The sequence below is a fragment of the Lissotriton vulgaris genome, chromosome 3_1 (assembly GCF_964263255.1).
Source record: "Lissotriton vulgaris chromosome 3_1, aLisVul1.2, whole genome shotgun sequence".
In the NCBI taxonomy this organism is placed as follows: Eukaryota; Metazoa; Chordata; class Amphibia; order Caudata; family Salamandridae; genus Lissotriton; species Lissotriton vulgaris.
Genome location: NC_141689.1, coordinates 1619334292 through 1619622649, shown reverse-complemented (window position 1 = coordinate 1619622649; position 288358 = coordinate 1619334292). Strand labels below are relative to the sequence as shown.

Here is a 288358-nt window from a genome sequence, read left to right as displayed (position 1 = left end):
TACCATCTGCCTGACGCCCAGCGGTCCAAGCAAAAAGGTCCACTTCTTCACTTCTTTTAGACTCTGTCAGTGTTAAGAAACCAGCAGTCTCTAAGAAATCTCTTTTACCTAAAAGATAAGATCAGGGTGGTGGCCCTATATAAAGCACTAAGGGCCTACTGTGCACCTATTGTGTCACGCTCAATGGTCAAAGAAAATAAATAAGTGACCCTAATTGACACACCAAGAGTCTGGGGTGTACCAGTTGTGTCACCCTCAGTGGTTCAAGCGAAAAAATATGCAAACTACCTTTGCCTTCCCTAGCGTGATGACTATGGAAAAAGTGATCTACGCGCTTGTCCTCGTTTGCCACACACCACATGCTGGGACTAAGGATCAGATGTAGTCTCTTACTCTGTAACGGCAGCCTCCCGATGCACCTCGCCTCATGGATTCAGCAGAACATCTAATTAATTATGGTGTTTGCTCACCGATCTCGTGGCGCAGATGTGAATCCATTCGGGCAGGGGTCATTGTCCTTCAGCAGCAGTGGGGATCGATAAACTAGTCTCTCCTATCTTGCTCACCAAAATGTTGCTTAGATATGAATTTACCTTAAAACATGAAATGAATAGAGGAGTTTGCAAACAACAGGAATAAGTTGGTTTAGTTCAACGCATGGGCCGGGAGAGTATCCACAGCGTAGGGTCTGAAGAAAGTCTCTCGTATATAAGTTTTGGCCGACCATTTATACTGTTCGTGAGGTACAATAAACTGATATGGCTTTCTTGGCCTAGTCATAAACAACAAGTACAACCATCTGAAAAGAGGGACACAGGTGGCTTTCGACCTTGTGAAGAGCTGGAGTGGCCAGTGTGTATGTGTCCAGATGTTCGGCATGGGAAGCGCGTGATCACTAAGTGCGGTATGCATGCTATGTCCTGAATGGCTGAGTGCTCCTAACTGTATGTGGCATCAATCTTTGTGGTATTTTGGGAACGCACACCTTTGGCAAAATGTGTTTTATTGGGGCCAATTTCCTCTGAACTATTTGTGGTGTAACTGTCTATTTGTGGGATCTATCAGGGTTTTCCCTGGATGCACTTTTGTCTTTGGGTTAAGTGTAATCCCAACTGTGACGTGTCAATTAGGTTGCTCGGTTTTGAGTCGCCGGACCTATCTGACCACTTATCTCTGACACGGGGTTGATGGGGAGGTCACCTTGGGTGAATACGACAACAATGACATGGGTTCATGCAAATGTGTACAATTAACGTGGTGGTCATTTATATAATTTTTACCCACATCCTCAGTATTGTGCGTACAGTTGTCATAGCGTACATAGATATTTAATTTACTGATATTGACATTGTTATGCTTGCATAGATTATGGCATTCATTTACATTGTTTTTACTGGTACCAACATTGTTATATCTACATTGCATTTATTGGTACTGCCGTGGTCTGGCTTGCATATATCATGGAGTGTACTGACATCGTATTCACAGATATTAATACCTGCTTGGAAATGTAGTTTGCTGTCTGCACGCTGTTACATGGTGCATTCTGTGTGTAATCTCAGGCAGTGTCAACACCCAATAGATGCCAGCTTCTCCTCAGTGCAAGCAGATTTGAAGTATTGTTCTTGTTCACCAAATAGTAACCAGTAGCTCCAGCCATGCTTCCTTGATGTTTTTAAACATACGGAAGTGATGGGAAGGAAACCCACATGTGTAAACTGACCATGGGAGAAAGAAATGCTTAGATCTCGGATCTTTCTTGCTTATTGATCTTTGTATAGATATTTTAATGCTATTTAGTAGGATTTCACGGGAAACGGCCATTACAACGAAGCCTTTACAACGAAATCGTTAACCACGCATGCAGTACAACGCTTGCGTGGTTAACACGAAAGCCTTTACCACGCATACCTTTACTACGAGGTTTGTAGTAAAGGTATATGTGGTAAAGGTAAAAAGTAAAAAAGTGGGGCTTGGGGGGGTCTCCCCCCCAAAAAAGAAACTCACCTGAAGTCACGTCGGGTATCAGCGTCGTTTAAGAGAAAACGGAAAATAAACTACCGCTTTCTCTTAACGACGTATGACGTCACCACGCTAGTAATTGTGGTAAATGTTATGCGTGGTAAACGAATTCCGTTGTAACGCATGCGTGGTAAAGGCATGCGTTGCAACGGAATTCGTAGTAACGTCATATATTCGGATTTCACCTGATCATTCTAGACATTATGCCAACTCTTACTACTACTATCATGCTCATTAATAGACCACTACTCAAACCAGCAAGACTTTCATTAAGGTTTTAACCCTTAACTAATCAACTAACTGTATATTTTGCCAATAGAGGCAACAATTATATGCCTATGACAGCCAATAGGCTGATCAGCCAAGGTTTGGCCTAGCAATGGGCCGTATTTCCCCCTGCCCCATCTTGCAGTTGACCCAAAGAGTCAAGCAGATTGCTGGATGAGGTGTGAGCTAGCTGCCCCAGCCTTCTCGTCTTCGTGAGCCAACAAATTAATAGTGGGAGCTGAGCCAGAGCAGAGGGTCTGGCTTGAATCCTGGAGCCTGTGCACGAGCTGAGCCCTGAAAATATGAGTTCTGTAAATCATACAACAAACTGTGTAAAATATGATAAAATGTCTTCAAAGTTGAAAAACAATATTTTTTTAATGTATGGAAGCTTTGACATTAATAGTGCACATTATAGCACTGCACAGAGAAGTACTTATTAAAAGTGATATTTTTACACAACTGGTATTTTGAACTCCTATGTTCAAAAGGGCTGTCATTCGCGATAATGAAGAAAAAAGAGTTTTGGTGAATTAAATATTTGTTTAAGATCACAAATTTAAGCGAGGAAGCTGCGATTTATCCAGGTATTATGGTTTCTCTGTGAAGATTTGCAAGTAAACGGGTATCTATTTGTCTTTCCTATTAAGCCATAGGGGCACATGCATCAATGTAGGCTTTTGCAGTTCCTTAATTGCGATTATTAAGAAATTGCAATTAAGGAATTGCAAAATCCTATGCATGTAGGAATCGCTATAAAATTTGCGACTCCCAAATATTCCTTAATTGCGAGAAGCAAATTGCGAGTCGCAATTAAGGAATGCCTTCCCATTGATTCCTATGGGCCTACAGGCCCATAGGAATAAATGGGAAATTGCATGCTCAATTTGCGAGTACCCAATATGTACTCGCAAATTGCCCATGCAATTTCAATGGTGCAAGGGTGTCAGAAGGGACACCCTGTTGCAGCCCTGAAATTGATCTGTGCACACATGTTGCACACACACATGCCCCAAGGGCATGTGTGTATTTAACCTACAACTCAGAAAAATGCACTTAAGTGAATTTTTCAAAGTTTTTGTAAATTATCATTCAGTTTAAATTGATGGTAATTTGCGACCCCTAGTAGAGAAATTGCTATTTGCGATTTCATCATGCATTGCATTTAAGGAATCGCAATTTGGGATTCTTTAAATGTAATCGCAATTTAAGAAATTGCAATAAATTTTTATTTCTCAAATTGCGAGAGCCTTGCAGTTTGATGCATCGCAGAAGCCCTTTTTGCAGGCGCAAACGGCCGAATATTGCGAATCGCACTGTTTGCGTGCGCAAAAAAGGTTGATGCATGTGCCTGATAGTTTTTACCTCTTAGTTGCATTCTTCTTCAGTTTTTAAAATGCAGCGCAAACTCAACCTGAACGTATTGAAGTGCTTTATACATGTATCAGTTTGCATTACATACGGTCACAAGCATTGTTTATAGGCACTAGGAAGATTAAGTGGCTTGCCCAGAATCACAGGAAGGTGAGCCAACACAGAGAAGCGAACCTGGTTCCCGAGTTGCATAGTCTACAGCTCCGGCCGCTAAGCCACATGCTGTTTACAGAGTGGGCGGCAAGCAGAAGCCACATGAAAGCTCGGCTCATTATGGACTCGAAGTTCCAACGAGACCTCGAGCTGAGCCAGAGCCAGGTTTCAGGCTCGAGCCTAGCTTTCAGTGGCTCCAATCAGGGGCAGCTCTAGGCTCATGGCGGCCCTGGGCAGGGAGCGTAGGTAGGGGGCCCCTGGAGGAACGCAGGCGTGGAGGCCAGTGAAGAGGGGGGTCAGGGTGTTTGGAAGTGGAACAGAGCCGGAGGCCGCCAAATCCCTGCCAGGGGCCGCCACGCAAATATGTATCCATTCTCAGAGGATTATTATTTAAGGATATATATTGGCGTGGTGACCCCTGGGGTTTGGCGGCCCTGTGCAGGTGCACAGCTTGTACATGCCAAAAGCAGCCCCTGTCCTGGCGCTGCAGGAGTGACTGTCCACAGGGTAACAGATCGGGTTCATGTGCGCGCAGTCGCTCACGTGCTGAAACTGAAAGACCGGCCTGGGCACTGTAAGGGGCAGGGGAGTACACGGGGACTCGGTGAATCTTTTAAAGGTCTCAGTTGTTTTACTTGGAAGGATTTGTCAGTTCAGACCCCCTGCATCCGGACTCACCGTAAAATATTCTGAGACACAGCCCTACCAACCACAAGGTTGAAATATCTCACGGACACCGGATGACCATGAAAGATTACTTTTGTAAACGATAAACCAGGGTTGAGGTTGGACTGAATACAAGTTATGTATAAGTGGTGCCAACCTCCGAGGCCAGCGGCTTGAAGTAATTTTAGAAGCTATACCACTTGCTTCCTGCTCCCGTCTCCGTTTATACAGTCACCTCGCTGATCTGCGGCCTGCTGGCAATTGTCATTGTGTAAAGTGAGAACAGAAGCAGTTGTTGCACAGCCTGGGGGGAGGAAAAATCATTCCTTGACATCTGCTCAATGCGTTGACAGAGGCGTAAATTATACTGCAGGGGCCTCCTCTCTCCGGTCGGTACCGAGCCCAGCCTCTGAGCTAAAACAGACAATAAAACACAGGAGCTCTTTATATTGTAAAAATATTTTGGTAAGCTTCTGCAAAAATGAACATTAGGAAGTTTTTCAGAGAGGCTTTCTAAAAGCAGGAGCACGTGGCAACAGTGAGCTTCTGTGACTTAAAGGAGAAACGTCGCCCTTTGTCAGAGCAGACCACAACACAAAGGGCCCGATTCACAGAACTAACTTAAGACAAAATCCTAAACTTACTACTTTTGGTATTCACAGAAGTTAGGATTGTGTCTTAAGTTTGTCTTAAGACAGACTTAAGTTAGGATTTTGTCTCAAGTCTGTCTTAAGACAGACTTAAGACAAAATCCTAACTTCTGTGAATACCAAAAGTAGTAAGTTTAGGATTTTGTCTTAAGTTAGTTCTGTGAATCGGGCCCATAGGGCCATATTTAAAAGCCCCTTGCATCACCCGTACGCCACTTTTTCCTATGTTAAAAGTGAGGCACCGGTGGCGCAAGGGGCTTGTAAATAAGCCCCAAGGTGCCTGGTCTGCTCTTTTTCCCACGGCATTTATCAGTGTTTCATTTGTAAAAATAATAGGAAACAGGGTCTTGTTAGGAGGCCATGCAGCTGGCTCCAGCCCTTGCCCATGCCAAGTCTGCCAATGACAGTGCCAACACAACTACTAACCATCACACTACTACACGTGCGACAATTCATACTATTCCATGCCCCCAAAGAATGACTTGGGTGTCAGGTGTTAGTCATTTTTTATGTATATTGAACTAATAAACAACTGTTGTTGTGCTCATATCTAAACTAGACAAACAGCATCACTATGTGGCACCCTGTCATAAGCGCAGGTGTTGACAATTAAGTGCTGGTGCCGAGCACCAGAAGCCACCGGCTCAAATTAAGCACTGTTTATTCCTGGCTGATAATAGAGGTCCAAGAAAGAATCTTCATAGACAATGAATACTAGTTAAAGGTAGTGGCAATGGGAAAATCAGCTGGAAAATGTATATATGCCTTCTAAGATTTTAAGTCCAGTTACTGCTGTGGGCGGGGAGACTGAGTCCAACACACAGTGTTTAATTTTTGTCGGTGGTTGGAGGTGGTGAGCACTCGTGTTCATCTATTAGGACGATGGCTTATTTCTCATCTTCACTCTTTGGTTTGGAATAAGAGAGAAAGGCTGAAGAGGGAGAAAGAAAATAAAACAGTTGCAAAGGGAGAAAGAAGGGGCAAAAAAATAACCTGCACTAGTAAAGACAGAGGAAGTGTAGGGTGGTGAAAGAACGAAAGCATGATTTGGGATCAAGACTAGGCAACCTTGGTATTCAGCAACCCTGGCATTCAGCCCTGCTGAAGGTAGGCTCCTAAGACAACTTGAGGCCCTAGCACATTTGTTTTTCAAATTAAGCACTGTACATGGTCCTCTAAGTGCAGTGAAAAGGAAATTGTATGCATGCCAGTGTGCAAACTAGACAAACATTTGTGCTATGTAAACATGTAAAAACACAAAGGATGTGAAAAAAACTCACTCAGAAATGCCCTTATTATTATTGCTTACAACGGAATCACAAAATCATAGAGGTAAAGAAAGGGATATTACACACAGTTTAACCTCAATTTTAAAGTCAATTACTGTAAGGAAGACCATATTTATGCAGACGAAACATTGTACACCAGAGAGAGATAAGAGGGACACGCAAAAGCCTATGTGGTACAGATCCAAGTCCTGTCTTTTTTTCCTGTAGCAAAGATGACTCTGTGTGTTCCTTAGTTCAGGGGGCAGACAGTTTCAAAGGGCTGGGGAAACCCGGAAAGAGAGACCGCCTAATCTTTTTCTTTTGAGCCAGAGGGATCAATGCCAGCTCAGCTGAGCGGAGAGCTCTGGTAGGGAGATATGGTTGCATAAGACCAGAAAGGATATGGGCATCTGAAGCATTCATAATCTTGTGTGCAGTACAAAGAACTTTAAATTGAATACGCTTCTCAATAGTCAGCCAGTGGAGCTTGTGAAGGAGCCCAGAGTTGGGACAAAACCTAGGGAGGGAGAGCAGTAATTTGGTTGTAGAGTATTGGACCAACTGCAGCCTCTTTAGTATCAATTTCTTGCCACCTAGATACAGGATTTAGCAGGAGTCTAGGAGCAACAGGAAAAGTGATTGATCAACTGTCGAATATGAGGCTGGAAGAAATGGTTTCAAGTCCTCTGAATAGGCCAAAACAGATGCCAGCAAGAATACTCACATGGGGCCAACCAGTTTTTTTTCTAGATGATTTAGATGAGGAAGGGGCCCCAGGGTTTCCGGCCTCCAATGATCTCCACAGGATCGGGTGTGCTTTCCAAACAAAAAAATCTCGGCCTTACTGGAGTTAAGTTTCAGGCAATTATCTTACGTCCAGCTGCTTATTATATTTCATCCAGGATCTCATATTTCATGAAGGACTCCACATTCCTTGGAGGGCCTCTTATTCCTTAGAGGGCCTCTTATTGCTTGGAGGGCCTCTTAATCCTTGGATCGCCTCTCATTGCAAGGAATTCCCCGGATTCTATGGACGGCCTCAGAATGTATGGAACTCCACAAATGGTCTCCTATTCCACAGAGGATCTCATATTTTATTGAGGACTCATACTCATTGAAAAGCATCATATTCCATTAAGTGCCTCATACTCTTTGTAAAACAGAATATTCCATGATGGGTCTCCTATTCCATGGAAGGCCTCGGATTCAATGAAGAATCTCCAGTGCATCAACGGTCTAACATTCTATGGAGGGCCTCATATTTCAAAGAGTGCCTCATGTTCCACGGAGTGCCTTACATTTTTGGGCAAGATATCATATTCCACGAATGGCCCGCCTCTTCCACAAACGATCTCGTATTCCATTGTGCCCAGCAGAACATTGGAAGTCATTGTTGTTCTTCTTGTGAACTTTCAGGCTTATCCCTGGCCTTCTTAATGTTCTGCACCCCCATGAGGTGAAAGTTGATTGACATAACTGCTCCCTTTTACAGTGTCCAAGAAGGCTCCTGCAATTATGGGTTCCATTTCAGATTTAGCAGTACGTAAAATTGTTATTTTGTGTGCACCACCTACTGACATTACCCGGATTCCATATGAAGGACTTGTCTCCACTTTCTAATTTACTTATCTATCAAAAATCAGAATTCGGCAGAATATTGCAGATCGCCAAAAAGCAGATGCTACATTTTATTTGAAATCTCGGCGGCCAGGCCTAGAGCGCTAAATGCAATGCCCCTTTATGTCGTATTGTAACATAACACAATGGAAAAGTTGTTAGCATAGACACATGTAAGTTCGCACAGCTCTTCCTCTGTGGCCATGGAGATGTGCACAAACAAGTGGTTGAAATGCAAAGAAGCTGTGTGCACGGGAGAGGCTATTTTAAGCCAGCAGGCCCCAGCAGATGGTTTCAGCTCAAGTGCTGAGGCACCTGGGACGAATTCCTGAAGGTCTGTGCTCCACATCAAAGCAGCCACTTGTTCTGCGCTCAGAACAGTTATGCTTTGTAGACACATTGGTGGGGGTCACCGTGAACTGCAGACACGAAGAAGTCATTATTAGTCCCTCATCTGCACACAGTTACGGCTTTCACTCTAAAGAGCACACAAATCATACCAACAAGAGGCAAAATCACCGGTGTGGTGAGACGGGGCAAGTACTGCTCTATTGCAACTGTAAATCATTGTAATTTATTGTTATTAATCATCCGTAGTCAGTGACTATACTTTGCTGTGTCTTACAAAAGCACACTAAAACATTTTAATCGATATCTGTAAGAAAGGGCCTTATCTGGTAAACGTGATGTTCAACAGCCCACGTGATGATCCTGAAAATAATTGTCGAAACGATTAGGTTTGTCTAATAATGGGCAATCAAAATATGGACATACATCCCAACAGCTGTCTGTGTGATATGCGCACGGACCAACGCATCTATAGGCATTCGTTTTTACAATAAATGGCAGACGTAGCACTATCTGAAGACTTATATTCTTGCATTAACTCACACCAACAAGCATCTTATCCCAAAGTAGATCATGGGAGACGGATTCAAATGCCTCCATGGATCACAGGATGATGTGTAGCAGGGGGCACGTGTGATGTGTGCATAAAAATTTGTGGGGGTGCAGTGCAAGGTGCTGCAGGGGAGACAAGATGATGTTCTCAGGGGGAGGACTTTTTGATGTACCTCAGCAGAACACTGGACAGTATGAGTCAGAGGAGCGTCAGAGGTACGTCAGGGGCGTAGCTTCCATTTGTGTAGCCGGTGCAGTAGTAAAGGAGCCCAGATACCTGAGTGGCCCACTGAATCCCAATTATTGCTGTATTTTACAGTTCATACACCAGCCAGGGGACCCACCACAGCACACTGGTTACACTGCTGGGCAGAGCCGGCCTTTGCTAAGATAGCACCCTGGGTGTGGGCGGAGAGACATTTGGCACCCTTGCTGATAGTAGTGAACTAATGAGGCAGCAGGGGGTCCCTTTTGTGTTCACTGGTCAGTACCCAGAGGAGCAGGGACTGGCCCCTTAACACAAACATCCCCGGACCTCCACAGATAACCTAAATCACCGATAGATTAGCTGCCTCAGGGTTTTGTTGATGTGTGTCAGCAGAGGTCAGAGGGTAAAGGAGGTCCCGGAAGGGAGATAAAGGGGGTATTAAAAACATCACCCACCATATGATAATGAAGGACTAAAACCATTTTAAACTGGCAAATCATATAGAAATTAATAGACAAGGACAAGGCTTGAGCAAGATGAGAAGGTAGCTTCTGTTGGCAAAATCCTTAATGCACACAGCTCCATGTGCCCCTCATAAAATTGGTGACCAGGGCCAAGCTCGCCTATGCTAAAGGCTGGCCCTGCCACTGGGTGATGTGCCTCATAGGCACAATGGTGACGTGCTTTTTAGGGACACTGAGCCCTACGTATCCAGGGACCGCTGGATGTTGTGATCACTGAGTGATGTGTATTAGGGAAACATTCGATAATGTACTATTCAGAGGCATAGAGAAGCATGGGATTTTTTTTAAGTTTGATGTTCAGCTCGGGCACATGGTGATGTACAATAGGATAAAGATTGATGTTCATTATGTCCTGTATGACTTCTTCATTCAGTTTTTTTAGGTCTCGCCCACGCAGCAGGCATACGCTACATAGGAGGAGACCTTTAGGAATCGATTCAGTTTTTGGCCCAAAAACGTGCACGTGTTGCATTGCTTTCAATGGCAACGTGTGCATGTTTGGCGAGTCCCTTGTGGGAGCGAGCTTTTAAACCATCTGCTTGTAATAACAAATGGTTCCTGCTCGCACCCGCAAGGGAAACAGGTGCAGGCCCCCTTCTCTCCCCCTCCCCCTGCTGCCTCCTCCTCTCCTCGTCAAATGTGTTTTTTTACCTTCAGCGCAAGGCGCGAGCGCTTGTTTTTCTCAAGCAGCATCTTAAAGCTGCAACATGTGAAAGATCATACACTGTATCAACTTCAATATGAGACTTTTTTTTTCTATTTTATGTTGGCCTCACACATGAAACAAAGTTTGATGCAAATTCTTTAAAAGAAGGCACCAATAAGACTTTGACCTAGAGATGACCGCAAGAGTTGTTCCGTGCAAATGTTGGTAACCTGAAGTTCCCCATGGTTTAAGATTACCACTCCAAACAAAGGCCCTTGTTCATGTGCGCAGGTGGGTCGCTCGTGGCCTAGAAAGGAACAGCCCCTGCTTCTCAGCCGGTCCCATCCCTGAGAAAGCAGCGGCAGTTTGCATTTAAAATGAATCCCACTGTACAGTCCGGCTCAGTGCACTGCCCGCAGGAACACATCATCATAGAGACAGCATGTGAACCGTGCAGGCTGGGGAGCATGAGCCACTGCGGGGAGGAGCAAGGCAGCTCGGCGCCTACAGCAATGCCCCGAGGGCTTCGCTGCTGTGGACTAGAGAAAACTTTTCCCTATTTTCCAGGGGAAGGCCATGGGCTGCTGACTGCAACAGCAGCTTCACACGCACTACTACTCCTGGTCAACAAAGGCCACGCCGCTCAATGCTGTTTTTGTCTGGGCAACTCTCAAAAGCCCTCTTCGGTCAAAAAATACAGCGTTGAATAGGACAAAAACTAACAAGAAATGCAAGCATACAGTCACAAGGATTGGCATATACAGAAAGGCCAGTCGATGTGTGTGTTGTCACGACAAACACCAATAATGGCCGTTGGTCAAAGCCTGAAATTTGAGCAAAGTAGTTTTTCCCCCTACGACAAAATGAGGCACTCTTTGGCGAGGTAAATGTGAAACAGACATGAAATCAATCAATCATCCACTCTCCACCGGAAGTGCTTGATTTGGGGTCCTATTCTAAACCACTGTGCAGTTCCAGCCCAAGAACATTCAACTACGGGTAACAAGATTCGTTTAAGCAAAGGGTTTGATTATTCAGTGTGGTCCAGTTAGTTGGGAGGGACAATAGAATCAAGGCTTCATTTTCAGGGTAACGGCTACTAGCATACTCCTATCTGAAATAATTACAAGCCAATTCATCCTGTGCTCCTATCCTATAAATACATCCATTATGAATGGGCACCCCAGGACCAATGTTGTTAATGGTGATTGTGCACTCTACTCTGTTCATAAGTCATGGGCCTGATGGCAAACAACTGTACTTGTATTCAGCAATCAAGGACTTCCCTTCCTTCCAAAGATCTGTAGTGAAAGTGCTCCCTTTCCACCCAGACACAGAGCAGCCCCAGATCTCACCTGTGCACGCTGCAGCTTTAAGAAAGTCATATCAGTAACTAGGAACAACCTCAAATGTAGCACTGAAGCCAGGCCACAATAGCAGAGACTTGATAAGAACACTGCCTCCTAGCATATTAACAAATGCATTCCAGTGAGTAGAAACAGAGACATGGAACTTCACATCAGACAAAAATAGAAAATCAAAGACCAAGTTTGTACAGAAAAGACAAAAAAAGTACATCTAAGCAGCATACATCAGATAAGTTAACCAGAAGCATTGAAAAACAAGTTAGAGTAGTCTACAACAAACGTAAAGTCGCCAACAACCAAAACACCTGGTACTAATGACTCAGACATACATAAGAAAACAAGTTACTTACCTGTAACTACGGTTATCCAGTATTGGTATCTTTCATAGATTCACATGCCTGAATCATTCCCCGTCGTCGAGGCGGGAGTCCCTAGGTAAAAATATATACAATAGCAGTGCCTAAAAACTTTCTTGTAGTTGGCAGGAAAAGCCTAAGGCCTAGCTAGGCCCAAAACTTAGCAGCCTATCTACCTCATTATGTAAAAAGACCTGAAATAGTAGCCGCAGCCAATCAGCTGTCCTCACCCTCTAGAACCTTCCCAGCTCAGGCAGTTCTCCTCAGATTTTCCCAGCACAAGTGAGAATAAGTATCCATAAAACAGAACTGCCCTGCCGGGGAGGTGGGTGGGTGCATGTGAATCTATGAAAGATACCAATACTGGATAACCGTAGTTACAGGTAAGTAACTTGTTTTCTTATCCAGTATTGGGGTATCTTTCATAGATTCACATGCCTGAATCAGAGTAGCAAGCAGTAACATCATGTCTGTTGTTAGAGGAAGGTGGGAGACACAATAAATCGTATACATCCCCACACAACCTGAAAGGTTATAGAGCACAAATTTGTTTACATAACATATGCATCAAAAAACCTTCATAAAGAACCTTAAAGAATAGGACAGTGTTTGAAAATATTAAAACATCATAATGAAATACATATGGTTAAAACAGGTAAAAGAAGGATAAAAGACTATAAAGAGTCTAACCTTAGTGAAGAAGATACTGCAACACCGCTTCTCCAACTGCGGTATCATCCAGATTTGCCGACTGCAGACAGTAGTGCTTCGTAAAAATGTGCACACTTTTCCACGTAGCAGCTCGGAAAATGTTCTCCAGCGTCACTCCAGCGAAAAGGGCTGTCGACGCTGACACAGTTCTGGTGGAATGCGCTTTAACCTTTCTTGCTAAAGGTTTGTTAGCTTTGTCATGACAGAAGAGAATTGTAGATGACAACCATCTAGCAATAGTTGCCTTTGTTACAGCCTGACCCAAGGTGGCTTGACCATAAGCAACAAAAAGCTGATTAGATTTGCGTATGTCCTTTGTTTTTTGAAGATAAAACTTTAAACACCGTTTCACATCCAGGGAATGCAAAACCTTCTTCGCCGGAGTTTTAGGATCCGGGAAAAAAGTCTTGAGTTTGACAGGCTGATTGATGTGAAATTGGGTCTGCACCTTTGGGATGAATCTTGGGTTGGTTCTAAGCGTCACAAAGTCTCTAAAGATCTGTAAGAAAGGGTGAGCAATCGTGAAGGCCTGTATCTCACTAACTCTGCGAGCTGAGGTGAGAGCCAGTAAAATCGCCACTTTCCGAATTAGAAACTTCAGCTCTATCTTTATGAATAGGTTCAAAAGGCCTTTTCAGAAGTTGGGACAAAACAATATTGAGATCCCATTCAGGAGGAGGAGGACGAACTGGAGGAAAAACTCGGAATAGTCCTTTAAGGAATTGTTTGATCAAAGATGATGAACATAAAGATGGTTTGTTCGAACTCTTCCTGAATCTGGATATTGCCGCCAAATGTACCTTAATGGACAAAAAAGCCAGTCCTGCCCTAGCTAAGGACAGCAGATAAGGAAGGATGTCCTCAGGTGGAGCTTGAAGTGGATGAACATCATTTTCTCCACAACAGGAACAGAACCGTTTCCACTTAAAACGATATGTCTTGATGGTACTTTGCGCACAGGCCTGTGATAAGATCGCCCTGCAGTCCGAGGAGATGTTAAGATCCTTGAACTCTAAGAAGTCAGGAGCCAGGCGTGCAAGTGCAGTGACTGAGGATCCGGATGTTGGATCTGACCCCCTTCTCTTGTTAACATTGACACTGTCGGTTTGAGACGAAGTGGAAGCTGCTGAGAGAGTAGAAGAAGTTCCTGAAATCAATACTGCCTTGGCCAATGGGGAGCAATGAGGATGAGAGTGCAATGCTCTCTCTTCATTTTTTGAAGTACTTTCGGTATGAGCGGGATCGGGGGAAAAGCGTATGCAAATATCCCGGACCATCTCATCAAAAGGGCATTTCCCCTTGACCCCGGTTGAGGAAACCTGCTGGCATAAAATAGGCATTTGCTGTTCTGTTGTGTGACGAACAGATCCAGTGTTGGTGTTCCCCACGTTTGAAAGATCCTCTCCACTTGCTGTTGCTAGAGTTCCCATTCGTGATAGCCTGTAAATGCCCTGCTGAGGTTGTCGGCTAGAGAGTTCTGAATACCTTGTACATGTTCTGCTCTGAGGGATATGCCATGGGGTATGGCCCATTTCCACATTTCTTGAGCTTCCAACGACAGGGTGAGAGATTTCGTTCCCCCTTGTTTGTTTATATAATACATGCTGGTGGTATTGTCCGTGCGCACCAGCACTGATGAATTTGCAATCCTTGGCAGGAAGGCTTGTAGGGATAGAAAAATGGCTCTCAGCTCCAGGCTGTTGATGTGTTTCTTCTGGTACTGACGAGACCATCGCACTTGAATCTGAAGGTCCTGGAGGTGACCTCCCCAGCCTTCCATGGAAGCGTCTGTTGTAAGGATGATCTACGGCATGTCTTGGAGAAATGTGAGGCCGGGCGACAAATTGTGCGCCTTCGACCACCAAAGAAGGGCTTGCTTCATCTTGGATGTTACTTTGATGCGATCGTTGAACGATCCGTCGACTTGCCTCCACTGTCGAAGTAATTCCTCCTGCAGTGGCCTCATTCTGAGTCTCGCCATAGAGATGAGGCTGATTGCAGACGAGCACATCCCTAGAAGGGAAGCAAATGCTCGAACCGAAAGTGACCTTCTTGCAAATATTTGTTTTGCCAGCTTTAACAGTTTGTTTTGCCGTTCCTGAGTCAAGAATGCTTTGCACTGGCATGTGTCCAACACCGCTCCCAGAAAGGTCAACTCCTGGCGAGGTTGAAGCTGAGATTTGCTGGAATTGAGGGTCAGTCCCAGATTTGAGAATAGGGAGAGGGAACTCTTGACAGCCTCCATCGTGGATTTTCTTGAAGGTCTTTTTAGCAGCAAGTCATTGAGGTATGGGAAAACTTGTATTCCCTGTGACCTCAGCATGGCTGCTACCGGGGCCAAACATTTGGTAAAAATTCTTGGCGCCGATTTCAGGCCGACTGGAAGCACTTTGAATTGAAAGTGGACGCCAGCCACTGCAAATCTTAGGTATTTGCGATGTTTTGGGTGAATAGGAATGTGGAAGTAGGCGTCTTCCAGATCCAGAGAAGCCATAAAGTCCCCTTTGTTGAGACAATGCAGAATGTCTGTTAGCGTTACCAAGCAAAAACTCTGTTTCTTCAGATATTTGTTGAGTTTGCGCAGATCTAATATTGGACGCCACTCTCCTGAATTTTTCTCTACGAGGAAGTAGCGAGAATAAAATCCTTTCCCTTTCTGAGAGGCAGGAACTCGTTCTATCGCATTCTTGAGTAGCATCTTTAAGGCCTCTTTGAAAAGTAAGTGAAGACGAGGGGGAGGGGGACCCCTGGGCGGCGCTGTTGGTGGTTTCTGTAAAAACTCCAGAGTGTGTCCATTCCTGACAAGATCTAGGACCCACTGATCCGAAGTTATTTTCCGCCACTGTTGGTAAAAAGCAGAAATTGCTGCGCCCACGGGAAGCGGAGGATAAATGACTGGTGTCCGGCAAAGCTCACTGGCGCTCGTTGGAATCACGCCCTTGAGTGTTTGAGAGCCGTTTCCCTCCCTGACGAGAGAAACTACCAGAGGCAGGTTGTCTGTAGGATGACTGGTAGTACGGTTGTTTGTACTGGGACTGGTACTGTCGATTTTGCTGGTTGGAATAGTTCCCTCTGGAAGAGTAACCACAGCCTCTTGCTCCTCTAAAGGACCCTCTCTTGTATTGTAGGGTACCTAGAGATTTGGCAGTGTCTGTATCCGTTTTTATTGCCAGCAAGGCGTCGTCGATGTCTTTTCCAAAAAGTGAATCTCAATCGTACGCCATGTCCAAGATCTTCGTTTGGACCTCAGGTCTGAAGGTGGTAGCCTTAAGCCAACCTTGGCGCCGAAGGACTGCTGCTCCCGCCAACTGTCTAAAGTTGGTGTTGGAGATATCAAGGGCACAATCAATGATTTCCGATGCCGCCCTTTCTCCCTCCAGTACGATTCTGCGTACCTCCTGTTGACTATCCTCAGGGATCAGATCAAGGAACTCAGAGAGATCTGACCACATTTGCCTATCATAACGGGCCAGAATTGCTAGGGAATTAGCTGCCTTAATGGAGGCTGCTGCATTAGCAGAGAACTTCCTCCCAATTGCATCCAGTCTCCGGCCTTCCTTGTCAGGTGGCGTCGAAATTGGAGTTGAAGGGTTCTTGGACCTCTGTTGTGCTGCCTGAGATATGACTGAGTCCGGTCGAGGGTGTCCAATTAAGCAAGATGGAGTATCAGGTGGAGCTCGATACTTCTTCTCAATTCTTGGAAGGACTGCCGAAATAGAAGCAGGTGTTTTCATTATGTTGAGGCCCTCTTTCCATATGTAATCGATAATAGGCATCGCTCTGGTGACTCTGCGATACCCCACTTTAAAGTCATGCAAAAAACAGTCAGACTGTTCAACTGTGACAGAGAGTTCAAATCTACTAGCAGCACGGTGCATAAGATTGTGAAAGCCGCCAATATCCTCAGGCGGAGAATCCGACGGGCGTGGAACAGGCGGTGAAGGCATGGGAATGACATAATCATCCCACGGATCCGTAGGTGTATGATCTGGCAACTCGCCCTCGTCCTTGCCCTCATCATCATCCTGTGAAGAGGTATCAGTATCAGCTTGGGGTGCAGGGCCAGTGTCCTGCCTTGGTGACAATGAAGCTTGCAGTGAAGGAGGCCTTGGCATGTCAACTGGGACAGGCTGCACCGAAGGTGTAACTGGAGCTGGAGGAAATCTCTGGTGATAGTCTGCCAGCATAGCTTGTAAATCTTGGATTAAAGTAGGTGGGAGATGACTTGTGTCCTCTGAACGAGAGGGTCTGGTACGGGGCGAATGGTATGGCATTGACAACTCTTCATTCGCATAATGCTCCTGGTCATAGTCCTCATCATCCTCCTGATATTTGATGTTCAATTGGGAAGGGTGGCGGGCAACCCCAAAAGGTTCCCCATCCTCTTCGTCGTCATCCGATTCTTCGTCCATATAAGTCTCCAAAAGATGTGATGGAACGAGTGGAGAAATGTGAGAGTAGTCTCTCTGATAAGTTTTCATCTGAAAATGAGTATACTGCATCCTCTTTGGAGGTGAGCTGTGTTGCAGAGGAGCTGATGTCAATGCTCTCATATAATTCGTCGACGACGAACCTGTCGACATTGGAATTGCAGATGACATTTCCGTAGACGGAGCTGCCGTCAATGGTATTGATGTTGCCGTCGACAAGGCCGTCGATGGTGTCTTCGTCGACAAGTCCTTCGTCGACGAGGTCTTGATGGTGTCTTCGTCGACGAGCCTTTCGTCGACGAGGCCGTCGATGGTGTCTTCGTCGACGAGTCCTTCGTCGACGAGGCCGTCGGTGGTGTCTTCGTCGATTAGTCCTTCGTCGACCGATACCACCGACTTCGTCGACAAGTCCTTCGTCGACAAGGTCGTTGATGGTGTCTTCGTCGACGAGCCTTTCGTCGACGAGGCCGTTGATGGTGTCTTCGTCGACGAGTCCTTCGTCGACGAGGCCGTTGGTGGTGTCTTCGTCGATGAGTCCTTCGTCGACCGACACCACCGACTTCGTCGACGAGTCCTTCATTGACGAAGTCGTCGATGGTGTCTTCGTCGATGAGCCCTTTATTGATGAGGCCGTCGACGGTGTCCTCGTCGACGAGGCTGTCGATGGTGTCTTCGTCGACAAGGCCGCTGATGACTTCGTCAACGGAACTGCCGTCGACAGGCCTGAAGATTTCGTCGACGGGGCTTTAGTCGACATGGCTGATGGAATCTTCGTCGACGGAGCCGTCGACAGGACAGGACAGTCGATGATGATTTCGACGGCAACATTTTTTCAGACACCACAGGAGAAGTAATAGTCGAAGTGGTGATCGTAGCAGAAGAAAATGAAGAAGTAGAAGTCACAGTAGTAGTACTCACAGTGGACGGTCCTGAAGGAGAAGATGCACTCTTTGAGGGTTCTGAGACTCCTTGAGAAGATTTAAGTTTTTTCTTCCTCTCAGGAGAAGAGCTCTCTCTGGATCTGGCTCTCTTGCTGGAGGTAGAGGCCTTGTCCTCATCATCTGTGGAAGATGATTTTAACCACAAAAGAACCCTTGCCTCTCTATCCCTGATAGTTTTTGAAGGGAAGGTACGGCAAATTCTACAATCCTTCACAACATGTGAGGGGTGCAGACAAAAAATGCAGTCAGAGTGCTGGTAGTCCGCATGGACCCTCTTCTTATAGCAAGTTCCACAAGCCTTGAAAAGAGCCTTCTTTTCAGACATTTTGTAGAGAAAAAAGACAAAACTGAGTAGGCACTCAGGGAGACTCCCTTACACACGAAGTGCGGAGAAAATCTGAGGAGAACTGCCTGAGCTGGGAAGGTTCTAGAGGGTGAGGACAGCTGATTGGCTGAGGCTACTATTTCAGGTCTTTTTACATAATGAGGTAGATAGGCTGCTAAGTTTTGGGCCTAGCTAGGCCTTAGGCTTTTCCAGCCTACTACAAGAAAGTTTTTAGGCACTGCTATTGTATATATTTTTACCGTAGGACTCCCGCCTCGACGATGGGGAATGATTCAGGCATGTGAATCTATGAAAGATACCCCAATACTGGATAACAAGCATTGGCATAGCCAGTAGGTCTCGCTTTTGGGAACTTATAAGTGTTTAGCCATGCAACACTTGATGTTGTTGCACCAAGGATATTGTGCTGGATAACTAAACACTTATAAGGTCCCAAAGGCGAAATCTATTGGCTATGCCAATGCTTGTTCTTTATGCCGGTAGCATTTTGCATGTTGGGAGTTCTAAGCTTGCGCTTATAAATGTAAAATTCAACCTACAAGTTCCCAAATACAAAGTTCAATTGCCTATAAATCCCTAACAGGAAGAAGGTGTCACACATAATATGGGCTGCTTTCCAGATGTGGACATGAAGGCATGGATGAAAAATAAAAGGAAGCATAGTTTCCTCTTTAGACTTCAGAATATTATGAATTTTTTTTGTTTTGCTTTTTCAAATGGATCTCAATTTTTCTCTTTTCCAACATTCTGACAAAATCGGTGTCTTGAGTAATAACTGCGAGTACTTTAATTAACTACGTTCCTCTCATACAATGTCATTAGTTACTAAAGTTGTGGATGTAACTAAGAATGCAGTTAAAAGATAGTAATGATATATTTTTATATATATTTTTCTTGGATTACAAGATTGTCTGGCTTGTTAAATCGGTTAATTAGTGGACTCTATATGTTAATTATCAAAAGGTCCTAGAAAATATATAAAAATGTACCCATTAAAAAAAAATGATTTCACTCTATCCAAACAAATATTTCCGTTTAATTAGTCTTACAAAGCAATGGATTCACATAATGTATGTATGTATGTATACATTATTTATAAAGCACGACTATCACTCCGCGGGAGTATCTGGGCGCTAAGCTGAAACCGTCAGGATGCTCAAATGGATGCTGCTGCCCCAACTATAGATGAATTAGATAAGAGAGAACCAGAGAGAATCTGTGGTTCCAAAGATCCAGGTTTTCAATGACTTTCTGAAGCAGGGTTCTGAGTGAATTAAACGAAGATGACAGAGGAGTGTATTCCATGCTTTTACCCCAAGAACGGCTACTGATCTCCCTCAGTTTGTTTTACATCTAAACAACGTGGGTTTTAGAAGATTTGCTGACGAAGACCTAAGGGGACGTGTAGTGACATAGTATGTAAATCTGGCTGTCAAGTATTAAGATCCTGATGCCCTAAAAGCTCTAAAAGCTATGATGGGTATCTTACATAGAACTATTTATTGGATCGGTAGCCAATGCTGTGATTGTCAGGACACTGAGGCTGAAGATATACGCTGCAATTTGAACACCAGGGAGGCTGCTGCATGTGGAGCTTTTTGAAAATTGCCTTGTTGGCACCCGCATATACGCTAATACAATAGTCTAATCTGGAGGTTATTAGGGTTGTTGTAACAGTTTTTCTTGCTGTAACTAGGAGAAAATCAAATAACTTTTTTAGGGATTTTATCAACTGAAAACACTTCACAGCCACTGATATCGTTTGTGAACGTAAGGATAGGGTTGTGTCAAATTTCACCCCAAGACTGTTGACTACCTCCACCGTGTTGGGTGGGGAGGTTGGGGGGTGTCTGACTAGCGACTAGGGGTGATTTGCCTAGGAGAATAATTTCCGTTTTTTTAGTGTTACACTTCAAGTGGTTCCACTTCATCCAGTGTATGACCTCTATGAGACACTGTTGGAAGTCCTCTTCTGCACTGGGAGAATGTTTGTCTAATGCTAAGATCAACTGAGTATCATCAGCATATGAGGTGGTTTCAATATTAAATGATGATATCAGTTCTATGAGGGGGGCCAAATATACATTGAACAACACTGGACTTAATGTAGAGCCCTGCGGAACACCTATGAGCAGGGGTTTCACTGCTGACTGATAGTGACCAAGCGTGACTATTTGACGACGGCCTGTAGAAAATAATTTCATTCAGTTTAGGGCCAGATGGGAGATGCCACAGTCTTTGAGGTGGTATAATAAGATGTCATGGGATATAGTATCGGAGATCGCTTACAAATCTAAAAGAATCAGCACTGCATTTTTCCCTGCATCCAGGGCAAATGAAGGGTCTCCGAAGTATGTAAGAGTGCCCATTCTGTAGAGTGTAATTGCCTAAAACCTGTTTGAATCGGAAGCAGCGTATTAGTGTTTTCTAAGAAGGTCATTAGGTGACTGTTGACTAATATTTTTGTAATTTACTGAGGCAGGGTAATAGGGAGTTGGGCCGGAGATTAGAAAGAGTAGTTGGATCAGATCATTGCTTAATAATAACTCTTTATAATGGGATATGGGATTGCTATTAGCAACTAGGACAAGCCTCCGAACAGCTGAATAGCCGGGCAGGTAATTGAGGTAGCATGGATGAGTACAGCATTACATTGTAAATACTTGCCTTTAGAATGATTGACATGAAGACATGCCTTACTTCCAACCGTCACAGTGTTAATGAAAACAGTTGACCTTGTAGAAAGAAGACTGTGAAAGATCATTACTCTATTCCTAAAGCATGATCTGTGCGTCAGCAATGCCACTTCTTGCACCTCAGCCTATACTAATATTAACTCAATAACGTTTTAACATTAGAATGCCAAAATAAACCTAAAAAGACAAGGTTTTCTCTCACTGTGGTTAGAACACCTTACCCCTGGGCATCAGAATATAGTTGGTGGAGTTCTACTGGTTCCCTGGAGTCATTAACTATAAGGTATATTCCACCATGGTGTCTGTAAGCCTGGTCAATGGTACATTCAGTGTAAATGGAAAAGGCAGAATGCATGTTTAGTGTGCAATTGTGACTTGACCACTCTGCTGCATTCCCCTAACTTTTTGAGGTCACACTGGATAGATTTCCTTAAACGGGAGTTAGAACTTTTTTGAAGAAAAGGAAAACTAGCAGGTGTCTTTGACCCCTCATGCTGAGCTTTGTTACTGTTGGTAAAGGTGTTAGGAGTTAGACAAACGTCTCAGAGGATAACTGTTCCGCAGGCGATATTGCAGAGCCCAGCTTTGAATCCTGAAATCCGTATACACACTTTAGGTATTTTACAATAAAGTCATATTTAATATGTGCTATTCCCTTACAAATAATATGAGTAAGAACTAGCACCATACTGATTGCCAAATCAGCAAACAGAATGGCTAAGATGGTCAACACTGGATATAGATACAATCCAGTCATATTTAATGACACATCCCTAACTAATTAATACTGTTAGACTTGGCCCTCCCTGCAGGCTCACCTCCAATATTTTTTGCCTTCGCCCACCTGTTTTCGGAACCCATTGTTGTTGGCTTTTATGACTCTTTGCACTTTACCAATGCTAACCACTGCTTGTGTGCTTGCGTGCTCTCTTTAAAACATGGTAAAATTGGCTTACACCCAATTAGCACATTTAATTTTCCTAACTCCCTAGTATAGTAGTATCACAAGTATGTAGGTCCTATAATTCAAATTCTACTAGTGGTCCTGCAGCCCTTAGTATGCTACTCATTTAAGTAGCGTTTTAAAACATATCTCAAGCCTGCCATTCCAGTCTGTGTGTAGTTTTAATAAACCTTTTTGCCAGCCCTAAAACTCTCTTTTTAATACATATAGGTCACCCATAAAGTAGGTCCTAAAGAGTCCATAGGCTCAGTGTATTTAAAAAGTTGGATATTTACTTGTAAGGTTTGCATGTCCAGGTAGTGAAAAACTCCTAAATTTGATTGTCACTACTGTTTAGAGAACCTCTCCCAAAAGATTACATTGGGGTACCTTATTACATTTAATAACTGCTAACTTATGTTTGGGAACTGGTAGAAATGTCACATTTGGTCTCCAAAGAATTGTAGTTTAAAACCCTTGTTAATGGTAAATTCAAATTTTAAGTCACAGTTTGAAAAATGCCACTTTAAGTAAGGTAAGTTGGATTATCCTGTCACCCCTATATGGTGCCTCCTGCCTGTGTAGTGGGTCACATGACTGTGATTATAGTGGCAGTTGGCCTTTGTGTATTCCTCCCAGACTGTGAGACAAAGGAGGACTAGATGTTGACCGTATGGGCCATCCTGCTAGGATGGGAGGGATGAAGTTGTTCCCTGCCCCACTTACATTTCAACAAAGCTACCTCAGCACACTCACAATAAACTTCACACTAGTCTTTTGTCATCCCAGTCCCCTTGGAGCCTCCGCACAGAGAAAAGAAATTTCAGAACCATCTGTGGGTGGAGAGGCGGGGACTCTAGAAGTTTCTACCAACACTAGGTCTAAAAAAAAGTAACCTCAGACCCACTATTCAGTTAACTCCTGAAACTGCAGAGAACACTTGGAAGGCCTCCCTTTTACTTCAGAAGCTGCTTGAGACCTGCTTGGTACTTCAGAGGACTGACCTGCAGTTCCCAGAGGACTACCCTGCTGTTTGAGGCCTGCCTTGACCCCTCAAGGTGACTTCCCTTACTGCCCAACTGCTTGTGGACTGCCTTGCTGCTTGAACCCAGGGCTACTAAAGTGACTCCAAGGGCTAGTTGGCTGGTCTCCTGTTCTGAGCTACAGGGACACAAACAACAACTCCACCCCTGCGCCCGGGCCCTGCCTGAAGTGAGTCTTACCATCCAAGTGGTTCCCACCCAGTCCTGGACCCTTGGAAGGGGTTTTATATATGCCTAAATAGCCTAAACCAACATTTATGACCTAGAAAAGGTGCAACCAAAAGGTGTTCTGTTCTACGTACCAGGAGGAGTCCGAGAACTAACTGCTCACTGATCTGACCAAGGTGCTTCGCCAGTCAGCCTTATTTCGTGGTGGTTCCTGCTAAGTTCTTCCCAGCAGCAGCAAATTTTGTCCAGCGGCTCCTCACAGAAGGGGTATCCATCCTTGTGGAGCACTTGTCGGCTACAGCCTGCAGCTTCGTCCCAATGAAGATTTTCAACTTCCAAAAAAATATCAAAGTCCGAACATAGAAATCTTCACTGCAACTCTGTCCAGCGGCTACTCGACAACAATATCTCTCCATCGAACACCGCCAGCTGCCTTGCACCACTGAATTTTCCTTCTCAGACATTTATCTTAAAAAATTTGTTGAAGTCTGAAAGTAAGCCAAGACCGAGCCAAATCCAGTTGTTGTATATGAGTCGCCCTCTTTCACGCTTAGCCGTAACCTTCGACTTTGTCCTGCTCTCACGCAACTAGATGTCGTTGGTAGGAATTTTGATCTTGTAGGCACTAGTTTCCCCAAAAAACTTTAAAAAATCATCACTCCAGTTCTATTGATTTGGATTTTGTTGTTTTGGTGTTAAATAATTTATTACATTTCACTCTATTTTTCAATTTTGATGTGGGACTTTTCTTGAGTTGTGTTTTCATTTTATTACCGTTTAAGTGCTGCACAAATAATCTACACAGTGCATCTAAGTTAAGCCTGACTGTTTTTGTGCAGAGCTATTAGAGGGTTAAGCACAAGTTAATTTAGTGACTTTTGTGGTTCACCCTGACAAGGGTTGTAGTTGTTGATTGAGAAGGCTTTTCGTCCCCCTCAATCAAAAAAAACAATTTCTAACAAATACTCTACCTATGCATCTGTATTCCAATTAGCTGATTTATAGCTAGATTGCTTTAGAATATTTAATGCTGAGTCAAGGAAAGCCTGTCTTTATACCATTAGGCCTGAAGTCAGAGTCTGTCTGTTAAAAAAAAAAAGACTTACCTTACCTGATGTTGCCGGCCACCTCGAACCTAGGTGCTTCTCTGCTCGCCTGCTGCTCCCGGCAGTCCCAGGGACAAACTCCCTATCCAATCCAACCACTGCTCTCATGCTATGAGAGCAGCACTGGGATTGGTGTGAGTGGGCTGGTATGACGCTCACTCAGGCACAGGGAGTCTGTGTTGTTCTTCCACCCGGCTGTAGAGGCCTAAGTGTGCATGTCTGTTTGGCTGGCCTAAGACGGCCGGCCAAACTGACATGCACACTTATAAGTGCCCACACTCCTCCCCATCAGCCATGGCCTGGACTGGACCCTCATTACACAGCCAGTGCCTGAAAAACACAATGATAATAAAATATTTATTTTTCAGCCTATGGCTCTGAGCCAATGGGGAGGAGGAACCGCCACTGGCCAGTATTGTTATCCTAAGTAGATGTGGATATGGGTGTTTTGGCTCTATAGGTTCCTTCTCACTTTGATCAGCTGCAGCCATAACCCAGTCACACCATACTTGATCTGGGTAGATTTAGTTTGAGCTGGCATAATCTACAGTGTATAAAAACACAAAGGGGTTCAAAACTTCAATATAAAATAAAAAGCATAGAAATAGCAGCAATCTTGCTGGTTATTTTGGAATTATCTCCCATGGTCTGATTTACTCATATATCCTGGTACATATGTCAACTAAAGACATTTACAAATTCACCCAAAGACGCTACTACCAGCAAATACTGAACTCCAAGTGCAAAACTCTTTTAGATTGCATCAACGCTAGTGCTAACAATAGCAAGGATATCTTCTCCATCATCAATGATTTCACTGCACCTCCTGCCACCTCCAGCAACATCACCTGCTCCAAGACCTTTGTAACAAGTTCTCTGAATTCTCCTGCAACAAATTAACCTCCATCTGTGGTAACTTTAACCATCAACTGGACCCCATCACCATTGCAGCTAAACTTCCCATCATGGCCAAAGAACGAACTCTGAACTCATGGCCTCCCATCACCAACATTGAAACCACTGCTTCCATGAAGACCATCCACTCAAGGACCCCATCTAACACTTGCCCCCACCACACCTTCACCAAAGGACTCCTACCAATCAGTGTAGCACTAACACTCATTCTCAACACATCCATCCACTCAGCCACATTCCTGTGCACCTGGAACCATGACAACATCATGCCCCTGCTAAAAAAAAAACATCTTTTGTCCCACCCACGCTTTCCAACTATAGACTCATCTCCCTTTTACCATACCTGGCAAAGTTCTTAGAAAAACTAATCAACCAGCACCTCACTGACCACCTCAGCAACCACCAGCTCCTCCACTCCATGCAGTCCTGTTTGAGGCTCAACTACAGTATAGAAGCAGTACTCATCACCGTCACAGATAGCATCCACTTGATCCTTGACAGAGGAGACATGACAGACCTCATTCTCCTGGACCTCTCTGGAACATTTGACATGATCTTGCACCCCTTCCTCAATAGGCACCTGTGTGTAACTGGCATCCAAGGACCAGCTCTCCGCTGGATCTGCTCCTTCTTGATGAAAAGAACAAAAGCTTGGTACCTTATTCTTCTGAAGCCCACAAACTCCTCAAGCCTCAAGGCTCATTGCACATTCCCACCCTCTCCAAAGCATACATGATCCATTTGTCCATCATCATATGCACACACAACATCAACATCCTCTCCTACTCAGACGACACACAACTCGTACTCTATCTCTTGGACACAACCTCCAACACAAGAAAGAAGATCACTACCTGCATGACAGAAGTTGCTAACTAGATGAAAGTCAACTGCTTCAAGCTCAACACCAACAAGACAGAAGTGGTGATCTCCAAGAAGAACACCTCACCATGGGACTCCAACTGGTGGAGAGTCGTATTCGGACCAAGACCCAGAACCCACACCAGGAACCTCTGAATAATCATCAAGAGCAAACTGAACCTGACCACACAATTCAATGCCGTGACTGCATCCTGCTTCCGCACTCTGATGCTGAGGAAGATGATCTTATGGCTCACAAGCAACACTAGAAAAACTGTCACTTATCCCCTAGTCACCAGAAAGTTGGACTATGGGAATACCCTCTATGCTAGGATCACCAAGTAACTCACTAGGAAAACTTCAAACCAGAACTCAGTAGCCAGACTCATCCTCAGCCTCACGCAGAACTCACATCACACCACATCTCAGGGAAATACAATGGCTCCTGATACACAGACACTTTCATTTTAAACTCCTCACACACTCATTCAAGGCACTAGATAACTCAGGCCCCACCAGAACAGTCATATCTCCATCCATCAACCACTTATACAGATCCACTCTGCAGGACTCCTACTTGCACACATCCCTTGCATACACAGAACCAGATTAGTAGATGGGCATTCTTTTACATCACTCCTAAAGCATGGAACGACCTCCCACTCCACATCAGAACCTCCTCCTCGCTTCTTGAATTCCACTACAAGCTGAAACCCTAGCTTTTTAATTACCTAATCTTCCATAGGCAAGGGTAGGCCCACACACTTGCTCATATCAAGGATAACCTTGCGGGTGTGGTGCATTTAGCAAATAAACATAACCTAACAGGACATGCTTGCTTGGAATGAAAATATCAGCATAATATGTCTCCCGTACATTGAAAAGAAAGTATTTTTAATTTAAAGCCTTCGCATTATATTTCAGCCACTCTATTTTTTAAATTAGAAAACATCCTAAGATAAAATTCAAGGTACTCAGGAGTAAAGGATTTCTGCTAGCGTTCCTCCTAATACCCTCATTATTATTGACACCTTCCCGGTCCATTGGCAAAATCGAGTGGACTGTCCCCTTCTTATTGATCAGAAGAAAGTAGCAGCATAGACTGTGCTGAGCCTGATATTTAATTCCATGATAAGGACACCTTGGTTTTGTCACTCCATTTATCCATATTTCTTCCAAGTTTATGAAAGGGGAGAAATCGGCACTATATAAAATACAGAAAAAATACCTATTTTCTTGCTACACTATCATGCTGGAAGTAATTCCAATTTTGCCTTCTGTGGTTGTTTGAAATAGTATTTTACACAGGCATTAAAGTGGTGGCAGTGAGACAGCATGACAGCATACACCAAGTACTGTCCTCATTTCTCCAGTTAACACTTTATACATACAACACCCTTCTCGTCAAGGTTCTCTTTTTGTAGGCCTTGTTAAGGTTTGTTTTGAATGTGGCAGCTGTGAGCAGTGGACATATCTGAGTGGCGTATACTCTTACAAGGGAGGTGAAAGTAGTTGGCCTGAAATTAAAAAAAACACTATATTCCAGAACTGATCATTTAAGACAAGTCAACATTTATGCTTCATTGTTCTAGCAACCTTAATATTGCCTCAAATTTTAGAGCCCCATTTAAATATGCTCTCTAAAATGAATACGTCCATTGTCAAATGAAGAAATCATAAACTATCATTGCCAAAGCCAACACTTTGGTTATTAATGTGCTAAGGCATGCAGAGTTTGCACAGTAGAATGTGATACACAGGAGGGAGCCAGCAGGAGCAACCAGAGGGAACTATAGTTGTAAAGTAGTCAATCGTGCAGTTCAAAACAAACTCTCTCAACTAGTTGAGGAAGGATGCACCCAAAAGCCAATGGCATTAAGCGACAGATGAATACTTCACTGGGCTGAGCCAAGACATGATTGACAAAGTCCCCAGCCAATGACTAAAAATGGCTGGCTGAAGAAAGCCATTGGTTAAAAAAAGTACAGAGCCACTCTAAATGTACCTTGTAAGCGTTGTGTCTGTTCAGCAGCTGCACTGTCAAAACCCAGAACTAAAGAGAATGTATCCATAAGCACTGTGATCCTCAAAGATAAAAGAGCATGGTTGCTACGCGAAAGCTGCCTCCTGTTGCAGCATATGGTCTCCTGAAGCATGCATATATCAAAGCAGGCCACATTCTACCAGCCGATTGAAGGCATTATTGTTCCAGGTCATGTTAAGCTGTAGATGCTCTTTTGCTATAAATATACAGATGTGTATAATGTTCCAGGATAGCTTTCCATATTGTAGTGTATTTATGACTTGCTTTGGTTACCTGTTACTTTGTATCAGTGCTTAATTTGTAAAAGACTAAGTGCAGGTGCCTAAAACTCTGCTCTGAAGTCAGCGGTCGGTGCAATTAAATGCTGCGGTGCAGAATACCGAGGCTGCAAAGTTTTAAATCCAATTCATGCCTTTTAATTCACTATCAGACACTCCCTGCCCTTTAACTCACTCTTGCAGGTTCAGTCCTTCCTTCTCTTTTTATGGCAGGTTTTCTGTCTTTCTCTTCCTCCATCTTTCCAGTTTTTGGCTTTTTCCTCAATCTTTCTAGTTTTTGGCTTTTTCCCCTCTATCATATCTGTAAACGTCTGATGCAGAAAAAGAAATGCGGGTCCCCAAAAGTGAATGCTGGTGGCTCCCAGCGGTTTAAAGAAAGTACTGCTTTGTGTTAACAACTTCCATAGAAAGTTAGGTATTTTCATAATGGTACTCATGACACTGTCCCTCTGTTTTGTTGAAAAGTCAATAGAATCTTTCTGCGAGAAAATATTGTTGTGGTCTAATCTGAGATATACTGTTGTTTTTTATTTGGATACATGTATTAATCACTCAGCAAAGCAGAAGGCATTCTTGAATCAGTCATAGGTTTGCTGGGACTGTGGGCATGTATCTTAGATGCCTCAGCAGGGCTGCGCTTGAATGCAGAACTTCGCCAGCCCAGTCGAACAATGCTCAACTCTTCTTATTAGAATAGTGACATGAGTGAACTACTGCGGTATGAAGAAGGGGGCAAGTTGTCCAACACCCTCCTAACACAACCAGAAAGTTGAAGCTGCAAACTAACCTAGAGAGTGACCTCTCATCCCTGGGTGTACAAAAGGGCTCACTTAACCTTCTACCGGGCTCCACTTTGGCACCCTTCAAGAGCATCAAATGCCTAAAGAAATTTGACTACATTACTTCAATACTCAAGTTTTTACATTTGCACGACTTGATATCCCCATCATCTTCAACACCATCTACATCGCAAACAAGGCCATCAGAAAGGACACCCCAGCATACCTGTAAAAATAACTAATCGCCTCTAATTGGCATCCCCATACCAAATTCATGACATTTCCAGGCTCGAGGCAAAAATTAGCAAGAAGGAGAAAATAAAGTAGTGTAATCTGTAATAATAATGTCATTGATGATTTTAGTGTGTTTAGCAGGGAGGCATTTGATTTCCCTTTACTATGGACAATGATGCCCAGTTTATGTCTAACAAATTGAGACAACTCTTAGCCTCGGGGAATTAGACAGAAGATCCCAATTATACTTGCTTCACATGTATGGGTTAGTTGAACTCTTCAACAAGATCATCATGGAGACCAGTCAGTTGAACACAGCATCAAGCTTTAATGAAGAGTTGAAACTCGGGCTTTGAGCAGATTATTGCTCCCTACAGAGATCTGCCAGTATTTCTCCCTTTATAGTGCTGATAGGGAGAAGACCCATTAATGTGATGAGAGCAGGACGTCTACAATACAGATCTATTCCTGTCATGATTTGGAAACATTATATACTCAAGCTAGGTGCAATGTGGAGTTGAGTCAGTGTAAGATAAATGACAAGTTTCAGAAGAATATGTGCAGTGGGAGAAATAATTCTATTAAGGTTGGAGACTTTGTGAGATTTTAATTGCATCTACTATCTAATAAAGGGTGCTCAAAATATTGCAAGCAAATAAGGTAATTGGGTAAAACCTAAGTCATTCTGAAAATGGCGCTTGTGGATTCTTAAAAGGGTTGCAAAAGCTGATGGCAGTTGTGTGGATTGAAGGATGATTATAACTAAGGCTGATGCTGAATTTTATCTGCTAAATTAGCCAGTTTCTTGTGTTGAAGCGCCATTGCATTAAATCAGTTCATATTTGGACGAGTAAATTGAGGCCAGTCAAGAATGCAGACTGGAGAGTCAGGAATGTTACCTGAGCATAGATGTTGATGGAATGTTGAATGAGAATAGTCAGCTGATGACGGTTGGGAGCAGAAAATGTACACGTGATATTTCGTTCTTAGGAAATTGGAGACAATGTTTAAAGTTTACTAAGTTATTATTCTTTTACTGTGGATGTTCATTCTTGCCTTAGAAACCATTTGTTTTATTTTTAATTTGATTCATGCTTTACTGTGGAATTTGCTGTTTTTTTTACTTTACATTTTCTTAGAAAGGGTGATGGAAGTGTAGTGGCATAGTTAGCCCTGATGCTTTTGTCACTCATTTATGCTGTTGGAGATTCTTTCTTGATATCACTTTGAGGAATTCTATTGGGGCATTTGGAAGGAAGTGTTTCTGCAGAGCTGTGGGCCTCTAGGCAGCAGCCAGTGTTCCTGTTGTTTCTTCAGAGAAGGAGTTGGTTGACCTAACTTGCTAAGCAATCAGTCTCTCAGGCTGTAAAGGGGTCCCCGCTTACAAGTTTTAATACGCCAAAGTTGTTAACTAGGGACATAGGCACAAAGATCGATGTATGCAGTTGGTGTACTGGCATACCGGTTTTCTGCTGGGTGTTGCAGTGGTGGACAACATGCAAGACGAAATAAGAATTATTACCAATGGGATGGTGCTGAATAAAAATAGATATATTGTTTCTAAAGACAGTGGTCCCAAACATTAGCAAAGATAGGACAATCCAAATGAATATAGACCAAAATTGCTTTAAAACTTGGATACATATAACTATTTATGCTATTAAAATCTGTCCGGCTGGACAGCAAATATAGATTTCAATTTTGGTCTATATTCATTTGGATTGTCCTATCTTTGCTAATGTTTGGGACCACTGTCTTTAGAAACATTATATACTCCCAAAGGTCCCAGACCGATTGCTACTTTTGGGTTCCCTTGTTCTTTGTAACTAAAAATAGATATATAGCACACTTCTGGTCTCATTTAGATTATTGGATATCCCTTCCACCATATTTCATGTGCATTATATCCTATTGAACTTGTAATACGGCGGACGGGATATCTGTCATATTTGTGACGGAGCATTCCATCTACCAAGATCTAAATCAAGCCCTAAATCTTCAAAGTACCTCGAGTTAAATATTAGAGAGTGTTGAAATAAGAAGCATTTTGGTAATACTACATATTGAATTATGGCAATATGGATGTCAGGAGGTCAGTGGGACTGCTGGAAGATCCTCAAAGTCTATTGGTCCATCCATACTAGTGGAATTAATAGTCGTATAATGATTATTATTAGTTATATAATCAAGCTGGGTGCAATGTGAAATTGAGTCAGTGTAAGAGAAAGGACAAGTTGCAGAAGAATATGTGCAGTGGGAGAAATAATTCTATCAAGGTTGGAAACTTTGTGAGAATTGAATTGCCTCTACTATCTAAAAAAAAATTCAAAATATTAATCAAAGTAGTAGCAAAATTGTAATACATATTAGTATTTTAGCAGTAAAAATATTGTTGGTTCAATATTGCTGCAATTATTGATAATTAATGCTCACTAAGTAATGATATTGCTGGGAATTTTAAGTACAGTGGAAACGCCTCTGACTCATTTCTCTTTTGAGCCTTCTTTAAGGTGTGGTTAACTAAGATCTTAAGTTGTTAGAGGCAGACGGGCCACTGACGTACAAGTCTAGAGAAGGCTCTGGCTTTGGCTCCCAAGTGGAGACCTGCCTGCCATATTTAGGGATCTCCACCTGCTGGTGGAGATGTCTGTGACTTCAGTATATCTGCAGCACCAGTGGATGCACTAAAAGGCCAAGCAAGAGTCATTTGCTAACTCATAAATCATTTATTGTTTCACTGAACGAAACTCCCACAACAGAAATTTGTTTCAGTAAAAAAAAAGATCCTCTTACTCCCTGCATGTGGAGACTCTTGTTTCATTTTCTTGTGTGTTCAGTACTGTTTAGAGTAGGGATGGAATGATGGAATGATGGGTATTGATTTGAAAGGGGAATTCAAAATGTGTGTTTGTAAGTAGTGGTCGTGTATGTTTATTAGTTGGGTGATATACATAACAAAGGAGGGGGCATTTGAGAAGGATGATTGGGAGTTCATAGTAGTTAGAATGATCGGTATTGATTTGAAAGAGGAATTCAAATTCTTTTTTGTAAGTAGTGGTTGTGTGTGTGTATTAGTTGGGTGACATACATAACAAAGGAGGGGGCTTTTGAGAAGTATGATTGGGAGTTCATAGTAGTTAGAACGGTTTGGGATGAGTAAGAGAGAGGAGGGTTGGGCATAAAGTTGAAAGGAAGAATTTTTTTATAACAAAATAATGTATTCAAACATATATGCAGATGACACTTGATAAAGTTTTATTAGTAGGAGAAAACACCTCTATATAAAAACCCATATGTGCATAGTAGCAGCAATATTTACATGATCCAATATGCACATTTATCTTGTGGTGACATAAGCACATTTTTCATGACATTTCTTAAAGGTTTAGTAGCAGGCATAACCTACTTTATATATGCATCTATATGTACATAGAAGCAGCAATTATGAATTGGTGTGATATGCTCATGTATCTTGTGGTATAATGTAAATTTTACTCTTACATAAATGTATCTGATTATAACAGGAAGCATGGTACAATGTACAATGAGACATGCATAATTACAACGTCAGCTTTATACCATAAGAGGCAAAGTTTGTTATGCCAGAGCCTACTATTGTGGTATGCTACTGTTCTGTGAGTATAGTTGTCATATGAATAAGAGCCAGCTAAAGAGAGAGCTGAAACCTTTGAGGTGGGTAAACTCAATAAGTAAAGCATAAATCACAACACCCAATGCAGCAGATGGACACAGGCTATACAGCTGGCCACCATATACATTACAAAGGTCAAACAACCTTAGGGGTAAAGTAGTCCCTTGTGGGCGTTGGTGTGGGCGTGTCAAAGTACACTTGGGCGTTGGCGTGGGCGTGTCAAACTACACTACATTATTCCTTTGTGGGCGTGCAGCATTGTCAGAGGGGCGTGGCACAACAGCGTTGTCTGAGGGGCGTGCCACAAATAAAACAAAAAAATGGCCGCGTACTTCAGTAGCGCACCTTTCAGAACCAATGTGCGCGGCCATTCACGCTCCACCTTCGCGTCTCACACGTCCGTCTACAAACACCAAGCTGCGCCGCATTCACGCCCATTGCCATTCAGGCGCCATTATTCATATAGTGCGGCGCAACCTTTTTGGGTGTCAGCGTTGTCAGAGGGGGCTGCACCAAAATTAAAATAAAAAGGGGCGTGCCTTTCGCCAGCAATGTGCGCAAACGTTCACGCTCCACCTTGGCGTTCTTATGACGCAACATTAATGATATATAGTGCGGCGCAAACTTTGTGGGCGTCAGATTTGTCAGAGGGGGCTGCACTAAAATTAACAAAAAAAAGGGGCACGGCTTTCGCCACCAATGTGCGCGCACATTCACGCTCCGCCTTGGCGTTCGGATCACTTCTCACACGGCCGTCTCAAAACACCAACGGGTGCCACATTGACGGACCTTGCCATACTGCCTACAAAATTTCACTAACAAAACAAAACTTTACTCCTTTATGCACGTAAGATTTGTCAGAAGTGGCTGCAGGAAAAAAAAAAAAGAAGGGGCGCACAAGCGCGCCATTCACTCACCGTGACATTCACGCTCCAACGGCTCCAGCGGACACTGAAGGCAGGCAGCGTACCACACGATCAAAGCCACTTCACAATTAAAATTTAGTCCCGGGCTCATTTAGTCCGGGGCTCAGACGGGGCCTCAAACCAGCCCTCGCAAGCACGGGATTACGCCGGGCACTGTCAGCGTACACACATTAACGTCCAAGACAACCCGCTTGGGAATTATATAACCAACACACTCCACAACACACAAAAGCTGCAAAACTTAAAGCTGAGGATGCACACATAACGAAGGACATGCAAATACGGGACAGATAAGGAGGCACAAATGAAGAACGCTGTTACTAACAGTGCATGCACAACCGGACAAAGACGTTCCAAAACATTACACACATAACATTTCATACCCGGACAACGTCGGGACGGGCTGCTAGTAATCTTATAAAGCTAAGATGGTTGTCAGTGAATCTTATGAATGTGGGTAGTGAATTCCATAGTTTGGCTGATTGACCAGTGAAAGATGTATCACCCATATTTTTTTTTTCTTAAGTGTAGGAATTTAGAGGTAGGGAGCCATGCTTGGGCATGAGTTCCTTTGTTGCATTTATTTGTTGAGTTCTTCCTGATGAAGAGTGGTCATTTGCCATGTATTTCTTTGAGTGTGATACAAAGCAGCCTGAAGGTGTATCTTCTGGCAACTGGTAATCAGTGTAGGGCCCTCAAGGCAAGGGAGATGTGTGCTTGGGGCTTTACATGTAGGAGGAATCTAGCAGTAGCATTCTGCATTCTCTGTAATCTTCTTATAGTTGACAAAGGTGAGCTGCGATAGAGACCATTAGCGTAATCCAGTTTTGGTAGGACAAAAAAGATGGTAGCTTGAACTTTGTAAGAGATTTCTAGTTAAGGGAAGATGCGTCAAAGAGTTTTCATTGTGAGAAAGCTTGCATTCATTGGCAGCTTGGCACCCATAGTAATTCCAATGTTTTTTACCTCCTGAGATATTGATGGCGTGGTCCTGGATCATAAGGCCAGGAACAGAGAAGGTCATAGTTTTCCAGTCACCACAGGTGAGTATTTCAGTTTTGGAGACTTTCAATTTGAGGTGGCTACATGCTATTCATTAGTCAGTGTACCGGGGCAACTGAAGATTTGAGCTGTTCCAATTTCCTTTGGGTTTTCCAATTTCATAAGTATCTGTGTGTCATCTGCATAGTTATAGCAGGTAAAGACAAACCCACTGATCTGGAAATTATTTCATATAGATGTTGAAAAGGATGAGTGAGATGATTGAGCCTTCTGGGACTCCTGCTTTAATGCTGCAGGGTTTAGAAGAGAATGTAGCAGTATGTATAATAGTTGTTCTTTTGTGTAGGTATGATGTGATCCAATTGAGGGCTATACCCTCTATCCTGGCTTTCTCAAGTCTTTGGATTATTCTATCATGATGCACTGTGTCAAACACTGCCGAAAGATCCAGGAAAAGAAGGGCAGCAACCCCTTTCCAGTCTACTGTGTTTGTACGGCCATCCCAGATAGTGATTGGGGCCGATTCAGTGGCTCTTCCTAATAAGATTCCAGTTTGGAAGATGGAATGCATGGAATTGTTTTCAATGAATTGTGCCCTCTGGACAAAGGCTGTTTTTTCTTGAAGTTTGCCCAGGAATGGTCTGTTTGCTAGGGGTCTTCTATACGTTTTTCCACCTACACCACTTCTACCTAGAGTGCTCAAGAAGATCAAGCGCGACCGGGCCCAAATCATTATTGTTGCTCCGGACTGAGCATGGAGTGTCTGGTATCCCGAGCTCTTGAACATGGTCATCGATCTGCTGATCAGACTGCTTCTTCAGGAGGCTCTTCTGTCGCTGCAGCAGGGGATGGTCCTCCACCCAAACCTGTCCAGCTCCACCTTCTTGTGTGGAGATTGAGCAGCGACAGTTGACTGCTTTTGACCTTCATCCTGAAGTCTGTAATATCATCTTGGCAGCCAGGCGTCTCTCCACTAAAACGGTATATGCCTGTAGATGGAACAAATGTGTGGCATGGTGCACAGCAAAGGCTGTGTCCCCTTTCCGCCCCTCTTTCAAAAGTTATTCTCTTTAATCTTTATTAGGCCCAGCAGGGCTCTGCCCTAGGCACCCTTAAAGGCTATCTTTCGGCCATTTCGGCCTTTCTTTGCCTTCCTGATCAACCTTCGCTTTTCATGTCCCCTATAGTAAATAGTTTTCTTAAGGGCATTACTCACCTCTTTCCTCCTATTCCTTTCATAATGCCCCAGTGGGACTTGAATCTGGTCTTAACTTACCTTATGTGAGCTCCTTTCGAACCCCTACATTATTGTCCTCTCAGACTCTTGACCTTAAAGACTGATTTTCTGGTTGCCATCACCTCTGCTCGCAGGGTGAGTAACCTTCAGGCTCTTTCTTCTAAACTTTCTTACCTTGCTGTTCATCCAGACAAGGTTGTCCTTTGAACTAGACCTTCTTTTCTTCCCAAAGTGGTTACCTCTTACCACATAGGACAGACCATCACTTTGCCACCTTCTTCCCGCCCCTACATCCTTATAAAGAGGAGGAGAGGCTTCACCATCTGGATCCAAAATGTGTGCTATCGCACAAAACAATTCCGGGTGGATGATCAACTCGTTTTTTGGCAATGTGGGCACCAAGAAAGGTCGGGCCGTGCAAAAATGGACCATCTCTCGATGGGTCAATTAATTGCATCAAAATCTGTTATTCCTTGGTAAAAAGGAGCCTCCAGTAAGGTTGTACGCTACTGCCACTGCCACTACTGCTTTGGGATGTGGAGTCCACCTCAGTGACATCTGCCAGACAGCCACATGGGCATCACTGCATACGTTCACTAAACATTACTGCCTGAATAGCCAAGTCTGGAGAGACGGCTTCTTTGGCCTTTCAATTTTCCAGGACTTTCTGGTGTGAACTTGGTTCGCAGACCCACCTCTGGAGTTGATACTTCTAAGGTATCTATTCTAAGGTAAGGAATCTATAACTAATAGTCTCTTTCAGATGAACAAGTAACTTTCCTTTGGTAAGGATATATCTGTAAAAAACATATATTAGTAATAGATTCCTTACCACCCCACCCATCCTCCCTGTTCTGTGAACTGACTTCTAGAGTAAGGGACTCCCTATCAGGGCCCTAGTTTTGTGCACCAGTGGTCAGTGTCTTGCGTGGCTCTGCGCTTCCGACGTGGAGTGTCGTGTAAGAGAACTAACGGAGTTCACCAGCGCCACCTACTGACGTGCAGGGGTACTGTCAAACTTTTTTCTCCTGATCCAGTCTGACGCCTGGGGGTACTTCTAAGGTAAGGATTCTGTTACTAATATATGTCTCTTACAGATATATCGCTACTGAAGGTAAGTAACTTGTTCATCAGCAGGTGCATGGACTAAAGACAAATAATAGATATGAAGTACTTTCATCACTTGAGCAACTTGATTGACTACCTCTTAAGACTCTATCTGAATGCAAAAGTAATTCTCTGGAGGTTAACCTGGAAGTATCTATAATACATTCTCTGCCGGATAAGTTTGAGCCTGGAAAGAGTTTTAGGCGGAGCTTCTCTAATGTGGCAGGTATCTCCTCAAAACTGAGTAATCCAGATTGGACCTCTTTGATTCATAAACACAGTATTGTATATCTTCAATAAACAGGGGCCACTGACCCTATTTATGTAAATGGCTTTTATTTGTGGTGTGTCCCAGCTAATCCTTCGATGACTGGTAGGGCTAAAGGAGGGTTGACGATTTTGACTACTGTACCTTTAACTAAGTTGGTAATTATGGAAATGTATTCCACTCCTCACTGTCAAATGCTATTCTGGATCATTTTTTGAGTTACCACTGGTTAATTTTTACTACAATATAATTGATGTTAATGTAATTTATGTGATAGAAAAACAAGACAAAGAGATTTCAGGGCAAGCATAAAAAGGAGTTTCTATTGTTATGGGTTGGAGATTTTAATATATAGGTTTGTGTTGTCCTGTTGTGTATAAAACATGTGGCCTTGAGGACTTTGATGGGACAGCTTTGATACATTTTAAGCATGTGCTCTATGGATGGGACTTGAATAATATTATTATGTGCATGAGATCTGGTTGTTGGTAGTGATTACATAGCTTCTGAAATGCCGCTCCTCCCTACTTTCAAGGGTAATGGTAGATGTAGTAATATAGATCATGTGCATTTTTCTTCTGACCTAGCCCCCATTTTACTGAAATTTAATGTCACTAATTATCACAATACATTCCTAGCTAAATTTAACATTAATTTAAGGGGGTGGAAAGAATCAGGGTGATAGAAGATTGAATACTCACGGAATAAAGAGCTAAGGTTAAGTGGGAGAAAGTAAATACAAACCTTTCCTCGCAAGAGCTAATTAGGGAGAATCAGAACCTACTCACTGTTCAAAGGAAACACGAGGAAGAACAGGCTCCATTTGAGCTACTTTTAACCTCTTATATGCCTCTATCACCTCAAAATTGACTACAAATAAGCAGGCTAAGAGCCTGCCTCCTCAGGGTTGGTTTAATCATGCATGTACTGCTGTGCATCAAGATCTTAAAGTAGTACCAAGGAAACACCCACAAGCTAGTGTTCATAGAAAAAGGAAGGTGCACTCCAATAAAGTAAGTTGCGCGAAAATTATTTTTTGAAAAATCTTCTCTTTATTCGTATGTATGTGTCTTGTACATTTGTATATTTTTCTTTCTGCTTTGGGTCTATATATATGTTGTGTAAGCTTTGGTGTAAAACACCTTTTGTTGTATTGTGTATTTATGTTTTATATAGGTATATTTATGTTTGTGTATATTATGATCATTACAGCACTGACGAAGTTCCCGTGGCACTAAGGGAACGAAACGCGTTGGCTGTGCCGTTTTTATGAAAAGAACGAATACGAATAAAGAGAACTTTCATAAAATCTTTTTCGCGCAACTGACTTTATTGGAGTGCACCTTCCTTTTTCTATGAACTTTTTTTTCTTATACATCCTCTGGCAGCGATTGTTGGGAGAAGTTGCACCAGCATATATTTGAAACTGCGGAATTAATGTGCTTGACCTTGGTCTGCTGCTGTTCTTTTTGTACCTACCCACAAGCTAGTGCTCAGATTATCAGGGCCAGGAAAGATTATAAGGAAGTATTGGAGGTGAGAAAGTCAGAGATTAGAGTAAAGGCATGAGGAGACCTTGAGTTGGCAGGGTCCTTAAATGATAGTTCTGCCTTTTGCAAGGTAGTCAATGTTGTTGTTTTTTTTTTACAGACTATCACAGCCCCAATATTTAGTGCCTTATCCCTGTATAAAGGTGGGTTGAGCATTTTACAAAAATGTTTATTCTGATCATTCTGTCCCTTTAGCCAATGATTTGGACAAGGACGCTTTGCACCAGGGAGAAGCTCTCCATTTCAGATGTCTTATTAGCTCCAATGATGTCACACTGGCAGTTAGGAGAAGCCCGGGTGGGCAAGCCTCAGGCCATGACAGAATTCCTATTGACTTTTCTAAGGAGAATTTTCCACTTTTGGATTACCTGATTGCAAACATAAAATCAGCAATTGTAGGCCCTTAAGTTCCATCCTGGAGGGAGGCCATTGTGGTTCCTATTTTACATTTTTTTTTATAGAAATGACCCAGGATGCTATCAGCCTAATTCTTTATTAGATGGCACCTTCAAAATACTGGAAAGAATTTTAATTTCCAAGCTGGAAGATTGTGCAACGGAAAATCAAGTGCTGGCGGATGTACAGTTTGAATTTAGGCCAGATATAAACACTGTCGAGCAGTGACTTAACCTTCACCTAAGGAAGTATGTCAGAGTCAGGAGAGGGGCTATCCATATGGGGTGGTTGGACCTCTCTTGTGCTTTTGGAACAGTATTAAGATCAAAATTGTGGGAAATTATGGATGGGATGTGTTAGACCTGGCACCTTGGCGTGAGTCTCCCTTCCAATTTTTGCTGATGTGCCTCAGATGTTTTTGCTGGTGTTCGATGCTCAGGGCACTGAGCCACGGCCAACCCGTGCCGCAGTGCAAGTGCTCCCAATATAAAGTGTATCCGTAATTGATTTCCATGATTGGCTTATTTGGTTTACTGTCAGTCCCCAGTAACGTGCACAAGGAGTGCCGGGGCTTGTAGATAACAATGCCGCTAGTGGGCCTGCAGCGCTGGTTGTGCCACCCACCACTGCGGCCTCATAAAAGATGTCTCGGGTCTGCCATCGCAGACCCTGCGTACGGTCTGGTACTGTCACGCTGACTGCGCAAGTGTACACACTTGCAAGTCCCTAAACCTTTCTTAACCTTCATATCAGTCACCCCTATGGTAGGCCTACAGGTAGGGTGCAATGTAAGCGTAAGGTAGGACAAGCCCTGATGTGTGTGGCATGTCCTAATAGTGAATTACCGCCCTTTTTCATTCTTCACTATTGAAGGGCTGCCTGTTCTCTTAGGCCAAAGTGAGCTGCTGGAATTATTACACGCTATAGTCCCGGCCGGCTCAGGGAACACGGTGGCACGTCAAGTTTGGTATGCCTGAACTTAGAATAATAAAATACTTCCTTTAGCAAGGTTTATTGTAATATCCTGTGCTTGCAAATGCTACTTTTAGAAAGTTAGCATTTGCTCGCCTGACTATTTCAGCCCGCCTCTGCCAGGATGTGTATCTGTTGTCTGGGTTTGTGTGAGTGACAGGGCTGGGGAATTCCCGGGGACAGTCGGGGTTACCAGGTGGTGAATAGGGTGCTTACACCAGGATGGGTGGGCGGAGTAGTCCTTGACTCTGAATAGGGTTGTGCTCCACCACCACAATACTGGCTCCACCTCCTGCAGAGCGTCTGATGTCCCTGCCCTGCACCCTGAAAGAAGACAGCAGCTTCCTGTCAACAGAGTACTCCAAAACCGGGTTGACCCAGGCTCAGGCCCCCTGGCCTGCCAAGACAAAAGAAACCAAGTATAAAGGTAGGAGCCCTGCTCCTAAGAAATTAGATCCAGTTTTGACCACGACGAACCTCTGCCTGACCAGAAGGACCAAGAGAAGCTGAGGAAAGGAAACCTGCAGTGGTGCCTTGCTGAGAACGGAGAGGAAAAGACCAGAGAGGACTTTGAAGATTTGTGCCTGAAACTATCTCCAAGGGCTTGATCACGAGCTTGCCCCCTGAACGGAACCCCAGGACCATTGGGTTCTATTCTGCCTGTGCCCATTTGCTGTTGGGCCTTTAGTTCTTATTCCCTCACCGGAGTTGTGACTCCGGTGCCTTCGCCCTCCAAGGTCGTGACAGCTCGGAGCCTGGTCGCCCCGCTGCAGAGAGCCCCGCTCAAGCTTGAGCCGCTCTCCGCTTCAGAGCCGGGCCACCCGCTGTCCTGTCACCTCGCCTGTTACGGAGCACGCTGTGGGCCTCTCATCTTCTCCCGCCGGAATCTGCACAGAGCGCATCTGATAGCCTTGGACGGTCCGTACGTCGTAACGTACCCGACTGTCTGGCTTTGCCTTCCTGCATACCAAGGCCGTGCCGCACCTCAAGAAAGGCCTTCCGTAATGTAGTACCGAAGGCCCGGTGCTGCACCCGTCTGCCCGAGAACGCGACGCCCCACACAGATCCACAGGTACGACCTGGTGTGCTAAGAAGTAGCACGCCCCGCAGGCCAGAACGGCGCCTCGCCCCGTGAGCTGCATCAGGCCCCGGATAGCCATAACCCTCCACACCATCCCGCTCACCCGCCTCGCACCTCGAGGGGGCTCCGAGCCGGATAGATCTTTTGGAGAACCGTTGGCCTTGTCCTGGGTCCGCCCTCACCAGTAGCCTGAAACGCCTCGGACACTCATCGCAAGGTACACTTGAACTCCATCCCGAGTTCGCATCGGATCCAAGGTCCGCAACGTTTGTTTTCCCTGTCATCGTACCTTGCTAACCAAGAACACTTAAGAACAATCGCCTATTTAAATCTGGTGGCCTTCAATCGCTAAACGTTATATGGTCTTGTGATAATTCTGCATATGAAGTATTTTTACATAAAGTTTACGTATTTTTGATACAATCCTACGACTAGTGTCCGTCTGTGGTGGGTCAGTGGGTTTCCTGTATGTGCTCATAAATGCTTAACTAACTATCGCCCTGAAGATTAGCCTTGCCTGCTCGCACCACACTACCTAGAGGGTGAGCAAGGATTATTTCTAAAGGAGTAGTTCTCTTACCCTGACTAGAGGAGAGGGTCCCTGTTTGCCACAAGTGCATACCTGTGCCAACCAGAGACCCCCGATTCTAACAGGATGGGTATTGACAAGACTTTGATTCACTTGCTGCATTGGATACATTGTGCAAAAACGAATGTTTGCTGAAATGTGCCAAAGGGAGAACTTTCCCCAAGTATTGGATCTATTCAGGGGGTTTGCCAGGGATGCATGATTGCCCCTTGTTTGTTTTTTATAATATATGAGTGAGTTAGACAAGTATTTAGATAAGAAGGGCAAGGATCTGCCACGTCTAGAGAAGCAGTCTGTCCAAGTGCTTTTTATATACAGATAATGCAGTTTTAATAGCCCGAACGGAAATCGTGTTGCATATTCTATTGATTGCTTTTAGCTCCGTTATGAATGATCTCGGATTAAAAAATGTTTTAAATAACTTATTTGTAATGAGTTGCGGACCCAAGAATACTAAATCCAAGACTTTCCTAAATAATGGCACAGAGGTAAGGTGCGCAAGTTAACCTAGCTTGGTATCCCATTAGATTCAGCATTAAACTGGGATCCATTACTCAAGCTCAGGGCTCCGTAAATAACAAGCATAATTGATGCTGTTTTATGTTTTGCTTCCAGATTGGGCCACAAACCAATATGGGACATTTTGCATACTTATAAAAGAAAATGTGTGCCAATTGGCTGTTACGGTGCGAGGGTATAATAAAGATAACCCGTTGCAAAAGGTGGAAAATACATTTTTGTGCTGGGTCATGGTGGTTCCCAAATCAACTCCTACCTTAATGTGTTATTAAAAGGGTGGCTGAAGGATGTAGAGGACAATATTAATCTTAGGTCATTGCTGCTCTGACTAAGGGTCTGGACAACATCAGAAGCAAAAATCACAAGATGAATAGATGATTGTTATTCGGGTGGGCGCTATTCCTTAGCTTGCATACGTTAAGGCGGCTCGTACTAATCTGGAGCTTGGTGAGTTGTTTGATAGGCCCGAAAGTATATCATATTGGTCTAAGTCCCTAATTAAGTTTCAAAAAGAAACTCGCATGGTGGTGGTGACATCACTTAAATTGAAGATAAAAAGTAATTCTTGTTCGATCAAAGAAATGCCTGGTTTATAATTTATTTGAACTTTTTCCCCAACGGTCAGTATAGATTTTATTTGATTGGTTTTTTGCTTTAATACATTTAATCTTTTAGTGGCCTTTCCAGAACAAGGTACATGTTTGCAGTGTTACCAAAATGTCCTTGTGACAAAGTTACAGTACAGAATATAACTCATTTGACTCTCTTAGGGCCTTTCTTACAAGATGCCAATATGAGACACCATAACGCAGCTATGGCTCACCTGCAACAATTGAGTTTTGCCAGGACTTGTCTATCATAATTAATTATTTTAGAAGCTATTTATTATCCCTGAGGAAGAGTTATGTTGTTCATGTTATTGTCTAAATTGTCTAGGACATTTTATAATTTGTTTGTTAGAGACAGCTGATTAATTATATAGGACGATCTTTTTAACTGCAGGCCATATTTTATTAGTTTGTTTGTACCTTTGTTTATTTTAATGGTTTTGATTTTAACTGAGTGAAGCTGATTTGACTGAATGACCGGCACGAAACAATGGCTGTATGACTCTCAGTGGGATTTTGTTGTTGTGACCACACTGTGCAAATATGGCGCCAAGTTTCATCAGCATTGACGCCCCCCTCCTTCTCTGACATTGTAGGTTCCTCAAGAGTCCCTACAAGAGACGAACAACCAAGGGGTTGTAACCTCCAAGCTGCAGGTGTACGTCACCAGGCCTGGCCTGTTCATGTGCATGGCGGACAACAAGCACAGCGGGAGTTTTGGCTCCGCCAAAGCATCAGCAACGATCAGCATTTCAGGTACTGAAGTCAGTAATGTGTTTCACAAAACATGTGTCTCTTTTTTGTCCTTCGTCGTGGTATACCACTGTATCAAAATGTGATGCTCAAGAAGTTTGCCGGTCTAAATTCAATAATCCTTAATAGGACGTGAGCATATATTTAGAGGTTTTCCATACAATGGCTAATCCGATTTATATTGAATGCCTATGCAATGATTCCCCGAGCAAATTCTGTGCAGGTTTCCAGTTCATTAATAGCATCTCATGGCAACCTGAACGTTGTTTTTTAATCAATCGTTTGCTGAAGTCATGTGCTATATTTAAACGGAATGTTTTCCGGTCTAGGGCTGGACTATATGAAAAGCTTCCTTTTCGGTGCAGTTTTGCACCAACATTTGCACAGTATGACGAACAAAAACGAAATTTGTACATACTGACTAGTTGAAACATGAGATTTTGTAAGGGTGGTTCGGTCCAACTATTGGAGCAACATTTCTCCTTTAGCAGAGCAATTTCAGATCTCCTAGGACCCCTACCAACTTCCGTTTTTCTTTATTCGTATAAGTCAATATCTATAGTTACACCAATATTTATTACATTTTATATTGGTACAACCCCACTGGTAGCATTCATTTCAACTAGAAGCGTAAGTTACATATGCATATTATGTACTTTCACAACTATGTCATTATGAGTGTAAATAATATTAAAATTGTGCAGTTTCTGTGTGCCACATGAAACAGTGCAGTCCCAGACCCCTGGGGTAAATCTCTCTGCATGTTCTGTTCTAGTTTTTACTGTTGCATTCGTTTCTAATGCAATATCTGCTAAACCATCACAAGTAGAATTGTTTTAAAAAAAACAGGTAGGATTCATTAAATCTACAACCACAAACATTATTGTAAGTGATGTGAACGTCGCCGTTGTGATATCATTTCAGGGCCATGAGTGAATGATATTGTGCTGTGTGTTGTGGTGTGGGTTGGGGGTGCCCTTGACATTCTCTTTCTAACCCTGCAACCTTTTGGCCACCACAGGTGTTTCCATCTCTATTTTATTAACAAATGTCAAGGTAAGTTGGTTGTTCATTCCAGTTGCATACACTGGCATCCTGCATTATTGTAAACTGGCACTTCAGCTAGCTTTGCCAGTCTTACACATTACAATACAGTTAAAGAACTACGCATGTGATTCAGGAAAGACAAATTAAAATTAATTTGCTTTTGTTCGATTGTTCCTTGCATTGAGAAAATCAGTTATTGTATATGTTACACGAAGAAATCATCAAGTATTCCAGACCAGTTCTTCCACTTGCGACTTCCCTTCAGTATTACAATACGTAAACTGTACACATATAGACTTGCTGCCAGGTGTAACAATTTTATTTTTGTCAATGTGCATTTGCACGTGTTTTTTTCACAATAGATAAAATATCCTGCCTTAGGCCTATTAATGGTATCATTCCACCACACTTGTGGAGTTTTCACATATGGATTACACTTTACAAACATTTAAATTCCACAAGTCTTCATTTTGAATGAGGTTTGGCACTTTACGTACATGAAGTGATTATTTTTCTCAGCTTACCTCACTTTACGTGCAGAGTATACTTTGTGAACTGGACCCTAGATCTCTGTGTGGTCTCCGATCCTAGGGCATCTTTTTCATTGTTGGTAAACATAATGGTTCTGACCTCCAAAAAACAGGTAGTCATTTTATGGACATGCATACTTTTTCCTCTTAAATACTAACTGTTCATTTTTGGTAAATGCACTCATTCGCCTTCAAACATAAGCTTGTTTTTTTTCTAAAAATATACCCATTTTACACTTCAAATAAAATCTTTTTATTATTGGTATATGCATTAATTTTCTCTCAAACACCAGTTTGTAATTTGTTAATATAAAAAAACACAAATTTTGCCTTGACATAATTCTTTCTTTTTGCTAAACAGTTACATTTACCACAAACAAAATCATACAATTTCCTGGTTATTCAATACTTGCCATGAAATTCCATCACTTAATTGGTAGTAATGTATTATTTTCTCCAAATATCTCCTAATTGTTGTTTCCAAATTCTGCTTCATATGTCTATGTTCTGCGTCGCCCAGTGATTTACATCCCCTTGCATTTTCAGATTCAAGGTGTGACCACTAGATGGCAAGAGATGTCCTCTGTAGGCAACTGATGGCCACAGTGTTCCATAAATTCCCATCAGAAATGGCCAAGGGGTACCAGACGTGGCCATCAGATGTCAGATAGGGCCGCCAGTTGACTGGAATGGCTGCTATATTTCAGCCATGCAAAGCCATTTACCAGTGAGAGTAACTGTTTATCTAGCAACACAGACACATATTCACATACTAACACATGCAAGCAAACAGACATGTTCACACATACACAATCACATGCGAACAGGACCGGCTTTAGCCATGGTGGCACTCAGTGCAACAACCTTTGTTGGCGCCCATACCCAACCCCCAAAAAAGCATACTTTTCCATGAACTCCCTCATTATCATGCTCCGCCAATGTCCCTTATCACTCCATAGCCACTCTGTCATATTCAATTCATTTGTTTAATGCAGTACTTATGCCAGTGTAGCGTGTCAGAGCACTTTACATCACACACAAATTATGCAAAGCCAATCAATTATACGTGTGTAAGTCAGTCCATAGGGAAATGTTACATAGGAAAATGTAGATTTACCTAGTAATTTATGAAGGAAAGTCTTAATTTTATTGAAGACACAGAGGCGAGTATTGTGCTTTTGTGATCTTGCTTTTACCGAATAGCAGCAGTCAAGAGTTTAGGAAAACTACAAATCCCATGTGACAAAGGAGCAACTAGCCCATGGGATAATAAACGTAGCACATATATTGACCAATAGCGATACAGTAACACCTATAACACTTAGCTTGCCTGCGAACAGTCCTCTTTTCTTGTGCAGGAACTTAAGAACAGACATCAAACAAAGAGTAAGTGTCAAAGTATGCATGAACAACCAAACAAGGCGAGATTATAAATGTGGCACAAGGTTAAGATGCGATGTAACAGTATGCGATTTATTTCACCATTATGTATATATGTGAGATCCTGCTATGCAGATAACAATTTCTTAAATTTTCTTTTTTCATGTACTGTAACTGGAGAAAATGAATACAATTTGTGTTTTTTTTAAGTATGCATGAACAATTCTTGGCAAAAGTCAATAAATCTGGGTCCCAAAGGTGCAAACAGAGTGTGAAGATTCAGAAACACCTGGAAAATCCACAGCTGGAGTTCCCTTTAGTGGAAGATGGCGGGGGTGCTGGAGCTGTTGTAAGGGTGGGAAAACAAACATCAGGTTACACTGTGTTGGGGTGGGATAATACTCACCTCCGTGTCTTAAATAAAATTAAGACTTTCCTTCATAAATTACTAGGAAAATCTACATTTTATTGCAAGACTGGTGGCTCCTATTATGTTTGTTTAACCCCTTCCGTGCTCGTGACGGAACCACTCCGTCACGAGCCACGGACGCACTGTGCTGGTGACGGAGTGGTTCCGTCACGGCACGGCTGCCCCACCCACGCTGCAGCAATTCCGCGCCTGCGCGGCAGTTTTAATGAGCGGGCGGGGCCGTGACGGAACCACTCCGTCACAAGCACAGCGCGCCTGTGGCTCGTGACGGAGTGGTTCCGTCACGAGCATGGCGGCGCTGCGCGGTCCCCCCTCCCCCCCAGCGCCGCGGCGGAATTACCGCTGCGGCCAAGGGGTTAAAACATTTTAATTACCACCGAAGGTGCAGTATGTACAGGGGGACAATAGAATGTGCTGAAAACATTATCCTTGGACCAGTCAGCAGATCTCAGAATATCTTCTAGACAAGAGTAAGCCCAGAAGGCTTTGGAGCCCTTGGCTCCTCTGGAAGAATGGGCACCAAAAATTGAAGTGTCAGTACCCGCCCGGGCCATATCCCACCTAACCCAGCGAGCTAGAGTAGGGAAAGATCCTGGTTTGTGGAGTTTTCTGAAGGAGATGAGAAGTTGGGTGTCTGACGATGTTCTGAGATCAACTGTGTTCTGTTCCTACACTTTAAGACGTTGTCCAACACACAGATTAGGTTGATCAGGAAAATAAGGATAAAAGATAGAAGTTAAATTAGTTTTAGTATGTTTGCGAACTGTAAAAAGCCCATCTGTAGGAGTAAAGTGAAGAGAGGAAATATCTAATGCTCTTAATGTCAGATAAATGTTTGATGGATATGAGAAATAATAACATAGTAAGCTTTGCTGAAAACATTTTTAGTGAAAGGTTAGCATTATCCAGCCATGAAAGGAATAATTTGAATACAACACTTACATCTCACAAAGTATTGTACTTTGGAATAGGGGGATTACAAAATGTTACTCCCTTTAACAGTAGACAAATGAGCTGATGCTGTCCCATTGGTTTTCCGTTGATGTAAGGATGATTGATAGAGATGGCAGATCTTTAAAAATGTATAGTGTGGTAGGATTTCTTGCCACTAGCTTCGGCTGCCAGGAAATGAGCAATGCAGGTTTTGTCTGTCAAAAAGGATTGATATGTTTTCCCACACACCAGCTTGACCATAAAGACCAAGCTAATTTGTACCCTTTGATGGTACCTGGGGCCCAGGATTTATTAATGTACTCTGTAGCTTTTGGCAAAATGAAAGGGAAAGACTGGGAGATCCTGCTGTTTTACAAGCTAAAAGAGTGAGGGAGTTGTCCAGCACCAGGTTGTAAGGAAGGCTGGATGGATCTAGTAGGAGATTGGGAAAGGAAGGCAGAAGAATTGGGACGTTGATCGGTAATTCCAGGAGAGGTGGTAACCCTACCTGTGATTGCCAGAAGTGAGCCACTAGGACCAGGACTGCTCGTTGATGTCTGACCCGAGCCAAGCTTTAAAGAAGTCATAGTCAAGTGAACTGGAAAGTAGGAGATGTAGTGAGAGTAAAATTGACTAGATCTGTTCAAACTGGCTTCTCCAAATGTTCAGCTCCCAGGAAAATGTGTAGGGTGATATGGAATGTGGTTGTTTTGGACAATGACCAACTCTGGAGTATGTACAGAATTGTAAAAGACAGAAATGTAGAAACAGTAGATGTGGGAGCAAAAGAGAAGAGAAATGATTCAGATGGTAAAATAATGTTGTCCTGCACATACAAAAAAGAAGCTACCCTGAATGATTAGTCATTGAAAACGTGGCCAAATCCTTACAAAGCAATGAGCACTAACTCAGTGGAGTGCTAGGCATCTAGAAAAATGTAAAGGGCTGTCCTCACACACCACCAGGTGTCATGCTTGATCATTGGCAGTCCTCGCTCTCTGAAAAACGCGTTTGATAGAGAGTGGGCCTTCACCTGGAGCCACTTCTAGAAATCTAAGTGGGGGCACCTGAGTGAGTGATTTTAAAACCCAATGTAAGAACCCAAATACATTTATTCACTGGGTGCTACGTGGTATTCAATATAAATAGAGTTATATTTAATGTTCACTACCTGTGCAATAAATTATTATTGGAAAATACAAACCATTGTTTAGTAACTAATTACATCATCGGTATAATCTATATGCTTGATATCACAGTGTCATAGGGAATGTCCCATAAGTGTCACTGATGTGCTGCATTTTGCCACACAACTGATGCATTAACTTGTGCCTTATATTACATCATATGTCATGTGCTATGTGCGCAGGTAGTCGAAATTAAGCCCATAGTGGGCTTACTACCTTTTTCATTAACAATCTCTTCGACCTGAATAAATAATATTATTTAACTATTCACATACTATGCTGCACTTTACCCTAGACCAGAGGCGGCTCGCCGAGGGAGTGCCGCGGGGTGGTGAGGCGGGGCGGGGGAGAGGCACGGTGGGGGGGGGGGGGGGGTAGTGGACTCTGACTTACGGCAGAACAGTGTTAAGTAAGTAAATAAATAAATAAAACAATTTATATTGCGTGCACTGCATCGCGAAATCGGTGAAGACTTCTGTATTTTTTGCTGGAAGAGTTAAGAGTTATGGAACTGACATGTTTTCACAAAAATTGCATCATTAAATGATGAGCATGTATGAATGATATTTACTGTTTTCCTTCCTTGTGAATTGCAAATGATTTATTATAGGAGTTGAGTGGTTACACATGGTTTTTGCCAATCTTTAAGTATGAGCTCTCTTTTGGTGAATGTTTAACTGTGTCAAGCTTGACATGCCCAGAGAATCTAGTGGAGCACCAGCAGACACAATGTCTAATGATGAAGCTTCCAGTGGCATAGCAAGAGGTGATCTCCCCCCTTGCCCCCGCTCTTAGCTGCAGCCATCACGGGGCGGCAAACGCAGGAATCGCCAGCATCCTCCCCTGCTCTTACATGCAGCGAACGCAGGGATTGCCACGGGTGGCCAAAGGTGCTGCTGCCCATAACACGAGAATCAGATTCCTTAGTGTCCAGCCCAGAACTTAAAACATTTTTTGCAGCATCTTGAGAATCCTTCACTGACTGAGCGATGGCATAGCCCATGTCTTTTAGCAAGGTCGGCAACACTCAATGGGCAAGAATATCACAACCTAGGAAACAAACTACATTCAGAAAGTGTAATAATGCCAAACTGCTGGGAGAACAGACTTTCTTGCCTGCATCCGTTGGAAAAACAAAAAGCAATTTATGTTTAATATGGTCTTGGAGGCCTGCACTACAAGGCTCTCTGGGGTTGGATGTTGCGTCAATCATTGTGGATCACTTGATGCTGGCCTGTCATGCCTTGCAATGCCGCAACTCTCAGGTCAAAAAATGTCTTAGATCATGCTGTAAGGTCTGAGACAGCCAGGGCATCATTGAAAGGTAAAGGTTCAGAGGTTGATAACCTATGTTGTAAAATGTCTGTGTGGTCACCTCAGTACCTGGTATTTTTTTCCATGCCCCATCGAGGGATGTGGAGAAGAACCGAGTCAAACAGTGACAAATACAGCACATACTATGCTTGTGTGCCTTTTAATCTTATTAATAATGGCACTAACTCATTGGGTAGAAGGAGTGCGAGGATTCGGCGGGAAGATTACGTATCCACCAGAAAGATCATTATTGAATGTAAATATCCGATCTGCAGATTCCTCACCTAATGAATATGTTGCAAATAAGTATCTCCCTGGCAGGTGGGATTAAGTATTGACAGTTGTGAGAAGTTCGCCTGGCATATGATGTCTACTAGTTCTAGTGGGCACCTTGCACCAGTCTAATCGACCCTTATTGATGGTGGTTGTAAAGTCACCCTTATAGAAAGCTATCCTAGTGGTAGCATGAACCAGCAGTCTTCAGGCTAAGACTTCAGTAGGCGAGTTAAGCAAGTTGTTTTACCATATATAATCCCTTGAATATCAAATGAAAGGACACCACACAAGATATATAACAAATATATATGTATTTAATCTAAACACAACCCCTCTGCACTCTTTATGAGGTCAGAGGTCAAAATACAATACAAGTCACACAGTTAATATACGATAAGTTGCACAGTATACGTTATGCCCTAGGGGCCTCACAAACCATATACTAAGAAAGTGGTATAAGTACCATGTGAGAGTTAGAAAGCAGGCCTAGAGCCTGTAGAATCGCTGGGGCTACACTAAACAACCAACGGTTAGGAAGTAGGAGGCACACGGGAGATGCGTGCAGTGTCTAAACACAGTTGCGAGTTACCATTGACTTTCTATGGGAAACGAAGAAGTTACAAATATGCAATTTAAGGACACTTCCGGATGGACTAGGATGGAACTCTTTTAAACTAGGACACTTCGAGAGTCAAGACCCATGGGAGCACCAGAGTACTCGTGTTACCTCACCCAGGGAAGCCAGGTGCATAGGTGTCTTTTCGTGTCGGGTTTTGTCGTCGTTTTCTATGGAGAGCTGCAAAGAAGTGCTGCAGGCGACCAGAGGAAAAGTGTCCGGGTGGATCCAAAGGTGGATCGGTGATGTGAAGAACCTGAAAGCAGAGGGGACAGAGTCTGGGTCACTAGCCAGTGACCAGGAAGGTACCAGGAAGGAACCAGGCGATGTCGCGTCGATCTCAGGTGAAGAGATGAAGCTTGTCTCTGCAGCCAAGAGGTCCAGGAGGTGTCGACGACAACCAGGAGCTGGATTCGAGCTGCCCTACAAAGGATCTAGTTGATTGCAGTGTCGGTATCTGGATTGGACCCAACAAGCCTTGGCACACGCAATCCACGCAAGAGATGAAGATTGGCTTTGGTGCAGACCAGCAAGGTCTGTGGTGCTTCTCCTTTGTAGGGAAGCTGGAGCAAGCCTGGAGCAACCAGGAAAGCAAGTTAAATTCAAGATGGCATCTTCAGGGGGCTCACTAGCCAACGGGCAAGGAACCGGGAAGACGCATCAAGCTCAAATGCAAAGGCGGGGCCCACGGGACACTCGCAGAGTGTGGCGGAGTGAGCTTCGGTGCAAATGGTGCTCAGGGCTGGGGCTTGTTGTACCCCAATGCACAACTTACTGAGGCTTCAGGAAAGGAGTGCAGGTAGCAAAATGCAAGATGTCCAAGATGTCCGGTCTCACGTCTCTCGTGCCCGCCACGGGTCTCAGCTTTGCTGTGGATGTGGATCGAGGTCAGAGAAGTCTGGAAGTCCAGTTCTTGAGTCGCAGAGTCTTCGGGTTTTGACGGGAGCCTTGAAACTGCAGACTAGCGCAGTTGCTGTTGGTGCCTGTTTGCACAGGGTGGTCACTCCTTGACCACAAGGGAGATGTCTTCCGTCTCCCAGTCAGAATGGAATGTCGAAGGTCCAAGATATGTCTTTCAAAGATTCGTCCAGGATAATTTAAAGTCCCAGGGACACAGCTCCTATACTTATACTAAGAAAGGGGGCTGGATTACCAGACTAGGTCCCTCCTATGGGTGGACCTGAGAAGGGGGTGGTTACACCCCTTTCCCTTTGTCCAGTTTCGCGCCAGAGCAGGGCTGAAGTGCCCCAGCAACTGGTTTGAACCGGGTTATGAATGGAGCACCATGTGTGCCCCAGTCAGTGTCTAGATGCATTCACTGAATGCAGCCCTCCCTGCCCCAATACACAAAACCCCTGTCTGGGGAGGTGCCAGCACCTCCCTGGACAGGAAACCTATTGTCCAGGCCTCCCCTGCCGGAGTTTCGTCCAGCAACAGGAGGTCAGACTCGTGTCTGTGGCAGCAGCATCCATTTTGTGATGCTGAGGCTCTGTTTAACTTTAACCGGGTTAAGCAGTAAGCTACATGTGTTTTCCCTCTAGAAGGGTGGAATGCTACCCCCGCCACCAGAATTGGTGGGGGGGGTAGTATTCCAAAGTGTTTGACACCTTACACGACATGTTTTGATAGAGCCAAACCAAAGTTAGCATTAACCGCCAGGATTATAATGCACTTAAGAGTATATGGTATGGCTATATCATAGAACAGCTATAAGGAGATGGTTCCGAAAGCTGCAGAGGGGCTTGGCTCATGCTAGGGCACACTCCCACATAAAACCAAGCACTCTGCCTCCAGGATTGTCAAGGCCTACCATAGGAGTGGCTGATAGGTGTATATGTGTCTATATACAGTCCATTTTATAGAGAAAACAGAAAGTCTGGGGCCCTGAATAGCAGGGTCCCAGGCCAACTAAGTTGAAAACCAGCAAAACACGAGGAAAAAAGTGGGGGTAACCATATAGTCAGATTCCACCTCCCTACAACAGTTAACAAGGAAATCGCACAGAACAGCTTGGATGAGGAATCCGTGCCTACAAAGAGCTGGTCTTCAATTTGATGTTGCCTCATGCGGTCGATTTAGAATGGCATCGCACACCTGGGATCCAGCCTATGTTGATAGATGTTTCTCCTTCGTTTTATGCTGAAAGGGTAGAAAGATGGATTGGGATAGACTGGTCTATATAAAATTCAGAAACTTTTTTGGTAAGAAGAATAAACATACATAAAGGTTTAACTTGTATGGGTAGAAAACTGACACATGGACAAACCAAAAGAGCCTCAAGTTCCCTGAACCTGCGGACAGAACTAGTATAACTGTTTTAGGGCAGGAAGTTGAACTGGGCATCTTTGCATAGGATCAAATGTAGATGCCATCAAGACAGTCAAAACAATGACCAAATCTCACTAAGGACCAATAAACAGCGTAGGAGGGAACAAATAAAATAAACCTTTCAGAGGGGGGCGCTAGAGGGCGCGCAAGCTAATGGCCGCACTTCTGTGAGGCTCTGGCTGCCTGGCCAGAAACATCCTGCAATTATCTACTTAACCTGGGAGTTGACGCCTGAAACTCGCACCGAGGGTGGAACTACCTGTACTGCAGTGCCTGCCCGAATTTGGCGAAGATCCGAGGTCCGGCGCCTGAGATACGGCGCTGTGAGCGTCCACCGGGAGAAGGCACCACGGAGGGCTGCTGCGGCGCACTGGACGCTGACCTACGCGAGGCCGCGGCTCCCCACGAGGCGGCTAGGCCTCGAAGTCACAGAACACGGCCTGAGAGGCGGGCGGCCAGCGGGCAGATCATCGGGGGCAGACGGAGGTGAGTCTTGCCACCTTTGAAAGCGCTGCAGCGAGTGGCGAGCCGGAACACTGTGCCTGGGACCGGCTGGCACTCCCGGTACAAACGGCGTACTCCGCCTGGGCCTGCTAAGGGAGATAACAGCACACCCGGCCCCGCTACACGCCTCCCTGCCGGCCTCCCTGGAATTCCTGAAGGACACTGCTGCCACCGGGTATAGCGGCTGTGGTAACGGAGGACCATCTGAGAGGTCAGAATTACGAACGCTATAGGGGCGGGTTGGGCCTAACATTGCCGCACTGCCCTCCGCCTCCTGGGTGCTCCTGTCGCCGAGGATTGCTCGTGCCTACCAGGGCGAGCTGCGACCTGTCTGCCAACGCGTGTGCTCCCGAGGCGCCCTGGACATTGTTCTTAAGGCGCGAAGGGGGACAGGGGGCCACTGGGATTTGCCGACCTGCTCATCGGCTGATACTGCCCTGGGTGGGTTCGCCACGTTGGGGACTGCCGGCTCGAGTGCCTTGGCCTGGTGGAGGGACACCTTACAACTGCTCGCCAGGTACCGGCCCCGATTGGCGCCAACAGACTGGGCACCATGGGCAAAAACGACGCTAAACAGCCCAAACTGTCCTTCGAACCCACAGCCGCCAAAAAACCATTGCGAGGCACCATGGGGTCCAGCGGTGCCCCAGGACCGTCGACCGCTGAGACATCCCCTGCACCAGTGGCTCCAGAGTTGCGACTGCTTATCGACGAGATGCGACAGGGCTTCGCAACAATCGTGGATAAGGTTGACCGCTTATCTTCCAGGATGGACGGAGTTGCGCAAAAGATAGAAGTCCACGAGGAGCGGCTAACGGAGGCGGAACGGCGCATCTCCACTGCTGAAGACACATCCAACACTCACGAAACGCACCTAACCCGAATGGATAATATCCTCAGAGTGATCGCAGCTAAGAATGAGGAGTTGGAGGCGAGGAGTAGACGCAATAACATCCGCGTCACGGGAGTTCCGGAATCCACCAACACCGGACGGATGGAGGACTACGTGGAGCGCATACTGATCACCGCAGTAGGAAAAGAGGCCTTCTCTAATCAGTTCATTGTTGAGCGGGCACACCGCTCTCTGGGCCCGGTCCCCAAGCCGGGGGCGCAGCCACGTCCCATTATCGCCCGGTTACTCAATTACCGCGACAGGGACGTGGTGCTAAGAGCAGCCCGTACAAGCCGGAACCTGGCCTGCGATGGGGTACAGTTCTCCTTATACCCAGATTTCACGCCCATGGTACAGGACCAGCGGAGAAAATTTCTGGATGTGAAAAAGAAACTAAGGGACATGCAGGTGGACTATGCTCTTCTATACCCGGAACGCCTCAGGGTGACCCATCAGGGCAAACAACACTTCTTTACGAACCCGCAGCAAGCTGAGGACTACGTAAAAAGACTTCGCGCTACTAGGAGGGACAGACGCAACGATGAGGAGGATGAGGCAGGGGGAAATCCAGCCGAGCAGGATGAATCATAATGGTGGGCTAATGCTCGTTTGATCGATGGCTCCTTGTTGAACTACTGATGCTTACTTCGGAAAATGTATGCTCTGGATGCTAGAACTGCCCTGCACTACCTACGGAATCACTGATAAGTGCTACCTTGCATCCTAGATAAACTGCTGAGCGATAAATAGCTTTTGAGCATTTTGTCCCGCTGCTGATATGGTGCTGAGAACGAGCAGATGCATGGCGCAGCGGAAAGAAGTGTGGGCAGCGGACGATATTTAGGCGACAAGTTTTTCTTGCACAGTACACTGCCTGGCGAGAGGGGCGTCGGAGGTATGAAGCCCTCACGAACGCTTGGTTGCTGAACCGCCGTTGAACTAATGGAGCTCGCTTCGGAACATTTGCCCTGTATCCGATGGGGCAACCTTGCCTACCAGTGGCGCCACGAGCAGCTGCTTGCTGGCCATATAGACTCGCTGCTGAGAGATGGCTGGTTTGCCCAATGTGCGCTACTGATATGGCTAGTGAAATGCGTCAGATGGTGGCGATGCAGGAGGAAAGGGGGGACGCAGGCGGAACTATGGCTAATCCCCCTGTTCTCGTTGTTGACTTAGCCTAATGGGAGGCGAGGTGGAGCTATGATGGTGCGATGTGTAGGCTTCTGCCCACAGGGGTTATATATGCCACGCACCACCCCTTCTTCTCTGTCTTCCCCGTATGGCATGCGCGGGATGGGAGGGGAGTGTAGGGGTGTATGGGTGCGTACCTCTAATGCCCCCAGGAGGGAATGCCCCACATGGTTTGGATAAGGTTCTTGAGTATGGGGATTGGGGTGGTGGGTGGGTTTCTGGTACTGGCAAGTTTGGGTTGCTTCAGTGGGTTGGGGGTGGGATAGAGCTAAGTGAGCTGAGGTGTTGTGCGTGGAGGGGGGGGGTGTTTGACTGTTGGGATGGGTGTTGTTGAGAGTGGCAGAGCTTTTGAGGATGAAGTACATGGCGCGAGTGCTAGTGCTGGAGATGCGAACTGTGACTGTGTGGATGATCGAGCACAAAGACGGTTCATGACTACAGAGAGACTGGTACTGGTTACGCTCCTACGAAGGGCTGGAGCGTTGGCACTTTGCATGCTTCAAGATTGTGATTACAAGTGCGGGTGATCATGCCCTGACTACTGTCTCCATATTGTCCTGGAATGTTCGAGGGCTTAATAACCCCCGGAAATGTAGGAATGTAATTGCATATCTGGATAGGCATCAGGTGCAGATAGCGATGCTCCAGGAAACCCACCTGAGCCCAAGCTGTGTTCCCTGTCTCGCAAGTAGATGGGCAAATGTGAGAGAATTTTCTTCCTATTCCACCTATTCCAGGGGGGTGGCCATTCTGATAAATAAACGGTTGATGTTCCAGAAGTTGGGGGTCCGGGCAGATAGGGAGGGGAGGTATGTGATTCTGTGGGGGCGGCTGGGTACCGATGTGATAATGCTTGTGAATTGCTATGCACCTAATGTCGACACACCAGGATTTTTCTTAACACTCTGGGGTCATGTGCTGGAGGTCGAAGCCACACACATAGTCTGGGGAGGAGATTTCAATCTCTCTCTGCATCCGGGGATGGACAGATCGGACGGAAGTGGACAATATAACACGAAAGCTAGGGACACGTTACAGGGTATACTTACAGAGGCAGGTTTACTGGATAGCTGGAGGCACTTACACCCGGAAACTAGGGAAGGTACCCACTTTACCACATACGCACGCTCATGGGCAAGGATCGACTACTGTCTTATCTCTCGGGGCCTAGCTGGGGGACTCGTCCGGGTAAAACACTTGCCTCGTACATACTCGGACCATTGCCCTGTACTGACTGTTATGGAGATGCCTGGCTATGCGAGAATGCGGCCCCCGTGGAGACTTTTCCCTTCGGCCCTACTTGATCCTGTCTTTAAACAGGAACTCGGCGAGGAGATTGAGGCCTTCCCTAGGAACAAGGGGTCTGTTGACAAGGTCGAAACGATATGGGAGGCCTTTAAGGGTACCGTGAGAGGCGTCACAATCTCCAAGAGCTGTGGCGTACTACGGGAAATCGTACGTACATTGACTACCCTAGAGGCGGAACTTAAGACACTAGAGGCGGAGATGGTCAGGAATCCTTGCCCTGACCTAGAGAGGGCATTTAGAGCCAAACTGTCGTCCTATGAAGAAGAAGCGGCCAGAGAAGTGAAATTCCGGGGCAAATATTGGACGGCCAGGCGGTATTGCGAGGGAGATAGGCCGGGAAAAGTTCTAGCAGCACTCACAAGACATCAACGGTTTGCCACACATATCTTGGAAATCTCTGATGGAGAGGGCAGGTCCTACCGGGATACTAAAGGGATACAAGACACCTTCCTGCAGCATTACCAACGTCTATACTCCACTCAACAGACAGGGGAGGTGGAGTTTGGTAATTTCCTAGACGATATAGCACTCTGCTGGCTAAGTGACAGCGACAGGGCATTCTTGGGATGCCCCTTCGAGCTGGACGAAGTCCGGGAAGCGATCATGTCGCTCAGTAATGGCAAAGCTGCAGGGCTTGACGGCCTTCCGGCCGAATTTTATAAGTGCTATATCGACATCATGGCACCAGTACTGAAGGAGGTATTCGAAGAGTCGCTAGAGGAGGGTATACTGCCAGGCTCTATGAGGGAGGTGGCGATCACCTCGCTACTAAAACCAGGGAAGAATCCAGTGGATACCGATGCCTATAGGCCCCTATCATTGCTAAATTGTGATGCGAAGATTTTAGCGAAAGTACTTGCGACTAGGCTATCCCTCCTTATGAATACCCTGGTCCTGCCAGATCAATCTGGATTCATCCCGGGGAGAGCTACTTCCCATAACCTCCGTACACTATTCTCCCTCGTGCCCACCATATCGCCCGAGCTTCCGGTCGCTGCTGTGTTTTTGGACGCCACCAAGGCGTTCGACTCGGTGGAGTGGGGTTATCTCCTGGCCATATTGGGCAGAATGGGGTTCCCCCGGATATTCATCGCTTGGGTGACACTACTATATACTTCTCCAGTCGCCAGAGTCGTCGTTAACGGTGTGCTGTCGGCACAGATGCCGATCACGAGGGGGACTAGGCAGGGATGCCCCCTGTCCCCCCTGCTCTTTGCCCTGTCAATCGAACCGCTAGCCTGCAGGATCCGTCAACTACATAAGGCCAGCGCCTTTAATTGCAACCAACGGCAGATTGGCATATCCCTCTATGCGGATGACGTCACTTTATATGTGCGACACCCACAGGACCATCTCAATCCACTGCTGAGAGAATTTGTTTTATTTGGTGGCATTTCTGGAGTGCACATCAATTGGAAAAAGTCACAATTCTTTCCCCTCACGGCATCCGTAACCCGCTTCCCGCTAGATTACCCCTTGGAGTGGTGCGACTCTGACTTAAAATACTTGGGAATCGGAGTGTCACTCAACAAGGAAGACACAATTCGGTTGAACTATGGAGTGGCCATTTCACAATTGACCGACAATGTGACCCGCTGGATGGCCCTGCCGCTGTCGATGGCAGGCAGGGCCTCCCTGATAAAAATGGTTGTCCTCCCACGGTTCCTATACCTATTCCAGAATATACCTTACTACCCGGGGGCCTACTTCTTTAAACGACTTCGATCTGAATTGCTGCGACTATTCTGGGGAGGCAAGCAGCCGCGCCTTGGCTGGAGTGTCCTCACACAGCCATATGACAGGGGAGGATTTGACGTGCCCGACCTGGAAGTGTACTACCTCAGTGCTCAGGCTCAGCATGCCTACCATTGGGTAAACCCCGCTCCCTTTATGCCCCAGGTTGCCGCAGAGGACTGGATCGTTCACCCACTGCCACTCAAGGGCATGCTGATGGGATTGGTGGGAGATATCGAGACGCCGGCTACCACTGTCACCTGCACCACAGACTCGTGGCGGAGAGTGACGAAACTGCTAGGGGCTCCTATGCTCTACTCACCGGCAATGCCCCTCGCATACCACCCGAAACTATCGCTCTTAACGGAACGTGGATTCCGATCCATGTGCACCCGCGTACATATTAACACCTGGGGCGATTTATTTCAGGATGGACAGTTCCGCACCAAGGACCAGGTCTTCCTGAGCACCCCACCAACACCAATGGAGGTGTTCTATTATATTCGGCTTCGCCAGGGTATGAGGGATATACTCCCCAGCTTCCCGGAGGAACCGGGCACAGTTTTGCCTATGCACATACTGCTGGTGTCAGACGGCAGACATTTGGTATCGAAATTGTATGCTGCCATTCGAGAGCAACGTCCCCCTGTCTTGGCCAAGGCGCGAGCTGCCTGGGACTCTGACCTCCCTACTGCTCTCTTTTTTTTTTTTATTTTTTTTTTATTGATATTTGAGTTGCAAGTTTATACAGATTATAACATAATTCCTTCTTGAAAAGAGATTAAAATGCATATTATACAGCATATACAAAAGAAGATAAAGCACACCAATACAGAATAAAAAAAATAGAAAATACATAAATAAGCGATGTACAAAATTCATTATATCATTACTTCATCAGTCCATTTCTGAATTGGTGACCAGATTTTTAACCCAAGTTGTTTCCTTTTTTTCCCCTTGGTAGCATATATTGCTGATTCAAGTTTATATCTAGCTAAGAGACGTCCCCTCCATGTGGAGAAAGATGGTGATTCTGGACTAATCCAATCCTGAGATATACATGCGCGAAGTTCAGCCATCATGATAAATAATAAGTTGGTTTGTTCAATGTCTTTTGAATCTTTGGAGACACCAAATAATATAAGTTCAGGTGACATAGTAATATTTTTACAAAGAATGTATTCAATAAATTTCTGAACATCACAAATTAATCCATCAAGTTTTACACACGAATAAAACATATGTAATGTATCGGCCCCTCTTAAATTACACCGATTGCATTTGATTCCAGTAATACTCCCCCATTTAAGAACTTTTGCCGGTGTATAATATAGGTCACACAAAATCATGTAATGTTAGGTGCGATTACGCCCAGAAAATAAAATAGAGGTAGCCATTTTGATTGATTCTTCCAAAAATACATCCTTTGTACCTAATTTCTCTTCCCATTTATCCCTCAGATTGTTAAAGTCATCCACAAGATAAGTCATTAAAGTGTTATAATAAAACCCAATTCTTCTTTTATTATTTAGACTATCTATAAGTAAAATTGGGGTTAAATCCTGTCTCCCTACTGCTCTCACCGATGAACAATGGAAATATTGCTGCTCAGTCACGGCCAAAATCTCCTCCAGCTGTAGACTGAAAATTATTCATTATAAGTTTGTACAGCGATATTACTATACTCCAGTTCGAAAGCTGCGTTTTCACCTGTCGGAGGATGATAGATGTGCGAGATGCCGGGCGGAGGGCGCGGATTTTCTCCACTTGGCCTGGGAGTGCGGAGCGATTCAGGCATACTGGGAACAGGTACATGCTGCGCTCCAAGTTATGATAGCTGGCCCTCTTCCCATGGACCCAGTGGTGATGCTGCTGGGCTACACCAGGAATGTACCCAAGACTGACCGTCGATATGTTGATGTTGCGTTGCTACTTGCAAAGAGAAGAATTGCTTGCAGATGGGGGAGGGGAAGGGCGCCGAAATTTAAGGAATGGTTGGACGATCTCACGTACTGCCAGGATCAGCATGGCGTTTATGCAGAACTGCTGCCTGCCCGTTGTAAACCCAGCGACTTTTGGTCCCCCTTGCAGGTATACTGGTTATCTCAGACAGCTCACAGCGACCCCTCTGGAGATGACGAGTCGGTGCCGGGCACATGAGCGTGTATTGATGCCTCACACCACACCCACCACTCTGCATATCACACGTAAGAATGAGCCCGACCCGCTCAGCCCGGTGAGGGATGGGACGATTACCGTAGGGGTGACGCTGGGAAGTCCGGAAGGTGTACGATACACATAGCATTGCTTAAACGATTGGTCATTCTCCATCTCCTAATGCTTTGACATAATGGGCCAATGGGAGCGGTCAAACGCGATGGGCCCTGCAGACGCAAGTCGTTAAAGATGGCTTCTGTGCTGAGGAGCGTAGAGCCCTGATTTGGGATGCACCCTATTCTGGATACTCTCCCACTGACTACCATCAGATTACTTGACGGAACCGCGCGCGCTTGTTGCACATATGACACAGTATTATACAGGGGGATGTAGATAGCTGACTAATTGATACCAAGACGGACATGGGTAGATGTGACCGGCGATGTTTCCCACCCTTCCTGCCGAGATGCCTATATATGACAGAATGGGATACTGTCTCCGCTACCTACGCCCCTGGTTGGGTAGGGGGGGGCTTCATGAGGCGATGTCTCTTATTCCAGGACGCTATACGTAGTGTATGCATTGTACCAGCCCTTGTGAAGATGATCTTTATCCATTGTATGTACCATGAACAGTATTGTATTGTATTATTGATGCTTTGACTTTCTTGCCTCTGTGTTGAATGCCACTAATAAAAAGGTTTAAAAAAAAATAAAAAATAAATAAACCTTTCAGAAAACAGGTCTCTAGTTGCGATTTAAACAGGCATGGTTGGTCAGGAAGACAGATAAAGGCAACCTGTCATTTCTGTCTGCATTTAACTGTAGCCACCACCAGACCCTGCAGTGAAAAAGACAATTAAAACGTCAAGTGGACAGGGTGGATGTAAAAGGATTAATGCCTCCTACTCTGACCTTTGCATAAATCTGCTCCAGCGGCTGCGAGATGGATTGATGGCAGGTTCCCTGGGCACCAAGATGTCTGCAACCTCATCATGAAGGGGAAAGGATTCTAGCCAACATTGTTCATTCTCCACACGTGCAACCACAATGTCTGGGGTCGGGGTGGCGGACCTGACCATCCAACTGTGAGGGCATATCTGCTCTGAGAGGGAGAATAAGAGTGGTCAATTGCTGAATGCCAACAGATCCACGTACCTGATCCTCCTTACATTGTCAGGACTGATCAGAATCAGATGTGTGGCATCCTCCTGCAGCTCCTGCAGAACCTTGCACAGAAGGGGGATTGGTGAAAATGCGTACAGCATGCCTTGAGGTTAGCTGAACCTGAAGGCATTCCCTAGGGAACCCTCCGAGGGAGGGTATGGCACAACACTGAGGACATTTGCTGTTCCAGACTGTGGTGAAGAGAATCATGAATGGAAACCCCAATTTGGAGAAAATTGTTTCTGTATCCTTGGGGTACAGTTCGGACTTGTCCTCTTTCAAAATACAACAGAGGGCATCTGCTTTCACACTAAGGTAGCATGTGAGATGGACCTCTATATGGAAGACTCCCTGCTAACGAACCAATGTCCACAGGAAAAAATACTCCTTTGACAGGATCTAGAACACCACACTACACTGCTAGATTATGTAGTGGTATTCTCTGACAGAATCTGGATACTACCCTCTATGATAGATGGGAGAAAAGCCCTCAGGGCAAGATGGACTGCCCACAACTCAAGCACATTTATGTGTAGACCGTACGTTGAAAGAAAATCTTTTAATAACGTTTTTCACACAGAACACCATGTACAACCGATACATACCACAAATCAAACCACTCAGGTAGCTGCAGCATTCATAAACAGCCTTCTCAATATGCAATGGCAGTCTGGATTTAGAGTGAATGCAAAGTCACTCAGTTCATAAAGTCCAAGGGATCACCGCCAGATCCAATCCTCTCCCAAGCATGTCCGGAACTACCCTACCCACATTCACATCCCTTCTTTGTTAGACTACCTATCCCATATTTTAGCAAATTTCCAGGGGAAGCCCCATGCACAGAATTTCAGTTACTCCACCTGTCTGCACCATTCCATATTAGCTCCCAGTACTTCAATATCGGAATCACTGTATTTCCCCAAAACTGCACCACATCCCTTGTGGCCACCAGCAGTGCCACATTGCATAATAACAGCATGTAAAGAGCCAGAGTCACCTCATCCCAAATGCCCATGCAAACCAACTGATGAGTGAGCACCAGGGGCTCCCCCACCACCCCCGAGAACCTAACCTGGACCCCCTCCCAGAAAGGTTGCACCCGCAGACACCCCCAGAGTGTGTGTGTCAGTGTACCCTGCTGCCCGCAGCCCCACAGGCACTAATCCAAGTCTCACCTCCTCATCAGCCGAAGTTGTGTACGCGTGAAGTATACCGATGCAACACATTCAACTGAGTAAGCTGAAACCCAGCTCGAATGGCAACCTCCCTGGGATATCTACACCCCCCACTCGTCATCTTCCAGATAACCCAAGTCCCCTTCCCAAGGTTCCCGAAGCTGTGGTAAGGGAAACTGACAATTGCTAAACAGTGTGGAATATAACAGCAAGACAGCGTGCCTCCAAAGTGGGATTACCAGCACCCAGTACCCCAATGGGCTCTCATCCTCCAACTCCTGAGGACTCAACCTCTGCCTGAGAATAGACCTTATCTGCAGGTAGCGCAAAAACTGCCCCACCCGGCATAACGTTTTGGCCATGCAGGTTAGCAAATGTCAAAAGCCCCCCCACCTTGAAGATGCAGATCAAATCCCACCGTCTGTAGCCTGACACCCTTCGGAGCTTCACCAGTGCCCTCGAATCCCACAACTGTGTTTTCAATATCAACTGACCCACCCAGCCTGTCTTACGCACCGCCCTCTACCATGTCCACACCACGAGGCCATTTGCTCTAGAAGAGTCGATACTCTCTCTGCACCATAAATCCATTGTGTGAAGCCATGCGGCTCCAATGCCCATTGATCTGCCTTCAGGGCTGGCTCCCCCTATCTGGAAACATCCAATCATTGATCAGTAGCAGGTGAGCCACCCAATAATAGAGCTGCATGTCCAGAAGGGTAATCCCCTCATCTACCAGGCACCTCATCAACGTCCCAACTGCTATTCGCGGGATACCCCCAGGGGCTAGAACTTTGACCTCCCGGAAAAAGCAGTCCAGAACCTCGAACAGTGAGTTTTGCACCAAATAAAGAAACTTTGGGAGATAAATCATTTTATAAAGAGCCATCCTAACCAACAAGGACAGGGGCAGCCGCTGCCAATGTTCCACATCCCTCCAAAAAATCAGCTAGATCCACCCGCATTCGTTTCAGAGAACAGATTATGGTCCTCAGTCACATAGATCATGAGGTTGGAAAACCAGAGGTCACTCAGACCATGCCAGCTGCTGGGGCCAGTCACCTCTTGGTGTCCAGTGGGACAGCGGATACGCTATGGACTTTCCCCAGTTAATAGTGATGCCGGACAGAGCCCAAAAATATTCAGGATTTCCATTACCTTCAGGAGTGAGCTACACGGTTCCGCCAGATAAAGCAGAACATCATCCACATATAGGAAAATCAGAACCTCCCAGTCCCCCACCCATCGGAGATCCCTAAGCAGTGCATCCCACCAATGGCTCCATAGACACTGAAAAGAGTAGCCGGAAGAGAGGGCACCCTTGCATCATACCCAGACCCAGCTTAAACTCCTCCAATTGCACCCCGTTCAGCCTCTCTCGTGCCATTGGCCTATGATACAAAAGCTGCACCCATGCCCAGGATCTGGGGCAGAAGCCCATGCGCTCAAGGATGACCAACAAATATGGGCACTCAAGGGAGTCAAACGCCTTCTCAGCGTCCATTGCCTCGAAAAGGACTTGCTTCTCTTTACTAAGCCTTTGAGTCAGGCAGCCAATGAGCTGCCAGAGATTATAGCCTGTAGATCTATGGGGCATAAACCTCGATTGATCCATAACCACCACTCAGTCTTTTACTTGTGCTAGGCGATTTACCACACCTTTAGCCAGCAGCTTGGGTTCCACATTTAGTAAGGAAATCGGCCTTTATGAGGCACAGTCCTCCAGGGGCTTTCCAGGGGCAGATGTCCAGCTGACTAGAGAGGGGCGGGTCCTGGCAAGTTACACTTGCTGAAGAGCTTGATTTTTAACGCTACGACTGTCGGCAAATGCTTCATCCACAACCTCCAGAGATGAAATCAGAGACGATGGGAAAGGAGAAAACGCAACCAGTATAAAAAACAAGAAACAACAAGGCAACAAATGGTGGCGCAAGTAGAGAGGTTTGACAACACAGTTCTCAATTTATCTGCTATCATACTCAGTCATGTAGAGACTCATTGCTATCCTTGGGTTTGACTTATTGTCCAGAGAGCAGTTTTAATTATAGTCATATATATCGACTGCTGGGTTCGAACCCTCGAATCCATGGAAAAGCCCATCTATGGGGAAATGCAAGTATACACATTAACAGACAAACAATATCCTGGCCCCTATGGAAGGTAGCAGGCATTTATACCCTGGACCAGCTCCTTCCTGATGGTGATCTCAAGACATTTGCGCAACTGTGAGAGGAATTTGGCCTATCTATGCAACAATCCAGGAACTACATACAAATTTTGCAATGTCTGAAGGAAAGCTTAGGACCGCAACCTTGGTTGTTACAGACCTCACCAGTAGTATTATACCTGCATACTTGGGGAAAACATAAGGGGGTCACGTCCGGCCTATATGAAGTACTCACATCCCACCTCTTTTCCTAACCCCTATTGAGAGATCTGCACACCAGATGGCAAACCAGATTATCAGTCTCATATGAGGATGCTGAATGGACGGAGATCCTATACGATTTGAATAAGGGCACCCGAGAGGCAAGATTGAAATGTTGTCTATTCAGAATCCTCCATGACTGGCACTGGTCACCAACAAAAGTACAAGGAGCAGGGCTACTTCCCCATGCCAACTGCTGGAGATGCGCTGATGCTGGCTGTGACATAACCCATATTATATGTGAATGCCCGTTATTACAACCTTTCTGGGCATATGTGGGCAAGACCTTATGCACTACGATGCCTTTACACCTCCCACTTACATCTGCCACTATCCTCTTACACGATTTGCGTCAATCACAAAAGCTTTCAAAACCACAACGCCGATTCCTACACACAGCTTTAGCTACAGCCAAGATATGGATATTGTGACAGTGGAGATCACCGAACCCACCGTCGCAGGAGATATGGTTAGTAGCCATGATACATACAGCCTCTTATGAATGAGTCATATACAACTTCCAGGATCAGACAGTTCTGTTCCTTCAGGTATGGTCATGCTTCCTACCTGCAGGGAGCGATAATCATAAAAACAAGAATCTCACAGTAAATAACCCAAATCAAGCAGCGACAATGACATCAGTTGATGTTCCCAAAACTAAAATAAGGGTAGCGGTCCCTCGCTTTAGAGTTTGTCTCTCACATTAGCACTCGTATAGGCTTGCATATATTTTACCTTCACCACCTCTTTTTCTCCCACGTGGTCATGATAGGAATTCTCTGAACCACCCATCCTACATACTTCATATCCATGGCTATTTGCATCTTCAAACACATATCTCAGTAATTATTTTTTTTCCTACTACACACCTTTTGTCTCTCCAACATTACCCTCTTCCCATCAATCTACCCTCATACCCTTCCCTCCCCGGATCTGCAAAATTGTAGCAATGTGGATGCAATACTCTGTACTACGCCACACCTTGCACAGAGGCTGAGTAGTAAACCTGCAGAAAGAGACGTATCGCATTTGCCTTTTCCCACAAGACTTAACCCTTTCCCCCTTCCCCTTTAGGCTTGCGAGCGTTCACCCAGAGCCACTATTTGCTACAACCGATTTATAAGCAATACTAGAAATATACACAGATTTCAATACATTGTACATTACTGCTACGCATAAGACATCATAAGTCCTCACATTCACATTTACATCTGGCTAATGGGGTTTTCCGCACTTCAATGTTCTAATATGGCTCAGTAGAAATATTTTACAATTAGATATGTATTATCTGACCAAAGCTACCGCTCTTAGGTTTTTACACCTTAGGCTAGCACTGAATTTGCTATTATTGTTATATTTATCAGTTCTAGAATTTCCTCGTACTTCTCCTCTTTCCCCTCCCTTTCCCCTTCCTCCCTGAGCTTGAGTCTACACCTTCATGCAAGGATAACTGAGTTGAATCACCTAAGAGGCTTTGATCTACCACCTGAAGTGGTTGATATATTTTTTGCTGAACAAAGAGAAGTAGTTTGAACATCTACGGGTTAGATAGTCTGATACACTTTTGTTTGTGTTATCTTTAGCCTGACAAGACTTTGATGTGGGCACTGTTGAGGGTTACTTGTTGGTCCTTTCGGCCTTCATTCATTTACTGGTCAAATCACCAGTTATGATGCGTTTTCTAACAGGGTTTTCAATTATGTACCCTGCCTCTTTCATTATCCTGCAGCCGCACCTCAATTTGCTTGCAATGTTATTGATGAGTTCTGCTTTCGAGAGACTTTATAATTACACTCTGAGACTCGTGGCTCTGAAGACTGTTTTTCTTATTGCCTTTGCTTATGTTTGTGCGTCAGTGACTTAACTACTATGTCAATTCAGGCTCTGTCAAGAAAAAAGGTAGGATACAAACAACGGGTGATTAGTACATATCCATCCTTTCTCCTGAAAGAGGTGTCACCATTCTGTGTGGGCCGGACCCCATGTTCTTTTCTCTTCCACATCCAGCTAGAGAAGGAGGAGCTACATCAACTGGACCCATGGCATGCCCTATGTTTCTAATCTGATAGCAATACGCAGTACCTACTGGATGATCATTTGTTTAATTGGTTAACTGGAGTGAAGAAAGAATGTTGACATTGTCCCAGTCGATTGCTCCCTAACCAAACAGGATCCCATAGAGCAGAGGTCTTCAAACTTTTTTAGATTGAGCCCCCCAAGCTGAATTTTTTTAGATGTTGGGCCCCCCCACCACCTGACAGAAATTTCTGGAATCTGGTACACTACATGATCGACTGCCACGTGCATATTACGAGCCATATCCGGCAAATAATGTTCAACACAATAAGAGTGTTTAGTAAACTGCAAGTTTGTGAGCGGGTGTGGTGAAATGAGAGAGGCATATTACACAGCTCAAAACATAATTTTCTAAGATAAAATGTGCGCATATTCTTTTTACTAGGATGCTTTGTTTTACACAGGACATAGATTAATAATAACACCACCAACATCAATGTGACGGGTGTGACGGTGTTTAGCCACATTTAGACTATCAATCTGTGGGTGGATTTTTGCTACTGCCATCCTTAGGTTGTGCTCCACATCCAGTCTTGAACGGTACTTAGTCTTTAATACCGCAAGTGCTGAGAATTCAATCTCACAAACTCCTTAATGAATAAATAAATAAATTGTAAGATGTAAAGCACCATGCATAAGTGAACTAAAGGGAGGATTGCTGTGATGAACCCACTATAGGGAACACATTATGGGTGTTTCGTTAAGTGGAACTTAAACTATGGAACCTGACTTTGCTTTTGAGGGCTTTGCATTCAAGTAGCAGTTGGATGTCACGCAAAATGTCATATGCATGATGTATAGATCCCACACATGAGCACACATAGAATACAGAATAGTAACACATAGGCAAGGGAGTAGCCAGACAATTTAAATACCTCCCACTCTGAACTGCAGCTCTTATGGCACCAAGAAAGCAAAGTAAGTCATCACAACCCTCCCCATTTATCATGTACATTCTGTCATCTATTAATTCTTTCCTCCATCATTCAGTCTTTCACCATTCATTCTGTCCTTCCATCTGTGTCCCATCCATATCCAAACCTTTTCAACCGTTTGCAAACCTATCCATCATCTATCCTTCCATCCATCATTTCACTCATCCATCCCTCTATCCACCCATTCACTCATCCATCCATCATCCATCCATCCTTTCACCCAATCCATCCTTTCACTAATCCATCCACTCTTCCACCCATCCATCCATTCACTCATCCATCCAACCATTTACCCTTTCACCCATCCAGCCATCCTTTCGGGACTAAAGGCTCATTCAATTAGAGTGAATACTGCAACTACTGTTTTATCTCGGGTCTTCTGGCACTGGACAACTGCCAGGCAGCTCCCTGGGTATCTGTTCATACTTTCACCAGACAGGTGAAGGTAATATTGCCTACTAAGTCCTGCAGGAGGTCCTAGTGCAAAATCCACTCCCTGGATCCACCACCTTGGAGGAGGGGCATTGCTTTGGTATCGATTCTCAGACTGAGGAATCTGTGGTTAGAAATATACAAGTATAAATTATTTTGGTAAACAAAATTGTGGCGGATACTCTATATACTCACAGATTCCTCATTGCCCACCTGCTTCCCTTGCTCATTGGAGTGGACTTTTGGGTTTCAATAAAGTCACAAGTTAGCAGCAACATACTTTCAATGAAAGATCAATTGCATCGGCTACATTCCTAGTTCTTGGGTGTGTAATATCTAATGATTTCATTGATATCATTGTGCAAGGAAGGGTGATACCTTTATGCAGCTCCGTGTTGTCATGTCTGGAGGCGGGATAGAGTCACAATTGAGGTCAATTATGCCCTCTGTCAGCGAGCTGGAGCTAATTTTCAGTTTCTGGATCCATTCTGTGGCAAAGGTAGATTCACAACGTGAGGAATTTGTGTTTAGATAAAAATGTCCACCTTGAACAGTCTTACCAAAGGTAAGTAACTCATTTGTCACACTAATGAGACTACTGCGATGTTGGAGAATTTCTCCCTTGTGTAGTTACACGTTGCTTGATTCACCTAAGTGATCACTTTTTATTTGTGGCTTGGCAACACAGTTGTCTGAAATTTATTTTGTTACCAATTCTTTAAAATTTGTACGGAATCGGCGTTGGCTCCACCCAGAGATGTATTTCTCTTTCACTTCATGCTGCTGACTCTTTACTGAGTAATATTCTTCCCATTCAGCAATACTGTCAAAGCAATGCATGAGGTAGTCTGATCCATCACAAGTTACATGCCTGTGACAGATTTTTTGCTAAAAAAATAAAGGTAAAATGAGGTGGAAAAAAGTAATACATATCAACTTACAACGATATTTGTATACAAGTTTGTATTTGATAAGTCTTTATTAGGGCACGTAGGATGCATATTGCTTTCAACAATACTTTATACTTTCTAAACACTTTAGACCACACATGTAAACTAGGGCCCCACACGCTGTCATCAGAAATTCAAAAGCATGCCTCTATGCATGAAAAAAAATCTTTGAAGAAGTGATTCTTTTAAAGGAGCTTCAACATAGTTAGGTGGCCGTGGGGGTATGTCGCTGTTCCTTGCTGCTAATGCTCGCTTGGCATTTTAACAGAATTCCTAGCATTCCCCCCTGGCAAGAACAAATCACCTGCTGACATCCATCCACTTTTATTTTAGCCATTAGACTTTCTCTTACGCAGGGAATTCGTGGATTCCAGCTCCCTGGCTCCAAAAGAAAAACAAAGTCTGAAAATGCAAGCGAGCCTTGCAGCTCTCTCCTATGTAGAACATTATGTTCAATGCCCCCTGTGTTGACCTGTGTGACATGTAAAGCTTGACCTCTCGTCGCACCGCTCTTGTCAGAGCTGCAGCCATTACCATGCAGCCCCCCCTCTGACTTCACCATTCCAGAGTGTCACCAAGCGCACCTGCTTCCGGGTGGCCGGCGCGAGGCGTCTTTCAGCGGTCTCAGTCCACTCTCAAACGGCGGTTGTATTTTGTACGAGGGCAGCGGGTTTATCACAGCAAAGAAGATAGGGACGTGCATACGTGGCCGGCCCATGGATATTAATTCTACAATGTTGTTTTTCTTTTTCCACTGTGCTTGGTTCTTCGGCGTGGCTGGTCTCTGCTCCTTTCCTGTAGAATGGAGGTAAGCACACCTTGCGTTATTTCCTTCAGTTGTCGTGATGCATGCTGGGTATGAGGAGAACGTTCTTTGCCAATACTCATGTCCACTGCTCTTTCCACTTTGGCGCCCTATTAACACATCAACAGCCATGGCATAATAGAGCACTTGTTTTTATTAACACTACTGACTTTGATGTATTTTCGGGGCGCTATTAAGCGTCATCTAATCGCTTGTTGTTTCCTATCAATTCCAGATAACTTGCTATTTAACCATTTACAGATTAGCAGGATAATATCATACACTTTAAATTTTGTACTACATGCAAGTTTGTAGCCGAGAATAGCAAAATATTGAAAGGTAGACAGAGAAGAGCCAAATAAAACAAACCGACTGGCAGATATGTCCTTTGTCGTAGAATTTGGCATGGACTAAAAAAGACCGACAGTCATGCACACACTGAGACTGAATAGCCCCAAAGATTTTGTCTGCCTTTATTTTGTCTACTTTTAAGAAGAAACTTTAGGCTCCACTGAATACTGATGCATTATTTGTCTTGGAGCTGTCACACTTGCTGGTGTAGGTGGATCCAGTCTACGAGAGACATTACCTGCACTTAATGTTTCCACTGCACACACAGCCACAGCTGAATGTGTTTAAAGATGGATGGGGATCTGACGCACTGCCTTAGAACGCATTGAATCACTCCTCAAAATTCATAGCCATCAGATCAAAACTGGGCCTGCTATATTTGAATGCCAGATTATATCAATCAATCAAGCATTTGTAAAGCGCTACTCACCTGTGAGGGTCTATTGGCGATAGAGGGAAGGGGGAAGAGGAAGCAGCTAAGGATCGAACAGCCAGGTCTTGAGAAGTCTCCTGAAGGTCAGCAGGTCCTGGGTCTGTCGCAGGTGGGTGGGGACAGTGTTCCATGTCTTGGCGGCGAGGTGGGAGAATGATCTGCCGCTGGTGGTCGTTCGGCGGATGTGTGGGACGGTGGCGAGGTCAGCGTAGCGAAGCTGGCGGTTCGGGGTGTGGAAGGTGAGTCGTTCGTTGAGGTATGCTGGTCCGGTGTTGTGGAGTGCTTTGTGCGCGTGGGTGAGAAGGTGATCCTCTTGTTGACTGGAAACCAGTGCAGGTCTCTGAGGTGGGCAGTAATGGGGTTGCGGCGGGGGATTCTGAGGATGAGGTGTGCAGACGCGTTTTGTATGCGTTGAAGGCTTTTCTGGAGTTTGGCCGTGGTTCCTGCGTAGAGGGCGTTGCCGTAGTCCAGCCGGCTGCTGACGAGGGCTTGGGCGACCGTCTTTCTGGTTTAAGTGGGCATCCATCTGTAGATGTTGCGGAGCATGCAGAGGGTGTTGAAGCAGGAGGAGGATAGGACGTTGACTTTCTGGCTCATTGAGAGCGATGAGTCCAGGATGAACCCCAGGTTGCATGCGTGGTTGGTGGGTGTGGGTGCGGCTCCCAGGGTGGTTGGCCACTAAGAGTCATTCCATGCGGAGGGGGTGGAGCCGTTGATGTGGACCTCCGTCTTGTCAGAGTTCAGTTTCAGGCAGCTGGTCTTCATCCACTCTGCGACGGCCTTCATTCCCTCATGGAGGTTGGATTTGGCAGTGGCCGGGTCCTTGGTGAGGGAGAGGATCAGCTGGGTGTCGTCGGAGTATGAGATGATGTTGATGTGGTGCGCTCGGACGATGTTTGCAAGAGGTGCCATGTAGATGTTGAAAAGGGTCGGGCTGAGGGAGGATCCTTGGGGTACGCCACAGGTGATCGTGGTGGCTTCGGATCAGAATGGGGGAGGCGAACTCTCTGGGTTCTGCCGGTGAGGAAATAGGTGATTCAGTTCAGGGTTTTGTCGCAGATCCCTGCGTCGTGGAGGCGTGTGCGCAGGTTGTGGTGACAGACAGTGTTGAAGGCGGGCGAGAGGTCCAGGAGAGGTCCAGGAGGATGAGGACCACGGTTTCACCATTGTCCAGCATGGTCCTTATGTCATCGGTGGTGGCGATGAGGGCGGTTTCGGTGCTGTGATTGTTTCGGAAGCCGGAGTGGGTGGAGTGCAGGATGTTGTTCTCTTCAAGGAAGTGGGTCAGTTGTCTGTTGGCGGTCTTCTCAATTACTTTCGCCGGGAACTGGAGCAGGAGATGGGTCGAAGGTTCTTGAGGTCCTTTGGGTCCGCCTTGGGTTTCTTGAGTAGGGCGTTGATCTTGGCGTGTTCCAGCTCTCCGGTAAGGTAGCTGTCTTGAAGGGGCTGTTGATGATCTTCCAGAGGTGGGGTGCGATGATGAAGTTTGCTTTGTTGAAGATGTAGTGGGGGCAGGGGTCGGAAGGTGAGCAGGAGTGGATGGTGCTCATGATTTTGATGGTGTCTTCTTCGTTGATGTTGTTCCAGGAGAGCAGGAGGTCAGTGTGTTCGGTGGGCGTTGAGTCAGGGAGGTTGTCGGCCTCTGTCGTCGGTGTCTGGGAGTTGAAGCTGTCGTGGATGTTTGCGATCTTGCGGTGGAAGAAGGTGGCCAGAGAGTCGCAGAGTTCTTGGGACGGTGGGATGTCATTGGAGCTGGGGGTGGCGAATTCTTTCACGATTTTGAAGAGCTCTTTGCTGTTGTGTGCGCTGTTGTCGATGCGTTCCTTGAAGGAGGTTCTTTTGGTGGATCGGATGAGTTGGTGGTGCTTGCGTCTGGCGTTCTTGAGTGCTGCGTGGTTATCTGGTCGTGGCGCCAGTGCTTCTCGAGTCTTCTGAAGGTTTGCTTGGAAGTCTGGAGGTCGGCATTGAACCAGATGGCTCTCATGTCGGTGCGCCTGTTTGAGGGTTTCCTGATCCGGCCGAGGGTGTTAGCGCAGTCATCCATCCATTGTCTGAAGTTGTGAGCCGCTGTGTTAGTGTCAGAGGGCTCAGGTGGAGGGCCTTGGGAGAGGGTGGTGATAAGCTAGTCTTCCGTGACTTTGTTCCAGCTGCGGTGTGGTATTCATTGCGGTTTGTTGTGCGCGGTGTGTTTCGCGAAGGAGAAGTGGATGCAGTGGTGGTCGGTCCATTGGAGTTCGGTGGTGTTGCTGAAGGTGACGTGATTGCTGGCGGAGAAGATGGGGTCGAGGGTGTGCCCGGCGCAGTGGGTGGGTGTTGAGACGAGCTGTTTGAGTCCGAGGTTGAAGAGGTTGTCGATCAAGGTTGTGGAGTTGCTGTCGTTTGCGTTCTCGAGGTGGAAGTTTACCTATTAAACATTTTATAATGATGAGAAAACAACAAATGTTTACAGACTAACCACCGATTTTTACTACTGAATATGGACCCCTTGAATATCATGATAGAAGAATATAAAGGACAGAATTTTGAGGACAAATTATCAAAAGGAAATTGCATATAGGGAAGAATTGATTTACTATTTCTAACTCCACATCTGAGTACCGTAAATATATATGTACAGGGTAGGTACATATATGTTAAGATAGGTGTAGAAAATCTAGACTAAGGGGCTCATTAGGATGGCGGACGGACCTGCGTCCGTCCGCCACCCCAGAGGAGGAGGGACCGTCCGCAGGGGCAGCGGTGGTCCCTCCGTGCTAATTAGGATGTGACCGCCACCCTGGCGGTCACATCCTGTATTTTTAACATTGCGGCGGGTGCTGCTTGAAGCAGCACACGCCGCAATGTTAAAAAAACATGTTTTCCTTTGCGTGCACGAAGCTGCAGGCACTGCGTGGTTCCTGTCGCTTCGTGCACGCAAAGGCAGGGGGGTACCATAGGTAACCCCCATGTGCACCCCCCACCCCCCCTTCACCCCTGGGGGCCCGCAACGGGCCCCCAAAGAAAAGTCCGTATGCCTTTCCACGGCGGAAATGCCGCCGTGTAAAGGCATAGGACCGCTGACATCCTAAGATGGCTGGCGGTGTCTGATAGACACCGCCAGCCATGTTAGAGCTTTTCCGCCGCGGTCGGAAGGTGACCGCGCGGAAAAGCGGCGGACGGAAAAAAGATCCCCCAGCCATCCTAATCTGGCGGGGGTCTTTTTTCAGTCCGCAACGGTTAATCCGCATCCTCCGGGCCGGCGGTGGCTTCCGCCGGCCCGGAGGATGCGGATTAACCGCAATCCTAATGAGCCCCTTAGTTACCCATCAATAGTTTTTTGTTCTTTTGTCCTCAATGTTGTGTTCCATAGTTATTCATTGCACAGTAGTCATGGTGCACCCCCATTTCACCTGGATCCGGGAAAGCTACTCATGCTTTAATGGCTGCAAAACAAAAACTATGGTCCTGGAGGTACATTGGTCATGAATGCACAATATTGTTGACCTACAAACCCGTATAACAGCCAGTTTTGCAAAAGGTTAAGAACCTGTGCATAATTTTAAAATCAGACCTTATATTCTTCTTCCAAACCAGTGGGACCAACTTCTGCCTTTCTATGGTATGATAGTTATCACCACTCCAACAACTATTCACTGAGTGAGATCAGCAGCATATTAGACTCGACTAATGGAATAGCGTTTTATGGGCTAGCAGCTATGTTTTTCAAAAACAATGTTTTTTGACTCTTGTTCATTTTCCATCAAGCAATATTTTGTTCAAGTTTCATATTCTACCTAAGCAATTAAAAAACACCTAACATTGCAAAACAGTGTTCACTGGATGCATAATGAATAATGTAAGAGCAAACAATAATTCGCCCCTCATAGGAATACCAGTTTGATACAATTAAAGAAATAATGACTAGAGAGTGTACAATTCACATGACTTCTAAATCTCTTGAACCACTAAATCTCTAGAACCGCTTTCCAACATTACCAACTCACACAGCAGGCAAACACTAAACTTAATAAGTATACCACTGTAAGTTTAACTTTTTATTGAATGGAGGATGTTGGGTAACTTTTGCTAGCTTAAGCGTATGGGCCATAGTGCTCCCTTTTGAGTGTGGTCAGAGTAGGATTAGACGGTTTGGAAGTGGGTAGTAATGTCTGTCACCAAAACCAAGAAGGGATAGTGTTGGAGCCAAGCTCAAAGAGTGTATCCCCATCTTCTTAAATTTTCCAATCACATCCTTTGGATTTTAATGATATTGCTTTCAGTATGTGGTATTCACTGTAAAGATGATGTATTGGCTAACCATAGAGATTCGAGGTAACAATAGATTTTTTTCAACAGGCTGTACAAAGGAGAGGCCGGATACTGCAGCACTTACAGAGGGGACGTATGTAGCTCTGTCTTAATGAGCGACACACTTGTCTTCTTTAACTCTTCCAATGCTGACCCTGAGGAGACCCAGGAGCAGCTAGCCCAGTCTGCTTGGACAGAGCTGAAATCAGTGAGTTCCTCCTGCCGCCCAGCAGCGGAGTCTCTACTCTGCAACTACATCTTTCAAGAGTGCAACCCCACAGGAGATGGACCAACTCCAAAACCCTTGTGCAGGTAAAACCTACGATTCTGGGTGATTTTACTTCTGAGAGAATACTTTGTGTAGTAATTTTGGACCTCATTAACAGTTTGGCAATGTAAAATCTCTGAAAATTGGTATGCACTTGAGACATTTCTAGATGCGCAGCCTCACCTGATTCTGTTGCCAGATGCCTATGACTGATAACCCATCTGCCACAGGGGCACTGGCCCCTCTGATGCAGATCATCGGTCAATGTACCTCAGGAGGTTAGCCATGTTCAGGGTGGTCATTTCGATGTACATTTTTCCAGGCAGGCATGAATGGCGTAACACAAATGGCTGTCCTCAGCCCCTGGAGGTGCCCCTGGAGTGGCAAAGTAACACTCTTTGGGGCACATGCATCAACCTATTTAGGAAGTGCAAACGGTGCGAATCGGTAAATTCGGCCGTTTGCACTTCCTAAATACGTTTTTGAGATGCATCATGCATTTTTGTGAAAATTGCTATTTTTAGCGATTTCCAAAAATGCGATTGATTTTAAGGAATCGCAATTTTGCGATTCCTTAAAAGCAATGCATCATTGTGTTGAAATTTGCGAATTTCAAAATAGGGGGTGCAAATTACCACGAGGTTGAACCTCGTGGTAATTTGCGAAAATGTTTAAAAATGCAAAAAAATTCATTTATTACACTGTCATGTTACAGACACACATGTCCTTAGGACATGTGTGTGTGAAACATGCACTTTCAAATGCATTTCAGGGGTGCAGGGGGGGTCCCCTGCACCCTTGGAATGCATCAACAAATTGCAAATTTGGAAATGCCTTCCCATTGACTCCTATGGGCCTTTTGGCCCATAGGAATCAATGGGAATTGCGAAAATGCACTTAGGAATTCGCTACTTATTTGGAATTCGGTAAAAATTGCGATTTTTACCGAATCCCAAATGAAAAGCCAAAAAAATGATGCATACCATTTTGCAATTCCTAATTTGCGATTCGGTATTTTTCGCAAATTAGGAAATGCAAAATGTATGAATGATGCATGTGCCCCATAGTCCACACATTTCTATGAGTTGAAAATCGCAGATTTCTACATTGCATGAATATTTTTGTTAGAAAAATATTGTCTGATTTATTTTTGCAGTGATATAAAAAAAAGTAACTTGCACTGAAGGAAAACAATCTGATCTTTTTCACCCATTCCAAATCAATTGTCTATGTCCTTCTTAACCCAGCCTACTGTTGGTCTGATCCTTCCCCTCATCTGCCTTGGAGGCCTGATGTTCCGTGAGGTGAGGGGGGTGGGAAGAGACCTGCAGTTATGTGATAAATTAGCTGCGAACGAGCTACTTCTTGCCCCTTCCTGATTTGCTCATTGAAAGGTCAGCAGCTCATACCTTTCTCTCTGCCTGGCCAAGCATAGTGTCTGGTAGTAAGAGGGCTGGACCCCTCTATGTATTGCTTGGAAGGAAGTGGTGAATCTAGACAAAGCTGCTTACTCCTTCGTTTTGGGCAAGAACGTCACCCCTTTTTCCTGGCTCAATCCAGTATCAGAACTAGAAGGAAGGGGTATGGAAAATATGGAGCTGAGTAACTCTAGCACCATTAGTTGCCTCATTCATATGTTGTTTTTTATGTGTTCTTATACATTACATTTACCTCAGCACTGCCCATGGGGCAGCACTGTGGCGAGTCTGGTCCACCGAGCCCATCACGGGAGGCAGTGGAGAAGTCACAACCTGCAGCCATGGATGAATGAAGGGGATCCCAGAGCAAGCTGCCCAGGCACTACGTCTTACAAAACCCCTGCAAGCCTAAAATTCTCTGCATTAGCACTTGTCCTCATGCGTAAAAATACATATTTGGACTTGTTGATTCCTTTCAGTGTGTATCACAAAGGGCTCCAAACCCTGTGCTTAGGTCTTGAGCATCAAATCAGATCTTGGTTTGCCACACCAGAAGGGTAACAGAACCAGCTAATAGATTTTGGGTGCCTGCCATTAACGGTAAGTCTAACACTTTCTAGTCAGGAATTTCATGCATGGCGAAAGTCATAGGTGGGAGGGATGTAGTTGCAATTAATGTCACTCCTGCTGGCAGGCATCTGTTGTGATTGGTACCCAATTATATAGTGAGGCCTCACTCTTTAATTGTGTTCCACTGTTGCAGGGATTCTGTTCAGGAACAGAACTATGCTTGGGACCATAGAAGATTGGCATGTAGGGACTGAGTCACCATACCACCTTAGTATCTATGAGCCTGAGTCCGACTAGCTATAGGGTCTCATTTGCTCTCCTAACCCACCAGAGAAACAAGTGAATCGACACCCCAGAACACAACACTCTCAATCCTCTCCTGGATCTCGGTAAGAGGACACACCCTTTCGCTCTCTCACTCATACTCGTCCACAATAGGATAAATAAGAGACACGAAGGAAGTTTAGAATATTTATTTAAACTATTGTGCTCTAAAATGCAGTATTCTTGTCACAGTTAGAAACAATTTCATATCAAAAATACAGTTAGCATGGCTAATGAACCATATACTATGAAAAGCCCTGTCATTTTGTAAAACTGATTAGCCTAACCCTCCCTCCCCCCACTGAAGCTAAATGATTATACATCAAAGATCTCTGGTATTTGTGGCTGACCCAGTACCTTAGAATACACAGATAGACGTTCTACATCTCAGCTAGCTTAGCAATCTTGTTTTAGAACACTTACTCAATGTGTGTAAAACTCCTTAGCTCAGTTATATGATGAGACGTGAGCTCACAAACAGCAGCTGTATTCTTGTGTTATATCTAGGTGCTAGTTCCTGACCAGAGAAAATAACATGTGGCATTGTTGTTTGACCTTGTCTATGGTGTTCAGACTAAATCCCAGAAGACGAACAGAGCGCAAAAACATATGCAGAGCCCGAGTGAAAGTACCATGTGGCACAAAAGCAGGGATGTTTACATAATAACATGTGGAAAAGAAATGGCAGCCTGCAACATATATAATTAGGCTAACAAAGGGGAAAACTAAAACGGGCCATGCAGGAAACACATGACACCACCTCACAACAGATCCAATACACTTCTGTCTATGCAATTGCAGGGAGGGAAGAGGTGACACTTCCCATGGCTAGTCCAAATGTTACCTTAAAATGTGTGAGCAACAAGGAAATTAGTTTGCCTGGTGTGGTGTGATTAATCATGCTATACCCCGAATAAATATGGATCTACCTGACTTTCCAGAAAATTACGGTGTTGCATAATTATGAATCACCTTGCTGTGTCATGATGTAGGGCATCCAGCCAGCAGCTGTGCATATGTGTGATATCTTCGCCAGAGAGAAATCCCATGAAAGATTTTCTTTGACCCGCATACCAAAATGCTTACACTAAATTCATTCTAGTGTGACAATGCTTTATGTCTCTGTCGTGCCCACACGATGGCACTAGGACCCTGGGGACTCAGGGCTTGGGGACAGGGACACCGGACACCACATCCGGTCAGGGGAGGGGATGAGGGATTCGGGATCAGGACCTCGGAGCAAGAGGTCAGGGCACAGGGCATGCTGCACCAAGATGCCATTGTTGTAATAAAGGAATTGCTTACCACAACCTTTCTCCTGCGTGGTTTGTGGGGTCCACACGACGTGACAACTGGCGACGAAGCGGGATCGGAATCGTCCGACGTGAAGAAATCGCGATTTTAACCAGGAGCCCACCCTGGATCGCGTCGTGACCAGAGAAGGAGTGCAGGAGTACAGCGACGTCAAAGCAACAGCAGCGACACGGGAGCCCACCCCGATCGCTGCAGGAGGAACAGGAAAGAAAAGCGACCCAGCGACCCCCGGTAAGCGCCTAGCAAAGAGCGCGCAATTAAAGATTTGAAGAGGAGAAGGCAGCGCGAGCTCTCGCGAGAGTCTCGGCGGCCATTTTGGGGTCAGGCGCGAGAGCCAATAGAAATCGAGAACGCACGCGGCGGTCATTTTGGAGTCAGGCAGCACTGTGAGTGGACGCGAAGTCCCGCGAGATCATCGGCGGCCATTTTAGAAACAGGCAAACAGACCAATAAGAAGCCAGAAAGGCTCGGCGGCCATCTTAAGGTCAGGAAGAGATCGATTCTTGGAAAGAAAGTGCTGATATTAACAGAAAACACCTAAAGAAGCCAAATAGAAGACACAACAAAGTAGGAAAAGGGCCAAATAAAGGAAATAGAGAGCAACAAAAGAAAATAAAAGCAGCAAAATTGACAAAGGAAACAAAGAAAGAAATAAAAGACAAGACAAAGACAGAAAGGAAAGAATAATAAGAAAAATAATAAGAAACAGAAACAAGTGATGGCAGACCCAAAACCAAGCGCGCAATATAGAAGACCACTGCCATTTAGCCTGTCCGAACCGCAAACAGGGATAAGATGGGAGAAATGGCTCAGACGGTTTGAAAATTATGCAGAGGCAACAGATGTCACGGTAGCAAAGAAACGAGGACTGTTTCTAAATCTGGTGGGCGATGAGGTCGAGGACCTGATGGTGACACTGCCAACCAAAGAGATTGACACCTATGACAAACTAATAAAATGCCTAACAGACAAGTTCGACCCGCAAAGAAATGTGGATTTTGAGAGATATAGCTTCACGATTGCCTTCCAACAAGCTGAGGAATCACTAGACGACTTCGCAACGAGGTTGAGGAAACTAGGGACTCACTGTGAATTTGATAAATTCGACAATGAGCAGGCCATACGATTACTTATAATCACAGGCTGTCGAGACATAGAATTCCGAACAAGAATACTAAAAGAACCGATAGCTCTAGAGAACATCCTTGCACTTGGGAGGGCGGAAGCGCGAGCAACAACACACGCACAAGTGATGGAACGTGGCAAAGGAAGAGGTGGAGAACAAATTCATCGAATGGCAAGCAACAGCAAAACAGGAAACTGGAGACAAGACAGAGGGGATCAGTCAGCAAGGAAGCCGCAAGAAGGAACATGCTACAGATGTAGACTAGAATTCCCACACCGAGGACAATGCCCCGCATTTGGCCAGACGTGTAGAAAATGCAACGGGAGAGACCACTACGCAAGCGTGTGTCGAGGAGCACAGTTCAGGAACGACCGGGGAAGAACGAGCAGAGGAAGAATGTCGACAAGGAGACACATCAGGCATGTCGAGGCTGGAGTGAGAGGTTCATCCGCAGAGCCAGAGGAAGAATACGAAGAAGAGAAAACAGAGCGCCTATACCTCATGACAGAGGGCACCACGGACTCAGAAGACAATGAGGAAGAGTGCAATGAAACAATATGCCTGATAGACAAGAAAAAGATAAGGAAAACGGAGTCGGTAACAATAAAAGTGGGGCCACATGACGCCACTTTTGTTTTGGACAGTGGTGCAACGTGCAACATTATGTGTGTTTCGGAGTATGAAAAAATGAAAATAAAGCCGATCTTGAAGCCACCACGAGTGAAAGTCTTCACGTGGGGGGCAAAGCGACCAGTGATCAACCTGGGGAAGTTCAAGGAAGAATTAAGGTACAAGGATCAAAGGCTAACGGAGCAGATACATGTACTCAAAGGAGACATCCCCGCGCCATGTTTGTTGAGCAACGTCACAGCACAAGTGATGGGACTGATGGAAATGACGTATCACATGGCAGAAAAAAAGAACATTTTAAAAGAATATCCAAAACTGATAGAAGGATTAGGGAAACTGAAAGGTCGGCAGATAACACTACACAATGATGAAACGGTGAGACCGGTTGCGCAACATCACAGAAGGGTGCCCACACATCTACAACCACAAGTGGAGGAAGAGCTGAAAGCCCTCCTAAACCAGGACATCATAGAACCAGCAGATGGACCGACACCGTGGGTGTCACCCATCGTGGCCGTCCCAAAGAAAGACAAATCAAAAATAAGAATATGCGTGGACATGAGGATTCCAAACAAGGCAATCGAACGGGAGCGACACCCAGGCCCACACCTAGACGATATGATTAGCTGTTTCACGGGTCCAAGAAGATTTTCAAAGCTAGATCTATGCAAGGGCTACCACCAGTTGGAACTTGACCCCCAGTCGCGGTACATTACGACATTCTCCACCCACCTGGGGTTATTTAGATACAAGCGCCTGAGCTTCGGGATCTCGTCAGCTGCGGAAATATTCCAGGAGACAATTCGGCAAGTCATCAGGCCCGTCAAGAACAGTTTGAACTATAGTGATGATATCCTGGTGTTCAGCAAATCAGATGAAGAACACGACACCGCCCTAAGAGAGGTGTGCTCACACCTAGAGGAAGCAGACTTAATGCTGAATGAAGGAAAATGTGAACTGGGGCGCAATGAGCTGGTGTTCTTCGGTCACATCTTTTCCAAAAAAGGAATGCGGCCAGACCACAGCAAGGTGGAAACTTTGGAAAAGGCAAAGAAGCCCACAGACGTGGCAGAAGTGAGATCGTTTCTAGGGTTAGTGAGCTACTGCTCGCGCTACATCAAGGACTTTGCCACCGTCAGCGCACCGCTGAGAGAGCTGACGAAACAGGGACAGAATTTTCGATGGACCAGTGAATGTGACAAAGGGTTCGAGGAGATAAGAAAGGCAGTGACAGCAGTGGATCACCTGGCCTATTTCGACCCGAAACTATGCACAGAGTTGACAGTGGATGCAAGCCCCGTGGGTTTGGGAGCAATTCTAGCGCAACATCAACCTGGGAGGGATTCCCCAAGACACATCGTCGCATATGGGAGCAAGAGTCTGACAGATGTTGAGAAAGGATACTCACAACCTGAAAAAGAGAGTCTGGCGGTAGTGTGGGCCTGTGAACACTACCACATGTTCGTGTACGGAAAACCGTTCACGATCGTAACAGATCATCAGGCCCTGATCACAATATATGGCAACCCGAATGCGAAGATACCGCCCAGAATAGAAAGATGGGGAATCAGGCTCATGGACTACAATTTCAAGATCATCCACAAGCCAGGCAAAGAACAAAATCCAGCAGACTACGTGTCAAGACACCCACTACACCACAAAACTCCCAAGTGACCACAATGGCAGAAGAATACCTAAATTTTGCACTGAAACTCAGTACACCCGCGACAATAACAGTGAGTGAACTGGAACAAGCAACGAGACAGGACGACACCATGCAAGAGGTGATGAGGATCAACAAAGCTCAACGATGGAGGCACGTGAATAGTAACATGTACGTAGACAAAGGAGTAGACAAAGAAGAACTGCTGGCATTCAAAAGAATAAACGAGAACTATCAGAATGTGAAAATGGAACAGTAATGAGAGGCACGAGAATAGTGATGCCTCAAACGCTGAGAAGAAGGATAGTGGAACTGGCACACGAGTCACACCGGGGCATGGTGGCCACCAAAAAGATGCTGAGGGAAAAGGTGTGGTTCCCGGGACTTGACAGCATGGTGGAAGAAACGGTAACAAAGTGTCATATATGTCAAAAAATAGGGCCACCTTCAAGACCGGAACCACTAAAAATGTCTCCACTACCAACAGCTGTGTGGACGGAGCTGGCCGCGGACTTCTATGGGCCTCTAGAAACAGGAAACTACTTCCTAGTAGTGATCGACGAATACTCAAGGTTCCCCATCGTAAAGTCAGTGTCGTCGACGTCTGCGAACGCAACACTGCCAGTGTTGGATGACATTTTTGCGGCATGGGGTTCGCCACAGACATTAAAAACAGACAATGGCCCACCGTTCTCAGGCGAAGAATTCAAGAGATTCATGGCATACCTAGGCATACATCACAGACGCATAACCCCCCTGTGGCTGCAAGCAAATGGGATGGCGGAGAGGTTCATGGGGACCATCAAAAAGGCGGTGCAAAGAGCAAAAATAACAGAAATATCAATTGGACAAGCCTTATGCCAGGTACTTAGGGACTATCGGAACACGCCCCACAGTTCCACTGGAAGATGTCCAGCTGAATTGGTACTAGGGCGAGTGAGCATAACACGACTGCCACAGATAAAAGAAGAAAAAAAAGTGGACCAGGAAGACATCGCCGTCAAAGACAAGAGGCAGAAAGAAAAGATGAAAGAATACGCAACAAACCAAAAGATAGAGGAAGGAGACATGGTGTTTGTGAAGCAGCGACAGGTGAAAAAGTCAGACAGTGCATTTGCAAGGGAACCAGTAAAAGTAGTGAAAGTGAATGGGCCTATGATCACAGCCACAGCCGGCCAACGCCAGATCACCAGAAACAGCTCCCACTTCAAGGCAGTAAAAACAGAAGAAGAAACAGAGATGCCAAAGCAAGAAGAGACCAGAGAGACATTGCAGGAAGATCCAACACCAGAGGTCGGAGAACAACGACCAAGGAGAGAATGCAAAAAGACCAAGAGACTGATCGCAGAGATGTAAAGGAGTATCAGCCACATCACATCTCTCTCGCTCTCTCTCTCTCTCTCTCTCTCTCTCTCTCTCTCTCTCTCTCTCTCTCTCTCTCTCTCTCTTTACTTCCACGTTTTCTCCATCACTGATGTGAGCCATGGGACAGTTGGCAAATAACTTTTGTTCGCAACAAAGGGGGAGATGTCGTGCCCACACGATGGCACTAGGACCCTGGGGACTCAGGGCTTGGGGACAGGGACACCGGACACCACATCCGGTCAGGGGAGGGGATGAGGGATTCGGGATCAGGACCTCGGAGCAAGAGGTCAGGGCACAGGGCATGCTGCACCAAGATGCCATTGTTGTAATAAAGGAATTGCTTACCACAACCTTCCTGTCTCCTGCGTGGTTTGTGGGGTCCACACGACGTGACAGTCTCTATGATGCATATGAAAACTAGACAAGAAAACGTGAGTCCACTGCTGTACAGATTAATACCAACACTGCTGTTCCCACTGCAGGAGGGAACGGGAGAAAAGCTGCTCCTGCTGTGGAAGCAGCAGGAAGAGTGATTGCTCCTGTATGCCACACTCTGAGTATTTGCTTGAGTGGAGAGCTGGTGGAGAAGTGAAAATGGGCTCCTCATGCGGCCCCAAGAACCCACCTGCACCTGGTGGGCACTGGCACCTGCAATGCAAAAAACAGGGAGACATGGCACTAGGCCATGCACTGAAAATCACAAACTAAGAAAGCTACTCAAAATTACACCTTTCTGGGCAGAGAAGCAACCCAGACTGCCCTATTTAGGCTCAATTGTGCATATTTTTCTTCTCGTGGTCCCCCACTAATATTAGAGTTGGGGGGCTGCAGCAGTACAGTATCCCATTCTAATTTATTAAAAAAGATGCACCCTAAGTCTCCTAGGATCCAGTGCACATGACCCCAATAGAGGTTTGCCTATCTGCTAAAGCGCACTCTTTAGAGCTGGAGCTTTTGCTCTTGGGCTCTGTAGTACAGGGAACCCTAGGGGTTAGTCCTATGGCTGCATTGTGTGGCCTTCAGACAGTAAAGATACGTTCTGACACACATGTTTATCATTGCTTTGGATTGAAATGTTTTATTTAAAATGCTTTATTGTCAGTCTTATTGTTCAACGCTCTCCTGCTTATGCTTCTCTTGAGTGCATTTGAATGTGTTTATTGTCCCCATTGGTTTTAATGGTGATACAATGATGAATCCTTACATGTGGCTTTTTTATTAATGTGATGACTCCCTGATAAAGCAGTAGGCCTATCTTATGTATACTGACACCCCTTATATTGTGACGTTGCATCTGGCATAAGTGCGCTGGGGTATTGCGGTTATGGGGTTTAGGACCCACTAGGGGTGCAATATGATATGAGGGTGTCATCTATCTACCTGGTGAACATATTTGTAATTTAGTGTGTAGTATTTAGTTTTGTGTGTAATAAAATTACATTTTCTTTTTATAAAAAAAGACACAGACGGAACAATAATGTACTGAGTGGTGTTGTGTGCCATACCACCTCCCCTGGGTAGGCCTTGGATGTCTCTGCTTGACTACCCTGAGAGAGTCAAATACTACAATGGGGTATTTGGTTCAGAGTAATGAAATAATTGTGACCTATTACTTGTGAAGGGCTCACATACTTTAAATCTCATAACCCGATTTCTTACACGTTATCCTTTTATTGGGGATAAAAAATGCACATGCAATAAACAGTGGTAAGGAACAGCACCTTTTTTAAAGGGAAAGGTGCATGGACATTGTATTTTACATTTGACAACACAGTGTGAGCATCAAAATACTAGTTTGGTTGTTTGATGTTCTGTAGTGCTAGACTGATACAAAACTCTGTTGTTGTTGTAATACTTAGTGTAGTGGATAACACAAACACATCAATATACTTAATGTTACCCCTTTTCTTTCTAGGGAGCATTGCCTTGCCGTAAAGGATCTCTTTTGTTTTAAGGAATGGCTGTCCATGGAAGAACATTCCCACAAAGGGATTTTCAAACATGGCCTAATGCTGCTGTCGCTGCCTGACTGCAACAAGCTCCCCAGCACTCTACAGAACCCGAAGGCCTGCACCCAGATTCCATTTTTTGGTAAAGTGGAGCCCAGTACCCTGGCTCATTCTTCGTAATATCACAATTAATACCCAGGGATAGCTCTGAGAAGGATTGCACTCTGTCATATTCTAAGTACTGTCGTTCAGTTGCATAGCTGGGATACCAGGGAAAGTGTTTGTGCTGGGGCTTTACAGATCAGGACACTGTTTGAAGTCCAGAAAGTGTCAAACATAGGGCAGCTTATAGAGCTTACTTCCTACATTCACCCGGAGTAATCACTCACCGACCACTTGTCAGCATGTTCTTATTTTATCTAAATAGTGTTCAGAGAAAACTGTGAATACATTAGTGCTTTTTCCATAGTGCTTCTGTGGAAAGCAAATTCGTGCACGGAAAAGTTCTGGGCTACGGTCATGAACGTCAGTTCACCAAAATGCCTGGGGTGGCAGAAGCGAAATCACCTGCCATTTAACCTTTACTTTCACTCACACATGCATGCATGCTTAAACATGAACACTCTTTAAAACAAATACACACTCTCACTTAAACACGCTCTCACCCACTAGCACGCACACAACACATATTTTAACGCATTTTTTACATGCCCTAGCTGCCAGGGGTCATATTCCTGCTAATTGTAATCCATTCTTTATTACAGCAATAGTGAATAATATTTTATGATTCGCTATTACTGTAATAAAAAATGGTCTGAAATCAAGGAAAGTGGAGCCCCAACCGACGTCCATAAAAAAGAGCTGCCCTTGCATTCCCGGCACTGATTTTGCCAACTCTGAGACCAGGGGTCGCAAATACAGTGCCAAGGGTCGCACGGGGCAAACAAGGGGTCGCAGCTAGGACCCCTAAATGACGCCCAATGCCTAAGGTTGATGGTGGACTGGTGCATGCTGTGAATACGTACTTAATTGTTCATGTCTGCATCAACCCAAACGATCAGATCTGAACAACCCAAGCCCACCATTTTCTTCAATGTTAGTCCCGATCGCTCTTTTGTGTCCTGTTACTGGACTTCAGCTGGTACCTGTGAATTATCTCACGCCAAGGGATTGGTTGTCCATGGTGTAACGTACGTGCTGATTTTAAATGGGAATCTGGATCGAAGAGGGTTAATAAGTTGTCTGTTTGGAGCAGCTAGCTCTGCTCATGTATTTTTCTAAGCTTGTAGCTTAGTATATTTGCTGCACTAAAAGTAAGTGGGAGTCTGTGCTGTTACTGGATGAGCAAGACATCAGATGTAACCTAGTGAAGCCGTAGCCTTCAATCACTTACAAGGAGGGATTAAGAACAAGTGTACAAACCAAGAATAGGCAGAAGTGTATAAGGGGGATTGTACGGACACAAGGGAGTGATTTAGAGTAGGTTAGTAATAAAACTTATTATTTTCAAAGGAAATGGTGAATTTGTACAGAATCCACCAGTGAAATGTTTCCAATGTACTGAAGAGAAAAATCCACCAGCAAAGTCTCCTTCTGGATGTTCCTTTACCACCCAAATCTAAATAATGGGTTTGGGCGGGGCTTGACTCCTGGAGTGACTAATAAATGGAGATTTAATGAGGCACACATCTTACCCAAAGAAATAGCAGATAATACAGAGTACGGAGGAGATTCATATGGTATAGGGTTAGGGCCTAGTTCATTTCATAACCATAATCCTTGGATATGTGCTTCTTTGAAACCAGTCTTGTCTAATCGAGTTGATTTGAGCCACACGCCCCCATGAAAAAGACGCAACACCCTCTCAGGATAGAACTTGCGTTACATGTGCACCAGTGCTATCAGTCTTAAAGAAGGGGCCTCACAAGTACATGTGGCCCCTTCCGTAATACCTTGTGCCCTGGGGGCGCACATAGCGGGCACCCCATGCCCGTTGCGCCCCCGGGGCACAATGTGTATTAGGCCCCTGATTTTCAAAATGTAAAACCTAGAAAAAAACAGGATGTAAAATAGCACTGTAAGGTAATTTGCACACCTCGAGATGGAGACTGTGTGAAGACATGCACAATTGTTGCATAATTCCTAATTGAGAGCTCTGCATCTCCAAACCGGATGCTGATTATGCGCACCCTAATTACTGCACTATGTGATAGTGATAATCGGCAGGCGAGACATTTTGTCACACAATGGCACCTACCTTTTAAAGCAGGCTTTTAGTTCCAGAGCCTTAGCATGTTGACTTGTAGGTAATAATGACGCACATGAAATGTGGGCAAAAAGTATGGAGTGATTCTCAGCAACATACTGTAATACTCTGGGGAGGTGGCTCCGGTTGTTCCAACAATTTTGGTTGCTGCATCATCGCATAGTATTTATTTTAACAACTTTCATTCTCTTCAACAGATTTTAAGAAGGAGAGTGTTACCAGTAAGTATAATTTCCTCAATTTGTTTCCAATGTTTTTTACTGGCTATATTTAAAAAAAATATTATAATTATAGTATATTGCAAGTTTCAAAAGTACATTCAATTATGCTTGCATCCAAACAAATACAGCTTTTTCGATAAGTAAAGATATATTGGAAACTGATATCCTGAATTGTAAAAAAAAAAAAATTGAAAGTTCATGACCCCATCACCAATGCTAGGGAAACTATTATTTTCTGGTGCATGTGTGTTTGCATAATGTCCTTTTCAGGATGGTCATTCTGGCTTTATCAGTCTGAAGGACTACCTAAGACCTTTGTTTTCTTCCCATGTGGCGTTAATTTAAAAACAGCACCTCAGAAACAGCCAATTTGGCTGAGATTGAGAGATAATAATTTGTCCCTAATCACAGAGTGTGGCTAGAGCTCTAAGTAGAAATCCTGGTCAATAGGTGATTCTGCCAGATCCACTTCCAACCTCCTGTTCACCAGGCCATTAGGATGAGCACCCACACAATATATATAGCGGGGTATAAAGGCAATCGTAGATGCAGGAAATGTTGCTTGACAGAAGCACAGGTAGGTTGCACTGCTAGGCTGGCCTCCAGTTCTTCTAGGCAGGGTAGCAGTGGAATAACCTTTGGAGGCCCCACCCCTGAGGCCCTAAACTTTAAACCAACTGCTGCAACTAAAATGGTCTCAGAAGCACAGGTAGGTTGCACTGCTAGGCTGGCCTCCAGTTCTTCTAGGCAGGGTAGCAGTGGAATAACCTTTGGAGGCCCCACCCCTGAGGCCCTAAACTTTAAACCAACTGCTGCAACTAAAATGGTCTCAGTGCTTTCTATTAAATATATATATATTTTTTTTACAGAAACATGTTATAAAGATAATGGACGATTTTACCAGGGAATTGTTAATATTACGGTTTCTGGAATTCCTTGCCAGAAATGGAGTGTTCAGGTGAGTTCCTTCTTACAAAAGGGATTTAAGTTAAATATTATGATGCAAAACCCTTTTTTTCTGACAACTTTGTTTGAAGTAAAAGTTTGGATGAAGGAGCTTGCTTGAAATTGTGCAGAGTATGTGTACATCTACATTTGCCAGTGTGCAGCTGTCGGAATGTTTACGGAAATCTTCTTATACAGCTAGGTGGTCCCAACTCTACTGGATAGGAATTTGCTAAGTATTTCTGTAAGGCATTGAGTTATTAGTCGAGGTTGCTAAGTACAAGCCCCAAGTAATCACAAACCTTGTCAGGGTTAATCTTTGAAGCCACTAAATTAACCTGAGCTGAACCCCATGGTACCCATGAGAGAGTGAAAGGCTTGACTTTGAGGCAATGTGTAAAATATTTATGCTGTACTAAACTAATAAAGTAAAAATGCAAAGCAATAAAAATCCCAAAATGAATTAGAAAAGTAGAATAAAATATAATACATCAAATGATAACAAGATGACAAAAATCCAATACGGGGAACCGAAGATTTGACTTTCAAAATGCTTAAGTTGAAATAACCCCAGGAAGCAAAAAGTGCCAGTGATAGTCTATGGTCTCGGTAGAACAGGACCTAAGCACAATTTGACGTGGACCTTGATGGAATAGGGTTGGATACTCTAACCAGATTCCTCCTGGTCAAACATTTTACCCATTGACTTTAGTCCTTTAAGTCTCAAACCAGCACAGGAGTTAACTTCTAAAGGTCCTCGGGACATCAGAGGAGGCACTGAGAGATTCAAAGGGTGGCAGACAGAGGACCATAGTGTGGTCCAGTTCAAGTCCAGTTCCCACTGTTCAGCTGCAAGAAAAAGCCTATTTTAGCTTTGGTCCCAGTAGCTTTAAGAGGAGGTAAACCGTATGACCCTCTTCTTTGTTCTGCGTACAAGATGGGGAACAGATCCAGTCTTCTGGGCCCTTCTCAGTTTTCAGATAGAAGGTGTGTGTGTGTGTGTGTGAGTGTCTCTAGTAATCCTAGTGTTCTAACACGTCTAACGCCAAATTCAAATTTTATGCATTCCCTCTACCCACAGCAACCTCAGAGACAGAAGTCTGGTATAACTAAGCTGAGCGTTCAGAAACCAGTGGATACACACACATTGTTTTGCCATTTTGTTTCTCTCTTCTGAAGTGCACTCCAAATGTTATATGTAAACCAAGCAAACCTGTCAAACAGGCTGTGACCCTGTAAAGTCAAAGAAGGCCCACTGTGATTGGGGCCTGACTGACTGTGAAGACATTAGAAGGGCCCTGCCGAGTTGTCAGCGAACATTTGCTGGTGACAGGGGAGACCTCTTTGAAGTGCACCCCAAGTGTCATATGAAAAGCCCAGCCGACTTGTCAAGCAGGATGTGACATTCAAGCTGGACATTACACTTTAATATCAACAAGGAACCTCCCAGCTTCCCATTTCATAATCTGTCTGGTTCAGAGGGATCATCTCTGTATATTAAAGTAATTCTATTATTTGCTCCTGAGAATAAGTTCACACCTCATTCATGCCGATTTAAATTATAATTATTGGCTGTGCAAAGTAAGAGGACAACATGCTGATTTAGTTTCCAGGGGAAAAGGGAAGGGCAAAGGTAACGTTTTAAAAGTGAGCTTTCTGAATTATTTAGAACAACTTCAACTTTGCCTTTCAACTGGATTTTTATAATTAATATAATTGTTTAGCTAATCCTATTCCCAAGATACAGGATTCGTATTCAATATTGTATCCCAGTGTTTTCCTATAGAGCAGCCAAACCTGCTACAGTGAAAATTGCTCTGAGAGCATTTTCACAGTAAGGACAGTTTTGAAAGTACAACATGTAATAATTTTATGGTAAAAACCATGCGCCCTACCTTTATGGCTAATAAGGCATACTCAGGATTGAAATATATTTAAAATGTAAGCTTAGGCTTGTCAAAAGGGGTTATTGTGACCGTCAAATTAGCATTGTTAGTCCTGACATCCCTAGGGTGGTCTTTCCCTAAACCTTTTGTCTGCTTGCCTCCAATTTTGCTAATTTCCTTTTGCTGGCCTTAGGACTTAGAGCACATTACAACTGCCAACCCGTGCTAAAGTGCATGTGCTTCTCCCCTTAAACCTGGTTTGATTGACATTCCACATTTGGCATATTTAATTTGTCTATAAATCCCTAGTACAGTGCACTACCTGTGCCCCGACGTGGGTCCCGGGCTCACTGTACCACTGGATACCAGCTAGCCTGGCTGATGAAGGGTGATGTCCGGAAAGAGGGCCCAGGATGCTTGTTTCCATTCCAGGGAGGACCTAGCTTGGCAGTTCGGGCTGAACTGTTCCCTTAAGGCACAGGGTCAAGACTGATTTGCATGTGGCTGGTTCTAAACTGGAGTGTCATGGTCAGCAAAAGAGCAATTGATTTAACCCAGATCTCTTGGCTCGGGGTGAATGTTTAATTTGGCCTGCATTCTCTCCATCATCTGTGTGTCTTTTGCTTTACTTTTAGAAATATGGCATTTTTCCTGCCTTTAGCTCTGTGTGCCTGCAGCCTATCTCCAATATGCTTCTAGGGTGGGTGACAGCTGGACTTTGTGCATTCCCTCTAGACAATCACATCTAGCCTTTCTCTGTGTGTGGCTGAGTGGCAGTCCACATCCATATGGGTCATCCTGAGCAGGACAGGTGGGAGGAGCTGACACTTTCACCTGAATATTCAGTGTTCTGTCCCTATACATAGGGCTGCATACCCCCCTAGCGTGAGTCTGGAGCCAGATGTTAGAGGGAGGACCTCTGTGACTTCCAATCCCCTCTTTGAAGACCCCTCCACTTCAAAGGCACAAATGGGTATAAGAACTGTGTCTATCACTCCAACAAATAAGACACTACTGTACATTTGAAGAAAGTCAACCATGAGGAGGGACCACTGTGCTGCTACAAGGACTGATACTCTGCTGGACTGCTGCTCTGGAATAATTGCTTTTCTGCTGTGCTGCCCTGCTGCTTGCTACACTCTGCTCTGTTGAGAAAGAACTGGACTACTGCTTGAATTCAGAGTGCTCTCCAAGGGCATGCTGGCTTGCCTCTTGTTTTAAGACCCAGGGATATCAAAGTCTTACCCCTGTACCTATTCCTGGTTCATTGGAAGTGGATCCAGGCACTTGCTCCAGTGGAACTGACGCATCCTCTGCTGTGTGAGGAGAATCGACTCATAGCTGCTGCTGCGGGAACGGAACCAGCGCATCACACTTGGAACCAGCACATTGCCATCGGAACCTAAGCATAAGAATCAGCGCATTGCAGCCACTCAAGAGATGATCGACACATCCTGTCCACTGCATGGAGAAATCCTGCACATCAGCTTCAGAACCAACGCATCTCAAAACCAGCACTTCGTTTTCCAAACCAGGCGCATTGCCTTCGTTGTGTGTAGAAAATCAGCGCATCACCTTGACTGTGGGATCGACATCGCCCCATCAATCAGCTGCACCCCTCATCTCAGTGTTGTGACCAGGATCAAAGTACTTTTCATTCCGCCGACCTTGCGTGGCTCTTGTACTTGGCCCACAATCATTACGGTCGGCCTGCACTCTTGACTTTGCCCTTGTCCAATGCGACCAGATTACCCCTATAGGCATTTATTGATTCTCAGTGCTAATTTTGTCTTTATTCTTTAAAAATGTCATATCTTGACTTCTACTTATTGGATGTTTGTCATTTTGATCTTGTTTTATTCATAAAATCATAATCTATATTTTCTAAACCGTTATGAAGTCTTTTTGTAGCGTTCATACCAGTGTTTTTCACTGTGGTACTGTTTGAAGTGTTGCCCAAATACTTTATATATTGCCTCTTAAATTAAGCCTGCCTGCTCTATGCCAAGCTACCAGAGGGTTAGCATGTGTTCATCTAAGATGTTTATCTGACTTACTCTGACTAAGATTTAGGATAGGTCTTGTGTTTGAGCAGTCTGTACAGTGACTCAATGTACTCTACTATCTAGACCAATTCGAATCAGTTCTCCCTGTTTGACATTTTTTGTTTTTCCAAAGTTTTTCCCTATCCCCATTTTTACAGTTGTGTCTGTGACATCACCTGACAAGATGGATTATGATCTGGTCAGCCTAGAGAGCGATACAGTGGTCCAGCTCAAGGGATTTTACCAGGAGAAAAGTTTGTTCGCCAAAGGGATTGGTAAAAAAGCAGAGCTCCAAACATCTTTGAGAGAATGGGCAGAAGCCCACCAGAACCACACAAATAATGAGGAGGACGATCAGGATCTGAGGAAGATTTGGAACAAGGCCTGTCTGAGGGTCTTGACATGTGATCTTTTAGGGAGAGGGGTAGTATGCTCTTACGACTGGAAGTTCATCCATGTGCAGAGAGCAGTGTGTCATCTAGGAACCTGTCCCAAGAGGAGCTGGAGGATAGGAGCAAGGAGAGGAGACTGAAACTAGAGCTTGCGAAAATTGAGAAGGAGCAGGCTCTTGCAAAAATGGAGCAGGCTCTTGCCAAGTTGGAGAAGAAGCAAGCTCTAGAGGAGAAAAGGTTGGCCACGAAGGAGAGGAGGATGGCCCATGAGTTCAACCTTAGAGAGCGGGACATTAAAGCCATGCAAGTACAGTCCAGGTGTAGTGGTAGCAGTGTACCTGCAGTGTCCACTGGAGAAGCTTATGGAAATACATGCCCCTGGTGGGGAGGGACACACTCCTTTCACTAAATGGAGAGGGTCAAACTCAGTACATCCCAATGAAGGCCATTCTAGTCAGTACGTTTGGGCTGATCCCTGAGAGGTATAGACAGAGGTTCAGGGCCAGCCACACAATCTCTTCACAAACATTGGTGGACTTCCTTGATTATGCTAGCAAGGCACTGAAGGGCTTGATGAAGGGCAGCAAAATTGATAATTTTTCAGGGCTGTGCAACTTGATTTTGAAAGAGTACATGCTAGATATTTGTTTTCCAGAACTGCACCAACACCTGGGTGATAACAAGCTGACTGACCCAGAAAGCTTGCTGAAGAGGCTGACATCTGGGTCAGAATCAGATTATCCAAGAAGGCATCCGGGGTTACTCCCAAAAGGGTGGTCAGGGCATCCACCAGAAGGAGGGGGAGAGTTCTCTCAAGGTCCCCAAAATAATTCACACGGGAATTGGTCTTATTCCCAATCTGGACACCAGAAGAAGAGCTTTCCCGACGAGTCAGCCAAAAAATCCCAAATGCTTCGAGTATGGGCATTAGATGGGGAATCCCAAGTGCCGAAAAAGAGCCCAGCCTCCCACTGGAGGGAAGACACCATGGGTGGCAAGTATAGTGCTTGAGGAGGGGTTTGTCTGAGTAAGTGAGGGGAGCGCAGTGAGGTTACCCTAGTGTCCCTAGGAGACAGTGAGAGTACTGCAAAGAATAGGCAGTGGGTTACCATCAATGGGCAAGGTGTTGAGGCTTTGAGAGACACAGGAGACAGCACCACTATGGAAAGGAGTGAGCTGGTGGCCCCAGAGCAATTTATACCCAATGCATTCCACCAGTTCGTGGTGGATGACAAGCGGGAGGGTCACTATTCAGTGGCACTTGTTTCATTTGAATGGGGGGTTCTCAGGTCTTCTGAAAGTTGATGTAAAGTGTTTGTTAGGTAATGATCTTGAGCACACTACCTGGAAGGAAGTGGAGCTCAAATCACACATGGAAATGTGAGGGTTGCCTGCGTGGTTATTTGCTAAAAGTTGCTAAAAGTTACATTTATCATTACTATTTTAGAAATTCCACTTTTGGAAAAAAAAATATTTCTCTGCTCTAAACTCTGTGTGCCTGCAGCCTGTCTCCAATACACATCTGGGGTGGGTGACACCTGGACTTTTTGCATTTCCTCTAGAAAGCCACACACAGGAAGGTTAGGTGTGAATGAGTTGCCATCCCCATTTTGGTGGGTCATACGGGGCAGGGTGGGAGTGAGGAGCTGACATACCTGAATAGGCAGTGTCATGTCCCCAAGCAAAGGGCTGCACACCCTCCTGTAGTGAGTCTGGAGCCAAGGCTGGGAGGGAGGACCTCTGTGCACTTCAAAGGCACAACTGGGTATAAGTACTGGGTCTCTGACCCACTGAATTAGACGCTACTGGACCTGTGAAGAAACTCTGCCATGAGGAAGGACTGCTGTGTTGCCACAAGTACTGCTGCTTTGCTAGACTGCTGATTTTAAAGAACTGCTTTTCTGCTGTGCTACCCTGCTTCCTGCTACCCCAGGATTTGGTGATGAAGAACTTGACTCTTGCTTGAACCCAAAGTGATCTCCAAGGGCATGCTGGCTTGCCTCCTGTTTTAAGACTCAGGAATATCAAAGCCTTAACAGCTGCCTGATCCACTGGAAGTGGATCCAGGTGCTTGTTCGAGTGAAACTGATGCATTGCATGGAGAAAATTGACACATCACCTCAAATGTGGAATCACCACAGATGCATCGCTCGGCTGCACCCCACATCTAGTTATTGTGTCCAGGATCAAGGTACTTTTATTCAGCGGGTCTTGTGTGGCTCCTGTACTCAGCCCATGCCCCATCATAGTCGGCCTGTAGTCTTGACTTTACCCCGGTCCAGTGTGACCAGATAACCCCCATGGGTGCTTTTTACTTCTAAGCTCTATTTTTACCTGTATTCTTTAAAAAAAATCAGATCTTGACCTCTACTTATTGAATTTTAGTTGCTTTAGTCTTGTTTTATTTATCAAATCCTAATCTATGTTTCTAGACTTGTGTGGAGTCTTTTTGTGATGTTTTCACTGTTACTGTTTGAAGTGTTGCACAAATACTTTACACATAAACTATGTTAAGCCTGCCTGCTCTGCGTCAAGCTACCAGAGAGTGAGCACAGATTAATTTATGGTGTGTCTCTGACTGCTTAGAGTCTCTAGAGGCAGAGTTTTGCACCCTGTCCAAGTAGGTGCAATGATGTGTAATGACACTGTCTTGTCATTTATAAGTATGTTGTAGTAGAAGTTCTACAGAAGAAGGTTGGGTTTTAAAAGAATACAGCAGTTCAGCTCAGGGCATAGACAAGGTTGGAAGCTGATGTACGAGCTCCAATAAAAGCATATGGGCCTCATTTATGAGAAGTGACGCATCGCTGCGTGAAAGCAGCGATGCGTCACTTCTCAGTGCGCCCTCCTTGCGACATGATTGATGTGTCATATTTAGTGTATGACGCATTATGACGCAAGGAGCTACGGATACGTCAGTATTTCTGACGTATCTGTATGGCGCAAAAGTGACGCAATCCAGCAATGTGTCCTTTCACATGGGGCAAGCCCCATGTGAAAGGGCTTGAGTCAGTCTCACGCCTGCTGTGAGGCAGGCGTAAGATATTGGCGCATTTGCATCCTAGTAGTGGCGCAGTGAAATCTTTTAGATTTCACTGCGTCACTTCTCTGACCCTTTCTTGCCCCAGAACGCCCCCCCTGCATACAATATACCTGGCACAGGTATAATGTGAGCAGGGGTTTACAAAGTGATGCATCTTCCTTGATAGGTCACTTTGTAAATATAGTGCAACAAGGCACATTTTTTACACCGCTGGTGCGTCACAAAAAGTGACGCACCAGCGGCGTAAAGTGACGCACGGCCTCATAAATAAGGCCCTATATTTGAATACATCATACCATGTCCAGAGGATCCTTTTACAATGACGACGAGGATGGGATTTTCCAATGGGGCACCAAACATCCAATTCTATGTTTAGGAAAGTTTAAAGAAACTTTACAATATGGAGACATATCAAGTAAGAAAGATGTACATGTATTAAAAGGTGAAGTTCCGGGCCCCTGCTTACTAAGCAATGTAACTGCTCAGCTCATGGGTTTATTAGCAATGAATTGCAATATTTCGACAGATCACCCAATTATAAAGAAATATCCTAAGTTATTTGAGGGACTAGATGAATTTAAAGAAAAAGAAATTACTTTGCACATAAACGAGACAATAAAACCAGTGGCACAAACACATAGAATGATGCCAATTCACATGCAAGAAAAAGTCGAGAAAGACATTAAACTATTACTTGAACAAGATATAATTGAAGGAGTAAGAGGTCCAACACCTTGGGTAAGTCCCATTGTTATTGTTCCAAAAAAATACACCGATGACATCAGGATATGTGTGGACATGAGGATCCCTAATACAGCTATTGAGAGAGAACAGTATCCAGGCCCTCATTTAAATGATATGATAAGCACTATAAATGGAGCAACAGTATTTTCAAAACTTGATTTATGTAAAGGGCATCAACTAGAAATTGATAATCAATCCAGATACATAACAATGTTTTCAACTCACTTGGGATTATTTAGATACAAACAATTAAACTTTGGGATCTGTTCTGCTGCGAAATTTTACAGGACATTATAACAAATGTCATAAGGCCAGTACAAAACTGTATGAATTACAGTGATGATATTTTAGCTTTTGGATAGACACAGGAAGAACATGATCAAGCATTGATAATGTGTTTCAAAAACTTCAAGAAGCTAGTTTAACTTTGAATAAAAAGAAATGTGAAATGAATAAAAAAGAATTAACATTTTTTGGACAAATATTCTCGGAAAAAGGGATGAGACCAGACCCTATTAAAATAACAGCTCTAAATACAATGCAGAGACCGAAAGATATAACAGAACTACGAACTTTTCTTGGAATGGCAAGTTATTGTGCACAATATGTAAAACATTTTGCAACTGTAAGTTCACCACTGAGAGAAGTGACAAAGAAAGGACAACAATTTCAATGGAATAATAATTGTGAACAAGCATTTGAAAAAATAAAATTGGAAATGACAAATGCGGCAAATTTAAAATACTTTGACCCACACCTGTGTACAGAACTAATAGTGGATGCCAGGCCTGTAGATCTAGGTGCAATTTTGGTGCAGCATAAACCTGGAAGAGAAACCCCGAAGTATGTAGTTTCCCATGCTAGCAAAAGCTTATCTGAGGTGGAACAGAAAAATTCTCAGCCCAAGAAAGAAAGCTTAACTGTTGTTTGGGCATGTGAACATTTTCATGATTTCATTTATGGAAAATCATTTGTAATTATCACCGATCATCAAGCTCTGGTTTCCATTTTTGGAAATCCAAAAACAAAAATGCCACCAAGAATTGAGAGAGGGGGAATGAGGCTCATGGATTATGACTTTAGAATTATTCATAAACCAGGAAAATAATATAATACAGCAAATTATTTATCTAGACATCCATCTAAGACAAGTAATGAGCAACAACTAGAGGTGGAGGAATACATACATTTCATAGTCAGATCAGCAGTTCCAGGAATTGTTAAAGAAAATGAACTAATTGAAGAAACACAAAGAGATAGTACATTGCAAGAAGTAAAATAATGTTTACATGAAAACAAGTTGAGATTAATAACTAATGGAAGTCGATTTCAACCAAATGTCAGGCAAAATGATATACTGGCATTTAAGAACATAAGCTCAGAATTGTCTGTGACTTCCTCAGGGATATTACTTAGAGGAAATAAAATAGTAATACCAGTAAACCTTCAACGTCGTGTAATTGATTTAGCTCATGAAAGCCATTGAGGTGTCTCAACAGCAAAACATTTTTTGAGAGAAAAATTGTGGTTCCCGAGATTGGATAAACAAGTAAAAGAAGCTGTTCAAACTTGTTATGAATGTCAATGCACTGTAAAAGAAAAAGGAATTGAAGAACTACACATGTCTGAATTGTTGGATGCTGTATGGTCCAATATAGCAGCAGATTTTTATGGACCATTAGATTCTAGACATTACTTACTAGCAATATTAGATGAGTATTCTCGTTTTCCTATTGTAAAGTCAATTTCGTCCATATCTACATCAATAGTACTTCCGGTGTTAGATGAAATATACTCGACTTGGGGAATCCCTACTGTATTAAAAACAGATAATGGACCACCATTTAATGGAGATGAATTTCAAAAATTCATGAACTATTTAGGAATAGTACACAGGAAAATGACTCCAATGTGGCCCGGAGCTAATGAAATGGTAGAAAAACTGATGGCAACAATGAAAAAAGCTGTGCAAAGAGCAAAGCTTTCACAAATTTCAATAAAGCAAGCATTGTGTCAAGTTTGAAGAGACTATAGAAACACTCCACATGTGTCAACTGGAAAATGCCCTTCATATCTAATGTCTGGACAGTCAAGGCGAACTTGTTTGCCGCAGCTGCCATTTGTTCCTCCAAAATTACATAGAGTAGTGGTAGAAAAAGATAAGCAAAAGAAAAAATGAAATATTATGCTGAAAAAGGAAGAAAATGTCAAAGTCATGACTATCAAGTTAGTGATCCTGTGTTAGTTCGGCAACAACAAGTGAGGACATCTCAAACTAGATTTCATCCTATACCTCTGGAAATAAAAGAAATTCAAGGCACGGCAATGACTGCTGGAAATGATAATAGAATAATAACAAGAAACAAGTCTTTTTTCAGAAAAGTCGCACCAAATGTAGAACACAAAATTGAACACTCAATTAACCAACAGAATGAATTGGTACACAGAAGATCTGAAAGAACCTCAAGAAGACCTGAAAGAACCTCAAGAAGACCTGAAAGATTAATTGAAAGCTGTTGATTTATTTGCTTCATTTTATTTTTATCAATGTTGTTTTATTTATTTTAGGGGGGAGGTGGGAGAATGTAATGATGTGTAATGACACTGTGATGTCATTTAGAAGTATGTTGTAGTAGAAGTTCAACAGAAAAAGGTTGGTTTTTAAAAGAATACAGCAGTTCAGTTCAGGGCATAGACAAGGTTGGAAGCTGATGTACGAGTTCCAATAACAGCATATATTTGAATACCTTATACTGTGTCCAGAGGATCCTTTCACAGTAGGCGCCACAATCCTAGTCAGGGTATGTCAGTTACACATCATAAATTAACCTGTACTCACCCTCTGGTAGCTTGGCACAGAGCTGGCAAGTTTAACTTCGGAGGCAATGTGTCAATGTTTGTGCAAAACTTAAACCAGTAAAATGGACATTTACTGCCTGCAGGACCTCTTTACAGCTTCATATTGATATATAATGTGATTTATCCAGCTTATAAACAATATCCTTTTATGCCAGATGGTTGCAGTCATTAAGCACAGGCAAATACTTCTCATTATAATCGAATATTTCGCTTCTCAAAGATATTAATACTGTATGTATGTGTCACAGAATGATTCAGCGCCTATGGATTGTTATTGCTCTGTCCTTCCTCTCAGAGGCCACTTTTTTCAGGTCTCTTGGCCTGAGTCAGAGACAATGTGTAAATCTAGACATTCAAGACTTCCACCTACAAAGAAAATCTACACAAAACAAAGATTTCCAGGCATACTCATAAACCATTATTCTTATGCCAATCATTTTTTACTTAGGAAATCACTTAAAGTAAAAAAGGTGGAAATGTAGACACGCTATTTTTTGTTACTTTTTTTACTTCATATTCAAAATGGTTCTCTGAGTGAAAAAATGCATTCCCTGGCGCTTCATGAAATATGTTGTGTGCCTGTTGTCTGTCATCCACAAGGTATAGAAACGTGTTCCTGCATAAGGGTTGACAAATGTTTGTGGACCCAACATAATTTAATTTTTGCCAAGGTGTTTTTTGACAACTAGCTAGGAATGTCTAATTTCCTGACCTTAGTCAGTAATTTACTGAGGGTTTAGTGCGCATGGGTGTTTACCACATGGAAGTTCCGCAAACGCGCACTAAGAAGTTTGTGAATCAGCCGAACAGTGTTTAAATATACAATGCTAAACATGAACTGTTGATTTTTAGGTGCCTCATTCGCACAAAAGAACTCCTCAAGTCTTTCCAGAGTTGTCAAATGCTGAAAACTACTGTCGTAATCCAGGAGGAGAGAGTGAGCGTCCATGGTGCTATACAATGGACCCAAATAAGCGATGGGAATACTGCAATGTGCCCCTCTGTGGAACAGGTAAGTGTCTCTTTAACCAATACCCCAATGAAACACATTAATGGTTGGGTCATATATTACGCAGACCCTCCAGGTTTTTGCAATTTTGTAAATTTGCAAAAAAATCACGATTTTGGGATACCGGTAAAAATGCCACGATTTTCACAAATGCCCCGGCAAAATCTTTAATTAAACCCTACTTTTATTGACCCTGTGCTGCTCCAATAAAATGAGGCTTGTCAGGAGAGAGGTGTACTCTCTGTATGGTGTTGACTATGCAAGATGGTGCAGGGGCCTAAAGTAACAGCTCCCTCCAGCACAATGTATTTGATGCTGGGGTGCCTGACAACAAGGGGGTGACAAGAGCACACATTTGAATATGCATTCTCTCTGTCACCAAATATATGTCTTCCAAGTTCTGTCATGCTGTGTAATGATGGTTTGCTGCCCCACATCTGAGCCATTGTATTTTTATGACGGGCATGTTTAGTCCGTGTCGCAAAAATTCTGCAAACTTTGCTTTTTTTAGGCCACAATCTTTTTATTTTGAGGCTGTAAAATTTGGCAATATCCTACAATATCCTGGGTGTCTGCTTAAGGTGTATATTCACCTCAACAGTAAATCCCATTTATGAAAAATTTACTTTTCTATTATGTTCCAATATCTTTCTTATTAAGATCTTATAAAGTGTATTATTTTGTGGTCAATCACTGACTTTTCAACTTTTTAATTGCTGCATGCTTTTTGTTGGTTGTACATGCTAGACATCTCATAGATTATGTTAACGCTTTAGATTCCTGCCCCCTAGACACAAACTGTACTTTGAGATGAGTGAGAATATGACGTCCAAACGGTGACATCTGTAATAGGGTGGCTTCACAGTCATGCCAGTCAAGCCTAATCAGTCCACGTTAATGGTGATTCCACATGGGAAATCCTGGATAGACTATTAAATATTTTTTTATTTAAAAAAATGTCTTCTGGAAACATCACATTTCCATTTTCAGAATATCCAGATCAACATTCAGTCTAATTTTACCTTTCCAGTTTTTTTAAATGATTCTCTTGCTGATCAACAGTGCTTTCACGCCACAAGCCATTTTCGAAAGTTCTCCACTTCTAAGACATCATTAAACAACTTCCTCATACGTGTATGAACCTGTTATCTGCAAATCAAATGTATTCTCTCTGATACATCCTACCACAGACATTTTGAAAACTGTGACAGAAACTAACAGATAAATTTACCCTGATTGATCCGAGCCACATCTCTAGCTGGTATGCTCCTCTCTCATTCCAATTATACAAGTTTCAGAGACACCCATTACAATCGGCAGAAGAATTTCTGTTGGATTAGCCACAATTTGAGATCAGGACCTATGGCTTGTAAACAATGTTAGAAATGCACCCTTGTCAAGTAGGGACCCTACCCTCTAGTCAAGGTAAGGGGGCTGCACACCCAGATAACCACTGCTTACCCCCTTGGTAGCTTGGCACGAGCAGCCAGGTTTATCTCAGAGGCGATGTGTAAAATTTTGGCACATAACACACACAGTAAAACAGTGAAATAACTGCAAATGGACACCAGTTTAGAAAAATAAAGTATCTTTATCTAAACCAAACAAGATCAAAATGACAAAAATCCAAAATACATACTCAAGATATCACTTTTCAAAGTTTTACAGTAAAAATATAGCTATTAGAAGACAATAGCTTCAGCTGAGGATATCTCAACGTTGTCACAGGTAGAAATCCACAGTACGGCACTGACAGTGAGGTGCGCGAGCGCCGGCCACGGAGTCACATGACCTCCCCGCCACCCCACCCCAAACAGTACCTTGGAAAATTATGAAGTCAAAAGACGTTGCACTGCATCACAGAGGTGAGGCTTCGATGTGCCGAGGCTGCGTCGATATTTACTGCCAAAGGGAAGGCCAGGCATTGAGTCAATACAGCTTTAATTTTGGTTAAAATAACCATAAAAAGCACATTAACAAAATACACATAAGTACAAATTCATCAATAATTTTTTACAATTATTTACAGTTCATCATTGTAATAAATACTTAAATTAAACTAATGTAAAAAGAGAATATGATTTACTATAAAAGCATTACAATTTCAGTCCTTTCTTCCTTCATATGAGACTCACAGCTAACAGAAATGTGCTGACACCAAACATGATCAGCTATGTACTGTCTGGTTTGAAAATACTTAAGGCCTCTGAAAATTTCCTAGTTCTCAGGCACAATGGTTTGACCCATTTTCTACTCATAGCAGCATATACCTGGCAAAATAATTAAATAAGTGCAATATTTTCTTCGGCATCCAACGGGCGTAAAAGTATATTTTGTTTCTTCCTCTACTGTTCAACCAGGAGACCATTTAGCTGTAATCGTGTTAATCTGAAGGGTCTCAAAGCGAAACTTCATGACAAGTGTATTTGCTAGTTGTAGTTGAATTTCATCATGGTAAGGTTCAAAACTTTGTAATAACTGAAAACTTAAAAACTGTGAAGTAATTCTTCCTAGTCTACGATTAAGATTAACCTTCGTTATTATAAATTTCCAATAGGTGTGCTTTAAATCGTTCTCAGAATGTACAATCAGTGAACCAGGGTCAATCCAGAAACGACCCAGGCCCAACTCATGAAACCAGGTCCACACATGGCCGAACAAAGGGAAAGCGAGCTGGCGGTCTAGTTCCAGAAGCTCCCTCAATTCTTGTCTAAAGGGGCTTAGTTCTTCTGTAACCTAGATTCTTAACCAGCATAATAAGTGTCTCAAAACAGCTCGGTGTTCCAGTCTCTTAAAACCAATATCATAGGAAAATATGATCAAAGGTGTATTTTGGAGAAGAAATATTAACGTCTGTAGGATTTTATTTTCTCCTACCACAAATGAACTCAAAATCTCCCCACCCCATAATTCCGCCCCATAAAGGGCTGCTGTTTGAGCCCTACATCTCTAAACCTCTAGTGCTGGAGAGACCACCTGAGACTTAGTAGCTTGGTGTTTACTGACAATTGTCATAAAGTTTGGAAGCAAAACTACTTTTGCCTTTTTAATATGGGGGTTCCATGAAAGTTTTGAATCAGTTGTTATTCCAAGGTAGTTAAAGTTTGATACATGCTCCAGTGGAATTTGGCCAATAACAATATCTTTCTTGAAACTTTTGTGGGGTCTAATAGTCATGTATTTATTCTTACTAGAGTTTATTTCAAGGCCCTTCAATCTGTAGTAGTTGCTGAAACTATTGAGTAATCTTTGCAACCCCCTCGAAGTCTGTGACAATAAAATTGTGTTGTCTGCATACATTCATGCAGGTGTCAGGGACCCCTCCTTGTTTCTGCGAATCACAAGTGCAATATTGTAGATACTGGGCAACATCATTCACATAAAGAGAAGAGAGTGGGTGCCAAAATGCACCTCTGTCTCACCCCCCTCATAATAGGGACAGTGAGTTCACCCCCCCAGTACCCAACGCACTTTTTCGCAATTATCTTGATGGAACCTGATTATCTGTATCAGGATCTCTTTACTTACTCCTTGTTGTCTTAATGATTCTCATAGGAGTTCCGTTGGTAGTAAATCAAATCCAGCTTTCAAATCAATGAAAGCTACCTACAAATGTTCAGCCTGTAAGTTAACATATTTTCAGGCTATACATGAAAGTCTGAACACCTGATCAATCGTGCTCATCTTGGATCTAAATCCCCCCAGGCATGGTGAGAGAATGTCATTCTTGTCTATCCAATGACTCAGTTTATTTAACATCTGCTTTGCATCGACTTTTTGCAGGTTATAAACTAGATTTATAGGCCTTTAAGTGGCCAGGTCTTGCTTGCTGCCCTTCTTGTGGATAGGCAAGATTTCATGAATTTATTATTGGCGCCCCTGAATCCACCGCAAAACTTAACACATTGACATATTGTACCCATTTTTCTGGATTGTGCTTCAAAAGGTTCCCTGGTATGTTATCGGGTCCTGGGGCCTTCCCTGCTTCAATGATGTCAATGGCTACCCTAGTCTCTTCTTTACTAAAGTGAAGAATAGATGCTGTTGTTTGATGAGAAGGGGCCTGGGAGAGTCCAATAGGATTCGTGCGAGGCTCTGGGACCCCAGAGTACAGCTTAGAAAAATGTCTACTCCAAGTACCTGGATCCAGGTGGTTATCATATTAGTACTACCCTCTATGCAACCATACGTTATTATTCTCCAAAATGTAGCCTGATCTTTAATTCTAGCCGCAATAATGTCATTCCAGGTTCCCTCATCCCAACTGGTTGACACCATATTTAGCACTTTTTTATATTCTGCCCTAAGATGCCTTATTTGTTTAACATTGTTGGCCTTAAGTGCCATGAGTAATCTTCTCTTGGCTAGCAAATACTCTTCGTTATAACAGGGAGAATTAGATAAACTGCTTAATGCACCTAAATTTTGACCTTTTTTTTTTTAGGTTTAGTCAGAAAAACGTTCATGTTCTCGACCAGACTGTGCTGAATTTGCACTTTTGGTATATCAGGTGGGCATACATCACTAAAGGGGATACAAGCATCAAAAAAGACGTTATAAATGCCATTCAGAGACTCAACTTTATTGAATATATGGGACCATTTATCTGTCCTACGAGTATTACTAATTGTCAGTTCGGGAGGATTATTCATGATGTCAACAGCTCAAGCTTCAATCAACCTCCCTGTCACAGTTAAACACAATGGAAAATAATCACTTTCTTTCCTAGAGTCCACTCTAAAGTCATTCAGATAACCAATATGCAGCACTAACCAAGATATAGTCTATTTTAGACTTGACAACACCTCTTTTGAAAGTGTATGCACATGGACTATCCAAACGGAACCGGTCATTACAGGGTCTGAGCCCTCGTTCTATGGTAAAGTGTGCTAATGGCATAACCCCTACTCTGCAGGGAATAGAGGTATCTGCATCTAGAGTCGCAATACTTCTGGCTAAGTCTTCCTCCTTTAGCATTGATTCCAGTCCCGCTACTGGCTCAAATCTACAATTAAAATCACCACCAATTAAATCAACTCCCTTCATTCTCACAGAATCAAGGACTCTATCTAATAAGTTGATCATTGCAGACTCCACAGTGGACAATCTTGGTCTAATGTTAACATAAAAGACATATAAATCCACCCTAAAATCTCTGGCGAGGGTATATTCATAACGTCCATAGTTATATATCTAGATAGAATTTTACCCATATAGCCAATCCACCAGAGGGCCTCCCCCTTTTGGAGTGGATTGCACCAACACTAAACGTCCTATATCCTAACTTATGTAGAGTCTCTTGGAGCAAACCGAGATCAAATTTCCCCATATATTCCTGCCAGTCTGGGTCTATCAGTTTTTGCTTATGCTCCAAAATATTCCAATAAATCATTAAGATATTTGGTGCTCGTATCTTAGGATTGATATCAGGTCTACACTCAGCATCTATGTTTCTATTGCAAAATGGGGTAATAAATACTCTGCTCTCTACCTGGGCTTCCTGGCTCTCCATTTTGCCCGTCATTGAAGAAATAATAGCAACCCCACAAAGATTCAATGTGGGATCACTGTTGGCTCTATTGGTAGCCCATTTTTTCAGTCACTCAACAGATTCTAAATTGTCATCGACCTGAGGATATGAGTGATATTGCCTGGCTCCAACCGTTTCCTCTGGGAATAATCCTTCTCAGTATTAGCCATATTCAACTTAAATCTTATCCTAGACTCCATGAATAGATGAGTAAGTCAAGAGCTATCTGGCCATCAGCAATGGGCATTGACCTAAATACTAACAGCATGTCATCTAAATTCCAACCGGTGCTCTAAAGCCGTTCGGCCTCAACTATATCAGATCTTACTATGGATAAACATTGACAGCAATGCCTAATCCAATGTACTACCTTGTTCTTCAAAGAGTCCTCTCCTCCCAACCACACTGTTTCAACTTTGTAACATTAGTCTTGAATACCTTGTAGACTCCACTTTTGTGTCTATTCTTATGTGTACCGAGATGCTGAGTAGAGGAATATCTATTATCTGCATATGGTTGAGATCTTAGCGGCCCTCCTATTACTGGTCTGTACTTCGAGCTTCTAGCAGCGTCTACAGGATAATGGAGGTTAGTTAATGGTCAGATTCACACTTGCCCCAAAACTACCAGAGCCCCTTACCATATCTAACCCCCACCTTTGTGTAACCTCTTATAGAACAAGGTCCTACATTCTGCACATTTGTTTTTGACCCTCTATTTGCGGTTGGGTTATCTGAATATATTATGTTAGTAGTTAATTGACTAGCTAGCACTCAGTGGGTAAAGGGTTGAGGTAGTAGAATTTGTGGCCTCTGATCCTGTATAATGCTGGCTTGGCCTATCCTATTATTCCCAATGGTGTGCTTAGTAGTAACTGCCTCAGTTCCAATTGCCATGTTACTAGTTCACCAATTAGTTTTTTCAGAGCTATAACCTCATTAGTCAGAGCATCTAGGTTCGAGTGAAGCTAGGTCGTCAAGTTATTGGAATTCTTGGAATTAACTGAAAGACTATATTCATTTGAAGTTTAGACTGCCTTGTGTTCATAACTGCTTTATTGCCCTTATAATTTTGCAGAGTTCTTTTATTTTCTATACTTTCTGGCCATTCCAAGGCAATAGTGGTTCATATCTGTTTGAACAGCCTATTGAAATTATGTCCCCACACCCATTTTCAACGGCATTCAAGACAAAAACACTGGGAGAGATAACCTTAAGGGATTCCTTTGTACCATTTTAACTAGAAGGAGAAACTAATGAAGGGGCCCTTCATCATGAGGGAGGAGGATGAACAATAGTATTACATACTAAGGGTTCTGTGCAATGTGCACTCCCCTGCTTTTTGCAGAAAGCTGTTATTGTTTATTTCCTGCACTAGCAGGTTTCTTCTGATCAGATAATATAAATTCTAACTCTGCAATTAAATAGTCAATTGCAGCTAGGGTACAATTCTCCCCTGCACTTTTCTTTGTTTTTGCTATCCTTCCCTTCCCTACCACAGCCTCTCAGTCCTTCTTTTTGCCCATTCCTAAAATGTTGAATGCTCACTATTTCTCCTTACTGTGAACCCTAGTTGGATTTATCATATCCCTTGTAATATTTGATCTTCTAATTGACAATTCCAACAATTTACATCATCCCAGAGTCACAATTGCCCACCAAATTTAAGATATATTAAACAATCAAGGATAGCACTCAAAGCAAAGGCAATACTAATTAAATGATGGATGACAAATCAGGCACTGGATCTCGTACTGTCTATGTCATGGTGAGATTTCCTTACTCTCAGTCAGGACTCTACTTGTACCAGATCCCACACTCCTCGAGTTTAGTTGTAAATCTACATTAAGGGCCTGTCTTTGCTTAGAAATAAGAAACTATTCACCTACTTATATTTGTCAATATCTCCAATGATTTGGCGCAGAGCCATGGGGGGGGGCCCTGCCCTGCCTCTTCTTTTCGCTGAAGGGCGCAGGATGGGCCCGCCCTTGGCCCTGGCTTTGACCAGGCGCAGCTAGTACACGTCCTGCACTGAGGGAGTGAGAGCGACGCTTGATGGTCCTGCTCATTTCAGCTGCCAGCGCCTCCTTGCACAAAGAGTCCTTGGACCTGGAGTCCCACTATGCAGCAACAACTACGGCGTCCCACACTGCAGGAGTGAGGGCGGTGCTTTATAGAGCCTAATGTTCCTGCTCTGATCAGCTGGCAGCACCTCCTGGCGCAAGGAGTCCTGGGACCTGGAGTCCCCCATGCAGCAACTACTACAGCGTCACATGCTACGGTAGTGAGAGCATTGCTGTATAGCGCTTGATGGTGCTGCCCAGATCAGCTGGCAGAACCTCCAGGCGCAATGAATCCTGGAACCTGAAGTCCCCCACACAGCAACAACTACTGTGTCCCACGCTGCTGGAGTGAGGGCGGCACTTTATAACGCTTGATGGTCCTGCCTAGATCAGCTGGCAGCGCCTCCTGGTGCAAAGAGTCCTGCGACCTGGAGTCCCCCCATGCAGTAACAACTATGGCATCCCGCACTGCGGGAATGAGGGTGGCGCTTTATCATGCATGATGGTCCTGCCCAGATCAGCTGGCAGCGCCTCCGGCGCAAAGAGTCCTGTGATCTGGAGTCCCCCCACGTAGCAAAAACCACGGCGTCAAGTCCTTACAGTGGAGGTGAGGTGTAGAGTCCTTACAGGGGAAGGGAGGTGAGGTGTTGTGTCCTGAGTGCACGGGAGGTGAGGCACCATCAGCTGTGAGGCATCTGTTCCGTACGATGGTGCAGTGTCAATGAGTTCAGGATATCACCCACGTCCGTTATCGCCTCTGCGATGGTGCTAGGGAGGCGCTGGCGTTGACAGGCATGGGGGTGGTGCTTTGTGCACTCCACGAGCTGTGCCCTTGGTTTAGGTGTTGGCAGTGGGATCGGTGATGACATCGGAGTCGATATACAGGGCTGGCATCAGGGCTGTGTTGTTGTTGAGTTTGGTGCCTTGCTCACCCAACGAGCGGTGACCAAGGCATCGGTGCAGGCAATGGCAATCCTTTTCTGGATGTTTGCAGCACAGCAAACACCTCCAGTGGCCCAGAACTGAAGTTGCCTCCACTTGGCAGGCAAAACTCCCAGCAGTGGAGTTCATGGATGCTGCAGGTGAATTATTTGATGGCCCGAGACTTGCAACAGGAGGCAAGCACACACAAGCCCTTGGATAACCTTGGAAAGCAGGATTCAGAAAGAAAAGTCCAGTTCTTTCACTGCCCACGTACAGAAGCAGCAACTGCAGGCCAACCCAGCAAAGCAACACACAGCAGTGGGGCAGTACTCCTCATGCCAGCTTGTCAGCTCTTCTTCTTGGCAGAGTCCTCAGTCCAAAAGAACTCTAAAAGTCTTTTTAGGTCCAATACCTATACCCCTTTTTGTCTTTGAAGTAGGCATTCTTCAAAAGATTCTCTTTGTAGAGCACAAGTTCTTGTCCTGCCTGGTCTTGGCTCCAGACACACTCCAGAGGGGTGGAGACAGCATTGTGAGAGGCCAGGCACAGCCTTATTCAAGTGTCAGTGACAACTCCTCCCACCATTCTATCTCAGGAAGACCCATCAACCTGGTAATGGGCCTACAAGATATGCAGGGTATCCCTCAACTCCCTTTCTGTGACTTTCTAGAGGGAATGCACAAACAGACACTTGTCAGTCTAAGCCAGGTTTTGATTCCAGCGGCAGGCAAAGGCACCGGATGGTTAAACAAGAAAATGCCAACTTTATAAAGGTGATATTTTCAAACACAATTTAAAAAACAACTTCACTAAAAGAAGCATTTTTCAATTCTAAGCTTGGAGACCCCAAACTCCAAATCGCTGTCTCTTCCCTAATGAAAGTAAAATGTAAAAAAGATATATTTTTATTGGTCTGTATGTTATACATCTTTAGCAGATGACACCCACCGGCATTCCGTGACAATGTTTTTTTTTTTTACTTGTCTTTTATTCAGACTTGCACAAGTATCACATTACATGTTGTCCTTCAAGGTCACGGAGCAATGGAAAAAACAAATCACATGTTGCCTTGCATTTCAGGTTGTTAGCGCAGATTATCACATCAGCCTCAATGGTTGCCCATGCTGTCGGCCTCGGAGCGACATTGCAAGGCACACATCTTCATATGTAACACACAGGACAACTCCCATAGGAGTGAGTTATGCATGGAAAAAACATAATAGTAAACAACAAACTATGCAGGGACAGGCAGTTGGGCAGTATTCCCTAAAGTATCCTTGAACAGGGGGTAGGAACTAACTATACACCTGAGCAGGCCCCCCACCCACCAGTTGCTGGGGTAGTTCACCATCTCACTTGGGCACGGGGTCAATCGAAATGCATGCGTGAGGTAGTGATTTTAAGTGGCTCGATATGTTAATATAAGTATATGATCTATCTTTTCCACAGTTATAGTTGGGGGACCAGAGAGTACCAACCCACAAATGTCCTCCCATGCTCACACTCAAGTCCACAGCCTGTCCCACAATCTGTGCAGCCTCTGGTCACTCCTCCCACACATACACTACATAGTCACAAACTGTATATCGACTCAGTCGACCAGTCAAGGGGCCATCCTCCAGTGTCAACGTGGGGTAGCAAGGTCGCCATCCACGGAGAGGCCATAGCCACCTCATCCGACTTCCCATCTGACAGCAGGCTCTCTAACATGTCCATCCAGGCCTCCAGATCATGCTCTATGTTCTCATCAGTGTGAACCGAGCACTGACGGTGCTCCTTTGCCAAGCCCCACTCAGGTCAGCCCTCCATTTATCCAGCCGTGGGGTGGAGGATGTGTCCAGTGTATGGCAATGGTGTGCTTAGTCAGCATGAGTCCCAGGAGGGCAAACTTGGGGATTGGGACTGCGACCAGGAGACAAACCTTAATCAACACCTCAACACTTACACTCATGACCTCCCACAGCACACGCAGTACCTCTGCCCAATATATCTGAAGCCGGGCACAATCCCTGCCGCGGGCCACACACTGCACTTGGGGCACGTCGAAGGTCATTTTGCATCAAACCTTGATAACCTCTGGGGCGTCAGATACAAGTGATGCCAATAAAAAAATAGCATGAGCTTCCAGCTTACGTTACTAGTAACCTCCCGTACCTGTGCAAACGCTTGTCGCCACTCGCCCTCCATAAGTGGCTGTGGCAGGTCAGTCATCCATCTATCTTGGATTTTTGACACATCAACCCTACCATTCGCCTTCAAGGCCTTATATATGCAGATCAGTCCCCTAGAGGTGCCTGGGTCGAGCAATAATGACAAGGTATGCGTGTCCCCAGGTTAGTCTGGAAGCATTGCCTATATCACGAGGTCCATCACAGTCTGTATTTAACAGAAGTCCTGGATCCAACAGAGGGGGAGCAACCGTTCCTATGGGGCCCTGCGCAGGACCAGGACAAACAAACGTCCCAGGTCCACCTGACCTGATGAACCAGGCAACCATGGCATCCGGAGGAGTCCGGGAGCCCATCATGAGGTATTTCAGTAGCTCCACCCCCGCGCCCCAGTCTGCCAATAACTCTTTCTCCGCATTCAGACCCTCAGCACACTACTGCATCTCATATTGCAGCAAGCTCGCAAGTCCGGAGACATAAGCTCCCTGAGTCCATATCCAGTTTCAGCACTTCCAGTTACACCCGCCTGCCCTTCCCGGCCAATACCAATGTGATCAGGAGACCATTTATGGTGGCAAAGGCAGACTTTGGGATAAAACAAAATGAATTCTGAGGAGCATAGAGGCAACAGGAAAGCATAACCATCCTGGCCAAGACCACTCACCCCATGACTGGGAGGGGTAGGCTGTTCCAGAACTGAATAGATACCCCCAGACCCGTGAATGACTACTCCCATATTCAAAGTATACTGAGCATCGGCAGCGTGGGCCACCTGTGTATCCAAATAGCGAAAATGGTCTTGCTCCCAATGAAACCCCACTGCATGGAGGCCCCAGCGCCCCACCCCCCCAACCAGAGGTGCCTGCAGGAACATAAATGACTTCTAGTGATTAATGTATAGCCACGAAACCACTTAGTACAGGACCAATCCATCCAAGAGTGCAGGTACCATACTCTCCGGGTGACGAATGTACAGCAGTGCGTCATCCGCATAAAAGGACATTACATGGGTGCGGCCATCCACAGTAATACCCCACCAGACCATATCTCGTCGCAGCTGGATCGATAGTGACTCCATTGTCAGGGCAAAGAGGAGTGGGGACAAGGGACAACCTTGCCTTGTGCCCCTCTCAATGGGAAGGCCTTCAGATATAAGGCCCCCATTACGAACACGGGCCATCAGTTGACAATAAATGAGGCAGAACCAAGATATAAACTCCTGACTTAGAAAACATTCTCCCCAGGACCTTCCACTGGTAATCCCATCTCAGGGTATCAAATGCATTTTTGATGTCCAAAGCGACCACCGCCGCCCGCACACCAACATCTGCAACTCAATGCAGCACATGAGAGTCGCTGTAGATTCACGTGTTCCACTACCCGACATGAACCCACATTGGTCCACATGGACAAAATGCATCACTACCTTGCCCCGACGTGTTGCTAATACATTGGCCAGTAATTTGGCATCCACCCCCAGCATGGATAAAGGCTGATAGGAGCCTGGGTCAAGTGGTTCTTTACCCGGCTTAGGGAGCATAACAATCTAGGATTCCCACACAGATGGCGGCAGAACCCGCGCTCATTTGCCTCCTGTAAAGTCTTGAGTAAATGGGGGAGCAGGAGGTCAGCAAACGCCTGGAAGAACTCCACTGGAAAAACATCCGGCCCTGGATTTTTACAACGTGCCATGTTCGGTATTCCTTCCTGCAGCTCCTCGAGTCACAGCGCCCCCCCAAGTTTGCCTTCTGTGTATCCATAAGATGGGGTAGGTTATGTAAAAACGTCCCAATCTCGGCCGGATCAATACACCGACCCTTCCTGTTGACCGCAGAGAGTAAACATCAAACTGTGTGGTGGCCTCTGGCCCATCATTATGTTTGAGTGTCAGTATAATCGGGGAGGGTGTTTCCACTTCAGTAGCCACACCAATAGTCTCCCTGACTTGTCGCCCTCCTGATGCAGTAACTGGCGATATTCACATCTAGTTAGGCAATCCAGTCTATTCCATATTTTCCCCTACTTGATGCTGGGCCTGCAGTAGTGTCTCACAGTGCGGTTCCATCACATGTCCCCCAAGTTGTAGTCATGCCAACAGGTCTTCAGCCTCAGTAAGCTCCCTCTCCAGACATCTCCTTGTACCCCCAACTCTTGACAGGCATTCCCCTTGTGTCACTACCTTCAGTGCATCCCACTCTAATGGCCTACTAATGGTGGATGACCAATTAGTATCAAAATATCCAGCAAATGCCCTCCAAAGCTCCTCCTGAAATAAGGTGTCGCTAAGGGCCTTGGGATGCAGGCGCAACAAAGGGACTCTCAGCCTGCTACCTCCTACCCCCTATTCTATCAACACCGGAGTGTGGTCTGACGGAAAGCATCCCAACGTGCGCGCCAGCACGGCGGCCGCTGCAGCCTCACTCGAGATCAAGAATTTATCAAGCCTACTAGAAATGGCGTGTGCAGGCATGTAACATGTATATCCCTGTACTCCAGGGTGTGTTTCATGCCAAATATCAATGCAGCGCAGATGATACATTACCTTCCGCAGAGCGGCTGTCATGTTGGGTTTAGTGTGTAACTGCGAAGGGTGCATATCCAGAGTTCCATCAAAAATGCAGTTAAAGTCCCCTGCCCATAGTATGTGCACTCCGACATATGGAAGCAGTAGCTTCTCCAATTTCAAATAGAACCCACCATCATTCACATCCAGGTCATAGACATTCAGCAAACATATCTCCACCCCATCCACTGATCCATGCACCAAGACATATCTTCACTCTATGTCCTCTGTGTAGCTGCGGACCCGGAACGGAACCTGAGGGGCCACCCAGACTACCACTCCCCAAGCATAGGTGGAATAAGTGGCCGAAAACATCTGACCCCTCCATTTGTTATGCAGCTTTTGAGTTTCGGGATACCATTGGTGTGTCTCTTGCAATAATGCCACATGTGCAGCATGTCTGCGGAGATAAGTCTGCACTCAATAGTGTTTCACAAAAGAATTAAGCCCCTGCACATTCCATATTATACATTTAAATTGGCCAATCTCTGTGCTCTGTGGGCCACCCCTGCTCTGTCCACCAATCGCCGCCAAAAACCACAATAACAATGAACAAAACCCCCCACCCACCAGGTAAACACAACAATAACACGATTCGTACCTCCCCAATCATCATCAAATCCCTCAAAACCCACCCTGGAAGCCAGCTCCAATCAGCAGTCATCTAGTGACCCCTCACACACTACAATGGCAGAAGATAAACAATATTCAATATCCAAATCAACTCACAAAAGCTGTCACCACCCAAACAACTAGTGGACCACGGTCTGTACTGGTGTCCCACTCCCAATCACAAAAGTTACAGTGCCAGGCTTAGGAGGTGCACCAGCAGCAGTCACACTGCGGCAAGCCCCAGTCACACCTTCCTTCCCTTAGCCACTCCACTCACTCGAACACACACTTCATAATATACCAGACATACTCTAGCACACAGCCAACCCCTCAGTCTTAGAATTGCTCATAGAGAGATCAAAGAAAGGGTAAAACGCGGGGAGATAATAAAAAAAGAAGAAACAATGAAAAGATGTTGGGGCAGAGAGAGGCGCCCACCCGTATCATACCAATGCCCATCCCATTCATACAACGCATGGCCCGGAGTCCTAGCCACAAATACACCATTATATTACAGTCGCCACAACTCTCCATCAGAATAGTCAGGCACATGGCCCCCCTGCCAACAATCAACAGCAAACACATGCAACCCACTGTTTCTTCAACCATCCGGAGTGCCTGCAGTTTGAGGGGTTTCCTCCACAGCACCCCCCATACTAGGTCAGAGTTGGAGGTGGTGACTTCCTCCACTAGTGCCTTCGCCGCCTCATGTTCAGCCTGCAGCAGCTATCGGTCCACTTGAAGTGATTATCTTCACTTGCTGTCTGAGTCCAGCTGCTCCAAGTCCAGGGAATCATCATGGTCAGGCCCGTACTGGCCATAGCGGGCACCGGGCGTTTCCACGGTGGGCCGCCAGGCTGGGGGCAGGTTTTGGTCCCCTGGGGGCCATTTTTGTTATCGGGGGCCGGAAATATCGCCCACCTGTAACAAAATCGGCTGAAATTGTCCCTTTCAAACATCTCTGCAGCATCACCCCTGCCCGCCAGAGGGATGGCCGAGCAGTTTACCAGGGCCGATTTCGGCTCCCAGTCCGGCCCTGATCATGGCGCACCACAACTCGCTGGGATGAACAGGAGGCACATCTGCTCCGCCAACCCCGTCTGTTCTCCCTCTGCTATTTCCTCACACCAGAGGGCCGCCCATCTGTGACCCGCGAAGCCAGGGTCTGCCCTTTGCTTCACATCTCCAGCCAATCCCAGGCAGCCTCCGGGGTAGTGAAAAAATGAGTACGATCTCCATGGATGACCTTTAGTTTGGCAGGATAAAAGAGCATATACTGCATTTCCATTACCCTCAATTTCTGTTTTAATCCCCCCTGTCTGTTGCTGCACCATACACCTGTAATCTGGGAAAATACAGATGGTATAATTATCAAAAGTGGGGTTACCATCTCGACTTACAACTTTGAGGATACAGTCACGATCTTTGTAATTTAGGATCTTTGTAATAAGCATGTGAGGCATTGCTCCCACTTGGGCACCAGCATAAGGGCATGATGATCACGTTTAATCATAAAAATGGAGGACAGTTCAGCCGCAGGGAGAGCTGTTTTAATCCAATTTTCAAGAAAAAGTTCAGGAGTCTTACCCTCCACTCTCTACGGAAACCCAGCAAATTGTAAATTACATCTCCAGGAATGGCCCTCTGCATCCTCTGCTTTGTGCTCCAGAGCCACTTGATTTGGCAGACAAATCAGCGAGGGCCGCTTTCAAAGTAGAAACCAACCCTGCAATTAAGACATGTTTCGTGCTGTATTGAGGGACCTTTCTGCCACTGTGCAGAAGTAATCTCGCTGGAGTCCAAATATCTAGAGATATTGCGTCGATTTTGGCCTGCACAGCTGCACTGGAGGCCTTTATAGCTACAAGTATTTGAGCCCCAGTGGGGTCCGTATGTGTTCTCTCACTCTCTAGAGGGGACTCACTTGGAGGATCAGTCCTCAGTGTCCCTCCCTGCTCTAGGTACTGATCCGTCTTTGTCTGCTGTGCCCCCCTTGTGGTCTGTCCTTACCCCTGGCGTACTTCAGACTGAAGAGCAATTGTCTATATAATAATTTTCCGGCGTGTGAATCATCTCAGGCCCCACGTCATTCGGCTATGCAGGTGTAGGATATGCATCTAGGGTGGCCACCGTGGGGAGAGCAGGCTCGGACCAGGCACAGTCCACTCCAATTAAACACCAGAGGATGTCCAGCAGCAACAGCAAGAGTGTCACAGGAAGAATCCACTCCACCAGAGGAATCCAGCAGGCCTCGAAGCACCTCCTCAGGTGTAGCATGCACTCCGTGCTATCCCTGCCGGCCCACATTCCATGGTCTGCAGGATATCACCGGGGGTCGGCCATGCCGGTCCGACACAACATCCGAAGTAAGGCGGCCTCTGTGTCTCCACCAGGCCATGTGCTCCTCCAGTGGGTCCAGGGGCTCGAGGCACATTGTACCAGTGTGCACCTGACCCGTTAGCAAGGTATCATGCATCTGGGGGCAGGTCCAGGTCCAGAGGTCAGACCTCCAATGCCACATTGCTCTCAGCCCTCGCTCGTCATGGAGGAGAGAGCTTCTGATGCAGGGCAGCCGCTCAGGCCTTCACTCGGCCAGCCCCTTGCGGCACCAAGTACAGCAGGCAGAGGGGGGGCTCTTCCTTTCAGCAGCGCCTAACCGTCAATAGTCTAGTTCCAGCAGCTAGCTTCCATCCTCCAGCTCAGTCCAAGCCGGGGCACCCAACACATGCAAGGCCAAGCCTACAACACAGCGAGGTCCAGCATCACCAGCTCCAGGCTGCACCCCTGCACAGCCCCCACTCGCACCACGAACGGGGATGCCAGTGCAGGTGCGGGGCAGCGGAAATGGCAGGAGAAATGTTGTATGTTAGAAGGGCAGGCTGCGGTGCTCTTTAAGTAACGTCCACTGTAGCCACCATCTTTGCCACGCCCCCATTGAAAGATACATTTGTAAAATGTTACAAGGCAGCTTCAATTATAACTTATGAGAGGTATTGGCAGTATTTCCCTATCAGGATAGGTAAAACACACCAGTACATGTCATCAATTTCACATACACTGCACCCTTCCCATGGGGTACCTTGGGCCTACCCTAGTAGTTGCACTTGCCAGGTCGACATGGCAGTTTAAAACTGCACTTACAGATACTACAATGGCAGGCCTGAGACACGTTTACAGGGCTTCTCATGTGGGTAGTGCTGCAGGATCACTAGTAGCATTTGGGCACACACAGTGCACTTTACGAGGGGCTTACTAGTTAATAAAATATTCCAATCATGGATAACCAATCAAAATCACAATTTACACAGGGAGCAGTTACCCTTTAGCACTGACCAGCAGTAGTAAAGTGCCCAGAATACATAAAACAGCAACAACAAAAAAGTCCAGCATAACATCACGGACCTCACCACCGGCACCCCCCTTCCTCTTCCTTGGACAGATCATTTTTTAATACCCATCTCCTGGCATCTTTTCATTCCACCCACCCAACAGGCCAAAATTCGGGTCACTGACCGACGCTGGCACAAACTATCACTAGTGCTGATGATCAGTTCAACTCTTGGCTCACTACTTCATTGGATAAACTTCTCCCTAAAACTACCACCCTCAAGCGAATTAAAAGAGTGAGCCCTGCCCCTTGGTACACTCCCGAGCTAAACCTCCTACGGAAGGAGTGTAAAAGAACGGAGCGCTCCTGGAGGAAGGATAAATCGGTAGTCAAGAAAGAAGCCTACCGTACCTCCTTAACAAACTACAAGTTAGCCCTCCGCAATACCAAGAGCACATTCTCTCAGGAAAGGATAGAAAATTCCTCCTGCTCCACTAAGGAAACTTACATTATTTTAAAAGAATTACTTAAAGCCCCAGACCCTGCACCAAAGAATCCGCCAGACCCCAAGGCAGCTGAAGAGAAATGCCTTAAACTGGCCAAATTCTTTGAGGAGAAGATTCATAAAATTCTGGCATCTCTTCCACCCATTGACATCAGTGGGGAAGGTTACATTAACTCGAACCCTACCACTCCCCGTCTAATCTCTCTCGGACCAGTCACCGATGAAGAGGTCTCAACCACGCTGGACACTATCAAAAGCGGATCCCCCAGGGACCCGGTTCCCCTACGCATCCTCAAGAAAGTGACCCCCACTATCGTCCCCCCACTCACTCAGCTCATCAACGCCTCCCTGCTCCAAGGAAAAGTTCCCCCCAGCTGGAAAGCGGCTGTTGTCAAAGCACTACTTAAAAAACCTTCTCTGGACCCCTCGGACTTGGCCAATTACAGGCCAATCTCTCTCCTCCCCGGAACCAGTAAAATCGCTGAAAAGCTAGTTAATAAAAAGCTTTCGCAGTTTCTGGAGACCAACAACCTGCTCAGAAGCTCGCAAACTGGATTCCGCCCAGGGCAGGGCACTGACATCGCCCTACTGGCTGCAGTGGAGGAGGCCAGAGCCCTTTTGGACGCAGGAGGATCAGTGGCAGTGATCCTCCTGGACCTCAGTGCGGCCTTCGACACCGTCAACCATCGGGTCCTAATCCAGCGACTCAAGAACATCAGTGTTGAGGGCACCGCCCTGAGCTGGTTCAAATCATTCCTTGGCCACCGCTCCTTTCAGGTCTGGGAGAATGACATCCGCTCCCCCGAAACCCCCCTCCACTGTGGCGTGCCCCAGGGCTCATCCTTAGCCCGACATTATTTAATGTCTACATGTCCCCATTGGAGGAGGTTGTCAACCCGTTCGGAGTGAAAATCATCAGCTACGCTGATGACACTCAATTAGTGGTGTCTCTATCTCACCCAAACCAAGAACCATCTGACCTCTACAACTGTCTTGCTGAAATTCAAGGATGGATGAATAGCTCGTCACTGAAACTTAACGGCTCTAAGACAGACATTCTCCTCCTTGGCCAGAAGGGGCTCTCCCTGCCTCAGAATATCTGGCCCCCCTGCTTGGGTGAACCCCCTGCTCCCAAGTCTGAGATTAAGAGCCTGGGAATTTGGCTTGAAAAAGAACTGTCTTTTAAGACTCAAGCCAAAAAAATCGCTGGGACTTGCTTCGGGCTCCTCAAATCCATCAGGAAGATTTTGCCCTTACTCCCTGCTGTCTCCCAGAAACTGTTAATCCAAGGCCTTATTTTATCAAGGCTAGATTACAGCAACACCATCTATCTGGGAGCTCCCGAGGCAACCCTCAATAAACTGCAAAGGATCCAGAACGCCGCGGCCCGGACTCTCACCAACACCCCGGCTACATCTTCAGCCAAACCAGCCCTGAAACATCTCCTCTGGCTTCCGGTGAGAGAGCGAGTGAAGTTTAAAGCTCTCTGTCTGTCACACAAACTCCTACAGGATAAAGGCCCCCCCATCCTAAAAAAATTCATCAGGCCCTACAAAGCCTCAAGATCCCTCCGATCTGACCATGAATACTTCATCACTATTCCCAGAGTGAAGAAGGTGCGCACGGGTGGACGGCGCTTCTCTGTCAACACTGCCCGCCTTTGGAATTCCCTCCCCCGGGATCTTAGGATGGAACCAGATTACCTCCGATTCAGGAAGCGACTGAAAACTCACCTGTTCCCCTGATCTTCTGTTTTCCTCCTTCTCTCCCCCTGTTACCCTCTGGTTTGTCCGGATCTTAGCGCTGGGATACTTACGGGTGACTACGCGCTTTACAAAACCTAATAATAATAATACAAAATACAGGAGGTAGAAGCGAAAAGACAGGGGAAACCATGCCAAGGATGCCAGGTCTACCATGCGTCGTCTTCAGCTGAAAGTAGGGAGCACTACCCAACCTCATGGGAGTTCTCATCACTAAGGCGGAGGAACCTGGACAGGCCATCAGCATTGGTGTGTTCTGTACTAGGGTGGCGTTCTACCATATAGTCCATCCCCTGTAGGGAAATGGACCACCCCAACAGTTTTGGGTTCTCCCCCTCATATGATTTAACCATCTGAGGGGCCTGTTGTCTGTCTGAACCTGGACGTGAGTCCCAAACAGGTGGGTCTTTGCTTCTTCATTGCCCAGATCACAACAAAAGCTTCTCTCTCAATTGTGCTCCACCTCTGTTCCCTGGGAAGTAACCGTCTACTAATGAAGGATAAAGTTTTATCTAGGCCCTCTTTATTTAGCTGTGCTAGAACTGCCCGACACCATGCTCTGAAGTGTCTGTCTGCACAAACAAATTCCTTGGAGAAGTCAGACACCTTCAGCATGGGCGCGGGGCACATGGCTGCCTTCAGGGCATCAAAAGCGGTCTGACAAGCCTCAGTCCTGATCACTTTCCTGGACTGCTTCCTAGAAGGCTGCTCATTCAAGGGAGCTACAATGGTGCAATACACCTTGACAAATCTCCTGTAGTAACTGGTGAGACCTAAAGTGGCTGGCGCCTCATTATGGTTCTTGGGGAGCTTTTAAACAGAATCGCCTCAATCCCGGGTTGAAGGGGCGCCACCTGGCCTCTTCCTACCTGGTGTCCCAGGGACACACCAGTCCTCTGCCCTATCTGGCACTTACTGGACTGATTGTGAGGCTTGCCTTCTGCAGAGCCTTCAACACTTCCCAAAGGTAATGCAAGTGACTCTCCCACCTGGAACTGAACACTGCAATGTCATCCAGGTAGGCACCGCTAAAGTTCTCCAGCATAGCCAAAACCTGGTTGACCAACCTAGTTTTGGTGTCAGGGGTGTTCTTCAACCAAAAGGGCATACACTGAACTGGAAGTGCCAGTATGGCATAGAGAACGCTGACCTCTCTTTGGTCCCATTGGTCAAGGCAACATGCCAGTACTCATACATCAAGGCAAACGTACTGAGGAAGCGGTGTGGCCAAGATGGCGGCCGGTGCAGATGCAGCTTGAGGAGCTCCGCAGTCCGCCCATCGAGCATCCAGAATTTCATCTGCCCATCCCGCTGCTGCGTGCCTACACCGCCATCGTGGGGGTTGAGCGGGGCCGAGCTTCACAGCAGGGGACACAAATGTGTGGCTTTCTGGTGCCTGCAGCTCAGGCTGAGCCGGGCGTGTGCAGGCAGTGACCAGCCTGGTTGGGCCTGTGCCGGGGGCCGGATTGCACCTGGGGGCGCCTTGTCGGAAGCAAGGGTAGATTTTGTGTGGTCCACGGGCCGTGAGTCTGGCTGAGCTTGGCGATAGTGATCTGCTGACGGAGCCCACTGCAACAGGGCTATGCCTGAGGCCTACTGAGACAGCCATTCCCCTTGTGAGGAAAAAGCGGGGACTGCCCCCTTCGCTGGATTGCTTGGGCCTGCACTCCGGCTACACGGAGGTGGTGAGAGAACTGCAGGCCTGGCATGGGGTCGCGCCTGCAAAGCTGTGGATCGCATTCGCTGACTGGGCCCTCGCAAGTTTGGAACCGTGACTTGGTCGGGCCGGTGAGTGCAACAGGAGGCCGAGAAATCTCCTCCGGAGGACAGGCCTTACTGGGGGGCCCTGGCTCGTCACTGATGGGGAGCTGCTACGGACCCTGATTCCCCCCGCCCCACTGACTGCACCAAGCGCTGCTGGAAGCCAGAGGAGGGTGGAGATCACCTGTATAGAGACCCCTGGATTCCGTTGTGCTGATCCAGTACCGATATTGGCCACGAGGTAGGGAGAAACTCACACCTAGGGTAGCCTTGGCCCATGCCATTTTCCCCACCATCACTCCTATAGCTGCATGGGTGACCCCTAGAGATCCCCGCTGTGATCGCCTATGTGGAAGGGTCTTTACTTACTGGTAGATCTACAACATGGGAGTGGCATGGTAGATATGGGGTGGCCGTGGTAGTGGGGAATTTGCCTCAGCTATTATTTGTATATTACTATACGTGTTCTACCTGAACAGCTCCACTCCTTGCCACTTGGATTAATAGTTGAGCCCTTGTTCCTTCACCAGTACCATAACAGATCTGTTGCTGCATGCAAGCCTGAAGGTGCGGATTTGGGGACTTTACGTCATACACTGGGGTGCAGCTACGGTGGTGGGCAGTGGACTCTGCAGTTGCTCACCTGAGGCGGTCCTCCTGGAAATGCAGCCTGCCGCTACATTGTGTGATCCTGCGGAGATTGTGGTGCCACGTTCGTGGAACATTAGATCTGCTTGCACTTATTCTGCTACTTACAACGTATAGTCATTGGAAAGGACAGGCTGCATAGAGGGGCACATCAAACAAAGAAAGATCAGTACACAGCCCAGGGGGTACCTCGAAGGCAGACCCCCACATGAGTCACTCCCAGGGTGTGAAAAAACACAGTCTTACCCTACTGGAACCCAAATACTTGCAGCTATAGCGGCCTCCAGCGCTGCTGTGCAGGCCAAGATTGATGCATTGTCCCTAGATGTCAGACTTCTGCAAGTTGACCTTCGCACCGTAACGAAAAGATCCCTTACCACTGAACAGGCTGTGGCTGAATTGCGAGGTGAGGTCTCTACCTTGAAGGTGACCCTCACTGATTTGTCCACTAAATCTGTGGCTCTGAAACGCCGAGCTGAGGATGCAGAGGGCCGTTCCCGAAGGTATAATCTTTGTTTTGTTTGATTTCCAGAGGGGGCGGAAGGGGGAACCCCAGAACTTTTTCTTGAGAAATTAATTAAGGAAACATTCCCTACAGCTGAACTATCTGCACTGTTTGTGAACGAACATAGACATTGGGCCCTTGTACCACCAACCCCTGCAGGTGCCCTTCCCCGAACTCTTATCGCGAAGGTCCTCATCTAGAGGGTTCATGAATGTATCCTCGAAGCCGCCAGCCGAGATGGGGTCCCCACCTTCGAAAATCACATTATTCAAATTTTTACAGACTACACATGCCTGGTGCAGCAACAGAGGGTGTCCTTTGGTGGGATGAAGCAGAAGTTGAGGGCGATGAACCTCTAGTACATGTTTCTTTATCATGCTAAGCTGAAGGCCATTCTTGGAGAACGTGCCCATTTCTTCACATCCCTGGAGGCCACATGGAACTGGTTGGAGGTGCAAGTCGAAGGGAGAATTTTGCATCGGGGTGGGGGGTGCAGTTACACATAACTCTGGCACATAAACGGCACGGAAAGATGGTGGATGGGGTAGATGAGCCAGACAAGCTTCGCGTTCGACCCAAAGAGTGTTGGTGCCCCATGATGGTTCCTTGGATCTGGAACAGTCGGCCTCTAGTAACAAGGACAGACAGTCGCTCAGAGTGAATCCACTGCTGCAGCAGGCTGTGTGTGAAGCTGAGAGGGCTCTTGTGGAAGAAGCTACTGCTTCTAACTCCGATGCTAATATGGGAGTGTGTTGGAAGATACCCCAACCTGATGGCTCTTGAAATGGCCATGGATTGGTGATCCATATCTAAGGGATAATAGTTGCTGGAGGGGTGGGCTCCACGCCTGGCCTTAGTGGCGGGGAGCCGAGTTGATTACTGCAAAAAGTCGGCATTGGTGGCTGCTGATCTCCAACAGTATGTGGTGTGACTGGGATGGGTGTTGCTACATGGAGGGTGGCCACCCTTCCTTTTTTTTACTATCTCCTTCTTTTGCTCCTTTCTTATCTTCGCTTTCTTCACTGCTATTTTCTGTAGCATATAGTTCATCTGCTGATAGTATCGCTGTGCAAAAGGGTATGTTAGATGAGTGATTGGATATACGCCTGTACGTGACTGGTGGCCGAGGCTTGAAGGGTGTCATTGGGGAGACTCACAGTGTGACCGTACTACAGACCAGCCTGACCTGGCGCTGAGTTTTTTCTCGATGGCTAATTATGAAGTGTGCAAAAGCATGTTGATCAGTGCAGTTCGCGGTCTATTGAATGCTTGGGTGGGGTCCAGTGTTTTTTTATATTTCTTACAAGCTGCAATTTATTGCTTATCTTCCACCATCGTTGGATGTGAGGGAATGGTTTCTGTGTATTATTGGGGTTTGGGGATATGGGTGGGTGTCAGGGGGACTTGGCATTGATTGGAGATGCAAAACTTGTCTTTGCTGTGTTTATCCGTAGGGTGGTAAGTTTTGGTTTTTAATCTTATGTTATTTTGTGGCGTATGAGTGGTGAGTAGACAGACCAGGGGAGACTCCGGTTACGAGAGATGGGGCAATTTAAATTTGTAACATAGAATGTGCGGGGCTCAATTCTTTTGTGAAGCGCTACAGGGTAGAGACCTACCTACGCAGATGGGGCCCATGTGGCGATGTTGCATGAGACACAAAAGTTACATAGGAAAAGGAGAGGACAGATGTTCTCAGCCACTTATTCCACATATGCAAAGGGAGTGGTGATTTGGGTGACCCCACAGGTCCCGTTCCAATATGTAGCTACACAGCAGATAGAGAGGGATATATGTAGTGGTGCATGGCACACTACATGGTGTGGAGGTATGTCTGCTGAATGTCTATGTCCCGAATGTGTACAATGGCGAGTTTTACTCGGATCTAGAGAAGATACTGTTTCCTTACATGGGTTAGCCAGTAATATGGGCAGGAGATTTTAATTGTGTGCTTGACAGTAATTTGGATAGACATCCCTGCCAATATGTCGGCAGCTCTACTGGAAGTGATGGACCGCTTGCATTGTGTCGACATCTAGTGAGCGACACACCCTAAAGTGTGGGGGTATACTTGCTACACGCCCTCCTGAGCCGTTTCTAGCGGACTTGATCATTGTTTACTTCTAGGGAAGCCTCTGCGGCTGCACGCTGGTCCCACTTTTGGGCTGTTTTCTGTCAGACCCTGCCGTGGTGCTATTGGAGTGAGGGATAGACCACAGTAGACTGAGGATTCCATTGTGGCACCTGCGCCCAGAGACCATCTGGGATATGATGTTCCGGGAGGAAATTTGGAGGGCCGTCGTGGGATAATATGACACCAATTGGTCATCCACTGGCAGTAGGAGAGTGGAGTGTAACACGCTAAAGGTGGTGACTCGTGAAAAATGTCTATCTAAATACAGGGGGACATGCCGATGTCTAGAGAGGGAGCTTACTGAAGCTGAGGACGTACTAGCTGGGTTGCAGCATAGGAGACAAAAGCCAGAGCCACGCAACAAATCGCTTCTATGGGCACAGCGCCGAGTTGAGGAGCGGTGGGATAGGCTGGACTGCTTCACCAGGCGAGAATACCGCCAATTATTGCATAGGGAAGGTGACAAGTCGGGGAGACTGTTGGTGTGGCTCCTGAAGCGGGAATGGCCTCCCAGCTCTTACAGACGCTTAGGCACCCAGCTGGATCACTGCCATTACACAGGGCGGGGTTAACTCCTTGCTGCACGACCATCTGGCTGCGATATATCAGGAGTGCCCCTGTGTTACTCCAACCGAGGTTTTTGGACGATGTGCCCCTCCTGCTCCTCACTGAGGAACAGGTGACCCATAGGGGCATAGCTATTCAACTTGATGAACTGCGGAAGGTGGTGCAGAGTATGGGCCACTGTAAGTCCTTGGGGCCTGATGGCCTCCCGGTAGAATTCTACCAGAACTATGCTTATCTTCTACTCACCCGATTATTGGAAACCTTGCAAGAGGCCAAGGGATTAGGAGTTTTGCCACAGTGTATGAGAGAGGTGCAGATTGTTATGTTCCTGAAGCCGGGTAAGGACACGTGCGACCCTGGCTCATACAGACCCTTGTCGATGTTGGGGGTCCGTGCCAAATTGCTCACCAAGGTATTGGTGACAAGTCTGGGCAGAGTGTTAATGCACCTGGTCCACGAAGACCAATGTGGGTTCATACTGGGAAGAGGGACAAACATGAACATACTTCGCCTCTCCCACATGCTAGACTCGGTGGCAGATAGCAGTACCTGGGCGTCAGCTGTGCTCCTGGACATCGAGAAAGCGTTTGATACCATCTGTGGGAGGTCCTGAGGAGAATGGGGCTGGGTCGTGAGTTTATATCCTGGATCCGCCCCCTCTATTGCAACCGTGTGTGTCCATCATGGCGGTCTGATGGTAAACAGACAAAATATCGACTACAAAATATCGAATGGACATAATATCGAGTTCAAAATATAGGCTGGACAGAATATCGAATGGACAGAATATAGACATCAAAAATATCTTTTTGAAGGTAAGTAATGTAATATCGAAATTTAAAATATAGATAGTCAAAATATCGAAGTACATAATATAGGTTAATAAAAATATCAAAAATGTTATATTATAAAAAAATGTATAGTGTATTTTATGTGTTAAAAGTGTTTATTTGTGTTATAATGTATTTAAATTAATGAATTTAATGTTATTTAAATTTTGCGTAATTTAATTCTGTAGCGGGTTGTGGGTTTATAGGGGAATAGGGTGGGAAGTAATTTAATTATAATTAATTAAATATGTAAATTTATTTATTGGTATTTGTTTATAATTCATTGTTAATTAATTTTTATTTTGTAATTAATTACATTTTAATTGCCAATTAATGTTATTTAATTGATTAATTGATAATTATGTTAATTTAATTAATGTAATTTTTGTAGCAGGTTGTGGGTTTATAGGGGAATAGGGTGGGAAGTAATTTATTATAAATAATTAAATATGTTAATGTATTTATTGGTATTTGTTTATAATTAATTGTTAATTAATTTTATTTTCAAATTAATTACATTTTAATTGCCAATTAATTTTATTTAATTGATTAATTGATAATTATGTTAATTTAATTAATGTAATTTTTGTGGCGGGTTGTGGGTTTATAGGGGAATAGGGTGGGAAGTAATTTAATTATAATTAATTAAATATGTAAATGTATTTATTGGTATTTGTTTATAATTAATTGTTAATTAATTTTTATTTTGTAATTTATTACATTTTAATTGCCAATGAATTTTATTTAATTGATTAATTTATAATTATGTTAATTTAATAATATAATTTTTGTGGCGGGTTATGGGTTTACAGGGGAGTAGGGTGGGAAATAATTTATTTATAATTAATTAAATATGTACATTTATTTATTGGTATTTGTTGCACTCTTTGGAGTGGGAATAGTAATTTTTACCCCTACGCTATCCAACGCTTTCCCTACTGTTGCACTCTCTGGAGTGGGAATAGTAATTTTTACCCCTACGCTATCCAACGCTTTCCCTACTGTTGCACTGTCTGGAGTGGGAATAGTAATTTTAACCCCTACGCTATCCAACGCTTTCCCTACTGTTGCACTCTCTGGAGTGGGAATAGTAATTTTTACTCTTACGCTATCCAACGCTTTCCCTACTGTTGCACTCTCTGGAGTGGGAATAGTAATTTTTACCCCTACGCTATCCAACGCCTTATCTACTGTTGCACTCTTTGGAGTGGGAATAGTAATTTTACACTTCCGCTATCCTACGGTAATAATATTGGACATTTTTTTAATTATATTATGTTACTATATATACATGTTTTAACAAATAATTATTTAATTATTATAAGTTAATTTAAGTATTTTTAAGTACATTTTAGTAAATTATTTTTAATATAAATTTAATTTAACATTGTTTTTACTAAAGTCGATATTTTTACAAACTATATTTTAGTAAACGATATTTTTTACTCGATATTTTTGTACTTACCTGTTTGTAGATACAAAGTCGATATTCTGTCTGTCGATACTTTGTCAACGATATTTTAGGTAGTCGATATTATGTCCCTCGATATTATGTCAGTGATCCCGGTCTGATATTGGAAAGCCTATTTATTGAGAGGGCCACAAGGCAGGGGTGTCCGCTGTCTCACTTCTTTTCGCCCTGCAATGGAACCATTGGCGATACAGCTACGGCGGGAGATCTCCCAGTGAGGCATCACCATTGATGGCCGTACCCAAGTAATCTCTGTTTATGCGAATGACGCACTTCTCTACATTTGTCAACTGGCGGAGACAGTACCTGCACTCCTGGGCATGTTGGCATCTTTTGGAACAGTATCGGGCCTACATATTACCCGCCAGAAGACAGTCATATTCCTACAGATGGCCTTGGCAAGGGGGGATGTTGTGGATCTTCCCACTGTGGAGCATGGTTGGGAGTGTGACCATTTTCGCTACCTTGGCATACAGGTGGCCCACTGCCGGATGCTCAGTATGCCCAGAATATGGGAGCAGTCATTACGGGTCTGAGGGAATCTATCCGGTCTGGAACAGACTCCCACTCTTGGTGTAGGACGGGTGGCCCTGACAAGGATGGTTTTGCTTCCCCATTGTCTGTACACTCTCTAGAACTCCATCTGCTGTGTCCCAAAATCCACATTTGACACCTTGGAAAGTGTCCTGGTTTCTTTTGTATGGGCCGGAGGATGCAGCATGGTACAACTTGAGATACTCAGTTGGATATGGGCTCTGGGGATCTAGGTCTCCTGGACTTTAGACTCTTATTACCTTGGGGGGCTGCTGCAATATATGGCGCAGTGGTGTGCTGAGGGTCGCAATGTCGAGAAGGCAATGGTGGCAGATTGGGGTGAGGGATGGTACTGCTGAGATACATTATTATGGGCTCCCAGACCCCTCCAGAATGCCCGTTTTTGTAATCCGGCAGGTTATGGGGGCCTGGGAGTGGGCAGTTACAATGGTTGTGCATAGGGCCCCATACACTTGATTACTCCCCATCCAGTAGCTACAGGGTTTCCATCAGATCCAGTCCATCATGGATCTCACAAAGTGATATGAGGGGGCTGCATACCAGCTGGAGATATGTATATGAATTGAACATTTTTATCCTTTGAAGAGGCAAAGGAGAGGTTCCAAGGGCCAGATGGTTATTTCTTACAATATGCAAAAATATCATGAAGAGTTCGTGAAATATGGACCCCGTTTCTGGAAGAGCTGATCACAGACCTTGGTGTTGCTACTTGACCCGGGTTCCACTAGAGGACTGATATCCTGCATATATAAAGCCTTGAAAGAGGATTGTATGGTTGGTGTGTTGAAAATACAAGATAGATGGTTGGCAAACCTACCATCTCCACTCATCAGGGTGAGTGAAATAAGGCATTCGCACAGGTCCATGAGGTGGCTAGTAACGCAAGGTTTAAGCTCACCCAGTTTTTCTACCTGCATTGCACGTACTTAATGCCTCAGAGATTGGTGCGGAGTGACCCCGGCAACATTCATACACATGACTTGGACTTGCGCCCACCTACAACTATATTGGCTAGGAGTGCTATGTCTTCTACGAACAGCCACAGGTGTGCGCATTATAACATTGGTTAAGTATTGCCTATTAGCCGTGCTCCCAACCCCCAAGAAGGGAACCTGTATGAGATTTAAATTTGCTCTTCTGGGCCTTGTATTGGCTAAGCGCCATATCGCCATACATTCCACACAGATGGCGGGCCATTCCGCCTCTGGGTAGACCTTGGAGGATGACCCCATGGTGGACTAACTGGGCTATAGTGTAGCCTGAATTGGCATGGGATACTTAAACCGCAGTACTGGTGATTAGGCTAACAACGGGGCGGGGTAACGACTCGGGCTGTATGTTCGGAAGAATGTAACTGAGCCAGTCTCACATACATGCAGTTAATGAGGGTCCCGACATATCAGCTGACATGTACCACTATCTCCGCAAACTGCACTGTCTTGGACCGCTGCTGCAGTGTTGTCTCTTGACGACTCACCCAGCTGCGACACACCGAAGTGGCCCTCTTCAGAGAGCTGCAGGGCTTTGCCCCGGTATATTCTGAATTCCCTGCCTGCCGTTTTATAATCATCGTTTTGGGCAGGCCTGGTTCTAGCGGGTGGGCCAGGCCCACCCAAACATGAGCCTGGCCCACCCAAACAGGAGCTTTGGCCCTCGCAGTGAGGGCTTGAAGTCAGGCGCTCAACAGCATTTGGCTCAAAGGGCTGTCTGTGTGTGCGTGTGCTCGGGCTGAGACAGCTTCCCAGGCGCACACACACACAGAGACAGTTTTTGTTGGTGCACGCCTTGGGAGGGTGAGGTATACTAGTTGAGCTAGCGGTCCCCGCGAGACACGGTGTGAGCACCATTTTTCCAGGTTAGCAGGCTAGTCTCTGCACCTGGAACCCTACTTAATGTGCACCTAAGGCAAGCCCGTCTGCGCCCGTCCGTGCACCGACCGTGAACAGTGCCAGCCACGCTGCCAGTTTCCCGCAGGTACGTGGAAGTATCTTAAGCTACTTCAGGGATCAACTGCTGAACCTGAATGGGGGTAAAGTCTTACCAAGCTGTAAGAGCATTTCTTTGGAACCGAAAGGCTCCTCCATTTCAGACACATGTCCTAGCTGTCAGATAACACTCCCCAGGAGCAGCTATCAGAGAATTAACACCAGCTGTCCCTGTAAGATCTCACCGGGAAAGGACAACTTCAAACCCAAAGACGATGTAACAAAATGTCTAATGGTGGATGCCAGATCCTTAGTAAAACATAGCTTTGAATGCGCCAGATTACTGGAAGAGCAGGATATAAAATTGGCATTCATTACGGACACTTGGATGGATGAGGCCTCCGAGTTAGACTTAGCTATGGCCATTCCACCCGGCTTCTTATGTTCCACCTTAAATAGACCTACAGGAAGAGGAGGAGGACTAGCAATAATCTATCATAACACTTTTAAAACAACGTCTCAGCCCATAAGCATTATAGGCTGTGAAGCACTTGCATTTAACGTCTGTCTATCACCCCACCACTCCCTAAAGGGTATCCTCTTATGCAGAACACCAGGGTCCAGAACACCCTTCCTAGTCTCATTAGGGACCTTACTTGAAGAAGGGCTCCGCTCCAACTCATATACCATTTTAGGAGATTTTAATTTCTACCTGCAATCCCTTATGGAGCCAGATACTAAAACACTCCTTGATCTGATGAGCAGCGCTGATCTGAACCAACTGGTAAACATGCCCACCCACAAGGCAGGATATACTCTGAATGTTTTTTTTCCAATCATCCACATCTAAGCTTTACAGGTACAATACCATTGGTATGGATGGATCACACAGGAATCCTATTTGAACTAACCACCCCAGGCCAAAATCACTTAACAAGGGGCGGGCAAAAACAGATAAACACAAGGGCCCGGAAAAAAGTGTCGGGACCCAAATTGCAAGAATTGCTTATTTCCACCTTACAGCCACAGTCCACAACTGTGGAAGACGCTGCCAGATCATACAACAACTGGGTTGACACAGCCTGCAACAAACTGGCACCGGAAAAATTAATGTACCCTAAACGCACCACACCAACCTCTCCATGGTTCTCAGAAGAGCTCAGAAGTCAGAAACTAACCTGCAAACGTCTAGAACGCAATTGGCGAAAAAACTATAATATAGCAGATAAGGAAGCTTATAAACAAGGTCTTTCTGTTTATAAACAAGCAGTGTTCAATGCAAAAAAGCTCTTCTTTATAAACCATATCAACTTAGCAAAAAACTCCACAAGGAACTGTACAAAACCATAGCCAGGCTAATGTCCCCAAGTCCACCTAAGGTCGAATCTAGCCTTGAAATGAGCAAGGAAATTGCTAATTTCTTTCAAAATAAGGTAGAAGCTATCTTTTCAGCCTTCAACCAACTCCCGTCTGAAGTTACGGAAAAGAGGCTTTCCAGCCCAAAGCAAGTCTTAGGAGCCAGTCTGTCACTCAAAAAAATAGCCCCACTCAATATCAAGAACACTAAGTTGCTTATGGCCTCAATTAAATCTGGATCCCCCCATGACCCTTGTCCAGTGACAGTGGCCAAATTAGCTCTGAAACCAATTGCCATAACCCTGACTTCATTATTCAACGTAATGTTTAAAACAGGAGACTTCCCCAGCTGCTGGAAGCAGGCCTTGATACTCCCACTGCTGAAAAAGCCGAACTTGGACCGAAAAGATCCAAATAATTACAGACCCATTTCCCGCCTCCCACTACCAGCTAAAATAGTGGAAAAGGAAATGAATGCTCAATTGAGTTTATTCCTACATGAGGACAGGTTACTGGACCCCACTCAATATGGTTTTAGAGCAGGGCACAGTACGGAGACCGCAATGATTAAATCAACTGAAGAAATCAGGAAAGCCCTAGACCAAGGAGGCAAGGCGGCCCTCATCATGTTGGATCTGTCCGCGGCCTTCGACACGGTCCATCATGATGTTTTAATGAACCATTTGTCCAATATTGGATTCAAGGGCAGGGCTAGAAGGCTGTTAAAAGCATTTCTGATGGACAGGAAACAAACAGTCTCCCTAGGAAATTTCAAATCCAAACCTTTCTCGCTACCGTGCGGGGTTCCACAGGGGCCTTCCCATAGCCCAATCCTTTTTAATGTGTACTTGGCATCCCTGGCTCCTTTGATAAGATCGTATGGTTTTAGTCTCATGTCCTATGCAGATGACACTCAAATTGTTGTGTCTCTCCTTCCAGGTCTTGAAGCAGGCATTAGCAAGAACTTTCATAACTGTATGGGAGCGGTTAGCTCATGGATGTCTCAAAACTGCCTGAAACTGAACTCAGGTAAAACCGAGGTACTCATGTTTGGAAAAAATGCTACATTTTGGACCCCAGACTGGTGGCCAATAGATCTGAGTGCCCTCCCTAATCCTTCAGAGAAGGCGAAACATCTAGGCATTCTAGTAGACGACAAACTGAACTTTGAGCACCAGATAAAGGCAACCTCGTCAGCTACCTTTCACTCCCTCAAACTGCTAAGGAAGGTCAAACCATTCCTGCCAGAAGAAAGCCTACTAACAGTGGTCTTATCCATCATTTTATCCCAACTGGACTATTGCAATGGGCTCTATCTAAACACTCTAGAGTGTCACCTTAATAAACTACAGACCTTGCAAAACACAGAAGGAAGGTTGGTGACAGGCACCCCTAAATTCACGGTAGCCAAAGAAATCAAAAGGCTACACTGGCTTCCCATTAGGAAAAGGGTGAAATTTAAATCACTGTGTACTGTTTTTAAGGTACTTCATGGCCAGGGTCCCGAGTACTTGACCCACCAGTTCAGATGGTACAATCCCAAAAAGCCCCTCATTCATCAGGAGCTAATTTTGTGAGCATACCGCCCACAAAGAAAGCTTCATGGGGAGGGAGAAGTTTCATCACAGGGGCGGCGAAGCCCTGGAACGCCCTCTCGTGGAGTCTGAGGAACTCCACAGACCTTCTACCTTCAGGAAGCAACTTAAGACCTGGCTTTTTAAGGAATAACCCCTTACAGCCATACCTGCTCTCCGTGCCACAATGTCTCTCAGTAGAGTTGAGCTAGCGCCAGGACACCCCAGGGTAATCGCGCCCTCTATGAATAAATTAACATAACATAACATAACAGATTCGTCCATCTGTTGGAATACTGCTTTAGGTGTGTCAAAGAATAATGTACAGGAGTTGTAGACCACTCACAGGCGTGTACAGTAACATGTATTGGATCTTAAGGTCTCGTAGTTTTTGTTTCGCTGCTAGGAATGATTGATATTGTTGCTGAACCATCATGATATAGTCTTGGAATATGATGATCGACACTGAATCAAACATGATTTTATCCTGGCTCAGAGAGCATCGAAGTTTAACGTCTCTATCCAGATAGTTTAGAATTCTTGCAATGACAAGTCGTAGCCTGTCACCCGGCGGGTGTTTCTTTACCAAGGCTCTGTGGACCCTCTCTACCACAAAGTAAGACAAAAGGTTTTCCGCCAGTACTACTGACCCAGCCACTGTGTCAGGAATTTGTCCATGGAAACTCCTTCACATCCTTCCACAAGTCCACAAACCACAAATTATTCTCTCAAGCGTGGCCCTCCGCATCTTCTACACGCATCACCAGTTCCTTGGTTGTTGTCATTAAAGTAGTGAATTTGTGTTGCAAGACTGTAACAGAGTCTTTGACATCTGAGACCCTAGTCTCCACCTCTGTGATAAGACCTACTGCTTTCCGTAAGTCCTGGTGCAGCAACGTGACATCTGAGCCCTCTGCCCCAATCTTAGCATTGAATGCATCCCTGGAGTGAGTAAGCCACGAGCAGCAAGGCGCTGTCATGGCACTGTACTGGAGATCCCCTTTGGTCAGTACCCCCAGAGCCAGCATTGATAAGTTGATCTATGGTGCTTTGTTTGGTGACTGTCATTGAGTGCTTGTCTTTAGACTTAATGGAGTTCATAGTCCACTACACCACAGGATGGTGGCACCAACTACAGCGATGGGCTCAATTCGTCAGGGTGTATGTATGTTGCAGAGGCTGCATAAACGTTCAATATAGGAGGCCCCTGTCCAACATATGGGACAAATACAGGCATCAATACCTTCCCGAATGCCAGAGACGGCCTGCGAGGTAAATAATGTGCAGTAGGGAAGGAGCAACCAAAAGACTGGGGCCCAGAAGGGACAATAAGGGCAGATCAATCCTATCCCAAGAGAGAACTGACAAAAGCTACATATCAATGATCTGTCCGCTTGTCCTGCAAATGGCAGCTGTTTCTCCCTCTGGCGGTTATCACTCGACATCACGCGCTCCCCCTAGAGACTTGCGAACCCTGTAACTGTTTCTCATGCCGATCCTCTGCTTAGTTTGCACCCCCTTTCATCCGGATTATAGAAAATTGTGGGGATCCTCTGAATTCGTACATCAAGGACTCATCCCCCCTGCTTGACCTCAAGATGGTCGCCTTGGTCATTGACTTTGTGAACTCTCCACCGACAGCTGAGACCCAGGCATTTTGACTGATGCCCGGTGGAGCTACCTCGCGAGCTGAAGGGGAGATGGGCTATGGATTCCTTCCTTGGCCATCACCTACCCAGCCGGTCTTTGGGCAAACTCTCCTGCGTGTCTCCTGACCCTATCTCCCTCCTGCCCCTTCACCCTAACACCTACCGCTCTACTCTTCTCTTCTTTCCAGCTATTGACCCCTGCTCTCACCCGTCCTTGCTCATAGTTCCCACCCTGTTTATCCGCTGGACTTTCTTATGTGAACTTTCCCTCATCAGTTGAGACCTAGCTATTTGACTGATGCTCGATGGAGCTACCTTGTTTAGCTAAAGGGGAGACCGGCCGTGGATTCCCACCTCGTTCATCACCTACCCTGTCGGTCTTTGGGCAGACTTCCCTTTGTCTCTTCTGCCGTCTTTTCCCTCATCCTTCCCCTCCACCTACTTTTCTCACCTTTCCTTCCTCTTTCAATGTGTTGCTTATTTTTGACATAGGTGGAATTGTTATCATTTTCTGTAACATTGTGTAACCGAATGTAAAGCGATCTGATACCTACGGGTCTAGGCAGCACTATATAAAACTGAATAAATATATAAATAAATTAAATAAACATCTGGATAGACAGAACAGATGTAGCGAGAACCTCGATCCTCACACATCGCTCCGGGCCCAGTCAATCCTGGTCACAAGCTGCACCAGGACCTGGCCTGGCCACCTCTGCAACCAGGAACAAACTGTAGCATAGCCATCCCTAACGGAGGGCTGTACTTAGAACTTGTCAACCCCACTCGGCTGCTAGAGGTCCATGGGGGGGAAGAAACACCCACAAGGATGTAGGTTTAAGCGACGGCCACAGAAGCAGATGAGATGCGTGGCCGTTATCCTGGAATCAAACATACCAGAAAATTGCCTCGCCACCTAATTTTACATCCACACTTGAGGAATATCGAACACGCCAACTGTCGTATTCAACAGGGTACTTTTATTTATACCAATGATTTCTTAAGTTAATCAAAGTTTGTCAAAAACAGTGAATAAAAGACACACAAAAACACTTCTCGACATTACATATTTACACCATAATTATCATACTTTTCTCTATACAAATATATTTCAAACCAAGTACAAAAACAATCATAGACAAATAAAGGAATAAATCTGAAACAATCAGAACAATTTATACATGTGCAACAAAGGACAGTAAATTTTCTACAAATGTGGTAAATGAATAAAGCACAAAAAAGATTGAAACAAGGAAAGAAAAAGTAGAAAAGGAACAAAATCAATTTGTAAATCTTATTGCCACCAGCAATTACTGGTATAAAGGAATGAATCGCAGTTGATCCTTTCTAACTGGCCGACGCGTTTCGAATCCAGGTAGTGATTTCCTGGAGTCTCATCAGGGCGCAATGAATCTGTCTGTGGGGGCAAGGAAGGGGAAGGGATTTTTAGTCTTAACAACTATTGACTCGATTCCCTATTATGTGGCACTCAGAAAAAGGAATGAACCTACCAGATTAAGAAAGATGCGAATTCATGAGAAAGAGCACGGTGAGTCTAGCTGTGCAGGGTTGAAAACCTCGTTGTGCAATCAAGAAGAGGGCGGGGGGTCACCTAAAGATAAATAAAGCGTTGTGAAGCTGCTATCGTTTGCCCATTCATACAAAGTTGAAATAAATGGAAAACAACATACCGTCAGCTGGTGCAATGAAGGGAGCTGACGGCTGCCGCCGTCTTGGCGTTGTGTGCCCGACGGATATCAATTAAACAAGGGGGGCGTGTGCCCTGGGGAGACAAGGGGGACAAATTAATATAATATTTTCAGATGAAACCAGTCTGTTATCGACAGGTTTGGCATGAAAATATACCTTTAATTGGCGACTACAGTACTTTGTAGCTTTGTGTGTTCTTTTTTTATTCTTTTATTCGCGTTGTGACTCCAAGTGTAGCCAGGATTGTGGAGGCATCCGCTGTGGGAATAGCGGAACAAATTAATTAAAGTATTCAGGATGCCGAAAATATTTAACAAAGTAAAGAGAGCACGAATGTGGCGTACCTATGTCCACCCTTGTCCTTGTCTATGGCGTTCTGAAGTAAATCCAAAATGGATGCTAGGTGTGTTTACCTGGTTATAGCCCTCAACTAGGGAGCTGTGCTTTGTGGGAAACGTAGTTCTGTGCCTAAAAACAGAAATTCGGGTACAATGAAAGCAGAATGGATCGCAACAATTGTGAGAACAATTTACGTAAAGGTGATATCAGTGACGCCCCGTGAGTTGAAGTTAAAGAAAATGAATAAACGAAGAATCAAAAGGAGGAATGAGACAGGCAGAGCAGCCAAGGCCATTACATGGCGCCAAAGCAATACATCATTATAATCTTGCGATCTCAGACAAACTATTGAGACCTTTCTGTGCACTATTGAACTTAAGGATAAGATATGCCTCCTTTTTAAGAAGCATTCTGTCCACGTCTACATTGCGATGTGAAGATCGAAGTGTATGTAGCACCGTCCACTTTAGATCATTTTCATCATGTTTGGCCGTCAAGAAATGTTCAACCATTGGGGCATTCAGGATTTTATTTTTTATCCGTGACCTATGCTGGCAAATGCAGGTATTGACTTGTTGTCTTGTTTTGCAATATAGATTTTATCACAGGGGCATTGGACCAGATAGACCACATTAGGGCAGATGTATCCTTACCTAAAAAGAAAAACGACTTATTGACTCAATGGAATCTAAAACCAATCACAGGGCACCATAAATGTGGCACCTGTGTGGTGTGTCCAAATACTATCGAAGGAGACGTGTTCCAATATGGAGAGACCAGATGGAAACACACTGAATTTTCTAATTGTAAGACCAAGAATGTGGTCTATCTAGTCCAATGCCCCTGTGATAAAATCTATATATGGTTGAACATTTCTTGACGGCCAAACATGATGAAAATGATCTGAAGTGGACGGTGCTACATACACTTCGATCTTCACATCGCAATGTAGACGTGGACAGAATGCTTCTTAAAAAGGAGGCATATCTTATCCTTAAGTTCAATAGTGCACAGAAAGGTCTCAATAGTTTGTCTGAGATCGCAAGATTATAATTATGTATTGCTTTGGCGCCATGTAATGGCCTTGGCTACTCTGCCTGTCTCATTCCTCCTTTTGATTCTCCGTTTATTCATTTTCTCTAACTTCAACTCACGGGGCGTCACTGAAATCACCTTTACGTAAATTGTTCTCACAATTGTTGCGATCCATTCCTCTTTCATTGTACCCGAATTTCTGTTTGTGAGCACAGAACTACGTTTCCCACAAAGCACAGCTCCCTAGTTGAGGGCTATAACCAGGTAAACACACCTAGCATCCATTTTGGATTTACTTCAGAACGCCGTAGACAAGGACAAGGGTGGACACAGGTACGCCACATTCATGCTCTCTTTACTTTGTTAAATATTTTCGGCATCCTGAATACTTTAATTAATTCGTTCCGCTATTCCCACAGCGGATGCCTCCACAATCCTGGCTACACTTGGAGTCACAACGCGAATAAAAGAATAAAAAAAGAACACACAAAGCTACAAAGTACTGTAGTCGCCAATTAAAGGTATGTTTTCATGCCAAACCTGTCGATAACAGACTGGTTTCATCTGAAAATATTATACTCATTTGTCCCCCTTGTCTCCCCAGGGCGCACGCCCCCCTTGTTTAATTGATATCCGTCGGGCACACAACGCCAAGACGGCGGCAGCCGTCAGCTCCCTTCATTGCACCAGCTGACGGTATGTTGTTTTCCATTTATTTCAACTTTGTATGAATGGGCAAACGATAGCAGCTTCACAACGCTTTATTTATCTTTAGGTGACCCCCCGCCCTCTCCTTGATTGCACAAGGATGTTTTCAACCCTGCACAGCTAGACTCACCGTGCTCTTTCTCATGAATTTGCATCTTTCTTAATCTGGTAGGTTCATTCCTTTTTCTGAGTGCCACATAATAGGGAATCGAGTCAATAGTTGTTAAGACTAAAAATCCCTTCCCCTTCCTTGCCCCAACAGACAGATTCATTGCGCCCTGATGAGACTCCAGGAAATCACTACCTGGATTCGAAACGTGTTGGCCAGTTAGAAAGGATCAACTGCGATTCATTCCTTTATACCAGTAATTGCTGGTGGCAATAAGATTTACAAATTGATTTTGTTCCTTTTCTACTTTTTCTTTCCTTGTTTCAATCTTTTTTGTGCTTTATTCATTTACCACATTTGTAGAAAATTTACTGTCCTTTGTTGCACATGTATAAATTGTTCTGTTTGTTTCAGATTTATTCCTTTATTTGTCTATGATTGTTTTTGTGCTTAGTTTGGAATATATTTGTATAGAGAAAAGTAGGATAATTATGGTGTAAATATGTAATGTCGAGAAGTGTTTTTGTGTGTCTTTTATTCACTGTTTTTGACAAACTTTGATTAACTTAAGAAATCATTGGTATAAATAAAAGTACCCTGTTGAATACGACAGTTAGCGTGTTCGATATTCCTCAAGTGTGGATGTAAAATTAGGTGGCGAGGCAATTTTCTGGTATGTTTGTTTAAGATAAGGTCCAGCCTCCTCACCTGTCCTTAAGGGCCTGGCTCCCTCTGTGTTTGTTATCCTGGAATCAGGCAAGAACGTAATATGGCCGGAGGGATGCCGACAGCTGAGGGCACCCAGACCGCGCTGGCAGAGATCCCCCCGGCACTCCACACACCCCTTTTGGGGGGCAGCAGTGCCCAGCCTCAGAATGCACACAGTCCACAGAAAAACCCCACCGGCCCCTCCTCAAGGGGCAGTCACAAGAAAACAAAAGGGGGCCTGCATACGCAGCCCTGCACCAAGCCGAGGTGCTCCCATACCCAGGCCAACTGCAATAAAGGAGGAGGTCTGCCTTAGGGCCTAGTTACCACCGCCCGGGACACAGCCACTGGCACCACGAGGCTCCCAGTGCTCCTCGTTTCTGCCAGCACATCCAACTGCTCCTGGTCGTCTCCCCAAGGTCACGGGCAGCATAAATTAAGCAGAATCACGTATTGTGGGTAGGATACTGAACAGATTAAAGGACGACTGCACAGAGCCTGCCTAAAGCACGTCTGCATCTTAGCACGCCGGAACACGCCCCCTCAAAGTGAGGTTTGGGGCGGTTCACATGTAGGATCCTCAAAGGGTCCTTGGAGTCTGCAAGTATACCAGATAGGTGACATCGCGCTTGCACTCTACCATCTCAAAATACCCAGTCCACTTGTCTTGAAAGGTACGGTTCTCCATTCGGGCCATGACCCACACCTTCTGGCCAGGCTGAAACTCAAGTCAGCATTTCATATCTTCCTGGTTTGCTTCCAGATTTGTCTGAGTGAGTTTCCTGAAGCAAGCAGTCTGGTTTCTGAAGGCCAGCTTGCAGCTAAGTACTTCCTGGGGGATATTCCTGGGTGCTTCCTCCCAGCCCTCTTTAACCAGACTCAGCGTTCCGCTTACAGGGTGCCCATACAGTACCTCAAAGGGGCTAAAGCCATGGCCCTTCTGCAGTGCCTCCCTGTGAGCAAAGAGAAAGAATTGCAAGAGGATGTCCCATTTATGCTTCATGGAGTCGGTTAGACTCATAGTTATGCCCTTCAGGGTCCAGTTGAATCCTCAACCAGCCGATTACCTTGGGGGTGGTAAGGTGTGGTGAACTTGTAGGTTATACCACACGGGTCCCACAGAGACTTCATATAGGTGGATATGAAGATGGCACCCCAGTCGGATACCACTTCTTTGGGGAAACCCACGCAGGAAAATATCCCCATAAATGCCCAGGCCATCACCAGCCTCATTGTTCTCAGAAGGATATCTCTTGGGTACTGAGTGGCATGGTCCACTTAGACCAGAATACATCTATTGACCATGGCTGTCTTGGGGTTCCTGTGGCCCAACAATGTCAATTCCCACCCGTTCAAATGGATGCTCAGGACAGGGAAAGGCTGGAGTGGAGTCTTACATCTCCTTCCACTCTTGCCACTTGCCTGGCAAGTTTGGCAAAATTCGAAATGTGCATCAGAGTGCCTTCGCATTTGGGGCCGAAACAAGTGGGTGACAAGCTATTCAAAGATCTTTTCCTGCCCCCAAATGTCCGGTGAAAGGCACACCATGAGCCAGACCCAGTAGGAAGGCTCAGAAGTGATAGAGTACCACCAGCACATGGGCTGCCAGAGGCTCAGAAACTTTAGGCTCACTATGCATGAGACCATTCTGCCAGTAAATCCAGTGTGATCCAGACTCCTTGCCAGCTGCCTGGTCTGTGGCAATCTACTACAGAACCTCAAGAGTAGGGCATTCCTTCTGCTCCAGGCAGAAGTTACTCCCTGATGGGACCCCTTCTTGCTGCCAATGGGTCAGCTCAGGCAAGTCTCCCAGTTTAGGCACTTGTTCCCCTGAAAGTTCCAGGGTGTCAGCCTCAGGTTCAGGCTCCATCCAGAGCGTGGAAACTTCTAGAGTTGGTTTGCCATGACCCCTGTCCCTTATCTTTCTAGAAGGGACCTTGTGCCACTCTTTCAGGAGCCACGTCCTTCTGATCACCCTTACTGGCTGCCATAGACTGAGTGGTCACGCATGCCCACCCAGGCAACCCTACCATCTCGAAGTGTGACCGGCGTTACACCTCACCCCAAGGGGAATCCTCCAGGTCATTACACAGCAGACAATCAACAGGTATGGTTGGGCTCACAATTACTCTCAAGGAACCTGAGACACCCCCCCCCCCCACGCACACACACCTGAGCCACCTTGTACTGGCACTCAACATTGTCTGCTGCAACTACTTGGTGAAACACATTGGGAACCACCTGCTGTTCAGATTGGCTCCTGTGTCTCTCAGAGCCTCCTCCCTCGGTTCAATGATGATCACCCACTGCTTGTTCTTCTTAGTGTTTTCAGGCACGAGGGTCCTCTGAACCATCTCACTGTCCTCTAGTGAGACTAGGGCCATCATCAGCGAGCTCTCACCCTTCTCCTCGAACCAACTCCTCCCCAAGCGCTTCACTGGCCAACCCCTTGAATGCGCCCCAGTGGGTGCCAATGTCCACTTGGCACAGTTGGATCCCCTCTCATGTAATTCTCCTGACCACATGCATAACACTTGCGGGGACCCTTCTCTGCAGGCTTCTCTGTAGAGATCAAAGGCTTACTCTCACCTGGGGATGGAAACCCTTAACCTGGGAAATAGATTGGGTCCCTCTGGACAACCCTCCTGTTCTTGCACTTATCCCTCCCGTCCTCCGCTGGGCACCCTGCCCACCTGTGGCAGATTCTTCCACATACCCCTTTTGGACCCTGGTGCTCATATAGCGGTCCGCCTCCAGAGCAAGCTTTCTGGGGTCAGTCAGCTTGCTGTAAAGCAGACACTGGCCCAGCTCTGGAAAACAAAGATTATACAAGTGCTCGCAAGCTATAAAATTATACAACTCCTGATAATCTGTTACCTTGCTGCCCTTTATCCAACCATCCAGTGCGCTGCAAAAATGATCAACACATTCCAATCAAGTATCAGATACAGTTTTCTTAAAAGACCTACACCTTTCCTTATACTGCTCTGGCGCAAGACCATACTGGTTGATTATGGCATTGTTCATGGTAGGGTAGGTGAGATTCTAGGGTGTCTCTTGGGCTGTCAAGGTGTCCCTCCCCTCTGCATCAAAGTGCTTCCACAGGCCTGCCCTCCAGTGTATGTCAGGGAACTCATGCATGTGGGGAGCTAACTCATACCCCAAAAACACCTGTGTATGTCATCCTCCCTTCTGTAATCATTTACCAAATCCTTAGGAATGTGCAACTTCCACCCGGACTGCACTAGGTGCACTCTACCACCATTTGAACTGGACTCTGCCTGCTTGGCTTTGATGTCCAGCTGCCTCAAACTTAACTCATGGGCCAAAAGCAATATCTTTTCTTCCAAGGCAAGGGTCCTCTCTTTCTCCGTATCTTGTTGCTTTTGCTCCATCTCATACTTTTTACTGTCAGATTCCAACTTTTTGCTTTCCATTTTGAGCTTCTCATTCTCTCTCTCACTCTTGTCTGCCATCGGTCCTCCAGCACCTCTGGGGACAGACTCCTGGATGACACACTGCTGCCACTCCTGGAAGATACTCTCCCAGGCAGATCCTGAGCTCCAAACTACCCCTGCTGCCTCTGTACCTGCAGATCCATATCCACATTCTCAGCCTCCTCAGCTTCTCTTGCTGCCCACCATGCCCTCAGCACCTTTTGCAGTACCTCCTTTGTAGTGGAGCTTCTAACCGGTTATCTAAAATCCTTGCAGAACCATTCACGTTGAGGCACTGTGTAAGACGGTGCCCCCCTCAATCTCAAACACGAAATCTGAAATCTCACTTGCTGGATCACCAAGCTGAGAAAATATTTTCAGATAACTTGAAGGGTTGTCACAAAAATAGGAAAAATCAAAAAGCAGTATGTGGTTGTGTAATGGTCTGCACTAAAAAGTAGTGTAAACTAATCATTGTATGTAAAGTGCAAACACAAGTCCTAATCCTCACCGTTGACCACCAATGTTAGAAATGGGGGTGTCTAGTTGGCAGTGGCTTGCACCCTGTCCAAGTAGGCACTCTTCTTTTTAGACAGGGTAAGGGAGCTACACACCCAGATAACTCCTGCTCACCCCCTTGGTAGGTTGGCATGAACATTCAGGCTTATCTCAGAGATAATGTGTATACATAACACACACAGTAAAACAGTGAAAATACTACAAATAGACACCACACCAGTTTAGAAAAATAAAGTATCTTTATCTGAACCAACCAAGACGTAAACAATAAAAATCAAACAAACATTACAAAGATATCACTTTTGAAAGGTTTACAGTAAAAATATACTTCTTAGAAGACAATAGCTCCAACTGGGGCTATTTCAACGACGTGACAGGTCCAAATCTACAATACGGCACCGATTGCGAGAAGCGCTGGCCAGCCACGGAGTGACATGGACCCCTAAAACCGTACCTTGGAAAATTATGAAGTCAAAAGACCTTGCAAGGCGTCACGGAGGTGAGGCGTCGATGGGCCGAGGCGGCATCAGTTCTTGACTGCCACAGGGGAAGCAAGGCATCAAGTCCTTACAGTAGAGGTGAGGCATCGAGCCCTGGCTGTGCATGATAGGTGAGGCGGTGGTTCCATACTCAGGCATAATGTTGATTTGGAAAGTCACTCACGTTGGTTATCAGCTCTGAGATGGTGCAAGGGAGGTGCTGGTGTCGACAGGCATTGGGGGTGGTGCTTCATGCACTCCAGTGAGCTCTATTCGGGTGTCAGCAGTGGCCTCATTGATAATGTCAGAGTCAATACGGGGCTGGCGTTAGGACTGCTTTGCCGTCGCGATCAGTGCTGCGTTCACCCAGATAGCGGTGACCAAAACATTGGCGCAGGCAGCAGTGTCTGCAATTATTTTTTTGAGGTTTGCAGCCCAGAAAACACCTCCAGTGGCCCAAAACTGGAATCAGCACCACTAGGCAAGTCAGAATTCCCAGCACTGGAGTTCAGAGATGCTGCAGATTAACTCTTTGATGGCCCTGAGACTTCCAACTGGAGTCAAGCACACACAATGCCTTCGGAAAACCTTTGACAAACAGGATTCAAAGAAAGCACAGTCCAGTTCTTTCACTGCCCACAGACAGAAGCCGCAACTGCAAGCCAACCCAGAAAAGCAACATACAGCAGAGAGGCGGTACTCCTGACGGATCTTCAGCTCTTCTTCTTGGCAGAGTCCTCAGTCCAGAACTGTTCTAAAAGTCTGGGGTCTCAGATCAAGTACTTATACCCCTTTTGGCGTTTGAAGTAGGCATTCTTTAAAGGACTGTCTTTGTAATGCACACGTTCTTGTTAAGCCAGGCACAGCCCTATTCAGGTGTCAGTGACAACTACTCCCACCACCCTAGCTCAGGAAGACCCATCGGCCTGGTAATGGGCCATCAGGATATGCAGGGCACACCACAGCTCCCTTTGTGTGATTCTCTAGAGTGAATGCACAAACAGCCCCCTGGCAGTCTAAAGCATATATTGATTCCACAGGCAGACAAATGCACAGAATGGTTAAACAAGAACATGCCCACTTTCTAAATGTTAAGAATGAATGTGGTGGTGTGCACACCTAACTTTTCAAGATAATCCATAATCCATGTGTTCAAACATCCTTGTCCTTTTGCGTGCAACCTGGGTTTCGCCTTGCCATCGCGCAATGTAATCAAGCTCCATTAGTGGGGAACGCAGCTTTTACGTTCCACACCCTAGTGCACAGCATTTTATTTAAGGGATACCAGATCCCCCTTAAGCTTGTCCATTTATTCCGATACCAATTCGTCCATAACTACCCAAATATTTCAAAGTCAAAATACTTTGCAGCGAAGCTGGTTATCATTTTAACCTTCTTTTTTATATAGGACAAAAGCCCGCTCTTGCAACCAACTCGGTTGTTATGCACTTGCTCATTGCACCATAGTTGCGCTTTCCGCTTTAAAAAAATACCGCTTCTCCTATTTGAAACATATATCAATATTTGCACATTCACTAACGCCTAAGGCTTTATCAGTTTGTTACTTTAACTGTAGCAAAACACTGAGAGAGGGGTTCAGAGTGAACGTATTCTAATGTAATTTAATCATGCAATGAAATTATTCTAATCACCATGTTTTTACCAAACCAAGTTTAGAGTTTAAACGAGGTGTTTTTATTATTAATGTAAATAGTTGTGATGTTGTATTACAGCTACCCCTGACGAAGAGCAAGTAATTGCTCGAAATGCATTGGGTTGTAAATAAAGGATGCTGCTGGGAACTACCTGTCATGATTGAATCATATTTACAAGGAGGCTTGGATGGGCACCTGTGAATATCTAAAGTTTCAAAATAACACCTAATATGATGGATATGTGGAACGGATGGAAACGTTAAAAAGAATATGTCAAGGTTGAAATATGGACGAATTGGTATCGGAATAAATGGACAAGCTTAAGGGGGATCTGGTATCACTTTCTAAATGTGGCATTTTCAAACACACAATTTAAAAAACAACTTCAATAAAAGATGTATTTTTAAATTCTGAGCTCAGAGAGCCCAAACTCCAAATCTCTATCTCTTCCCTATTGAAAGTTGCATTTGTAAAATGTTACAAGGCAGCTTCAATTATAGCATATAGGAGAGATAGGCCTTTCAAAAGTGAAAAAAAGCAAATTGTCAGTATTTCACTATCAGGAGATGCAAAACACTCCAGTACATGTCCTACCGTTCACATGCACTGCACCCTTCCCATGGGGGTACCTTGGGCCTACCTTAGGGGTGCCTTACATGTAGTAAAATAAAAGGTTAAGGCCTAGCAAGTGTGTGCACACGTTACAAGGGTCTTATCAGTAAATCAAGTATTCCAATTATGGATAACCAATCAAAATTACAATTTACACATGGAACACTTGCACTTTAGAACTGATCAGCATTGGTAAAGTGCCCAGAGTACATAAAACAGCAAAAACGAAGTGAATGAATTAATTAATTTGAATGAATTTGAATTTATATAGCGCTAGCTACCCAGAGGCTTCCTAGCGCTTGTGGAGCGGAGAGACAATGTGCAAGTGATGCTATTGTGCGGTAGTGAAAAGATGGGTTTTGAGACGTTTACGGAATGCTAGCAGATTGGGTTCCCCTTGAAGAGTAAAGGGGAGAGAGTTCCAGAGGTTGGAGGGATTCAAGGAGAAAGAACGTCCACCCCACCTGGATCTGCGTATTTTCACAGAGGTGACCCGAAACGCTGAGCTGGAGCATAGACTCCTAGGGGGTTGGTAGGGTGTGACTAGGGACTGAAGGATGCCTAGGCCTGATTTCCACATAGCTTTGTGGGCTATGCACTTGGCCTTGAACTGTATCCTGGACCTGACAGAGAGCCAGTGGAGGTTACTCAAGGCGGGTTTTGCAGTCTGTCTCCAGGGAATCTGGAGCAAAAGGCGAGCCTCACAGTTCTGAATGACTTGTAGCCTCTGGGTAGTGGATAAGGGGGCACTCAAGTACAGAGCGTTTCTGTAGTCGAGGCGGGACAGTATGAGGGCCTGGACCACAATCCTCCTGGCCTGGAAAGGGAGCAGGGGGAGAATCTTTCTCAGCAGTCTCATTAGACCAAAGCAAGTGGCCGACAGCTTAGAAGCTTGGTAGTTGAATCCGAGGGAGCTGTCAAACCATATGCCCAGGCTCTTGATCTGCTGCTTTGAGATGGGCATGGGGCCAAGACAAGTTGGCCAGATAGGAGTTGAAGTGGGAGATGGAGATTTACCCAGAAACATCAATTCGGTCCTGTCCCCGTTCAGCTTGAGGTGGGAGCGGTCCATCCATTCGGCTACCGCCTCTAGGCAGGCACCAAGAGCGCCAGATGATCTCTCAGGGTGGTTGAATGCCACCACCAGTTGGGTATCATCTGTGTAGGTGATGATTTTGATGCCGAATGCAAGGACTATTTCAGCCAGTGGGGCCATATAGGTATTAAAAAGCGTGTGGCTTAGGGACGAACCCTGGGGGACCCCACAGCTAAGAGGCCACCGATTGGATGCCGCAGTTCCCTCAAAGGCTTGAAAAGACCTGTCCTTTAGGAAGGAATGGAACCAGGCAAGAGCTTTGTTTAACACTCCCATGTCTTTTAGCCGTTCTAGCAGGATGTTAGGATCCACAGTGTCGAAAGCGGCACTGAGATCTAACAGAATGATAGCTGCTGAGCTGCCCTGATGTAGGAGTCTCCCAGCTTCCTCACTTACCGCCAATAAGGCCGTCTCGGTTCCAAGTTGTGGGCGTCCAGTTTGGGTGATGTGGAGCAGTTTGATGGATTCTTGGTGCTGTACCAGAGTGGTGTTTATATGTCTCTCCAGTAATTTGCTCAGCCAAGGGAGGAGGGAGATGGGACGGTAATTAGCCATGTTGGAGTGATCAAGGTTGGGTTTTTTCAGAAGAGCTCTCACCTGAGCAGATTTCCATGCCAGGGGCTCGTGCCGGAGATTATAGAAGAGTTTAGTGCCTCTAGGATGACTGGGCTGACAGATTTGGTAACTAATGAGAGGTACTGTGGGGGCAGGATCCAGGGGGGAGCCAGAAGATACCCTAGAGATGAGGGTGTCTAGGCACTAAGCATCTAGCAGTGGAAATTCTCCTAAAGAGCAGTGTGGTTCAAGGTGTGCAGTGGTTGTCCTGTGATTAGTGGGCTTAGGCTGGTGGGGAGAGAAAAGTTGACAGATCATCTGGATTCTATGGTGGAAATATTCTGCTAGGTTGTTGCACCTGGCTGGGGCTTCGTCCGGGTTAGGAGTTTTGTGTGGCACAGAGAAGAGAGATTTGGCAATACGAAAGATCTCTTTAGGGGAGTTAGCAGCCGCGTTGATTTTCTCCTCATAGAAGTTGGTTTGGGTGGTTTTAATCTCTGCCTTGTACCTCCTAATTGCCTCTTTATAGTCCTGTTTCTTTTCTTCTGAGAAGTTCTGTCTCCATCTCCTTTCCGATTTCCTACAGATCTGTTTAAGCTCTCTTAATTTAGGGGTAAACCAGGGTGAAGATTTTTGCCTGAGACTCTTGTGAAAAGGTTTTGGGGGAAGTACAGTATCCAGAGAGTTTAGGATCCATGAATTGAAGTTATTATTAGTCACTTCAGGGTTGGGGTTAGCCTGGGGTCTGGTGGTGTTGAGGACAGCGGTCCATTGGTCAATGGAAAGACTTGACCATTTCCTATTGAGTGTCAGCGTAGAGTTTTGAGGAGGGGGGGGGGAGATTCCCAAATCAGGGGAATAAGTAAGTGATCCGTCCAGGGTAGGGGGACTGGGGAGTCAACATAGAGATTTTGGTTGTTACTGAACACTGGGTCGAGGGGATGGCCCTTGTCATGTGTAGGGGCAAAGCCTTTCTGTTTATTAAGTGCCGCGAGGCTGGGGGATAACTCAATAGCCAGGTGGTTAGAGTGGTCGTCCATATGGATGTTAAGGTCACCTAGTATTCTAAAATTGGCTGGAGTTAGGGATAGATTGGTGACCAGAGGGGGGAGAGCATTACGGAATTGACCTATAGGTCCTGGAGGACGGTAGAGCAGTAGGCCAGAGAAGGTGCTAGTGGAAGAGAGCTCCAGGGAGAAGTTCATACACTCACAGTCTGGGGGTCCGTCCATAGATGACCGATAACTGAAGCTGTTTTTAAAAATTATACCCTACCAGTCTTACGATCCACTCTTTGAATTAAGTAGCCGGGTGGAAAGGTTTGCATGACAGCTGGGTCGACTTCGTCTTGAAGCCAGGTTTCCGTCAGGAATAAGGCATCTGGTTTGAGATAATCTAATAGTTGGGTGATTTCCGTTGAGTGCCTAGGAAGGGAGCGGCAGTTCAGAAGGAAGAATTTGAGTGGGAGACAGAGTGCCTGTGTTTCCTTGCTGAGGGGCTGAATCTTATAGTTACAATGTGCGCAGCACGAAGGGCTGTTAGCTAAGTTCAGTGAGTGTGAGCAGTTGCTACCAACGGCCCTTCTCAGAGCAGTCAATGACTGAACGCTGTACCTGCGAGTGTTTTTTAAACTGGCAGAGGGCATGACCCCTGGTCCCGGCCGGGCGCAGACGGGCTTGACTTTGGCGCGCCCGCTGCGCGCATCCGGTGCGCGTGTGATCGGCCATCCGTTTAAGTAGCGGCCCAGCGCGAAACTAGAGAGCTGACTGCCGCCGGAAGTGTCCCGCCCTGGGGGTGTCTCCCATAACCGCCCTCCACTCAACGGCACATGCCGGGTCGGACCGGGGTGTGGGAGCACTCCACTAAGGGTAGGTAGGGCTTGATAAGAGTATTTTAATTTCGAAAGTGCAAAACTGTTTTCAATGTGCAAATGAGCGTGCTATAAAGCATACAAGTAAAACAGGCTAAAAAACGTTTCTATGTTAAAATTAGCCACAAGCAATTTAGCAGCTAGCAGCACTACCTCTAGTCAGGTTCTTGCCGCGTCCGCTGCACGTGTGATCGACCATCCGTTTAAGTAGCGGCCCAGCGTGAAACTAGAGTGCTGACTGCCATCAGAAGTGTCCCACCCTGGTGGTGTCTCGGCCATCTGTTTAAGTAGCGTTTAAGTCCAGCACAACATCAAAAATACAGGAGGTAGAGGCAAAAAGACTGGGGAAACAATGCCAAGGATGGCAGGTCTAAAAGACAAGATCTGTATTTGGATCATGAATCATGTGAAACTTCACCATCAGTCACCTGATTCCAGTCTCGGCTATGATTTTCAAGCAATTGGGCTGAGTCATGGTGTAGCAGTATCAATTTTTTATATAGCTGGTACCTAGACCACATATCCCTGTTCACATAAGCATTTTTAGGGCCAGTTATTCAGGGTCTCTGTGACATCTGCTAGAGGTAGTATTTCTTGCAAACAGTTTTTAAGATTGTGGAAATTTCTAAATAATTGCTTGAATAAGCCAAAATCTGTTCCCTCATTTCATACTGACAATTGTTTTAAAGTATTGCTTGATTCAAAAAATTATTTTTACTGTTAAGAACGTGGTTGGAAATGTCTTCAATCAGAGGTGCGAACTGAGTCGACAGTTTTCATTGTGTAGCTCTTCTGTTCAGGCAAACCTGATCAAATAGCCAATTTAGAATGCACAGTAAGACAGCCTGGGAAGGAAGGGCTGTGGAGGACAAGGGTAGGGTGTGGTATCAGGGGAGAGATAGTGGATGCGAGGATTTAAAAATGGATGTTCAATTTTTAGTGAATACAACTGTTTATGTATAACATAGTTGTATAACAGTTGTGTGTCAATTGCTGATGTCCTTTTTCTTGTTCATTCCAGTATCTTTTGCGGTCACAGCAAAACCAAGTTTTGAAACCCCAGGCCTGCCATCGACCTCTTCTTACTCACCAACGTACTCAATGATAATAATCATCTCAGTTCTCTCCGGATTTGCAGCCATAGTGTTTCTAATAATTACAACTCTTGTTTGCTACCGGAAGCAGAAACACTGGAAAAATAAAAAGAGGTAAAACATAGTTATTAGTACATTGATATATGTATTTCTGTGGTTTGTTACTGCACCACCTACATGTCTTTTTATGACCACTTTCAATTGCAGAGATCAATGACATAAGTTTATACAATCCTGTGAAGCATGCTTTAGTGTCTTAGGCATCTGGATTGGATACAGTGTGGTTTTGCTTGTAGTCGGTGGGGGCTGATCTCTTGAAAGCAGGGGAGGGTAGGTGGTCCTAGTGCAAGGTGGATGTTTGATAATATCTTTCTTGAAGAAGATTGTCTATGATACCTTCCTGAAACAGTGGAGTCAATAAGGACCCTCTAGTGAATTTCATAGGAGAAAACCCATAACCCGGTTGCTTTATCTTCCTGCTTCTGCATTGTAAAAGTAGTGGATTAAATCAGTTTAGAACAACAAGCTCTGTATGCAGTGAGAGTCTGCTTTCAGAGTTGTTCCAGCCATTTTCTTCCAAGAGTCTTGTAGATTATCCATACAATTGTAAATATGATCCTTTGCATTCTGGGAGCAATTGTAGTGCTCTCAGCAAATTGTAATCCAGCTTCCTCAGTTTCTAGATTGCCCCTTTATTGCCTTGGCAAAGGCTATGAGGCAGCATCTTAATTGGAAATGTAAAAGAACCATAGCCAGTTCCACAATGTTTCTTGGTTTCAAGCAGTCATGCCAATTAAAAGGTGGGCTGTTTAGATGCTGCCTCTTCTCAGTAATATGTGCTTCTTTGATCCACTGATGTGTCCAAGTCTCTTGATCACCCATGAGAAGATTAGTCTAAGTTACTTAAGAATCATTTTTGTGGCCTGGGCTTTTCTATGGCCTTTCGTAGATTGGAGTGGTGCCAATATGTATTTGAGTTATTGTTGATGCTGCACAATTATCTTGCTACCGGACTCATTTAGACATTGAGGTGCAGGGAGAACAGTGATAAGTCTCTTGGGACTATCTTCACTCATGGAGAAGTGGGTTTGATAATAAAATGTTTTCTCTGACTCATGGTACACAATTACAACCTTTGGTAGTATGTTCCTGTCATCGTAATTTTCCCAGATGGCACAATAGGGTATTTTAGTCCATTGTCAAAATCTATTGGCATAGCCAAAATGTTCAGGCTGTCTAGCTGTCATATGTCAAGGGGCATAAAAACGTCACCCCTGACATAGGTCAGAGTGTTTTCATTACATCTTACTGGACAGAAAGATAAGGGATGATTATGAAGGATTGAGGGAGCTTTTAAAATACCCTTTGGCTGCTGAGCGGCCTTTTCAGTTCATGATTTTATTGTGAAAGGGGTGGTTGTAGACTGAGGGTTCTTTGGAAATTGTGTTTAGCTTCTTAAGCAGGTGAATATTTGTGTTGTATTCTAAGGCTGTAGCAGCTCTCGAGGGTTCACCCATGGACTCCTGAAGTGGGAAGGCTGAGCACTCGCTATAGTTTGAGCATACCTCCTGAATCACAACTACATTGTAGATCAAAAAAGAATTTATGCTTTGGCAATTGGCCAAAGAAGCCAGACACTGCCACCATCTCCCAAAGTATATGCCCTGTGCCCAGAGCCTGCTAGACACGGCTAAAGACCAGTTAAATATGAGCATACAGGATTGAATACAGTGGGTAGCCAAGATCATATCCTGTACCCAGAGCCCACTGTGTATGGCCAAAATGATTAATGGAGCAGCAGAATTGAGTGCAAGGTTTTGTGGAAGACCACCCCTTGCACCTTCAGCCCACTGTATCTGGTCATAAGCCATGCCCTGCAGGATCAGTGGAGAATAAATACTGGGCGACAGGCTCAGCCAAAGGCCATGCCTACTGGGCACTGTGGGCTATGCTAGAAGGAAGTTCTAGGAAATTACTCAGGTATATCTTAGCAAAACCATAAACATTTGCTGGCAAACTTATCTTAATGAAAGCTATACATCTCTTTTAACATCAATAACTAACTATTAAGAAGAAAAACATAAAATCCCCTTAATAAATGTAAGCTTCAGGGGTGTTATGATTTTGATCCAAAACCATAAAATAAAATAAAATTCCCCAGTGTTAGTGTGCAATATAGCCCTGTCTGATGGATACTTATAATGGCAGACCTTTAGAATATGCCCAGGCACCAGACTGGATCCAGATTTAAACAACATTGCTCCAGCACACCACTAGGTAGCACCCTCCAGCTCCACAGTGACTTCAGACTGCCGGGGAAGTTATAATTACCACCTCTGTGTGTTGACCTCAGATCCTTTTTTTCCGTGCCTTTGTAAATGGGTCCAGAGGTCGCTCCCAACTTTTTCTTCCTCAGTTGAAGAGTTTTTGTAACAATCTTTTACTTTTTTCAATATGCAAACAAACTATGCCCCCCCTAAAACTCCAGGGTTTAAGCCTTGAAGGAACTGTCACAAACAAATGTCTGTGACAGATCCCCACAAAATGTGCATCTACATTTGGGATTTGGCTCACCACTCAGTCATGCAAGGAGTGTGCCCTTATTAATCTGAAGGCAATCCAAGAACACAAAGCAAAGCTGTACTCCATCAAACACCAAAACAAGTTAGGGAAGTCCTGCTCCCCACTCGAAGTCGAGGGCACAGACCCATTCCTGTTTTTGAGGCAGTTCATGTAGCCAGTCCTCGTCGTAGGATATAGTTGGTGAGATCTTGGTGGCAGTTTCCAAGGAATTTTGGGCCAACCTGGCTCAATCCATCCAGGATGGTCAGAATGGCAAAAAATATCTGTTCTTTTGTGGTAGCTGGTCACTACTGACTGCATGAGCAGAGCAGTTGCACTAGTGTGGTGCTTCAGCAGCACCCTTGGATGAGATCCGCAGGCTTCTCTGGGGACATGCAAGTCTCTCTGATGGACAATGCTGTTCAAGGTTTCTAACCTGTGTGATGAGAAGGCCGATTCTGTGTTGAAATGTTTTAAAGAGTGACATTCCAAGGCAAGGTTCCTTAGACCTTTCTAACCCTGCAAGACAGTATCCTCAACAGTTTTGTCCCTTTTGAGGCAACTCCAGAAGGGTGGCATACCTCCAATGCCAATGTCCACTGCCTGTGCAAAAGGAACCCCAGTCCTTTCAAGGTCCGAAACTGGAATCAAGCAGACAACACTGAGGCCACCAGTGGCAGTGCACTACCCAGCCCTCCAACCCTGTGGCATCAGCCTCCAAGCTGTTTTAGTTTTCCCTTAGCGGCACACAACCACTCTGGGATGTAGGATCAGATATTCCCTCCAAGGAGGGCAACAGATATCTCCCAACAGGTGGGTTCTTCAGATCATTTAACAAGGCTATTCTCTGCCATTTCTTATAAAAGTCCCACATCTCCTGCCCACATCAGATAATATTTCAGAGAAGAGCCTGTCCATTTTGCTCTAAGAAGTGTGGGCTGTTTTGGCCAAAAGAGCTGTAGCGCTGGTTCCAGTCCCAGAACTAGGGATTGGCTGTTATTCCAGCTATTTCTTTGTTCCAAAAAAGAATAGAGGCCACTGGCCCATTTTAGATCTTTTCCCTCTGAATGCCTTCCTACAGAAGAATAAATTCAAGGTGCTCATGCTGGCCCAGATTCTGTCTGCCCAGAATCCAGGTGACTGGATGGTGGCTTTGGACCTATAGGATAGCTACTTTTACGTGTCCATCATGCAGTCCCACAGACACTACTTCCGATTCAAGGTAAGCCAGGAGCATTTTCAATTTGCAATGTCTCCCTTCGACCTCAACAGTGCCCATTAACTGTTTATGAAAGTTAATGGTGGTGGTCTTGCCACAACTTCGGTTGTTGGGATACCAGTTTTCCCCTACCTCATTGACTGTGTCAAGCCTGCCTTCAACAGCCAGTCAGCAGTAGACTACCTCCAGATAACTGCAATCCTGACATTGTTGGAGGTCACAATCAACTTGCCCAGGCAAGACCCACCTAACTCCAGCACAGAGACTTCCTTTCATTGGATCCATCCTGGATATGGGTCAGTTTCAGCCTGCCCTCTGTCACAACGAGTCCAGAACATTCAGTCAATTAACCTTTTGTTACAGCTCAATCCTGAGTCTTGGTGAAAGTGGCGCTGTGGCTCTGGGCCTCTTGGCCTACTGAATCCTGCTCCTCAACTATGCAAGGTGGTATATGCTAGGTTTCAAGTAAAAAAGGGAAATCTTAGTGGGCCCAGAACCAGGGGAAGCTGTCAGATTCCATCCAGATTTCAGAGGAGACAGAAAAGGTCTGCAGTGGAGACTGCTCAACCACACTTTGACAAATAGAAGACTCCTCTCCCTACCCTACTCAACAAATGGTGGTGACTGATGCTGGGAGAGGTGGCAATCAGAGCCACTGATATGGGGACCAGTCCCAGTTGAGGACAATGTTTTGGAAGTTGATGGCCATTCACCTGGCACTTAAAGTCTTCCTACCATCCATCAAAGGGAGGCTGTTTCAGGCACTCATGAACAATATCACCACCACCATGTTGTATTGCAACAAGCAGGGCAGGATGGGGTCCTTGGTTCTGTGTCAGGAGGCACCTCCTCTCTTGAGCAGGCTGGAGCCTCAGGGAACATTCCTGGTTGTGAACCATATGGTGAGATCTTTGAATGCCACTGTTGAACTCAGCTTGTGGAGCCTGGGAGATCACAAATGGCGGTTACACCACAAGGTGGCACAGAACATCTTCCAGAAATAGGGAAATCCCTGGCTAGATCTTTTTGTGACAGCCGAGAATGTGCAGTGCCAGAATATGTGTGAGTTGGAGTTTCCAAGAAGGCTCCCTCTTAAAGACGTGTACCGGATAGAGTGGAGCACAGGACTCCTGTACTCCTTTCCGCCCCTTCCTCTTCAAGTTTTGAAGAACATCAAGAATGACCGAACCATCATCATGTTAGAGGCTCCAGATTGGGCAAGAAGGGAATGATACCTGCAGCTTCTGGCCATAAGCATCTGTCCTTCAATCAGCCTGCTGCTTTGGAGGATCTCTTGTCACAGCAGCAGGAGCCTGCACCTGAACCTGCACAATCTGAACCTCCAAATATGGAGATTGAGCAATGACAAATGACTGGATTTAAGCTTCCTCACAAAGTTGTGAATGTCATTCTGGCTCCCAGGAGACCCTCTACAACGTCTGTCTACGCCGGGCACTGGGACAAGTTTGTTGCCTGGTGTGACATCAGCAATACTGATCCATTACAGGCCAGACGTCATATGTCTTGTTTGTTTTATCCCTGGCCCATAACGGACTTGCTGTGGCACCGGTAAAGGATATTTCTAAGCCATTTTGGCCTTTTTACATTCATCAGACCAACACTTCTTGTTTCAATCACCTGTTGTGATGAGTTTTATAAATGTTTTGACTCATTTGTTACCTCACACTCTTTGTGATGCCACAGTCGGATCTTAATTTGGTTCTCACTTTTCTCACGGGTACGACATTTGAACCAATTTACAGCTATCTATTACATCCCATTACCTTGTAGACTATTTCTGGTCACAGTCAGTTAGTCTTCTCTTGTGAGCATACTTCAGGATCTTTCAGTAAAGCCACCTTAAACCACCATTAACCCAAAGAGCTGATGAGAACCAGAAATCAAAAAAAGGAGGTACCCCTGGTGTGTATAGCAGGGAAGGGGGTGTTAGTGTCAGCAAAACAAGAGTCCCTGTTCAAACAGTGGTAGGCTGGAGTGGCCTGACAAAATAGTACTAAACGGGGTAGGAGATATATGGATAGTTCTCCCTATACTATTTCACTCATAACAACCTATGTAAGCAAGGCAACGAATGGACATTCACACAGTCTTCCGAAAGTATACTCAAAAGATCAATTTTTGTCGGTTACAAAAAATAATGTTAAAATGTATTCCCTCCCAACATGGGTTACATTCTAAAACATAATAAAAACATTAGGATTAAAAACCACCAACGGTGGTGAGACAGTAAATATATAATTGAATCAAAAGTGAACAAAACAGTTGACGCGGCGTTTCGGTGTTTTCTAAGTCTTCACACCTTCTTCAGGACTTTTGCAACATATTGACTCGATATCTATAAGGTTAAAAAAATACATTTTTACTATGTGATTTGATATTTATAAAGAACTTACAACCCTGCATTGCCATTACCTTGCTCAAAATAGTACACGACTGATCGTCTTACATGCATGTCTCATCTACAACCCCTACAAAGACATTCCTTCATAGAAAAAAGACACAATCTCTTTGGAACTTGATACCAACATCTCATTGGATTATTATCAATTTTTGCTCTACAATCTATTTGAATTAAGAAGCTATATTCATGGATAATTCTACATGTAATGATTATTTGGTATTACCTGATTTAATGTAAAAAAGGATTTAAATTTCCTTCCATCTAGATTTGGATTGCTCGTATTGTTGATCTTTTCACAGGCTGTTTGGAAATAAGCATAGAGTCCTTCTTAGTGGTTTCACCCTATTATGCCATTATCAAAGAACGTTTTTATTATATATATTGTGCCCAACATTTACCTTCACAGTCGATTGGAAGAAGCCTACATGTGCACGGAGGAGCCACCGTAAATATCAGAATTAGGTCCTCTTTTTTCTTGTACCTAGAGGGGTCATATAGATCTAAATTTATTTGCTATGTATGCATAGAGGCCAAGTTCTAATCTTTGTCAATATGATGACCAAGTCTACTAACCTGTTCCTGTTTGTTAAGTAGGTCTTGAGGATATGGACCAAAAGGCGACAGTCTCTTTGTCCCAGGCTTCACCTTCTTGCTTTAATGAAGTAGTCTAAACATCAAATGAAAAGAACTGTGCTTAGGATCCTACAACTAATATATAGCTATATTTTAGATAATACTTCTAGGACTATGATGCGATATCTCGCTGTTGATAATTATACCACTCAGTGCGGTTAGTCTCAGAACTATATCCTTATCATAGGTGTCGTAATTAGAGTAATTAGTATACATTTGTTAACCTGACTATAGGCTAGTTTGCCTTATAGTCCGTGTCTTCACTTAACTTAAAGGATATTTAGCTATGAAACGCGACAGTATTTTAATGTCTGAAGTGCCGAAATTATAATACTACGACGTTTAAGACAAAAATTGTTAAATCTTTTGGGTAGGGTACTCCAACTGCAAGTGACCCAGGTGGCCATATGTCTAAAAAACGATCTAATCCGCATTGCTAGGTCTCCTCGGGTATTGACAAGGGATTAGCGATATCCTTATCTTTGCGAGCGTTTGCCTACCTTAGGTTCAAAATGCGGCCTCCCTGCTCCTCCGTGCTTCAAACTTCATGGGGATTCGAAGTAGAATGAGCCTGTATTGGGCCCGACTTTTTATGCTACCGCCGCCTGTGTTGACCCGGAAGTAGTACGGGTGGTGTCAATTTTCGATGTGTATTTCGGTTTACACCAAAGGGTGGTATAATCAAAATAAGGTCTTACTATTTTAAACTTTTTAGATTCACTCTACCCCCAACATTGTTTATATAGAAACGTCTGTGTGAGCAGAGAAACTCGATTTTCGTTCCCTGTACGGGTAATTAACCCGGAAGTGCATTTGTTCGATTTGCAATTCGGCAATATATCGGCCACTTGATTTACAGAAGCGGGCAATATGTCCAATTTACAGAAATGACAATAGCGATTTTTTTTTTTTTTTTTTTTTTAAAAAACAAATGCAACGAGACTGATGGATGTCAAATACACGTGCGTGTTGTGTATTCCATTAGGACATTCTAGTTTTGTATCGGCCATTTTGAATTGGGACACGTCGAATGAGGTGTGTCGGCCATTTTTAACTTGGGATAGGTTGGAATCTCTCTCGAATTGCTATCGCAGGTTTCTTCAACATAAACATGATCTCAACGAATTTTGAAACATATGACGATACATTACGTGGTAAATTCCAATGACATTCTATTACATTTTTAACAACTATCTATATGAATAGTGTATTTACTAACATAGACATCTTCATTGTCCGTGATCAAAGCATAAATTAATCTTGACACAAATACTTATTGTCTAAACACATATTATTAGAAAATTCTAATACAACAATCTGTGCGTAATTTAAGTTTGCAACTGCCCACTCTTACTCCAACAGTACTACTTATCTAGATATCATTGTATAGTCTATGAAATTCTGTCGTGCATGAACATGCCTAAGCAATACCTAGGATATGCAGATGTAAATGCCGTCTTACTTGAAGAAATCCAACAAGCTATAGTTCTTTGTTCAGATTAGACTGACAGAGATCTAGCATATCTGTCATGTTCATGCATCACCTATTATGTTCTATATCTATTTACATACTAGAGTTCCAAGTGGATTTACTCTACCGCATAGTTATCCCGATTTTGGAAGAGACGAGGGATTATAGAGCCTTTGTATGGCTTTCAGAGTAACATTAAATATGATGAGAGAACTATCAGCTGGTCCTGTGTTATCAAAAATTATAGGATTATTCTTTCCCATTCCTCTCTATTATTGAGGCCAGTCCGAAAAGTATCGAATAAAGACATGAAGAATTGTTCTCTCTTTTTCCTTTTATTATTGAAATTTCCGCCTCTAGAGCTATGCATTATGACTTCAACCACACACCACTTCAGGTCTTCTAATTTGTGGTTGTGTGTTGTCCAATGTTCCACGAGTGGAGCAGATTTCTTTTTTGTCCTGATGGCGGACCTATGTTCAGTTATTCTCGTTTTGATCTCTCTGGCTGTTTCACCTATATAGGCCTTGTTGCAGGGACATATTATCATGTAAATTAGATCTTTGGTTTTACAGTTTGCGAAATTTATAATATTTTTTATTTTGTTACTCGCTATACTATAGTTAGTTACGAAAATAAGTCTGTCATATAAATTGACAAAAATAATGACAGACTTATTTTCGTAACTAACTATAGTATAGCGAGTAACAAAATAAAAAATATTATAAACCGCAATTGGTCTTTATTAAATAATAGACCTGGTGAAAAAATCCCGAAACCAATGTTCAGTTTCCGTCGCAACAGAACAATTAAGAATTGTCTGGTTCACACATTTAAAGAAAAGACTCGTAACATCACTAATACTATTAATAGAACTCCCCTTCCTACTGGAAATTTTACATGTAATACATGTTCTAATTGTGCATCCATGATCAAAGGAAACTTGATATCTTATAATGGCATAACACATAATGTAAAAAATTTCGCAAACTGTAAAACCAAAGATCTAATTTACATGATAATATGTCCCTGCAACAAGGCCTATATAGGTGAAACAGCCAGAGAGATCAAAACGAGAATAACTGAACATAGGTCCGCCATCAGGACAAAAAAGAAATCTGCTCCACTCGTGGAACATTGGACAACACACAACCACAAATTAGAAGACCTGAAGTGGTGTGTGGTTGAAGTCATAATGCATAGTTCTAGAGGCGGAAATTTCAATAATAAAAGGAAAAAGAGAGAACAATTCTTCATGTCTTTATTCAATACTTTTCGGACTGGCCTCAATAATAGAGAGGAATGGGAAAGAATAATCCTATAATTTTTGATAACACAGGACCAGCTGATAGTTCTCTCATCATATTTAATGTTACTCTGAAAGCCATACAAAGGCTCTATAATCCCTCGTCTCTTCCAAAATCGGGATAACTATGCGGTAGAGTAAATCCACTTGGAACTCTAGTATGTAAATAGATATAGAACATAATAGGTGATGCATGAACATGACAGATATGCTAGATCTCTGTCAGTCTAATCTGAACAAAGAACTATAGCTTGTTGGATTTCTTCAAGTAAGACGGCATTTACATCTGCATATCCTAGGTATTGCTTAGGCATGTTCATGCACGACAGAATTTTATAGACTATACAATGATATCTAGATAAGTAGTACTGTTGGAGTAAGAGTGGGCAGTTGCAAACTTAAGTTATGCACAGATTGTTGTATTAGAATTTTCTAATAATATGTGTTTAGACAATAAGTATTTGTGTCAAGATTAATTTATGCTTTGATCACGGACAATGAAGATGTCTATGTTAGTAAATACACTATTCATATAGATAGTTGTTAAAAATGTAATAGAATGTCATTGGAATTTACCACGTAATGTATCGTCATATGTTTCAAAATTCGTTGAGATCATGTTTATGTTGAAGAAACCTGCGATAGCAATTCGAGAGAGATTCCAACCTATCCCAAGTTAAAAATGGCCGACACACCTCATTCGACGTGTCCCAATTCAAAATGACCGATACAAAACTAGAATGTCCTAATGGAATACACAACACGCACGTGTATTTGACATCCATCAGTCTCGTTGCATTTGTTTTAAAAAAAAAAAAAAATCGCTATTGTCATTTCTGTAAATTCGATATATTGCCGAATTGCAAATCGAACAAATGCACTTCCGGGTTAATTACCCGTACAGGGAACGAAAATCGAGTTTCTCTGCTCACACAGACGTTTCTATATAAACAATGTTGGGGGTAGAGTGAATCTAAAAAGTTTAAAATAGTAAGACCTTATTTTGATTATACCACCCTTTGGTGTAAACCGAAATACACATCGAAAATTGACACCACCCGTACTACTTCCGGGTCAACACAGGCGGCGGTAGCATAAAAAGTCGGGCCCAATACAGGCTCATTCTACTTCGAATCCCCATGAAGTTTGAAGCACGGAGGAGCAGGGAGGCCGCATTTTGAACCTAAGGTAGGCAAACGCTCGCAAAGATAAGGATATCGCTAATCCCTTGTCAATACCCGAGGAGACCTAGCAATGCGGATTAGATCGTTTTTTAGACATATGGCCACCTGGGTCACTTGCAGTTGGAGTACCCTACCCAAAAGATTTAACAATTTTTGTCTTAAACGACGTAGTATTATAATTTCGGCACTTCAGACATTAAAATACTGTCATGTTTCATAGCTAAATATCCTTTAAGTTAAGTGAAGACACGGACTATAAGGCAAACTAGCCTATAGTCAGGTTAACAAATGTATACTAATTACTCTAATTACGACACCTATGATAAGGATATAGTTCTGAGACTAACCGCACTGAGTGGTATAGTTATCAACAGCGAGATATCGCATCATAGTCCTAGAAGTATTATCTAAAATATAGCTATATATTAGTTGTAGGATCCTAAGCACAGTTCTTTTCATTTGATGTTTAGACTACTTCATTAAAGCAAGAAGGTGAAGCCTGGGACAAAGAGACTGTCGCCTTTTGGTCCATATCCTCAAGACCTACTTAACAAACAGGAACAGGTTAGTAGACTTGGTCATCATATTGACAAAGATTAGAACTTGGCCTCTATGCATACATAGCAAATAAATTTAGATCTATATGACCCCTCTAGGTACAAGAAAAAAGAGGACCTAATTCTGATATTTACGGTGGCTCCTCCGTGCACATGTAGGCTTCTTCCAATCGACTGTGAAGGTAAATGTTGGGCACAATATATATAATAAAAACGTTCTTTGATAATGGCATAATAGGGTGAAACCACTAAGTAGGACTCTATGCTTATTTCCAAACAGCCTGTGAAAAGATCAACAATACGAGCAATCCAAATCTAGATGGAAGGAAATTTAAATCCTTTTTTACATTAAATCAGGTAATACCAAATAATCATTACATGTAGAATTATCCATGAATATAGCTTCTTAATTCAAATAGATTGTAGAGCAAAAATTGATAATAATCCAATGAGATGTTGGTATCAAATTCCAAAGAGATTGTGTCTTTTTTCTATGAAGGAATGTCTTTGTAGGGGTTGTAGATGAGACATGCATGTAAGACGATCAGTCGTGTACTATTTTGAGCAAGGTAATGGCAATGCAGGGTTGTAAGTTCTTTATAAATATCAAATCACATAGTAAAAATGTATTTTTTTAACCTTATAGATATTGAGTCAATATGTTGCAAAAGTCCTGAAGAAGGTGTGAAGACTTAGAAAACACCGAAACGCCGCGTCGACTGTTTTGTTCACTTTTGATTCAATTATATATTTACTGTCTCACCATCGTTGGTGGTTTTTAATCCTAATGTTTTTATTATGTTTTAGAATGTAACCCATGTTGGGAGGGAATAAATTTTACCATTATTTTTTGTAACCGACAAAAATTGATCTTTTGAGTATACTTTCGGAAGACTGTGTGAATGTCCATTCGTTGCCTTGCTTACATAGGTTGTTATGAGTGAAATAGTATAGGGAGAACTATCCATATATCTCCTACCCCGTTTAGTACTATTTTGTCAGGCCACTCCAGCCTACCACTGTTTGAACAGGGACTCTTGTTTTGCTGATGAGAACCAGGGCAGCCTTTTTGCTTTAATGCTTTTTTTATGTTAGCCGATCCATCACTCTCCCAACGTACTTTACTCCAACTCACTCCTTGAAAGAGGATGAAAGACTTCATCAGCTGAACCCCAAAAGACCTTTAAACTTTTAAAATGATCGCACCAAAGACCATTGGGGGATATCATCTATGTATTGGGTTCTTGGGAAAAGAAAGGCAAGGCAGTCCTGAAAAGAACTTGTTTAAGGCAGATAGTCATCTGCATTAAAGGCTGCTACACACTGGCCAAGAAGAAGCCTCCAATTCCACCAGGGCCAAGGCTGCTACCAGTACCCTGGCATGTGGAGTGCCTATTCTTGATATATGTCAGACCATGACATGGGAGTTGGTACATATGTTCACAAAGCACTTCTCCCTTGACAACCAGGTCCAATGGGAAGGGCATTTCACCCGTTCGGTCCTGCTGGACTTTTTATATGAGTAAGCCACCAACCCAACATCTTGGGAGGTACTGCTTTGGTATCTATTCTAAAGTTGAGGAATCTGAGATTAGCAGTATCCATCAGAAGAACAAGTTCGTTACCTTCAGTAACATGCTTTCTAGGGGAAACTCGGACTGCATATTCCTCACCACACTCTCTCATCCCCATTCTGTGGAATGGTCTTTTTCTCCATCTAAAAGACTCCCAAATTAGAGATCTGCATGATTATTTTTTGGCTTCATGTCTCTGAGAGTACTGACAAAGCTAATAAAGAAACTTACATTGATAGGCAGAGGTGGTGCTCATATGCAGCTCCCATGTCACTTCTGGGCCAGAACGGAGTCAAAGCAGTTCCACATGGCACCACCCCTGGCATGTGAGAATGCGGTTTAAATATTCCTAATTCAGTCTGGTGTCTGGGGGTAGTCAAAAGGTGATGACTCTGTGGTTAGATGGAGTATTCACCAGAAAGATTGTTACTTAAAGTAAGTAACTTGTTCAACTCACCCATTGTACATCTCATGATCAAAACATCAAATGATGTTGAAGATATCACTGTTGGCATCACATAGTACATCACCAATTATGGCATGATTTAATATGAAATATACTGTTGCTTTTGCATCTGTTTGAAATGAAAATGTAAAGTTCACTATCATCAAAAGCATTGGTAAGGTGGCAAAGCTTCTGCAGCCTTCAACTTTAATTAATTATATAAGGATATATATGCTATTAAGTGTAATTGCAGCAGTCTTTATATGTGTCATGTCATTTGTGCCTATAAATGATAATCAATTATATCATTAATGACATGGTCTAGAACATCACCATTACCACAATGAATGGTATTGTTGTAACTACTAATTATTTCTCTCCTGAACACAAATTTCAACTGCCATTTCACTGCTCCCACTTGCCAGGCTCAAACCGTCCATTTTCTTATATTTAAGGTGTAAGGTACCCTTATGGTACCCCATGGGCAGGGTGCAGTATATGAACAATGTAGGACATATACTGGTGTGTGTGGCATGTCCTGATAGTGCATTACTGTGTATTTTGTATTTCACTGTTGAAAGGCTGTCTGTCCCATAGGCTTAACATTGGGGCTGCGCTGTAACATTTTACATGTGTAGCTTCCAATAGCTCAACCCCTCCGGTCATGATACGCACCATGCGGCACACCTTATTTGTCTTGTTGGACTCCTCTCTACCTACATGGAGAACTTACACAGCTATCGCCACAGGTGGGCGGGCGGTGTACCTGGGGAGCCGTGCCCACGATCTGTGACACGGCGCCACCGGGTCCCCCTGACGGCACCACCAGGCATTGACTGTGACCATGTCCTGCTATCCATTAATATTTGTTTGTCTATTGGTCTGGTTATGCTTTCTTGGACGCTTGATTACAGTATGCGCAAAGGTTTATTACACACTTTTGCCACAAGGCACCTGACGCATGAGCCATTATTCTTTTATCTCTCTCCCTCTTTATTCCATTTTTTTCATCCCCTCTAGGTACCTTCCTCACTTGGGCATATCTACAAATGGAGATTGCAGACCACATAATAGGACGATTAACCCTGCGGTCAATCCCAAGCCACCTCTCACCCATATGGGTTACCATCTTTATTCTGGAACCCCTTTCTTTTTAGACGTGCACATTCACTGCATCAGTTAGATCCTGAAGAAACGCCATTGATCATTCAGACTCCCAAGGCGTGAAACATGTCGACCTTTTGTTTAGTTACACAGGCACCTCGGGCCTCATAGTAACTCACCAACCTTCTGGTTTTTTAACCTATTAGCGGCACCACACTATTAAAAAGCTCACCAGTGGATACCCCTAGGTAGTTTTATTTACCCTTGCAGGCACCTCACCACTTATTTCACCGGATCCATCCCACACACCGGCACTCACCAAACGGCTTTTCTCTTAAAAGATCTCTGTTAAAGTGACCCTTCGTGGGCCCGTCGGGCATTGCAGCGCCGGCCCGACGAGGAGCAAGAGCCGGATGATGAAGCATGACATCCTTCGGGGTGTGTGAGGGCAACTAGGAGGCAAGACTGGCCCTGCCCTTCGGGATTGGATCCTTGATACTGGGGATGAACCTCTGCCTCTCTCTTTTTCATCTTCCTCTTTTCATCTTTTCTACTCTACAGCTTTCTCCTTTTTTGGGCTGGGTGACACCTTGCACCCTCCACATGGAACAGTGTCCCTTGTGATTTAATAACTTCCAATAGGGGCAATATAGAAGAACGGAGTTTAGGCTCTCTGAACGCAGAATTTATTCACGCACCTTTTGGTAAAGGTGTTTTTTAAATCTGTGTTTGATAATGCCACTTTTAGAAAGTGGGCTTTTTCTTGCTTTACCATTCTGTCTGCCCCTGCTGTTTGTGTATTAAAGCATCTGGTGTTGGAGTGACAGGAGCTTGGGATGTGCATTCACTCTAGACAGTCACAAGGGGGGATTGAGGTGTGCCCTGTCTGGCCTGGGTCTGGGTGAATTATAGCTGGGCTGAATAGACCTGGTCTGCATTTAGAGTGGCGGGAGAAGTTGCGCTTGCACCTGAATAGGCTGTGTGTCCTTTGCACAATACTGTCTCTGCCCCATGTGGTCATGCTGCACCACGAACCTCAGGACTAGTTTGTACTGAGTTCAGAGACCTTTACAGCAAAGAGAACAATGACAAAATGAGGTATAAGTATTAGACCTAAAACCCCAGGACTTTAGATTACTTCAAGGAACCAGAGGACCCTGCCAAGAAGAGGGGAACGACTGTGTGAGGAGTGCTGCCTCTTCTGAATGATGGGTGGGTTGGTCTGCAGTTGCTGCTTTTGTCTGTGGTGGAGGAAAAGCAGTGACTCTTTTTGCCCTGCTGTGGTGTCCTGCTTGTGAAAATCTTCAAGGGCTTGTGTGTGCTGGCCTCCTGTTGGATGTGTCAGGGATGCAAAAGACTTTAGGAAAGATACTTGCTGGATTTAAAAAGAGCCTGCCTGGAGCAGGAGAAGGACTGGACTGTTCCTCAGCTTTTTTAACGGAAGCCTGCAAGAGCGTTTCATGATTTTCTTCTTTGCAAAGGGTGCATGGAGCGCTTTGCTGTTCACTCCAAGCTAATGATAGGCCACAACAAGTGTCTGTTGAGCGCTGTGTTCTTTGCTTTCTTCATTTTAAAGAAAGTGCTTGTTGAACGCTTTCATTGGCCATCCAGCCCAGTGTGAGTGCTATTTTTCCAGTCCTAGTGCTGTCTTGTCAGCACGTGTGCCGAGCTGCATTGTCTCCACGTGGCCATTGTCAGGGAAAACCAAAGGAAGTGCATGTTGAGCGCTACTATTCCTTTTTGTTTTTTTCTGCTTAAACAAGTAGCCCTACCTCGTGAAAGCGCAAGCGTAACCCGGCTTTTGAGGCAGCTGCACTAGGAGGGGTAGGGGCCCATGCCCGAAGTGCAGATATGAGCTGAGGGGCCGGCAGAAGGACAAACCATTCAGCACCGTCTCTGCAAGAGAGGCCATGGCAGCCTGACCAGGAAGACCTAGGTGTTGCCTGCAACAGTCCCAGAGCCGAGGTGAATGGTGGGACCAGCCATGAGAAGCTGTGAGTCCACAGCACTGCTGCTGTGTGAGGCGAGAAATTCCTACAGAGGCCAGAGATTGAGATCTGACGGCTGAGAGGGAGGTCAGAGGAGAGCCTCTGATCTTTGCCTGCCTCGTGGTTAGACCGGGAGCCGTGCGAGGGCTCGAGGCTGGCGAACACCCCGGATACCGAATGAGGGCCCTTCCCCCACCTCCTTGCTGATATCATGCACCTCCTGAGAGTGAGTCGTAGCACTTGTAATCACGGTTGGAAAACGACGATTGGCTGCAGCAGCCCCGTGTTTCGACAGGCACCTGCACTCTATTGTTTTACATGCTGGGGGGGGGGGAACCCAGGGAGATCTCCCCGCAGGGGAAGGGTGTGTGTGCCTTCCACATCCAGATGTAGGCATACTTGGGGGTACATGAGAAGTGGCCTCAAAGAGCTGGACGGGTGGCGATCCTTGACTGAGGTGCCGAGCCTGCTCAAGCTACTGTAGAGATTACCAGGTACCCTGTAGAAACAGCACACCAGAGCTGTGGCCCCATATTTAGGGAGCACCCGGGTAATTCCTATGAATTAAGTCAGTCACCTCCATCTCCAGCCCTGATGTGATTTGTTTTTGATGTGTGCCCTAACTACTGAAGTGTATGCCCTACTGTGGTGTCCTGTATGGTCCGTATAGCAAGTACTGTTATTCCTAGAAGGTGCAGAGACAGAATATTGATTCAAAAATATCGACTCGCACAAAGATCGAGTTGCAAATATCGTGGGTCAGAAATATCGACATACAGATTCTCGTGGTCAAGAATATCAATTTTAGGTAAGTAATACCGATGTTAAAAATATCGAAGTGTTTAATATCATTTGCAAAAATATAGGGGTCTATTATGATGGCGGGCGGATGCCCCGGGAAATGGGACCGCCTGCTAAGGGTGCGGCGGTCTCGCATGGGCAATTAGGATGTGCCCGCCACACAGGCGGGCGCATCCCGCATTTTTTGCACCCGTCGTAATTAAAAAAAGGCAGTTCACAACGTGGCTGGTACCGCGCTGTGCCTGCCACGTCGTGCTTGCAAATGCAGGGAGGTACCATAGGTACCCCCATTGTGCCACCCCAATCAATCAATCAAGAAATTTGTATAGCGCGCTACTCACCCGGAGGGTCTCAAGGCGCTTGGGGGAGAGGGGTCCGCTACTGCTCGAACAGCCAGGTCTTGAGTTGCTTCCTGAAGGAGAGGTGGTCTTGGGTAAGACGGAGGTGGATGGGGAGGGAGTTCCAAGTCTTGGCTGCCAGGTAGGAGAAGGATCTTCCTCCCATGGTGGCTCTTCGAATGTACAAGAGCCACCATGGGAGTGTTCTGGGATCATAGGGGATTAATGTGGGAAGTAATTTAATTATTTCACATTTATTGATTATTTTTTATTTATGAATATTTGTTTAATTGAGATGGTATAATGTTAAATGTGTAAAGTAATTTATTATTAAATAATTAATAATTGGTTGGTAATTAATTTAATTTAATTAATTGGTACTTAACTATGGTAATTGTGTAATTAATTGTAGGTGTGTTGTGGTGTTTAAAGGTGTTAAGGGTGGAATGTAATTCTTTTCAAATTGATGAATTATTAAGCTACTAATTAATTTTAATTAAATAATTTGTAATTATTTATGTTAATTGTGTAATTAATTTTTGGTGTGTGCTGTGGTGTTTATAGATGTTAAGGGTGGGAAGCAATTACCTTTTAATTGATGAATTAATAATTGGATGTTAATTAATTTTAATTAATTAATTGGTAATTAAATATGGTAATTGTGTAATTAATTTTAGGTGTTTGTTGTGGTATTTATAGGAGAAAAGGGTGGGAAATAATTTGTATTTAATTAATTATTATGTAGTAGTTAATGGTACTTATTTGATATGTATTTTGGGTAGTTGTTTAATATTTTTGTCTGTTGTTTTGACTTATAAAGGGGTAGAGGGTGGCCATTAAATACATTTTAATGACTTTATTATTAATTGTTAATAGTTTTAATTGTATTTTAATATTATAGAGTTTAATTTTTTATTAATCATATTTTTAAATTGATTATTAATTATGTTAATTTTAGAAAAAAACTTAATTAGAAATGTCGAAGTGTTTTGTTATTGGTGTGGTGTTATAGGGTAGGAAATACCATCAATGCATTTATGTATTAATTAATTAATTTGTTTGTGAATATTTTCTAGTTTAAAAGAATTTTATTTTATTAATGTATTTATTATTTTATATCATATTTTTTTAGGTTTTTATATATAATTCATATTCCAATATTTTTCATTTTATATATTTAATATATTTCATTTTTCATCTTTTAATATTGTTTATTTTTTCTAAGGATTTTTTATAATTTTTATTGTTTTTCAGTTTAAAAAAAACTTTTTTAGAGTTTGAATAAAGGGTGGGCGCAAAATCTGTTCCGCTCGTGGATTTTTGGCAATTTCGCGATCCACGAATCTCGCGAAAGTGCCGAAAAATGTGCAAATCCGCTCGCGGGCGGATTTTGGGCAGTTGAGCACAAACCGGTGGCGTCTTCTTGGATAAATATGAAGGGCAGGGTTCATTCTGGCACGATGCTCCTGTCACAAAAATTAAACCTCAACAGGAAGCACTTACAGATATAAATAAATCAGGTGCCAGAGTTGAAGCTCAAATTCAGTAACGCATTCATCAGCCCAAAAACAATCGTGAGCTTTGTCGATGCAGGGCAGGTGTGCTTTCTCCCCATATCTACCGTCGAAAATTAGCTGTGATGCTGGATGGAGGCCTTTGCATCCATGACTTTCACGAGCGCAATCCCCGTGCAGTTCCTGTGACTAGGAGCTTCTTTCTCCTCATCTGCTGCTCTGATCGGTCTCTGGCCTTTTATACACACAAGAGGCATGCAAAGTCGCATAGAAGGCCCGCCCGTTTGGCCCCGCCCACATACTTGCGGTGTGCACCGTCTTCCAGCCATTTATCCACTATGCTGGACAGCTCACTCAAGGGACCCCTACGCCCTTCGGCGCGATGGCAAAGTAACACATACATGGTCACTGGAGACAACTCTTCTGGCCCTTTCGCAGCTGCAGTGTTGGAAAATCACTATAAATTTACCCAACGAGCTAGCACTTACCTTTTGCCAGTAGAAACATTAATTTGTGCAAATCCACGAGTTTGCGGATTTTTCGCGAACTCGCAGATGTTTTGGGCAATTTCGCGCAAATTTGCGGACCGCAAATCCGCAAAATTCGCCCATACTTAGTTTGAATCATAACTTTTATCTCTTCGCTATCCAACACTTTCCCTACTGTTGCATTGTTTGGCGTGGGAATAGTAATTTTTTCTCATCTGCTATACAACACTTTCCCCACTGTTGCTCTCAATGGATTGGGAATAGTACATTTTACCCCTCCTCTACCCAACACTTTCTCTACTGTTGCACTCACTGAAGTGGGAATAGTAATTTTTACCTTTCCGCCATCCAACACTTTCCCTACTGTTGCATTTAATGTTCCAATGTTTTAATTTATTATAGAATTTTTAATTTTTTTTATTTATTGATATATATATATATATTTTTAATATATAATTTTAAAGTTTCAAAATTAAATTAAGGTTATAGTTAATAAATGATTTTTAAGTGAATATATTTATATGTATAAATTATTATGTTTGTGTGTTTATATTTTTTAGTAAAGTTTATTTGTTATATTTAGTTAAAATATGTATTACATTTAAGTAATTTTGTTAACAACAATATTAATATTTAATAGATGTAATATATATTATTTTATTTTATATATAATTTTACATCTATGTTTTTTACCTCAATATTTTTTATTCAATATTTTTGTACTTACCTGTTAAGGTATGGAAGTCGATATTTTTGCAGTCGATATTTTTTTCCCCCGATATTTGGAACATCGATGTTTGTTACATCAATATTCTATCAGTGAACTGCAGTAGAACAATGGGGGTGGCGGTATTGCAGTCTGGGGGCAAGTGAAAGTGGGGTAGGTAAGGGACCTCCACCCCCAGATGACAACTGATTTTCGTAAAAGCAGCTGGGGATAACAAACTCACCTGTTTGGGGAGGATCCAGACATTGGCCATTGTAGGGACAGGAGGTGCCTCCGATGTTCACTAAGGTGCCATGCGGTCCCACGGGAGCTGCGAACATATCCCTCATCGAGGGCTGGAGTGAGGAGCTGAGCGGTCGGCGGGGGCTCCTTATCTTCACCGCATCAGCGGCTGTATGGAAGTGGGACGGTGTCCCCGTTATGTGAAGGAAAAGCCACGGTGATTAGCAGCCATAGTAGAACTCCAGTTCTAGCCAGCAATCTTCTCTGGCAGTAGCCACGCCCCTCAAATCTGTTGACGTTTTTAATAGCATGTACATGTGCATACAAGAATACATATGTGAGGATAGTGATACCACATTAGCAAATAAAACATGTTAAAGTTATAATTGTTAAGTACATGGAAGTATATCTAAGGAAAAATCCGTCAGGATAAAAAAGAATTAATAACTGGTTAAACCTGCTTCATAGTCTTTAGCCTATCAAAATGTATTGTAACAACATGAGTAAGTGTAAGTATAAGGTTTCCAGCTAACCTTGCAATGAAATCCCCCACCCGCAGAGGAAGTAATATGTATGGTGCCCAAGGATGACGTGAGGGATCCGTCTTCCTATCGGCCCTTCACCATGCTTAACCTGGACACAAAGGTACTTTGTTGTAAGGTACTCCCAGAATGGCTACCTGGTATGGTGCGAAACACTTGTTCATGAGAACCAGTTTGGCATTATGCAGAGACGCAACACAGCCCTTAATTTACAGAGGCTTGCTCTTGTGCTGCCTGCAGTGCTGGGTAGGGCCAGAGATATGGCGCTGGTGTCTGTGGATTTTACTAAGGCATTCAATACAGTGGAGTGGCATTACCTGCAGCTCAGTCTCAGAATGATGGCTGTTTACCCCCACTTTTATAAGTGGGTGAAGATACTGTACACAGCACCCAGCGCTATTGTATGCAGTGGGTTACTGTAGTCTGATGAGTGGGGTGTGCGGAGGGGTACGTGGCAGGGCTGTCCACTATCACCACTCCTCTTTGCCTTGGCAATGGAGCTACTGGAGGCTAAGCTCCGAAAAGACATCAGAGACACAGGCATAAGGGTGGGGGGTTACAACCCACCTGATATCCTTATATGGGGATGACTTATTATTCTATCTGCAGAGCCAAGTGGAAACAGTACAGCTGCTATTCACACACTTGGAGATGTATGGAGAGGTAGCAGGTCTGTGCTTTAATAGGAGGAAGTCACTATTGTTCCCCCTGGGAGCACTGGAGGGGGGGCCTGAGATGGACTTGACCCCACTGGGGCTGCTCTGAGAGACAGCCTCCTTTTGGTATCTTGGCATCATGGTGGGTCATGCTATAGAGGACCAGCAACAGCATTGTTTTGAACCACTAGTGGGAGGACTAACTTTGTTCTCTTCTTTAATACACTATTGCTTTCCACGATGGGGAGATTCGCAATTGCAAAAATGTTTTTTCCTTCCCAGGTGCTTTCACATCATCCAGAATGTTCTCGATACGATACCGTGCAGTTTGTTTAAGACACTCGACAGTTTAATGATTTCCCTTGTGTGGGCAGGGCAGAGGATCCAGGTTGCACTCCCCCAACTCAAGCGTGACATGTTGAGGGGTGGACTGGAATTTCCAGACGTAGAACTTTATTATTATATATACAAACTGCAACACGCTGCTCAGTGGGTGTTTCGGAATGACAGCTGGGAGATGAGGCTACTCTGCGGTCCCGTTGGCATGTGTTTCTAGATTGAATTGTTCATTTGTGGATCGCATGTGCTGCTTGATGCCCCTTATCGAGTCAAACAGGTGGCAGACGTATGGGAGCGAGTGGTCACAAGGATGTTTAAAAGACCTCCCTTCACTAGGGAGCTGGATATGGATACTGCTCCTATTTAAATGAATTGAAAAATACATGTCTGTGGCGAGACGGTAAGAGGGGGGTTGCAAAACGCTGCGTGACCTATACCCAGAGAAGGCTTTCCTCACATTTGCAGAGGCACAAGAAACTTTGCGTGTGGGGGGGGCAATTTCTCCAGTACGCTAAACTGGTGAACACGGCACAAAAGATCTGGACGGAGTTGCTGAATGCCCCCCCTGGGTGACGGAGACTCTGCACCTGCAGGTAACGGCCGGGTCGATGAGACACACCTATACAACACAATCAAGGTGTATAGGGTCTGGACAGAGCCATTGGCAAGGCGAGCATTACAGAAGGTGCTAGCAGTATCCCTGACTGATCCGGAGTGGAAAGGAACATGTGAGCCAGTGAAGAACGTTTCATGCAATGCCAGATTTAAATTGGCCCACTTTAACTATCTGCAATACACATATCTAACACTGATCAAACTTAGCAGGATGTACACAGGTAGCAGGGCAGATTGTCCCAGGTGCGGGGGAGAAAGCGCCTCCTTCTTGCATATGTCATGGGAGTGTCCGAGTGTTCACGACTATTGTCAGCAGGTGGCAGCGAAGCTGAGGAAGTGACAGCGTTTGTACGGGAGGAATCACCCCGGGTTTGTCTGCTTGGTATTTTTTAAAAGACCCAGAGGAGGCAAAATACACTGGAACTTCCTACAGCTGGCCTTGGTACTGGCCAAAAGGAGGATGGCCATTGGGTGGTTGGCTACTTTGGTCGCCTCCATCACACTGTGGTACACGGACGTGGAAGAGTGAGCCACCTCTGAGGAAGTTCATATCATAGGATGACAAACTACAGGAGGATTTAGAAAGCTGGGCTACACTGCTGGAGATCATGCACATGGGTGGGGACAGGAATACTGCTCAGACTAGGCAGTCACAGGGCACAGGGTGTCTACCACTCAGAGATACAGTGCAGGGAGTATAGGGATGGCAGTTGGTTCGCAGTGAGCGAGGGAATTTGGGAGTGAGGGAAAGAGGTAGTCCCACAGAAATCAAGAATTCCTGGATAAGCAGGGAAGCTGGGTTGAACAGTGAATACTTGCTGTGAATTGAATGAAGGTATCAACAGGAACCCCTAGGGTGAGGATCGACTGAAGGGAGGAGTGAGATTGATTTCCTCCTACTGTACCATTGATAAAGCTACAAGGGCTTATTGACTGTACCAGCTTTTGCTTTTAATGTTTTTACTATTGTTATTACTGTTCTGTTCTTTGGTGGAGAAACGCATATATATGCATGTTATTTTGTATTGCCTCATAATGGGAAAACTACTGGCCAATGACTAATAAAAAGGCATTAAAAAAACTTATAAATGAAGTGGAACAACATACAATAAGATAACTACCAAACAATAACCCCTCAGTACATGGTTGGTGGTATCATATATGACATATAAGCTCACATAAACTGACATCATCCTTATCATCATATCTACATTTACCATACTTACTATAGCCTTATGTTTGAAGTGAGTAGTTCATCCAGTCCTTTATGCATGCTGGATTATAATTTTGACTTTCAAGTTACACATCTCGAAATACAACTACCAGCATATCAAAAACTGTGGTTGGATCGCTACATGCGAATTACACAAATCACATTGTCCAGCGACATGACATCACTGGTTTCCACAATGACTTCATCTTTTCTTGCTTCTAATGTTCTTTTTTTGTGAGTTGATCTTAATTTCAAGTATACCAAAGTTTTTTCATGTGAATATATTTTTTTTTAAGGTGTAGTAACTGCAAGGCGTTAATTTCAACTAAATAATAACATTAATTGGCACAACGACCTGGAGAGAATTAAATAAATGCACAAAATTCCATAAGTGTAAATGTAATTATAATACACAGCCAAAAATACATGAAATTCCACTTGGGAACCTCGAGTATGAAAAATGTACGCCTTTTACAAAAAGAAAATCTTCACATATAGGGCCCATTCCGATGTCAGACAGACCGGAGTCCGTTGGACATCGGTCAGGAACTGTAACCGACCGACCTCCTGTCATCGGTTAGACCTGCAAGTAGGATGCTACCGAACCCTGTTCGGTCGCAATCCTATACTTAACAATGGGAACATGCATTTCGAACAGAATGCATGCACGCATTGTTAACTGCAGAGGTACAGTTCATCCCTGCACCAGGTGGCAGGCACCTCAAGGTCCTTGCCACCGGGTGCAGGGATCAACAGGGGGGTACCATAGGTGCCCCCTAGGCCGTCATTCGGCGGCCTCGCACCCATGGGGGCCCTACTGGGGGCAGGGCCGGACTGGGAACCAAAACCGGCCCTGTCAAAGTGCTCGGCCACCCCCCCCTGGGTGGTTGGGGGTGCCGACGAGCTCTTTGCCAGGGCCGGTTTTCGGCCGATTTTGTTACAGGGCCGATTGCTGCAAAAACGGCCCTGTATCAAAATCGGCCCCAGGGGCCTAAAACCGGACACCACCCGTGCGGCACACCGGGGATTGCCCGGTGCCCTCTACGGTTAGTCCGGCCCTGACTGGGGGCCCCAAAGACAGTTTCCCACTGCCTTTTCGTGCCAGAAAGACCAGCACAAAAAGGCAGTGGAAAACTGCCATCGTACTCCAGGCGGCCGGGAGAGTACTGAAGGGTTTCCATATGGCGAACGGGCTCTCCGAGCCGGTTGTAAGCCATCTGCAAAAAAGGAGTCGGATTCCTTTCCTATAGAGCCCATCGGAATGGCTCGGTCAGAAAGGAATCTGAACTGCATGTTCCGATGTGGGCAGAAGGGCTCTGACCGACGGTCGGAGCCCTTCCTGCCGACATCGGAATCGGGCCCTTAGTGTAGTTATTTCTACATTTGTATTATAACAAAACTAAAGAAATACCTATCCTCAAATGGTTCTGGGCAGGGCTAGATCACCTTAATGGGTGCTTGATTCAAATCGCATAATATATGGTCGATTAAATTCCTGTACTATCTATTGACAGGAGGCCACAGACCAAGTGCCTTCGTAAGGTCACAGGCTGCTCAGGTGACTTGCAACATCCATTTCTTGGTAAGCACAATATCATGGTAGACACTAGGCATAGAGCAACAAACTTGTATTATCCAAAAAAACAGGGTCTTTGGTGTTACCCTGACTCACAACCTTCAAATATTTTTAAATCCTTGACTTGTCTTTTCTTCACAATGCATGACATTATCTCCTCTCCAACTGCCCATCCCTCATAAATCCTTTTTTTCCAGTGGTGGTTTGTGCAGAGAGGATTAACATTAGCATGACATTTGGGAATAGCAGTATCACCCTTGCTGTGGAGAGTCCCCTCATTGTCTAACAGGATAACTTTGTATTAGGCTTCTGATGCTGTGACGCACAATTCCAGGATAACTGGAACTGCCAAGAAATTAAAGGCTAGATAAAGGAAGCTCAAGCTTGCCTCTTAACAGGTCAGATGTTTCCTGGGTTTACCATATCTTTCACTGGAGATTGCAGGCCATTCATTGTCCCTTTCAGTGCTTCTAATTCCCATTCAACTGCTGTGTTGCAGGCACCCTCCAACAAAGGAAGCAGAGTGCAAATTAGCCTGCCAAGGTTCTTAAAGACATAGAAGGGAACTCATATACATCACTGTCCAGTGAAGGGCATCACCCCCACAAACAACTGCGACCTTCAGATCAAATCAAAAGCATCTTTATTCGTCAGGGAGGCCATAAAAGCAATTTAAAATGTATGCAAAGTAGAATTAAATTTTAAAAAGCAGCAACCAGCATATGTCATGGAGCACATTAATAAAAGCATGGCATACATAAATAAATAGACTAAAAGAGCTTCAAGCACTCTTTGGGGGCAAACTGTTCCAGCACTTACCTACTCCCAGGGGGTCCCGCAGACGCTGACGCCGCTGTTCTCCCCCGCTGCCGCTGGTGTCAACGCGGTCGCCGAGTGGGGAGAGCGGAGAACTACAGTACCCAGCGTCCCTTGCTGGATTGGGACGCCGCCTACTACCATCCACTTCCGCGCCTGGAGGCGCCTAAAAGACAGCTGCTCCTCCCGCGTCGCGGGATCGCGCGCAGGCGGCGCCGGGCTAAGCCCGGACAAAGGGCGGGCCGTCGGAGGCCGTCCGAGGACGAAGGAGGCCGGGCTGGGCCAGCCCCCTGACGTTTTGACATGGGTAAGCGAAAGAACATACTAACTGCTGAGGAGGGGGGAAAGAAGGCTAAGGTCCCCAGACATTCAGAGACAATTATTTCCTACCTGTCAACGGCTGTGGGGGCTCTCACTAAGGAAATCGCTAATGCTGAACAGGAACTTGGTCTGGCCCCCCCCCCCCAACCCTTAAACGGTGCACATCATACCGAGTCTGCCCAGGCGCCTCGCATACCATTGGAACCTGAGGTGCTGGTGATAAATCCCAGCCATATACCTGCACTGATTGCTGGTCGCTCACCTGCTAAAGCTCCACTTCCCTCCCTGCCAACATGCCCCCGAGTAAATGGTTCAGGAGCTAGGAAGAACACAAAAAGGAGGAAAATAATAGAGGATACCGTACACAAGACTGTTGTGACCAATGATGTAAATGTAAATGTAAATGTATTGGCATTTATATAGCGCACTACTTACCCGTAGGGTCCCAAGGCGCTTCGACCGCTGCGAAACCCTTCCTGGCTTCCCTGAGAGATGGTCCCTTAATGGGTATCTCCAGGGTGAGACCAGGCATCCCCGGCGGTCTGGTGGGGCCGTTAGTGAAGATGAGGCAAGCTAATGCCCAGAGTTGCCGAGTGTGATCGCTGATCAGAGTGGGCACCGAGGCGAGAGAATTATCGAGTCCGCTGACCCTGGTCCAGAAACCTGCCGCGCCGGGAATCGAACCCTGGTCCCGGGCCGTCCTCTGCTCTCAGGTCTGCCGCCTCTAACCAGTGAGCCACACTACTTCATGATAACCTCGGAGACCAGCTGGAGGCCTTGTTTGCGGCCCGCATAGAGCCGCTGTTAGTGGGCTTCGCTAAAGACATAGTGGACACTTTGAACACTTGCCTGGCGGGTTTGTTACAGAAATGCGCCCAAATTGACACAATAGTTAACAAATATATCCCTTCCCAGTGCTCCTCTGTGGTGGATGTTGACCCCTTAAAGGATAAAGAGAAGGACGCAGTTAGATCTGCAGGACCCATGCACCTGAGTAAGAGGGTAGCCCCAGATATGCCCGGGACCCAGGTTTCCCATACGGCCCCCACCAGTCTAAATACTCCACACCCTAGCACGAGTCCCTTAGTGTTCCACCGCTATCATTTCCCGCTGCTAATATGCGGGAAAGGGGCTGCACTAGACAATTAGAGCTTCCACCTGAGGCCGCCCCTTTAGTCGCAATATTTATCAAAGCGGCCCCACTTAAGGAGGGAGAGACGGATTCAGTCTCCGACTTAATAAATAAGGCTAGAGGTTGGTGTACTGACACCTGCAGTGGGGGGAGGAATATCTCAAGCAGGATAATTATGGCAAGAAGGGTAGGCTGGATCGGGTCGCGCCCAAAAAACATAGTGGGGGATTGCGTTATAGTAAATTTTGATAGTCCTGATCTGGCCTCTAGGTTGTTCTGGGACGGCTCAGAAATAACACAAACTGGGCAAATGAGACCGGTACCCTTGGGCTTCTTCTATCCACCTATAAATCATACTATGGAGCACTCTGTCCATGTAGGGGAAGAAGAGTTGGGTCCCTAGAGGCAGGATGCCCAGGATCAGCAGGGAAGCTACGCTCAAGCTTACAGCCTCCAAATGGAGGGCAAGGTGTTTCCCAGGCCCCCCACCCCAGGGTAGCCCACATGTCTACTGAGGTGCGCCGAATGGTTTGTAGTAACCGATTTGCGCCTCTCTCCGATTTGGAAGAAATTTATTGACAGCTAGCTAATCATGGGGCGCCCAATTCTTACTGGTCAGCAGTATGCAAAATGATCAGCTGGAATGTAGCAGGCGTTAGAGGAAAAAGGGATGACATAGCCTGGGTGGAATTCATCACGGAACATGATATCATAGCTCTGCAGGAATCCTGGGATGCTACTTCTAGTTTTTGGCTGGATGGATTTACAAGCTTTTCCGTTCCAGCCATTCAAGGCACCGCAGGTAGAGCAAAGGGTGGACTAATTCTCCTTTTTTCATTAAAGCTCGGAGGGACATTAAATAGGATGGTGGTGGGCTCACCAAACCTTTTAATAGTTGAATGGACAATGCCCTCTAAATGTAAAACTATCCTGATAAACTTTTACAATTCATGGGATAGGGGTGTTGAAAATGAACACATCGCGACCCTGGAAAATTTCTTACGTAATTACAGTCAAGAAGAATACACTAATTGTGAGCTCATTCTAATGGGCGATTTTAATATACATCCCTGTAGAGATGCCTGTTATGGAGGTGCACAGGAGGACCCAATGGCCCCGGTGGCCCCCCATTTTGAGCATACAAAGTCAGGAGAGGCCCTTGAAGAGTTGCTGGCTAACTTTAACATATACGAATATAGCGACTCCGAGGGGAAGGATAGAGTCTGTACCTATAAGGGCACCGAGGCCGGATCAGTGATTGATTACATCTGTCTAACTCTGGGCATTTTATCAAAAGTTGTGACCTATAAAGTAATTTATTCCATATATAGCGATCATAACCCGGTATTGGTAGAGTTGAAGTGGGGTGACCCTATTGGTAGCCGGCCCGAGTGCACACACATGGCCCCAGCCGTTCGCCCCAAGGACCATGGGAGAAGACTAAGATGGGCTAAAGTAGTGCCCGGAAATTTTTGTGAGGAATTGCTCCCTAAAATTGAGGGCAACATGATAATATGCCAGGACCCCAACGCCACTAATATAGAAATAATAGGAGACTTTGATCAGATATGTGCACAAATCTCAAAGGACCTGACGACCAAATCTAGGCAGGGACACAAGAACCATCATAGTTGGTTTGACGCCAATTGCTCGAGAGCCCATAAGGCACTAAAATGAGCACTAAAAACCATACCGAGAGATAAGGCAGTCATTGCCAAATTGAGGAAAGCATATAAACACTCAATTAGCTGCAAGAAAAATGAGATAAAAAAGGCAGCATGGGAAAAACTACTCTCTGTTGATGTATTGCGGGACAGTGCACAGTTTTGGGCCATAATTAACCAGCCATTTTTCACTGACACGGAGAATACAGTAATGGAGTGTGTGATCCCCGACGATAAATGGCTTAGCCATTTTAGAGAGGTTTACGGCGACCCAGCGCCTGGTACAAAAAACTGCTCGTTAAGTAGCGAGGAGAGTGTTCCCCTTGCGTTTAACTGTGCAGAGGTAGAAAGAGCCATAACTGAGACCTCCAAAAATAAGGCACCTGGCCCGGACGGTGTTCCGGCGGATCTATATAGGCACTCGCCAAAACTTTGGGCCAAGTTATTAACACATGTCTTTCACGCTGCAAATGGCAACACCCTCCCTGCAACTTGGGCCACCTCAATTATTGTCCCGATCTTCAAAAAGGGCCAGCGAGACGATCCAGCATGCTACAGACCCATTTCCCTGTTAGACTCTGCGATTAAGATTCTAGGCAGAGTTTTTTTGTATAGGCTACGGGAGAATTTGGAGGGAAGTGGGACCCTATCGAATCTACAATATGGGTTCAGAGAAAAAAGAGGCACCTTGGAACAATGCTTGAATTTGCAACTCTTAATCTCTAAGTATACAGTAGCCAAGGAGGGGTCGATATTCCTGGCCTTTATGGACCTCTCCACGGCCTTTGACTTGGTGAATAGGGCTAAGCTGTGGTCTATCCTCATGGAGATCGGGATTGAGCCCCCATTCGTAAATTTTATAGCCTCACTCCATCAGGATCTGTCTGGAAAGATTAGGGTAACTACGGAGGGTAGGTGTACAAGTCGGTTCAAGTCGGAGCGAGAGGTGCGCCAGGGCTGTATTCTGGCCCCCCTCCTCTTCCCCATCTACATTAATGGTTTAGGAGCTTATTTAGTAACTCCAGGGGTGGACGTGTCGCGTGTAGGAGAGGCGAAAATCCCGGCCCTCCTATACGCGGACGATACAGTCCTAATAGCGCGTTCTGGAGTAGGACTACAGAGATTGTTAGACCTATTTGGTTCCTTTATGGACCAACTTGACCTTAAGATCAATGCCAAAAAATCCTTCTCAATGGTGGTGGGTCACCATAGAAATAAAGGCAAATTAAAAACATTCATGTGCAAGGGCGAGGTAGTCTCAAGGGTTACCGCTTTCTCGTATTTAGGTGTACTCTTTGACAAAAAGGGGACCTGGGCACCTCAAATTAAGGCTAAGAGTATATCTGTGGCAAGGGCCACTTCAGCCTTAATGGGTTTCTCAAAACGGTTGGGGGCGAGGCCCATGGAGGCATTGATAAAAGTTTATAATACAAAATGTATGCCAATTGCCACCTATGGCGCTCCCTTATGGGGATACGCATCCCATGAAAAGATACAAAGAGTGGAGAACAGGTTTTTGAGACATCTCCTGTCTATACCCCAGTCCACCCCTACCTTTTCGATTCATGCGGAGGTGGGCTTGGACCATGTATCAGACAGGCTGAAATTGGCCCCCTTAAGATTCTGGGCAAAAACATGGCTCAACCAAGATATAACTTTGAACCATGCAATCTTGGCCGATGTGATGTCTCTGGACAACGCAAAAAAAGTACCCTGGCTCGCTTATTTGAGAGATGCCTTTACACAGCTGGGCCGCCCTGAGCTCTTTTTAAGCCCAATCAGTATCAAGAGGGAGGACATTAGCTGGATCAAAAAGCACTTTATAGACAGACTAAGAACGTCCCGTGAGGAGCGGGAACTATTGAAATCTACAGTTAGATCACATTTTATGTTACAAACTTCCCCCTCACTAGAGCCTTATCTGATCACAGTAACCAAACCCTTTCATAGAGTTCGATTAATTAAATTTAGATTTAATTTGATACACCATTACTTGGGTAGTACCCAATCATGGACAAAACCTGAATGCGGGCCGCCCTGCAACTGTGACAACCATTCACAACAAGATACCATACATTTTATTATGTTATGTGGATTCTTTAAAGTTATTAGGAAAAAATATTTGGTCCCAATCCTGAAAGAGGCTGGATTACCCAAGTAAGGCCCGCCCTCTTATATCTCCAGTTGTTGAGAACTACTTGCATCATCTACAGTGTGGCTAGTTTCCTAGTGGTGGCAATGAGAATCAAACAAAAGAAAAGTGGTTCCACATGACATATTAGTATGATTGATTTTAACGCGGATTTTAAATTGATTTTATTGTCCTATAACGATTTAATGGGTTTTTGCACTGAATTTGTAAATATATGAATCATTTAAATGTGAATGTTTGTAATATTTTATGCCTTTTATGATTTTAACGAATCGAATAAAGTGTAATTGACTGACTTACTGAGTATAAAACCTTAGTCAAAGTGCATGGTGCTTCTTGAACTTAAAGCTGCCTTAAGAAACAAACGTATGCAACAACAGGTTTCATTATCAGTTAAATCTTGCAGACACCTAAAAGCGTGTTGACATTTACGATTCTGAGCCTTAAAAAGGGTACTAAATACATTCTCGTAAATAATGGGTAGTACCCACAGAGAAAAGTAAATAAAAATCATGGTTTGCTTAGATACATTATTGCACTGGCAAACTTGTGAGTTCAAATCCTGCTGGAAACCGAAGGAATATGGGTCCCTGCTCTAATCGAAATAGGAGCGAGCGCACCCAGCTCCTGGCTGTATTCACCAGGTAATCGGTTAACACAGCACCAAAGTTAGCAAGTAAGTCATCCCCAATGCTGTGTTTCTGTGATTCGTCATGGAACCTTATACCCTGCAATTTTTCTAACAGGGCCTACCTGTGCTTCCTTTACTAGGTAGCGCACCTATAGCTCACTAGGAAAAAGCGAACCTTATACCAATCCCTTCCAATTACTTTAAGGACAGCCAGGGAATAGAGCCCTTTGGCACAGGTCAGGCAGTCAAAAGTATCTTTTTAGTGAGTAAGGCTTTCCCATTGCTCATAACAGAGAGCCACAGCAGCACTATATGAATATGTATTTGGTCACATAAATGATTTAGTGCTAACTCTTTATGGCAAATACAATGTGAGGTCGATGCAGGCATCATTAATAATGGCTTGCATTCGTCCATTTGCAGTGACTGCAGGTCACTAATGCCCTATATTCCTGCCCCATAGGTAGCAATGGGTACACACTGGGCTGAATATATTTGTAACAATGGGACAAGGGCCCTGACTCCTGGTGGAGATGGTAAGCTAAGATGGAAACCTACAGCCTTCAACAATTTCATTCTATTTTGCATAATTTGGTATGCCCATGAGCTAGAAGCACTAAATAAAATCCCTACATTTGTAAAAGTGCTGGTGTGCAGTAACGTGTTTGACCCTACCATGATGAGTGGATCGTATGCACTTCGTGCCACAGAACTTTAGTAAACAATTTTGAGAAGTTGATCCTTAGATCTAAATTTTCCATAAAATCCATAAAAGAATTAACTAAAATACAGAAGGCTTTCGGGGTGCGGGTCATTAATACGGCGGCGTCCGCATATAAAAGTACAGGAATGGGTGCACCGTTTACCATGGTCCAGACTGAGGGTATTTATATATAAAATAAATAACAAAGGGGCAAGCACACACCCTTGACGCACACCCTACTCAACATTAAAAACATCAGACACTTCCCTACCTCTCCCAAGCAGAACACATGCTTTTGTCTCTTTGTGTAAAGATAATAAAGCGCACACCAGTGTTGGGTCCATCCCCCTTCTGATTAATATTTGACAATATTTAGCTGTTTACACAGTCGAAGACAGTTGAAAGGTCCATAAAAGCAAAATACAGGTTAGATTTATTTGCCACTGTGTATTTACCTATCATAAGGTGTGAGATCAAATATTGTTACATAATACCTTTTCCATTTAAAAAACCCAGCTGGCACTCATTTTAATAAATTGTTTTCGTTGACCCATGTTAGTATCCTATTGTCCAGGACTCTTCCAAAGATCTTAGCAGGGTTGTCTATCAGGGATTTAGGGTGATACATTTTAGGCTCAGATCAACAGAGACCATAATACTTCCTTTTAATCTGATATTCATGGTGATTTATGGCAGCATTTTTTTTTCAGCCAAGCGCAGACTTCAGAGCAGGGGGCTTCTAAAAAAATGAATGATTTGTGTTTCTTTCATTTTCGTATATCTCATATAACTTGAAAACAATTATTTTCCTTTAAAAAAAATATATTTATTGTTTTATACTTATATACCATCCCTCCCCCAACCCTTCTCAGACGCCACCCATCAACAAAAAAGAAACACTTTGATTGCATAATTCAACAAAAAATAAAAATCTCAGGTGCAGAACAATCCATCATATGTACATTACAATCTATTCGTGGGTTACGCAATTAAATCCTGCCTGGCATTTATCATCGTACAATGGATCTGTAAGAAGCATCTATCCGGCCCTGGTGTGACTTTGTATCCACAGCAATAACGGACCCCATATTACCAATCCTTTTTTACGTTTATTACGCCCTTTTCTTTTATGGATAGCTACCTCCAGACTACATGTTGACAATAATCGGGATCTCCATTGTTGGAGCATCAGTGGATTCGGATCTAGCCATGCTGAAGCTATGCTATCCTTAAGACAGCCATTGCCACAAAAATTAACCCTTGCATATATTTTGGCCGCCTAACATTAGCTGTGCCTAGTATTATTTCCTCTGTTGAGATGATTTCTCCTGTTTTTTAATATCTCTGACAAAAAGCCTGATATTTCGTTGACTAGATTTGTTAATACATCACATGAGGTGAATATATGCACAATATTAGGCTCAAACAGTGCACAGCGTGGACATGTCGTTCCGTTTCCGCTCCCCCACTTCGATATCTTGTTTGGGGTGTGATGCAGTGAGAAAGAGGTTTTATAAAATTGGGATTGTAATTTTATAGACATTAAGCAAGTCTGAGATAATTCGTAGAAGTGGTAGGAAGTTTTGGGTAAAACTCCAAATTTATACTGCCATGTGGTCTCCCAGTTATCCAAATCATCTGGATAATGAGAGTTATTATTGTAGCTTTTTTAAGCAGGTTTTCTATAGTTTGAATTGCTTGATATTTTACCCTACTACTCCCTTTCTTTATCAGAAAATCTCTAACCTGTAGAAATTTTAAAAAGTCTCTATGGCCAAGTTTATAGTCGATTTGTAATTCCTCAAAAGATTTCAATCTGATAGGAGAATAAAAACAGCCAAGCTGTGAAATTCCTTCCTGTACCCACCTATCCATGCAGTTATCCCTAAAAATCTCTGTGAGGTCTTCATTATTATATAATGGTTTATAGTGGGATAACCGTCCAAAGCCCAACAGTTTCCGAACATTACTCCAGACCTTATATATGTCGGAGATGGTCTTGAATCTGACCTTCTTAACGTATGGCATGTCGCCAGAGGCATCCTCTACAGCTATCACCCAATAAAAGTTCTTGCGGTCTGGGGATATTGCCATTTGGTCTACTATCCGTCCCTGTAGAGATTAGTTCAATGCATTATCTCAATGTGGTAGCCCAATAATACAATTTAAAATTGGGCAGTGCCAGTCCCCCTCTATCTTTAGGTAAAGTGATACATCTGAGTGCTCTACGTGGTCTCTTATATCCCCATATAAACCTGGAAAACATATACACTATAGACTTAAACAATTGGGGTAGAAATTCCAAATATATAGTTCTGAAAAAATATAAAAAATCTGGGTAAAAAAAGCATTTTGATCACATTGCATCTGCCCCCATGGATAAATGCAAAATATTTAACTAGACCAATTCTTTTTTTGTATGTTGTATTAAGGGTTCAAGATTATTACTAACTACACTTTCCAATGTTGCTGTTATACTGACCCCCAGGTACATGGCTTTCTCCATTACTCGGTCGTTTCTCATCTTAATTTTGTAATGAAGAATAATCTGAGTTTTGCCTTGGTTCAGTTTCCCCGAAAGTTTGAGCCTCCTCTTCTGTAGCGTTTATCGCATTAATAGAATCACTAGTGACTAGGGCAATATCATCCGCATACGCCAATGTTTTTGTAGAGTGATGTTGTGCCCATATTGGTGGAATTAACATGTTGTTTTCCAGTCTGCGGATGAAGAGGTCAATATATACCGCAAATAGAAGAGGAGAGCATGGGCACCCCTGTCTTGTTCCTCTGGTAATGACTAATTTTTCTGACACTGACCCATTTACCATTATCACGGCTGAAGGTTCAATGTATAACATTTCACTGCTTTAAAAAATCTCTCCCTGATCCCACTATTTGACATCGCGGCCCAAAGATATTTCCAGGAGACCCTATTGAAGGCCTTTTGGCATCGAGTAGTATAAGTGCCATAGGGTTTCCTGCAGCATCCGCAAAGTCAAACAGTGAGATCACCCTTTGGACATGATCGGTTGTAGATCTCCCTGGGATAAACCTGTGTTGGCAGTCAGATACAATTTTATAAATAATTGGTGCCAGTTAGCTAGCTAATAATTTAGAATACATTTTAGAGTTCCCATTTATCAACGTGATAGGACTATAAGACCCAAGTTCCGTAGGGTCTTTGTTTTTTTTTTTAAAAAGACCACGATCTTAGCTGAAGACCATGAACCTGGGGGTCGCCCCCCTGGAAGATATGAACAAATAAATCGTGCATTATTCCTTTTAATTGTGAGGAAAATTTAACATAAAACTCTGTTGGAATTCCATCCATACCAGCTGCTTTTCCTGTAGCTAAACTATTCTTAGAGAGAAGAATTTCCTCCCATTGTGGAGTGTTATCCAGACTACCTTGGTCCTCTTCTTCAAATCTTGATGGTGAGTTTAGGTTTAAATATTCTTAATTTTTTTCCTATTGAATCTCTAAATCCTCATATAATTTCTGATAAAATTGTTGAAACACAGCTCTTATTTCATTGGATTCGGTCTTTTGCCCAAATTCTGGATCTTTCATTTCCCTTATTAGATTAGCTGAACTTTGTTCTCGGGTACATACTGCTAATTGGTGCCCCACCGGTTCACTTAATTAGTATATTTTCTCTCTATGCATTGTTGCCTTAGCTATGGCTTTTTCTGTTAGAATATCGATGATAAGATTTATAGCGCTCGCCACCCGGCTTACTTCACTTTCTATTTCCAGTCCCTCCTGGACAGCCTTTATCAATCCTCCCTCGGCTATACCCAGATTTCGCTGTAGAACACCATTTTTTGTTTAGCCTCTTTATTAAAGCTTGATGAGAATCGTAGCGTCTCCTCTCTGATGCCAGACTTCAAGGCGTCCCAAACCACATATATTTCTGTACTACCTTAATTGTCCTCCAAAACCCCCGATATCTATCTCCTCATATGATGACAGTATTTCTCATTAATCAGCAGTGCTCTTTCACACATCCATATTTTCATAGTGGATTTCGTTGCTCCACATTCTAGATTTAACACAAGAGGATTATGGTCCGATAACACTCTTGGCAATTTTTCTATTGTACTGACAGATCTTAAGGTGCTAGAGACAAACATATAATCCAGTCTTGCTTGCATAGAGTGTGGATTGGAATAATATGTGAATCCTGGATCCCCTGGATGCTGTATTTGCCAATAGTCGATCAATCCATGCATTAGACACATATTTTTCAGAGCCTGAAATACGTGCGACTTCCTGCCCTGATATTTAAACCCTGGGTCCGACAACCAGTCATCTGGGAGATTTAAGTTATAATCGCCACATACTATGAGGCCAGTGAACCAATTCATTAGAGATAAAATTCAGTACATCTGGGTCATCGCTAACATTACCATATATTGTACATTATGTAATTTTTTCCCCCCATTATTATATTGGCATTCTGTAACCGCCCACCATCCAAACTTATCAGATAAAGATCGAGTAAATTGCATCCCACCCCTTTTTGCCAGAATGGCCACCCCCCTAGTTCTCACACCTTGTGTTGTAGCAGTGATAAGTCTATACCCAACTGTGTTGAGCAAATACAGTTGTGACCCCTCTATATGTGTCTCTTGTAGACATATGATATTAGCCTCTGTCATGTGTAATCCAACAGACACTCTCTGTCTTTTCTTTGCATCATTGAGGCCACATATATTAACATCCATGAATTTCAACCTAGCCATAATAATACTTGTCCAACCCATCCATCCCTATCCGTCAATATATCCCCACTCAGGTCTCCCTCTGATTAAACAACCTTTGCCCTTTCTTGTTACTTCTGTATCCATATTGGCCCCTCCTGTTTGCACCTTTTGTGTTCACCATGTGTCTGAGATCCTCCCTGCCTCCCCTCCCCTCCTCCCCTCTACCCCCCCCACCATTAACTAGGCCGTCAGGCTCAATCCTGAGCCTGTGTGAAAGCGTCTATACCAACCTCACCCACTCTCCACCTTCCTTCCTTCCCCACGTGTATATGCATATTCCTAGCCATTATAAAAATATTTTATTTTTTTACTAAGCATTCTCTTATCCCACCCAAGAAGAAGAGCAAAAAAATAATAATATAAACACAGTTATAAGCGATACAAGACCATCTAGGGGTTACTCTCGGTAGTCCTGGATTTCCCTGCTGTGATTTCCTTCAGTGCTCTTTCAGCTTGTATTTCCAACGTGAAATAAAGGGTTCATCCTTGCGAGATTACTTTTAGTTTGGCAGGGTTCTGTAGAAAGACCAATGCTCCTGTTTTTTGGAATGGTGTGATCAGTTGCCTGAGCCTCCATCTTCTTTCCCTGTGGCATGTGCGAAGTCAGGTTTTTTGAAGAATGAAACATTCTCCCAGTTCCTTCTCTTATTAGTTCTTGCCAATTCATAAACAGCCTGTTGAAGCAAAAAGTTTCCAAAATATATTAGCATTACCCTTGGAAATGACTGGCCGTTTTGAGGGAGCTGTGATATTGTCATAGGAAATCTGTGCACACGTTGGATTTCTTTATCCAAGTCCCTTTGTGCATTTCTCAGCAAGTTTATTGTGAATGTCCGGATATCGCTGCCTTTGCTATTCTCAGGAATCCCTAGCACCCTTAAGTTATTGCGGCGTTGGCGATTTTCTGCCTCTTCAAGCTTCCACATGATGTCTTTCAATGAACTTTCTTGAGAGGCCGCCTGCGCTTTTAGGGCAACCACTGTGGTTTTTAGGGCTTCTGTCCAGTTTTCCACCGTGCTTAATCTTTCTGCGATTTTGGTGCAGGTGGAAAACACTTCTTTTCCAAGACATTCATATCAAAATACAGCAATTCCAGTGATAATTTATATTTATATATATTTATATATATATATTGGTGCCTCCAAGATAAGAATAATATCAAAAAGAACAAAGTCCAATTAGATCATCCAGTTTTTTGTGTTCCTTCTTTATTTTTATATTCCAAAATACTCTTGTGTTTTCATATTCCAAATGTTACAGCCTCAGCCAACGTGTTTCACCCACAGCAGTGAACTTCTTCATGGCATTCAGATTCTATTGATAAACATCCATTAAGTTTCTCAAGCACTGCAAATCAAGCCCTTCTTATGTTTTCAATCCCAGAATCCTATTCTTCAATTGGAAATTTGAAGATAAAAGTAATATTCCTCAACCTCATATCTAGGAGTGTGCACAATGTATGTATATATTTGTGGGGATATGTAGGAAATAAGGGGGGGTGCAATTAATTTTACCTAATACTTGTTGTATTTGTTGAGATAATTATAGTGATAGTTGTTAGTTGGGTTGAATATGACATTAGCAAATATTTCATCTTGTTTACAGAGAAGCAGAAGCTCCAACACTCACAGCTCTTCCCTCAGAGCTAATATTGGACAGACTTCATCCAAATCCAATGTACCAGCGCTTGCCACTTCTCCTCAACCCAAAGCTCCTCAGTTTAGAATACCCTAGGAACAACATTGACTATGTGAGAGACATCGGTGAAGGAGCCTTCGGAAGAGTATTTCAAGCAAGGTAACAAAAGTGTTAAATGTTCTCTAAAGAGTCAAATTAGATTGTTTTAAATGTCAAACCATATTCTAAATGTTGGCATGGATTTGCAATGTAGTAGTTTTAATGTGTATATTGCATGTGCAATAAATATGTAGGACCCAATTCAGAAAGAAAGAAGGAAATTTGCTACCAGGGTTTTATTCCTACATCTACAGCAAATCTTTTCAGCATGCACAAAGAATTTCAAGAGTACTTCTGAAAAGCTGCGACTAGGGCAGCCTCCAAGACTAGTCACATGTGTGAGGAAATACACATTTGTAAGTTCTGGGTCTGGATATTTTGGGATGGGTAAATTTTTCTATGGTGGAAAAATTTCAACACCTGGAGAAAAGTATTCCCACAGGGGAACCTTCACGGAACGAACTGTGTACCTTTGGGGCCCGTGAGTCCATTTTTCTCTTCTTGACACCCCGACCCCTGCTCACCGGAGTCACCTCGCCAGCCTGCCTGCCTCCCGCTGCCGCACACTCTCCCCATCAGAGTGCGGCCGCCGAGCGGAGAGCGGGACAAGGTGTTCCAGGGGACTTGAACCCCCAGCAGCCCACGCGGAAGCCGCGCACCAGCCAACCGCGCCGGGAGGCACATAAAGAGCAGCGTCATCCCCGCCTCGCGAGACCGTGCGCGGGACTAGCCGGGCTAAGCCCGGGCATAGGGCGGGCTGTCTGTGGCCGTCCGTGGACGACTGTGGACGGGACGGGCCATACTACTAACATCTTGTCATAGGGCGATATTATTTGGACTTCCCCAAGACTCAAGCCATGCAATAAGGTATAGAGTGTTATTTCATCCATGATCATATTGGTCTGATTGTTATCAATAGCTCTATAGGAAATCTCCCGAAACATGGGCAAGCGTAAATCTATGGAAGGCGGAAGTGGGGGGGGCTGAGTCGGCCAAACGCCTAAAGCAAAATAAAAAGAAGAAATCCAAGGGGGGCCCAATACACGCTGTACTCAACAGGATTGATTCTATTGACTCTATTGTTGATGATTGTCATGATATCTTGACTAATGTAATGGGGCCCCCTGACCTAACGGAGTCTACCAGGGGGGAAGGGGGGTTAGAGTCCGACATTCAATAGTTAGTAACCCATCCTATTACCATCCCCGAAATGTTTCAAAAACAGCTTAAACCCCCACTGGATAGGTCTGTACACCAAAGCCAGAAAAGATCTTGTGGGGGGGGGAAGGAAAAAAGGACAACTAGCTGGCGACAACCCTACCCAAGCTGAAAAAGCCAACGAAACAGCTGTAACTAACCACGATCCAATACTGTGCTCAAATAGATTCATGGCATTAGCAGAGATTCAACATGAGGAGGCAAATGCAACTTCTAGCCACACTTCCAGCACACCCCATAGCACTGAAAGAGGAAAGGGGAGTGATTTGTCAAGCCCTAACGATTGTCCAGGAACCGTTAATGAGTTGGTTAAACTAGTCTCACTACTAAGGGATGAGATTGAGGTAATGAAACTAATGATTATTAACTTAACCTCTGTTCCAAAATCTGATGCAGGTAACCCATGGCCTAGAATGGGGGTTCATAGCAAACAAACTACTGCCTATCCAACCAAAGCTATTCAAAGAACCCAAGCATCAGTGGGAAAAAGTGTTTCCTTGAGTGGTAAACCCCCTCAGCCCCACTATGTAGATGGAGAGGCGAAAAGGTTATCAATTACTCCTATAACCCAAACTACTAGGACCCATGGCTCACCGAGAAAAGATAGAGTAGAAAACCAATCTAGGTCTGATGAGCAGAGGAATATGAGGGGTGCCTTGGAGGGTAGGGGGTTAGCAGGAGTGTCCCAGAAAAGAGATTCTAGGCTGGCGGCAGGGGCACCCCTAAAAAGCATCCCTAAATCTTCTAACCAAGGGATACTAAATTCTAGTACAGGCCCCAGTAGGGGTCAAGCCCTCACGAAAGGGAACTTTGTCACAAAGAAAATATTTATGACTAATGTACCAAAGTTAGAAAGGAGGGCTGACTCCAACAGAGAAGGGGTAGACACTCTGACAAACAAGGCCATCCATTGGCTGCGTTACGTCAGAGGGTGTAGATCAGTGATAAGGGACGACATAACAAAAGTAAGGAGACTGACCCATCCCGGAGAAACCCAAGATGTCATTGAATTAACTTTGACTACGGAGGATTTAGCAGAGAATTTATTCCAGCTAGAACTCAGATCTTCCCCGCCTAGTCGATCAGGAATCCAATTGAGGAAGCTGCCCCCTCTCCCATTTTGGAATGCATTACATATACCTTTAAGTATAAACGGACATAGGCCCAGTAGCTCTGGGTCGGATGCAATAGACTGACTGTCATCCAATGGGTTAGAGGTCGCGACTGTGGGTATCCAGGAACCTAGAGATAGTGAGCCTATTTCAAATTGTAGTGGGTGTCAGGGGATAGATAGTGCGGGCCTCACAGGGGTAAATTTAAATCCAGTAATTGATACTGTGCTCAGTGTTCCTGTGGGGATGGTGGCTAATGATTCAACCATGGTCCAAAATATGGGATGTGAGCAACAAAGGGTAGATAGCATAAGCACACCAACCCTAGCTACCACAGGATCTCTGAAGGACTCCAGGTGAGACGGGGTGGGATAGTATCTTGGAACCTGGCAGAACTGGGCCCTAGACTACAATCTCCGGAATGGGGTTCTTTTGTAAATAGTTTTGACATCTGTCTTTTTCAAATGACCTGGGCCTGTGAGCCCCAGTTTCTTCTGGGCTTCTTGGACTTTTTCGTGCCGGCACTTAAGGGACCCAAGGGTCGGCCAAAAGGGGGGTTAACCATTTGGCTACGCCAAGCACTTTTCGATAGAGTGGTAGAACTCCCAACTAATAGCAGGGACATACAGTTGATTAGGCTAACCATGGGCTCTCTGGGCATCTTGGATATTTATAATTTGTACAATAGAGGGTCTGGTGGAGAGAAATCCGAGGTTCTGGTAGACCTTGACCAACTGATTGGTTCCCAGCCATGTGAGAATAATATAATAATAGTTTCCAGACAGGAGAGTGATCATAACCCCCTATGTATTACTCACCAATTCTGGAAAGGGGAGTTAGAGGGGTCCAATGAGGACGAGGAGCCTTTAGTCGATATTGTCCCTACAAACGACATGAGAAGAGTGAGGTGGCCCCAATTTGCAACGAATACCATGGTGTTGGAGAATATTAGTGATGAGCTGGACAAACCTACATCTGCTATGGATACCATACTGATGGCTGAAAATTTGTCAGGAAAAGACCTGAGAGACATCACTAATCTGCACGATGGTTTCTTTGGAAACATAAAGGGCCATTTTTTTTCAAGGTAGCTGCCAAAACCAGGAGAAAAAATAAATGCCACAAGAGTGTGGGATGGTATAACGAGGCTTGTAGAACTGCAAGAAAATCTTTGGGAACAGCAATTAAAAGAAGATACCCTATTGCTGTCAGGGTAGCAAGACAGGATTACAAAAAAAGCATCCACATAGCAAAGAAACAATGGGATGAGGAATTCTGGCAAGACCTTAAATCAGCCAGTGTTGCTAGGGACTCCAAAATCTTTTGGAGTATTGTCAAGTGGGGGAAAGGAGGACACCCTGAACCACCAACAAACCATGTAACGCAGAGTATGTGGGTAGAGTTTTTTGGCCCCCAATACGCATGTCGTCCCGAGGACAAGTGTAAGCAAGAACAATTCCCAACAGGTTTTATTCTGAGACAGTTTTAGTAGTGTATGCAATATGCATTACTGAAATGGAAAGAACCAAGGAGTCAATAATTTTTCAACAGAAGTGGTATTGTTTACCAAGATGCAACAGGAAAAGTCTCACATGAAAAATACAGTTAAAACAGCACTGTACAGAGTGGATCATGTGACAACCCAGTGACACTTGGTGCAAGGTGCTATGTACAATTGGTGATAGTGAATGTGCAAGTGCTAAAAACAGCAGCGTGGACGGCGCAAAAAACAAATTATTAACATCAAGTAATGGCTTCTTAAAACAAGTTGTAATTATTTAGAATACAATTATTCGAGTAGAAGCACAAAACGTGGTTTGCGTCGTGTCATTCAAGCTGTATAGTCGACGGCGTTTCGATCCCCTTTAACTCGGGATCGTCATCAGGACAGGGTTGTCGATGGGAACAGTGCTGTGGGCAAGAAGGGGCAGATTGAGCGCGAAGACCTGGTTCAAAGCGGGGGGATGGGGAGAGGGCAGAGGAGGGCGAGTGAGGCAGGTGGGTTAGTGTTTGGGTTACCTGAGGGATAGTGAGAGTCAAGGTGTGTATGGGGTGCAATGGCAGTGGTGGCCGGATCGGGGGTAGTCAAGTGTAATTAGGGAGTGACTAATTGTGTGGTACAGGTATTAGAGGGGCGGACATGGTTTTAGGGGCTATTTTATGAGTGATCAAGTGCTATAGGGTGTACATTGGGTGACTGCGGTGAGACAGGTGATCGAAGGTGACGGGTGTTTGAAAAAGAAAAACACTTACAATAATACCCAGGTTATTATGAGTGGGTATATGTAGTCCAGGCGGTCACTCAAAGTCAAAGACTGTGGGGAGGCAAGAATATGCAAGGTCAAATACCCATAGGGGGGAATAGATACAGACCTAGTTATCCGGAAGAGTCAAATTACCTGATTGAAGAGTTATCGGGTCAGCGGCGGGACTTGTTATGCCTGGGGTAAAAAGGAAGAGGGAATGAGTATGCGCCGTTCGCGGCAGTAGACGCGAAAGGGTCTGCAGTAGGACCGCTGTGGTCGTCGATTACAAGGTCTTACCCGATTTAAGCAGGGCAACAGACGGCAAAGGGGGCTCATCTGGCAGTTCGGCTGATCGAAGAGTTATCGGGTCAGCGGCGGGACTTGTAATGCCTGGGGTAAAAGAGGAAGTGGGAATGAGTATGCGCCGCTCGCGGCAGTAGACGCGAAAGGGTCTACAGTACGAACACTGCGCTCGTCGTGTACAGGGTCTTACCTGACTAAAGCAGGGCAGCAGACGGCAAAGGGGGCTCATCTGGCGGAACGGCTTCTCGGCAATGAATGCTGCAGCTCCCGATGTCGGGAGACGCCGGTAACTAATTCAGGAAGTGGAGGGCTGGGGGCGGCGACCTGGGAACGCGAGAGGCCGGGAGGGGGGCGTGTCACACCGTTGTCTAGGAAACGATGTGAAGCGGGAAGTGGTAGGTTAAAAAGGGAAGCCCTGACTGGTCTAGAGCTATGGGGGCGTGTAGCAGCATTACCAGGGTTACACTGACAAGCCGGAAGGCGAGAGGAAAGTTTTTGCGGGACAGATCACAAAGGGCTGACACATTCGAGGGGCGTGTCAGGTGGACGTAAGCTCGGATTACGGGAGAGACGGGGAAGTCCATACAAACGTCAGTATAGCAAGTCCAAAATTAAATGTACATGGTTCCATTACGCAACGGAAAACACAGTATTCAATTGGGGGTTACATGTGGTCAGTTGTGGTATGAAACCGGATGGTTAAGTACAAATCACAGGACTAGAGAAATGGGACACAACACGTTCACAGTTGTGACAATTAATAGAGTATACGAGTATTACATCCTCACATGGAGGTCAGATATAATTCATAGATTTAAAGAGTATTTCATTCTAACATGGAGGGCAGATATAATTCATGGGACTGCAAGGTATAAAACCGGCCGGTTAAGTATAAGGCAGTCCCATACACAATACACAGTTAGAGCGATGATGTACTGAGAATGGATTGGAAAGTAAATGACAGGAGGCTATTTAGAGAGGTGTTGTGTTTAGATTGAGATAGTGTTTGTCCACTCATCAAGGGTATTTAGCCCATGGTTGACCGAATCAACTCGTGCAATCCATTTGCATTCTGCCCTATTAAGTAGAGTTGCCATATTCCCCCCTCTGATGGGTAATGTCGGTTTTTCAATAACCATCCATCTCAAGTCCATGTCCGTGTGTGATTTTTCCAGAAAATGAGTGACAAGGGGAGCAGTGAGTACTTTGCAGTTAATTCTGCTCTTATGTTGTATTATCCGTTGTTTGACCATTTGGGTGGTCTGGCCAATGTAGATAAGATCACATGGACAACGGATAGCGTAGATGACATTTTGGGTCTTGCAGTTAGAATGGTGTGATAGCAGGTGGGTATGGCCGTTATAGACGAACTCTTTGGTGTTCCAGGTTAGTTCGCAGACACTACATGATTGACATTTGAAGTGGCCATTTTTTTTCAAGGTAGCTGCCAAAACCAGGAGAAAAAATAAATGCCACAAGAGTGTGGGATGGTATAACGAGGCTTGTAGAACTGCAAGAAAATCTTTGGGAACAGCAATTAAAAGAAGAGACCCTATTGCTGTCAGGGTAGCAAGACAGGATTACAAAAAAAGCATCCACATAGCAAAGAAACAATGGGATGAGGAATTCTGGCAAGACCTTAAATCAGCCAGTGTTGCTAGGGACTCCAAAATCTTTTGGAGTATTGTCAAGTGGGGGAAAGGAGGACACCCTGAACCACCAACAAACCATGTAACGCAGAGTATGTGGGTAGAGTTTTTTGGCCCCCAATACGCATGTCGTCCCGAGGACAAGGACAGAGAACTTAGGAAATATACTTTATATTCAGTTGCCCCTTTTAATCTTAATGACTCAGCAGTGGCACTTGACTCTGTCTCGAGGGGGAAAGCACCAGGACCTGATGGGGTCCCCGCGGATGTTTTTCTTCAGGACAAAAAGCACTGGGGACTCTATATAACAAAGCTGGCCAATGCCGTGGCATTGGGGGCACCAGTGCCTAAGTCTTGGCTAGGGGCTGTTATAATCCCGGTGTTTAAGAAAGGTGACAAAACACAGCCTGGGAATTACAGGCCTATTAGCCTGTTAGACACGGTTCAAAAGGTAATTGGAAAAATGACCCTAGAGAAAATATCGGCCTGGGTAGAAGAGAAAAACATTTTGACCCCCTTCCAGGCTGGATTTCGTAAATTAACTAGCACCACAGACCAGATATTCAGATTTACATTATTATACTGGAAGACGGTAGTACTAGGAAAAGGCAGCATTTATGCAGCGTTTATAGATTTACGTGCTGTCTTTGATTTAGTCCCTAGATCCCAGATGTGGAAAGTGCTAAGCGAGATGGGTATGCCGCTAGAGATCCTAACACTTGTGATGAGGTTGCATGAGTCAAATTATGCAAAAATACAGTGGGGGGGGTCACGGCCAAGTAACCTCTGAATTCCCGGTAGAGCGTGGGGTGCGCCAAGGCTGTGCTATGGCCCCCACGCTCTTCTCATTGTACATTAATGGGGTAGTTGAGCGTATGTTGCTGGGTAAAGTAGATGCTCCTCGTCTGGCTGGAGTGAAAACTCCAATTCTACTATTCGCAGATGACACGCTTATTATATCTAAAACCCCTAGCGGACTACAGAGAGCCCTGAAGATCTTTGAGGATTTTTGTGTCAATCAAGGGTTGGAAGTCAATGTTACAAAAACAAAGCTTATAGCATTTCACCCCCACCACAGCTTTAGAGGGAACTTCTTCATGGATGGTCAAAAAGTGGAAATGGTATCGGACTTTGTTTACATAGGTATCCATGTGTCAAAAGGAGTAAAATGGGGGAAGCACATAGAAATGGCGGCACTAAAACTCCGCCAAAACACAGGAGCTATAAGCCGGGAGCACAGGAAGTCCTTGACCAAGCCGGTACAACCAGCACTGCAAGTGTATGAGGCGCAAGCCCTAAGTTCGGCCCTTTATGGCGCCGAAATATGGGCTTATGACAAGTTAGCGTCACTAACGTTTGTTGGAAATAACATTTTTCGTGATCTTGTTGGCCTCCCTAAAAGTACCCCAATGCAACCGTTGCGTCATGATCTAGGCAGGAAAGCCCTCCCAGATATGGCTAGATTACGACCCATTTTATATTGGCGACGTATCTGGGTTACTCCTGGACTCACGCATTATGCTTTGGAATTTCTGGATGTTATTAAAACTGACATATTCCACAAGATTACTTGGCTTAAAGAACTCCACAAAGTATTGGTATTAATGGGCATGCAGGGGTTATGGGAGAACCCAGAGACAGCCCAGTTCCCATCCAAAGACATCATAAAAGAAAGGTACTGGGAAATGGTCGCCTACCGGAACTGGAATGATGTTGATCCCTCTACTATGGAGGGTCGCTTTTTGGAAATAAAAGTTTCTCCTAGTTTAGAGCTGTATTGGGACAACATCACAAAGCCGGAGGATAGGAAGCTCTACTTCCAGCTTAGAGCAGGGTCACTCCCTATAAGATCATTAACCGGTAGATGGGGTAAAGGTAATTCTGAATTATGCCCGGTGTGTAAAAGTGAAAGTGAGACCATTGCCCACCTTCTTTTTGTTTGTAGGGCCTACCTAACCCCCCGACGTGTGTGGCTAAAGGGGATGTGCAAATTGCTAGGCACAAGGGACAGAAAGGTGGCCTTAAGAATATTTTGCACTAACACCTTGCCGGTTATTACAGTCGCGGTCGCCAAATACTTGGGGTGGGCATGGGCCATTAGAAGAAAATTTGTGGTGGGCTTGACCCCCTCGATGTGACTGATTTGTCTTTTTTTTAATACGTCTGTCTCTCTAGAAAAAGTACAAAATGTTTAAACTGTGTAGTCGGGGGCATTCAAACATAATGATTGTCAATTTTAACAGGTCTTTTAAACTGTAGTCAGTATGCTTTTTCATAATTTTTTTTTAATTGTATTAATATATATAATGAATTTGTGACTTGTAAATATTTTTAGTAATTAATTCATCTGTTTTTTATGCTGTATGCTTTTATGAGTTTTTATCTCGAATAAAGCAAATTTGACTGACTGACTGTATTCCAACACTCTCACTACTGTAGGGCTTTCCCTCCCTTTTCCACCCTGAAAACGAATTAATTGCTGCCCTTAACAGGAGTGCATCTACACCTTCTCCAAAGCTGAAAGGCATAATGAAACTTTTCTAACTCAGTAAACTGAAAGATATACCAAATGTCTGCCTTGCATAGTGCAGTTTCTAACAAAAGCAAGGTTTGGGAGGGTAGGTAGGAAGGTGGCTCCTGCCCCGAGTGAAACGCTCATCACTTTATCTTATGTAGTGGGACGGTGCATACAGGAAGGGGTTAACCCTGAACCCCTAGATAAAGACCAGAGGTCTTGTAACTGTGAGAACAAACCTGTGCACACGTTTTAAAGATTTAAAGCAGAGTAAGTACTCTGTCTATTAGGGTACAACAAAAGTTATACAGAACATATATACATTTAAGCCACACAATAAACGTTTAACATTTGCATTTTGTTCTTCTTTTATTCTTGAGAGATTGCCCAGCCAACACGTGTTTCGTCTTTGTGTATAACCCTAAACGTCCTCAGGGCTTTAGGCAAGTAATGAAGATCTGCTATCTCTCAGCCGGTTGTACTTCTAGCCCGGCTGGCAAGGAGGTGGAGTAAAGTGAAGAAAACCGGATAAGGCTTGGAGGGAACATGGCGGCGGCAGGCTAACGCAGGTCGCGGAGCTCCGAGACCAGCGGCACTGTCAGCGGCAATAGCAGCAAAAATAGTGTTTTTTTCTACGGTGGTCCTCACCGTATAGAAGCGGTGAGAGATTATGGGATAATTTCTGAGGGGTGTACGATGCCGTAGCATCAGACGTCTCTGTTCTTTCTTTTTCAGTCTAGTAACACGCTAAAGCGCTCAGGGGCGCTAGGACCCTGAACCGCATGGGAATCCCGAATGGAGTGTACGCTGGTTCAATCTGCCGGCAGGATGGCTCTATGCTGATCACGGCTACAGCGAATAAGGTCGAGGCGGCCCGCCCTGTCGGAATTCAACGGTGGAATCTGTTGTCTCGCGCTCGGACTGCGCTTCTGCATACACAGTTCAGGGGACCTGTCTGTTGGGTGCGATTTTCTTTGGTTACACCCCACTTCACGTCGAACGCCGGTAAGGAGGCTCCAAGAGGGGGAGGCTGCATGGAGTTTGAGTTGCAGGCAGCAGCAGCCCTTCCAAACCGGTAGATTATTTTGTTAAGTGAGGGGGAGGGTGCCACTGATAAACTTGAGCAGTCCGTGGGGTCAGCTGTGTCAGTTATCCCGGTGGTGGGCAGTTTACCAAGTGTGATTGAAGCGGAGGGGCCGAAGTGCAGAAACAGATACCAATTGAGGTCCAAACAGGATCTGAAATCAAAGGGGGTTCTGGACTTTGTAGATAGAGTGGAAAAAGGGGGCCAACCCAGTCAACTCCCTACAAAAAGAAGAAAAAGTGGGGGACCAAGAAGGGGGGAGCACTAAGCAGACGCAACAGTTGCAGTTTCACAAGAATACCCCCTCACTTAAGACTTACTTCAAGCCTATGGAGCAGCAGAAGTGTTCGAAAGGGGGAGCGGCAACGGAGGCTGAGTTACTAAATCAAGATCTTGACTCATTGTCTCAGAAGACAGGAAACCGGTATGCACCTCTTGGATTAATCCAGGAGGAGGAAGGTTCGCCGAATCTGGAAGCTGGACTGTCTGGTGCTTCAGTCGGCATTGCACCAGCACCAGCTGATCCCACTGAGGTTGACGTCGCATTATTCGTGGTACATGGGACTCCAGGTGTAGTACAGTCCCCAAATTCTATCTTTACCCCGGTCCTGGCTGACCCTAGGAAAATTCTAATGCAGTCTCCGTAAGTGGTTCAAGCTCAGGCTCAGGCTCTTACTCTGACACAGACACAGGTCCAGTCGACTTCTCAAGTCAATGCTGTCCCTGAGCAGGTAATTGGTGCTGCCAGCCTTCAGTTTGAAGGGGACAAAATCGGCTCTCTATTTAAGTCCCTACGGGAGGATCTATTGTGTAAATTTGAGGTCTCGGAGTCTAATCAAAAAAGCCTCCATGATAGATTTGATCTCTTGGAGTCCAAATTAGACGATATATCTACCCGAACTAGCTCTCTCGAGAGAGTAAGGTCTCTACTCTATCAGAGTCCACGCGGGATAATTCCAAGGATATTGAAACTTTAAAAGCACAAAATCGCTCTCTCACGATGGACATGGAAAGGTTGGAAATCCAAACTCGCAGAAATAACCTTAGAATCCTGAAAATTCCTGAGGGAGAGGAAGTAGAGGACATAAAGGGGTTTGTGTGTAATCGCTTACAAGAAGGGGTCCTGAAAGATCGTCTGGATATTGATCTTGAAGCAGAGATTCAGAGGGTGCATAGGGACCCCTTTAGGTTACACCCTGATCGTAAGGCGCTTAGAAAAATTCTTGTCAACTTTCAAACCTATAGTATTAAAGAATTGATCTTAAGTAGGTGCCTTTCACAAGCTACCCTCCATCATCGGGCCAAACCTTATCAAATTTGATCTGACATAGGTGGTCGGACGGCTCAGAGGCAGTGGGAATTAGGCTCCAGAATCAGTGGCGTAACAAAACTTGAGGGCCCCCCCCTGCAAATCACATGGAGGGCCCCCCCCCTCCCCGGCGGCCCAGCCCACCACCTACTACTTTGCCCTACCACGGGTCAAAATTCAGAACAGGAGGTCAAAATTCAGAACAGGAGGTCAAAATTCAGGACATAACTTCGGGACAAAAGGTAAATTTTACAGAAACATCAGAGGACGTTGTGCAATAGTATATAAGTAAGCCCATCCATATCCAAACATATTCAACCATTTGCAAACCTATCCATCATGTATCCTTCCAGCTATCATTTAACTCATCCATCCCTCCATCCATTATCCATCCATCCACCCTATTCATCTGTACACTCATCCATCCACTCTTCCACCCATCCATCCATTCACTCATCCATCCAGCCATTTACCCTTTCACCCGTCCAGCCACCCTTTCACTTACTCACACATCCACCCAGTCCCTCATCTTTCCACCCATTCACCCTTTCAGTCGTCCATCCATCCTCCCTTTCTCTCTCCATCGAACCTTTCACTTAGCCATCCTTCCTTCCACCCATCCACCCACCCATCCATCTACTCATCCACTCATGAATCCTTCCATTGACCCAATCACTCATCCATCCATCCTTTCACTCCTTCACTCATCTATCCATCCTTTTGTCCATCTACCCTGCCTTTCACTCACCCATCCTTACATCCACCCTTTCACTCATCCATCCATCCATTCACCCTTTTACTTATCAATTCATCAATCCATAATTTCACTCATCCATCCACCCACTCGCTCATAATCCACCCTTTCACTCATCCATCCATCATTTCACTCATCTATCCATCCTTTCACTCATCTATCCACCCTTTTACCCATCCATCTACCCTTTCACCCAAACATCCATCTATTTACGTTTTCTCTCATCCATCCTCCCACTCACTCATCCATCCATCCTCTCTCATTATCCATCTATTCAACCTTTCATTCATCCATTCACTAATCCATCCAGCCATCCACCCATCCCTTCACCTACTCACTTGCCCACCTTTTCATATTAATTATCAGCTGCGCCTTTGTCTGCAGAGTTGCAGACAGAAGAGGTCCATCAAGGACTTTGCCGTAGTTCCTAAAGCAAGGGGCGGGATTCGGTGGGGGAGAGTTCACCATGCCACTGCACATAGGCAATCTGGAAAGTTGTCATGAGTCATGCATGATGCACAGTGCCAGGCCATGAGGTGACAGTGACATGGTGTTGGTTCTGGGGCTTTAAGTGGGATGAAAAATATGGGGAGTCTCTCCAAAGTGTGTGTTCGATGTAATTACGGACGTGGCTAAAAACACCTACGCTAAAAATCTGTGCTTAGTATAGTGATCCGCCCATCTCCCCTGGGGCTCTGCAGGCAACACAGACACTGCCCACCTCACCTGGGGCTCTGCAAGCACCACAGACACTGCCCACCTCCCCTGGGGCTCTGCACCCAGCACAGACACTGACCATCTCCCCTGGGGCTCTGCAGGCAACACAGACACTGCCCACCTCCCCTGGGGCTCTGCAGGCAACACAGACACTGCCCACCTCCCCTTGGGCTCTGCACCCAGCACGGACACTGCCCACCTCCCCTCGGGCTCTGAAGGCAACACAGACACTGCCCACCTCCCCTGGGGCTCTGCAGGCAACACAGACACTGCCCACCTCCCTTGGGCTCTGCACCCAGCACAGACACTGCCCACCTCCCCTGGGGCTCTGCAGGCAACACAGACACTGCCCATCTCCCCTGGGGCTCTGCACCCAGCACAGACACCTTATGAGGGCTGGGGAAGCTTCTGCTTCATAAGAATAGGTTGTTTAGCTGGGATAAGGGTAAGTTCTAAGTCTTGAGAGTGATAACTAAACGAACCCCTTGCTGCGAAGGGTCTAGCCTGAGTTAAGTGGCCCTGAGGAAGCAGAAGTTGTTCCACAGTACAAAGAATTGCTTTGCTGCTTTGTGTTTAAGGGTTTGTTTGAAAGGCGCTGGATGAGCGCTTTTCTGACAACATGGTGCTAGGTGTCAGTGATGTGCTGAGTGTGCGTAAATCTAGTTAATTGACAGTCGGCACTTTTGCATGAGACTACTGGTGCCATGACCCAAACTTAAAACAAGCATTTGCAATGCAAATGGTCTTCCATTTGCAAGAGTTTAAGCTATTGGCATTGTAAATGACAATTACTTTTATTTATCTGTTTTGATAATTAATACATAAATAAAAGGCATTGTCATTTGCAATGCCATTAGCTGAAACTCTTGTAAATGCAAGACCTATTTCATCTCAAAGAAGCAGCCGCCATTGTCCGGGCTGCTTCGAAAGTGAAAGCACGCATGGCGCACTGAATGTTGCAGGAAATCATGTTGTGCCTGCAGTAGGAGAAACTCATTGATGAAAATAGTGCTTGCAGACTAAATAAGACATACTGCATAACAACAGAAGTTAAAGGGCCAGTCCTCGTGAGAGGTTACACATTAGGACAAGGCAGTACTAAGGAGGGACTAACAAGCCTATTAATGAATCAGAAGCCTGCATTTCCGAAGGACATTGACTAAAGCCAATGAAAAATATGGGCGGAGCTTCAACTCCATACTCTACAGCATGCCTCACAGAGCAGCGCATGCGCTGCCCAGGCTCGACCCTAAAAAGCTAAATTTCTAACTGTGTGTGGGAGTGGTGGGGGTGGTATTGGTTTCAGACTCTGCCTTTCCACTTCACTATCTTAGCTCACCTTCTTTCATTTCTTTTAAGTAAAGGCAATTGCGAGGGACTGGCCAGGGCTAAAAGACATTACGAGTTAGTGGCCCAGGAACGGAAACTAATGTATAATATGCATGTGAATTCCCGATTGTTGGCTCTGACAGTTTCAACCATCTATCAGCAGGTTAAACAGTGTACCCACATGTGGCTGCCCTGGGGGTAGAACTGCACCTGGTAAAACTAGCACTTTTATTCATACACCCCTTCAATGTAAGTACAGGTACGCTGGACCACTTGGAATCTGCTGGGGTGGCACCTTCCAGGCAGATGAGAACAAGTACCTAACTCATCCACCAAAGACCACATTTTTATATTGGCCTTTATAGGTGATGCAGCGCCGAATATCACATTTCTAGAAGCTATGCTTGAGCTTTGTTGGGTCCCAACTCTGTTACCATATGGACTAGAGGCTAGCTGTGTGTTTTTTACTCTCACGTTTAATAAAGAAGTAGAGTAACATCTGACTGGAAATCGATGTTTATTGTGATAATCCTGTGCTACACTCATGAGCACTACCCTTTCCAGCTAAATGTCCGAATCAGAGCTTCCAGGGGCGCTTCGTTGCGGATTATGGTGTTTTGAAAATGCCCCTTCAATTTATCAATAACCCTCCCTCTCCTAACCCTTAAGAGTCTCAACCACAGCTCCTGGTTTGCTTGAAGAATGACTAAAGATATTATAAAAGTTCTGGAACTGGTGCCCAGCCAAATCCTGCCTGGGCTGCTAGCGGTATTCTAGCCCACCCTTGCATCGTCTGTGGTGCACACAGACCTCAACACAACCACCCACCTGAAGCGAGGCCCTGACTCCAGACACAGTAGTGTAGCAAGGATGCTACGAGCTATGGAGGAAGCGAGGAAAATTGGCAATGTTCAGTCCTGCCAAATATCACGCATCAGGTGTGATGCTAAAGCATTTCAGCGTGGTGCTCCGCATCACCGCACTGAAATGCATTGTCACGCATTTCTGCAGATATTTCAGCTGTCACTGTGAAGCACTATGGAAGGCACTGTGTGTGGCAGGTGGCAGTGCCCTGCCTTGTGCCCTGTGAGCAATGCTCCCACAGGCTTGGGGCTCCCAGCGGAGTTAAGGCGCCCCTTGCAGTCTCACCGTGCTACAATGCATCTTTATGTGATTATTCTGTGGCGCCATGCAGCTCTGATTCAGACAATCTGACTTAGGGCTGGGCCCAGTCAGGTTGTTTGATACAATTGGCAGGTGCGGTGCAGGAGATGTCATGTCCTAGTAGAGCTACACAGGAAGCTTGAGGGGAAGGTTGGCTCCTTGGGGCCTCACTGGTATGCTGGCCCTGTCTTGTCTCTGAGCTGCTGTCTGTTGCTGCTCATACATAGCTGCCAGGGTTTCAGATTGCTATGTGTGACCTTTTCATAAAATCAGTGTAATTATGAGTGACATTTCAACCACTATGAGTGACACTTTTTTGCAAGCAAAATCAAGCAGTAAAGACGAGGGAAACATATATAAATATCAGAAATGACACCCATTTGAGCACCAAGAAACTTCAAGAAAATCTTAAACCTGCTGCAAATCACCAGAAATCTATGGGAACTAACCTAGTGCCCTGGCAAATGGATCGTAGCTTTGGGAATATGCAATGTATCATTGGTACAGTCAAATGCTTTCAACAGGTATATTTGACCCCTCATCAGTGTAACATTACTGTGGTAGCCTTAATTTAATAATACCTTGTGTCTGCTGCTGTACAGTAGCCAAGTCAGTCTGTCCCCAGTCACAACGCTGGCGGTGAGGAGATCTCTATGCAGAACGGGTTGTAGTGGCACTGTTCTGCTAATGTGAGAGGCGGATCTGTCCTAAACACCAGCTGCTCAGCCTCTCCGAGTCCCGGACTCAGAGCATGTGTTGAAGGAGAGTTCTAGTGTTGTCAGGCGACAACAACAATTACTAGGGGCCCGGGCTGGGACACAGGCTGAGGGTGACAGATATCCTGTGCTATACATAAGCTACAATGCACTTTCGTGAAGGCCTTTCAAGTTCAACAGCATATTATGTCTATTTAGCGGTGTGTACAAGTAAAGTTTATATTATATACATTAATTCTTTCAAACATACATAGTTTAAAGTTGTTACCACTTATTTATCGTGATTTGTACAACACTGTGTTTGGCTCGATGAGCAGAAGGGTTAGACACATAAAGCTTTTTTTACAAAGACATGTTCGCAAAACAGCAACATCTTGTGCAGGAAAGCGGCGAAAAAATGATATTGCGAAAACACTCTAGCACGCGGAGAAGTGAACAGCTGCTTTATAGTAGCCGCAAAGCGCACCACAATAAATCTTTGCAAACAGGTCTCTACTTCACCAATTAAGCCGTAATGATACAAACCAGGAGAAATACAGCTTTCCGTTTTTCGACAAAGCGCACTCACTGACACAATTTCCATTGCTCCACAGAGTGTCGATAAGCTCACTCTAACGGACTTCAAAATACAAAGTTTTCCAAAACGCACGCCTCAAGCTATGGGACCCAACAATATGCATTTACATAATATCTTTCTGCCGCGCTGCCCAACACAAATTACACAAACAGCTGACTGTCCCTGCTGTGAGTACTGTCTTCCTTGCGGCCGCTGAATGAACCTTACCGTGAGTGTAACGGACAACTCCAACGAGGTCCACTGCAGTCACCCTCGGCCGGGTTCAGCAATATAAAATTCACAACGGGCGGCAGCCATCAAATGCCCCACAGCGCGGGCGGCCATGCCCTATGTGACTGTTGTTGGGGTATACATACAGAAATTATCAGGACTCAGGGGGCTCTGTGCCCCGGTGCCCACTGCACCTTGTCCAGGATCAGCGTGAAATATGTAGCAACGGCAACCCTGCCTGAAGCTGCAGCCCACTCATCCAGAGCCATGACAAATAACCGCAGTTTCACCTTTGAACTTTCTAGGTGCTTTCTACAGTCAATGAGATCTGGAGAACATCTGGCATGGAGGGCCCTGAATGGTTAAGTGAGATCCAGGAAACAAACACTATGGGCCCGATTCACAGAACTAACTTAAGACAAAATCCTAAACTTACTACTTTTAGTATTCACAGAAGTTAGGATTTTGTCTTAAGTTTGTCTTAAGACAAACTTAAGACAGACTTAAGTTAGGATTTTGTCTTAAGTCTGTCTTAAGTCTGTCTTAAGACAAACTTAAGACAAAATCCTAACTTCTGTGAATACCAAAAGTAGTAAGTTTAGGATTTTGTCTTAAGTTAGTTCTGTGAATCGGGTCCAATGGGGAAGTGGGGGGTAAAACGGGAGTCCTCGTGGCTGTATTTGTAAGAGGAGCGGACGGTAATAGGCCTGGTTGTTGGCTGCCTTCAAATGATTTGTTTGTCTATAAAATGTGTTACCTTGTGGGCAGTGGCGGCTGGTGAAGTCTGAAAGCAGTGGGGTGCAAGATAAACTCATAAATTTTTCTGAGTGAGAAGAAAAGTAATAAAGGTGGGGGGTCTCCCCCAAAGATTTTCCTTTAAAAAGAAAATGGGGTTAATGGCGAATTTCCCAGCACAATTTCTTTAATAAAAATAAGTTTTACGGGCATATCTACAGTTTTGCCAAGAAAGCCTGACTGCCCCAGAGCTGCAGGAACCTTCATGTAGAAAATTGAAATTTGGTGTCTCCTCTGCGGCTTCATAGAGCAGGCATGGATCTGGGTTAACAAATGCCAGAAGGTCCACCTGTAAATTGCTGTTTAGCTTTATTAACATTTTGTGATAATAGGTAAACAGCCACATGAGGTAATTAATAAAATATAACTCTGAGATAAAGCTGAAAACATCAATTAAAAAAAAGTATAATATGAAAACTGAAGGAATGCATGAGAATTAAAATCATCAGCCCCATTGTAAATAAAACATGGAGGAGTTTGAAAAATAGGCAAAGGCACACAACATCTTTTCAGAGGTAATTTGAAAGATTACCTGCTTAATCTAGGGCCGATTCACAAAGGTAAGTTTAGACTTCTTGTTTAAAGATATCATTTAGATCTAACTTAGACTTCAGGTTTATCTTTATGAATCCGTTGCTCAGTTTTTTGGGTGCTGTTGATATTACTTACCATAAGGTGCCTTAACTGTAGTTGCAGATAAAGACTGGGCAAACAGAAACGTGTTCTACAGTACTCCACATAATAAGTATCAAGGTCATGGTGTTACTATGAAAAATTTGCAAGTTCTGGAACGGTGCAGTCTAGTGTGATGATAAATCGACTCTGTGATACACACTCAAGTGAACAGATGAACCCACAGGACTGTTTTATCAGTTGAATCTCAACTGTGGAAGCATTGAAATGGAAACCAAGAGCTCAACCCTTAACTTAAACACTGACTGTTAAAAAACTGAAATATATTGGAATGTTAACAGCACTTCAGTGCTGCATATCTGTAGCCATGCACGTTGCGTGTTCTTAAAACTGATATGCAGGTAAATAAATGAAAACTAAAATACCTAGGGACCTGCCACTAATACAGTCAGAGGGCAAAGGTTGCGAACTTGGCTTTAAAAAAATGCAAACTTTGTAATCGTTCGCACTACAAACGAAAGCAAAAAGTGATTATAAGCTCTCTCCAAACAAATATATTAATTGTGCTGCTCCGACCATGCACAATACTTATATGTATGAATTTTACCTCTGACAAACTTGTTTTTCAACAGCAGAATGATTTCCTAATAACATACTGCTAAACATGTGTTAAATGTAGGTGCATAGATTTCCCTTGGTACTTGAGGGTAAAATTGTTAACCTTCCTTATTTGAGGTCTAAAAGAAACTGCCACACAGTGAGAAGCTTACAAAGAATCAGGCACAAGTGAAAGCTTGCCCAGGGTCACACTAGGGGTAAAGTGTGAAATCTGGGAATGGAAGCAATATCCCTTCCACTACAAGCAAAAATATGTGCCACCCTGCTACATATGCCATGCTAACATCTCTCTAGTTAATTTGCTCAAAATTCCATCTTTCTTCCTCTCATGAATCCAAATTTCAACCATTGCTCAAATCACACACTGCTCTGTTTTCCTCTAAGACTTTCTTCCTCAACATATTTGCATCAATCTAAGGTAGCGTGAGCTACACAAATCATGAACGTAAATAACGTTTAAAGATTCTCTTATTGCCACATTTTCCTTTCAATAACTTTTCTTGCTCCTTTCTCTTTCTCACCTCTCTCATCAGCTGTCAGTCTCCTGCACCAAGGCTTGTACACAAACATTGCAGAAATGGCTTAACTTCGTAATGTGTGATTAAAAGCAGATTCATAGTCTGCTGAAATGTTTGTACAGATATAAATTTCGGAATATGAGAGCTGGTGCGTGTACAGTGATTCAAGAATAATTTGCGCCAGAACCGTACTCAGTGCGCCGGCGCAAAGTCTTCAGCTTTCTGTTTCAAGCCTTCGCCCCACCCTTTCATATGTCGTCACATTGTGCCTGCTAACCGCTGGAAGGTGAGGGATAAAAACGGCGAGTCTTTAATGGGTTTCATGTTCTTTCTTGTCACACCGTCACACGGAGGGTTTGTTCCCTTTCATAAACTCATAGGCAGTGGCTTAACGAAAGGACACGTACACGGAGGGGCCCCCACTCCTCTCCGGATCTAATCCGAGCTCTTGTGCTTGAGGATGTGATGAGAGGGCCCCCTGCAGCTCGGGCCCCCCTGCAGCTCGGGCCCCCCCGCACTGCGGGGGCTGCGGGCCCTGTTTTTACGCCCCTGTCCAGAATGCCAGAACTTAGGTCTCTGGGTGCACAGGCACAGATGAAGTTTCCTGCCCTCTTGAAGGTCATGTGGAACAATAAAATGTATAATTGTGCCACCCAGAGGAAGTTGATGACCTTTTGATCCAGATGAGAAAGTAACTAAACAGCTATGTGGTGTTTGAATTACTTAGGTGGATAGGTGTAGACGGAATGGTGATTGGTGAGGGGTCAATAAAATGTAAAGTATATGAATAGCACATATAAGTCTCTATAAAAATCTCAACACGTAGAAAATGTTTCACTTGAATTTTGGTGAGGATAGGATAAGATAAAAAAGGGATTTAAAAAAAAAAAGGAAAAACCCCTGAAAGAAGGAAAAATATAAAAAAATAATAATAAAATTAAAAATAAATAAATAGGGGAGTGCAAAAATAAGAATCCACTAATGTTAAACAGATGAAGCCGCAGTGTCGCTTGTACAGGGTTCCCTCAGTGCTTAATTTGTGCCGGTGCTTTCCGGTGCTTAGCACCGGCACTTAATTATCAGGGCCGGGTCTATGCATCTGCTGCAAGTGTCACACATTGTTCTTTTTTAAAATGTACAGTACTGTGACTGTACTCTGCTGACTGCGTTGAAACTGCCTAAGCGCTATGCCAAGATGCTAGCGCTCGCGCCGGAGCCTCTGACACCTGTGTGTGCTCCGGCTCTGCAGCTGCTGTGCTCCTCGCAGACTTAAGTTGCAAGCAGGCAGCTCACAAACAGTTAAATGTCCTGCTCAGGACTGGGTGAACCGAGTGCTACAACAATGTTGCAATTGAATGCGCCCTGGGGTTTGCCGCCTGCGTTGAAATTCGCGCCTGTGAGTCACGGAGTCACTGCCCAATACCGAGACCCCGGAAGGGGCCGGGACCTGGCCTGAGCAGGTCGTTGCGTTAATGGCTGTGGCTCCGTGGGGGGCATGTGACCTGGTCACCTCACGTCCTGGAACAGTTAACAGGAAGGAAGTTGTCGGTCGTCGGATCTGTGCCTTGCCCGGAGGAGGAGATCGAGAGGCACGCAGTCAGGGCACAGGTGGCAGAGCCCTTCTCAAACCACATGCTTTTCAGCTTCTCGGCACTTCAACTCCCCTCCCCCTTCATCTATTCCCTTCAGCGCCCTCAGATAGAGAGCAGGCACGAGTTCAGCCCAAGAAAAACAATGTAGCTGCAGAAAGGTGGAAATGCAAACACCCAATCAGACAGGTCCGTTCCTAGCTCAATCTCAGCAGAATTAAAGTTCGAATTAAGGTATTTTTCAAGCGCGTGACTAAAAGTGTCCCGGCGCTGAAGCAGCTACAGGTCACTGAGGCACTTATGAGCGAAATAGGTGATTTTTAAGCTATTTCCTACTGAGTCTCATATGGCATATAGTGTGGAGGAAACGAATAACAAGCCTATAGTTCACTAGATCCACCTCCCTGCTGACAGCATGCGCACCTCAGCTGAGTAATAACCCGGAGCAGATTTCCAGATCAATGTATTCACGCCCAACTCACACCAGGCATCCAGAAGTGACAAGGCATGACCAAGCAAAGGATTTGAACTAAAGAGGAGAGTGGGCTTAAGGATAGGGTGCCGTCGTCACGTGATTGGACTCGTGGGGCGAGAGGAGACACTTGTCTCTAACTCCTTTCTGCAGAGGCACCGCCACCGGCTATCTTCCTATTCCAAATTAATGACTGAGTTTAAAAAGTAGCTGTTTAAACTAGGGTCAAACCTGCTTTCAGTATCGGGTCGCATTAGGGTCCACATGAACACACTGTTGGTTGGGGAGGACCCGGTTCCGGTTGGCCCAGGCTGTTTTTCCTGCCCGTCAGCCAGGCCCCAAGGCGCCAAGGAATTACTTGCTGTTCTGCTGCGTGCCCTGCTGCCGAGAAAAGCAAGAAGATGGATGGTGTTCGAGAACAGTTCAACTCTGCTCACCTCCTCTTGACCTCGCCATGTGCTTTTGCTGTGCCCTGTCCAGAGAGAGCCCAACTTCTGCCCCGCACTCACCACTAACAGGATGAGTCTCACCGTGTGAGCAGGTGCACAGGTTGAGGTAGTGGAGCACTGCACGCTCTGACTCTGAAGAAGAGACAGGCAAGCAATCTCCAAGGCGCCACAGCAGCTTCCCTCGGTGGATCCTTCTATCAAGAGACGTAGTAAGTCACATTTTAATATAATTTTTACTCCTGTCATTTAAAATGTTTGTTGCGAGGGGGCTCTAGGATAGCATAGCTCCTTGCAAATGGCACACTCAAGTTGTCTGTGCCGTAAATACTGGGCCATCTAAGGCAGGAGTTTTGTCTAATTTAAACTAGCAGTTGTTATGCTGATTTATTAGTTCGAACGGTTTAATATCCTTGCTTGACAGTAGGAAGCATCTGGTTTTATTTTTGCAACACTAAGAGACTTGCTAAGTGAAAGTCACAGATAAGTAAGGTGATTAAAGTTCCCGCTGGATAGAGGTCATACTATTCTCTACTGGCTATTTTCACTCTCACCAGTGTAGAGGGTTAATATGCTTGCTATAAAGAAAGTCTACCAGTATATTACAGAACTGTATTGTATGTGGTTTGCTGAGCGGGTTACTGCTTTTGTCACAGAGTTCCCTTTGATACTTGCGGTTCAGCCTCAGCTGGAGGTGAGGTTGGGGTGGAGGATGCTGATTATTTAGAAATTAAAAAACAGCTTTAAAAGCACTTGCTGCAGAGTGTTACTTCCATGTTGTACAAATGAGTGTGTGTTTTCTGATATTTGACTGTTTCCATGGTCTTCATTGCGGGATTTTGGTTGCAAGAAAGTGTCACTTTAAGTGTCACACATTTAGTCACTGAATGTCTCAGAAATCCACTGAATCAATGAAATTGTCACGCATAAGCAATCTCAAACATTAGCAGCTGTTCTTTAACGGGTGTAATTTCTGATATTTATATGTTTCCCTTATCTTCATTGCTTGCGAGAAAGTGTCACTCATATTTGTGAAAATGTCACTCATATTTACACTGAAATTATGAAAATGCCACACATAGCAATCTGAAACCTTGGCAGCTATGACATTTATAATGTAAAATCATTTTTAAACACCATCCAGAAAGTTTTTTTTACCTTGGTTTAATCTTTGTTCCAAAATATTCTAGAAACATCTTGAACCTTCCAGAAAGGTCTACAACCTTTCTTCAGTTTTCCATCCAAGATGAAAGAACATCCTGTTTCAGCTCTACATATACACCTTTAGAACTGCTTCTCCTTGCGCCGCAATCAAGTCCAAGTGCTGTGCTGAACAGTTTCCTCATCTTGTTCCATAGTTCCAGAGCTTTGGTGCCGTGTTGGAAATAGTTTTGTCCAGTTCACTGATTACTTTAGTCCACCCTGAACTACTTTCTTGCCAGTAGTGACTGAATTTAGATTACTAAAGTAGGAATTCAAATCGGGTATTACATGTGGCTTTCAGCCAAGCCAGTTGAGGATGTGGGTGAAGCCAGTGAAGGAAGTGGGTGGAGACTAGGGAAGTGGGTGTGGCCTCCCACAAAAAGGTGAGCACCTGCACTTCATATTTTACAAATTAAGCACTGGGTTCCCTAGAGGCGAAACCAGCGCCTATTTAGATGGGGGGATTCCCTGGGTTGGGGGCTAGGGAGGGGTCAAGGAGGGGTGAAAATGAAAACATTTCCTCATATATTGCAAAATTGGTACGTTGGTTAGTGCTCTGGAAGGTGGGTGATCCATGGTTTAGGCCTAGATATGACTATGGCTGTTAGTAGAGTAACTGGTAATACATTTCTCTCCGGGAACCTTAATGGTATAGGTGGTAGGAGAAAACAAGCTAGGGTCTGTGAATATTTAAAGAATTCAGAAGCTCTTGTTTACCTACTACAGGAAACTCATTAAGAGGCTAAACTTTGTGAACACGTTTTTTGTAAACTAGGTTGGGTTCAGGAGGTACTATGCTCCAGGCAGAAGGGTATTTCTAGGGGGGTGGCCATTATTATCAGATCAAAAAAGGAGATTAAGGTGCATAAATGGGACACTGATCAATCTGGTAGATGGCTGGTGGCAGTTCTCTCTATAGGTAGTGCTCTATTTACGTGTGCAGTGTATTATGGTCCTAATGAAGATAATCCCAGTTTTCTCCTGAAACTAGGGGGTATTCTATTACAACACACCGCACCGCTAATATTAGGCGGAGATTTTTATCTGGTGTTTGATACTCAACTAGACCGCACCTCTAGAGTGAAATACTGTGTTCCGAAGAACTCCTAGCTCTTAGGAACATTATGAAAGATTTTAATCTACAGGATGTTTGGAGAATTAAATATGGTGCGGTAAGGGAATATTCCTTCTACAGCAAAAAATATAAACAATATACAAGATTAGATTATTTTTTAGTGGATCGTACATTAATGCCAGACATAGTGTCCGTCTCCCACATTCCAGTTGGTCTCTCTGATCACTCAGTGCTGGAATTAGTAATAAACATTAAGATCAGGCCCATAGAACTAAGATGGACGTTGGATAGAACACTCCTATTAGATGATCAAATCAAGTTTAAGATTAAAGAAAGTATCAATGAGTTTTTCCACTTTAATATAGGTACAGCTACTGAGCAATCAGTCTGGGATTCTTTTAAGGCTTATCTTAGAGGTATATTGAGCTTACAGATGATTTATAAGAGGAGATACATAAAGAAAAGAGATATCGAAGATCTCGAGGACATAAAAAAAAAAGAATTACAATTACAACGAGCTGAACTCTTAGACAGGGATAACATCCCGAGGTTAGAGAAAGAACTCGTAGAACTTCAAGCAGCATTTAAAGCTAGAAACGATAAAGTAATTAAAGATAGGTGGGAGGTTAGCAGACTGAAGAATTTTGAGTATGGGGAGAAGTGCAGTGCTCTTCTGGCCTGGAAATCGAGGACTGAGAGAAGGAGGAACAATATTGATTCATTAATCCAGCGAGATTCAGCGGCTCTGATAACCGAGGAAGAAGAGATCAGGGAGGAAGGAAGGGGCTTTATAAGAGAGCTATATCAGGAAGATAGCTCCCTTGGAATAGAAGATGTTGAGGCTTGGTTCGGCCTGAGGGATTTGCCACATCTGTGCGAATCGGAAAAGATCTTGTTAGCCAGTCAGATCACTGAGGGGGAGATAAGGACACAGGTGAAGAAGATGAGCCGAAGTAAAGCAGCTGGCCCTGATGGTCTGCCAACAGAGGTGTATGCGGATAATCTGGAGGAAACACTACCCGCGCTTAAGTCACTCTTCAATAGAATTCTCCTACAGGGAAGCGATATTCCACTCTCATGGTCGGAGGCTACTATCGTTTTAATAGTAAAACCAAATAAAGATCCCCAAAAGATTGAGTCGTACAGACCGATCTCCCTCCTAAACTCGGATCTGAAGATATTTTCTGGAATATTAGCAACCAGACTATCAAAAGTTGTTAAGACAATCATCCATTCAGATCAGAGGGGATTTATACCTGGCCGACAACTCAATGAGCTTACATTCCAAGTCATAGGGGCAATTGGTGTAGCATAGGAGAGAGGACTGCCACTTACTATAGTAGCTATCGATGCTGCAAAAGCATTTGATCAGGTTAATTGGGTTTTCCTCTGGGAGACTATGAAAAGGTTTGGGTTCCCACATATTTTTATTGAGGGAGTCAAGACTTTATACAAGAGCCCCAGGGCTAAAGTCCTAATTAATGGGGGCCTGACAGACTGGTTTTACATCTCCAGAGGCACGAGGCAGGGCTGTTCCCTCTCCCCTCTTTTGTTCGATATGTATATTGAGCCCTTCGTATGCTCCTTGAGATCAGACCCTGCTATTTTACCTTTTAAAATGGGAGAGTTAGAATAAAAAACCGCATTATATGCAGATGATCTCCTGCTATACACTGTCAACCCTACAGAGGCTATTCCCATATTATTTAAAATAGCCGATGACTTTGGTAGAGTATCTGGTTATAAAATCAACAAGGAAAAAACTGACATAATGAGTTGGAATAGTGTAGTCCCAGTACAGGATGCTTAACAAAAAATAAGATATCTGGGAATACATCTAACGCAGAAATTAGCAGATACGTCTAAAACCAGCTGGTTGACAGTGGTTAAGGAAGTAAGTAAATTACTATCTAGATGGGGGGTCTAGCTCTGAAAATCTATGGAAGAGTGAATTTAGTTAAAATGACCATCCTACCCAAAATAACTTTCTTGTTTAACAACATACCCTTATCATTCAATCCCAAAGATATTGCTAGCCTCCAAGGGAAGATTGGATCATTTATTTGGGCCACAAAATCTCCTAGGATAGCTTAGAGGAAACTTAGAAGGGGGTTGAAGTTGGGAGGCTTGGCATTACCAGACCTGTTTTTTTATTGTTACACCTTCCAGTTTAAAAATTTTAGAATTCTGGCCAATAAGCTTGACTCCACCTCGCAGGGTCGTCTTTTTCAGGCAATGTTAGCGGACCAGCCACAAGGTTTTGAATTTTTTCTCTATAAGTTCGGGGACCAAAAATTCTACAAAAAGGTCCGCTTGAAGACTTTACAGACTGCGCTCAAAATCTGGCAGTACATACGGGGGGTGTTGGGAATCCCCTATTACAACTTACAAGCCCCAATTTGGGATTCTCCAGGCACTCCGGCCTGCTTGTTGGATCGGTTGGCACAACCATTGAAAGAAGCAGGCTTGGAAAAATGGGGGGATCTTTGTGTGAACACTCAGCTTTTAGACTGGTAATCTCTAGCAGATCTAACTGGGGGGTCCCTCACAAGATTCAAGTACTACCAATTGTCATCATGGTGGGGAAGACAGAATTGGGGGAAGGAGGAGGGCACCCTGATTCTCGATTGCATCAGTAGAGGGAGTGGCTGGAGGAGGGAGGTAGCCTTTTGGTATAATACGCTGGTGGCTGCGAAAGATAGTCTGGAACTGGAAATAACATCTCTCTGGGGTAACACCTTAAATGTGAGCCCGGAAGAGATAAAGAAGGTCTGGTCTGATGCATTCACCATGTCCCAAAAGATAATCAAACCAGCCAACCTCAGAAGGAATCATTTATATACAGCGTATAGGGTTTACTGGACTCCTGCCAAACTAACCAAGATATCTGCTGGAAGCTATAACTGCCCGAGATGTAACTCTTGTGCTGCTGACGATCTACACATGTTTATGGAGTGCCCAGAAATTACCAACTACTGGAGGCAGGTTTGCGGTTTTTTGGAGGAGGTGCTATTAACACCAATTTCCTGTAGCACTAGAATGATCTTTTTTGGTTTACCCCAGGAGTACTCGTTGAATAATTATGCCATGCAGTTTCTCTTCTATGTGATTGTCATCGCTAGGAGAGAAATATGTAGAGAGTGGAAGTCGAGGGCCCCCCAAAAGTTTGCCGACTGTCTAAAGAACATCATGATGATTAGTCAATCAGATAGGATGTGTGGAGGAGAGAATGCTGCTAAGGTTTGGTCCGCGTTAAAAGATTGGTCAGAAAAATAACTTAAGTCCAATGATTATGCCAGAGGTTTGTGGCCCTGTCCTCCCGGTCAATGTGGAGATTGGGAGTTGGACGAGGAGACAGCCTACCTCTGGGGGAATTCTGAAGGCCACGCACACTCTCCAGGGGCAGATTTGAAGTTTTGTGTGCGAAAGGCTCAGAGAGAACCCATCTAGAGCGGATATCTTCTGGTGGCATGTATGAGGACAAAAAAAAAAAAAAAAAACGGATAAGGGTTCCAAGGTGTGAATTCAAAAATCACTTCCAAACAGCTGAGGTCACAAGGATGTAGTCAATCTGGTGGTGCGGGCACAAATAAGGGCCACCACTAGTAATTGGAATATTGTCACTACTGTTGGAGGACTAGCAAGGCTGACCAAGAGAGTAAGCTGGTCCACGGATACGATCGCAGTGCCTGGTACCAGACGCTCCGATCGTAGTGGTGGACCTTATTTGTGCAGATTACTGGGCAGTCGCTAGGTGGTGCTGCAGCCACCTGTATTTTGAGGCCAAGGCAGTCTCAAAAACGCTGCTGGCTGTGATGCTGATTCAGGTTCTGTATGTCTGGGTTAGCAGTAGGTAGAACACGTCTTCCTATGGGGTGCATGTGTGTCCTCAGGCACTAGGGTCCTGCCTGGTTGCCTAATTGGATAATCATGCCATGACTATCCAAAATAAAATATATGTGCTTATTGTCAGGTTGGCCAAATGGTTCATCGTACTGTTGATATGATTGCCCCTTTTTCAACCTTGTCCTCTCATTACTTTGCTCTTGGCCTAAATATCAAATTCGACTGACAAGCTGTGGGTTGTGGAAATATATATAGTAACTTAACACATGTAAAGAAAAATCACCATGGGTACTCTTCTGGATCTTCTGTCTCTTACCCCAAGCTTTTTCCTTTTGGGATTCCTTCATCTCTTCTGTCTTGAACATTTATGCAAAGTCAATGATTACGGATGACTGATGACTGACAGATTGATGTGCATGAAAAACAGTGGATAGGTTTAGGCGAAAGCCATTAGGTGTGGGAAACCTCTAGATAGGACCTAACACTATTTTTCTCACCAGTAAATTGAAAAACATATATTACATGGTAAATGGTTAACATTGCAAAACCCAAATATAGAAAATGGTTATACTATAATTACTCTAAACAAAAAACCTTTAAAAAAGTAACCTCCCCGGGGCACTCTGTTCCGTCCTGTGCCCTACATTACCCTGCCACAGTCTGCACGTTCTCACCTCATAGTGATACCTACTTATGACTTTGTACAACAGACCCCTTGATTATAGACCGTGTCCACCCTCTCGCATCTTTTTTTTCAACTCATGTACCAGGATCTGTTTAAATTTATTATGCTTCATGTTGTGAAGCATGGCAGAGAGAAAGTGAGTTAGATAAAATAAAACTTTAAACTAAAAAACACGAAAGGCCTGCTTCGCTGCCCAGGTGAGCACAAGAGTGGAGTCTCATCCAAACATACTTATGTAACTAATAAAGAGACATGTGGGGTTTTAGTGTTCTCCCCCATGAGATGGAATGCATTAATGTAAAGGTGATAGCATTATAGATTGGGAAAAGGGGTCCATATGGAATAACTCCATTGCGTGATCAGTTAGAATACATCCATATGTGGGAATGCTTACGAACACCTGTGACACGTGCATCTGAGTCCAGTGCAAACTGCCATAAGGTTTTTACTATCTCATCTCCTTAAAAAAGAAGCAGCTAACGAGAACCATTGGTAGGTCAAGTGTAGAAAACACAGCGAAACGTAGGAGACATCTGAAATATGCGTTTACTCTGGCTGTTCAGGGACTGCTCTTGATTTACGAAGCCCTGTTGGTTGTAGGTGAGATTTAATGCTCCGTTTCAGTTTTTGTACAGATGGCTTGGCAGACAGACAGGAAGCACACCGGGGTAGATTTACAAGTTCTGGTGCATCTCTACAAATCAGCAGAGTTGCGCCAGAACACGTGCGACAAGCAACACCACCCGTGCGCCACCACTGATGTGCCACATTTACAATGCGGCGCCGTGGCGCACGGATGGGCAGATGCGTGTCGCATCCCCGGCGGAAATGTGGCGCATTGCTGGAGTCACGTCGCAATCGCGACGCGGCTCCAGCAGGGCTCGGGGGTGCCCTATGCCTCTCATGCTGCGTCACTCCTTACGCCTGCTTCAAGCAGGCACAGGGTTTTGACGCAGCATGGCTGTAAAAGTGACTCAGTGAAATCTTGTAGATTTCAATGCGTCACTTTTATGAGGCGTACCTGTGAGGGAATGCCCACCATGCGCTGGAACGGTTTCATGTGGCGCAGGGTTTTACAACGTGACGCATCTCCCTAGATGTGCCACGTGGTGAATACGGCGCAACATGGGGCATGATTTACGCTGCTGCTGTGTCACAGAAGTGACGCAACGGCGGCGTAAATCTGTCGCAAGGGGCTTGTAAATCTGCCCCACAGTATCATCACACTCCTTGCACCCAAAAAATGCTTTTGTGGGGTTCTTTAGATGCCATGGCTCAGTGTGTGAGAATGAGTTCCATTTTTCACGCCCCCTAGGGTTTTTTTCTGCGAAAATCACTGTACATGGGCTAAATCACCCCTGCGTGCTCGCCATATGGAACGCTGTTTGCACCAAAAAACTATAGTGCCTCTCCCCATCCCAGGGGGCATTCGCTATGATCCTTGCTCTTCATCTAAATTTAGCAGTTCCTTCTTCCTTCCCTGTTTATATAATTTCTTGACTGAAGACTGAGTTTTGTAGGTCATGCAGAATAATATCACTCCCAATTGGCTTCCTTTGCATTATGAATCACCGCATTCCTACAGTCGAGCCCAGCAGCAGGCCAGGAGAGGAAGCAACAAGCATACCCACTGAGCACCTCTGAAAGGCTTCCACTATTAGGGGAGCTGGTCGCATTGTGTTGGCGAAACCACTAGGATTGGACAGTACTAATTTGCAGGACTCTGTGGACAGTAACATCACCAGCATCAAAAGGCAGTAAAATAACGGTTATACATACTGAAACGATGGGCCAGTGACATATGGAAAGGGTAAGAGGGCGTGAATCTACAGACATTTTTGTAAGTTCAGCTTTTTGAGGGATAGTATGAGCACCTATTATAATCACAATAACTGTCATTTCATAAAAGATAAAGCATTGGCTAACCCAATAGTTCTCAGCTCTTGAAAGCTGACCTATTGGCTTTGCCAATGCTTTTTACCATTTGTATATGAACGAATCTGTCACTACGCATGCGCACACATGGGACAAACAATCTGGGAATGGACTTTCTGTTAGATAAAAAAAAATCCTAATAAACCAGTATTCCCTTTAGTATTCTTTTTCCTGGTGCCAACGTTTTTAAAAGTACGTTCAATCATTTTTTGAGCTGTGTTTTTGCAGATTCTCACACAGTGGCGTAACATAGGCCCCCGCAGCCCACACGGTGCGGGGGGGGCCGAGCTCCAAGGGTCCCCTTCAGCATAATACCCTGGCCTGAGTGCTCCTGGCTGAGTCTGGAGGGGAGGGGCTCAAATATCGTTAGGCTATCGTCTTCACATCATTTTCTAAAATCATACTTGGGTGGATATATATTTCCCCTGGAAAATGTTGTGCAGATTCATCATAGAGGACGAACGATATGTGATTTTTCTGTACATTAGCTAGAATATTGGTGCCACCGAATCCTTAATAATACACTGAGCCCTTTCTGACCTCTGTGCACATTCAACCTGTCGCCACTTTGGTTGTCTGGTCTGTCTCCGAACGCAGCAAAAAAGAAACATTCGAACGTCACCCTGCTTTGTTTGGCAAAGCTGAAAAATCAAGGTTAATAAGGCATCTTTCTCCATTTATTTCCCATATGCTTACAGGGCTCCTGGTCTGCATCCGTATGAACCATCCACCATGGTGGCTGTGAAAATGCTCAAAGAGGAAGCTTCACCAGACATGCAGGCCGACTTTCAAAGGGAGGCAGCTTTAATGGCGGAGTTTGACCACCCCAACATTGTGAAGCTCCTAGGTATGTTTCCACAGTTACACCAATTGCGCATGTTGGTCATTTCCAAATGTTTTCCATATTATGCCTCCAAATCTGTGAGAGTTTCAGTTTGCTTTGCTGCTCCTGAAAATGTATAGTAAATTTGCAAATGTCGCGATGTGGAGGGATTTCTGCATGATCAGTTATACATAGTGGGCAATTGTGCAAGGGGAAGTGGGAGTGGATTTGTGCAACGATATTTAATTTCCACATAGAGGGCCCGATTCTGATGCGGGTTGGGAAGCTTCCCGACCAAATAGGTTTGAAAATGGTTTCTAACCCACTCGGATCGGGAGAGTCCGACCGACTGTTAGGAACCTGGGTTAGTCCTCTTTCAGTGACCATGAACTATAGTCACATGATCTACCAGTTTTGGATATAGGTTAGTCCTACCTTATTGTCAGTGCTTGTTATTGTTAATATCTGGGTTCCTGGTTGCTGTTCCCTGGTTCCTGTGCTTGTTGGAGCATCTTTGACTATTCTCACGGGCTCGTGAGAATTGTGGATCCCTTTCTGGAGTTCGAGTCGTGGGCTCCTGAATCCCTGTTTTTTCCCTTTCCTCCTTCCTTAGTTCGTTAGTGTCCCTTTTCCCTGCCTTCTGTTCCGCCCCGGTTTGTAGCGTGTTCCCCTTTGTATAGTTTGTTTTGGACTGGGGGGTTCAAGGCGTTCCTGTTTCCCTTCCCATCTTGTGCCGTCATTTGAAACTTGTTTCGGAGCATTGAGGTGTGGGGAGAGTCGCGGTGTTTGTCTTAGAAACTAGTTTTCTTTTGCGCGGCTCCTCGTCCCACCGCTCCATGTCATTGTGCGCGGAAATGACGTTTTAGGTCATTCCGCGATTAGGTCCCGATCGCAAGCGCTAGTATGGACGGCTTGCAACAGTGTTACCCATTGTCCTAATTAAAGTTACGGTTGTAACGTTTTGGATAGAAACGGGTAGGGGTTTTTTGTTCTTGCCGTGATCTAGGCATGTTTTTCCCCTAAACCCAAGACGCAAGAGAGACACCCTATTGATACTGTTCTATTGCCTTTTACCAAGAGACGTTTTCTTGGTCCTGAATTACCTGTTGTCCTATGCCTTCATGAAGCCAAGCCTGTACCCTCAACTGGTGAGTGCAATGTGAACGTTTGGTAGGACATGGTCACTGGTGGTGGGGTATCTGGGTAGATATATGACGTTGTGAAGTGTGTACTTCTCGTTTGTCCAGGTGCAGAAGCGTGGAGGAGGGAGCAGTGAACTCTTCGTTCTACAGGGGTGGAAGACTTGGTGTCTCCTCAAATTCCACCCCCTTTTCTGGTTCATTGGTACACCCATATTTAACAACTTGTGGGTGACCTGTGGGTCGGGGAAGTGGATTGGAACATACCTCGTTCCTGCAGTGTGTGGGCTGAGTGGAGGAATCCAACACCGACCGAGTACGATGCATCCGGATGATTCCAGATATGATTTGGCTGGACTCGGATTGATTTCAATGGGAGCATATGTTCCTAACCGCATCATAATTGGGTCCTGGGTCAAGAAGACACGTTTCCGATCTGATTTGGAAGGAGTGAATGCCATTAGGAGGCCTTCCTAACTGCATCGGAATCAGGACCTAGGTGGGAATGCTTTCCTAACTGCATCAGAATCAGGCCCTTAGTTTTTCAATAAGGTAAAGATTTTGCCCACGGAAAGAATTCACATTCTCTACAGCCCCAATAATTTTTTCGGGTATTAGATTCCCTTCTCACCATACAAGGGGATTCAATGCTGCATTTTGTAGGAGCAAATCTCTAACCATTTCCAAAGTAGTAATGGGTCAAAAAAAAAATCAAGAATTCCCCCAAACTCATCTTGTGGGTGTTCTCATACTTTTCAAGGGAACCCCAACCTGGAATTCTCACTTCCCACGTGTCAAATTTTATTTGCTCAATCACACTTTTACTTAATCTTTTTGTGAATTATGTGCATGATTAAAAGTATTTACATGTGCAAGGTACCATCTTGTGAACACCGTACATGCTCAAATGGCTCTATGTAGAAATGGAAGTCTGACTTGAGAGCAAATGGCTCTGTAAATCAGGCCCCTACACTTATGTAACTAAACATACTATGTTCTTACATGTTTTAAATATCCTTTAATGGCTAAGTGAGCTGCTCTTTGCACTGTGGTATGAAGTAAAAACAACAGCAGGATCAAACATTACTTGAGAATGACCAGATTACTTATCAGTAATCTTTATGACTCAGAGTCCTGGCTTCCTTGTATCGCGATATTTGCCGTGTTACACAGACATAATCTACACAGTTTTGCCCAAATATAAATGTAAAAATAAATGTTATTCCCAGTCCCTAACTTAGGTTGCACCTCCTTCCCCACTCCCTGTAAATCACACAGAGGGATTCCACCGATCATAATTCCTATTTTGTTATGCCTCTTTTGCCTTTCGTAAGTGTTTTTTTCCTTTTCTATGTATATTCTCACTCTTTCCATTCTCTATACCTGTGGCAATGGGTCTCAATGCAATTAAGGACTTGCATGAGGAAGACAGATAGCAGGCAAGCATTAGCTGTTTATCTGAACAGGAGTCTATGTTCAGCTGCATGTTTTGGTGCGCTGTTAGTTCCCATTACCTTAGGGCTGTAGTGGGCTCAGAGCACTTCACGGGATTAATGCAGGCGATACACTGGTGTCTGGTGTGGGTTGAGCCTTGAGTGGTTTCTTTTATTAACTACCCCGAAGCCGCACCTAGATGTGGGTTTACGTGCATCATCTCAGGGTTGGAGTCAATGGTGTGGGCCAGGTGGCACCCTACATTAACTCTGTTAGTCCTCTTTCAGCATCTTTGCAGACTCACTTGAGTACTGTAAGCAAACTCTTTGTGCTTCTGGCTGGTGCTGGGGCTCCGGTTGAGCCAGAAGTCATATCTGTGGCTTCGGGTATTATATGACGTCCCCTGGATCTCTAGGGATGCTAGTCTATCGTTCTGAGTCTCACCCAGGTTGCTAATCTGTGGTTCACCATTGTTTGACATTAAAACCCCACACAGCCCTGCAGCATTGTCTCCTTCTAGTAGGCCCGTGACTGCACTGTGCTCTTCCACCCATGGTTCTTCCGACAATGGCACCACACATTTTGTGTACCTGTCTCTTCACCATGCATGCAGTAACCAATGTTCCTTTAACAGTGGTGACAGTCTATTGCCCTCTCTCATAGAGTTTTCTGAACTTCCACCCTGGGAAAGATCTCGGAGTTGCACCTGGTCTCCCTGGGTGGTAAGTTTTGTGACGTGGGTTCTCCTATCCAGCTTGCCCTGTTGTCGTTTCTCTGTAGGGGTGGGTGGGGATTGTCAGTCTCTGACCTCTCAGCATCAGGGCCCATGGGTAACAGTGTGTTGTGCAGTCTAGGGTGCTTTGATACACCCTAAGGAATCTATGAAGGCTGGATTCTGGTTCTTGACTTATCTTCCAGAGTAACCAGTAGTGTCATGTTTAACATGCGCATAAAACGCTAAACATCCCCGTTGGCTTTGGACCATTCTTGTGTCTTATTCTGAGGTGCCTCATTAATTCTTGGAAGTCGGCTCCTTGAAATGGGGACCGTGGTCTCTTCTGATTTCCTCTGGGATGCTAAACAGAGCAAAGGAGCAAATGCTGGCAACTCTCTCGACTCAGTCACTCGAAATATCCCAAAGTAGAGTTGATTATCAAGCATCACCATCGTGAGGCATCAATCAGGGAAATTGCCAAAATCGAAGCTGACCATTGACAATGGCCTGTCAGTGTTCTTCGTTGGCAACCAGGGCTGGGGTTTCATGTCGTCTTGTCAATTGACATGTGGTGAGCTATTTTATTAAGTTGTCTATGGGCATCCTCAGGCCCAGAGAATCATATATTTTCCTCAAATGGGCTTTGTTTTTCGATGCACCATAGTGTCCCTCATGAGGTAGCTCTATCTATCTATCTTTGGGCCAGTAAGGTTGGCATAACGATGCAGTCATCCTGCAGCAGCAGTCTGTCTTCTGTGACACTCAGTTCATGCCTTACCCTCCACAGCAGTGTCAGCCTGTTCTTGTCAAGGCTTATCCATTGATTGGAATCCTGCAGCATCCTCTTCTATGTTCCTACCTGAAGGGTGGAGATTACCTTTTTGATTACTTCATCTTTTGTTGTGGCTTGGCTGACATCTGTGATAGACAGTACATTTGTACACACACACCGTTAGCTTGATATATTCTACAGTTTAGGGGTCCTCTGCAGGGGGTTCTTCATCAGGGGCTGTGGGGAGACGTGATAGAAAGTCCACAGGGTTTCTTGCTGCTGGCCTGTACATTACTGTGAACTGGTATTGTTGGAGTTGCACTGCCCATTGCAAAATCCAGGAAGAAGGGTGTGGTGCTGTTCCTTCAAACAGGGAAACTAATGGCTGATGCTCGGTCATTACTCTAAACATATGCCTGCATAGATATAGGTGGAAATGTCCACAGCTACATTTTATCGCTATGTCCTCCCTCTCAATGTGGCTATAGTGGGTCTCCATGGCTGTGAGGGCTCGGCTAGTGAATGCAATTGCAGCCCATTGACCTGGTTCTCTTTTTTCGGTCAGCACTGCACCAAGGCCTATGGGACTTGCATCTATGATTAGTTCTTTTGTTTTTCCAGGGTTAAAGCATGCCAGGGTGGTTCCGTTGATCAGCACCTTCTTGACACCTTCAAGCCTACCGTCTTTTTTGAGACCTCATGCCCACTGCGCCTCATCTTTCATGAGGGCACGGAGCAGTTCCCCTAGCGTTGCTAGGTTGGGGAGTAGCCAGTCACAGTATGTGGCCATCCCAAGGAAGCTGCATACCTCAGTGGGATTCCTGGGCGCCGAGGTTCGTTAGATTGCTTGCGACTTCCGGGGATGCACTTGGAGGCCTTATTTGGTGAAGATGTAGCCGAAGAATTAATTCTTGGTTTAAAAAAGAGCATTTTTCTCAATGGAGTGTTAGCCCATACTCACTCAAGTGTTGTAGCATCACCTGCAGTCGGCTGTGATGTTCCTCTACGGTTGTGGAGTAGATGAGAATGTCCTTGCTTATGTTCATGATGCTTTACAGGCCGGAAAGTGTCCCGTGAATGGTGTTCTGGAACACTTCGGCAGCCAACGAGATTCTAAGGTTTAGGTGCTTGTATCATCTCAGGCCAAGGTGTATTGAAAATGTAGTTATATATTGACTATCCATGTCCAGTTGTACCTGATGATGCCCTGCATTCAGATCTAATTTTGAAAACTATCTAGCTTCATTTAAGCCGGCTCTTATATCATCCATAATTGGAGTGATCTCTCTTGATTTCCCTGTTGGGCAGGTGCAGATTGATGTTCAGCCTAATTTTGCCTGGTTGTCGTGATTTTTTTGCTATGACCATGGGAGACACCAAGGGAGTGGGGCCTGATTCTTTTTTGACACTTTCAAGCCTCTATAGATTCTCCAGCTCCGGTTCGACGAGTGACCGGTAGGGGGCCAAAAGGAGAGGACTAATGTTGCTGCTGGGACTCGCGCCTTGTGAGCGCCCCAGAATCTCCAGGCACCCATCACTGCCAGCATAACAGTGCAGAGGAGAGAGCCACCGTTTCATGGCTGCTGTCGGACTTCATTTCCCAGAATCCCATCCTGCACCACCTGACCAAATCAACTTCAGCTGCCATATTGTAACACACGTTGGTTGCGCTGCTCTTGGGGGCCGAAAGGAGAGGACTAACCTTGCTGCTGGGACTCACACCTGCTGAGCACCCAGAGATCTCATCACACAAATCACTGCCAGCATAACAGTGCAAGGGGGAGAGCCACCGCTCAACGGCCTCTGGGGGTTTCATTTCCCAGCATCCAGTCCTGCACCACCAGAACTAATCAACTTCAGCTGCCCTAATTTACCTGGTCCTGCTGCCCTTGGAGGTTGAAAGCAGAGGACTAACCTTGCTGCTGGGACATGTACCTGCTGAGCACACCGGGATCTTCTAGCACAAATCACTGCCAGCATAACATTGCAGGGGTAAGGTAGAGAGCTGCAACTCCACGGCCGCTGTGGGACTTTATTTCCCAGCATTCCGTCCTGCACCACCTGACCTAATCATCTTCAGCTGTCCTATTTTAACCCAAGCTTGTTCTGCTGTTCAAATCAGAGCCCAGAAGAGGCTAGGCTGAGCCACACCTCTTGGCCCCAGGTAAAAGATCTTGCCATTTTTACTTCCAGAATGAAGCCTTCTTTAATCTCCTGGAACATTGCAGGGAGAAAGGCCAAGTTAGATGATGTGGAATGGGGATATTATATTGACAACTTTGATTTATGCCTGTTCCAGGAACTTGGGCTCCTTCTAATATCTACAGACAGGGTTTTAAGTCATTCTGAGTTAGTGCATTGGTGGGGGGGGGGCTCATTATCTGGGTAAAAACATCCCTCGGATGGCACATGAAACAAATGCGTATTGATTCCCCAGATATTTAGCCCAATGTTTGACTCCTAAGAATGGTAAACCCTATGTAATAGTAAATGTTTATAACACATCAAGACCCTTCTTGGAACCATTGAAAACGTTGAGTATATCAATTGAGTTTCTAGCTACTTTACCTTCAATTTATCAAGTCTTCATCGCAGGTGATTTCAATACTTGCCTGGAACCTTATGCTCCCTTCCTAGACATTACTAGGGATGAGGATATTTGCTGGAGGATAAAACCTCCTTATTTAACCAGAAAAACTATGAGGGTGAGTGTAGGTGCACTTCAAGTTATTGATACCATGTTAACATTTGGCCTAAACCTGGAAATGGGAGATTTCCCTCAGATTTTGATTGTAAATATACCTTTACAAGAGGTTCCTATAATAGCCATTGAGATTATAGATTACTGGACTTGAAAATATGGCATGACATAGCGGACCTGACAGTGCGTAACTGCCAAGATTAGTGATCAATTCCCTGTTTTGCTATTTTGGGATAAGGTGAATGATGGAGAAAATCACCTTGTGATTTATCCAGTGGAGGTACCTAGCAATCAACATATTGTCAAATGGGAGGCATTACAAAAATCTGAGAGTCTGCTAGCCAAACTATATTCTTTATTGATTGCAGAGCTCACTGTACTGCAAGATTGTGATCAAAGTCTAGATTGGATGGTGGAGGCCCACAATAATCTTATAATAAACTTGGTGGCACGGAAAGGCTGACAAATTTTAAGGTTGAATGAATGGTTCAATGATAGCTGTAAAAGTGCTAAGATTGCCCTCTTCCGTGATCTTCTCCCTAGGCCTAAACTGTGGGAAATTTTAGCCGGGCTTGAGATTCCGTTACGTATAAGATAAACAAGGAAGCCCAATACTAGGACCAGGGGTAACTATTATGTTTAGGAACACAATGGTTGCTGAGTGGACATGAAGGTCCAAAAGAAAAGTAGCGTTAAAGGTGGTATTTAAACAATATGCATATATTAAGTGGGCATATGGGGTAATTAATATCAAAAGTAACAGCAACGTAGTTACTTGACAGGGACAAAAGGGAGTTATACAACACACATTTTATTTGTTTTACCAACAATATGGGAATAGTTCAGATGCTCACACAAAGTAACAGCCAGCGTGATGTGGCGAGTGAAGGTGACTATTCGAAAATATATACATCGCATTGACAACAGGAAGTAGAAACTCCTTAAGTTCAAAAGAATTTTATTTGATAATAATAAAAAGATAAAGACAGGTGTCAAAATAGAATACAATGGAATACAAAGTTAAAGACTCTTAAAAGGGCATAAATGTACAAATGCGTTTGCAATAAAAAAGAAATTTGGGTACAAAGCGAAAAATAAGGAAGGGAGACAGGAAAAATGCATGAGCGTAAAATATGGCAATCATAAAAACATTGGGAAAATTTAAGAGAGTGATACAGTGAAGGATAAATGGAATGTATCGAGCGTTTAGGGGGGTTTGGGAACTTCTTGTTGTGGGGGTAGTGGATGAAACAAACGTTTACTGCAAGAGTCCAAATAAAGTGTAACTGGAGTCCATAAGTCCATGCGCTTGACAGCCAAACATGCCGGGAAAACATGAGTGGTATCGAGCCTGTGGTTATGGCAGACATTAAACCACCATGCTTTGAAAGAGATTTTGGAGAAATCCTTCCAGTTAACTGTTATTTGTTGGAAAGCGGCAGCAAGTAAAAGGTCAACAATCTGGGGTTTTAAGTCAACAACATCCCAGCAAGAGGAAAGGCTACCCAGAAAAATATGCGTGTGGGAGAAAGGGATAGAAGTATGAAAAATCACATTAAGTTGAGCCCATACCTGTAACCAAAAACTACGAACATGAGTACATAAAAATAGCATGTGGAATAAGTCAGCTTGTGGAGATGAGCAAGACCAGCATGTGTGAGGAGTGTTAGGAAAGCGTTTGTGTAGGTCAGAGGGTGTGAAGAGGAGTCTGTTGTAAATAAAGAATAAAGTCTGAGTGAGTGTTGCTGCTCTTGAAGATTTGCGGAGTTTGGTCCAGATTTTGTCCCAGAAGGGAACTGACCAAGAGACAGACAAGTCATGCTCCCAGGATTCCTCGACTTTGGATTTAGGTCTTGGAGACTCAGTAGCGTGAAGGTATTTATAAATAGCAGTAGCCTTTGGTACAGTGCGCAAGAAGGAGTGGAGCGAGATAGTGGGTGTGGATGAGGAAGAAGGAGGGTTGGGCTGAGTGAGGAGATCATGTTTCAATAAAACTGCATTTTTAAGCGAGTGATATTTGCGTGCGAAGGAGGTGGGTAAGTCATAAAGGATGCGGAGTTCATGAAAAGGTAAAAAAGAGGAGTCGGAGAAAAGTTGGGAAATCCATTGGAGACCCCGAGTGTGCCAAGATTTCCAGAAAAAGGGTCTGTCTCGGATGAGTAAGGAGGTGTTATGCCATATGGGGGAGAATAGGAAATCGGCAATAGTGGTAGGGGGTGAATGGGAGAAGGAGAGGAGTATTTTTGTGGTAAACTTATGAATCGGGGTAGAAACAGATGCAGGTTTGCGAGAGAAGGAGAGGTATTCGGAAAAAGAGAAGGGAGATAGGAAAAGGCGTTCAAGTTTGGCCCATAATGGACATGGGGTGTCTGGATCTTGGAGCCAAAAAGAGGCTTGTCTCAGTTGGAATGCCTTGTGATAGGCTGGGAAATCAGGGAAGTTAACCCCACCCTCAGATTTAGGACGAATCAAGCGTGCCAAGGACATTCGTGGTTTCTTTTTGTTCCAGAGAAAGGAGGTTAGAATGGAGTTGATCTGTTTGAAAAATTTGGATGGTATAGAGACCGGAATATTAGAGAGTGTGTATAAAACAATGGGAGATAGCATCATTTTTATCGTGTCTAGACGACCCCACCAGGAGAGGTAAAGAGGGTGCCATTTGGACGTGAGATCTGTCAATTTTTGAATACATTTGGACATACACAAGGAAACAGTATCTGGGATGGTGGGGGCAACATGCATTCCAAGGTACTTGATATGGGAAGGTTTCCATGTGAAGTTGGAAGCAGCAAAATCTGGCTTGAATGTAAATTTGGTTAAGGGAAGGATCTCGCATTTGTCATTATTAAGTTTGTAACCAGAGATTTGGGAATAAGCATGGACTTCGGTAAGAAAAGCAGGAATGGAGACAGAGGGGTTGGAGACAAATAATAGAATTTCATCCGCATAAGCAGCTAGCTTGATGTGGGAATCTGATAGTTGGTAACCATGAATGGAGGGGTTTTGACGAAGCTTGGAGAGGAAGGGTTCTAAAGCCAAGTTGAAAAGAAAGGGGGATAGGGGACATCCTTGACGAACACCCCTTTTTAAATCAAAAAATGAAGAAATCTGACCATTGGCACAAACCGCTGCGCGTGGGTTAGAATAAAGCAGTGAAATTAAAGACATAAAAATAGGGCCAAAACCGAACCATTGGAGGGTATGAAACAAATAAGTCCACTCAACTCTATCAAACGCTTTTTCAGCGTCCAAAGCAATGGCCGCAAGAGGGTGAGGTAAAGGGCGGGATTTAGAGAGAATGTTAAATAGAAGTCTGGTGTTATCAGTAATAAATCGGCCTTTGACAAAGCCGGACTGTTCTTCACCCAACAAGTCTGGAAGAAGAAGGTCGAGTCGAGCTGCAAGGGATTTTGCAAAAATTTTGTAATCAATATTGACCAAAGAAATCGGCCTGTAATTTTTGCAGTATTGAGGATCCTTCCCCTCCTTGGGTATGAGGCAGATATGAGCGTCTGAAAAAGAGCCGGAGGAGGAACCCAAGGAAAGGAAGGTGCCAATAAGGGAATGGAGTCTGGGTATAAGAAGCTTTGAAAAGTGGAGAAAGAATTCCACCGTGAAGCCGTCGGGCCCAGGGGCTTTGTCTTTTTGGAGGGTTTGAAGTGCTTTGAGTAGTTCCTGTTGGGATATATCTTGTTCTAATTGAGAAAGGTCAAGTGGAAAGTGTGATGGTTTTTGTATGGTGGAGAAAAATGTGTCTAGTAAGTGGGAAGATGGTTGAGTTTCAGAGGAATATAAGGTCTTGTAGAAAGTAGAGAATGCAGTGAGAATGTCTGCATCTGCGTGTTTAAGGTTCATGTCAGTGTCGTAGATAGATTCAATGTTTAGTTTGTTATGTTTCACCTTTAAATAATTGGCTAAGATCTTGCCAGCCTTATTTTTGCCCCCATAGAACTTGGCACTAGATTTTAATAAATATAATGATGCATCATCAGTAGATTTTTTGTTAAATTTCATCTTAGCGCTGATAAGGGCGGTTAGAGTTTGCTGTGAGCGGGAGGTAAAATAAGAATGCTCCAATTTCTTAATATCTAGAAGGATGGTTTTAGTAGCTTCTCGAGCAGCTCTACGTTTTTTAGCAACAAAGCTAATGATAAAGTCCCTCGCAGCCGCTTTAAAAGCATCCCAAATAGTATGTTTGGGAACAGGAGAATTATCGTTTAGGGCAAAGAATTCATGGGAAAAAGAGGTGAAGGCGTTAGTAAATTTGGGGTCTAGGAGAAGAGAATTATTGAAACGCCAACGTTTAGGGCCTGTTGATTTGGGTAAGAGATCCAATTGAACTAATGTAGGGGCATGGTCAGAAAGTAAAATTGGACCTATTTCTGCATAAGAGAGAGTTTGGGCAATATTGTGGGTAACAAAAATGTAATCGATTCGAGATTGGGAATGATGACATGGGGAGTAGAACGTAAATTCTCGGAGATTCGGATTACAAAGACGCCAAGCATCGGTGAGATTATGTTGGGAGATGGTGTGGGAGAAGGATTTGTGAGGTTTATTAGGAATGAAATGTGCGTTGGAGTTCCTGTCTAAAAAGGGATCCAAGGGCTGATTGCAGTCTCCCGCTAAAATAAAATTATCATCAATGAATCTGGCGACATGTTGTGAAAATGAATGCCAGAAAGTGGGATCACCAGTGGTAGGGGCATATACATTTAGGAGAGAAATTGGAACATTCTTAATAGAGAGTTTAACATAGGTCCAACGGCCCTCAGTATCCGACTCTTGTGCAATCATAGAAGGAGAAAGAGCTTTGTGACAAAGAATAGCAACTCCATTGCGTTTACCATCTCCAGGGGAAAAATAAACATCACCCACCCAGCTTCTTTTCAGCTTAACAGATTCTTCAGCAGACAAATGGGTTTCTTGTAAAAAAGCAATGTCCACATTTAAACGCGAAAGATGAGACAAGATTCTTTGTCGTTTGATGGGTGAGTTGACGCCCTTAACATTCCAAGTGATTATTTTAAGAGACATATCATATCAAAGAAGAAGAAAAAAAAGAAAAACAGAAGAAGATAATAAAAAAGTACTGAAAAAAGAAGATGCGGAAAAAATGAGAAGGTAGTCCAGGGACATATCATGTCGAAGAAAGAGAAGAAAACCAAAGAGAGAGAAAGGGGTGCAAAGGAGACCAAAAGAATTGAAGAGCCAGGAAGAATAAGAGAGTCAATAAAAAGCAGTGCAGTATAATAGAGAGGAAGAGGATGAGGGAAGAAGAAAATAGGGTAAGGAAAAGAAAAGTAGAAGCGAGTTGTGTAGAGGAGAGGATAAGGTAGTCCAAAAAGTAGGCATAATAATAGATAGAAGACAGCAACAGAAGAGTATTCGAGAACCGAGAAGAAGAGACACCTGTAAAACAGAGAAAATTGGGAGACGTACAATTGGGAAGAGAGGGAAAACATACTTACGAGGGGTAAAGGTGGGGAGGGTCGATCACCAGGGGGAGGATACGTGAGGAAGTGGATGAGGGGGGAGCGCCAGCAGAGGAAGCAGGCGTCCAATGCAAGCAAGCCAACAGGTCGGGGGGAGGACGCCGTACATATTGTGAAACCTGCAAGGAAAAGGGAGGGAGGACATTAATGAATGAAAGGAAGGAAAGAAAGTGACAGCAGAACAATGGTAACTAACAAAAAAGGTGTGTAAAGAAATAGTAGCGAGCAGTATCAAGTAACGAACAAGAGTACCATAAAAATGACGGAGAATAAAGGGGAGACCAGGAAAACTAGAATCAGTAAAAACATGGGGAAAACAAACAGTGATACATTGAACTATACACGGGAAGCATGCGAATTAATGGAAACTGCAATAGTGCGCCACGCAAGAATCATGGCGTAATCATCCAAACGGGATGCATGAGAGAAAGGGAAGAGCGAAGAAAGGAACATAGAAATTGAAGGTGCTAGGAACGCAACGAAGAGAAACATGAACGCAGTCTACAACAAGCATATAACACATAGATGAAATAAAGCATCAAAGCTAGATCAGGCATAAATCATGGAGGAAATGCCGAAGAGGAACTGGAGAAGTCCATATCAGATGCTTGTGTTGCATTCAAGAAGCTTCGGAGACGAACAGGATCCTCGTAAGTCGTCGTCTTGTTGTTGTAAGTTACTCGAAACAGACAAGGATGGAAGAGGCCATATCTGGCTCCAATGGCACGAAGTTCTGGTCGCATATCCAGGAAGGCCTTGCGGCGACTGGCTGTGGCTTTGGCGTAATCCTGCGCGAAGAAGAGATTGGAACCTGACCATTGTAGACGAGGTGAGGCACGGGCCGCTGAGATGACTTTGAGGAGGTCAGTATATTCTAAAAAGTACATGATGACACCTCTTGGCCGTGAAGAGGAGGAGGGAGTAGATGGTAGACGACCCAGCCTGTGTGCACGCTGGATGTTGAGCGTTGTACCTTCAGGCAAATGAAGAAGCTTGGGTAGAAATGATTTGAAAAAGGCAATGGGATCAGTCCCTTCACAATTCTCCGCCAGGCCGTAGAGTCGAAGGTTATTGCGTCTGTTCCGGTTCTCCAATTCTTCAACTTGCTTTTGGAGTGAGGAAATCTGAGATTGCATGTGTGTCACTTTGGATGACGACTCCTGCAGAGATGTGAGAGAATGTTCTACATTGGTCACTCTAGCCTCCATCTGAGACCAATTATCAGTAAGAACTTGCAGTTTGGAATTAGTCTCTTCCATAAATGGCTTGAGAGCGCGGATCTCTTCTAGTAATAGCTCCATGGAGACAGCCGAAGTGGACCCAGTTGGTGATGGGGGGTCTTGTTTTTGGCGTTTTGTGGTCACTTTCCCTGAAGGTTGGGTGGGTCGCTCTGCGCTAGACTGTGACATCTGGGTAGCGAGCGCTTGAGAGGCCTCAAGGTGCGCCAACGCTGAAAAGACTTTCGAGTTTTTAATAAAAACACGACGTGGAGTCTTGAGAGTTCGAGGGGTGACCTTTTTTTCCATACAGAAGAAATATTGTTGACAGGGAAGAAGGTCCAGTAGTACTCACTGCGCAGCTGTGGATGTCTCAAAGACTGATCCGGAATACTCGAATGAGGCAAGGTATACAGGCTCCAAGAAAAATAAAAAGGGAAAGGAGGAGATACTGCCTTGAGGAATTCAGAAGAGCCAGAGAGCCAGAAGATACATAGAGCAGCCTTCAAGTATTTAATTGGAAGGAATATCCCATAAATGGATGAGGCAAAAATTCAACATGAAAGTGAGATGTTGATAATTGAGACAGCAAGAAGCATAAAAGTTTCTTCAGGCGAAAGCAGCAGGCATAGAGTTGAATGCGCCAGCTTGTTGTATGGGAGCGCCAACAATTGTAGATAAATAAAGGCAGGGAAGTGGAGGAAATTACAGCGCTGAGAGTGGAGAGTGTGCCAAAATTGCGCTCATACTTGAGTTGTGTGAGAGAAGCTGAATTGTGCAGAGAAAAATGCGATGAAATATGGTAAAATAGCAGCGTTTCTCAAACACTTTCAATTAGGTTGCTGACCTGATGAGAGATGCTCATTATAAATAATCGCCATGAGGGAAAGCCTGCGCTTGAGAGTCACGTCGTTCAGTCAGCTGCTCCGTAGCGCTCGGCACCGGCATTCAAAATGGCGGGCGCGGCTGACAGGGGACCGCGTCCGCCGAGAAATGAAGAAAAGCGGACGTTCCGCCGCTTAATTGTCAGCGCATTTGCAAGCGCGATATTGTCCCCAGCTTCCAATGAGGGATTATGATATCTGCAGGCGTCGGGAGAAGGTAGAAAGCAGCGAACCCCCTCGGCGACCTGGAGCGCTCACACGGGAGCCGCCATCCTCGTCGGGCGCAAGCCACGCCCCCGGAAGTAGAAACTCCTAAGAACCAGTTTTAAACAATATAAGGAGTTTCTTGTTGTAGGAATAATTGAGAATAGTTGTGATGCTGAGGGAATATCGAAAAATCGCTTTGACAGGTTCCCTTTGGATAATGTCATTATGAAGCAATTTCAGTAAATAATAAGGTGAATGGATGTGTGAAGTAACGCTATTTTGCATAAAATTGTAGAGGACTAGAACTTGGGCAGTCACCCCGTGGGCACGTGATCGGCTGACGCGGACATCACCAAAAGATGGTTGCAGGTATGAGGAGTCTCCGCAACCAACTGGTAATGAAGCATTTGCTTTACTTTCTAGAGTAACTGATGATTATATCGTGTCCTCTGGAACGTTAGATGGCTTTTACATATGGGACGTTCTTTCCTTCTTTTATTGTCATACCATCATAGGTTTGATGTGAATCTCGTGTGAAGTTTATTATTGGAACCCCAACAGCCCTGAAGAAGTTGCACAACTGTATTGCAACGAAACATGTTGGCTTAATAAAATTGAGTATGGTTTGATTAAAACCATTTTTAATTGGGAAAGCTTACAGCACTTGCCAGTCAGTCAGAAATACTTTATTCGACAGCCAAGAGTCATTAAAGCATACAATATTATCAAAAGAAAATACACATTCCAGCCAAATACATAACAATAAAATATTCCCACATATCAGTCACAATATTCATGTCTTAAAACATTCGTAAGAAAAGCCAATATTATATAAAGTGCACTGTGCTCAAGTAACAGACCAGATCCATAATTAATATCACATATAAAAATGTACCATACTAGTCAAGAAGGGGAAAACACAGTTAGGCCAGCAAAAAACACAAAATCACTATTACGTGAGTAATCTATTGGCCCAATTAAAAAACCTGCGACCCGAGGCAAACCATGGGTGATGCCAGCATTTGTAAATAGAGCAGAGCTGGCTTCACTTGGACAAACTGGTATTCTCTAAGTAGAGGGAGGATGTGCTGCCTACGCAGGGACTCATAGTAGGTACAAAAAAACATTAGGTGCAAGGTATCCTGTTCCAAGAATTTATCACAGGGGCAAGGTTTTAATAATTCAAATTTTGAATATCCTCTTGGGAATGCCACCAACCAGGGAACCATATTTAAACGAAATCTTGTTAAAACAAAACAGTGGTATTGTTTATTAACATAAGATAAATATGGTTGCAGCTTAGATCCTAGGCCCTGAGTGACATACCTTCTCACCGAGGGCTTGCCTAACTCGGCCTCCTCCATAAGGCATTTCCGCCTATCCACAAGTCCATAATCACAGTCTTGCCCAAAGGCTTCGGGGTCAAAAACAAATTTGGGCACCCTAGACATTTTGTTTCTTCCTTTATGTATTTAAGCCAAGGGATATGCTGGGCTCTCTCTAGCGCCATACAATCCGAAATTATAAGTTGGTTTAGATTCGGGGGGGGGGGGCGTTGAGCCCAGATTCTAAACCATCGTAGCAGGGGGGAAACTGCAATCTGGTCTGCAATGTACCCCATCCCCAGTTCTTCATGCAGGCAGTAAACAGGAGTAGCTACAGGGACCCCAATGAGTTTGCACATAAAATTATTCTCTGCCATTTGTATATCCTTTACATCTTTGTAACCCCAGATATCGCAACCATACGTGGCCATAGGAATACATTTTGCGGTATAAACTGTCAAGAGTGCGGACAGGGGTTTTGATCCTAGTCTTTTTGCAAAGTCCATAGTGGCCCCCGTTGCTCTTGCCAGAATGTTCTTTTTAAGTGTTTGTTGCGCTCCCCATGTACCTTGGTCATCAAAGAGTACCCCAAGTATGGGAAAGTGGATACATTGGTTATTTTGTCCCCATTACAGTAAAATTTAGCCTTGGCCGCCTTTCACGTGCAGCACTTAATAAAGTTACGTCGAGCCAGTAAGCTTTACCGGTTTTTAATGGTGAGAATTATACATTTGCATTCTCACAGGGGTCCATTGGGCACTTGTAATGACATTATGCACGGACAGTTCATTTACACTTGGGTTTCACTGTCTTTTGTACTTCATTGGGTTGAGGTTTTCACAACAGTACACACATCTTTCTTTGAGTGGGGGGCGGCCTGGCCTTTCTCCCCCTGTAGCTCCTATTGTGTTGACAAGTTGATGGCTGTCAGAGATCAGGCACCTCATGTGTCTCTGGTGCCTGGAGCGCGACCACGACCTGAAGTCGTGCTCCGACTGACAGGTCATGAATCCTAAGTCTTTGCAGGAGCGACTCCTAAATCTTTTGGAGGCCCGGCAGTCTGCTCTACATCGTTCGAGGTCCCGGCCAAGAGTTAGATCTCAGGAACAGTCGCGGAGCCACCACCGTTTGTCATCAAAGTCTTCGCACTCCTCGATTGAGTCGAAGCACAAGAAGAAAACGAAGAAGCATCATCCCTCTTCGTCTTCTCCCCTCCATCAGCAGACGCAACGCAGCACCCGGAGTGTTGTTGCTCTCCAGCTCCTTTGTCAGAGCGTGCACCATGCTTCCCTCCTTTTCCCAGAGGCGGAGCATCCCCTGCCCAGCTTCGAACCTTTTATGAGACTTTTCGTAGCATTTTTGGGCAGCCTGACTCCACAGGTGCGCCTTCGGGCCCCACAGACTCAGCTGGGGGCCCTGGGCCTTCAATGCCGGTGGCTCCATCCCCAGCACCAGAGGATCCCAAGGATCCAGGCCTAGATCCATATCGGCACCTGTCGATCTCACGGTACATTCCCCAGTGCCGATTCCAGTGATGACACCCCCGACGCTGGTTGTGCCCCCTACCGGCGTCGACCCCAGCCTCACCCACGACTTGGATCCGGTGCCGGACCGATGTCAGTACTGGTGCCGGAGGGTACTTTTGTACTGATGTTCATCCCTGGCATTCCCTATTGCCCTGAGTGGCAGTCAGAGGAGGGTGAGGAGGACTGGGAGGGGTCTGGAGGCCCTTTAGCTGACCAGCTAGAGGAGCCGGACTGGCAAGAGGACCTGGCTGATGCCAGTGGTGTGGATACCTCCCCAGACCTTGAAATACTCTCCCACCCTACCATGGCTATGGAGGAGGGAGCTTCTTCCACAGTGGTGTTGCGAAGGGCGGCTGAGGCCTTGGGCCTTGAGATTCCTAAGGTGGCCGTCAGGACTAACCTCCTGACAGAGGAACTTCAACCGGCAGCAGCCTCTTCAGAGCCCCTGCTGCCTTTTAATGAAGCCCTCATGGCCATCCTTCTGGGCACTTGGTCCAAGCCCAGCACAGGGACCCCTGTGGACAGGATGATTTCCCAACACCACCGCCCGGCCCCGGGTGACCCACTTTTCCTCTGCCAACACCCTACCCCCGAGAGCTTGGTGGTCCAAGCCTCATCTTCTAAGGGCACATTTTCTTCCGCTCCCCTAGATAGGGAATCCAAGAAGCTGGACCACCTTGGGAAGAAGATGTTTTCTTCCACCAGCTTAGCGCTGTGGTCGGTGAACATCGCCTGCCTCTTGGGCTGTTTTTCCCATACGGTGTGGGATAGGGTTGAGCAAGTGCTGCCACAGTGCCCGGAGGAGGTCCGGGCCGTTCTCACCCGCTCAGTGGCAGAGGGTCGAGACGCAGCTAAGTTTGCCATTAGGTGTAGGCTGGATACCCTCAACTCTCAAGGCAGAATGGTTTCCACGTCAGTAGCCTTGTGGTGCTATGCCTGGTTGAGGACATCTACTTTCTCTGACATGTCCAATCTACCCTTTTGGACATGCCCTTATGATGGCTGTCGCCTGTTCGGCGACAAAGCGGACTCAGCGCTTGAGCGCTTCAAGGATTCTAGAGCTACGTCCAGATCCTTGGGCCTTGCGGCAACCTCTTGCCCCACGCAGTCCACCTTTCACCCCTTTTGTAGCTACAGAAGGGGTACCCCACCGTGTTCCACCCAGTCAGGCCACAGGGCTGCGCAAGCCACCCAGCCTCTGCGTAACCGCGGATGTGGGACCCAGCGACGTGGGTCTGGGAGAAGCTGGTGGGCCAGTCCACCCATTACCCCCCTGCAGTAGCCTCCAAACCCTCCTAGACCGACCTTCCAGGGCCACCAGTTGCCAGTGGGCGGCAGGGTCGTCCATCACCTCCCCCACTGGCAAAATATCACGTCGGTCAGGTGAGTTTTGAAGATAGTCCGAAGGTGCTATTCCCTCCCCTTCGAGACTACCCTCCATCCATGCCGCCATCCTTCCATCGCATGTTGAAGGATCACTTGGCCCTTCTCCGCCAGGAAGTTGCAGCTCTTTTGGCCAAAAGAGCTATCGAAAGGGTCCCTGTGCCAGAAGTTGGTTGTGGTTGCTACTCCCACTACTTTCTGATATCCAAGAAGGACAAAGGCCTGCGTCCTATCTTAGACCTCCGGGCCCTCAACCGCTTCCTCCGGAAGGAGAAGTTCAAGATGCTCACATTGGCTCAGGTTGTGTGTGCCCTCGACCCCGGAGACTGGATGGTCGCGTTGACTTGCAAGATGTCTTCTTCCATATCCCTGTCCTGCCTGCCCACAGCCGTTACCTATGATTCACGGTAGGCCACGAGCATTTTCAGTTTATCGTGCTCCCCTTTGGCCTTACCAGCGTCCGCTGGTGTTGACGAAAGTGATGGCGGTGGTCGCAGCTCATCTGCACAGATCAGGGGTTCCGATCTTCCCCTATCTCGACGACTAGTTGTTGAAGGTGGGCTCACCCAAAGCAGTTGTCTCCCACCTCCAGACTACGGCAGACCTCCTGCACTCACTGGGGTTCACTATCAATGTGCCGAAGTCACACCTAACTTCCTCTCAGAAGCTCCTTTTCATCGGAGCAGTTCTGGATACAGCGCAATTTCGGGCTTATCCTCCAGAGCAGCAAGTCCTATTCAGGCTATGATACTGATGTTTCATCCTCTATATTGGATTTCGGTAAGAAGGACCCTGAGGCTGATGAGCCTCATGGCCTGCTGCATCCTGTTGGTGGATCATGCTAGGTGGCATATGCAGGCTCTGCAGTGGGACCTGAAGTTTCAGTAGGCGCGGGATAAGGGGAATCTTTCCGATGTCGTCCAGATCTCGGAGGGGACTGCACGTCAATTGCAGTGGTGGCTCATGAACAAGGATTGGGTCCGCAGCAGATCCCCTCCCTTCCCCAACCAGAGCTCACAGTAGTGGCAGATGCATCACTCCTGGGATGGAGCGGCCACCTGGGAGAGGCAGAGATCAAGGGTCTCTGGTCTCCGTCAGAGTCTGGTCTCCATATCAACCTGTTAGAGCTCCGGGCGATCCACTGAAGGCATTTCTTCCTTCTGTCAAAAGAAGAGTAGTGCAGGTGTTCACAGACAACACCATTGCCATTTGGTACTGCAAGAAACAGGGCAGGGTGGAGTTGTCACTTGGAGGTGCTGCTAGGTCTCTTTTCATGAATGGTGTCTTCACTTGGAGGTGCTGCAAGGTCTCTTTTGGCAATGGGGAGAGCCTTGGTTAGATCTGTTCGCCACCAAGGAGAATGCGCAATGTCAGCAATTCTGTGCGTTGGAGTTTCCAAGGCTGCACTCACTCAGCTGCACTTTTCGTTCGCGAGTGGAATTGCGGCCTCCTGTACGCCTTTCCGCCTGTACCACTTCTGTCCAGAGTACTGAAGAAGAGCAAGCACGACTGTGTCCAAGTCATTCTTGTGACTCCAGACTGGGCATGAAGAGTCTGGTACCCAAAGCTCTTGAGCATGGCCATCGATCCTCTGATCAGACTGCCTCTTGAGGAGAATCTTCTGTCGCAGCAGAAGGGAACGGTCCTCCACCCGAACCTTTCTAGCCTCTACCTCCTTGCATGGAGATTGAGCCGCGCCAGTTGACAGCTTTTGACCTTCCTCCCAAAGTCTGTAATGTCATCTTGGAAGCCAGGCGTCCCTCTACTAAAACGGTATACGCCTTTAGATGGAACACATTTGTGGCATGGTGCACAGCAAAGGCTGTGGATCCCCTGTCTGCCCGTCTTTCAGAGGTTCTCCTCTTCATTCTATATTTGGCCAAGCAGGGCTCTACTCCGGGCACTCTTAAAGGCTATCTTTTGGCCATCTTGGCCTTTCTGCGCCTTCCTGGTCAGCCTTCTCTTTTCAAGTCTCTGATTGTAAATAGATTTCTAAAGGGCATTACTCATCTCTTTCCTCCTTTTCCTCTCGTAATGCCCCAGTGGGACTTCAATCTTGTTCTTACTTACCTTATGTGTGCTTCCTTCAAGCCACAACATAATTGTCCTCTTCATCTTCTTACCTTGAAGACCGCTTTCCTGCTTGCCATCACATCTGCTGGCAGGGTGAGTGAGCTCCAGGCTCTTTCCTCTGAGCAACCTTTTCTTGCAGTTCATCCAGACAAGGTGGTTCTTCGCACTAAGACCTTTTTTCTGCCCAAAGTGGTTACCTCTTTCCACATAGGTCAGGCAATCACATTGCCCACCTTCTTTCTGCCTCTGCACCCTTCCAAAGTGGAGGAGAAACTCAACCTTCTGGACCCATAATGTGCGCTGTCCTTCTACCTTGACCGCACTAAAGATAAAGAATCAACTTTTCGTGTGTTATGTGGGCAAAAAGAAAGGTCGGGCTGTGCACAAACGTACCATCTCTCGAGGGGTTGTGCTATGCATTACAATTTGCTATTCTTTGGCGAAAAAAGAACCTCCAGTAGGACTTTGCGCCCATTCCACCAGGGTGATGGCTGCCTCTACTGCTTTGGGACATGGAGTCCCGCTCATTGGCCACGTTAGCATCTTTGCACACATTCACCAAACATTATTGCCTGAATAGCCAAGTCCTGAGAGATGGCTAGTTTGGCGGTTCTGTTCTCCAGGACTTTCTAGTGTGAACACCTCCGGGGTTGGCATTGCTGGGTATCTATTCTAAGGTAAGGAATCTTTACCTAATTATCTCTTTCAGATGAACAAGTTACTTACCTTTGGTCACAATATATCTGTAAGAGACATATATTAGTTAGATTCCTTACCGCCCCACCCATCCTCCCCGTTCTGCGAACTGACTTCTAGTGAAGGGACTCGCTGTCAGGGCCCTCTTTTTCTGCACCAGTGGTCAGTGTCTGGCATGGCTCTGCGCTTCTGGCGTGGAAAGTCGTGTCAGAACTGAAGGCACCGCAAAGTTATCCCGGCGACCGTGATGCCGACAACGGACGCGGAGTCGACCTACATCACCTACCGGTGCCACCTACCTACATGCAAGGGTACTGCTAAGAAAAATTATCCGGATCCAGACTGACGCCTGGGGGTAATTCTAAGGTAAGGAATCTATAACTGATATATGTCTCTTACAGATCTATCATTAATGAAGGTAAGTAACTTGTTCATATAGGGGATTAGCTTCAATGCCTTCTGGTGAATTCATGTTTTGAAAAAAATCTCTTGGGGGGTGAGGGGCATATAAAAAGCTGTCTTTTTAAGCTTTGTTTAGGAGACTTTTGGTCCCACCCCTTAGGGTTGCCATATATAATGCTAAAGAAATACTAACGGTGGCCTATGGGAATTTTGTTCTGAGTGGGAAAATCTAAAGCGGCTGCTGAAACTTTGACTGACCTGTTTCTCTTCCATAAATGTGCTTTTGGATATGATTCTTATTTAGATTTGGTTCTCAATCCTTATGTATGTGCACTTTACATTAAATTTCCACATCTTTCAGGAGAGCCAATAGATGCTTGAGGCCATATTTACAAACCCCTTTGCATCACTCTTGCATCATGCAATGTGTTGCAAGAGCGACACAAATTAAAAATGAGATTTATGAAGCCATGCAAGGCCACCTTGCGTGACCCTGAGTGGCTTCATAAATTTTGAGTACTGCACACAGCGCAAATCTCTGTATTGCATTACTTAATTTCTATGGGTGTTGTATGGGTGTTCTCACGCAACATCCATTGATTTTGACGCATTCCCATACCTACCAGACGTGGTAGACCTGGAAATTCGACAAAAACCTATGCCTCCCCAGGTGAGGCGTAACAGGGAGAAATATGTTTATTTTGACTCGTTTTTCCTGTTCTATGTGTGCTGCATTCTTCAGCGCACACAAAAAGAGGCAAAAGCCTCAGGGGGTAGTCTTTTTTGCATGAGGTGCCCATCCTTCACAAAAACAATCATCCTTACAACGCAGGCACACTTGCACCATGGTGCTAGAGTGCCTGAGTTGGCGCTAGGCAACCAAAGGGGCACCAGCACAGGGGAAATTGCAGGAATGTGCCGAAGTGACTTAAATGCAGCACATTCCTGCCCTTTGACTGTTACGCAGTGCAGTGCAGCAAGGTGACAGTGCAGGAAGTTGACTTGATCACCTAGCTGTGCTGCACTGCCTGACTTGGGCATAAATATGGCCCTAGGAGGTATCCTTCAGGCATGTTTGTCATGTTTTTGTGACGTTTTGTCTCCGCCCAATGGTCCAGAGAACCCAAAGGTTTGGATAAGCAACACCAGTTGTCTTTTCCAGAGCTCGTTTTCAAAGTATAAAAAAATAGAAAAATTGATGGACATAATGCAGAGCAATATCATACATCGACCCCAGTACAGAGATCTGGGCCTAAATCCATCATTTCTTTGCTCCCCGTGCCATTCCAGTTTGAACCCAGCCATATGGAAATCAGTCTTGACCGTGCGCCCAATGGGAGCAGTCCAGCCCGAACTGCCAGGCGAAGTCCCCCTGCACTGGAAACAAGCATCCTAGGACCAGTTTCTGGGTTTCACCCCCCATCATCACTTGGATTCAACCCAGATCTGTGACTGGGGTGAGTGTCTCAAAAATTTCAGCGCTACGTCTATTATCTCCTTGTATTTACTTTGTTTTCCCTAAGTTGACAGGGTATGCCCAGATATGGGTCCCTTGCTCACTTTGCAACTGGATTCAAGCTAGCCTGGCTGATGAAGGGTATTACCCAGAAACCGGTCCCAGGATGCTTGTTTCCGGTTCAAGGAAGACCTGACTTGGCAGTTCGGGATAGACTGTTCCCATGAGGCACAGGGTCAAGACTGATTTGCATATAGCTGGGTCTAAACTGAGGTGGCGGAGTGAGCTAAAGAATGATGATGGATTCAAGCCAGATCTGTGACTGGGGGTGAGTGTCTGAAAAGTTTCAGTGCTCGGTCCATCATCTCCTTGTGTTTGCTTTGTTCGCCCCAAGTATTGGCATCTGTAATTTTGTTGTAGCATTCAGGCAAAGGCATTACTTTGCTTAGATGAGATGTTGCCCCCATGTCAGGGAGCAAGAGAACTGTGACTGCAAAAACAATCCAACATTTTATACCAGTGGAACAAAACTACTTTATATTTAGTGCCAGACCATTTGGGCAACCACAGGTGTGTAGAAAAAAAGAGTGTTGAAGTTTGCATTGAGTCACATTCAGACCAGGCTGTTGGTGGCATCCCTGTCCTCCTTTGCTCTCTCATGCGAGAAAATGCTGAAAGTCCTTCTCACTACTGTGTACTCTTAGAATTGACCATCATAAGGGGAAGATCACCAGAATTTACCATTTTAGCAAATAATCCTAGAGTAACCAGGCAAGCTTTCCCGTCAGAAGTTCTCGCCTTTCCAGAAAAGACCTGTCTTCACAGGCAGTAGACACTTCCCTCCGCTGAGTACTCAGATGCCTCCCCTACCTCAAATAAACCATCCCTGCCATGCCATAAGCTCCTATCAAAGTCTGTAAGGTTATGTCTGTTATTCCATTTACAACAATGATGGTACTACTGCACACAAAATTAGTAATTCTTCAAAGCTAATTAATTATCTGCTGGTCCTACTTGGTCTGCCTGAGAGCAAAAGTAGCATCATGCAGCTAACCAAACTATAACAAGCACTCCTTTCATCAGTTACTGTACCTGGGTTCTGGAACTATTGATATTTGCAGTGCTCAGAAATGGCGAAAGTGCAGTAAGTATATAACAGGTGTTACTGCTTTTGAATTGAATCAATTTACCAGATTTGAAGGGCTGAGTCTGCCTTGCCAGGATTCAAACTCATGACTGCCAGAACACCACTGTTGTCAAAGGTGCAGCTTTCAGCTCAAGCCCCCTGCCTGATTCATTGCTTATTTTGGAGTTGGGAGGTGCCAATTTAAATATATGGTATGCATTCCCATGATTCCTTCCTACACTGTTCAACAATGACATTGAAATATTTAACAGATATGGTTTTCAAGGTGCAGCATGTTACATTACGGGCTCATATAGTTGGCAATAAGGGGGCTCTGGGCTCTTGAGTTAGGGTAGTTCCAGCTGTGTATCATTCCCCTTTACACAGTTTAATAGTTTATGGTACACAGGCACTCTGCAAAATTGTGTGGTGGGCAGTTCTTCATCTACGTTGCAGGGAGGCAGGGAAGGGGTGGTATCCGGAAGTTTTAAGGGGTATGTTAGCAGTTTGATTTTGTTTTTCTGGTGCAGTCTTACAGGTGATGCCTTTTTCAGTACATTTGGGATAGACAAGAATACAGGAGATCGGTTACTAAGGTACATGCTCTGTTTACAACGGGGTCTCTGGATGGGGATGGTACTGTCGACCCTCAATTTGACCTTCCTGAGACACCCGGTGGGGGGGGCCCCTCTCCACAGTATTTAAATGGGTGACAATCACAGAGAGGCTTTGTCGTTGGGCCACTTTAAACTTCTCTCTTGGAATGTAAATTGCCTAGGGGATCGAGTTAAACGTGAAATAGTCCTGCAATATATGAAAAACAGGCCCCGGATGTGGTGCTGTTACAGGAAACTCATATACAAGGATCCACCTACTGTGCACTGAATAGATGGGGGTATAAACTGGTGCCCCACTCAGGCTACTCGAAAGGGTCTAGAGGAGTGGGTGTTCTAGTGCGTAATTCCTTCCCCTTCCAGATCCATTCGGTTGCGCATGATCCCCTTGGAAGTTTTGTCACGGTTTCGGGGCAATGGGAGGGTAGGTCCTTTAAAGTAACATCTCTATATGTGCCACCCAGACTTCACTCCACAACACTAACTGACCTTGTTTTGCATATATTAAACCTGCCTGAGGGTGATCTACTGTTGGGTGGAGACTGTAATGCGGTTCTTAATGGTGACCGAGACCAGTATCCGCCCAGACCGGGGGAGGCACCTGCGAAACTGTTGACGGATTTCCTCTGAGCTTTGGGCCTGATAGATGTCTGGAGAGTATGCAACCCCTCGGCCAGACAATGCACTTTCCTCTCTGGGGTCCATGATAGCATGTCCTAAATAGATTCTTTCTTCTGTAAAACCACCCAGTTCCCCAAGTTTGGAGAGATCTCCTTTCTTCCCAGGGGTATCTCTGATCATTCCCCGGTTGTAGTGTATTACAGAGGCGTCTCCCCCACGTGCCACAAAATGGTCCTTAACCCTTTGTATTTCAAGGTGCTGCCTATTAGAGATAAACTCACGGAGACCACCAACAGTTATTTCACCCAGAACTATGGCTCAGTGGATTCAGACGTGATACTGTGAGAAGCATACAAGGCGGTGGTCCAGGGTAGTGGGGTGGCAACAATAGCGGGACATAAGAAGGAAAAGCGGAAGCAATTAGAGGAGATAGAACGTGAGATTACCCTTCTGGAACGTGGTCTCTTGCACCCGACACTTCAGACAACACACACAAACTGCTCATGAAACAAACTGAATATAGAAACATCGCTGAAGACGCAGCCAAGGCCCAATATCAGGCCACTCAACACCAGGTTTATGATATTGGCGATAAGGTAAGCAAATTGTTAACCTGTTTGGACAAACAAGAAATAGCCAACAGGTGGGTGGCAGAGATTGTATGCCAAGATAGCACGAAATGGCAGGACAGATCTGGAATTGTGAGGGCATTCGCGGTCCACTTTGAGTGGGTCTATACCTCCATTCATGCCTCCACTCACACTGATGCACAAGAATTACTAGCTACCCTGAATCTACCCGTTTTAGAGCCCCAGGATGTTAAAGACCAGTACTCCGGCTTGACTATCGAAGAAGTGTCCAAGGCGATTGGCGCCTTTCAGTCTGGAAAAGCTATGGGCCCTAGCGGCCTTCCGATTGAACTCGACAAGTTGAATGCTTCTACAATTGCCCCATTCCTTATACAGATGTACAAGGAAAGTGTGCACAAGGGTGTTCTGCCCAAAATGCAGAGATTGGCCAACATTGTCGTCATCCAAAAAAAGGATAAAACCCCAGAACATTGCAGTTCATACAGGCCTTTTTCCCTACTAGACCAGGAAGTCAAAATCCTTGGCAAGATCCTGGCATGTCGTCTCTCCCCGTTCTTCCTTAAACGAATTCATCTGGACCAATCCGGCTTTATGCCAACTAGAAACACTGCTCTGAACCGCCGGTACCTTTATGGAGTCCTGGGTAGGGCGGCTATGCTCCAGGAAGACTCTGTAATTGCGTTTTTGGCATGAAATGATCGAATGGCCCTTCTTATTTGCTGCACTGGAGAGATACGGATTCAGGGATACGATTTCATCCTAGGTTTGACTCCTTTACTTGAAACCACTGGCCCGAATTATGGTTAATGGGAAGCGATCAGCATCGTTCGCATTACATAAGGGAATGAGGCAAGGGTGGCCCCTTTCCCCCTTGCTTTTTGCCTTGACTCTGGAACCCCTGGCAATATGTATCAGGGGTTACCCCCTCATTAGAGGCCTCAACTGGTTGGTCGATTGGATGGACAAGATATCCCTCTATGCCAACGACATTCCGCTGTATCTGACTAGATCCCGTTTTTCTCTACACCATGTCCTACATATCTTTGCCCTATTTCAGAAATACTCTGTTTATGCCATTAACTGGGATAAATCCCGTGTGTACGTTCTGAGTGGAGAACACCCGATCCTCCCTACAGGCTGCGAGGCCGAGATAGTTGCTGATGGTTTTGTGTACTTGGGTGTATATGCGTTAATGTGAACCAGACAGAATTCTACGATCGCAATCTGGCTCCTCCTCTGCGCCGGTTCCAAGCTGACTTGCAGCACTGGAGGACAGAGCCCCTTACTTTATTGGGCAGGGCCACCCTCCACAAGATGATGGCCCTTCCCCACTTCCTCTATGCCCTAAAGAACACAGCCTATTTGGTCCCACCACAATATTTTAACGCCATTGAATATGAGGTACGCTCCTTGCTTTGGAATAATGGTCCCCCTCAAATAGCTTTGGCTAAACTCACAAAAAGTTGGTACTACGGTGGTATCGCCCTGCCAGCAATTAAAATGTATTATTGAGCCTCTCAACTAATAGTTCTCAATCATTGGGTGCATCGACCAGGGACAGATCCTGCTTACAGAATGGACTGACACAATATGCTCCCCGGCAATTATCCCAGGGCACTTTATGGAGGGAAGAAACAGGTATCAAAATACACTCCCACCTCCACCACGATCACTCTCTGGCACTCTGCAACCGACACCTTGGGGTGGAAGGCTAAAATCACACTGGTCACCCCGTTGCTTGAATCATACCAGTTGGAAGCGTTATTGTCGCAATCCGGATTTGATAAATGGGACTTGATAGGCCTTACGAAGGTGGGAGATATATATGCGGAAGGCAAGGTGATTCCGTTCAATGATCTTCAATGGGATTATCAACTACATAGAGGAGAAACATTCAGATACCTTCAAGACCGCAGTGCATTACAAATAGCTATGCCTAAAGATGCAGACTTACTGGTCTCCTCGCCCCTAGAAGATAGATTGATAGATGATTATCTCCACGAAAATGCCATTTCATTAACATATTGTAAAATATTAAATAACACAGGACACTCTGGGGAAGACACGTGCAAAATGGGTGGATGATGTTGGGGACATTAGTGATGAAGACTGGCAGGACGCTCTGGCTTCCCCCCGTGAGGTGACGATTCGCTCCTGTTTTAAATGTATCTAACTTAAACTGCTACACAGAACCTACTAAACCAGTTTGGTGCTTGTCAAAATGGATATTTTGGGGTCATCAACCTGTCCCAGGGATTGTGGTCAGCCGGGCACCTATCTACATCAATGGTGGGATTGCCCGGCCCTCCGGACTGAGGTTCCGTGACAATTATAAGTGGTGTTTTCGACTCGCACGAATATGGTCGAGTCTGGTATCTATGAACCACAAATGACGAGTTTAGTAAGTGTGCGCAGTTTCGCTGTGCTAACTTAAACCGTTCGTTTGTTGTGTGGGTTTTTCATCTGTACCCACGGGTTCCATCTTAGATACGGCATCCATTTTGTCTCTTGCCCTCAAGTAGCCAGCGAACGGACGCTGTCCGCTTCGCGACCCTGGGACTCCCACGATATTTGCGGAAGACACATGTCCTTTGTAAGTGTCTTTATGATGAGGGGGATGATACTGTAAGGCAGATGGCGCCGCTCGAGGCTCATCTTGCCGTATCGGTTTATTGTCTTAGCTGTGCATCTCATTAGGCACGTCCCTTTGATGCTTGTATCTCGTGTTTCCTGATACCTCCCCTCTTACACCCTTTCCGATCTCCCCACTGTCTCCATCTTCCTCTGCACCTGTCTTTGTTCCTATTTCAATCTGCTTTATTGTTGATTGGAATGCACTAATGGTAGGAAGATGGGTTTTTACAGTTGGGAACCGCCAAATGTTTCCGCACTTATACTTCGGACCTTGTGTGTATCAAAGTGACCAAAGCGACCCCTCTGGGGGATAATTGTGGGAACCGGGTTATAAACTTTTGTGTACCATGTTGTCCTATGGGTAAATTGTGTATAAAAGGAGCGATCCGCAGAACCAATTTGAAGCAGTCACTCTGAACTACACTTGTTGTACTTCCGTGATTTCTGTGTTTCCCTGCAGCAAATAAACCTTGAATCTTTGACGTCGAAGGAAGTGTCCCGTGTCTCTGTGATTCGTACGCCGGAGCAGGTTACCCACGAAGGTTTCAGGTGTTGTGCCCTGGCACCGCTGGGTTCTAAATAACCCAGTCCTTCAGTTGGCGCCCAACGTGGGGCTGCATCAGTGGTACCGGTCCAAGCCCGACGATCGTGAGGAACTTCGTGTGAAATCTCCGAGGGAAAGTGCACTCCGCTTCATCGATCCTGTTGTCGAGATAAGTGGCCCGAAGACTTTTCCCGCGAAGATTCCCGCCTCCTGACGGCTGCGACGGACTGCTGCCCTGACTGTAGACCTGTTTTGGCGCCTGGCGTAGACCTTGGTAGAGCGAGACGATTGACGGGCTTTCCTGGTGACGCCATCGATCTTTGAGTTAAGTATTTGTGGGTCGCTCCCAGAGTCCTTAGTTGTTGACACTTTAGCGAGTGTTTTTTTTTTTTGTTGTTAACGCTGTGTGAGTGTTTTTGTCGGTGACACTTTTCTAGCGTACTTTGTTGTGTTATTTGACGACTGCAGCCGCCAAAAACCGAGGGTTTTTGTTCTTTGCTGGGACTTGGTAGATCCCGTAACCCTTGAAGTTTGTGAAACTCGGCCAGTGTGCAAGATGCCTGGTCGCAGTACTTTGTTTAGTTGTTTCAGACCTTGTGGTGTGGATTCCCGACTGGAGGACTCGTGTCCGATACCTCCGGTTGGAACTCCGACTTATGAACTGTACAGTAAACATGGGCTAGGCCCGATTACCTTTAACGATTACTGGATTTGCTATACAAAGAAGGACGGCGACCTTCGTTGGCCACCTCATGGTAGGTTCGAGGCCCGATCTTAGATAATCTAGAGATTAAATTGTTCGAAAGAAAGTCAAGGCCGGCCATGTTTGATGCCTTTCGGTTGTGGCGTAAAGAAGCCCGACAGAAAGAAATCAGACAGACTAAACGAAATCAGCGAGATAATGTTGCTACCATAGTGAAGAAAGCAGAGCAATTTCAGCGCGACAAGGAGGTTAAGGATAAGGAAGTGTTTGATAGACTACAGCGTATGACCGTAGATAAATGTTATCCCGTTTTGCCTACGGAGTCGGAAAAGAAGGAAGAGTCAGTTGAGGATCCTTTAATGTCTTATCTTATGAAGTCGCCACCTCCGTACGTACAGGGTACCGCAGCTCCTGTGGTTCCTGCCGTACCTATTCTTCCTCCGCCTGTTCCTCAACCTGCACCCGCTCTTCCGACTGTTCCTGCTCCTTTGCCTACTGCTATCCCTACTGCTCCTCCGCTTCCACATACTCCTGCTCCCGCTACTGCTCCTGTTTTGTTAACCCCTGCTGTTGTTACTGTTTCTACTCCTTCGCTTGTTAGTCCTGTGTCTTATACTTCTCCCTCTACTCGTTCTCGTACTACCCCTCTTGCGGCTAGCTTCTTTCATTCGCTCGGACCTGTTCTTGGGTCCGCTGGTTCCGATGGTCCTCAGAGACGTAGTCAGCTTCCTGGTAACAGAGAACGCGCGTCGCTATATAATATGGCGATGGGTTGGATGGTCAATCCTCTTAGAAATCCACCCCGTGTTGTACTTGACACATTTTGTCAATTCAATGTGCCAACCCAGAGATATGTGTTCGAGGAAATGTGTAAGTTCCTTCGCGATCAGATATCGGCCGACGCACCTGACGAGGTGCTGACCGCCCTGTCTGATCTTCAGCTTCAGTTCTCGAATGGACTAATAGTGGATACCAACGTTCGACGTGCTGTTGAGCGGTTGCTATCTTTTCGTCCCACTCCGATACCCCATGCATTGTTTGTCGAGGATATTGAAAAACAGCCAGATGAGTCTGGTCAGTTTCCCATGCGGGAAGTTCCGCCAGTATGGATGCCAGCTAATCCTAATGCCCAACCTCCGACATTGGCACATTTCCAGAGAGTGTGGATACATCTCCCATGGAAACGATCGGAAGTGTTACAGGTGAAGCAATCTTTGCCTGACCCTCGCAAAAATCCTGCAGGGTATTATAAAGAGTTATCGCAGCTCGTAGATGCTACGATAATGAATCTTGCCGATATTGATATGCTGTTTGGCAATGTAGTACCGCAACCGGTCTGGGCTAAGATTCGCCAGGAAAACCATCCCAACGAATTGGGCGGTGATTGGGCTGCCATTATAGCGGCGGATGGGTTGCAAACTGGTGGTGCTAAACCAGAGCAGTTGATTACTGCCCTCCCTCAGAGAATAATTACACTAATGAAAACTCTTATGCCGGCTATGAGGGTGAATTGGGACAAACTGTCAGCTTGTAAGCAGAAAAAGGACGAGAGTGTCTCTGACTTCTTTACAAGATTTGAGGAGGCATTCATCGATCATAGTGGTCAGGATATGGGCACTGAGGGTGGTCAGCGATTGTTTGTGGATAAATTTGTTTCGAACTTACTGCCCGATTTGAGCGATAAATTAAAGAATTCGGAAAGCGCATGGGCCGTTTCTACCTCAGCTCAGATATTGGCTACAGCGCAATATTATGAGAATAGAGAGAAAGAGGAAAATGACCGTGCTGATAAAAAAACGAAAGAGCTAAAAACCAAAGTGTTGTTGCAACAAGCGTATCCTCCGCGTTCAAAACAGAATGCACCCCAACAGAATAGATCGCAGTCGCAATCGAATCGATCGCAGACGCGAAATGATTCCTCCTCCCAAAGATCTTCGTTAGGGTATAATCAATGTGCTTATTGTAGACAGGAGGGACACATCAAATTCAATTGCCCTGTTCTGAATGATCGCAATAGTGGTAATTCGTCCAAAGGAGGTCGTGGTGGTTCTCATCAGGTATCACGCGGTAGGGGTCGTGGTGCTCAGAATGATCATTCTGGTAACTCGTCTAATTCTAATAATTGTTTCGATCAACGTGGATCATCGCAAGGACGATCTGCGCAGTACAATGTAGACGATTATTACGTCGATCAGGGAACGGACGACAGTAATTACTAGGACAGCCAAAGACAAGGAGAGGGAGTGGTATCAGTTCCGGTTGATCAGAGAGGGCCTTACGTCGCAGTTGCTACATCGGGCGTCGTTGAGCCTTTTCTGTTGGACACTGGTGCAGCGAAAAGTTCTATTATGCATTCGAAACTCCCTGGCGCACCTTTGTCTGGCTTAACAAATGTTTCCGTTGGATTCTCTGGCGCCCCCGTTAGCAATCCAGTTTCGCGCCCTTTACCCCTTACAATTGGGCCTTGTGAACTAGAAGCTCCGTTGATTTTGACTACGGGTTGTGGTGAAAATCTCTTGGGCCTGGATTTGCTTAAACGTTTGTATGCAACTCTGTATTGTTCTCCTGCGGGTGTAAAGCTTACGTTAGGAGAGAGGGTTGTCTCTCCTATGTACTTGTCTCTTGATAAGCTTCCACCGGAATTGAGTTCTCTTCCTGCATCTTTGTGGGCAACAGGTCCCAATGACGTGGGCTTGCTCGATATCTCACCTTATGTTGTTCAGTTGAAATCTAACGTGCGGTTGCCACGTATTCCCCAGAATCGTATCTCTCTTGATGGTGAACGAGCACTGTTAGCGATCATTTATGATTTGATCGAGAAAGACGTAATTGAGGAAACACGGGGAAACGTGTGCAACAGCCCTGTACTGCCCATTCTAAAACGTACTGATCCTTCGAAGCAGCCTGTTTATCGTTTTGTTATCGATTTACGGGAGGTAAATAAAATTGTGATTCCTCAGTTCCCCGTTGTGCCCGACATCACGGCGCTACTGACTCTAATTCCAGCTTCTGCATCATGGTTTTCGGTGATTGACTTGAAGAATGCGTTCTTCAGCATTCCCATTGCAGAGGAGAGTAGAGACCTTTTCGGTTTCTCTCTTGGTGGACGTAGCTTCCGGTTTAAACGCGCTCCTCAGGGCTACTGTGAAAGTCCATCGATTTACAGTCAAGCCTTGAAGGGTCAACTGGATGCGTTTAAGCTGCCGGCTGGTGCGGCCTTAATCCAATACATCGATGACCTGTTGGTGGCTGCAGATTCTCAGGACATTTGCAAAATTGCTACGGTATCGTTGCTGCAACATCTCTGTGAGTTAAATCACAAGGTGTCACCTTCTAAACTCCAATATTGTTGTCAAGAAGTAACCTATCTAGGTCACTTATTGTCAAAGGAGGGAAGACGGTTGACCCCAGAGAGAATTGCAGCAATTGCACGAATGACTGTGCCAACAACACAAAGAGATGTGCGTGCCTTTCTAGGTATCACGTCGTACTGCAGGCAATGGATTCCTAATTTTTCATTGCTGGCGAAACCATTAGTGGCTCTTACGTGCAAGGATGTTTCAACTCCTTTACCATGGACGGAAGGATGTCAGAAAAGTTTTTCTGAATTACGTGATTCATTGTGTTCGGCTCCTGTGTTAGGTACTCCTGATTACAGTAAACCGTTCACACTATATGTTCACGAAAGGGAAGGTTGTGCTTTAAGTGTTTTAACGCAACCTTTTGGTGGTAAGCAACGTCCATGTGCATATTTTTCCTCGACCTTGGACCCGGTAGCTAGAGCATTGCCGAGTTGTTTGAGAGCAACAGCGGCAGCTGCGGTGTCCATCCGACAATCAGCAGGACTGGTCATGGATAATATGCTTACGGTGATGGTTCCGCATGCAGTCGATACTCTTTTGAATCGTACGAAAACTCAGCATTTGACGAGTGCGAGATTGTCTGGGTACGAGTTGACGTTGCTGGCAAGTCATATTCAGATAAAACGTTGCAATGTTCTGAACCCGGCGACTTTGCTACCAATTAGTTCAGAGTCAGACGAAATAACAGACCACGATTGTTATTTGAGGACGGAAGAGGAAACAAAAGGTCGAGTGGACCTTAAAAACACCCCATTGGAAGAACCAGATGGTACACTGTATGTGGACGGTTCATGTTTTAAGTTGCCGAATGGCGATGTGACTACTGCTTATGCTGTTGTAACGTTGAGTACTGTTGTTGAGACTGCAAGATTGAATCAGAATTCTGCCCAAGCTGCAGAGCTGGTCGCTCTCATTAGAGCGTGCGTGTTAGCAAAAGGGAAACGTGTGAATGTGTTTACCGACAGCCAATATGCCTTTGGCGTTGCTCATAGTTTTGGACGATTGTGGAGAGAGAGAGGTTTTATGACGTCGCATGGTACGAAGATTCAGCATGGACAGCTTGTGAATGATCTTTTGGATGCACTGACGTTGCCTAAACAAGTAGCGATTGTTAAATGTAGTGCGCATCGTAAGGTGACGGATGATGTTGGTCGTGGTAATGCGTTTGCTGATGAGATTGCTAAGGAGACTGCCCGGAACCTTAGCACACGAATATATGTGACGAGTTCAGTTAGATGGCCTACAGAATCGAGCATGTGTGAAGACACTATTGAAAGTGTGAAAGGGATTCAGAATGAGGCCACCGAGACTGAAAAGACGAAGTGGAAAGAAAGTACGGGAAAGTTGGATGCGAATGGTTGTTGGATTGATTTGTCGGATCAGAAAAGATGGTTGTTGCCCGATGCGTATGTGCTGGCCGTTGTGACAATGGCGCATGGGTTAGCACATATTAACGCGAAAGGTATTTGTAAGTTGCTGTCTCCCGTGTGGAGGAATGATGGTATTACGAAATGTGCTGAACGTTTGGTGAAGAATTGTATGGTGTGCATGATGTACAATCCTGGCAAAGGAACCCCAACTCCCCCTGGCAGTTTTGCTCCCCCTTCATGTCCCTTTGAGGTGATTCAATTGGACTTCATCCATATGGAGCGATGCAATAACCTGAAATACGTTTTAGTTGTGGTTTGCGCATTCTCCCGATGGATCGAGGCCTATCCTCTCAAAGACAACACTGCTTTGTCTACTGCGAAAATCCTACTGAAGGAATATTTTCCTCGGTACGGAATGCCTAGAGTTGTGTGGTCAGATAACGGAAGTGAGTTTGTGGGGAGTGTGATGAAGAGTGTGTGTAAGGGCCTTGGAATTAATCAGAAATTCCATAGCGCCAATCATCCCCAGTCAGCTGGTTTGGTTGAAGGGTATAACGGCACCCTTAAACTAAAGCTAGCAAAGATTCAGGCTACGACTGGTCTCTCGTGGCCTGACGCTTTACCCTTAGCATTACTGTCAACTAGGGCGACTGTCCACTCCCGAGTAGGGCTTAGTCCCTATGAAATAGTGTTCGGTCGTCCTGCGAATGTTTGGGGGGTTCCTAGGCCAGGTGTGTTCTGTGATCTTGAGTATCCAATGTTGATCGATTATCTCCATGACTTGACTGCTAAACTGAGGTTAATTCACCAACAGGTATACGACGCACTGCAGACGCAGACGGAGGGTCCAGGCCATCAGCTCCAGCCCGGAGATTGGGTGGTGACGCGCAACTTTTCGCGCAAGAACAACTTGGACCCCAGGTTTACTGGACCCTACCAGGTTCTCCTTGCCACGAGGACTGCTGTTCGTCTTGAGGGACGGAAGAATTGGGTGCACGCCACCCATACCAAGAAGGTCCCTATTCCTTTGTCGGCAGACCCGTGGGTGAGGAGAGGCATTGCATCAACTGAAACCGAAGGATTGCCGGCGTTTGTACCTTTCAGCGACGCTCAGCCTGTTGGAGAACCCTCAGCGCGGCAGACAGGCACTGTTGAACAACTGTCATCGAAAGACTCAAGACCAGAACACTCAACTGATCAACAGGACGCTGTCTCTTCAACGAATCTTTTGTTCGACGAGCAGACACGTCCTGGGAAAACCCGATACTTTCTACGATCTAGCACTAAAGACTAATAAAAGATTCTGCTTTGCTGTATTGACAATGGCATTATCCCGTTTTCCACGATCAGTTTGAACATTCGTACCATTGTAATTATTTTGTATATATTTATTGAGCTTCGTTCCTTCTACTTTTTGCTTCCACAGCCGAGAGACATTGTTTTTGTATATATATATATTGTGCATTAAAGGCCGTAGGGCCGCGCGCGTACTTCCTTCTGGATAGTAGGTTTTGACGCTAGGTTAAAGACCGTCGGTTCCTGGGAACTCCTAGGGATTGACTATTACTACACAGAACGAAGTGCGTCAAGAAACGTTGCGGACGGTCATAGGGAATGGCATTTTTGAAGCTGACGAATTTGGAAGGAGCTCAAGTACAAAGATTTAAGCTGCAGCAACTCAGTCGTACCAAATGTTTTATATTCCAATTATTCGTATTATTTTTGACTATTTCTGCATTCTTGGCGGGTGGGGTGTATTATATGATCTCTGGTTTTCTATCTCCTGCTATACCTACTCCTACCCCTGACCCTAAACTCACCTCCACTGTTTCTCCTCATTCTTTTCATATTTTACCTGAACACGAGCAAGCTAGACGTGCAGAATTCCGCAATAATTCCTTTATTCAGCTCCTTCATCAGCATCAGTTAGTGGTTAACACTACTAATTGTTGGGTGTGTGGGTTGATGCCACATACCACGGATAAGGGAATTCCATATCTGGTGTTACCGTATAGTTCCCAAGGGTCTGCTCGAGCATTTCAAACAATGTTTCGAAGCGCACTAGGTTTCCACCCCATTCGAGAACCACGTTCCCCCTACTCTGGTCCTACCTCGTATCAAAAACCTTTGTCAATAGCAATAGAGGACTTAGACAGCGATATCTATGATCCCTCGCTTATTCCTGAAGAAGAGGTACAAGCTTACAGGGTCCTGAGTAGAGGCGAGTATAGTGTGTTCACTAGTGAAAAGCAGCTCAAAAGCTCACCTCCGATATGGGTCGTACCCCACATTGGTAATTTTTGTTTGATGGGTCGTGGTCGAAGATCGAAAGCCCGACTTGGAGAGAGTGCTTGCACTGAAAATTACATGCTGCCGATGGTCTCGTCCCCTGTGTTTCTGGCTGCCAAGGGTACATACTTTATTTGTCATGATCGTGCATATGCATGGTTGCCCGCTGACTTCATGGGCTCATGTTTCATTGCAAATCTGTTGCCTCCGACGTTCACTGTAGATGCCGATTATCATAAGACTAGAGTTGTGCGAGGCGTAATTAGCGAAGAGGATACTGCCGGTCAAGAGGCAGGAGACTTTTTCAAGGGTTTCCTCCCGTTTTGGGGACCTATGGTTAATAGTAGGAACCTGAGACAGTTGACTCGAGTGGTAGAATCGACAGCTAATATTACTGCCAGTGCCCTTGGTAATATCACCACAGAACTTCAGGCGGATAGGCTTATGACGTTACAAAACCGTATGGTTTTAGATGTCATCTTAGCAGATCGAGGTGGGGTATGTAAGGTGATCCATTCGAGCTGCTGCATTTTTATTCCAGATAATGCTCCGACTGTCTATCAAGCCATCTCGAAGTTGCATAAAATCTCCGAATCCATACACGTGGATGTAGGGGATTGGACGCTACTTGGGTGGTTTTGGGGCCTGATGTCGACTTGGGGTTGGAAGATTCTGATGATCATCGGAGTCGTTGTGGCGTTCCTGTTCACCTGTTGCCTTTGTGTGCAGTGCGGTCCTGCCTTATGTGGCCTCTGTGCTACAACGTGTATGAGACAGCCGCCTGTCACCAATGGAACTCGGTTGGACAGAGCTATGCTACAGCAACATCTAGATGGTCTGATGAATATCGAGTATGATTCCGACTAGTGCTTGCCTACATGAGGGCAAAAGGAGCGTCTGAGGTTCCGTGACAATTATAAGTGGTGTTTTCGACTCGCACGAATATGGTCGAGTCTGGTATCTATGAACCACAAATGACGAGTTTAGTAAGTGTGCGCAGTTTCGCTGTGCTAACTTAAACCGTTCGTTTGTTGTGTGGGTTTTTCATCTGTACCCACGGGTTCCATCTTAGATACGGCATCCATTTTGTCTCTTGCCCTCAAGTAGCCAGCGAACGGACGCTGTCCGCTTCGCGACCCTGGGACTCCCACGATATTTGCGGAAGACACATGTCCTTTGTAAGTGTCTTTATGATGAGGGGGATGATACTGTAAGGCAGATGGCGCCGCTCGAGGCTCATCTTGCCGTATCGGTTTATTGTCTTAGCTGTGCATCTCATTAGGCACGTCCCTTTGATGCTTGTATCTCGTGTTTCCTGATACCTCCCCTCTTACACCCTTTCCGATCTCCCCACTGTCTCCATCTTCCTCTGCACCTGTCTTTGTTCCTATTTCAATCTGCTTTATTGTTGATTGGAATGCACTAATGGTAGGAAGATGGGTTTTTACAGTTGGGAACCGCCAAATGTTTCCGCACTTATACTTCGGACCTTGTGTGTATCAAAGTGACCAAAGCGACCCCTCTGGGGGATAATTGTGGGAACCGGGTTATAAACTTTTGTGTACCATGTTGTCCTATGGGTAAATTGTGTATAAAAGGAGCGATCCGCAGAACCAATTTGAAGCAGTCACTCTGAACTACACTTGTTGTACTTCCGTGATTTCTGTGTTTCCCTGCAGCAAATAAACCTTGAATCTTTGACGTCGAAGGAAGTGTCCCGTGTCTCTGTGATTCGTACGCCGGAGCAGGTTACCCACGAAGGTTTCAGGTGTTGTGCCCTGGCACCGCTGGGTTCTAAATAACCCAGTCCTTCAGTACAATGCAGTCACATTTTATGTACATTAAATCATAAGCAACTCATTACTCGGCCTCCTGGTCTGCTGAAAGTAGGGGAGTGTCACTGAAAGTGTACATATCATCCCTCTGCTCACATTTCATTGACCCCAGATTCTAGTCCATTTTTGTGGGCAGCCTCTGCCTTCATATATGACCCTCTCCGCTTGCATGCACCAGTCCATGTCAGCCTCCCAATCCCTGAACCGTAGCCTAGCTACTCCTTCCATGTCCTGGCTATGTTCCGCTTTGCAACCATGCTACCCATGGAGATCCAGATTCTCTCGGTTCTAGGCAAGTCGGTGACCTCCCAGATGTTTAGAAGACATAAGCAGGGTGAAACCTCCAGAGCTTTATGAAAAATTGATGACATCGCTGATGTGACCTTTCTCCAGCATGTCCAGAGGGCCGGGCAATCCCACCATTGATGTAGATAGGTGCCCGGCTGACCACAATCCCTGGGACAGGTTGATGACCCCAAAATATCCATTTTGACAAGCACCAAACTGGTTTAGTAGGTTCTGTGTAGCAGTTTAAGTTAGATACATTTAAAACAGGAGCGAATCGTCACCTCACGGGGGGAAGCCAGAGCGTCCTGCCAGTCTTCATCACTAATGTCCCCAACATCATCCACCCATTTTGCACGTGTCTTCCCCAGAGTGTCCGGTGTTATTTAATATTTTACAATATGTTAATGAAATGGCATTTTATGGCTCAGTGGATTCAGACGTGATACTGTGAGAAGCATACAAGGCGGTGGTCCAGGGTAGTGGGGTGGCAACAATAGCGGGACATAAGAAGGAAAAGCGGAAGCAATTAGAGGAGATAGAACGTGAGATTACCCTTCTGGAACGTGGTCTCTTGCACCCGACACTTCAGACAACACACACAAACTGCTCATGAAACAAACTGAATATAGAAACATCGCTGAAGACGCAGCCAAGGCCCAATATCAGGCCACTCAACACCAGGTTTATGATATTGGCGATAAGGTAAGCAAATTGTTAACCTGTTTGGACAAACAAGAAATAGCCAACAGGTGGGTGGCAGAGATTGTATGCCAAGATAGCACGAAATGGCAGGACAGATCTGGAATTGTGAGGGCATTCGCGGTCCACTTTGAGTGGGTCTATACCTCCATTCATGCCTCCACTCACACTGATGCACAAGAATTACTAGCTACCCTGAATCTACCCGTTTTAGAGCCCCAGGATGTTAAAGACCAGTACTCCGGCTTGACTATCGAAGAAGTGTCCAAGGCGATTGGCGCCTTTCAGTCTGGAAAAGCTATGGGCCCTAGCGGCCTTCCGATTGAACTCGACAAGTTGAATGCTTCTACAATTGCCCCATTCCTTATACAGATGTACAAGGAAAGTGTGCACAAGGGTGTTCTGCCCAAAATGCAGAGATTGGCCAACATTGTCGTCATCCAAAAAAAGGATAAAACCCCAGAACATTGCAGTTCATACAGGCCTTTTTCCCTACTAGACCAGGAAGTCAAAATCCTTGGCAAGATCCTGGCATGTCGTCTCTACCCGTTCTTCCTTAAACGAATTCATCTGGACCAATCCGGCTTTATGCCAACTAGAAACACTGCTCTGAACCGCCGGTACCTTTATGGAGTCCTGGGTAGGGCGGCTATGCTCCAGGAAGACTCTGTAATTGCGTTTTTGGCATGAAATGATCGAATGGCCCTTCTTATTTGCTGCACTGGAGAGATACGGATTCAGGGATACGATTTCATCCTAGGTTTGACTCCTTTACTTGAAACCACTGGCCCGAATTATGGTTAATGGGAAGCGATCAGCATCGTTCGCATTACATAAGGGAATGAGGCAAGGGTGGCCCCTTTCCCCCTTGCTTTTTGCCTTGACTCTGGAACCCCTGGCAATATGTATCAGGGGTTACCCCCTCATTAGAGGCCTCAACTGGTTGGTCGATTGGATGGACAAGATATCCCTCTATGCCAACGACATTCCGCTGTATCTGACTAGATCCCGTTTTTCTCTACACCATGTCCTACATATCTTTGCCCTATTTCAGAAATACTCTGTTTATGCCATTAACTGGGATAAATCCCGTGTGTACGTTCTGAGTGGAGAACACCCGAGCCTCCCTACAGGCTGCGAGGCCGAGATAGTTGCTGATGGTTTTGTGTACTTGGGTGTATATGCGTTAATGTGAACCAGACAGAATTCTACGATCGCAATCTGGCTCCTCCTCTGCGCCGGTTCCAAGCTGACTTGCAGCACTGGAGGACAGAGCCCCTTACTTTATTGGGCAGGGCCACCCTCCACAAGATGATGGCCCTTCCCCACTTCCTCTATGCCCTAAAGAACACAGCCTATTTGGTCCCACCACAATATTTTAACGCCATTGAATATGAGGTACGCTCCTTGCTTTGGAATAATGGTCCCCCTCAAATAGCTTTGGCTAAACTCACAAAAAGTTGGTACTACGGTGGTATCGCCCTGCCAGCAATTAAAATGTATTATTGAGCCTCTCAACTAATAGTTCTCAATCATTGGGTGCATCGACCAGGGACAGATCCTGCTTACAGAATGGACTGACACAATATGCTCCCCGGCAATTATCCCAGGGCACTTTATGGAGGGAAGAAACAGGTATCAAAATACACTCCCACCTCCACCACGATCACTCTCTGGCACTCTGCAACCGACACCTTGGGGTGGAAGGCTAAAATCACACTGGTCACCCCGTTGCTTGAATCATACCAGTTGGAAGCGTTATTGTCGCAATCCGGATTTGATAAATGGGACTTGATAGGCCTTACGAAGGTGGGAGATATATATGCGGAAGGCAAGGTGATTCCGTTCAATGATCTTCAATGGGATTATCAACTACATAGAGGAGAAACATTCAGATACCTTCAAGACCGCAGTGCATTACAAATAGCTATGCCTAAAGACGCAGACTTACTGGTCTCCTCGCCCCTAGAAGATAGATTGATAGATGATTATCTCCACGAAAATGCCATTTCATTAACATATTGTAAAATATTAAATAACACCGGACACTCTGGGGAAGACACGTGCAAAATGGGTGGATGATGTTGGGGACATTAGTGATGAAGACTGGCAGGACGCTCTGGCTTCCCCCCGTGAGGTGACGATTCGCTCCTGTTTTAAATGTATCTAACTTAAACTGCTACACAGAACCTACTAAACCAGTTTGGTGCTTGTCAAAATGGATATTTTGGGGTCATCAACCTGTCCCAGGGATTGTGGTCAGCCGGGCACCTATCTACATCAATGGTGGGATTGCCCGGCCCTCCGGACATGCTGGAGAAAGGTCACATCAGCGATGTCATCAATTTTTCATAAAGCTCTGGAGGTTTCACCCTGCTTATGTCTTCTAAACATCTGGGAGGTCACCGACTTGCCTAGAACCGAGAGAATCTGGATCTCCATGGGTAGCATGGTTGCAAAGCGGAACATAGCCAGGACATGGAAGGAGTAGCTAGGCTACGGTTCAGGGATTGGGAGGCTGACATGGACTGGTGCATGCAAGCGGAGAGGGTCATATATGAAGGCAGAGGCTGCCCACAAAAATGGACTAGAATCTGGGGTCAATGAAATGTGAGCAGAGGGATGATATGTACACTTTCAGTGACACTCCCCTACTTTCAGCAGACCAGGAGGCCGAGTAATGAGTTGCTTATGATTTAATGTACATAAAATGTGACTGCATTGTTGATCCCATTGATCAATGTGATAAACGTTGTATTTCTGGACTGAGATTGATGAAAACGATGGAAACTGCACTGCACCGCACTTTATTATTCTTTGTATTGCTTTTATTTTTGTTTCTGTAATAAAAAGATTTATATAAAAAAACAATGACATTAAAAGTAGGTATTTTTTTAATAATTTACTTGATATTTCAAGCTAAAACCTCCCAACTGTCTTCTGTTCTCCTCTATAACTTAAGCTACAGTGACCACATGCAGTGAAGCTATGCTTGCACTAGGCTATAAACATATTTATCCATGCTCTTGCTGTCTTAGTTGCATATATGGTCAAAGGATTACTACCTGCACATTGTTTACTCATTGTAACTCTGTTTTCTTTCTCTGCAGGTGTCTGCGCTGTTGGGAAGCCGATGTGCCTGCTGTTTGAGTACATGGCCCATGGCGATTTGAATGAATACCTGCGGCATCGATCGCCACGCTCCCTAGCCAGCCTGAGCCACAGCAGCCTTGCAGCAAGGGTCCGGCTTTCTGACCCCAACCCTTGCCCTCTCTCTTGCACTGACCAGCTATGCATTGCCCGACAAGTGGCGGGCGGGATGGCTTACCTCTCTGAGCGCAAGTTTGTCCACCGAGACCTCGCGACTAGGAATTGCTTGGTGGGTGAGAACATGGTGGTTAAGATCGCAGATTTCGGTCTTTCGAGGAACATCTATTCCGCAGACTATTACAAAGCCAATGAGAATGATGCCATTCCCATCCGCTGGATGCCTCCAGAGTCTATCTTCTATAATCGGTACACCTCGGAATCAGACGTATGGGCCTATGGGGTGGTCCTGTGGGAGATATTCTCCTATGGCATGCAGCCCTATTATGGCATGGCTCACGAGGAGGTCATCTATTATGTGCGGGATGGAAACATTCTCTCCTGTCCAGATAATTGCCCACTTGAACTGTACAATCTGATGCGCCTATGCTGGAGCAAGATGCCTTGTGACAGGCCCAGCTTCGCCTGCATCCACCGCATTCTGGAGCGGATGTACGAGAGAGCAGTGTCAGCCATTCATGTCTGATGTCCTTCAGAACATTTTGCGTTGCATTCAGATACCATGCCCTTGTTTAGTGATTCAACACTACTGAGCAAGTGGAAGCACAAGGGGTGCCATAGGAGGCCTTGGGGGTCATAAGCAGTGCACTCTGCAAATCTACAGGGTCACCCTGTGAACGCCTGCTCTGGAGACCTCAGCAAAATCATACAGTTTAGGGAAAAGGCTCAAGGGTGTTGCTGGCTGCATCACATGATCTGAGCAGGTATGTGTAAGATGAATTGACTGAGAAAGGCAATATTCAGATGTCCTGTTCCAGACTCCGGTGCCTCCCTATTAACGCCTCAGTCTACTGGAAGCACAGATTCCAAGTTCAACCTGGGATCTCCAGGAACAAGCTTTGTGCTTGAAATTAAAGAGGATGTGTTGTGCATATAATGTATGGAACCAAATACTGATCTATTTTTTGATAAATATTCAGCAGGAAGCGATTTGAACAAATGGTTCTCTAATCATTTTGGTTAGCCCTGTGTAACCTTTCACTTGCAATGTTGCATTCTATGTACGTTATAGTATGTATAGGTGCACTGCCAGAAAGGACAGTGTTCCATTGTGGTGCACTCCCTGTTTATGTTTGGTTCTTTTGGCTTTACTTTCCACATGTACCACAGTATCTCTTACTTTCTTCTTCTGTGAGAGTCCACTCTTTTGTTTATTTTTATAGCCTTTGTTGTGATCGTCCCCTCCCTCCCCACTGCACCCCTTCCTTAGTTCATCTTAGCTTGTAAATTCTGTGTCTCTGTATTGTATTAAAATAACATCCTTGTTTACATCTTCAGCTAAATCCCTCTGGCAGGCATGCTGTGATGGTATAGTAGTTCATTTTGTTTTCCCCCATGTTCTTTGCTCCCATGTTTTCATGTCGTTGTGACCTTACTTTTTAAATGTTTCTCTTTAAAATATATATATATATATATATATATATATATAAATTACAGTTTATCGTGCTGTGGGTTGTGTTATTCGTTTGCACTCACCAAATGCCTTGCTCCCTGATTTATAAAAGCAAAAATGTAGTGTAGGAATAAACTAAATTATAGTCTAAGAATAACTTGAGTCATGCCATTTATTATAAATATTGTTTATTGGTCTCGAAGGTTTCAACGATATGCTAAAGTGTTTCCAATAATAAGACTGATTACTCTTGCAGTATTGTTACATAGTAAGATGTGTGTTTATGATACTTGGAAAATGCGTGTTCAGCTACTACAGGCAGTCTTGAAACAATAAGGTTTTTCGGGGTTTACTGGTATATTTCACACTAATTCTTGAGACACCTCACACTCATGCACATTGTGAATATTCCTGTAGGTGTCTTACTGGATCTGGAAATTCAAAAGCAGTACTCCTGCACACCAGTAGGTGGCATTGTACTGCTCGGTCACAAACTTTTTCGGCTTCAGAAGTGACGAGCAGGGCCACATATAAGCACCAACCAGGCGCGCTGAAACCAGTCCAATTCTTTCCACGGCTTCAGACGAGGATCTGATCCGGAGCTCCACTCAATTCAGCTTTGACATATATTTTTCACCAGTAATTTTATCTTTTACCTGTGTGCAGGGAAAATATATCATCCCAAAAGTGTCAGACATTTGTAACAGTCCCAAAAGGGCATAAACCCTTTTCCAGACACCCAAGGGGTATGCTGTTGGGGTTTGGAACATCAGTGAAGGGCCTGTGAAGCCTTGCCAAGGTAAACCAATCACCAAGCATCGGAAGCCTTAGTGTTGTGGCCAGCCAAAGTGAAAGGAAGGTCCTACTCCTGTTCCTGATGTCATTCCTGCAGCAGGTCCTTGTCACAGTAATTCCAAAAATAGGCACAATAAGTCAAAGCCACTTTCAAACTACAGAGGGCGTGTGGGCATCAATGTGCCTCTCAGTCTCACTTCTGAAGAGCCAATCACGAGATTGGTCCTGATGCAGCCCGAATTCCCGGGTCCATCTGTGACTTTGAAACACACAGAAGCTTTTCGGGAGGCCATGCTACACATATTTGCCATGCCTCAAGATCCCTTTGGTGTGCCCCAAGGATCTGTAGAACCTTCCATTTGGGGTCCCGCCTGTGAGATCATTTTCGGAGCCATCTGTGCTTCTTAAACCCGCTTCAGGTTCCTACACCTGTTTCAGTGCGACTTTGGTTACGGATAACTCCCTGCACCGGTTTCTTTCACATCAGTGCCTGTTTGTCTGCTTATGGCGCTGGGACAGTACCATTAGTTATAGTGGTCTCCAACACTGAGCCAGCCTAGTCTAGAGCAAGGCCACTCTCCAATACCACTGAAAAGCAGCATATAGCCAATTCTTCTGACTCCCACACCTTGCCTGTACCACGCGGCAGAGATCACACTGTACATCAGTTCTTTTTTTTCTCAGATTCTTACAATTATGACTATTAAGAGGGGAACAGATTGAAGGAAGTGACCTGATTTAGGGCCAGCCGGGTCACTCGCAACCACCTCGCAGCCTTCCAAACAAATGAAGAGTTCACAGACTGCACAGAGTACAAACCAAAGTATTTATTAGTATTACACTCAAGTAGAGTCTGATCTGATCAGCCTCCTTGGATTGCTGTAGAGGGACTGACTTCAGTCAACACGGCAATGCATAAAGTACATTTCCAATACCCCTAAAGACACACCCAGACTGGAATTTTTCAGTTGGTAGCTGGTGAACAAAGGAGATACAGAAAGATGAGATGCAAACATGGGACCGGTTACATGCTATCTTAGTGTTAAGGTTACTCTGCCCGTGCCCGCTGCTCTAAGAGTGGGAGCAGGCCTATCTAATGAGAAAAGTATGCAACAACAAACAGTCTATTCATTAGTGCAGCAAAACTCAACCTTGGATAAATACAGGAAACAAAATAATGAGGCTGCTTTCTGCTGAGGGTAAACCGCAAAGCACACAAGATGATGGACGGAATGTTGCACAATGGCAAAACATTCACCCCCAGTCACAGATCTGGGGTTAATCCATTGTTATTTTGCTCACCAAGCCACCCCATTTCAGACATGGCCATATGCAAATCAATCTTGACCCTGTGCCTCATGGGAACAGGCAGGAAAAGGAGAGAGTTTTCCCTAATTAACCCAGAAAGGACCGGGAAATATCGTGACAAAAAGAAAATTCCTTTCTGTGTATTGCAACTTAGAGCATAAATGTAATTTGTAAACAATGACACCTTTCTTAAAGTAATTGTATCCCCAACTAGTCATATACTTGTACATAAGTCAAATCATAACATAAAATATATCAAAGCCATATTTATTAGGCTCTTGATCACCTGGACGTTTCTTATCCTTCCATATGACTGGGGTGGGTTTGCAGTCTCTGATTTTCAAACGTACTTCCTTGTGGCTTAGGCCAAGTTTCTATATCACTGTTATCTCCCAGATGCCCATCTACCTTATGCTAAACTCAAACGTGACCTGGCAGACATGATGCCCCTAGCAGGTCTGTTACCTCAAGATCTAAGGCTAGACATTTCCTATATCCAGACCTTGTCAGTGGACTTAATATAAACATTTTCTTACACATAAAAAGTTCATACATATATATTCATAAGTTACAGTAAATGATACTTGGTACATAAATATACAATAATCAATTAAAAAACAGTTTTGTCGACGCGTTTCGGTGCTTCGATGTTTAGGACACCTTCCTCAGGACTTATATTAAAAACATCTTCTTTCTAAAAAAAATATAACATTTATTAGTATACAGTATATGGGGATTTCTAAATTTTTTTCTTCAAAGCTCATACGGTGTCAAGAACACAATGAATCAATTTATCTTACATTTATAGCAATTTTTATTTTGCGGTACCAGTGTTGATCCGGGAGTTGAGGTAACAATAGATGATCCCCTGCAACTCTGCTTTATCGTCACAGATCTGTATATACAATGACATTGTTTTTTAGAATCTTATTAAACCATTTTAAGAGTATAGAATATTAGCAGCAGGACTACAAACGTTATCGCTTACTTTGTATTTTCTCCAAGGCCATGCGAGTCAATGGATAAACTCCACGGAACTTTATATTTATGGTTTCTGCTGGTTGTTAAGACAGTCCCACTCCTTTGTTTCTATGGGGTTTGTTGCGATCGTCTTTCCTCTTTTTAATTTGAGGTGATCCTTACCATCTGGATAAACAGTAGGAAAAGTTTTATTCAGTGGGGGCGCTGTATACATATTTACATCTGGCTAGCAAACCGTTTACATGAATATTATATTTGGCACTGATGCTCTTATTCGTTAGTTTCAAAAAGGGGCACATTCTTTCCCTCCCATTATGTTTTAACTTTATGTTATATTTAGGTACATCCTGTGTCTGCACTGTGTTTTGCGTTTTTAAGTGAAGACACGCTGGTCAAAAGCATGCACTCAGGATTGCTGTTAGCTCACTAGATCCCCTTTTAAATTATAAGCGAGCTAGCAAGCTCCTCATTTAAGCAGAACTCCGGTCCATTTAACTCACTAGATCCCCTTTTAAATTATAAGCGAGCTAGCGAGAGGTACTCATTTAAGCGTAACTCCGGTCCATTTAACCAGCCCACTATCGTCGTTAAAGCACAGGCTACTCTTACCTTGATAGACGACAAACGCACCGCCTGCCCGGTCTCCCTGGTATCCAGTGTCAGAATGAACACTGCACCGGGTTGTCTCTATTTATGCACACGGTGATTGTTGTTAATTAAGTGATTGTCGGCGCCTTTGTTCAATTAAGACGTCCTTGTCCGCAAAAAAGTGTGCGCCATGTTTGTAGTTTTTTAGTCAATCGAAGATGTTCTCGTACACAGTAGAGAACGGACTGGTTCGGACAAGTTCCCTTCTTGAATTATCGTGTTTACCCTCCGTATTCGAAGTATATACACATTTCTTATTTATGGGGTCGTATTTGGAATGACGATACCTATTTAGTTTTAGTTTTATTTTTAAACATTATCGAGTGATGGTCATTATTACCTAGACGGACTATCCTGTAATAAATTCTAAGAAAATATATTTTAAGCAAATTGCTTTTTTTTAAACTTCATTAATTCGACTTTCTTGTATTCAGCTATATTATTTATGCCCATTTCGAGTTATTAGTGCAATCGTGCACTAAATATGTCTTTCGTAACTCTCGAGGCATGTCCGCCATTTTGGTAGTTTGCTAATGATTGGTAGAAGCTACCTTTGTTCCTTGCACTTTTACTGTTTATACAAAGCAATAGACAAAGGACTTTCCCGTGGTGGATATCTGTAATTTTTAAACAATCCGCCCAATTTGTGTATGTTAAAGGGTGTATCTGAAATATTTAAAATCGGGGGGCTTGTTAAAAACGGGCCATATGTTATACATGTTTCTGGAAAATCGGTTAATTTTTTATGTTTAATCAATACATATACCCACGTCAACCGGAGCGTCCTTTACACAGATTTTGGCAAATCAGCCAATGCACTAAACCAATGTCATTCCCCTACTACAAATCCCACATTATGCACATACTTTTTTTTATGCCAATACAATTTCTATGGAATGATTTATGTACATAGAGACAAAAATTTCAGCTCTTTTTAGAATAAACAAAGTACAAAGAATTATTAATTTTCTCCGCAAAATTATTTACCATCAGACAATAGCATATCTGGGCATCCTAACCCTAAACTCACATACAGTTGTCTACTTTTAGTTTCATGATACAGATGTAAGACCTGATAATTAGGTTCTATATCTAGAGTGTCTGTCTCTTTATAACTAGGTTTACCTAACTAGTCTTTCCCACTCTTCTCTGCTATTCAGGCCACGGGTGTATGTTCTAAATTTTGACATAAAAAACTGTTCCCTTTGTTTACGTTTCATATCCATTTCCCCTCCTCTCATTGTTGACTTTATTTTTTCCACTATGAACCATTTGAGTTCATCTTCTTTGTGGTTTTCTGTTGTCCAGTGATCAACTAATGGGGCATTTTTCTTGTGATTTTTGAGGGCTGATCTGTGTTTCTGACAAGCGCAGTCGCACCTCACGTCCAGTTTCACCAATGTAACCCTTTTGACACGGACAAATTATTAGGTATACGACATTGGATGTTCTACAGTTCACATGTTCGTTCATCCAGTGTGATATGCCGTTCAATTCAATTCTGTCAGATTTTACAATGGATTTGCAGTGGGAACAAGTTCCACACGGCAGATTTCCTCGGATGGGCTTTACCTGATCAATGCTCAATTGTCTACCTTTTCTAGGCTCTCTATATGTGTGGACCAAACAGTTGCGGACAATCCTGTTCCTTCTGTAGGAAAAGATAGGTTTGGGTAAATGGATCTTTCCTTCTTTGTTTAAAATTGACCAATTTTTATTAATGAGATTTTTAAGTTTTGAGCTCATACCATTATAATTTGATACCATTACGATGTTATTTTCTGGTTGTTGCTTTCTGATGTTAGGTTCAAAGAGAGATTCTCTATTTTGGTATTTTGCTCTTTTGTAGCTCTCTCTTATTAATCTCTTGGGATAGCCTCGTTGAAGCAATTTAATTTTCAGGTTTTTCTGCGTGCTTTTCAAAGGTGATTTTATCTGTACAATTGCGTCGTACTCTGATAAATTGGCTATAGGGGATCCCTCATGGGAACAGTCCAGACCGAACTGCCAAGCCATGTCTTCCCTGGACCGGAATTAAGTATCCTAGGACCGGTTTCTGCCTATCAGCCTTCATCAGCCAGGATAGAATGACTCCAGTGGCGTAGTGAGCATGGGACCCACGTCTGGGCATACCCTTCCCACATAGGGTGAACAGCAAAACACATTGGCAAAACATTCACGGGACCCACGTTTGGGCACCCTAGTTCAGACATGGCCATATGCAAATCAGTCTTGACCCTGTGCCTCATGGGAACAGTCCAGACCGAACTGCCAAGCCATGTCTTCCCTGGACCGGAATCAAGCATCCTAGGACCGGTTTCTGGCTATCAGCCGTTTTCAGCCAGGATAGCTTGACTCCAGTAGCGCAGTGAGCACGGGACCCACATCTGGGCATACCCTTCCCACATAGGGTGAACAGCAAAACACACAAGATGATGGACGGAATGTTGCAAAATGGCAAAACATTCACCCCCAGTCACAGATCTGGGGTTAATCCATCGTTATTTTGCTCACCAAGCCACCCCAGTTCAGACATGGACCTACTGATCATAGGGTAGAGGAAGAGGCACTTTGCGGCAGTGCTGGCAATGAATATAATAATTTTGGCCTGTGACCTTCACAGCGTCGCAGGGGGCTAAGGAGCACCTGGACTGGCCCCTTCCACCCCACTCCTTTGTCTCTGAAAGTTGCACATGAGGACATAGTCTCCAGGCCGTATCTCATATCCTGGCCCATCGGGTACTGGCGGGAGTGAGTCTTGAATCTGTTGGTGAATAGAACACAGACTTTTAGTTAACTCATACAGATAGTCCACTAACAGAGGGTATTCAATTTCTGAGAACCAACGAGGACGCGGGAAGCCCCAAACTAATCACTGACAAAATATTGAGTACCACAATTTCGAGGTACAAAAATACTGTGACAAAAGTATCGAAGTCAAGAATATCAACATCTTATCTACATCATGGTAAGTACAAAAATATTGAGAAAAAATATTAATGTCTACAATATCGTTGTTAAAAATATCATTTTTTTTAAATGTTAAAAAAATAATGAAAAATAAAGCAAATAATACATAGCGTAGGGGTTAAAAATAACATACTTATCAATTAATTCATTGTTTTAATTAAATAATATATTATAATAAATTAACAATAAATTATGTATAAATACCAATAAAATAAAATTATTAATTACTTTAACACCATTAAATTACTTTCCACCCTATTCCCCAATAAACCCCCAACCCGCACCGCATGAACATTAACACAATTAATATAATTATGAATTAATAACCCTAAAATACCCTTGGCAGCCCAAAACATACCCACTCTGAACACTAAATTGACCCTTAGCAACTCAAAACCCAAATCCACCTGAACACTAATATTACACTTAGCACCCCAAAAACCCAAATCCACTAACCCTGGGCGAAGCACTACGCTACGCTCGCGTAGTTTGCGAAGTTTGCGCAGCTTCGCACTACGCGAGCTGCACGTAGCACAGTGCGAACACGCGCAGCGTAGCGTAGTGCAGCGGTCATTTTTTGCTTGTTCGCGGTCCTCAACGTCATGTTCGCGACCGCGAGCAAGCAAAAGGACATCCCAGCGAGACTCTCAACGCGGGGAGGTCAGGTTTCTCATTGTGAGTGGTCGTGCATGCCCGCGACCGCTCGCAATGAGAAACTACCAGTTCGCGTTGAGAAAGCTGCTGCTCGAGTAAAAATCTACTCGAGCGGCCGAAAACTACAGCTCGCACTGTGCAAGATGCCATTTTCAATGATTGCACAGTGCCGGATGCTTGTTCGCACTGTGCAATCATTGAAAATGCATCTTGCACAGTGCGAACATGCTACTACGCAGCTTGCGTAGTGCTACGTGAAGTTCGCGTAGTGCGAAGTGCACTTCGCGTAGCGCTACTTCGCGAACTACGCCCACCCTTAAAATCCACCCTGAACCCTAAAATTACCCTTAGCACCCCAAAACCCATACACACCCTGAACCATATTGTTGACCATTCATCCCAAAACCCAAATCCACCCTGAACCCTAAAATTACCTTGGCACCCCAAAACCCAATTCTACCCTGAACCCTTAAAATTACCCTTGGTACCACAAAGCCCATATCCACCCTGAACTCTAAAATTATGCTGAACCCTTAAATTACCCCTACACCCCAAAACCTATATCCACCATGAAACCTAAAATTACCCCTAAACCCCAAAACACATACCCACCCTGAACCCTAAAATTACCTCTACACCCCAAAACCCATACCCAACCTGAACACTAAAAGTACCCTTGGCACCCCAAAACCCATACCCACCCTGAACCCTAAAATTACACTTGGCACCCCAAAACCCATTCCCACCCTAAAACTTAAAATTACCCTTGGCACCCCAAAACCTATATTCACCATGACCCTGGGCACCTCAAAACCCGCCCCACCGTGAACCCTAAAATTACCCCTACACCAAAACCAATAACCACCCTGAACCCTATACTTACCTTATGCTTACATATAAAAAAACAAATGCCTTTACCCTTCATGCCTTTACAACAAAATTTGTTGTAAAGGTATATGCGTTGTAATGCCATGCGTTGTAATGTCATTGCGATGTGACAGTAGTTGGGTTGTGATGACATGCTTTCTAATGGCATGCGTTGAACTGAATTCGGTGTAATGTCTTTTTTCCGACTAAGGTAGACCTCCTGCATTCGCTGGGGTTCACTATGAACATGCCCAAGTCACACCTGACTCCTTCTCAAATGCTCCCCTTCATTGGAGCTGTTCTGGACACAGTGCAGTTTCGGGCCTTTCCTCCCGAACAGTGAGTCTATGATATTCGGCCTATCATACCGATGTTTCAGCCTCTATCTTAGGTTTCGGTAAGAATTAATCTGAGACTGCTGGGCCTCATGGTCTCCTGCATCCTGCTGGTAGATCATGCCAGGTAGTATATGCGGGCTCTGCAGTGGGACTTGAAGTTCCAGTGGGTGCAGCATTAGGGGAATCTTTCAGACTATGGCCAGATCTCAGAGGGGACTGTGACACAGCTGCAGTGGTGGTTAACGAACCAAGATTGGGGAAGGGAAAAGGATCTGCCTCTGACCCAACCTGATCTAATGGTAGTGACAGATGCGTAACTCCTGGGATGAGGAGGCCATCTAGGAGAGGCGGAGATCAGAGGCGTCTGGTCTCCGGCAGAGTCCTGGCTCCATACCAACCTACTGGAGCTACTGGCGATCAGACTGAGAGAGGGAAGGAAAGCCTTCAGTGTCTAAGGGAAAGTGGTGCAGATGTTCAAGGACAACACCACTGTCATGTGGTACTGCAACAAACAGGGCAGGTGGGGCCATGGACCCTTTGTCAGGAGGTGCTTCGCCACTGGACATGGCTGAAACATCAGGGCATAAGCCTGGTGGTTCAACACCTTGCGGGTTCTCTGAACACCAGAGCGGACAAACTCGGCCGTCGGTGCCAGTTCGATCAAAAATGGCATCTCCATCCGGAGGTGGCGCAAGGTCTCTTTTAGCGATCAGGAGAGCTTTGGTTAGATCTGTTTGTCACAGAAGAGAACACACAATGACATCAGTATTGCGCGTTGTAGTTTACAAGGCAGCACACGCTCAGCAACGCTTTTTGTCATGAGTGGAACTGCAGCCTCCTGTACACCTTTCCGCCTTTACCACTTCTGCCCAGAGTGCTCAAGAAGATCAAGTGCAACCAGTCTCAAGTTAATCTTGTGGCTCCGGACTGGGCACGAAGAGTCTGGTACCCTGAGGTTCTGAGCATGGCCATCGATCCCCCGATCAGATTGCCCCTACGAAAGGATCTTCTGTCGCAGCAGCAAGGGATGGTTCTTCACCCAAACCTGTCCAGTCTCAACTTCCTTGCATTGAGATTGAGAGGTGACAGTTGATTGCAGACTTCGAGCGGAAGGTCAAAAGCTATGTTATCTTGGCAGCTAGGAGTCCCTCCACTAAATCGGTACACACCTGTAGATGGAACAAGTTTGTGGCATGGTGCACAGCAAAGGCTGTTGATCCCCTTTCTGCCCCTCTTTCTGAGGTCCTTTTGTATATACTTTGTTTGACCCAGCAGGGCTCTGCTCTGGGCACTCTGAAAGGTTATCTTGCAGCTATCTCTGCTTTTCTTCGGTTGCCAGATCAGTCATCCTTATTCAAGTCTCCTATTGTTAATATATTCTTTGAGGGCATTACTCATCTGTTTCCTCCATCTCCTTTCATAATGCTCCAGTGGGACTGGACTCTTGTTCTTACATGCTTTGTGTGCTCCCTTCGAGCCTCTTCATAACTGTCCTCTCAGGCTCCTCACTCTAAAAACTGCCTTCCTTGTGGTCATCAACTCTGCTCGCAGGGTGAGTGAGCTTCAAGCTCTGTCTTCCAAGCCCCCTTTCTTCTCTGTGTATCCGGACAAAGTGGTGTTAGAATGAGGCCTTCATCCCTTCCCAAAGTGGTTACACCTTTTCACATAGGTCAAGCCATCATTTTGCCTTCCTTTTTCCCACCTCTGCACCCTTCCAAGGAGGAGGAGAGACTCCACCATCTGGACCCTAAACGGGCACTGTCATTCTACCTTGACCACACTAAAGACGTCCGGGTGGGTGATCAACTCTTTATGGATACGTGGGTGCTAAGAAAGGCAGGGCTGTTCAAAAACATACCATGTCGCGAAGGGTTGTCCTTAGATTAAAGATCTACTACGCTTTAGCTAAGCAGGATCCTCCAGTAGTGCTGCATGCTAATTCCACTAGGGCTACAGCAGGACCACTTCATTGGCACACGAAGTCCCACTCATTGATATCTGCCATGCGTCAACGTGTGCATCTATGCACACATTCACAAGACATTAGCCGTCCCTTCGGCCTTTGCTGTCCAGAAAGTACTTTGCCCGTTTCGTCCTCCAGGATTTTCTGGTGTGAAAATGGTTTGCAGTCCCTTCTCCGGGGTATGTATTGCCGGTATATCTATTCTAAGGTAAAGAACCTGCAACTAACTTTCACTTTCAGATGAACAAGTTACGTACCTTATATACCCATATGTTTGTTTTAGATTCCTTACCACCCCACCAATTCTCCCCACTATGCAAACTGATTTGTAGAGACAGGGACTCCCTAACAGGGCCCTAGTTGTGGCACCAGTGGTCAGTGCCTTGCATGGCTCTGCAGCTCTGGTGTGGAAAGTCGTGTCAGAACTGACATCAGCATGCAGGGACAGCATCTAAGTAGGCAACAAAATGTCATACCGGGAACCACGACAGATGCGGAGTTGACCAACACCACCTACCAACACGCCGGGGTTTTGCTAAAGAAAAACCTCCGGATATAGACTGATGCCTGGGGGAAATTCTATGGTAAGGATTCAACAACTAACATATGTCTCTTACTGAAGGTAAGTAACTTGTTTGTCACTGTCCTTATTTTGACTTTGTCAGTCCACAAATGTTCAAGGTGAACAGGGTGATGTGGCCTATCCTCCCAAAATGACATTGAGTCTGGAGGAAGACCTCAAACATTCCTCACCACAACATGTCCCATGACATGTTCCCCACAAGTGCTCTGTCTGGACATCCACAGGCTATAAACATACTTTGGGGTTGTTTTCCAATCAACTTTAGCTGTGATATCGTACAACATTTGCACTTGTAAATAAAGGCACCAATACGGATTACCTGTGAGTTGTGTGTCTCTATGAGTCCAGCCAATGACAAACCTTGTCCAATCAGTGATGCTACTACACCACATACCATTAAAAAGGGACATCATTGTGTTAGCGGAGTCAGGGACAATGCTAGGCAGTGAGAGTGAAACAAATATTAGAAGCACCTATTCTGTGATGACTGGTAAGTGCATACTCAAGGTAGCTAGAATATAGTCCAAATGGTGTCATGCAGTCAATGCGAATGGTCAGATCAGTCACCCCACAAGTGTTGGGTCCATCCATGGTTATTAGCAAGCATACAACATTGGGCTGACAATTAGATGTTGCAAGTGTGAGAGGTTACAAGGCAGCCATCAGTGTATGAGTCCAAATAATAACGATATGTGCAAAAGTCATTGGGTACAACATCCCTCCAACACATGTTGCTTTCGCAACACAGACAGTGATCTTGTATGTGAGTAGGAAATGAGCACTGTGTCATCATGGGCAGTTTGAGAGAGCCCTGTCCATAGCTAGGAAACCCACTCACACATGTTGCAGACACTGCAAGCTAAGACGTGTGCAAGTACAAAACTTCACCTGAGCACACTAGATCACTTCTACACAGGCAGGAAATCATGACATACACCTGTATGTATCAAACTAGTAGATTTAATGGAAATATAAAAGTATAAATAGCTAAAACTGTGTTCCATAGGCTAAATACCTATCCTACACTAACTTAGCCTATCTAATAATTAAAACATCCTTACCTTAGCTCAGCGTAACCTACACAAATAGCAGGACATTGTAAACATCAACCCCTCCACCCCTCTTTCGTCACATTTTAACACAGTATAACAGAAACTACACCTAATAATTAACTAACTATACATGAAATCTATTCATCCATATATTTTGTTGGTATTCTTTTTACAAAAGTTATATTTTTGTTGGTATTTTATTTTTATATACATATAACACACATTAATCTCCACACCTAAACAACACAAAGTAGCCCTACCCAACAACAAACCAATCCACCCCTAAATACCCTTAGATCACTAACACTACACAAAAAATACTCTAACCTAATCTACCCTATAAACTACCCATCACAAATGTCTGCCTGTCAAGCAGGCTGAACAACAGGAGGGAGTCCCTGTGTGCCTCATCTCTTGCCCTGCCGAACTGCCTACGTAATGTCTTGTAGCAGGGACAAGGCATGGTCTACCTTATTTTCTACCACAGCCATACAGAATTTCATGTCCGGCATGACCTTCCTCCTGTCACTCTCAAATTTTGAGGGTCCTCCTGTGGCCTGATGTGTGGGTGCCTGTGTTTGTGAAGGTCTACTGGTTGAGGTGCTAGGAATTGCTGCATGAGAGGGCCCTGCAGTAGGTTGTCCATGGCTGGTAGAGCTTCCAGTGTTGGTGGTTAGCGGTCCCCTAGGAAAGCAAGACAGCACATGTCTTGCCTCATAGCATTCAGTAATTGATAAGGCAAAGAACTATATCAGGACACATTGCTACCTATACAGATCACTTGGTAGTAATGACATGTGACAGTGAATGCTGGAAATGTACACCAGTTCATTCAGAGAAAAATTATACTTCCCATATTTGCTCTGTAGCAACTCAACAGTGGACCATGCCACCGATGACCATGTGTTTCCAATATCATGGCATGTGCAAATGATATGCATACTGTAGCATTCACACCCACATCAAGATCTTTTGTGCATCCACTACCACATACATTTTCGTTGTCTGGCACTGGGATCATGGCTCCTCTCTCAAACAACTTTAATGCTGTCCTTCCCAGATAGCCTCTGACTACTATCTAGGAGTAAAGTTTCCTGATAAGCCATGCAAAGTTGTGGTGACGTGTTGCATGTCTAGTTCTCACCTTCCAAAAGGTCAATTGTGAGAAGAATGCACAATGAATCTGACAATTACCAAATCATCTGAAATGACACTCACTCCTCACACTAAACGTATAGCACAGATAGAACTTCACCTGTGAGTGCCTTTCTTTGATTAAGTTGGCCATCTCAGGTTCCATGTAAGTGGGTGTCCAGCTACAAGACATAACAAGTAAAGCACATTATTTAACTTATTACACATATATGATAAGCAACAACTGCACAGTGCATATACAAGGCTATTGGCAATATAGCCTTTCAGGTTGTAAGTGTTCAGATGAAACACTTGACATGCCTGGATGATACACAATGATATGGCTGGCTGAGTCAAACATGCATGTGAATGTCTTACACATGCACTTGTGTATATAGGCAGTGATGCCGCTCAGTACATGAATGTACTAATTGGCCAACAATGGTAGCTGACTTAGATGATGATGTGCACCTTAACAATTCACATACCATACTCAGTAAAATGATCGTGTCCGGAGGCCGTCTAAAAAGCAGGCACCAGTAAATGAGTAAGCAACATACATCTCGATTCATACATACTTGTCCACTAAGTAACTTGTGTACTCTATCTGTCAGTGCTGCGGACTGCATGTTATTGTACACTTATATACCATGCATCCCTAAGCAGATTACAACATATAACATTCAGCCATGGTAAGAAGAGTGAGGGGTAGAGCATGGCGGCTAGCAGACGCGGCTAGTTGGGAGGCTCCAGAGGCTTCGGGTGTCCGGGCAGCTTTTCGGGATGTTTAGTGCTTTGGAAAGAGTTAATCTTTAACTGCTCTCACCCTCAGAGTATCGAGGGCACTGCTTGTACTGGAATGACTCTTCTTTTGGCGGATTACTGTTCCGTACATACACTGGGAGTCGCTGCTGGAACCGCGGTAACAAACGGACGGAGGAAGGCGGGGCTGGGAGGCCCGGAGTCCATGGCGGCTGACTGAGCCTTGGTACTCAGGAGTGGACGCAATGCCGTGAGGTGTGGAACGAAGGAAGGGAAAAGAGGGAAAGCGGAGACGGTATTCGGTTTTCCTTTGTATTTTTTGGGGGTTTTTTTTCCTCTTCGTGTACCTTGCGGCTGAGTCAGTCTGGAAAGAATCTTGGCTCAGAGACGGCGAAAGCCGTTACTATCCCCACAGCACGAATTTTCTTTACCAACCCAAAGGTAAGACTGCAAAATATTTCAGGAGGGGAGCTTATCCGATGGGTTAAGGCGGCATATGAACTCAGGAAAGGGAGAAGGGCTGGATACAGACTTTCCTACTTTGGGGGTGATTTTGGAACTACGCAACCGGAACTACTTAATCTACAATGCATTGGGCTACGAAACTTCTTTTCTAACGGGGAAAAAAACCAGGCATAATGTTGATGGAGAGATAGTGTCATCAGTATTTCCATTGCATATGTCAGGAAGAGAGATTCAAGGAAGCCAGGCTTCCGGGTACACGCTCAAAAGTAAAGGAGGAAAGCAGGCTGCTCTGAATGGTCCTATAGATACTCCACCATCAGCGGTGGCTAAATCTAAGGCGAAATCTCTAAAAAAGGCTGGAAAAAAGAGTACTTCCAAAATACAGAAGCCTGTTACAAAGGTTAAACCGCCTCCGTCATTGAAGGCTTATTTTAAATCAGTGCCTTTGGTACTGGAACTTAAACACTCTGGTGGGATTTCAACAGTGGAGCCTTTATGGGAGTTACAAACATCTAATAAATATCAGCTTTTGGAAGACCTAGAATCAGATCAAGGTTCGGAGCAGATAGTGACCTTAAAGCACAGCACAATGCAAAGTTCTGAAAGTAAGGATAATGAGCTGGAAGGGCAGGCCTGTACCCCAATAACTAATAGTGAGGTTGACTTATTATCAACTCCCTCGGATATATTGGCTACGGATCAGTCCATCATATTAATGTTACAAGCCCTTAGTCATGAGGTGAAAAGTGGTTTCTTAGCATCACAGAGCAACCAGCAAGAGATAACATTGAACTGTGAAAAGCTGGAAGAAAAATTTGATTTAATCGCTGCCAGAACTACTGCTCTAGAGTCCTCGGTATCAGACCTCAAAGTGCTCGCTACTCAACACTCTAGAAAACTTGAAGATTTCAGACAACGTGAACAGGGGTATCAAGAAAAAATGGAGTCCCTAGAAAATGCGCAAAGGAGGAATAATTTGCGCCTCCTGAAAGTCCCGGAGGGGCCGAGGGGGGAAATATCAAAGAGTTTGTGGCTAAACTAATAAAACAAACGACCCAGGTTGAGCTTTCAGAAGAAGAAATAATGAGAGACATTCAACGAGTCCATAGGGACCCATGAAGATTGAATCCAAACAAAAGTAGACCTAGGAAGATTTTAGTTCACTTTTTGACTTATACCCTAAAAGAAGAGATACTCAATAGGGCTTTAAAAAGTAGCTCTTTGTCGGTAGATGGTTTTACATTTCAGATCAGATCTGATGTATCTTCCATAACAGCATCTAGGCAGTGGGAGCTTGGCAAACTACTTGATCCCTTTAAACAACTTGGTGCTACTGCTCAACTCAAGTTTCCCGCATCCTTAAAAGTGATGTACAGGGGGGCGTGGCCAAGATGGCGACCTGAACGGACGCAGGTCTGCGTGGCTCCCTGCCCTGATCCCCCATAGCTCGTCTAAACAAAGCGTACTGCCCCCAAACTGCTAGACTTCGACAGGTCCTGCTGTCCATTACTACCAAGAGTGCACCCAGCGTAGCGGTGTGTCCGGCGGTGCTGCCTGCCGCCCAGGAACCCGACATCTGCCCTGGCTGGGCGCGGCTGCGGACGAGAGTCTGGAGGAGAGCAGCCGGCGCCAAAATCGAGGGCCCGGTCTGGGCCTAGGCGGATCGACCGAGGAGGTGCCGAATCAGTGGAGATCAGGTCGGAAGGTGCTGCGCACCCCCCCTCACCCCCCGGACGGCGTGGAAGAGCTGAGGGCGGACCTGGAGTGCGGAGGCCCGGGCGGCTGCCTGCCAGGAAGCGGGGAGCGCGAAAATCGAGAGCCGGGTCTGGGCCTACACGGCGGAGGCCGGAGCAGCGTCTGAGCAGCTGGACGGCAGATGGTGGACGCCGACCCCCGGTAACACCCAGTGACGTTCTACGAGTGGCCCCGAACTTTGCTGGCGGTGAGTGCGGGGTGGACTGGGGGCTTGTGTGCCGCGGGCCCAGTCGGGGCCTGGCGAGCCGGTGCAGATCGAGCTGGGGTGGGATCCGGTCCCCCGGAGGCACCTACACCTGACCCAGGATTGCGGCCCTGACTGGGGTTGCGGGCATCCCTGTGGGAGCAGCAGGGCAAACCGGCAGACTGTCTGCCTGAGGACTTAATCGAGGCCCGGCGCGGTCACACGGCCCAGGAGCACTGCACGGGAGAGAGCGATCAGCCCCGGTCCACGCCGCGGCGCAAAGCCCCGTAGAACCGGGAGAGCGAGGACCAGGCCCGGTGAGTTACGCCTGACTGTGGGGGCTCGGCGTGCCCTGGGTGTGGGGGCCACAGCACAGGGAGGACAGTGCAGTGCCGCAGTTGGGGCAAGCCCGGAGTAGGGAACAGTCGGGCAGCCCCTGGAAGACCCCCCTGTAGAGAAGGCCCCGCCGGTGCCGTGGAGCACTTTGCGGTCCAGCGCTGAGGCGAAAGGGACACAGCGCGCCCATTGGGAAGACACCCCCGTCTGGCACCGCCGCGGCGACAGTCGGAGACACGGAGGCGGTGTCCCCCCGGGGCTGGGGCTGCGCCTGGGGCGCACGGAGAGGCTGCAGGGTGGAGCTGCTGGACTCCCTGCCTGAACAGGGCCTGCGTGTCGGGATCGGGGGTCTCGGAGCTGGACATATCCCCTGACTGCTCGGAATCTGGAATCTCCGGCTCGTAACCGGCCGGGCATGGACCCCCCGCCCCGGCTCTGGCGGTAGGCCTCGGAGCACACAGGCGCCGGCCGGTACAACACAGAGCGCATTGGGAGACTGGTGGTGGAGGCCCGAGACGACGGGGGTGCTAAAGGCCGCAGGACGAGTTGCAGAGGCATAGTGTGAAGGCGCAGGAGGAACCCCGAGGGCGGGGGTCGGAGGCGGTAGACCCAGAAGCGGCGAGGTGGGCGGCTACTGGTCGCAAACTGGAGGAATCTACACAACCAAGGGTCGCACCGGACATCCCGCAATGGCCGCACTGGTGACCGGACGCAGACTGGCCCTTTACACGGCTAGGGAGCTGGTTTGAACACTGAATCACGATCGTGCCCACAGGGATAGGATACGGCAGGTGCCGTCACAATGGCGAACGCTAACCGCAGAGGTGGCCGCTCCATCACTGACCTCCTGGTGAAACAACCGCAGAAGGGAGACAAGGCCCACACAACATCGCCGTCGTCCACGCCTGCCACGAGCGGCCGTGGGTCCCAGGAGGAGGCCCCAGTCACAAGGTCCTTCCTTGAATCTCTATTCGGCACACTGCGGGAAGACTTCCAGACCCTAAAACAGGAGTTGATGAGCGAACAGAGGGAACTGCGCAGAGACCTAGATGGACTGGGGGAGAGAGTGGCGACGATGGAGGATTCCAACCAAGTCCGTTGTGAGGAATTGGTGCATCTCCAACAGGAGGTCCTGAGACTCCAAGATCAGCAAATGGACCTCCAGGCACATACTGAGGACTTAGAGAACCGCTCTCGGCGGAATAACATCAGGGTCCGGGGAGTGCCATTAAAAGCAGAGGGGAACAGCGTCACCATGTACCTCCAAGATTTGTTCCGGGAAATTCTCAGGGAACCTGCGGACTTCCCCATCCGCATTGACCGGGCGCACCGAGCGGTCTGCCGCGCCGGGCCCCTGCCCCTCCTCCTGATATACTAGCTTTCCTCCCGGACTTTCCACTCAAAGAGAGGATTCTCAGAGAAGCACGCCAGTCCCAGCCTTTCCGGTTCAAGGATGCATCTGTGGAACTCTTTCAGGACCTCTCTGTGATAACGCTCCAAAAGAGGAGGGAATTCAAGGTTGTCACCACTTTCCTGAGAGACAAGGAGGTGCCCTACTCTTGGGGACACCCGTTCCGCATCATCTTTCGGTGGGACAGAACCCTACACCAGATGCGCTCCCTCCAGGACACCTGCGCTCTCCTAGGGATCGAGCTGCCGGACCAGGACCACCGCGAAGATGCTAACACGGAATCGTTGCAAGAACATCAGTCACGATCTCGGAGTGACGGCTGGCAGAAGGTTCGCAAGCAGCGACAGAACAAATCGCGCATCCGCCCGGACCAAACAACGATCGCCAAAGAGCACGCTGCTGCAGTACAGGAAGTGGCGAAAGATACTGCTGGGCCTCCCTAGAGCAATCACCGAGGGGGCATATTTGGACAGAAGCAATATGGAAAGGGGCGGGGCGGGGGGCCACGAGGGTCGCCGATGCCACATCCCCAGTCTATTTTTGACTCCACAGGTTTGGGTCTCATCTGACTTTTATCACTCTACAGGTCTGTTCTCCGTTTAACCGACCTGGGACTATGATTCTCATTTGGACTTCATTGGTTGGGTTGGGGGGGGAGGGGACGGTGGGTGGGTTTAGGGGGGGGTAAGGCGCAGTTGGGGTTGCCAGGGGGGGTTCTTTTTTGGGGTCGGGGTCCGGGGCGGGGTGGGGGGAGGGGCCCCCTTGTCCACTAGCGCTGAGAGGTACCATTTTTCCCCTCCATCCTTCTTTCCTAGCACACTGTTTGGCCGCACACATAGCACACCGGTCCTTGCAACATACATGGGATGACTCGACCCCTGACAGTTCTCTCGCTAAATGTGAGGGGGCTTAATAACCCGAACAAACGCAGAGAAGTCCTC

At 45.1% G+C, this 288358-nt stretch overlaps 1 protein-coding gene across 1 annotated transcript; it reads left to right on the top strand.

The window, feature by feature from the left end:
- Window positions 1-77090: 77090 nt before the first annotated feature.
- On the top strand, window positions 77091-269354 carry MUSK (muscle associated receptor tyrosine kinase). Its single transcript, XM_086962104.1, has 9 exons — window positions 77091-77350; window positions 87632-87807; window positions 90129-90152; window positions 91022-91110; window positions 102919-103078; window positions 153359-153545; window positions 192719-192910; window positions 224267-224415; window positions 267602-269354. Exons 1-9 carry the CDS (start codon window positions 77151-77153, stop codon window positions 268282-268284), a joined length of 1860 nt encoding a protein of 619 aa, XP_086818230.1. The 5' UTR covers window positions 77091-77150; the 3' UTR covers window positions 268285-269354.
- Window positions 269355-288358: the final 19004 nt, after the last annotated feature.

Excerpts from the sequence above, each read along its gene's own strand:
- MUSK (XM_086962104.1), top strand. The coding sequence starts at position 77,151 with ATGAGCGACACACTTGTCTTCTTTAACTCTTCCAATGCTGACCCTGAG. Across the intron at positions 77,351-87,631 it reads ACTCCAAAACCCTTGTGCAG|GGAGCATTGCCTTGCCGTAA; the intron begins GTAAAACCTACG and ends TTTTCTTTCTAG. Across the intron at positions 153,546-192,718 it reads CACTGGAAAAATAAAAAGAG|AGAAGCAGAAGCTCCAACAC; the intron begins GTAAAACATAGT and ends TCTTGTTTACAG.